General features: G+C 37.7%; 3 protein-coding genes across 4 annotated transcripts in view; 2 read left to right on the plus strand and 1 right to left on the minus strand.

Moving 5' to 3' along the window:
* IL1RAPL2 (interleukin 1 receptor accessory protein like 2) overlaps positions 1-12,193 on the plus strand; it is a 1,078,037-nt gene extending 1,065,844 nt beyond the window's left edge. The window contains exon 10 of the mRNA XM_018044315.1: positions 11,328-12,193. Within this exon, the coding sequence (XP_017899804.1) occupies positions 11,328-12,025 (698 nt within the window). The 3' untranslated portion in view covers positions 12,026-12,193. The remainder of the gene's footprint in view (positions 1-11,327) is intronic.
* Positions 12,194-88,318: 76,125 nt separating this feature from the next.
* NRK (Nik related kinase) lies at positions 88,319-213,839 on the plus strand. 2 transcript variants are annotated; one of them, XM_013976175.2, is made up of 29 exons: positions 88,319-88,683; positions 96,012-96,077; positions 144,596-144,652; positions 145,930-146,001; positions 152,105-152,230; positions 155,341-155,451; positions 156,876-156,966; positions 159,969-160,099; positions 161,964-162,018; positions 164,516-164,594; positions 165,660-165,835; positions 167,417-167,480; positions 167,896-169,063; positions 171,065-171,172; positions 174,401-174,447; positions 176,248-176,342; positions 178,862-178,959; positions 180,209-180,570; positions 182,098-182,434; positions 189,119-189,305; positions 189,747-189,902; positions 192,553-192,696; positions 196,730-196,888; positions 201,105-201,205; positions 202,976-203,119; positions 203,410-203,559; positions 206,493-206,628; positions 209,258-209,397; positions 211,040-213,839. In XM_013976175.2, exons 1-29 carry the CDS (start codon positions 88,627-88,629, stop codon positions 211,133-211,135), a joined length of 4,713 nt encoding a protein of 1,570 aa, XP_013831629.1. In that variant the 5' UTR covers positions 88,319-88,626; the 3' UTR covers positions 211,136-213,839. The 2 variants fall into 2 exon arrangements, with proteins under 2 accessions (XP_013831629.1, XP_013831630.1); XM_013976176.2 differs by lacking the exon at positions 202,976-203,119.
* Positions 213,840-273,355: 59,516 nt separating this feature from the next.
* Positions 273,356-278,736, minus strand: SERPINA7 (serpin family A member 7). The gene is made up of 5 exons (XM_005700174.3): positions 278,700-278,736; positions 276,343-276,978; positions 275,019-275,292; positions 274,163-274,310; positions 273,356-273,632 (listed from the first exon to the last, which is right to left on the minus strand). Exons 1-5 carry the CDS (start codon positions 278,704-278,706, stop codon positions 273,435-273,437), a joined length of 1,263 nt encoding a protein of 420 aa, XP_005700231.2. The 5' UTR covers positions 278,707-278,736; the 3' UTR covers positions 273,356-273,434.
* Between the last annotated feature and the right edge of the window lie 9,622 nt (positions 278,737-288,358).

A 288,358-nucleotide genomic window follows, 5' to 3' on the forward strand; every position in this document is an offset into this window, starting at 1 on the left:
TACTTTTTTCCTTTTACTGTTCAGAGTATTGTACATGGTAGTATAAGATAAATACAGAAAAGATATGGCCCCTACCCTCAAAGAGCTTAAAATGTCATTGCAGGAAACTAAAAGTGCTAGAATTAGTTTGCATGTGTATATGAACATCCCTGGGAAGAGGAAAGTAAACTGTAACCACAAATCAGAATATGGTAATTTATACAGAAGGGATAACAAAATTAAAAAGCTTATATTTTCACTACTTGACTGTATATGGAATATTTTTAGATACATTGTTTCACTCCATCCTTAAGAGCAGGCACTATTATCTTCATCTTACAGATGAGGAAATAAGACCTGAAAGAAGTCCAGTATCAGTCAGCTGGCAAACTGTAGAGATGGAATTAGAACCTGGATCTATTTGGTTCTCTCTCCTCTAGATCATTATTTATTCCTCAGTAATGTTAATTCCAGTGATCAGAAGTCCACCATGATCACTCACGGGCAAGAAACAAATTGAAACAACTGAGTTTTGGTTGTTCATCACTTTTTCTCAGCGTGCATATATTTCTATATATGTTTGGGTTTGCACGTGAGTATGCACACTTACACATTCATAGGAAGAAACCAGACAATATTTACTGGTACACTACTTTCAACAAATGTGAGACTTCCTCAGATTTCTTGCCTTAGTCCTCACCTCTTTTCTTACTGTAATTTCCTTCATTTTCATGACTTGAAATGCCAGTTCTGCATTGATTGAGCCCCAAGGAACATGCTGATACCTCAGAGTTATTTTTGATTCTTTGGTATCTCTCTCCCAAATCCGGTGTCCATTTGTATCTTTTCCATGATGACTTCCACCATTCTAGTATAGGCCCTAATCAACTCATTCCTCAATGTCTATTACTCCTTGCCTTGCCTATTTTCCCTCTCATCCATCTAGTCCCACTAATATGTATACCTCCTTCATCATGTCTCTCCCCTATTCAACTATCTTACATACTTCACCATTTCTTACGGGATTAAATCTACTAACCCTTAGCTAAACACTTCTACAGTCTAGTGCCAGCTCAGATTTATCTCCTAAATTTTTCTCCTGCCATTTCCCTTACCCATTCCCATACTCTAGCCAAACTATGCCTTTCATGTACATTGTATGTCCTTGCAATGCTTTTGTTCATGTTAGTCTTCTATACCTTTACAAATCCTATTTATCCTCTCCATATCACTGCCTCTGTGAAAACTCCATAATGATTTCTCTAACTCTAGAGTACATGGGGTATAATCACTTGCTTGACTATAAATTTTGTATTCCTGTGATATTTTGTATTATTTTTATATGTAGCTTTCTACGCATGTATGTCTTATGTTCTCAGTGAGATCATAAGCTCCATGAGGGCAAGGACTGTCTCTCATTCATCTATATACCCCTGTTATAATCTAACAGAATACCTGAGCTCAGTAGATGCTAAATAGATGCTTGCTGATTTTTTTTAATAGTGTTGGTATAAGACAAGAGGAAATGAAATAAATAAAAGTTTTAATATTTTCATGACAGTATCTTGAAAGGCCTTTTAAACAAGTGAATAAGAAAGCTAAAAAGGAGCTTTCTGTGGAAAGAAAATGTAATTCACAGGAATAGTCTCAGTCCTAATGTGTATTTTTTTCAGATATTAGAAAGAATATCTACATGAGGTTGAGGTTTATCATTAGTGAAATATCAAAAATATCCCTTTAGTATTTTTGTTTAATTCATTAGATTACTATGTATTTTTTGCATTTTTTGCCAAGAGCATCTCGTTAACTATCAAAAATCTGCAACATCAATTTTTAGATAGTGTCCTAAATTGTACTCAGATAATAGCATTACCAAAGTGGAATTTATATTCTATGCCGAGTCACCTTCGGTAGGATTCAGTGTGGATTCAATTTCTGCCTTATTGTATTACAAATTTGTTGGCACCACAATAGACAGTCTTTATGAACCCCACTAAGTGACTTAAAAATGTCACCCTTCATGTCTGAACATGTCAACTTTGATTATCTTTCTTCTGACCCAGAAAGCAATACTTCAACACTGTGCACATCGGGAAAAGAAATAGGGACAACTTGGAACACAGGTGAACCACTTTACCTGAGACTCAATCGAGGACGCTTGCTTATTATATAAAGCAGCACCTAGTGTGCATGGGTCCGACTGAGACCCATGAGACCCATAGTGAGATCATGAGAGCAAGAGAGACGCATCTGCAAATTGTGTTTTCTTCATTCTCTCAGTTTATTTTGATAACTTGACAGGTCAATGGAATCAACATGCTGTGTTAATTTAGCCAAACAGGTGGTAGAATAGTTTATACCTCAATGAGTCAGCTGGTTGACTGGCGAAATTGATTAGTTGTTTTGGTGTATCATACACAGGCCTGAATGTCCTCCTTGACCATGGGATGTGAGGCTTATACAAGTCGTACTTCCTAGCATGAAAGTACAAGATTTTAATTGAGGACTGTAATACACAACATAAAGGATAATGGGAGATTGTTGCCTTATTTATCCTGGCATTTAAAGAATGTAATATAAAAATACCCAAGATGATGTTATTAGGATGAAGAGAGATGTTATCGTCCATAGAAGATCACTTTAATTTTTTGAGATGATACAACAATTAAACTAAGCAGGGAGTTGGATCCTGGGTACTCAGTGGTACATAGGAAGGCTGCTTTTACAAGTAAGGGACAACTATGCAGTTTTCAGATGCAACCACTGGAGGGTGTTTGATTTTAATCCTTCCTTCCTGAATGAGAAAATTCATGTTCTCTGAATTCCGATTTGCGAGTGTAACCTGCAGAAGTTCTTAAAAAGGCCCTTTGACAATTTTTCCTTTCCATCAACATTTCAGAGCTGGCTGAGCAGTCACCATGTCACGATTAACGAGTTTTTCCTTGGCATTTTTAGCACGCGTTCAGGAAGTCAATGAAGTATATGAATAATATACTTGATTTACACATGAATGACAGAGTAGAACATTTTGGACTTAGTGTATATGTGTTATTAAAGAAGCTTCTATGGTCTGTAGTCACAGCCATTGGTACAGATCTAACAGGTTATGCTATATAAATATAGCCACATTCCTGTGGGGGGGCACTAGTTACAATATTATAAGCTGTGTTTGTCCCTCACATCTCATTTAAAACATGTTGCCCCAAGACTACTCCTTCCTCTAAAAACCAGCACTGAGGCCTTTGAGGATTATAAAAGCAGACTTCATAATATCATTCTTGACCTACAACAATAATTTTCTATGAATCAAACTAATGAATTTTTTTACACAAACCCATTCATGTTTAACACCTTCATTTTTGATGTATCTTCAGTTTCTTTTTCACCACCCTCATGCTATTTCAAGTCAACCTCATCAACACACAAACCTCTCCAACGCATATGGTTTCAAAAGTACATGAATGTGTCTCCCTTACCTTATCTCCCCCTCCCCCTCCCTCGCTCCTCCCCACCTCCCACACACGTGACCATGAGTTCTCAGGAAGCTTGAATGTAAAGATGTCACTTTCCAAGGTGAGGTGTATGTAATTGTACCCTCCTTGCATGCCCTACTAGGGAAGTGTCCCTTGGCCATCATGAACCATCACAGATGGGAAGATCTGGCACAAATATTTTTTCCTAAATGCTAAAACTAGAAGTCTTTAGATCTGGACATTATTTTCCTGGCAGTGACCTACCTTTCCATTCTTGAGCCTGTGACCAGAATCTTCCTTATGTTTTCTCAGGTTCGGTGCCTGAATGTGGCAAGAATTCCTACTTTCCAGTAAAAGTTTGGTCTGTCTCTTCCCAGGCTAGAAACATCTGTAGTAGAATAGCAAAAGCAGCTTTGTTGCCAACAGGCATCTGAATGTCAGAAGTGACAGGCAACCAAAAGAAAGCCAGATAGAAAACACCCTACTCAAACTGCCTAGAGACACAAACTTGAGAAGTAGAGATTTTCTCACCCGTGCAGCTGCTGGGTTTTGTGGTGTAAAGTACTATACACAGAGCACATTGTGTTCATGGGGCCTAGTGGATCCTTTAGGAATGAACAGATGTGCTCTGAAGCTGACATGTGACCAACAGAACCCAGCTGTGCAGTTGAGATTCTGAGATTGGGGACATTTTTGGATGAGTACCATTTAGGCTTTTGAGTCCATCATATCTCTGTTTCTGCAGAGCTTAGAAAACATAAAAATATAAAAGTTTTTTAACTGATCAAATGGAGAAAATAGCATTCTAAGACTAAACGTAGAAGCAACCAAATCCTGTAGCTTTTGTTTGCCTTTTAAGAGAAAGTGAGCAGGATCCTTAAGAGTACATGTGAAATACTTAAAAACAATTATAAACTGAGCTAGTTCTGGCTGAAGCTTTAGAAAAATCTATAGATGATTAAGTGGACATGAAAGAGAAAAAAAGCCTTTCAAAAGCTTTTAGCTGTTTCCTCTTCTACCCATAGGAAGACTATGGGGATCTCTATGTGAGTTATTCCTGCATTATTTCACCAGAGAAAGACATTAGTGAATGAAAAATATTATCAGGCATATGGTTGATCAGCCATGTCTGTTGAAATTATATTTAGGAATTTGGCTTCAAAGATCAAATTGTCTTTCCATTTTTTTTCATGCCCAATTTTCTGTTTCTCTCACTCAAGAATCCTAGGACTCCTTCAGTAATTTAAGGTAAAAATGATTATGTCTGATTACATTCTTGCATTTTCTAGACCTTCCTCACTATTCTAATCTTCAGTTTTTTAATGGCCATGTGATTGTGCTGACATTGAAATGACAAATGACTGGAGAATACATCTGGTGTCAGATGATCCCTAGTCGCTTCTAAAGTGAGGCATGCAAAAAAATTTTTGTACATGGATTTGTAACTACTCATTGCCAATAGTTTCTCTAATAGCTGAACATATTGGACAAGCAAATTGTCCTTGGGGAGTAATAAAATCCTTTTCCAGGCAATCTGATGTCTGTGACCTAAAAAGTGTGAGGCAGGGGTGAAATACACAATCATAGAAATTTAACACATTGTATACAATTTACTCACATGGAATAAAATTATATATGCCCACCAACCCCTTCATGTTAGAGTCTAGAGAGAGAGAACTGTAAACTGTATCCAATATGATCAGCAAAGTACTGTGGTCAATGGACTGAGGTTTTTCATTCAAAGTTTGAGGTAAAGGAAGCCTCTGTTGTGTAGAATTTGAAACAGAGCACCTACTTTTGGGGAAGCACAGATAACAGACACCTTAAAAAAAGAGTTGAAGACCAAGATAAAATTGTCTTAAGTACCAAAGGAACCACAGAAAATACTATATAAGCAGCAAGTTGTCTTTTTCCATATTTATCAAGACTGCACTGATTCGAATGACAAATCTACAGATTTTAGGGCATGAGGGTAAAAGAGAAAAGGAGGGGAAGGACATTTTGCAGGCTCTCTTTGTTTGCTAGTCTCCGCATTTTCTTTCTTTCAGTATTCTCTGAAGGTGTTCCATTACCTACCTCTATTCTCAGTGAAGAGGTAAAGAGAAAAGCAAAACAATTCAGAAATATGGACAACATTCCAGAGTAGATTCTGCCCACCATCATCCCTTCCTGTCCATCCATTGATGAAATGCAAAAGCAAAGGATTCATTACCAAAAATGCAGCTTCCAAAGTCAAAACTAAATACATCATGGTTTCCTGCACTCACAAGGACTCAACAAATCCATGTTAACTGTTGATCAGCTTACTAAGCAAAATCAATTAGAACCCTTACAATAGTCAATAGAAAACAAGAATCCTGCCAAAAATAATTTTATCCCTATGAACTATGAGCTATCAAGTCAAGGACTTGGAGGAGGGGGCAGGGAAGGTTTTTGTAGGGCAAGTAATATTACACACTGTTTAGAAAGCCCCCTGCTCCCCTCACACACACCTGGCTAAATAAAAAAATTTGTAGCCTCAATCTCTGTGGCAGACAACACAGACAGATTCTTACATCTGCCAGAGGCAGAAGCAAGACCCGAAAGTTTTCACATCAGCCAAGATAAAGAGTGAGGTTGTCAACCTGTGTAACTCTTTCAATAAGTTAGTATTAAGCATCATTATTTTAAATGTAGGTAGTATTTTCAGTGAGACTACATTATAAAGTACCTCACTGTATGCCTCTGTTTATACCAGAGGTCTAATAACTTTTTCCAAATATATAGAGCTGAATAATGCATTTTGTTCTTTGATACATGTGAAACCTGTATTATTTTTGCTGGTTTCTCCCCACCAGTTACAGGAGTGGATCCATCTCAGTGACAGTCAGAAACTGTCTTGTTTTTAAGTTTTGATATATGAATCTATAGGTTTAATAAATGTCATTGCTGATAGCTATTTGTTATGTAGTATTCACTAAAATTAGTAGAATATTATCAATTTTGACACATCCTATCTCACCCTAATGATTTGTCTGTTTAACTGATTTTGGATATACATAGCTGTGAGTATAAGCCTACCAAGCTTCTACTGTTTGAAACTAAGTAATAAATTATGCTTTTACCTACAGACTAAGTACTAGTCTTTTAATTTTTAATATGCCTACTACCCCCTGATAATGATTCTGACATAAGCAGCAGTGTCAGCACAAAAATAATTTATAATTAGTTAGTTTGATAAATCAAATGGTTAGTAGGTAGTAGCAAGACCACATAGAAATTTATGCATAAGAGTGTTTTCTCCTTGTGCTTCTGCCTATATCCAGAGTAGATTTAAAGCCTGGCATTCAGGAGTACTGAGTTCTTTGGGAAAAGTATACACACCCCATTAAAGAAAACTTCTTGGGGCTGCCATTATATTCTTCCTGATTCTATTTTGTACTTTTATTTCTTCTTTCAGTTTACTTTTTTGCTTTGATTATAAGTGTCCTGTTTTCAACTTTTGTAGATTGAATTCGACTTTTCTAAATACACTGGAATTTTGGTTTATACAACTGCCCATTTTTTTCTTTACAAAATTGTGAAGATCACAAATAGGTTAAGTGTAATAGCTTTGTTTCATATGTACTGTGGTTTCATAGCCTTGTTTAGAGAAGCAGAAGGCTGTCAGACACAGCCACCCATAGTTTATTCTGTCATTGTTAAGTTACTTCAAAATTTGCAAAGAAATAACTTGATGTTCTTTCATTTAAGGGATGTTTTATATTTTTACGTGGAAAAAAATAGTCTTTTAAGGGATTCCTGCTACTTGGTTGCTAAATTTGCCTGAACAAGTCAGGGCAAGATTCAGCAAGTATTTGTGTGTGCTGTGAATTTAGGAATTTAAAAAAAAAATTTCTTCATTATCTCTTCATTGTAAGAAACTTTTTTAAATGGCTCCTGAAGGATTCTAGCATGTCTCACACAAAACCACAGCCCTACCATGGCAAACACCACTGCCTGTCAGGGGCTACACTAGCTGAGGACCAGCAATGCCTTAATTTGATACCTGTTTTCTGCTCAGTTTATTTGGAACTTTTCCAAACCTAAACATCCTGATTGGTCTCTAATTTAGGGGTGGCAACCTTTCTCTGTAAAGGCTCACAGAATAAATATTTTAGGCTTTGTGGGTCATATATGGTCTCTGTTGCATCATATTCTTATTTTTTTTAACCCTGTAAAATGTTTTAAAAAATCATTCTTAGCTCAGAGGCCATACAAAAACAGGGCATGGTCCTAATGGATCAGGCTCCAATTCACAGTCATTGGATGCAGACATGCAACTCCAGGGGTTGGGGAAAATTCTTCTGTACACTTAATGCATAGGAACCAGCAACAACTCCCCGGATAAAGATTAGCAAGTAAAAAATATTGTTACCTCTACCTGTTGGGTCCCTTGCTAATTTAGTATTCCTTTCATGATGTCTAGTTCCTTGTTTGTTTTTCCCAAAGACAAAGATACAGAAAGCAAAGATTAAGGAAGGAAGGGAGAAACAGGGCAAAGAGAGGTAAGCAAAAGAGGAAGGGAGAGTAAGAAGGGGAATTGAGAAAAAAAGCAAAGACGGAGGTAAAAGGACAGGAGACACAGGACAGGAAAAGGAAAAAAAAATGAAAGGGTGAAAGAAAGAGGAGCAAATGGGTGAGAAAAAGAAAAAACATAGAAAAACAGAGAGAGCAGGCCAGAATATGGAAGTGAGGGCCCAGTTTCTCCTTCTTTTCTTTAGAGCCAGACAGCTCTTAGAGGCACCTCCCCAACTGCTTTCAAATATTGAGATTGCTGCCCAGCCACTGATCAGCATCCCAAGAAGTGAAATGTGGGCTTCACATCTGAAAACTTCCACTTGGTTTTTCACCAAGTGAAATGGAACACGAAATTCGGGGCCCAAGAAAGTGGCTTGTGTTTTCTTTGGGACACTTGGGCTGTGTCTACCCAGGGAAAATTTAGATGTACTGACTGACTGACTCCAGGGCATATGATTAATGTATATATAGGGCAAACCAGGATAATTCAGACCTTTTTTTCTTCCAGAGCAGGTTTTCAGCTGGAATTATCTGGATGGTTGCCTCAACTCTCCACTAGGCTTTGCCAGGATAAGCAGAGCCAGTGTAGTATGCTGGAGAAAGGGACCACTCCCTCTCTCCAAGGTTCCCTTCAACACTCACACCCCGTGCAGCTGAGTGTAGTGGGATTCCTCTTGACAGGCATTCCTTCTGGGGGCAAATGCAAGTTCTGCCTAATTAATCTCAAAGAAGCCCCTCAAGCCCTAAATGTTGCATTCTGCTTAACTGTCAAATAGCAAAGTATAATAGACAAGTGAAGGGGGAGAACCATATTAATGGGGCAAAAATTGTATCCTGTTCCCTGCCCCAAAAGAGAAAAAGGATAATAAAGCCAAAACTTGTGTCTATGTGAGAGTGTGCTCAGTCATTTCTGGGGACTCTTTGCGACCCCATGGACTGTAGCCCCTGAGGCTCCTCTGTCCATGGGATTTTCCAGGCAAGAATACTAGAGTAGGTTGCCATTTCCTTCCCTAGGGGATCTTCCCAACCCAGGGATTGAATCCTCGCCTCTTGCGTCTCCTGCATTGGCAGGCAGGTTCCTTACCGCTGAGCCACCTGGGAAGCCCACAGTCAAAGCCCATGACATCCCAATCAGATTTATTAGTGTGTGCGTGTATTGTTTCTGTTATGACTGTGAATGCTTGAGCTGTCATTTTCTTTAAGGAGATAGAAATCTGTATAGCTTTACCTTTGTTTTTTAAAGTATAGTTAAAAAGTAAATTAAGCTACGTCCCAACACATAGAAATAGTGTTGTTTATATAGGTATCATTTCTGTGACAAATGTGCTATGACAAAGTTTGTACAGAGAAAATTTTAAGAATTTAATGTAACGCTACAATTAATGAGGGAAGAATACTACTTGGGATAACCCCTCAGGAAATCATTTTGTAAAGAATTCTGTAAAAATAACAATTAACTCATACATAATCTGATAAAATTGTGTTTTCATGGACTCCTGCACTTATACCATGATTCTGGCTTGGGTTTTTGCTTTGTTTGGAGGAAAGGTGAAAAGAATAATGGGAAAGATGCATGATAGTTTATTTTACTGTATCTTACAGATTCAACTTCTAATGATGAAGCTTCCCACATAACTTCTTTCTTTTTGGGAGCAGAAAGAAAGGAAGAAAATGAAGAGTCAGAGCTGTTGATACATTGGGATAATATTTTTCCACTCTATTGAAACTTTCTACCTTTCCTTCCATTGTCTCACCAGTTCTCTAAATGACAGAGTGATAAATTCCCCATTGCTACTTATGTGGTGTTTTTGTTTTGTTTTCATTTTTACTTTGTGCAGATTTCAATGCTGTTTTTTAAAAACATAACCTCTAAGATAAAATTCTGAAGGGGTTAATTTTAATAAAATTCTTCAGGGGTTCCCTCCCCACTTAGAAGTTGCCTTATCACCTCAGATACAGTCTCTGTAACTAGTGCATGAGAAAGTCCTGTAATGTATTAAGTAAAAAGCAAAACAGCAGTTAACAACAATTTGTTAAATGGGCAATTCTCTGTGTACCTCTCAAAAAGTTGTTTATCTGTAGGGTGTAGAGAGAGTTTGCTCTTTTTCACTTGTGAAAGTGTTCTTGCTGCCAAACGGTAGAAATAAAACCCTGGGAAAGAGAAATCATCTGTAAAAATATGCATCTGTAAAATAAGTTTCTCTTTTCAAGTGACTTGCACTGAACTGCTTGGTGGCCCCACATTATGTACTGGACGTGACACCCTGAAAGCAGTCTGTAACCTTGGGCAGATTTGTAGTGACAAATGTTGCTATGCTTCTGTAAGCACTGCTTCTGCTAGAGGGCACTGTACATTAGACAAGGCCTTGTGCTCTGCTTAGTAAAGACAGCTCGCTCTTACAGCACCTGTGTCCAAGTCTCCATTTGTTAACACATGTGTGTGTTTCCCTTTTTGGCGGATAAGGCTTTGGGAAGCCTGGTTGCAAAAGGATTATTCCATGGGATAAACAAACCTAGAGTTAGTTGAGTGCTTTTCTACTAGGAAAAGACCATAACTTATTCACCTTACTTTCAGAATTTTCCCACAAAGTAGAGCAAAGACTTCTCAGCTGATAGACTCCTCCTCCTATACTGATCATTCCACACCATCCCCCATTCTCCAACTCCACCCCTCACTCCTCCTCTGAACAAAGAGCAGCTGGTTCAAATTAAACTCATGGGCACACACACACCACTTCCCTATCTCCATATTTGAAGAACAAAATGGACAGCCTAAGGTTGCAAATAACAGAAAATATTCTGAGAAACAAGCTATGATTTTAGGAGAGATTTTCCACCATCTCTCTCATAATTATCTTTGAAGTATAATGTAATACATATAAATTATGTACATAGACCCCCCTTACTTGTTTAGTAGTTGGAAACTGGAGGAAAAGCAAACCAAAGCCATAAATACAGTGACCTTCATTAAAAGGCTCCATTTCTCTCTTCATCAACCCGCTGATTGTTCACTTAGAGTACTAGCCTGAAGGCTTGTCTTGAATTCAATGATTCAGTAAATAAAAATAACTGAAATACACCTAAGCTCTGAAGAAGTCAGTTTATATTAGCTAAAACACTGTAAGTAATGGTGAGGGGAAAGAAAAGTATTAGAATTTTTTATTTTTTTTATTTTTATTTTTTGGTAATGAGCTTTCTGAGTGTGCAATACAAGAAAAGAAAAGATGATGTACCTTAGTGAAAGACTGGATCTTTGCTATACTAGAATGCAAACCTACTGCTTTAAAGACTGGGAATGTCTTTGTTTTACTCTTTCTCTCTTTCTGTGATTTGTAGCCTACGTTGAAGATCTCACAAGATGTGTTGAGCAAAGCAGAAGACTTATTATCGTGCTAACTCCAGACTATATTCTCAGACGAGGATGGAGTATTTTCGAATTGGAAAGCAGACTCCATAATATGCTAGTCAGTGGAGAAATCAAAGTGATTTTGATTGAATGTACAGAATTAAAAGGAAAGGTGAATTGCCAGGAGGTGGAATCACTAAAACGCAGCATCAAAGTTCTGTCTCTGATCAAGTGGAAGGGACCCAAGAGCAGCAAATTAAATTCTAAGTTTTGGAAGCACTTAGTATATGAAATGCCCACCAAGAGAAAAGAAATGCTTTCTCGGTGCCATGTTCTGGACTCTGCAGAACAAGGACTCTTTGGAGAGCTCCAGCCTATACCCTCTATTGCCGTGACCAATACCTCGGCCTCTCTGGTGTCATCTCAAGCTGATCTCCCAGATTTCCACCATTCAGATTCGATGCAAATGAGGCATTGTTGCAGAGGTTATAAACAGGAGATGCCAACCACCACCTTGCCAGTACCTTCCTTAGGCAACCACCATACTTACTGTAACCTGCCTCTGACACTACTCAATGGACAGCTACCCCTTAACAACGCCCTGAAAGATACCCAGGAATTTCATAGGAACAGTTCCCTGCTACCTTTATCATCCAAAGAGTATAGCTTCACCAGTGATATTTGGTAGTGGAAAATCTGCAGTCCTCTGAACAGCTATGTGTGCATACAAAATTTCTCCTATACCAAGCAAAAAGTACACCTAAAAACACTGAGGTGCTGAAAAAGTGTTCAAAGAAAACTGCACAGAAATCACTTTTGTATCTAATTTTTGTTTACATTTCCAGAATAGTGGGGGGGATAGAAGGACCTGCTTTTGTAGTATAGTACCTTGTTCCAATGTACAGTTTTGATTTCTTCCTTAAAAGAAAAAAATTTTAAATTCTATTGTTTTAGAGTAGATTTTATGATACTGCTTAGACTGCAAGTTTGGTAGGTAAGCTATATTCTCCATATTTATGAATATTTCAGTATTCACATAGTATTTGAAAGAAGAAAAAATTAAAGACTAATTGAATTTGAAAATTCTGAACTAAGTTTAAGAGGAAACGAGAACTTCTATAGAGCAACTGAAAATCAGGAGTTATCAAGAAAGAAGTGTTGAGACATCCCAACTGGAAGATTGTATGTAGAGGAAGATCAGTTAAGAGAAAAATGTGGTTGATACGTTTAGAACTTCTTCAACATAATGGACAACTTCTGTATACTAAATCAACAGTGCATGATGACAGCTTTTAGTTTTATTAGGCAAGCACATTTTCTGTAGGCAAACTGGTAGGTAGGTAAACAACGTGCATTTAAGCAAATGAATAGATAGGCTGTTAGCTCTTTTAGAATGACGTTGAACAAACCTTACAGCTTTTTACCCTATTAACAAAGTTTTACAAATTTGAAAACACATTTTAAGTTAGGCATTTTATTGTTTGCTAACAAATTCAGATTTGGATTTTTTCCAAATGATCTCTTGACTTGCTATAAGTTTTACATGAAGATGCTCACATCTTCCTTTTTTGCAATACCGTTGGAGTCTGAATTTAAATAAATATTGACTGCAAGTGTCAGCAGTAGAAAACAAGTGACAACAATATTCACAGATGAAGTGCTAAATGATTCAAGTTTGCTAGTGGTCGAGAAGCAATTGCAATGATTCTCATCTGAAAGGTAGTTGTGAAACTGACTGTTCTGAATATACACAATATCTGCTTGGCCATGTGTGCAAGGCTCCTTCAGAAGTATCTCTGTTCTTGGTGCTTCAAAGAGTATATTTTATAGACTAAACTTCTTTACCCTCACATTGTGACTGTGATTGTACCATATCAGAAAATCCCTGTGAATATTCTAAAATCTTATGGATTTGCTGTAAGGAATGTGCCCCTATTCTAGTATTTATTGTGAATTACTTCTTTGTGTTATTTCCAATGAACTTTGGTGTGCTGTCCACAAAGATTACTGTGGGGGTCAATTAATTAAGGTTCATTCTGGCATTTTGCGTATGGTTCTTACATCATGTTTGGGGGCAAATATAAACAAGGACAAGTGTACACAGTGTGTAAAAATTAAGAATTTTCCCAGTCCTGGTAACTGTGAAACACAAATGTTTAAGAGCACATTAGGTAATATGTTTTTATTAGTTATTTCAAACTCTTTACATGATTGATTCCCTATAATCCATGGGTTTTGTTCAGAGTACTTGTTTTTCTGTTGCTTATCTATATCCAGATGCTCGGAAAATGCATTATGCACAAACAGTATATGAAACCTTAGGAGTGATATATGTTCATTTCACACTGGGACAATTAGTTGCTCCTTTAAAAAGTAATGTTCAACACATAGGTGTTTCATAGATACATTTTTTTTTCCACTGAGAAAGGTGATTTTGCTTCTGTAGAAACTATAGGTATTTCAAAATGGAAATTTATCAATTCTGAACTGTTTGCCAAGTGTTACGAAGTTGTATTTACTCTCATTGTTCTTTATTAATATGTGTAGTTACTAAGTTAATAACCTGCATGAAATAGTATATGTTTAAGTGACCAATTGTACTTTTTATTATTTTGTTTTTCACAGAAGTCTAGATTAATTCAAATAGAATGTTCAGTGGTATTTTTAAACTAATAGTTCTGTATTGAGCATGCCAGTTCTGAAAATATAACATGGGTCTCTCTGCTTCCTTTATTTACAATGATTAAACGTGGGTAGCAATTTGAGTTGGCTGGCCACAATGTGTCCTTTCACTACAAGTAGGTACTCAAAAACAGAGCATTCACACTTGTGTTAGGGAACTTGACAAGAACCCTTTTCTACCATTTTCAGGAACCAATGTGTACACTATCTATAAAAATTTATTTCTAGATGGCAATTCAAAATTCAATTTTCATCCAAGAATTTTTAAAAGATATAACCCTTATTGGCATAATAAGTATTTAGTCTAGAACATGATGCATTCTTCCAATTGTTTTCACAGTGGGAAACTTTTTCTTTTAATTTTTCTTTTTTTTTTAATTTTATTTTTTATTTTTTAAATTTTAAAATCTTTAATTCTTACATGCGTTCCCAAACATGAACCCCCCTCCCACCTCCCTCCCCACAACATCTCTCTGGGTCATCCCCGTGCACCAGCTCCAAGCATGCTGCACCCTGCGTCAGACATGGACTGGCGATTCAATTCTTACATGATAGTATACATGTTAGAATTCCCATTCTCCCAAATCATCCCACCTTCTCCCTCTCCCTCTGAGTCCAAAAGTCCATTATACACATCTGTGTCTTTTTTCCTGTCTTGCATCTGCCTCTTTTCATTTTTCCACTGAAATGGATTTTGGAAATTTAGAAAAATACTGCTGCAACTAGTTTCTATGCATTCATAACAAATTTATAAAGCTCATCCTTCAACAGTATACATAATTTTTAAAACTGAGGATATTTTAAGGTGAAAATTCTGAAAATGTCACAAACTATGAGACAAATGAGAAATGCATGAAAACAATAGATACATAGGAAAACTGCATTAATAATAACCAGGGGATGGACAACAGGTACATCATTACAATTTAACAAAGGATGACACGTGGCAGGATTGGCAATCTACGTTCTCCAATACAACTACGGAGACTCTGAAAGAAATTTATAGAGGATTTTCAAGAGCACATGGAAATGAGTTGTATCCTATAACTCTGTACAATATAGAAAATGGCTTGTGAGAAGGAAGGAAATTATGGCAAGAAAAAGGGAGGACATTCCCTAACATTCTTGGTGGTTTGAAGGGCTTAGGTGAAAGCCAACTAATTTATTTAAAAATAAAATGCCAAAGGGCAGTTAATGCTTGAAACCAGAGGTTTTTATTTTTAAATAAATTAGTTGGCTTTCACCAAGCATTTTCTAGAAAATTAAATAATGACTGAGGGAAATATCCTGAAAATTGCACGTATAAATCTTTACACTCCTTATATTCATTTCCCAAGGTGAGGTAGTGATCTGATAAAATCAGAGAGTGAAGTTAAGACAGAAAACAGTTTCATAGTGTCCAGTTAAGTTTGAACACTTGAAATTGTTGCTCTTTTCTGGGAGAGAATTTAATTTTGAAAACTATTTGACTCAAATTGCTCTATTACTCATGCATTTTTGTTCTAAGATGTTTGATAGGAGGTCACAGTGTTGAACATTAAGGCACTCTGATGAATATATGGGGATATTTGATAAGCAATAATTCACTTCAAACTCTTTCATATCAAATTTGTCATTTTTAGAACTGAAATTAACCATAGGCAATTTAAGAAAGTTATTCAGCACTCTGTTTAATTATTGTGAGATCAGAACTTGCAAAATCACCTGCAACCATCAAAATTTATCTTTCCAAATGCTCACTGCTAGTTAATCAAGCACATTTCCCCAGATATTAGTAAAGTCAATTGTGCCCACCATGTACTGTCCACTACAAAAAGCAAAACAGAAATGTTTTTTTAAAAAACTGAAGTCCCTGTTCTCAATTAGTTTACACATCAAATGCAAGAAGAAAAGGTTATTTGCAAAACACAGTCCAAGTAGAACAATTAACAATATACATGTAGCGCTTATAAGTGAGGTGGGGTGATTCAGTCTTGAACTATGCAAGAGGTAAGTTTGGAATAGGAGGAACAAGAGGTGAAAAAAGGCAATTTCCCAAATGTGCAGGATAGCATATATAAAGACTGAGGGGAAAATAAGAAAGTCTTATTTAGCTGATGAGCAAATTTGGCTAGCAAGAGCAGAAGTCTGTGTGAGTACATAATAAAAAAATAAGGCTGGGAGAATCTCTGGAACATGTATCTGGTAAGAAGAAATAGATGGAGGGGAAAAGTGTCAGGGAGACCAGTTGAGGGGCTGTTGTCATAGTCCATGTGTGAGGTGATGAGATGGAGAATGGTGTTCTTGATACTCCCCAAAAAAGCAAATCTGAGCATAAAGAAGAATAGGCAGGATGTGGTGATGTGAAAAAATGAAGAAAAAAACACAGTCAATAAAGACTCCAAGGATCAAGAAATTTAGCTGTATCAAAGGAATTATTTTAGAGTATTTAACTTACCTTCTTAACTGAGCACCCTATAAGGACAAGAATAGAGACCCCTCAACAATAGGTATATTTGCTACTGGAATAAACTTCAAGTGTTTGTAGGAGAATATTTGTTAGGAAAAGCAAAGTACATCAGCAAACCTTATTTAGAAGAACAAATAATTGCATTCACTCTACTGAGCATAATCACAAAATCTTAAAGAAGAAATTGATGGAATTTGATCATTTATATCTTATCTTCTGATTCTATTTAAATTCTTCATCTCATCTTGGAGTAAAAAAATATATATATATATATGATCTTAAAGACATTGAAGTTATTCAATCAGAAGAAACTAGGAGGCAGAGATTGGGGTTGTTTGCCATGAGTTTTAAAACAGAAAAAAAAACATTACCTTTGATGAATATGGAAGTAAAAATCCTTAAAAATATATTAGCAAATCAAACCAAATGACACATAAAAATCATCACACACCACGATCAAATTGGATTCATTCCAGGGTCACAAGAATGGTTCAACATATGCAAATCAACAAATGGAAAAAAACCACATAGATGCAGAAAAAGCATTTGATAAAATTCAATAACAGTTCATGATTAAAACTCTTGCTATAGTGGGTGTAGTGGGAACATAAAATTCATTTGTGACAAACCACATTCTGGAATAAGACAAGGATGGGCACTCTCACCAGTTCTATTCAACATTGTATCAGAAGTCCTAACTAAGGCAAATCAGACAAGAAAAAGAAATAAAAGGTATCCAAACAGTAATGGAAGAGGTAAAATTGTCATTATATGTTGATGACATGATACTCTGTATAGAAAACCCTAGAGACTCCATTAAAAAGCAGAGATATTACTTTGCCAACAAAGGTCCATCTAGTCAAAGCTATGGTTTTTACAGTAGTCATGTATGGATGTGAGAGTTGGACTATAAAGAAGGCTGAGTGCAGAAGAATTGATGCTTTTTTTTTAATTTTAAAATCTTTAATTCTTACATGCGTTCCCAAACATGAACCCCCCTCCCACCTCCCTCCCCACAACATCTCTCTGGGTCATCCCCATGCACCAGCCCCAAGCATGCTTTTGAACTGCGGTGTTGGAGAAGACTCTTGAGAGTCCCTTGGACTGCAAGGAGATCCAGCCAATCCATCCTAAAGGAGATCAGTCCTGGGTGTTCATTGGAAGGACTGATGTTGAAGCTGAAACTCCAATACCTTGGTCACCTGATGTGAAGAGCTGACTCATTTGAAAAGACCCTGATGCTGGGAAGATTGAAGGCAGGAGGAGAAGGGATTGACAGAGGATGAGATGGTTGGATGGCATCACTGACTCAATGGACATGAGTTTGAGTAAGTTCAGGGAGTTGGTGATGAACAGGGAAGCCTGGTATGCTGCAGTCCATGGGGTTACAAAGAGTTGGACACAACTGAGTGACTGAACTGACTGAAAGGTTCCATATAAAATCTATTAGAACTGATAAATGGATTCAGCAGGTAGCAGGATATAAGATTAATATACAGAAATCTACTGTACTTCTTTACACTAACAATAAAATATTAGGAGAAAGTAAAACAAAAATTGCATTTAAAATCACAACAGAAAAAATTAAATACCTAGGAATAAACCTAACCAAGGAGATGAAAGACATACACTGAGAAATATGAAATACTGATAAAAGAAACAGAATATGATTCAAGAAAATGAAAAGATATCCCATGCTCTTGGATTGGAAAAATATAGTTAAAATAGACATACTACCCAAAGAAAACTACAGATTTATTGCAATCCTTATCAAATTACCCATTATAATTTTGTACATATCTAGAATAATCCTAAAAGGTATATGGAACCACAGAAGACTCAGAATTGCCAAAGCAACCCTGAGGAAAAAGAAAAAAGCTGGAAGCATAACCCCTCCAGAGTTCAGACAATACTACAAAGCTACAGTTATCAAAACAGTGATATAGGCACAAAACCCCAAAACAAATATAGAGATCAGTAGAACAGAATAGAGAGCCCAGAAATAAACTCAGAATGGCTTTAAGACTTAAATATAGGCATAATAACATAAAACTCCTATACAAGACCATAGGTAAAACATTCTTTCACATAAATCATAGCAGTATTTTCTTACATCAGTCTCCCTGCTGCTGTTGCTGCTGCCAAGTTGCTTCAGTCGTGTCCGACTCTGTGTGACCCCATAGATGGCAGCCCACCAGGCTCCCACATCCCTGGGATTCTCGAGGCAAGAACAATGGAGTGGGTTGCCATTTCCTTCTCCAATGCATGAAAATGAAAAGTGAAAGTGAAGCCTCTCAGTCATGTCCGACTCCTAGCAACCCCACGGACTGCAGCCCACCAGGCTCCTCTGTCCATAGGATTTTCCACACAAGAGTACTGGAGTGGGGTGCCATTGACATCAGTCTCCCAAGGCAATATAAACAAAAGCAAAATAAACAAATGGAACCTAATCAAACTCAAAAGCTTTTGCACAGAAAAAGAAACCATAAACAAAAAGACAATATACAGAATAGGAGAAAATATTTGCAAGCATTGCAACTGACCAGGATTTAATTTCCAAAATATAAAAACAGCTCATACAACTTAACAACAACAACAAAACCATCAAAAAATGGGCAGACCTAAATAGACATATCTCCAAAGAATACATACAGATGAACAACAGGCATATATAAAGATGTTCATCATTGCTATTTATTAGATAAATCCAAATCAAAACTACAGTGAGTTACCACCTTACAGCAGTCAAATGGCCATCACCAAAAAAATATGATGTATGGAAAAACCAATACAATATTGTAAAGTAATTAACCTCCAATTAAAATAAATAATTTATATTTAAAAAATCTACAAACAATAAAAGTTGGAGAGGATGTGAAGAAAAGGGAACCCTCCTACACCGCTAGTGGGAATGTAAATTGGTACAGGCACTATGGAAAACCATACAGATGTTCCTTAAAAATCTAAAAACAGAATAACCACCTGATTCAGTAATTCCACTCCTGGGCATATATCCAGAACTCTCAAAACCTATAAAAGATATTAGAAAAGATACAGCCACCCCAATGTTCATAGTGGTGCTATTTACAATAGTTAAGACATGGAAACATGGAAGCAATCTAAATGCACATCAACAGATGAATGGAAACAAAAGCTGTAGGGGGTGTGTGTGTGTGTATAATGGAATGTATATATATACACATATACTGGAATGTTTCTCAGCCATAAAAAATGAAATAATTCCATTTGCAGAAACATGGATGGATCTACAGATTATCATGCTACACAAAGTGAGTCAAAGACAAGTATTGCATATTATCACTTATATGTGGAATTTGAAAATAATGCAAATGAACTTATTTATAAAACAAATCCACAGAAATACAAAACAAATTTACAGTCGCCAAAGGGAAAACTGGGGAAAGAAACAAATTGGGAATATGGGATTCACAGATACATGTACCATATATAAAACAGATTAAACAAGAAAGATCTACTGTATAGCACAGGAACTATAGTCAATTTCCTGTAATAAACCATAATGGAAAAGATTATATATATACACATAGATCTCTACACACGTATATACACACACATATATATGTATATATGAATTGCTATGCTGTATACCTAAACTAACACAATATTGTAAATCAGCTATACTTCAATTTAAAGAGATAATAAATGAAAGAAAAAACAGAGAAAGTAGACAATGTTCACAAGAGCAAAATGGGACACAGAAAACTGTACAAAAAAGATCTTCACGACCAAGATAATCACGATGGTGTGATCACTCACCTAGAGCCAGACATCCTGGAATGTGAAGTCAAGTGGGCCTTAGAAAGCATCACTACAAACAAAGCTAGTGGATGTGATGGAATTACAGTTGAGCTATTTCAAATCCTGAAAGATGATGCTGTGAAAGTGCTGCACTCAATTTGCCAGCAAATTTGGAAAACTCAGCAGTGGCCACAGGACTGGAAAAGGTCAGTTTTCATTCCAATCACAAAGAAAGGCAATGCGAAGGAATGCTCAAACTACCACACAATTGCACTCATCTCACATACTAGTAAAGTAATGCTCAAAATTCTCCAAGCCAGGCTTCAGCAATACGTGAACCGTGAACTTCCAGATGTTCAAGCTGGATTTAGAAAAGGCAGAGGAACCAGAGATCAAATTGCCAACACCCACTGAATCATCGAAAAAGTGAGAGAGTTCGAGAAAAACATCTATTTCTGGTTTATTGACTATGCCAAAGCCTTTGACTGTGTGGATCACAATAAACTGCGGAAAATTCTGAAAGAGATGGGAATACCAGACCACCAGACCAGCCTCTTGAGAAATTTGTATGAAGGTCAGGAAGCAACAGTTAGAACTGGAAATGGAACAACAGACTGGTTCCAAATAGGAAAAGGAGTACGTCAAGGCTGTAAATTGTCACTCTGCTTATTTAACTTATATGCAGAGTACATCATGAGAAACCCTAGACTGGAAGAAACACAAGCTGGAATCAAGATTGCCGGGAGAAATATCAATAACCTCAGATATGCAGATGACACCACCCTTATGGCAGAAAGTGAAGAGGAACTAAAAAGCCTCTTGATGAAAGTGAGAGAGGAGAGTGAAAAAGTTGGATTAAAGCTCAACATTAAGAAAACGAAGATCATGGCATCTGGTCCCATCACTTCATGGGAAATAGATGGGGAAACAGTGGAAACAGTGTCAGACTTTCTTTTTGGGGGGCTCCAAAATCACTGCAGATGGTGACTGCAGCCATGAAATTAAAAGACGCTTACTCCTTGGAAGAAAAGTTATGACCAATCTAGATAGCATATTGAAAAGCAGAGACTACTTTGCCAACAAAGGTCCATCTAGTCAAGGCTATTGTTTTTCCAGTGGTCATGTATGGATGTGAGAGTTGGTCTGTGAAGAAGGCTGAGTGCTGAAGAATTGATGCTTTTGAACTGTGGTGTTGGAGAAGACTCTTGTGAGTCCCTTGGACTGCAAGAAGATCCAACCAGTCCATTCTGAAGGAGATCAGCCAGTCCTGGGATTTCTTTGGAAGGACTGATGCTAAAGCTGAAACTCCAGTACTTTGGCCACCTCATGCGAAGAGTTGACTCATTGGAAAAGACTCTGATTCTGGGAGGGATTGGGGGCAGGAGGAGAAGGGGATGAGAGAGGGTGAGATGGCTGGATGGCATCACCGACTTGATGGACGTGAGTCTGAGTGAACTCCGGGAGTTGGTGATGGACAGGGAGGCCTGGCGTGCTGCAATTCATGAGGTCGCAAATAGTCGGACATGACTGAGCGACTGAACTGAACTGAAGTGTGTTGAAATGGTGGGAGGGGGTGCAAACGGTGGATCTGTAACAAACAGTAGAGAATTGATAACCAGGTAAGTATTGAACACAAGGAACCAAATTTTCATCAAAATTGAAGGCAGAGTGATTTCCATCTTTTAAATTATGAAAAATTTTTATAAGGGACATTGTATTATTAAGAATAGATAACTGTTGAGGATAACAACCCAAATCCTGCATATACTGTTTCCTCAAATCCGTTCAATAAGTATTGGATGGATTATGAACAGAGGCTCTGCTCCACAGTCAAGATAGGGTTTTTCCATTTTCTTTCTCTGATCTTCTCTAGCTCCAAGGAATTCTATTACTATTAAGCTAGTAAAGAAAGAGGTAAAGAAAGAGGGCACGGAAGTTGGTACCAAATGGCCCATAAAAACTACTCACATATCATGAGGAGGGAGAGGGGGAGAGAGTTTAAGGGGTAGGAAATTTAGTCTAGCAATTTGCCCAGAAGGAAAAGGAAATGTAGTTTAATGAACACAATCTCCATTAGCAGGATGTTGAGCAATTCTTTTCCATAATGCTAGAAAATGAAACAAAAATAGGCAGGAAAGTTATAGGAAGGAGAGCTTTCACTCACTAAAGCAGAAAACACCAGACTAGACGAAGAGTTTGTGAAGATCAATGGTCACGTCTCATTCCTTGTTATAGTCCAAGCATATGTAACAGTACTGGTCACAAGAGTAGGTGCTCACATCATATTTCTTGATAAGTGGACAAATAAATTTGAGAGCATCTGTGAACTTTCAATTCCTGGAGTCCTTAAAAATATAAGAGGAATTTTTTTCATTTGCTTCTTCCAAGAAGTAATTTATTGTTTCCAATTTTAAAAAAAGAAAAGAAAAATAGATGATCTCTTTACACCCTGTCCAGGTCTAAATTTTAGGATTGTAAGTCAATTTGTGGTTGGAGATCAAAGTTTCCTAAGCATTTTTCCAGTCAAACAAATCATTCTTCCTCAGAGCATTTAGACAATTTAGTTCTATGTGGCCACCCAATGTAGTTCATTGCTTCTAACCACATAGTCCTGTTTCCTAAATATATACTTTATATACTGACTTATTGCCAACAAAAACATTGCCTTTCTTTTTTGCAAAGGGTACTTTTATGCCTATAAATATATTGGGTAGAAGAATAGGAATTAGATTAGCCTCCTTTACTAGGCAAAAGCATGCCACAGTAACAGGTCCACCAAAGAATTCACCATACAAAAAGAGCCAAGTTTCTCTCCTGATTTGATACATTTTCTAAACAGTCAATAATACATTGTGAGTACTCTCTGATCTTCTTGACAGAGAGAAGGTGGTAAAATGAACAGAAAAGTATGAATGCCATCCATTTTCATCTTGGGCAAATTATTTAACCTTTTGTACACCTATTTCCTCACCTATAAAATGAGAATAATAATAATGGACACAGAGTTGTTGTGAACAAAAATTATGATTTAATGCATGAAAAGTACTAAGAACAGTGTTTGACAAAAAGCAGGCACTACATAAGTTAATATAATAATCAAAATTATATTTATACAAAAATGACACCACTGACCCACCATCCATGAAAATGCATTTTTATTTTACTTTCCAATTAGTAGAGACTGGCTATTCAGTTTCATGCATGACTGTCTGTAGGACCAAGGACACTCTTTTTCCAGACAGTTGGCTGAGGCTTGAGGTGCATTCTGTGGTCATGGAACAAATCAGAGCTAACTGGTCCATACAAGGAACAAACCTACAGTAACTTTGACCTCATTAGTACTGTGTTCTGAGCTAGACAAAAAACAGGACTCTCAGAACATGGATTATTCGGATTTGCTGTCCATGTTAATCAAAGTCCCCAGATGATTGCTTGATATTCTCCTTCACTTTAGCTAGGTTTACATAAGACCAAAACATCTGGATGAGAAGTGAAAAAATGCAGATGTTTAAGCCACATGATGAGAAACATCCAGATGTCTCAAATTTTGGATTTGTCATTTTGTTATTTGTTTTAAAAGAAAGAAAAGCCAAAAGAAAAAAAATCCACCAAGATTTGTCTATTTCCTTAACCTGAGTTAAATCAAACTGATTTCTAGTCATAGAAGTTTAAAATGCCCCAAAGCTTATTATGAATCTAGTGATAATATCACTAAAAAAGATAGTTTTGAAGAACAGTTTTTTTTTTAATTGAAAGAAGATATTTGATCCATGAGTAGCATTTGTGAGAAGTGGTTGCTTTTTAGAGTGAGACAATATTTTAGAACAGTTGTTCATAATGAACTATCTGGCAAAGTGTAGCTGGGATGATACCAACAGTAGAGGATAATTTGCTAAAGAAACTCCTCAGAAATATTGTTTATTTCCCTAAGAGAATCTGGACTCAACTAAGTAGGTAAGGAGTTAAGTCCAAAAGAATATATATAAATCTTTTCTTCTGCTTATGAAATGACTGGATATTTGCTGCCTGAAATCCAACAAAAAAAAGTTGACTCTGAGCATAAACAAAATAGGTGACCATTTATGGAATGTGATTTTAAGGAGATCAAAAGCCATGAGGAAGTCCCTGAAATGCCTAGCATTAGTATTCTAAAATAATTTTAACTAAGTTAAATCATAATATTGCCAGGAAGTTACCACAATCTGGCCTTTATGATTTCACCAAACTCCTTTACTCAGGAAGTAAAGCACATTTACCAGGTACCACATTAACATAGATATTGACTTAAGAAATTTTAGATCTTAATGGGGGCCTTCGAGGTCATCAAAATTCAACCCCTTTATTTCACTTATGGGAAAACTGAGGCTCAGAAACAAAGTGACTTGCTTAAGGGACATGGAATACAAAAGTCTATACAAAAGCCTAGGAGGCAGTTGATGGATACATTTTCAAAAATGTGGAAGGAGACAGAGAGAAAATAGAGAGGAGTCTGGAATTCGGGAGCACCCTGGGTACACAGGAAATGCTGGGATTATGCTGAAGATAGGAGTAAGATTAGATGGCCACCAAGCAGAGGATCCAACAAGAGTATGCTTCACCTATGAACAGTTTTCTCAGTATAAACAGCACTACTTAACACAAATAGTAGCCTTTCCTCCATCTTCCACAGTGGTTAAAAACTATTGAGCATAATGTTGTCTGGGGCTTAAATCAGTTCATCTGATAGATGAAGATCTAAAGGTTTAAAGTCTTTCTCCCGAAGATTCAAACAAGGCCTCTAAGGACAAAGGCTCAAATCTGGGGAGTTCATTTTGATTATCAGGTCATGCTCAATTGCATAAACTCATGGCAACAAAACAAACAAACAAAAAGCACCTTGCTTCAAATCAAAATGTGTTTTTCCAAGTCTCCAGCACTGTCTGGCAATATGTGTGGAGAAAATGCAAATCAGCTGTTCTCAAGCACTTTAAAAGTCACAGATTAAAAAAAAAAATTCAAAAATATTCTACACACCTGTGTTTCCCCAAGTAGAAAAAACAAAAAGGTAATTTCTCCTTGGAGTTCTCTGGTCTTCTCAAAAGTTCTCTCATATATTAAAAAAAAAAAAGCCTAAATTAGGACATAACGTTAAGTATTAGGACCAAAATATATAAAATTGTTCACTGATTATAATTATTACATGATGACCATTTTATCTAACACAGTTGAAACCTACCTGGGAATTAAAACGTATTCATTAAAGAGAAATATAGAATATCAGTATAGAATTCAGAGTTGAACCATTGCACCAAACCTGACCATTTATCATTTCAGTTTAAAAACAGTAATGCTGCCAGTGGAAACAGAAAACAAGCTGTCAGCATTTTTCCTTGAGCATGATGGAACCACAAAGCCATAGACTAGGCAGTGAAATTTGTTTAAGAAGCTCAGTGTTTTAAGACAAGCCAGATTATTATGGAAGATATACTGTAAACTACTCATCTAATTTGTTTTGCACTGATGCCAATTCACATGAAATTAGCTTTATTAGGTTGAAATATCTGCTTTTTTTTCCTTCCTTTCCCTTCCCTTCACTTTAATGTGAGCAAACCCAGTTCTGAGCCACATTGTGGAAGATGAGGGTCATTGATCTTTGTTTTTCAATTCCAGTTACAACCCAGAATGATTTAAAATGGTGAGGCGAAGACTAGGTTTTATTTCTTTATTCATGGCAATTATTTAAACTTTTTCCTACTTCTCTACCATTCAGTTCAGTTCAGTCACTCAGTCGTGTCCGACTCTTTGCAACCCCATTAATCGCAGCATGCCAGGCCTCCCTGTCCATCACCAACTCCCGGAGTTCACCCAAATTCATGTGCATCGAGTCGGTGATGCCACCCAGCCATCTCATCCTCTGTCATCCCCTTCTCCTCCTGCCCCCAATTCCTCCCAGCATCAGGGTCTTTTCCAATGAGTCAACTTTTTGCATGAGGTGGCTAAAGTATTGGAGTTTTAGCCTCAGCATCAGTCCTTCCAGTGAACACCCAGGACTGTTCTCCTTTAGGATGGACTGGTTGGATCGCCTTGCAGTCCAAGGGACTCTCAAGAGTCTTCTCCAGCACCACAGTTCAAAAGCATCAATTCTTCTCCACCATTGGTTTCCTTTCTTCTTCTAAAACATGGAATGTTAGGATTGGAAGAGTCCTGAGAGATCATCTAATCCTCTTATTTGAAAGATGTGGGGAAACTGAGACTCAGAAAAGTTAAGTGACTTACTCAAAGGCAGAGAGCTAATTAGTGAGAGAGGCAAAAGTAGAATCCATTTTTTCTGTTTGAACTCTCTTTCCACTATTCTAATCATGCTCTCAGCAATTCATAAAATGGATCCTTAAGATACTTATCCATCCATTTATCTTTTCAGGTGGAGGGCAGTCAGTACCTTGCCGATTCATATAACTTTAAATCTTTTCAAACATCTTTATGTCACATGGATTCATCTGTTAAAATTTAAAACATTTAATCAAATATACTACATACTCAAAGAGACAGCAATCAATTGTGAAACTCCCTCTTCCACAACCACCACCACCACTTGCAGGAGAGAAGATAACACTAGTCTGAAGAATAGAAACTTAAGATAATTAAATTTGGCCTCTTTAAGTCCAAGCAAGTTGCGGATATTTTCCAGATACTGTAAGGCAGTGGCAACCCACTCCAGTACTCTTGCCTGGAAAATCCCATGGGCGGAGGAGCCTGGTGGGCTGCAGTCCATGGGGTCACGAAGAGTCGGACACAACTGAGCGACTTAACTTTCAGTTTTCACTTTCATGCATTGGAGAAGGAAATGGCAACCCACTCCAGTGTTCTTGCCTGGAGAATCCCAGGGACAGGGGAGCTTGGTGGGCTGCCACCTATGGGGTTGCACAGAGTCGGACACGACTCAAGCGACTTAGTACCAGCAGCAGTATTCTGACTGAGGGGCTTCCCAGGTGGTGTAGTGGTAAAGAACTTGTTTGCCAATGCAGGAGATGCAAGAGACATGGGTTCGATCCCTGGGTCAGGAAGATCCTGTGGAGGAGGGCATGGTAACCCACTCCAGTATGCTTGCCTGGTAATCCCGTGGGCAGAGGAGCCTGGCAGGCTAGAGTCCATGGGGTCACAAAGAGTCAGACACAACTGAAGCAATTTAGCATGCACACACACTTTCTGATTGAGATGAGTGACTGTATATGAGAAATACTATGAATACCAACTCTGGAGCAAGACTGTCTGGATGCAATTTCATTTTGAAATTACTGGCTTTGCAAAAGTTAAGTTCTTAGTACCTCAGTCTCCTCAGCTGTAAAATAGCAAAGGAGATTATAACAATAGTACTCACTTTATGGAATCCTTAAGAAGTTTAAATGAACATGTAAAGTGCTTAGAAGAGAGCCTCACATATAGTAGTTGATAGAAAAGTGTTAGCTATTACTTGTATTTTCTTCTCTGCTGTATAGGGAAAAATGTTGGCTCATCAAATTAATATCCAACACTGAGCGTTACAGGGACTATTTTAAAGAATTTAATCATGAAATGTGTGTAAGGTAGGATACTGTTAATTACTAGTCATGTCTGTTACTCAAAGATGGCTAACACATTCTTTCTTTGAAAATATCAAAGCCATTGTTCCAATTACTATTTTTATTTCAAATATCATTTATTTTCACATTAGAAAATGATTCAGAATTTTCACTGATTCAACAGTAGACAGATCTTCCAATTACTCTTGAATTACTGTGTTGTAACTGTACCTCAACAGTCCCTTCTCTCCCTGCCAAATAGCAACAATCTTAGACATTTTTAAGAAGTAGTTTTTCAACCTGCTTAGTCCCTTGGATTTTTCTACGCACAAGATATCAACAGGTTTGAAAGGCCAAAACAGTAAAGAGGAAGTTCACCAGGTCAACAAGTCATTACATAGTTGTGGCTTTTAGGCAATCAGAAGTTGAAATGAGTCAATACTGTGATGTAGCTTCTTAGAAAGCAAACTCTGTGTTAGAACAGAGCAATACAAATAGAATGCCCAGTTCAAGGGAGGAACTTAGCACTAGTCTGACCACATCTGGTAGACTGTGTTCATTTCTGGGCACCCACATTCTAATAGGAACTTTATCAGTTTGAAGAGATTTCAGAATAAGATAGTCCAGATGGTGAAGTTTATAAAATCATGCCAGGGAGGGATGATGGAAGAAATTGGAAACATTTTTTTTTTCCTCTTCTCTTTTTCCTAAAAAAGGGAAAATTGAGCCAGAATATGACGTAGAAACAAAATTAGACATATTCAGTGTAATCCCAAGGGGAGAACCAAGACAATGAGTAGACGTCATGAGGAGGCAAATTTAGGCTTAGGATAAGAAAGCTCTAAGTATACAAAATACCCATAAACGGAATGAGCTGCCTTGCAGAACAGTAAACTCTGTCATTGCAAACTGTCAGGCTGGGAGGATGCAGAAAGGATTTCTACTTTATGTGTGAGGTTAAATAACTTGATATATAAGAATATTTTCTACTGGGATCTAAGACTGTAGATCTTATGACTCTTATGTTCAGATAGAAATACCCATCTAGCTGATCCATCTTCTAATCCATGCTGAACACTATTATTACTACACTATTGTCAAGCTAACCGTTCAACACAATTTTTATTTACTACTTCCCACTACCCTCTCCTCTCTTCTCTCTCACACACATTCACATAATTGTTTAGACACGGATGTCGTTCACTGTGTGCCAGGCACTGCTCTGAGCGCTATATGTACACACACACAAATGCACTGCATGTATGACTGAATTTTACCTCTTACATTGAGTTCAAGTCTCTTTTCTGACACTTTGTACCTCCTACTCCCTGAACTGCTCCTTCTTGGCAACTTATTCCTCCCTCTTCTTCAAAATACGTTCTCATCTATCGAAGACTTCCTAGCTAAGTCAAACTCATTTTATCCCATGTCTTTGTATGTACTGTGTTTCTTCCTGCAATTCTTTTACTTTTCCCCTCCATAAAATTAAATGATATTCATATTTCAGAGCCAAGTTCTAGCTCATCTTTTACCTGGTGCTTTCTCTGGCTATTACAGTCCCCTGAGTCTCTTGTTTCTCTGAATTTGTAAATACAGCATTGTCTTATTTTCAATATATAAGTTTATGTAATCCACAATTTTCCAAATGAGAAAATGATATTGCCCCCAAACAAAGTGACTTGTCCAAGCTAATCCAGCATGTTAGTAGCAGAACCATAAAAAGAACTCAAACATCTGTTTTTGGTCTGGGTGCTTTAGTGTGTCATTGGTTTTAGGTCTGTTTATTTAATCTTCTCACGTGGACTCTATACTTATGGAGGATAAGGAGTGCTTCATATTTAAATTTCAGAGGGATTACCACTTTATTAGGCATATAATTGATGCTCATTAAGCTCTTGTTGACTGACTCTACCAGGAAAGTCTTACTGAGCACTCTCTCTTACAGGCACTGTTCTAGTCACCAGGTTACTAAGTAAACAAAACAAATACAAGTGCCTGCCCCCATAGCACATATATTTTAAGTGGTTGGCCAATAAACTCCAGGAAAGGAGGATTTGTTGAAACAATCTGACTTGCCCTTTTATAAAACCTTGCGTGCATGCTCAGTCATGTCTGACTCTTCATGACTCTGTGTCATATAGCCCGCCAGGCTCCTCTGTCTCTGGGATTCTCCAGGCAGGAATACTGGAGTAGGTTGCCATGCCTTCCTCCAGGGGATCTTCCAAATCGAGGAATTGAACTCCGATCTCCTGCGTTTCCTCCACCACAGGGGGTTTCTTTACCACTGAGCTGCTGGGGAAGCCCAATAAAACTTTACACAACTGCCAGATGTTGACTTGAACTAAATAACACAGATCTTAGCATTTGGAACAATTTTGAAAACTGAGTTCTTCTCCCTGTATTTTAATGCACCTAATAGAAGGGTCATCTGGCATGCTTGTGTCAATGAAAGTAAGTCCTAGAAGCTTCCAGTTTTGTCCTGTATATCCAATATAACTGGATCCAAACTAAACTGACTACCATTAAGAAAAGAATGCTTGAATTTGGCTGTCCAAAGTCGCATTTGTCCAATGATTTCTGTTTTTTGGTTTTATACCTTTAAATGAAAAGTCCAATCTCTAGGAGTCAGAGATATCATTTTATGTAACTAAAGTTCAGAAATTACTAGTCAACATGAAAATTGAAGTCAATCAGTAGATATTGAGTATTATATGTGGAACATTGTACACATAAAGTTTAAATCATGGTCCCTGCTTTTTTCATGCTAGACAAGAAATAAAATGTACCAAGTACGAAATACAAGCACTTCATGTGTAACCCTGGCCCAACTCACCAAGGCAAACATATGCATAATGTATAGCATTGGGGACGGGGATAATTTAAGGGCAGAAATTAGAGATCCAAGGTGACAAAATCTGAAAATGCCCCAATTCTAATACTGTGCATCAATGGATGAAACTATTTCTGAGAGAGTAGCCTAATAAGTTGAAGAAACTCTTTTTCTCCCCACTTTTTACTTCCCCCACAGACCAATGCAGACTATGGAATGCAAGTCCACAAACCGCCACATCTCCACTCTTTACCTTGTGAGGAGGCCAAAAATGTTTAGCTATGTCAGTGGGTCCAATAGCCAAACCTCATATTTTTATGCATAAATAATTGGGAGTATGTGTAACACTCTGTCCTCAGGGTTTTCAGGGACTGGGAGGGTGTAAATCATCTCAGAGTGCTGAATAAATGCAGATTGATAAAGAAATATACACAGGTTTACACATATAAATTCACAGATATTAATATGCTGGAACATTTTCCCCAGCAACCTACAAATAACAGCTGGACCTCAAATATTTGAAAAAGATTTATAAGTCCAGCAACAGTTCCTTTGCTGTTTCTCCTTTAGGAGCTACAACTGGTGATTTTTATGTGACTTTTAACAGGTCAGCTAGTAGTCTGCAAGTTCCAGCAGCTTGAACAAGGAGACACAATCTCTACCTGCAGAATCCCAAAAACGGTTGTTTTACAATCCAGAAAGTTCTAGTTTCATCTCATGAGAACTCCTCAAAGAAAGAGAAAGCTTTCTTGAGAAGAAACTCCTTTTCAGGCCAGAGACCCTTATTTTATTCTCTGAAGAAGTCTCTCAAGGCAGATTTGTCTAGGTTTGTATACATTGATAATTCTGAACATATTTTTTGACTCATAGACCATGTTGAGAATCTGGTGAAATTTATGGATCCCATTCCTCAAAAAAATGCACACATATACAAATACACATAATTTTGCTCAACTCACAAATCTGAGAGGATTGGCGTGTTTCCAGAAGCCCATCTATGTGTCCATTCAGGGCCAGTGGTCCCCCGAAAAAGACTGTCTTCCTCCAGAAGTTGAAAAGTAAACATGGGAAGGCTGAAATGCATAATAAGAGAAAAGGTAGGGGGTATAGCATAACACTTTCAAATAAAGCAAAAATGCAAAGAATATAAGCAGTCTAGAGTTAGAGCTATGATAGTCCCATCCCAGGAAGAAAACAAAAAAGAATGCAAGTTGTTGTCACAAAAATTGAACTTTTTTCCTTTACGAAAATAAAAGGAGAATAAGCTTAAAGATATTCTTGCAGAATGTAGAAACTGTGACCCTTGGCTGCTATCATTTTTTTTCTATTTTTCTTGCCAAATAACTGTTATGAAAGAATATCTCCAGGCATTTGCTCTACCCTGAGGGTTAAAAGCATGTACAGGATGGAAACTGGCAGAGTGCTGAGGTTGGCAGACTCATCTGCCTCGCTAAAGCTTCTAGAGACCTTCAAGGGCTCTAGGGATGAGGGAGTTGTCATTTTTTAGAGAAAATCAGGTCACAAGAGAAGTTTCCAAGTCTTCAGAACAATTGAGCCATGGCAGCAGATACAAGTAGAAAAAAAATTCTTCAGTGTAGATCCCATGATCTCAGAATGCTGTATTTTACATTAAGAGCATCTACAGGAAATACTCTTGCCAGTACAAATAATCAGGAACCTTTCTGAACTGGAGAAGCTGGGAAGAAAACAGCAGAGACATTATATCTTGGGAGAAGATAGATGATTGAGGCTTTGAGACAGGATTTCTTGAAGCTAAAATTCTCAAAAAGAATTTTATAGCAGCTGAGATCACTCTCAGATATTACTAGATTTCCAAGGATCTTTTCATTTTTTTTCTTGCCTCCAAGGAAAGCAGTATCATACTGTCTTTTGCATAATTAAATGACTTTTAACATATGTTTGTGAATTCCACTTATAGGCCCTGCAATTTACCAGGCAGAAAGAACACAGAGAGCATAATGGATAAGGTTCCTGTCCTTAAGGAGCTTAGTCTAATGGGGAAAGTTAGACACTCAAGCATCTAATTATAATGACCTGTGCTAAGTAGACTACTAGATGTATGTACAACATACTAATTTTCCCTTCTGCTATTCCACTAAGTCTTCTTGAGGAGGTGATACTTTGACTTAGGTTTCAAAGGAAGAGTAAAATTTTGCTACGTAACCAAGGAGAAGAAGAGCATTCCAAAGAAAATGTACAGAAAATACAAAGAGAAAAACAAACGAAATAACATTCATATCTGGAGAAGTACAAACAGGAATTGTTACTGGAGCATAATATGCAACAAGTTAATTGATTTCCAATGGCCCTGATCTATGACACCCAAAAGATATATAATCAGGAGTTGGGTTGACCCAGATGAGTTTAAGAGCCAGTTAACTGGACAATGGGACTCAACTGGCTAATACTGTTTTTTAAAAAAACATTTATCCTTACCTCAAAGAGGTCTTTTTCTAAATCTTCTGCCCTCTAAAACCCAATTCACTTCAGAGTGGAAAATGTGAACCTCAATGCTGTAACACACATTTCCAAGAAAGCAACATGAATGTGATGGCTTACTGTTTTCTAAAGAAGCCAGCAAAGTTCCTTCATTAACCCAATAAGATAAAACTTTTTAAAAACATTTTTGTGGTGAAATTCATGCAACAGAAAATTAACCATTTAAAATGTACATTTAGTACATTTAGTACATGGGATTCTGCAGGCATTTAGTACATTTACAGTGTTATATGTGTGACCAATACCTCTATTTAGCTCCAAAACATTTTCATGACACCAAAAGAAAACTCAATATACATTAAAGTGAAAGTGAAGTCACTCAGTCGTGTCCGACTCTTTGAGACCCCATGGACACCAAGCTCCTCTGTCCATGGGATTTTCTAGGCAAGAGTACTGGAGTGGGTTGCTTTTTCCTTCTCCAGGGAACTTGCCGACACAGGGATTGAACCCAGGTCTCCTGCATTGTAGACAGATGCTTTACCATCTGAGCCACCAGGGAAGTCTCCAATACCCATTAAGCACTTACTATTTCTTCCCTCCTCCCCTCAGCCCTTGACAACTACCAATCTACTTCCTGACTCTGTATTTTCCTATTCTGGATATTTAATATGAATCAGTTCAGTTCAGTTCAGTCGCTCAGTTGTGTCCGACTCTTTGCAACCCCATGAATTGCAGCACGCCAGGCCTCCCTGTCCATCACCATCTCCCGGAGTTCACTCAGACTCGCATCCATCGAGTCCGTGATGCCATCCAGCCATCTCATCCTCGCTCATCCCCTTCTCCTCCTGCCCCCAGTCCCTCCCAGCATCAGAGTCTTTTCCAATGAGTCAACTCTTTGCATGAGGTGGCCAAAGTACTGGAGCTTCAGCTTTAGCATCATTCCTTCCAAAGAAATCCCAGGGCTGATCTCCTTCAGAATGGACTGGTTGGATCTCCTTGCAGTCCAAGGGACTCTCAAGAGTCTTCTCCAACACCACACTTCAAAAGCATCAATTCTTCAGCGCTCAGCCTTCTTCACAGTCCAACTCTCACATCCATACATGACAACTGGAAAAACCATAGCCTTGACTAGACGGACCTTAGTCGGCAAAGTAATGTCTCTGCTTTTGAATATGCTATCTAGGTTGGTCATAACTTTTCTTCCAAGGAGTAAGCGTCTTTTAATTTCATGGCTGCAGTCACCATCTGCAGTGATTTTGGAGCCCCCAAAAATAAAGTCTGACACTGTTTCCACTGTTTCTTCATCTATTTCCCATGGAGTGATGGGACCAGATGCCATGATCTTCGTTTTCTGAATGTAGAGCTTGTCTGGAGTAATTTACTTCACATCACATATTTGAGGTTCATTGATATTGTACCACATACCAGTACTTCAGTTCATTTTACAGTTGAATAATATTCTATTATATAGAATATACTGATATACATTTTGCTTATCTTCTGATAAGCTGATGGACATTTGCTTTGGGTGGTTTCCACATGTTGGTTATTGTGAATAAATAGTACCACTATGTACATTCAAGTAGTCTTTTATTTTCTTTAACATGGATTTTCAATTCTTTCAGGTATATACCTAGGAATGGAATTGCTGGGATATATTTTCATTCTAAGATTAACTTTTTGAAGAACTGCTAAACTGTTTTCTTGAAGCTTCATCACTTTATATTCCTATCTGCAATGTGTAAACGTTCCATTTTCACGATATCCTCACCAACATTTATCATTTTCAGGTTGTTTTTTTTTTTAAGTTGTGGCCTTCCAAGTGGGTGTGAATAAGGTAGATCTGCCACAATAAAAACAGGGAGGAAGAAATTGACTTTATTTACACTTAGGCAGGCTATCACATCAACTAGTGGAAATTAATTAAGCTTTGGACTAGGGCATTAAAATATGTGGACAGTTAGCATCATTGGTTAAAAACCATGGTCATCAATAAGTCACATGTATTATGTTATCAAAAAAAAATCTCTGTTACTTCATTCTGGAGATAAAGAGTTATGCCAAGAGAACACACTGATCATAGCAACCACCCTCTTCCAACAACACAAGAAAACATTCTACACATGGACATCACCCAATGGTCAATACCAATATAAGATTAATTATATTCTTTCCAGCCAAAGATGGAGAAGCTCTATACAGTCACCAAAAACAAGACAAGGAGCTGACTGTGGCTCAGATAATGAACTCCTTATTGCCAAATTCAGAGTTAAATTGAAGAAAGTAAGGAAAACCACTAGACCATTCAGGTATGACCTAAACCAAATCCCTTATGACTATACAGTGGAGCTGAGAAATAGATTTAAGGGACTAGATCTGATAGACAGAGTACCTGATGAACTATGAACGGAGGTTTAAGACACTGTACAGGAGACAGGTAACAAGACCATCCCCAAGAAAAAGAAATGCAAAAAAACAAAATGGCTGTCTGAGGAGGCCTTACAAATAGCTGTGAAAAGAAGAGAAGTGAAAAACAAAAGATAAAAGGAAAGATATACCCATTTGAATGCAGAGTTCCAAAGAATAGCAAGGAGAGATAAGAAAGCCTTCCTCAGTGGTCAGTGCAAAGAAGTAGAGGAAAGAAATAGAATGGGAAAGACTAGAGATCTCTTCAAGAAAATTAGAGATACCAAGGGAACATTTCACGCAAAGAAGGGCTCAATAAACAACAGAAATGGTATGGACCTAACAGAAGCAGAAGATATTAAGAAGAGGTGGCAAGAATACACAGAAGAACTATACAAAAAAGCTCTTCATGACCCAGATAATCACGATGGTGTGGTCACTCACCTAGAGCCAGACATCCTGGAATATGAAGTCAAGTGGGCCTTAGGAAGCATCGCTCTGAACAAAGCTAGTGAAGGTGATGGAATTCCAGTTGAACTATTTCAAATCCTAAAAGATGATGCTGTGAAAGTGCTGTACTCAATATGCCAGCAAGTTTGGAAAACTCAGCAGCGGCCACAGGACTGGAAAAGGTCAGTGTTCATTCCAATCCCTAAGAAAGGCAAGCCAAAGACTGCTCAAATTACTGAATAATTGCACTCATCTCACATGCTAGTAAAGTAATGCTCAAAATTATCCAAGCCAGGCTTCAACAATACGTGAACTGTGAACTTCCAGATGTTCAAGCTGGTTTTAGAAAAGGCGGAAGAACCAGAAATCAAATTGCCAACATCCGCTGGATCATCAAAAAAGCAAGAGAGTTCCAGAAAAACATCTAGTTCTGCTTTATTGACTATGTCAAAGCCTTTGACTGTGTGGATCACAACAAACTGTGGAAAATTCTGAGAGAGATGGGAATACCAGACCACCTGACCTGCCTCTTGAGAAATCTGTATGCAGGTCAGGAAGCAACAGTTAGAACTGGACATGGAACAGACTGGTTCCAAACAGGAAAAGGAATACGTCATGGCTGTATATTGTCACCCTGCTTATTTAACTTATATGCAGAGTACATCCTGAGAAACACTGGGCTGGATGAAGCACAGGCTGGAATCAAGATTGCTGAGAGAAATATCAATAATCTCAGATATGCAGATGACACCACCCTTATGGCAGAAAGTGAAGAAGAACTAAAGAGCCTCATGATGGAAGTGAAAGAGGAGACTGAAGAAGTTGGCTTGAAACTCAACATTCAGAAAACTAATATCATGGCATCTGGTCCCATCACTTCATGGGAAATAGATGGGGAAACAGTGGAAACAGTGGCACACTTTATTTATTGGGCTCCAAAATCACTGCAAATGGTGACTGCAGCCATGAAATGAAAAAACACTTGCTCCTTGGAAGAAAAGTTATGACCTTAGACAGCATATTTAAAAGCAGAGACATTACTTTGTCAACAAAGGTCCATCTAGTCAAGGCTATGGTTTTTCCAGTAGTCATGTATGGGTGTGAGAGCTGTACTATAAAGAAAGCTGAGCACCGAAGAATTGATGCTTTTGAACTGTGGTGTTGGAGAAGACTCTTGAGAGTCCCTTGGACTGCAAGGGGATTCAACAATTCCATACTTAAGGAAATAAGTCCTGAATGTTCATTGGAAGGAGTGATGTTGAAGCTGAAACTCCAATACTTTGACCACCTGATGCGAAGAGCTGACTGATTTGAAAAGACCCTGATGCTGGGAAAGATTGAAGGAGAGAGAAGGGGACGACAGAGGATGAGATGGTTGGATGGCATCACTGACTCAATGGACATGAGTTTCAGTAAACTCCAGGAGTTGGTAATGGACAGGGAGGCCTGGCGTGCTGCAGTCAATGGGGTCGCAAAGAGTCGGACATTACTGAGCAACTAAACTGAACTGGAGATAAAGAGATACCTATATTACATATGTATATAGGTATACACACTCATTCTTAACCCAAATACTCAAAAAGAGAATAGATAAATTATATAAACATATCTAGATGCACAACTAGAAAAAGAAAAACAAACACAAAAATCTCATGACGACAAGTTAGAACATCTTTATCCTCTATGAAGAATATACTTCTTCATTAACTTTAAATCCTATAGATACTATTTGCTTTATCAAAATCTCATTTTTATAAAATAGCTGAGCCTGTTAAACTCTGGGGCCATCTCAGGATTTCTTTATCATCAATTGGAGCTACAATAATTTTCCAGTGATTTCAATTCTGAGCACACTCCTAAGGGAACTAAGCTGCTTGGGTGGAGTGGAGAGCAAAGAGCTTTGTATAAAAATTTCAGTATTGAGGAGTCTCTGGCAAGCCAAACAGCTGGATGAGAAGCATAGAGATATTCACAAGGACCTGGGACCAAATTATATGAATATCTCTTACTTCCAGAAAACCAGGCCAGCAGATATTTGCCAAAATTAATTATCCCACAGATAAACCCCACAGTCAAAAGTACATAAAATCCAGAGAGACCAGCATTTGAGCATCATTTTGTTCTTAAACATATACATTGTACAAGTTGTAAATGATACCAAAGGTCAGCTACTGAATAAAATTCTAAGTATTTAGGTCTTTGGATAAGTCCAGGTATACAAATCCATCTTATTAGTCTGCCTTAGTACCTGAGTATTTCAACATCTGACTCATTCTTTCAGGTTAAGGCACTGTCTCCAGAGGACCCTAGTGCTGATATATTAATGTAAAAAGGCCATGATCAGCTCGAAAATTTTGTCCTAGAGAAATGTATTTATAATAACATTTTAAGTAACATACTTGAATTTATATAGTATTTACTTGTGTGGAACACTATGCTAAATATTTTAGGTGTGTTTTCTCATTTAATTTATACTATGAGGAGGGTAATATGATTATTTCTCTCCCCAGTGGGGAGACTTAGCCTCCAAGATTGTAAGGCACCTGGGTAAGTTAATATGTTTTGCCAGTGATATAATCAAAATTCATTATATATGTAAAGATTCTTATTTAAGTAAGAAGAAACATACAGAAATCTCCATTTTTAAAACCAATGGAAAGAATTAGGGGTGAATATTGCTATGACAAAATGGATTTTTCCCATTACAAAAAAGATTCAATATTCTTTAGAGAACCCAGTATATTTAAATGTTAAGAGGCAGAGTGCTGGGAATAGAGTTTAGTTGAGAAAAAAATTAGCTAAACCAAAAATATTTAGCTAAACCATTAAAATCTTTTTGAAATTAGACTGTATATTCCTAAAAACTCCATCACAAGGTATATCATATTCATTCTTGACACTTGGAGTAGAAAGAAAACTAAAATTTCTTTTCCTAAATTACTGAGATATGATTGGCATGTAACATTTTATTAGTTTTAGGTATACATGATTTGATATTTATATATGTTGTGAAATGATCACCAGAAGTCTAATAAACATCTGTCACTGTACGTAGTTTCACTATTTTTATTGTGATGAGAACTTTGAGAATCTATTCTCTTAGCAACTTTAAAATATGCAATACCATATTTTTAATCATAGTCACCCTGTTGTTGTTTAGTCACTAAGTCATATCCAGCTCTTTGTGACCCCATGGACTGTAGCCTGCCTGGATTTTCTGTCCATAGGATTTCCCAGGCAAGAATACCGGTGTGGGTTGCCATCTCCTTCTCCACGGGGGTCTTCATGACCCAGGGATCAAACCTGCATCCCCTGCTTGGCAGGCGGATTGTTTATCACTGTGCCACCAGGTGTACATTAAATCCACAAGACTTGCTTATTTTTAACTGGAAATTTGCACCTTTCTGACCCTCTTTATCCATTTAAAACATGCTAGGCCTCTGGCAACCACCAATCTGTTCTCTGTATCTTTGAACTTTTTTTTTTTTTTGAAGATTCCACATATAAGTGAGATTATATAGTATTTGTCTTCCTCCATCTGACTAATTTCGCTTAGCATAATGACCTTAAGGTCCATCCATGTTGATACCAATGGCAAGATTTCATTCTTTTTATGACTTAATGTTTTTGTGTGTATGTGTGTAAGATTTTCTTTATCCATTCTTTTGTCCATGGACATTTCAGCTATTTCTGTATCTTTACCATTGTAAGGTAAACGAGGATGAAAATATCTTTGAGTTAATGCTTTCATTTTCTTCTGATAAATACCCAGATGTGCAATTTCTGGATCATATGTTAGACTACCATATGATACTTTCTGGGATTCACATATGCCACTCACAATTTATCCCTGTCTCTATTACCACCTATTGCTGCACTTTTGGAGAATGTCCATACTGCTCTCCATAATGGCTCCACAGATTTACATTCCCATCTCCAGTGCACCTAGACGTGAACTTGAGCAAACTTCAGGAGATGGGAGGGACAGGGAAGCCTGGCATACTCAGTCCATGGGTTTGTGAAAAGTTGGACAAGAATAGCAAGTAAACAACTTCAGTGCACAAGGGTCCTCCACATCATTGCCAACATGTTATTTGTTGTCTTTTGTTGATAGCCATTGTGACAGATGTTAGGAAATATCTCATTGTGGTTTCAATTTGCATTTCTGATGAGTTATATACAGCATTTTTTCATGTACCTGCTAGCCATCTGAAAGTATTCTTTAGTAAAATGTTCATTTGGATCCTCTGCCTATTTTAAAATCAGTTTGAGGGTTTTTTTCTATTGAGTTGTGTTCTATTGAGTTTCTATTGAGATGGCATCCGGTCCCATCACTTCATGGCAAATAGATGGGGAAATGGTGTCAGACTTTATTTTTCTGGGCTCCAAAATCACTGCAGATGGAGACTGCAGCCATGAAATTAAAAATGCTTACTCCTTGGAAGGAAAGTTATGACCAACCTAGACAGCATATTAAAAAGCAGTGACATTATCTTGTCAACAAAGGTCCGTCTAGTCAAGGCTATGGTTTTTCCAGTGGTCATGTATGGATGTGAGAGTTGGACTATAAAGAAAGCTGAGTGCTGAAGAATTGATGCTTTTGAACTGTGGTGTTGGAGAAGACTCTTGAGAGTCCCTTGGACTGCAAGGACATCCAACCAGTCCATCCTAAAGGAGATCAGTCCTGGTTGTTTATTGGAAGGACTGATGTTGAAGGTGAAACTCCAATACTTTGGCCACCTGATGTGAAGAGCTGATTCATTGGAAAAGACCTTGAGGCTGGGAAAGATTGAGGGCAGGAGGAGAAGGGGACAACAGAGAATGAGATGGTTGGATGGCATCACCAACTCAAAGGACATGGGTTTGGGTGGACTCTGGGAGTTGATGATGGACAGGGAGGCCTGGTGTGCTGTGGTTCATAGGGTCGCAAAGAGTCAGACATGACTGAGTGACTGAACTGAACTGAGTTTTTTTCTGTTGAGTTGTATGAGTCCTTTGTATATTTTGGATATTAACTCCTTATCAGACTTACAAATATTTCCTACTTAGTTTGCCTTACTTTTTTTTTACTTTAAAATTTTTTATTTTCCTTTTTGCATATCAATCTTTTCTTTTTTAAATTAATTAATTTTTTCATTTTTTACAATACTGTATTGGTTTTGCTATACATTGACATGAATCCGCCATGGGTGTACATGAGTTTGCCTTTTTTTGATTATTCCTTTGCTGTTCAAAAGCTTTTTAGTTTGATGTCTTACCCATTTTCCTTTTGTTCCCTTTGCTTTTGTTGTCAGTTCCAGAGAAGAGAAAGCATCACCAAGACTGATGTTGAGCTTACTGCCTCTATTTTCTTCTAGGAGTTTAAAGGTGTAAGGTCTTACATTCAAGTCTTTAATCAACTTCAAGCTGATTTTTATATATGGTACCAGGTAGTGATCTACTTTAATTCTTTTTCATGTGGCTCTCCAGTTTTCCCATTTCCACTTATTTAAGAGGCTGCCCTTTTCCCACTGTATATTCCTGGATCCTTTATCATAAATTGATCGTATATATGTGGGTTTTTGTTTTCTTAGCACTCTGTTCTTTGCCACTGATTTATGTCTGTTTTTATGCCCATATCATACTGTTTTAATTACTATAGCTTGTAGTATAGTTGGAATCAGGGTGTGTGTGCCTCTAGCTTTGTTCTCCTTTCCTAAGAGTGCTTTAGATATTTGGGCCTTCTGTGGTGGCACACCGGAGAAGGCAATGGCACCCCACTCCAATACTCTTGCCTGGAAAATCAATCCCATGGGCGGAGGAGCCTGGTAGGCTACAGTCCATGAGATCGAGAAGAGTCAGACAGGACTGAGCGGCTTCACTTTCACTTTTCACTTTCATGCATTGGAGAAGGAAATGGCAACCCACTCCAGTGTTCTTGCCTGGAGAATCCCAGGGACGGACGAGCCTGGTGGGCTGCCGTCTCTGGGGTCGCACAGAGTCGGACACGACTGAAGCGACTTAGCAGAAGCAGCAGCAGCAATGGTACTGTACAATTTTTAGAATTTTTTTTTTCATTTCATTGAAAAATGCCAGTGGGGTTTTGAAAGGAATTGCACTGAATCTGTAGATCCCTTTGGGTAGTATAGATATTTTAACAATATTAATTCTTTCAATCCATGGGCATAGAATTTATTTCCATTTATTTGTATCTTTGTAAATTTCCTTCATTAATATCTTATAGTTTAAAGTGTACAGGTCTTTTGCCTCATTGGTTATATATTCATAGGTAGTTTTTTGATCCAAACGAAAAAACTAATAGATTTATTTAATATTTATCATATCTTAAGAGTAGTATCAGGCACCACTGTTAGGACTAGATTTTTCTTCAAGTGACAGAAGACCCAAGAATAAACTCAAAATAAACAGAAAAATATCAATTTGTATTTTCTGTTGTTTAGGTTGATATAGATGATCTAGAGTACTATTTTATATAATAATCTCAGGAATCCAGGTTCCTATTTATTTGTTGCTCTGCTCTGTTCTCACTTCATTGTTTAAAATAGCTTCTGTAGTTCCAGTCATCATATACTTCTTCCAACTATTAAGACAAAGGAACAGAAGAAGGGTGCAATCTCCCTCTTTAAAGACACTTTCTGGAATTCACATATTCCACTCACAATTTATCCCTATCTCAATTGCCTATTGCTGCATTATAAACACATCAAAATCTAGCAACTTAAAATGACACAAGTCTGTGGATCAGGAATCTGATCATGGCTTAGTTGCAACTTGTGTCCCATGTTCTCTCACAAGGATGCAAATAAGGTGTTGGCTGAGGCTGTGTTTCATGTGAAGTCTTGACTGGGGACATATCTGATTCCAAGCTTACTCAAAGTTGACAGGATTCAATTTTTTGCTGGCAGTTGGCTGGAGGTTGCTCCCTGTTCCTTGCCAGTTCCTTCTTCTCCAACCTGACCCCTTTGCTGAGAACTTAGTCACATGGCCACACCCAGATTCAAAAGAGATTGGAAATGAAGTCTTTATTTGTGGTGGGCATGTGGCAAAATAAAATTACCCATTCTGCTCTTAAGAAAAAAGGATAATACAGAATTTGGGGAAACAATCCATGGTTTCTACCACAGATACTTTATGTATTTTACCTCATTGATTCTCATAATTACCCTGTAAGGTAAACAATACCACACCCCACCAAAATCCACACAGCTGAGGACTTTAAGGCTCAGTCTCTGTTAAATGACTTTTGTAGAGTTACAAAACCCCTTAGGTTGGGTGGAAAAAAGAAATAATGATGGAAAAATCCTGCTCAAAGAGTGTCAATCATCCTAAACTTTTGATCTGTAATGAGGGCCAGTATCTCCTATTTTCTATATATTTCACAATCTCTTAATAAGAATCACGCTTCCATGTGGATGAGTGTCAAATCCTGCTCAAATGTCAGCCATTTTTAAGCACTCTGATCTTGGCATATTATTATGGCTTAACCTAGCCAATAAGAATTGAAATATCAAGGGGATTCCACAAGCTGCTAAACTACTTGGAGAAAGCCAGCTGGATTGTAAACTTCCTGAGGATAACATGCATTACTCTTTTTATTTATTTCCAAAAGTACAGTATTGGTAACAACCCCAATTTTTGTTGGGTCCAGTGGGGCTTATCCTCCTTAAGCTGATAAAGATGTAATTTACACACTGATAATTTGCATAGATAAGTATAATACAAAGGAAATAAATGTTTAACAGTGAAAACTCTAACCTTGATTATGCAAATGAAGCTTCAATAAACTCAGTTGAGTGGATATTAGAAATGAGAAAAGAAAATAATTTTAATGTGTGAGTCCAGTCCTATATAAAGTTGGAGTCAATTTTAGAACCCAAACACAAAAGACTCAAATTTGTTTTTCACAAAGAAAATAGAATCTAGTTCTTATATGAACTCAGATTCCCAGAACCTTCCCTAAGCTAACCAACTCTTTGCCAACTAGACTCTTAAGACCACTCTAGTCTCTTGGAGTTTCTGGTTCCAACTTTCATTTCCTTTTGCTGCCCAAATCACAGTGCAACAGCCTGCTTAGTTTTATCTTGACATTTTCTCCATTTTTGCCTCTTAATTGCACACACGTTTCCATTACTTTATCTCTCTCTCACTTTTTCCCTCTGTGTGACCCTCCTATGGGAGTGGGGAACAAACATATCTGTGTGATAGAAGGAAAGGAAAATGGACAAAACCTACTCATTCCTTTTACCCTCATATCAATTCCAGTCTCAACCTGGAACATGTCCATTGTTGTACCCACTGAGCTGGGGCCCAAATAATTCTTTGGGTTTGGTTAAACTTGACAGGATCCTTTTTAGGGATTAAGAGTTTCTGAATTCCTTGGGATATTTAAGGGGAAATATTCAAAAGACCTCATAATCAATCTTTCTGTATACTTCTGCATGTTAAGTTTACTGCCTCCATTTAGTTGCTTTCCAGAAGCCCTTGGATCTATGTTTAAAAGGTGGGTAGACGCGTAAGTCACTAATGTTTATAGGCATCACAGAAAAATGTTTACAACTGGAGCTGCAATGTAGGAAAGCTCAGCTTTGGCTATAACATCTATGATATGTTCTTTACCCTTTGCCCTATATCAGTAATTAAACCGTGCTTGTAATAAAACTTTGACAGTCTCTTAATTCTGCCAGAGCTTCCACGAGTGTCTTGAAAGACAAAAGAAATCTACAGCATATGGAATACTGGAATATAATGCCTAGTTTGAAAATCAAGAATATCATTGAGAAATGAGAGCATCATTTTTCAATTATAATGACAGATGAGGTTGATATAAGTAAATTTATGTGCCTGTCAAGCATTCTAAAAGCACACTTTGGAAGATAATTAATATATTAAGGTTCACATATGGAAACCACCAGGCTCTGTTATAGCTAAGTCCTACTTTGCCAGGAAATGGCCTATTAATTTTGCCTAAACATATTAAAATATTAGGGACTATTCAAAGGTAACAGAAATGTCAACACAGGGAGAAAAGGTTATCAGAAGTGCCAATGCATTTATTTGGAGCCTTTTCCCAGGAGTGCACAGCTATTCCTGTAACCATAACCAAAGAACATACTCCTCTCTCTGTTAAGGTTAACTTCTTCCAATGAGTGTGGGTCTCTCATGGAACTCCACAAAGAGGACTGAGCAAAGCTGTAGACTGACTATTCCATATTTCACTGTAAACCTGCCTTGGTAATCATCATCTTATGATTCCACAAATACAAAAGAAGATATTTAGGGGTTCTTGCCATTTTGAAAATGTAGTATTCAACAAGTAATAGAGGTTCTACTTTGACAAAATTTTCTTCATGATTATAATGGCTACTTACAATGGTACCAGTGGGAAGGGACCTAAAATGTGTTAAGTACTTACTGTGTTCTAGGCACTGTGCATATACTTTTCATAGCATATTTAATACTCTCAATACTTATATTAAGTAGATATTATCTTTGTTTTATAAAAGAAATCAAGACCCATAGAAGTTAAGTGACTGGTGCAATGAAAACACAGCTAAAAAGTGACAGAAAATAGAACCAAGATAACCTGATTCTAGGACTAATGCTCATTCAGAGATCCTCAGTCAAAGGAAAGAGAACCATAAAGGACTTTTCTGGCTTCTTTTGAGGTGGGTTTGTGAGGGTGAGGGAGACTGGAAGATTTTACTATTGGAATTGTGATTATCTAATAACACAAATCTGTGATTACAAAATGCTTTCAATATGCATCTTCTTTAATTCCTACAATAACCCCACAAGGCAGGTGTTAGTATTCCCAATAATAAACATCCAATCTAAATGTAAAATCCTTTAGAAGGTATTTCTGGAATATCCATATCTTTGCCTCTTTCTGTTATGCTATCTTCTATTCCTTGTGAAAAGTACCCATCCCAATTAATACTCCATGCTTCAGCTTGCTTCTCCTTTCTCCTTTCTCTTTTGAACACTTATTTTCGTTCCTTAAGAGTGCCACCCTAAAAGCTTTGGTGGCTGAAAGGTGAAAAATTGGAAACTACAGTGTAAGCCTGCATTGTAAATTCTATTGATTGGAGAAAGAAGAGCAAAAGGAATGGGCAGCTATTATTAGTGGGCAGCTTCCAGGTCAAAGAACAGACCTAATGTCACCAAATACAGGAATAATGTTCCTCCTGCTCTACTCTTGTCAGCCTACACTCACCCTTGCAAGTACTGATCTCCCTATCACTGAAAATATAGCATGAGTTTCTTGTTTAAAAATACAAAAGAGTAAACTTGATGCTTCTTCATAATAGGGCTGCTGCTGCTTCTGCTGCTAAGTCGCTTCAGTTGTGTCCAACTCTGTGCGACCCCATAGATGGCAGCCCACCAGGCTCCCCCGTCCCTGGGATTCTCCAGGCAAGAACACTGGAGTGGGGTGCCATTGCCTTCTCTGTCATAATAGGGCAAGATATTGAATTAAGGATGAATCAATCAGGGAGCACTGAGAATTAAGGCAACTCTTTTGCCCAAGAGGAGAAGGGTGTTAAACAGAATGTAGCAAATACACAATAACCATTTACATAAAGCTATCACCTTTAAATGGGTATTCCCAGTGACATCAATTACAGAGTTAAACCTCTCATTTCACCTTCTAAGGCCATCCAGCTAAGGACGTGCAGGTACCCATTTGATGAAGTCAGCAGGACCCTTCCTTTCCTCTTAAAAATGCAGTCATCACTGCTAACAAACAAATAACCCAATACGTCATGTAGAAATTGACACTGGCAGCAAAAAAGTCAAATAAAATGAAGATGTTAAAAGTCTCTCAATTTAAGTTGAAAATAAAAGCAAAATAGAATGACATTTTTTTCCTATCAGAATTTCTTTAAACAGACACCAGGTTGATGTATTCCAAATACGTTTAGAGAAAACAAAGACATAATTAGGAAGCACGTTGCTTTCACTGCAACCTAGTTTATCCTGATCCTATAATACATACATCCTATGATAATACAAACAACTCTATACCAGAATGAAACTGCATTAAAACCTGAAAGTATGTTTCTGTCATTTGGAAATCAATATAGTATCTGTATTGATGAGCTTGACGATTTCTTAACAAAGTAGCTTGTTTTAAAGATAGCTTTAAAAATAAGTAATATTCCTTAAATTTTTAATCTATAAATTTAAAAAATTTAATATTTGAAGAATATTCGTCCCCAAAACAAAAAAGCTTTCATTAACTGGGCTCCTCATTTACATAGATGAAATTACATTCCAAGCCAAGGGCATAGACCCAAGGAAGCCAAATCCTAGCCCAGTAAGCAAAAAAATAAATAAATAAATGGAATTTGGTAGCCAGACAGGCCTGTGCAAATAGTATTGAAAATTTCCCCAAAGGAAAATTCACTGTGTCAGTGTGTGTTGGTAAAAGTAAACAGAAAGCTTCTAAAAACTCGTTACTTGAGAAATAATGTCATTATATTATAGGACAGATTTGAGCATAGAAGCCAATATAGTGAAGAAAAAAATAAAACGAAAGTGTGTATGTGTGTGTTCTCAGTCATGTGTGACTCTTTTGTGACCCCATGGACTGTAGCCCACCAGGCTCCTCTGGTCCATGGAATTTTCCAGGCAAGAATACTGGGGTGGTTTGCCATTTCCTCCTCCAGGGATTCTTCCTAAGCCAAGTGCTAAACTCATGTCTCTTGCATCTTCTGAATTTGCAGATGTATTCTTTACCACTGAACCACCTGGAAAGCCATATATAAAGTATATAGTAACATATAATATACAACCATCCTGAGCACCAAAAATTGATGCTTTCAAACTGTGGTGCTGGAGAAGACCCTTGAGAGTCCCTTGGACAGTAAAGAGATCAAACCAGTCAATCCTAAAGGAAATCAACCCTGACTATTCATTGGAAGGACCGCTGCTGATGCTCCAACACTTTGGCCACCTGATGTGAAGAATGACTCATTGAGGGCAGGAGGAGAAGGGGGTGAAAGGATGAGATGGTTGGGTGGCATCATTGACTCAATGGACATGAGTTTGAGCCAACTCAGTGAGATAGTGAAGGACAGGGAAGCCTGGCATGCTGTGGTTCATGGGATCACAAAGAGCCGAGCACAACTTGGCAACTGAAAAAATACATATATATCCGTCCTGAAAAACCAGAAACATTACTGAAAATGCTACTTTGCACATATTTAATGGGTGGTATTTTTTTTTAAATAAAGACCAAGGAGTAGCTTCAAGTGACTAAAGGATGGTAGGAGTGAGACTTGGGGCTCAACTCTGGCTAAGGATTAAGGATACAACATGATTAACATACTGAGGCCTTCCTCCAACTTGCCTCCTTCAATAGGAAATACTTGGGGGAGGGAGAAACAGAACTTTTGAAACTGGGGGAGAATAGGGAATCCATTGAAATAAACTCAGAAGTTTGAGAGAAATAAATGTTGTAAAGCTGTGGTACATATACAAAATGGAGTATTACTCAGCCATTAAAAAGAATACATTTGAATCAGTTCTAATGAGGTGGATGAAACTGGAGCCGAGTATACAGAGTGAAGTAAGCCAGAAAGAAAAGCACCAATACAGTATACTAACACATATATATGGAACTTAGAAAGATGGTAATGATAACCCTGTATGCGAGACAGCAAAAGAGACACAGATGTATAGAACAGTCCTTGGACTCTGTGGGAGAGGGGGAGGGTGGGATGATTTGGGAGAATGGCATTGAAACATGTATACTATCATGTAAGAAACGAACCTAGACTAACCCTAAATTCTATTAAAACACAAAAAATTTAAAAAAATATATAAAAAATTACCATACACTAAAGGATATTAAATGGCATGTATATTGGCAACATTTTTCTGTTAGTAGATCCATAAAGATTAAAAACAATTGTCTTTTTACCTTACTAATAATTCAAGACCAATATAATTTAAGACCCCAAAATTAATGGCTGTACCACCCACTCTTCCCTGGTGGCTCAGATGGTAAAGTGTCTCTCTACAATGCAGGAGACCTGGGTTCAATCCCTGGGTTGGGAAGATCCCCTGGAGAAGGAAATGGCAATCCACTCCAGTACTATTGCCTGGAAAATCCCATGGACAGAGGAGACTGGTAGGCTACAGTCCAAGGGGTCGCAAAGAGTCGGACACAACCGAATGACTTCACTTCGCCACCCACTCAGAAGTCAATATATTCTTCTGGGAATTGAGACTGTTTGATTCACCAGTAAACAGATCATGGCACAATGGTCAAACCTGGTAGAACCCACAAGTCAAGAAGAGTAAACTTTAGTACACTTTCAGATTCTGTCATGCCAACTGTGCATTGTTTATTCATTTTAAAGGGTGCTACCGAATCAAAGGTTAGTATCAAGGAGTATACAGATTTAAATCCCTTGGGACATATGCTAAGAATTCTCTGGAGAAAAATTTATTTTTTTCCAAAAGGGTTTGAGTTAGTATTAGAACCAACGTGCATCGTTCATCTATAGGATCAAAAAAATAACATTTTCACCCATTCAGTAATGATATAGACAGAGAGACACTAGGCTTAGAAGAGCTGTTCTTCATTATTATGAGTAATGAATAGAATAGGTAGCCTAATTCATGGCATGATTATAAGGGTATCATGAAGACACCTTCTGCCTCCTTCCCTTTTCCTCACTACCCTTCAAATACTTCCCTTATGTATTCTGCTGATGCCTAACTTTCACATACTGCTTTATCTTTTTGACTTAAGGCACTGTTCTGTTCAGTTCAGTTGCTCAGTCGTGTCTGACTGGTTGTGACCCCATGAATTGCAGCACACCAGGACTCCCTGTCAATCAACAACTTCCAGAGTTCAAACTCATGTCCATCGAGTTGGTGGTGCCATCCAGCCATCTCATCTGCTGTTGTCCCCTTCTCCTCCTGCCCCCAATCCCTCCCAGCATCAGAGTCTTTTCCAATGAGACAACTCTTCGCATGAGGTGGCCAAAGTACTGGAGTTTCAGCTTTAGAATCAGTCCTTCCAAAGAACATCTAGGGCTAATCTCATTTAGAATGGACTGGCTGGATCTCCTTGCAGTCCAAGGGACTCTCAAGAATCTTCTCCAACACAGTTCAAAAGCATCAATTCTTCAGCGCTCAGCTTTCTTCACAGTCCAACTCTCACATCCATACATGACCACTGGAAAAACCATAGCCTTGACTAGATGGACCTTTGTTGGCAAAGCAATGTCTCTGCTTTTCAATATGCTATCTAGGTTGGTCATAATTTTTCTTCCAAGCAGTAAGCGTCTTTTAATTTCATGGCTGCAATCACCATCTGCAGTGATTTTGGAGCCCCCCCAAAATAAAGGCTGACACTGTTTCCACTGTTTCCCCATCTATTTCCCATGAAGTGATGGGACCAGATGCCATGATCTTCGTTTTCTGAACGTTGAGCTTTAAGCCAACTTTTTCACTCTCCTCTTTCACTTTCATCAAGAGGCTCTTTAGTTCCTCCTCACTTTCTGCCATAAGGGTGGTGTCATCTGCATATCTGAGGTTATTGGCATTTCTCCCGGCAATCTTGATTCCAGCTTGTGCTTCTTCCAGCCCAGTGTTTCTCATGATGTACTCTGCATATAAGGCACTATAGAATTGGTTAAAAACACAGACTTAAAATTCAATCAGATTTCTATTCCAAGCATATGTGTACTATTTATTAGCTGAGTGGCCTTGGGAAAATTATTCAATCTAGCCTATTTTAGGAAATTTATAAAAGGAGAGTGGTGCTAATAACAACAATACCTACCTTATTGGATTATCATAAATTAAACTTAATTAAATTCATTCAATTTAATATTTAACACAGTATCAGGAATACAGTAAGTTTGTAATACACGTTAAATTATTAAAATTCAACCACTCTACTTGGAAAGAGAAAATGTTTAGCTTTATCAATCACTTGCTGATTAATGTATCAGCTCCTTTCCTCAGAGAGGAGGTAAAACTGCTGAGAGGATAGCAGGTTATAGAGGAAGCTATATATGATGAGGACAGCATCTTCACTCTAGGTGAGGGAAGGAGGTGCATGAAAAGCAAAGCAGAACCTGAGATATACTGTCAGATTCACAAGTTGGGTCCAGCCCCTCTCCCTCCGCTTCAGATATTTTCAAGTAGCTTAGCCAAATCAGTTTGTGAGCATTGTTTTTTGTTGTTGTTGTTGTTGTTGTTATAGTAGAACAAAATGTCTGTTCTCATAATGAAAATGTTCAAACATGTAAAATAGTAGTAATGTACTGAAAACTATATTTAAAGGAAGGGATGCTCACAGGTAAGGATTTCACTTCTGGCAGTAGGTTGAATTCATTCTCTTGCTGAACCTTCCTTGTGACTTCTGGCTTTTATAGATTTACTAATGGAAACAGCATTGTCTTTGGCAAAGGAAAATACCAAGAGTATCCTATTTTATTCCACTGACTTGGCATTTGAAGAGTGATTTTGTTTTATACCTCACTTTGGTCCCAGGGAACCTGGACCTGGGCTGAAGAAATGTGAGGACCCAGCTGAATGGTTAGCATTACCTTCTAATCGACTTTAAGACAAAGCCCCTCTGGGCACATCAAACCCAGTCCAGTCATATGTCTAAAGCTTGACAAGCAGAGCAACTCCTGAAAAATCATGTGGTGATGATAGGTATCTGTAGTTGACTAGCTATGTGACCTGAGCAAATTGCTTAAGCCTCCTATGCCTTGCTTGATTTCTTCATAGATAGTACGTTCCTGCAGGAGCTAATTGGAAGTGAAACAATGTCCCTAAAGCTGTTAATGCAGTGTTTGCATGCTAAGTCCCTTCAGTCATGTCTGACTCTTTGCAAACCTATGAACTGTAGCCCACCAGGCTCCTCTGTCCATGGGATTGTCCAGGAAAGGATATTGGAGTGGGTTATCATGACCTCCTCCAGGGGATCTTCCCGACCCAGGGATCAAACTCACATCTCTCCTCTCCTGCTTTGGAAGGCGGATTCTTTACCATTAGCGCCACCTGGGAAGTCCCCTTTCCCCAGTTGGTAGCAATTAGTGTTATTGGTGAATTAACTCACACTGCTGGGTAGCATGATAGCATAATGACAAGGAACATGGATTTCAGAGGCAAAGAAATCTTAATTTTGAATTTCAGACTCCCATGTTACTTTGGGCAAGTTATTTTACCTTGAGTCTCAGTCTGTTCATCCACAAAATGGAAACAGTGCAGACTGCATGGATCTCTTTTAGGAAATAAATATAATGACATAATATATGTGAGGAGTCTGGTTCAGGGCAAATGCTCAAAAAATGTGTCAGTTCCCTTCCTTTCTGCACAGAATCTAAAAAGTTGCTCTCTAATGTCTACAGATTATTTTAGTGGAAAAGTTCTCATTTAGAAAATATTCTCAGAAGTTCCCTGGCAGTCCAGTGGTTAGAACTCCACTCATTTTACTATCAAGGGCACAGGTTTGATCCCTGGTCAGGGAACAAAGATCACACTAGCTGCATGGCACAGCAAAAAAAAAAAAAAAAGAAAGAAAATATTCTCCCCAACCCAACAAAACAGTTGGACCTAGGGAAAAATGAGGCATGAAACATACTTATCAGGTAGCATTCTCAGCTAACGGTCATCTCTTCATTGAGGCTTTAATTTTACTGCCTTAGATAAGGACATTCTCCTTATTATCCTTTCTATCCTTTGTATCATTTTCCTAGCAGTTGTTAAAATACAGATATTTGTCTATTTGACACAAAGTACCCCCAAATATTCCTCAAATGAATGAATCCCACTTCTTTCCAATAAAGTCTAGTCAGTGCCTAGAGATGTGACAGATAGTTTGTTTTTTGCACACTAAAATGGTAATCTTCCATCTCTCCCCACTTACTTTTGTTTCCTTTTGGAAATCTTTTCCAGGGGTACAAACACTTCTGATCCACCACCACTAGTAAGTTATACGCTATGAACTCATTTCAAGGTAGTGGAAGGAGGTTTTGTATTGAGCTATTCACATACAAACTGTGCCCATCTCATGATGAAAGCCAGAAGTTACAGCACAGAATGACAATTGTTAGTGATGGGGTCTGTAATTCTGGAACACAGCAAAAACTAAAAGGCCCATGTGAAAACTATACCCACAATTTTGGTCTTATTAACCACTTTTTCCTCACATGAATTCAGATAACAGAGAATACAAACCATAAAGCCAAGCCTACAGGCACCAAGAATTAACTTCATGTTTCCTCTTATGTGTATTAGTCAGTCAGTTGTGTTCAACTCTGACTGCAGCCCCCCAGGCTCCTCCATCCATGGAATCCTCCAGGCAAGAATACTGGAGTGGGTAGCAAGTCCCTTCTCCAGGGATCAAATCTGGGTCTTTTACATTGCAGGTAGACTCTTTGCCATCTGGGCCACCAAGGAAGTCCTTACAATTCCCCTTGTCAGACAGTAATTCTTCCCTAAATGAAGTTCTTCAAAGTATAGAATTGGGAGCTCCCTGAAGGTTAGGACTCAGTGCTTTCACTGCTGTGGCCCCAGTTTCAATCCTTGGTCAGGAAAACTAAGATCCCACAAGCTGCGTGGTGCAGCTAAAGGGAAAAAAAAAAGATATAGAATAACTTGGGGAAATTCTCCATCCCAATCACCATTCTATTTAGTTTTCTGGCCTACCAAGGAATCCTCTGACCAAAAAAAAAAAAAAAAAAAAAAGACTCGAAAACATCTTCCATCTGCCAGTATTTGGGGGACCAATAAATCCATTTGAAGTGATGCAACTACCTTAACGCTGTGTTTCATCAAAATCATCAAGGTGCATGATCTGATTGGTGTGGGAATTTTTCAGCTAACCTGGGATGCGTATTGATTCAGTCATTTAACAAATGAGCATCTACTATGTGACAGGCACTGTGCTAGGCTCTGGTAAGCAAGCCATTTGCAGTCATTATCTCTCAGTATTGAGGGATAAAGTGCAAGACAGTGATATTTAAAGGAATCAGGAAATAAAAATAGGCATTTCTTGGAATGTACTGCAATGTCTAAGCACTTTTTAGTAAGGCTGCCTTTTGTTGAAATCATTGACAATAGTTTAATCCTTCAATCACTCTTAATACTTAAAAGTTGCATATTTGTTATTTTTATGAGAGTCATTAATTGTTGTATAGAAGATGCCCTGAAGGTGTTGGAGGATGAATATGTTATAGAACAAATGTTGGCACAGTGGGCAAACCTTTGGCGTGGTATGCAAAATAGAGCCAGTTTGAAAAAAAAAAGAATCCAATAAATACAGGCTTGTTCAGTGAATGCTAAAAGAGTTGAAAAGATCCTTAGAAGAGGATTACTTTGTACTGGATAAAAATCAGTACATATATGGTACTGAATAGACAAACATCTCCAAAAAAGGCTTAGATGTGGGCATGAATGACTGACTCATATTGAGCTATTAAGAGAAAGTTAATGGCTGATGAAGTCTTTCAATTACATGCTCAATAAACTTTGCAACCTTTGAGATGCCATAGATTAGGGATCAGCAAACATAGTTCCACAAGCCAAATCTGGACTGCCACCTGTTTTTAGATGCCCCATGATCTAAGGATGATTTTTACATTTTAAATGGTTGAAGGAAAAAGGAAAAATGATATTTCATAACACGTGAAAATTAGATGACATTCAAACTTCAGTATATGGAAATGATTCAATGGAACACAGCCACGTTTATTTATTTATATATTTATGTTTTTCTATTGCTGCTTTCACTCAACAATGGCAGATTGAAATAATTGCAGAGACTATACTGTCTACAAAGCCAGAAATATTTACTATATGACCACTTATAGAAGGAGTTTGCTGACCCTAGCCATAGACCATAGTAGCTTTAAAGTTTCACAAAACTGGGTTCAAGTTCTCACTCTGCCTTGAACAAATAACTTCTAAGAGCCTCAGTGGTCTTATGCAAAAGTGGAGATATTAATAGCATGCTTATAGAACTCCTATGAGATGACTAATGTAAAACATTAGCACTGTGCTTTTCATGATTTAAGCATTCACTAAATCAAAGGTGTGACATAATTTTCTCTGGGTATAAGACAAATGCTGGGTTGTATAGACCATAAAAGAGCCCTAGGTGGTATTTCTGTTTTTACTGAGTTATCTGACCAAGAAGCTCTAAGTTGCAATCTGGAAAACTAATATTTGCTATTCTTTTTCTTACCCCAAATCAAGCATCAGAATCTTCTTTTCAGAAAGTTGCTCAGGTTCAGGTCAAGCATCAGAACCTTCTTTTCAGAAAGTTGCTCAGGTTCAGGTCAGTCACTCAGCTGTGTGGCCTCCCTATCCATCACCAACTCCCAGAACTTGCTCAAACTCATGCCCATTGAGTTGGTGATGCCATGCAACCATCTCATCCTCTGGTCCCCTTCTCCTCCTGCCTTCACTCTTCCTCAGCATGAGGGTCTTTTCCAGTGAGTTGCTTCTTCACATCAGGTGGCCAAAATATTGGAGTTTCAGCATCAGTCCTTCCAATGAATATTCAGGACTGATTTCCCTTAGGATGGACTGGTTGGATCTCCTTGCAGTTCAAGGGACTCTCCAGTCTTCTCCAACACCACAGTCCAAAAACATCAACTCTTTGGCACTCAGCTTAAATGGCAATCCACTCCAGCACTCTTGCCTGGAAAATCCCACGGACGGAGGAGCCTGATAGGCTACAGTCTATGGGGCCACAAAGAGTCGGACACAACTGAGCAACTTCACTTCCCTTGTAGTCCAAAGCTCACATCCATACATGACTACTGGAAAAACCATAGCCTTGACTAGACGGAACTTTGTTGGCAAAGTAATGTCTCTGCTTTTGAATATGCTATCTAGGTTGGTCATAACTTTTCTTCCAAGGAGTAAGCGTCTTTTAATTTCATGGCTGCAATCACCATCTGCAGTGATTTTGGAGCCCCCAAAAATAAAGTCTCTGTTCCCATTGTTTCCCTGTCTATTTGCCATGAAGTGATGGGACCAGATGCCATGATCTTAGTTTTCTGAATGTTGAGTTTCAAGCCAACTTCATCACTCTCCTCTTTCACTTTCATCAAGAGGCTCTTCAGTTCCTCTTCACTTTTTGCCGTAAGGGTGGTGTCATCTGCATATCTGAGGTTATTGATATTTCTCCTGGCAATCTTGATTCCAGCTTGTGCTTCATCCAGCCCGGCATTTTGCATGATGTTCTCTGCATATAAGTTAAATAAGCAAGTTTCTTATTGAATTAATTCAATAAGAAAGTTGCTAATCTCCTATATAATCTCCATAAAAATGTAGTACTACAATGATAATTCTTCAGTGAAATGATGATTTCAAACATAATGCTATTCTGGCCAGGAGGCATGCAAAAATATTGACTCTAAATGTTAGTTGGCACATTGGCAGTGTTAGTTGAAAGTCTCCTCATCAGTCTACCAGGTAGGCTAAGGTCAGATACCAAAGAACAAGCTGAGAGTTCTGCAGAGTTAGATAAAATGAAATAAATGATAGGCCTCAATGTAATAATAATTTTTGCTATATGAAAACAGTTTTCTCCACCTTTATCACCCACTGCCACAAACTCATATTGGAGAAGGAAATGGTAACCCACTCCAGTGTTCTTGCCTGGAGAATCCCAGGGATGGAGGAGCCTGGTGGGCTGCCATCTATGGGGTCACACAGAGTCGGACACAACTGAAGCGACTTAGCAGCAGCAGCCGCAAACTCATACCCTTGAAAGAGAAAGATCAATAGATTCAAGGCCCTATTCTATATGTAAGGTACTTGGAAATCACCACTCTGACAAACAAGTAAAAAGTCAAACAGGCCTAAAAAAGAAATCAACAACCATAAGAGTGGGGAAGACACAGGTCAAAGCACTGCCCCCAAAATTGGAGAGACAGGGAAGTACAGAGATTTTTCAGTTTATAGGAATGGAAACTCATAATCAGAAACTGCTGTGGGAACCGCTGCCTGGGTAGAAAAACCTGAACTGTAAATGAGGAATTGCTGGAGGGAGGTTCAGTGCGGACAAGTCTGGGAGTTAAAACTCCAGGGTGACCCAGTCAGAGGGGCCCTCGTGATATTGTGAAACTTATCTCTAGGAGTTGAACAGGTTCTCACAGTAAATACTACAGAAAAATCCCCTTGTGTTTCCAGCAGGGGAAAAGGTAAAGGAACCATTTTGAAATACATCAGAATACTCTGTTCTTAATGCCCACCCTTCTGGGAAACTTGATCTAATCTTACAGATATAATCAGAACTTAATTGACCTGGGGAAGTGAAATGTCCAATTCCAGCCCACTCAAACCATTTTATCCCAACTAACAGGGGAAGGGAAAAAACAGGCAAAAAAAGTTACATGAAAATATTAATAGACACAGAAAAAAACACTGTAATCTAAAAAGCCCTTCATAATTCACAAAATCTAACATTTGTTTGTGATAAAACTCGGAAGTAGAAATAAATGGGAACTTTCTCACCTTGATAAAGAATATCTACAACAAACGTACAGCTAACATCACACTTCATAATGGGAAATTAGAAGCTTTCCCACTAAGATCAGGAACAAGGCAAGGGCACCTCGCTTACCATTATGTTGGGCTACAAGCCTTGTAGTTGCCCAGCATTGAGACTGAGGAAAGAACCCGGAGACAGAGACATCAATGGCTTACTGGACGTGGCATCTTATACAGTCAAAACAAAAGCCCTGGAACTACACTCCACCACAGATGGCAGAAGGCAGCCAGGACATAACAGCCCTCTTTGCTACTCAGGGGAGAGGGAAGCTACCATTTATAGGGGGGATTGATATCAGGTTGGCTTATAAATTACCAGAGAAACCAGCAGCTGGGGCAAAGGGCAGGTACATAGGCATTACTAATTAAGATCTATAATTAACAGGGTTGGATAGTCATGTGAGAGAATCAGGCACTGGTCAAGTACAGGGACGTACAGAGAGCAAGAGAACAGCTATCTTGAGTGGCCTGATCATACACTCCACCCCTACACACCGTGCATGAACCTTACAGTCTTGATCCATCCCTCTTTCCACAATATCCCAAGATCAGGTATGTAGAGGTGCACTGCAATCGAATACCGCAGGTGCAATAAAGATAGCAGTTAAAGAATATCAAGAGTCCTGCAGGGAGACAAACTTTGGAGCCAGGCTTTGTTGGGTCACTTTTTCATTGAAGTCCAGAGGGGGACAACAATGGCATCTTACTCTAGACCCAACAATAAAACATTTCACAGTGAGACCTCCATTTGCTCAGTTGATGAACAGATTCCCTCCACTCAGACTAGGGGCAAAAGTGAGATGTATAACAGGCACAATACAGAGAATATTGTGACCATTAAGCAAAACACAGGCAGCAGCAACAGCATTCTGAGATAATGCCACCCCGATTTTGTTTTTTTGTCCTGGCCTGCAGTACCATACTATCAGTCCACCCTCAGTCTGCATAGCCAGTGCCAAATACTGAAAAGGCAGTATCAGTTCAGTTCAGTTCAGTTCAGTCACTCAGTCGTGTCCGACTCTTTGCGACCCCATGAATCGCAGCACGCCAGGCCTCCCTATCCATCACCATCTCCTGGACTTCACTCAGACTCACGTCCATTGAGTCCATGATGCCATCCAGCCATCTCATCCTCTGTCGTCCCCTTCTCCTCCTGCCCCCAATCCCTCCCAGCATCAGAGACTTTTCCAATGAGTCAACTCTTTGCATGAGGTGGCCAAAGTACTGGAGCTTCAGCTTTAGCATCATTCCTTCCAAAGAAATTCCAAGGTTGATCTCCTTCAGAATGGACTGGTTGGATCTCCTTGCAGTCCAAGGGACTCTCAAGAGTCTTCTCCAACACCACAGTTCAAAAGCATTAATTCTTTGGTGCTCAGCCTTCTTCAAAGTCCAGCTCTCACATCCATACATGACCACAGGAAAAACCATAGCCTTGACTAGACGGACCTTAGTTGGCAAAGTAATGTCTCTGCTTTTGAATATTCTATCTAGGTTGGTCATAACTTTTCTTCCAAGGAGTAAGTGTCTTTTAATTTCATGGCTGCAGTCACCATCTACAGTGATTTTGGAGCCCCCAAAAATAGTCTGACAGTATAACAGACCACAAAGTTAATATAATGGTGCCTTTCTTCAGTAGAAGGCTGGGATTTATTACCTTAAAGTAGTCTTAGCTGGGGCCGGGTAGAACACAGACGAAATCTGTAAGTCCCTTTCCTAATCCTATTCCCCATGGGATGCAAACCCAAACCATCTGGCATTACCTACTAGTCCTATGACCATTTGATAATGTGTTCCTCTGGAGGTACATCCTTTTCAGTTCACTTCAGTTGCTCAGTCGTGTCTGACTCTTTGTGACCTCATAGAATGCAGCATGCCAGGCCTCCCTGTCCATCACCAACTCCCAGAGCTTGCTCAGACTCATGTCCATCAAGATGGTGATGCCATCCAACCATCTCTTCCTCTGCCGTCCCCTTCTCCTCCTGTAGCATCCTATAGCAAGGGCAAAAGTAAGTTATTGTCCTGATTAATAGTTAGCAAACGTCCTTTGGTGGTCAACAGTTGAACTTGGATGGTGTTGACTAGTTGCTTCTGGGTTAACATAAGCACTAGGGTGATTACTCCTGGGATGTTCAGTTATAGTCATAGGGCTTGAGTTAGCCTCTAGTCAACATGGTGAGAGCGTGTTTCCAGTCTCAACTGCTGCTCATCTACCTTTCCAGTTAGTGTGTAGCAGAGGTGTTACAGGGCAGGTGGAAACACCAGTGGTATGTCATTTTTATTGGCCTAGTTCTGAACTTCATGGCTGGTAAAGTGGATTTCTTGGTCACTATCAATGTACATGAAGAGCCTCTATGTCATACACAGCTGTTTTAGATGCCCAATAGTAGTTTTTGCATTGCTAGATGACTTGCATAGATCTTTTGTAATGTCTGAACCCCCACAAGAGACTGACCTGGGCCTGCCTTTGAGTGTTTAAGTGTCTCCTGTGGAGGCATGGGTCAGCAGTGGCCTGCTGCGGGGACAGGATCTCTGACTACAGCAGACCTGGGAGGTGTGGCATAAGTCCTCTTGGAGGAGGTCACCATTATCCCCACTATAGAGGTGCCAAGCAGACAACCCACAAATTGGAGAACATTTACACCAAAGAAGTCTTGCTCTTTTGCAAAAGTTCTGGGACCCACAACAGATTTCCCAACCTGAAGATCCAGCAAAGGGACTGAGAAACCCCAGAGAATTTGAATTTGAAGGCCAGTGGGATTTGATTACAGAACTTCCACAGGACTAGGGAAACAGACTCATGGACGGGACAAACAAAACCTTGTGTGCACCAGGACCCAGGAGAAAGGAGCAGTGACCCCACAGAGACTGAGCCAGACATGCCTGTGAGTGGACAGGAGTCTCTGGTGAAGGCATGGGTTGATGGTCAGGGGCATGGAATACAACAGTCCTGGGAGCATGGCATGCTGGCATAAATCCTTTTGAAGGAGGTAGCCATTACCACAGTCTGACCTCAGGCCAAACTACAGGCAGGGAACGCAGTGCCACCCATCAGCAGAAAATTGGATTCAATTTACAGAGCATAGCCTCGCCCACCAGAGCAAGACCCAGTTTACCCCACAGCCAGTCATTCCCATCAGGAAGTTTCCACAAGCCTCTGATTCTCATCTATTAGAGGGCAGACAGAATGAAAAACACAATCCCGGAAAACTATCCAAATTGATCACATGGATCACAGCCTGTCTAACTAACTCAGTGAAACTATGAGCCATGCCATGTAGGACCACTCAAGATGGATGGATCATGGTGGAGAGTTCTGACAAAACGTGGTCCACTGGAGAAGGGAATGGCAAAAAGATTGAAAGCGGGAGGTGAGGGAGATGAAGAGGACGAGATGGTTGGATGGCATCAATAACTCAATGGATAAGAGTTTGAGCAAGCCTTAGGAGTTGGTGAAGGATGTGGAAGCCGGGCATGCTGCAGTATAAGGAGTCACAAAGAGTTGGACATGACTGAGCAACTGAACAGCAACAAAATGTCTTAACCTGTTGTGATGCATTGTAGACTACATGTAGCTGTTCTATTCACACTATATTGTTGCTCTGTCCCCTTCCATATCTGGGACTAGAAGCTAATGGGTACTGTTTTATTATTTTGCCATTGCCATAGGCCCCAACCAAACCCTTCCAGGTAACTGGCTACATCCAATTCACAAGCCTGTCCCTAAGTTAATATTTCCTAAATCCTGTATTTGTTATGGTTTATGGGTGGTGGGTTGCGAGTATGCTTGAATTTTATAAATAATCCAGATCCTTGTGTTTCTCTGTATTCCCCAGTCATCCACATGTAGTCAGAGGAACTATAAGCAAAGGGCTGCTACATTTAAACTGAAAAGTGACTCTGAGGCCAACAGGATATCATCAATATAATGGAAGAGAAAGACCTCTCTCATAATAGTCAGCTGCCACAGCGACCCACATGCTAGTTGACAGATACCTCAGGATTTTCCCCAGAACTTTCCATTCCTTGTCCTTAATTCCTGACATCTCAGCACTCACAGGAGATTCCTTGGTCTCCTGGCTGCTTTGTCAATTGTTGGGCTACACCTTGTGGACCTGTAAACCTTGTAGTTTGCCAGCCTTGAGACAGAAGAAAGAGCCCGAAGACAGTGACAAAGACATCAAGGATTTATTGGACAGAAGATCTTGCCTGTCTGAAACAAACATCCTGGAGCCACACCCCACTCTGAATGGCAGACAGCAAGCAGAACGCAGCAGTCATCTTCACTACTCAGGAAACAAGCAGGCCACCATTGATAGGAGGGATTGACATTAGGTTGGCTCATCAATTACCAGGAAAACCAGCAGCTAAGGCAGGGGGCAAGTTTGTAGGTAGTTACTAATTAAGCCCTATAATTAACAGGATTGGACACTCATGTGAGATAAGCAGGTACTGGTTGAATACGTGGATGCATAGACAGCAAGAGAACAACCATCTTGAATCGCCTAACCATCCACACTCCTTTTCAACATCATACTAAAAGTCCTAGCCAATGCAATAAGACAAAAAAGGAAATAAAAGGTATACAGATTGAGAAGAAAAATTAAAACTGCATTTGCTTGCAGAAGATATAATTGCCTAAGCAGAAAATCAAAAAGGATCAACAGAGAAAGTCCTGGAGCTAATAAGCAATTACAGCCAGGATGGAAAACACAAAGTTAATACACACAGTCAATCACTTTCCTATATACCAGCAATGAATGGGTGGAATTTGAAATTTAAAACACAGTATCATTTACATTAGGACTCACCAAAATGAAATTTGTTGTTGTTGTTCAGTCACTCAGTCATGTCTGACTCTTTGAGACCCCAAAAATTACTTAGGTATAAATCTTAAAAAAATGCATAAGATCTACATGCAAAAAACTTCATGAATCCAATAAATGAAATCAAACAATTAAATAAATGGAGAAAGATAGGAAGACAATATTGTCAATCTGTCAGTTCTTCCCAAGTTGATCTATAAATTCCATGCAATGTCAATCAAAACCCCAGCAAATTATTATGTGGATATAAATGAAGTTGTTCCAGTGTGTGAGGTGCTCTGCTTAGTTGCTCAGTCATGTCCAATTCTTTGCGATCCCATGGACTGTAGCCCACCAGGCTCCTCTCTTCATGGGGATTCCCCAGGCAAAAATACTGGAGTAGGTTGCCATGCCCTCCTCCAGGGTATCTTCAAACCCAGGTCTCCCACATCGCAGGCGGATTCTTTACCATCTAACCATGAGGGAAGCCCAAGAATATCGGAGTGGGTAGCCTATCCTTTCTCCAGGGGATCTTTCCAATTCAGGAACTGAACTGGGGCCTCCTACATTACAGGTGGATTCTCTGCCAGCTGAGCCCTCAAAAATTTATATGGAGAGGCAAAAAAGAAAAAAAAAACAGAATAACCAACATGACATTGAAGGAGAAGAACAAATTTAGAAGACTGACATTAGCAGACTTCAACACTTACTATAAAGCTACACTAATCAAGCAGTGTGATATTAGTGGGAAAAAAATAGACACATAAATCAAAGGGAAAAGAATACAAAGCTAAAAAAATAAACCCATGTAAATACAATTAACTGATCTTTGACAGATGAATAAAGGCAATACAATGGAGCAAAATTAGTATTTTCAACAAATGGTGCTAGAATAGCTGGACCTCCATATGTAAAAATAAATCAAACCAAAAAGAATCTAGATAGACTTTACACCTGTCACAAAAATTAGTCAAAATAACTCGGACCTAATTGTAAAAGACCACAACTACAAAACTCCTAGACGATAACATAGGAAAATGCCTAGAAAGCCTTGTGTATGTTGATGACTTTATAGATACAACACGAAAGGCATACCCTATGAAAGAAATAATTGATAAGTTAGACTTCATTAAAATTAAGAACTTCTGCTCTATGAAAGAAGAAGGCAATGGCAACCCACTCCAGTACTCTTACCTGGAAAATTCCATGGACGGAAAAGGCTGATAGGCTGCAGTCCATGGTGTCGCTAAGAGACAGACATGACTGAAAGACTTCACTTTCACTTTTCACTTTCATGCATTGCAAAAGGAAATGGCAACCCACTCCAATATTCTTGCCTAGAGAATCCTATGGACGGAGGAACCTGGTGGGCTGCTGTCCATAGGGTCACACAGAGTTGGACATGACTGAAGCAACTTAGCATGCATGCATGCATTGGAGAAGGAAATGGCAACCCACTCCAGTGTTCTTGCCTGGAGAATCCCAGGGACGGACGAGCCTGGTGGGCTGCCGTCTATGGGGTCGCACAGAGTCGGACACGACTGAAGCGACTTAGCAGCAGCAGCAGCTCTATGAAAGACAATGTCAAGAGAATAAGACACGTCACAGAATGGAAGAAAATGTTTACAAAAGACACATCCGAGAAAAAAAAAAACTCTTTATATAAATATACAAATAACTCTTAAAACTCAGGAACAAGGAAACAAATCCAATTTTAAAATGAACGAAAAATGTTAATGGACATATCACCAAAGAAGATATTTGTTGTTGTTTAGTCGCCAAGTCATGTCCGACTCTTTAGTGACCCCATGGACTGCAGCCTGCCAGGCTCTTCTGTTGATGGGATTTCCCAAGCAAAAATACTGGAGTGGGTTGCCATTTCCTTCTCCAAGGAATCTTCCTGACCCAGGGATCAAACTCATGTGTCCTGCATTGGCAGGCAGATTCTTTACCACTAAGCCACCAGGGAAGCCCAAAGAAGCAATATTGATGGCAAATAAACTTATGAAAAGATGATTATATGTCATCAGGGAAATGCAAATTAAAACAACAATGAGATACTACCTACCACACATTTATTAGAATGGCCAAAATACAGAATGCTGGATGCACAATGCTGGCAGGGATATGAAGCAACAGAAACTTTCATTCATTATTGGAGAGAATGCAAAATGGTATAAACATTTTGGAAGATAGTTTGGTTTCTTAGAAAACTAAACATATTGTTACCAAATAATCCAGCGATCATGCTCCTTGGTATTTTGTTGTTGTTCAGTTACTAAGTCATGTCTGATTCATTGCAACCCCATGGACTGCAGCACTCCAGACTTCTCTGTCCTACACTATCTCTCAGGATTTGCTCAAATTCATGTCATTGAGTCAGTATTTACCTTATGTCTACACAGAAACCTACACATACACAGATGTTCATGGCAACTTTATTCATAACTGCTAAAACATGAAAGCAACTGAGATTTCCTTGAGCAAGTGAATGAGCGAATAAACTGTGGTACATCCAGACAATGGAACATTATGCAACACTAAGACAATGAGATACCACGCTGTGAAAAGACATAGAGGAAACTTAAGTGCATATTACTAAGTGAAAGAGCAATCTCAAAAGACTTTATACTGTATAATTCCAACTCTGTGACTTTACCTTTACTAGAAAAGGTAAAATTTTGGAATCCTTGGTGGCTCAGTGGTAAAGAATCCACCTGCACTGCAGGAGACCATCTGCAATGCAGAAGACGCAGGTTCTATCCCTGGGTGGGGAAGATCCCCTGGAGAAGGAAATGGCAACCCACTCCAGTACTTTTGCCTGGGAAGTCCCATGGACAGAGGAACCTGGTAGCCTACAGTTCAGGGGGTCGCAAGAGTCGGACACGACTTAGAAATTAGACATCCAACCGTGACACCAACAACCAAGATAAGTGTTTTCCAGCAGCTGGGGAGGGAGGAATAAATGGGTGGAGCATAGAGGATTTTCAGGGTAGTGAAAATACTCTGTATGATGCCATAATTATACATATATGTTACTATACATTTGCACAAATCCATAAAATTTACAACACCAAGAGTAAACTCTAATAAAAACTATAGACTTTGGCCATTATAATATGTCAATGTAGGTTCATCAGTTGTAACAAGTATACCACTATTATGGGAGATGTTGATAACGGGGGAGACTCTATACCTTCCTCTCAGTTTTTCTGTGAACCTAAAACTGCTCAAAGATATAAAGTTTTAATTTAAAAAATCAAAGGCCCACAAAGCAATCTAGGCACAGAGAGTTGAATAGCATATATGTTTTATTTTATATGAGGTATATGTATATGCATTATATTTGTTTAAAAATTAGAATACTTATTGATATGCATGAACATTTGTAGGCTTATATTTTGTCGTGAATGGGAAACCATTGTTATTAATACAAGTGAAGTTGCTCAGTTGTGTCCAACTCTTTGCTGCCCCATGGACTATAACCTACCAGGCTCCTCCATCCATGGGATTCTCCAGGCAAGAATACTGGAGTGAGTTGCCATTTCCTTCTCCAGGGGATCTTCCCAACCCAGGGATTGAACCCAGGTCTCCCGCCTTGCATGCAGATGCTTTAACCTCTGAGCCACCAGGGAAGCCCCAATTAATACAAAGAAAAAGAAAAAAATGCTGGAATCATCTATTGGGTCATAGCTGTAGAAATACAAGAACCCTTGTAAACTGCTGGCAGGAAGGAATGTGTTTGCCATCAAACATTTGGAAAGTAATGTAACAATATTATAAAAATTTTAAATGTACATAACCTCTGAGACAGAAATTTCAGTATTGTAAATCTGTAACAGATAATATAAGCATCAGTACATAAGATGGGGAAACAGTGGAAACAGTGTCAGACTTTATTTTGGGGGGCTCCAAAATCACTGCAGATGGTGATTGCAGCCATGAAATTAAAAGACGCTTACTCCTTGGAAGGAAAGTTATGACCAACCTAGATAGCATATTCAAAAGCAGAGACATTACTTTGCCAACAAAGGTCCGTCTAGTCAAGGCTATGGTTTTTCCAGTGGTCATGTATGGATGTGAAAGTTGGACTGTGAAGAAAGCTGAGGGCCAAAGAATTGATGCTTTTGAACTGTGGTGTTGGAGAAGACTCTTGAGAGTCCCTTGGACTGCAAGGCGATCCAACCAGTCCATTCTAAAGGAGATCAAAAAAAAGAAAATAAAAAAAATAAAAATAAAAAATAAAAAAATAAAGGAGATCAGTCCTGGGTGTTCATTGGAAGGACTGATTCTAAAGCTGAAATTCCAATACTTTGGCCACTTCATGCGAAGTGTTGACTCATTGGAAAAGACTCTGATGTTGGGAGGGATTGGGGGCAGGAGGAGAAGGGGATGACAGAGGATGAGATGGCTGGGTGGCATCACCGACCCGATGGACGTGAGTCTGAGTGAACTCCGGGAGTTGGTGATGGACAGGGAGGCCTGGCGTGCTGCGATTCATCGCGTTGCAAAGAGTTGGACATGACTGAGTGACTGAACTGAACTGAACATAAGATATATCTATAAGGATATTTATTGAAGGTTTATTTATAAAGGAATAAAATCTGGAAACTACTTGAAAGTCCACCAATAGGTTGAATAAATTATGATAAATCTAACCTATGGAATATTATGTAACCATTTAAAATAATGGGCTGTCTTTGCACATTGACTAGGGAGATGTCCAAGGAAATTGTTAAATGAAAAGAACAGGATTCAAGGTAATATACTTAGGAGATCACAATTTTATTTAAAATGTCTTTTGTTGATCTGGATCAAGATGGGGTAGCAGGAAGATCCTGAGCTCATCTCCTTCTATGGATGCACGAAGACTACAACTACTTATAGAACAACATCTCCAAGAATGACCTGAAGACCACAAAACAGATTTTCTACAACAAAGGATATAAACAACAGGCCATATTGAGGTAGGTAGGAGAGGCAGAGATGCACCTCATCAGAATCCACACTCCTGATGCAGCAACCCACAAACAGGAGGAGTATCAAAACTTCAAAGTTCTGCTCTAAATAATAAAGTGTTCTAGTCCTATGTCAGACTCACCAGCCCAGAGGACTACAAGGTAACTCATGATGTGTGGCTTTGAAAACCCGCCAGGCTTATGTCCAGAAGTGCCAGAGGGCTGCGGGAGACAGAAGTAATACTCCTGATGGTTTCATGTATATGGTCATTTACTCCAATGACCAACTGCAGAAGTAGCAGCTTAAAGAGTCCCTGTGTCATATGAGAAAGAGATAAATTGACCAATTTCAGGGCACATGGTAGAGAGGAATCTGGTGAAACTTTCTTAAAGGATGGAATTGCCAATAGATGCCATTAAAACAAAAAGCTTCCACCTAGCTGACTTGACATTTTTGGGTGCCATTTCTGTCACTCTCCACCAACCTAACTAACACCATGACCCCACCACTTTGGCCCCTCCAAAGCTTCTCTGCCCTGCCACACTCAATGGGCAACCTTGGCCAACACCAGTGCCCCTCCAAAAGCTCTCTCACACCAGAGGGCCAGCATGCCAAAAGGAGTCATAGTCAAGCCTCATAGTCAGCAGGGCCAGGGACAAGCCAGACTCACCAGGTGGGTGTCCATAGCAGTCACGACCAACCCACATAATCAGCAGTGCCCAGAACCAGCCCTATACATCAGCACACCCACGGAAGTATCAGTCGAGTTTCACAGCCAGCCAGTCTGGGGACCAACCCTGCCCACCAGTGCACCCACAGCAATCACAGCCAACCACAACATATCTAGAATACCTGGCTTTGGAGATTGGAGAGATTGCAGCACTGGGCCCCACAGGACATCCCACAAAAAGCAAAATAGCTGACATAGCTAACATACAAACAAACACAGAGAGTTAAGTAAAATAAGGAGACAAAGGAATACTTTTCAAACAAAAGTATAAGATAAAACCTCACAACACAGAACTAAAGGAAATGCAGATAAGCAGTTTACCATAAAAGATTTTGAAGCAATCGTCATAAACATGCTTACCAAATTCATGAGAAGAATACATGAACTCAATGAGAGCTTCAACAAAGAGATTGAAATATAAAAAAAGAACAAAGCAGAACTGAATAGACTAACTGGAATGAAAAATACAATAAAAGGAACCAACAGCACATTAGACTATGCAGAAGAGTGGATCAGTGATATGGAAGACAAAATAGTGAAAATCACCCAACTGCAACAGCAAAGAGAAAAAAAGAAAATGTTTAAAAATAAAGATAGTTTAAGAGGCCTCTGGAACAATATTAAGCATGCTAACATTCACATGGGATTCCACGGTGGCTCAGGGGCAAAGAATCCACCTGCCAATGCAGGAAATGCTTGTTCAATCCCTGGGTCAGGAAGAACCCCTGGAGGAGGAAATGGCAACCCATACACAATTGAGCACACACACACACACACACACACACACACACACACACACACACACACACCATTCACTAGTAAGGGTCCAGAAAGAAACAGAGAGAAAAGGACAAAAAACTATTTGAAGAGTAATGGCTGAAAGCTTCCCTAACATGGTGAAGGAAACAGACATATAAGTCTAGGAAGCACAGAGAGTCCCAAACAAGATTAACTCAGAGACCCACATCAAGAAAAATTATAATTAAAATGTCAAAAAAATATAATTATAGAATCTTAAAAACATCAAGAGAAAAACAACTAGTTATATACAATGGAAGCAATAGGTTTCCAGCTGATTTTTCAGCAGAAACTTTAGAGACAAGAAGGGACTAGCATGGTATATTCAAAGTGCTAAACATATACACAATGGAATATTACTCAGCTATTAAAAAGAATGCATTTGAATCAGTTCTAATGAGGTGGATGAAACTGGAGCCTATTATACAGAGTGAAGCAAGTCAGAAAGAAAAATACCAATACAGTATATTAACACATATATATGGAATTTAGAAAGATGGTAACAATAACCCTGTATGCAAGACAGCAAGAGAGACACAGATATAAAGAACAGACTGTTGGACTCTGTGGGAGAGGGCGAGGGTGGGATGATTTGGGAGAACAGCATTGAAACATGTATATTATCATATGTGAAATAGATCACCAGTCCAGGTTTGATGGACAGGGTGTTTAGGGCTGGTGCACTGGGATGACCCTGAGGGATGGGATGGGGAGGGAGGTGGGAGCAGGGTTCAGGATAGGGAACACATGTACACCCATAGCTGATTCATGTAATGTCTGGAAAAAATAACCACAATATTGTAAAGTAATCAGCCTCCAATTAAAACAAAAAATAAATAAATAGAAAGAAAAGTGAAAATTTACAATCAAAAATACTCTACTCAGCAAAATTGTTCAGAATTGAAGGAGAGATCAGGGGTTTCCCAGATAAGCAAAAGCTAAAGGAGTTCATCACCACTAAACTGGCCTTACAAAAAAACATTATAGAGACATCTTTAAACAGAACAGAAAAGAAAAGGCTATATCTAGAAATAAGAAATTATGAAAGAAAAACTCTCACTGGTAAAGACAAATATATAATGAAAGTAATGGATCAAATACATATAAAGCTAGCATGAAAATTGAAACACAAAAATAGTAAAATCATTTAGATCTAAAATAATTAATATATAGTACTAAATATGCAAATTATAATGTCAAAAACTTAAAACTTGAGGGGGAGAGTAAAAATGTAGTGCTTTTAAAATGTGCTAGAATTTAAGCAACCATAAAATTAAATTATACTTCTATGTACATAGGTTTTTATATATAAACCTCATGGTAACCACAAATCAAAAAACTGTAACAGATATACAAACAATAAAAAGAAAGGAATACACATGTAACATTAAAGATAGTCATCAGATCACAGGGGAAAAGATGAAAGAAGAAAAAACAGAACAGATTCACAGGCATAGAGAATGAACTTATGGTTGCCATGGCGGAAAATGGGGGAAAGAGATACTTAGGCAGTTCAGTGTGGATCTGTACACACTGCTGTGTTTGAAATGGATAGCCAACAAGGATTTGCTGTATAGCACAGATGGCTCTGCTCAAGTTTATATGGCAGCCTGGTTGGGAGGGGAGTCTGTGGAGAATTAATACATGCATATGTATAGCTGAGTCACTTTGCTGTCCATATAAAACTATCACAACATTACTAATTGGCTATATTCCAACACAACATAAAAAGTTTTTTTAAATTGCAAAAAAATAAATAAGAGAAGAACTACCAAAAAAAGAAATATATAAACAAATAGGAAACATTTAACAAAATGGCAATAAGTACCTAGCTATCAATGATCACTTTAAATGTAAATGGACTAAATCCTCCAATTAAAAGACATAAGGTGGCTTGAATGGATAAAAAATAACACTTATGTATATGCTGCCAACAAGAGGCTCACTTCAGAGCTAGACACCATAGACTGAAAATGAGGGGATGGAGAAAGATATTCCATGCAAAGAGAAACAAACAAAAAAGCTGGAGTAGCAATGCTTATATCAGAAAAAAAAATCTTAATGGTATTAATGCAACAAGAGGATATATCACTTGTAAATATCTATTAACTCAATATAGGTGCACTGAAATACATAAGGCAAATATATAAAGAGACAGATAGTGATACAATCAGGCAATTTTATTTTTTTTAATTTATTATATTTTTTTTAATTTTTTTTAATTTTTTTTTTCGTTTTGCCATACATTGACATGAATCCACCACGGGTGTACATGCATTCCCAAACATGAACCCCCCTCCCACCTCCCTCCCCATAACATCTCTCTGGGTCATCACCGTGCACCAGCCCCAAGCATGCTGTATCCTGCGTCGGACATAGACTGGCGATTCGATTCTTACATGATAGTATACATGTTACAATGCCATCAACCAGGCAATTTTAACACCTTACTTTTAAAAAATATCAAGTCATGTCCAACCCTTTGGGACCCCATGAACTGTAGCCCACCAGGCACGTGTGTCCATGGGGATTCTCCAGGCAAGAATATTGGAGTGAGTTTCCATGCCCATCTCGAGGAGATCTTCCCAAACCAGGGATCGAACCCAAGTCTCCCACATTGCAGGTGGATTCTTTACCATTTGAGCCACCAGGAAAGCCCAAGCATACTGGAGTGTGTAGTCTATCTCTTCTCCAGTGGATCTTCTCAACCCAAGCATCGAACCAGTGTCTCCTGCTTGCAGGAGGATTTATTATCAACTGAGCTACCAGGGAAGCCCTTGGATTGTCCAGACCAAAAACATCAACAAGGAAACACTGGCTTTCAATGATACATTAGACTGAACTGAACTGAACTGAAATGGCCAATGCATCATTGAAAAGATCAAAGAGGAAACCAATAAATATCTACAGACAAATGAAAATGGAAATGTTCCAATGGAAATGTTCCAAAAGCTATCAGTTCAGTTCAGTTCAGTTGCTCAGTCGTGTTCAACTCTTTGCGACCCCATGAATCGCAGCACGCCAGGCCTCCCTGTCCATCACCAACTCTCAGAGTTCACTCAGACTCACGTCCATCGAGTCAGTAATGCCATCCAGCCATCTCATCCTCGCTCGTCCCCTTCTCCTCCTGCCCCCAATCCCTCCCAACATCAGGGTCTTTTCCAATGAGTCAACTCTTTGCATGTGGTGGCCAAAGTACTGGAGTTTCAGCTTTAGCATCATTCCTTCCAAAGAAATCCCAGGGCTGATCTCCTTCAGAATGGACTGGTTGGATCTTCTTGCAGTCCAAGTGACTCTCAAGAGTCTTCTCCAACACCACAGTTCAAAAGCATCAATTCTTTGGCGCTCAGCTTTCTTCACTCTTGTGAGAGTCCAACTCTCACATCCATACATGACAACTGGAAAAACCATAACCTTGACTAGGCAGACCTTTGCTGGCAAAGTAATGTCTCTGCTTTTGAATATGCTATCTAGGTTTGTCATAACTTTTCTTCCAAGGAGTAAGCATCTTTTAATTTCATGGCTGCAGTCACCATCTGCAGTGATTTTGGAGCCCCCAAAAATAAAGTCTGACACTTTTTCCACTGTTTCCCCATCTATTTCCCATGAAGTGATGGGACCGGATGCCATGATCTTCGTTTTCTGAATGTTGAGCTTTAAGCCAACTTTTTCACTCTCCACTTTCACTTGCATCAAGAGGCATTTTAGTTCCTCTTCACTTTCTGCAGTAAGGGTGGTGTCATTGCATATCTGAGGTTATTGATATTTCTCCCAGCAATCTTGATTCCAGCTTGTGCTTCTTCCAGCCCAGCGTTTCTCATGATGTACTCTGCAGAGAAGTTAAATAAGCAGGGTGACAATATACAGCCCTGACATACTCCTTTTCCTATTTGGAACCAGTCTGTTGTTCCATGTCCAGTTCTAACTGTTGCTTCCTGACTTGCATATAGGTTTCTCAAGAGGCAGGTTAGGTGGTCTGGTATTCCCATCCCTTTCAGAATTTTCCACAGTTTATTGTGATCCACACAGTCAAAGGCTTTGGCATAGTCAATAAAGCAGAAATAGATGTTTTTCTGGAACTCTCTTGCTTTTTCCATGATCCAGCAGATGTTGGCAATTTGATCTCTGGTTCCTCTGCCTTTTCTAAAACCAGCTTGAACATCTGGAAGTTCACGGTTCACGTATTGCTGAAGCCTGGCTTGGACAATTTTGAGCATTACTTTACTAGCATGTGAGATGAGTGCAATTGTGCGGTAGTTTGAGCATTCTTTGGCATTACCCTTCTTTGGGATTGGAATGAAAACTGACCTTTTCTAGTCCTGTGGCCACTGCTGAGTTTTCTAAATTTGCTGGCATATTGAGTGTAGCACTTTCACAGCATCATCTTTCAGGATTTGAAATAGCTCAACTGGAATTCCATCACCTTCACTAGCTTCATTCCTAGTGACAAACTACCAAAAGCTATGGGACAGAGCAAAAGCAGTTCTGAGAGGGACGTGTACAGTGATACAGGCCTACCTCAGGAAAAATCTCAAATAAACAATCTAAGTTTACATTTAAAGGAACTAGAAAAAGAAGAACTAACAAAGCCCACAGTTCATAGAAGGAAGGAAATGACAAAGGTCATATTGTAAATAAAATAGTGTATAAAAAATAGCAATAGAAAATTTAGGGCTGCTTCTTCAAAAAGATAAGCAAATTTGATAAACCTTTAGTTGGACTTATTAAGAGACAAAGAGAAACAACCCAAGTAAATGAAGTAAAAAATGAAAAAGGAGAAGTTACTACATATACCACAGAAAAACCAAGTGTCATGAGATAACTACCATCAACTATGCATCAACAAATTAACAAAGAATAAATGGATAAAGCCCTATAATCATAAAATCTTCCAAGACTGAATCAGGAAGAAGTAGAACATATGAATAGATGGATTACTCATAATGCAATTGAATCAGTAATCAAAAAAACTCCTAACAAGCAAAAGTTCAGGACCAGATGGCATCACAGGTGAATTCTACCAGATATTTAAAGAGTTAATACCTGTCCTCAAATTATTCCAAGAAACTAAACAGGGATAAATGTTTCCAAACATATTCCATGAGGCTAGGATTACCCTGAAATAAAAGCCAGATAAAGACATTACAAAGAAGAAAATTACAGGCCAGTATCCCTGATGAACATAAACGCAAAAGTTCTCAACAAATTATTAGCAAACCAAATTTAACAATACATTAAAAGGATCATATACCAGTGGGATTTATTTTAGGGATACAAGAATGTTTCAACATTCGTAAATCAGTGAACATGATACACTATGTTAACACTGTGTAAAAATCATATGATTTTCTTAATAGATGTAGAAAAAGCATTTGACAAAATTCAATATCCATTCATGTCAAAAACTTCCAACAAAATGCATATAGAGGGAACATTCCCTCAGCATAATAAAGGCCATATATGGAAAATCCACAGATCACATAATTCTCAACCATGACAAGCTGAAAATTTTTCCTCTAAAATCAGCAACAAGTCAAGGATTCACACTTTTGCCACTTTTATTCAATATTGTATAGGATGCCCTAATCACAGTAATCAGACAAGAAAAATATAGAAAGCCATCCAAATTAGAAATGAAGAAGTAAAACTGTCACTACTTGTACAGACAAATACAATGTAAGAAAACTCTAAAGACTCCACCAAAAACTATTAGATCCTATAAATAAATTCACTAAAGTTGTAGTTACAGAGTCAATACACAGAAACCTTTTGCATTTCTATACACTAATAGCAAACTATTAGGAAAAAAGAAATAAAATCATCCCATTTACAATTGAACCAAAAAGAATAAAATATCTAGGAATAAATTTAATCTAGGAAGTGAAAGACCTGTACTCAGGAAACTATAAGGTACTGATGAAAGGAATAGAAGATGATACAAATAAATGGAAATATACACCCTGTATGGGGCTCCTTCCCTGGTGGCTCAGACGGTAAAGCATCTGCCTGCAATGCAGAAGACCCGGGTTGGATCTCTGGGGTCAGGAACACCCCCTGAAGAAGGAAATGGCAACCCATTCCAGTACTCTTGCCTGGAAAATCCCATTGTTGGAGGATCCTAGTAGGCTACATTCCATGGGGTTGCAAAGAGTCGGACACAACTGAGTGACTTCACTTTCTTTCTTTCTTTCTATACTCTGTGCTCATGGATTTTAAGAATTCATATTGTTTTAAAAAACCAATGCAATGTTGTAAAGTAATTAACCTCCAATTAAAATAAATAAATTTATACATATATATATTTAATGTTCATACTATGCAAAGCAATCCACAGATTCAGTGAAATCTCTATCAAAATCCCAGTGACATTTTTTACAGGACTAGAACAGAAAATCTTAAAATTTGTATGGAGCCATAGATTGGGCGTGGACAAATAGTGCAATCTTAAGAAGAAGAACAAAGGTGGAGGTTTTACATTCCCTTATTTAAAACTTTACTACAAAGGTATAGTTATCAAAACTATATGATACTGGCACCAAAACAAAATCAAATACATGAATCGATGGAACAGAATAGAGAGCCCAGAAACAAACCTATGCTTACATGGCCAATTTATTATAAAGTGGCTATGAATATACAGTGGTGAAAAGACAGTCTCTTCAATAAATGATGCTAGGAAAACTGGACACCTACATGCAGAAGAATGAAAATGGACCACTTTTTCGGGGGGGGGGGGACCGCTTTCTTATTCCCTGAACAAAGAAGCAAGCCAAGATAAAGCACCCAAAAAATGGATTAAAGATAAATACAAGACTTGAAACCAGACACATGAACACCCATGGCTGATTCATGTCAATATATGGCAAAAACCACTACAATATTGTAAAATAATTAGCTTCCAATTAAAATACATAATTTTTTAAAACTCCATAAATAAAACATAGGCAATATACTCTGACATCCATCTTAGCAATAATTTTTTGAATCTGTCTCCTCAGACAAGGGAACAAAAATAAAGAAATGGGGCTATATAAAACTAAAAATGGAGCTATATAAAACTATTTTGCATGGCAAAGTAAACAATCAACAAAATTTAAAGGCAACCTATGGCATGGGAGAAAATATTTGCAAATCATTTATCTGGTAAGGTGATAATATCCCAAAGATACAAAGAACTCATACAACTCAATATAAAAAAATCTGATTGAAAACAGGCAGATCTATATTTTTCCAGAGAAGACATACAAATGGCCACCAAGTACATGAAAAGATGCTGAATATCACAAATCACCAGGAAAACACAAATCAAAACCACCATGAGATATCTATTACCTCACACCTGTCAGAATGGCTATTATCAAAAAGGCTAGAACTAACAAGTGTTTCTAAGAATGGGGGAATCCATGTTGCACTCTTGGTAAGAATGAAAACTGTTGCAACCTCTATGGAAAAGAGCATGAAGTTTCCTTGTAAAATTAAAAATATAACTACCAGCAATTCAACTTTTGGACAATTATCAGAAGAAAATGAAAATGCTAATTAGAAAATACTAATTAGAAAATACATATATATATATATATATATACACACCCCATGTTCATTTCAGCATTAATTACAATAGTCAAGATATGGAAGCAACTTAAATGACAATCAACAGATGAAAGGATAAAGAATATCTGATATATATGTGTACATATGTATACATATATAATATAGTGAAATATTTTTTAGCCATAAAAAGTATGACATTGTGCCATTTAGATATAACATGGATAGGACTAGAGGGTGTTATGCTAAGTTAAATAAGTCAGTAAGAAAAGGAAAATACTATAATGCTTCATTTATATGTGGAATCTAAAAAACAAATCAAATGAACAAACAAAATAAACCAGAAATAGATCCATAGAAATAGAGGGAAAAACTGGATGGTCCTTGAGGGGTTGGGTAAAATAGAGGAAAAGATTAATAAGTACAAACTTCCAGTTATGAAATAAATAAGTATCTGGGATGTAATGTACAGCATAGGAAATATAGTCAATAATATTATAATAACTTTGTGTGGTGACAGTTATTAGACATTGCAGTGATCATTTTGTATTGTATATAAATGTCTAATTTCTATGTTGTACACATGAAACTGAAATAATATTTAAGTCAATTATTTAAAAAGTTAGGAAAAATAATGTAAAAGAATATCCTTTGTTATGGGTTTGCTTAGGTTTGTAAGAGCATGCTGAATTGTGTCGTAAATATAAATATTCTTAACTCATGGAGAGTGAGACTGCAAAGGTGAAGATGGAACTATTATGCTTTACTCTTGTGACCCCATGGACTGCAGCACACCAGGCTTCCCTGTCCATCACCAACCCCCAGAACTTGCTCAAACGCATGTCCATCGAGTCGGTGATGCCATCCAACCATCTCATCCTTTGTCATCCTCTTCTCCTCCTGCCTTCAATCTTTCCCAGCATTGGGGCCTTTTCCAATGAGTCAGTTCTTCACATCAGGTGGCCAGAGTATTGGAGTTTTAGCTTCAGCATCAGTCCTTCCAGTGAATATTCAGGATTGACTTCCTTTAGGATGGACTGGTTGAATCTCCTTGCAGTACAAGAGACTCTCAAGAGTCTTCTCCAACACCACAGTTCAAAAGCATCAATTCTTCGGCGCTCAGTTTTCTTTATATTCCAACTCTCACATCCATACATGATTACCAGAAAAACCATAGCTTGGACTAGATGGACCACTGTCAGCAAAGTAATGTCTCTGCTTTTTAATATGCTATCTAAGTTGGTCATAGCTTTTCTTCCAAGGAGCAAGCATCTTTTTTAATTTCATGGTTGCAGTCATCATCTGCAGTGATTTTGGAGCCCCTAAAATAAAGTCTCTCACTGTTTCCATTGTTTTCCCTTCTATTTGCCATAAAGTAATGGGACCAGATGCCATGATCTTAGTATTCTCAATGTTGAGTTTTAAGCCAACTTTTTCACTCTCCTCTTTCACTTGCATCAGGAGGCTTTTTAGTTCTTCTTCATTTTCTGCCATAAGGGTGGTGTCATCTGCATATCTGAGGCTATTGATATTTCTCCTGGAAACCTTGATTCCAGCTTGTGCTTCATCCAGCCTGGCATTTCGCATGATGTGCTCTTCATATAAGTTAAATAAGCTGGGTGACGATATACAGCCTTGATGTACTCCTTTTCCAATGTGGAACCAAACTGTTGTTCCATGTCCTGTTCTAACTGTTGCTTCTTGGCCTGCATACAGATTTCTCAGGAGGCAGGTCAGGTGATCTGGTATTCCCATCTCTTTCAGAATTTTTCAGAGTTTGTTGTGATCCACACAGTCAAAGTCTTTGGTGTAGTTAATAAAGTTGAAATAGATGCTTTTCTGGAACTCTCTTGCTTTTTTGATGATCCAGTGGATGTTGGCAATGCTTTACTCTATATACCACTATTTCATAGTTTAACTGTTACCCTCATTTCACAATAAAGGTTTTTAGTTTCATAATTTTAATGAAATATGTTTTTCCTCTAGATTTACATTTTGCTGACTTCTATGAAGTTGAGCAAGTTTTTAAATATTTATTGGTTACTTATATTTCTTCTTCTGTGAATTGCCTATTCCTAACTTTTTCCCATTTTTCCATATGGGAGATTTTTTTCCTCTATCAATTCTCAGTAGCTTCTTGTCTATTAGTGAAGTTAAGAATTTGTTGGTCATATATATTGCAAACATTTTTCCAGGTCCATTGACTTATTTTAGTTTTTATGTGGTCAAAGCTCCAAGTATTTTCCTGAAACTCTTGAGATGGTAAGTTAGAACTATTAGCTTTGATGTATATAAAATATTAAGTGAAATAAAGCAAGATGCTGAGTGATATGTACAGTATAATCTTCCCTTCTCATTTAAAAAATAGAGAAAAATACATTATGTTTGCATATATTTTTATGAGCAAAGATGAAAGCATGGAAATATAAAACCCAGACTGTTAACACTGATTATCTCAGTGGTGTGAGATGGGAGGAGAAGTGATTATTAACTTCTTCTTTACACATCTCTATATTACTTGACTTTTTACAGCAAGTATGTATGGTTATTGAAAAGCAAAAACATACTAAAGAATACTATCATTGTGCTTTCAGTATCCTCCTTGGATGAGAATGTATATCATGTAGGTCATGTACACTCTCACAGATTCCTCTTGGAAGCTCTACAAGAGGAATAATTGGTTGGATTTGTTCCCTAAATTATGGTTAGGAAAGTAGCATAGTCACAAATTTCCAGAAGTAACACACTACACCGGCAAGACACACACACACATCCTGACCTTAAAGACCCTCCTTAATGTTTGAACAACACAAAGAGAAAAACAGAAGAAATGGAAATAGATATTTGCTAGAGTGCACGTGGTGTGGTATCCCTAGGATCAGAAGGATGCTAAAGGGAGAGGGAAGGAGTGGTGGCAATGTTTGCATTGCTTGGCACTTGTTCCACATATAAAAATAGCTGGTTATGTCTTTGCATTCTAACCAAGTGTAGCATTTGTTCTGTGACTTTATATAAAATGTAGTTTCATGGGTGTGACTTAAGGATAGTACATGTCCCTAAGTTGGAAACAGAATAGCAATGTCTTCTGAGTGAATAGCCAGAGACCACAACATATAGAGGAAAAGAACTATAGTTGCAGTTTCTCTAAGAATTAAAGATTTTAAAATTTAAAAAATAAAAAAAAATTAAAAAATTAAAAAAAAAAAAAGAAAAGGATATAGAGTTGCTTTAGTTCAATCTATCTTCTCATCCATGAGTTCTTTGTACAAATTCAGGGCAGATGATCATGTAGTCTCCACTTAAAATATTTCCAGTTAGAGAGATTACTTTCCTTTATAAGCAGCTAATTATTTACAGTGATAACTATTAGAATATTGTTTAAATTGCTATATGTTTTACCTTTTGGAACATATCCATTGATTCTCCTTTATTATGACTTCCCATGAAAAATATGTAAAGATAGCTACTCCATCCCCCTGAGTCTTCTTAAAAGGCTGTACATCACCAGTCCCTCAGCCTTTCCAAATGTCATAATTTCTAAATTAGTCACCATTATTCACTTTCCCTAGCTTGGAGACTATTTAATTTGCTTAAATGTAATATTCTGAAATAATCAGCCTCCATCAGGTGTATTTACCTGGGTACAATTAAGAAAACTGTCCTTGAATTGGTTATCTTACTGGTCCTTCTGGTATCACTGCAATACTAGATTAACATTACCTTTTAAAGTTTGGTTTTTCATTCCTTCTTCTTATGGAATAATTTGCTTTTCAAACCAAGACGTAAAAATTCACACTTATATCTGTAAAATGTCATCTGGTTGGTTTAGACTAATTCTAGGCTCTTGACCGGAGAAGGCAATGGCATCCCACTCCAGTACTCTTGCCTGGAAAATCCCATGGATGGAGGAGTCTGGTGGGCTGCAGTCCGTGGGGTCGTGAAGAGTCAGACATGACTGAGCGACTTCACTTTCACTTTTCACTTTCATGCATTGGAGAAGGAAATAGCAACCCACTCCAGTGTTCTTGCCTGGAGAATCCCAGGGATGGGGGAGCCTGGTGGGCTGCCATCTATGGGGTCGCACAGAGTCAGACACGCCTGAAGCGACATAGCAGCAGTAGCAGCAGGAGGCTCTTGAAGAGTCTGATTCTCTTTAGAATTGATATTATGCTCTAGCCCATGCCCAGAGGGAATGCCATAAGGAAAATCAAGAGAAACAAGGCAGCCAAAAGCCTGCAGGAACTGGCCTTCATTTGAGCCTATTCTTCGCTTCACTTCAGTTTACCCCCTGCCTCCCTTTCTTAACCCCCTGTTCATTCATCATTCTAGCTTCCTGGCAGCTCCAGTCTCATCTCTAGTTTTATCTTCCCAGCTTTTCTGCTTCATTGCCTCCCAAACCTATGCCCAATTTATTGCTTGTCTTCTCTACCCTATTCTGACCTTGGAACTCTTTCCTTTGAACTAAACCTAAAGACTACCTATGTCTCAGCCCAAACACTGCCTTTACTCTACTCCCTCCTTACTCGACCTTGGAGTGGCAGGCCTAAGAAAAATGCTATCAACCTATAGATTAATAATTCTTTACAGTGTGGGTTCATCAACAAAAGGTACATGCATGTCTTTCGTGTTGTCACCTACAGCATTGATAAATAAGCCGAGTACAAAGACAAGGACAGAAACTCTGTATCACATTCTCTTTAGGGTTTCTGTCCTTAAGATTCTATTTATTTTTCCACTAAATTTTAACAAACCTTACTTCTTAAATCATAGAGAGCTGCACTGTCCAGTATAGTGGCCTTTAGCAACTGTATAATTTTAACCTATTCACTGTGTAATTATGCACTGTATAAACAAATTTAAAGTTACCTTAATTAAAACTAGGTAAAATTAAGAATCCCGTTCCCAAGTTGTAACAGCCATATTTCAAGTAATTAGCCACATGTTTCTAGAGGCTATCATACTTAACAGTGCAAATATAGAACATTTTATCACCGCAGAAGTTCTATGGGATAGTGCTACTCTGGAATGTATATTTCATTATGCTCAGCATAACCTTATATCAGTATCACAAGTTCTCTTCAGTTTGCTATTGATTCGTCAACTGTTTCGTTCATCTAATCATGCCTTTCTGTGCTTTTTCCAGCCTGCATTTGTCTATTTTGTGTAAGATGATATTATAAGATTCTTTGCTGACATAAAGACACACTGACTATAGGAGTAACCTCATCTACTTGGTGAACAACTCATTTGATCAGTTATTTACTGCTTTACAACAATTCATCCCCCAAGTTTAGTGGTGTAAAAATATAACCTTTTCTTCTCTCTCATGTTTTCTATGGGTCATGAATTTAGGAGTGGCTTAGCTCACGGTCTGTCATGAATTTGCAATCAGATGTTACCCATGAGTGTTATCATCTTAAAGCTTGAATGGGGCTACAAAATTCACTTCCAAAGTGACTCATGACACAAGTGGCAAGATGGTATTAAATGTTGTCCTCAGTTTTTCTGCATGTAGTCTCCCCACAGAGCTGCTTCACTGTCTTCAAACCCTGGCAAATGGCTTCCACCACAGCAAGCAATCTGAGACCTAGATAGAAGCTTCAATGTCTTTTATGACCTAGCTTTATAAAGCATATATTATCACCTCATCCATATTCCATTGGCCACAGAGGCCAGCCCTCATCAATTGTGGGAGGACACCATATATGAATAACACCATCATGAATGACAAGATGCCTGTTTCACTGAGGGGTACCTAGAAGGCTGCTGTCACAAAACAGAATATGTTCAAAATAGAATATGAGCTGGTTTGTCACAGAGCCTTATCAACGTATCCCTGCTCCTGGGGACTACCTCTTGCTGCTGCTGCTAAGTCGCTTCAGTCGTGTCCGACTCTGTGTGACCCCACAGATGGCAGACCACTGGGCTCCCCCATCCCTGGGATTCTCCAGGCATGAACACTGGGGTGGGTTGCCATTTCCTTCTCCAATGCATGAAAGTGAAAAGGGAAAGTGAAGTTGCTCAGTCGTGTCCGACTCTTAGCGACCCATGGACTGCAGCCCACCAGGCTCCTCCGTCCATGGGATTTTCCAGGCAAGAGTACTGGAGTGGAGTGCCATTGCCTTCTCCGGGGGACTACCTCTTAGGAGCCATCTATATAATAATCTGTGAGAATTCCCCTAGAACCAACATCAAGTTTTCTTGCCTGGGAAATCCCATGGACAGAGGAGCCTGGCAGGCTACAATCCACAAGGTCACAAACAGCTGGACACAACTTAGCGACTAAACAACAATGACAGTAGTCTCTAAAACCTATTTTTTTGTTCTGTTTTGAAAATTGGAATTTTGCCTGTTTTCAAATTTCTTCTTTCATATTCCAAAGATCACCACAACCACATATGCAGGGTTTTTAATTTTTTTTTTTTTTTAGTTTTTCATTTTTCTGAGCCTAGAGCTTTGTCCCTAAGTGCAATAGGTCAGTGCCCTCCATCAATTTTCTCTCTTATCCTACACTGTTGTGTAGTGTATCACAATATTTTTTGTTGAAGTAATATTCTCTCAGAACATTCTTGATTCTGTGTGTATTTGTACATGTATGTGTTGCTCTCTACAAGATAGAACCATGAACAAGAATCTCACTTCTCGAGATATAAATTAAAAGATAAAAGAACAAAAGAATAAGGAGAGAGAACCATGTATGCAAATGTTTTCTTAAAGCTTATCATTATAGAAAATGGTGTACATCAAATTGTTAACTAGAGGGAGGGGATTATGATGGTAGAATGTGATGTGATAGAGAAGGTAGAGACGGTTATCTTTTTTTGCATTCAACTTTGGGTTGTTTGACATTCAAATGCATTGATATTTTCTAATACAATACTATAAAACATTAAAAATATGCTCACTATCATTATTATTTCTTTCCCTAGTGGCAGTGCTGTGATCTAGATTCAGGAAAATAGTGCCCATTTATTTCCAGTCATTAGTTTGTAGCATACTCTCATGATACCATTTCCGTTTTCTCTTTCTTTTTAATTTTCAATCAAAAGGATATCCATTCTACTTCAGTAATGGATTCCTTTTTATGTAGATGTTTAAATTCTTCAACTTCAGTGTTATTTCTCTTTTCTTTCATTTTTCTCTCTTTTCAAAATGCACACTCTACTTGTGGATTGCTAGTTGCAGCTCATTTTGTAAGTCTCAGTAATATTATGGAGATTTTCACACACACACATGCATGAGTATACTTCAACTTTACTATGGTCTCTATACATTACGCATTCAGGGCCAAATCCAAGTTCTGCTGGATCCGAAGCTTTTACTATTTGGGGTGCCTACTTCAAAACAGAGTATACATTTGCCAATACAGAATTACTAGTACCACTCCCAGGTCCTTAGAAGTGCAAGTGAGGTGTCTTGAAGCATAAGCCTCATTACCATCACAGTAAATGTATTCCTCTGTGCTTCTGCTGAGTGAGGCAAGCTGGCTAGCCTGAAGCTGCTGGGTTGGGAATTCCAGGACTAGAATGGAATGGCCTTCAATGAGTGGAAAGAATGGGGGAAAAGGAAGTCCCATGGCTAACTTCAGAAATTCATCTGACTTTTGGTTTTAATTTCCCTGTTTTAGTTCTCTTTATAAAACAATTGTCTTTTTTTTAGAGTAGCATTCCAGTTTTCAATAGCGACAAGACCCATGTTCAGCCAGGATCAGATTTCCAGGGCCCCATTTTAGAAACAAGCATAGCTCAAATCATGCCGAGCTTAAGAGCATTCCACGACAAGTAACAGAAGCTTTGCAAACTATGGTCAGAAGGCACATTTCATGACCTTTAGCCTGAGAAACATCAGGTTTTTTTTTTTTTTTTTTTTGCTTTGTCCTCAGAGGAGTGAAACATAGGAAAAATCCAAAGAATCAGTGGCAAGATTGTTGGGGACTATAGCAGAAATCCTACAGTTTCAAAATTGTCTCCAAAGGAAAGAAAACCTTAAGCAGGTTCTTTAGCCCGATGGTTCCCAAAGGAGGTTCCTTGTTCAGAGAGGAATCCCTCAGACTCTTAAAAGGTAGGCTGCCCCAGCCGGCTCACAAGTATACTGGGAAATATTGGACCTTGAGTATTTACAATCACAAATGTACAAAGTGTCTTTTCAAGAAGATTGCTATGTAACCTTATTTGTAGGCAGCAAACTTGTCCTAACAGAAATTTACAAGATTTATGTTTTCATACCCAAGGTGTCAAAGTAGAAGAAAAACAATAAATGGCAGACTGTTTTGTGTGCTTAAATGCTTAGTAAATTTCATTTTAAAGTGTCTATTAAGATATATATTGCCAATTATAAATGTATAAATGAAAAAAAGAAGGAAAAGCAGCCTAGACTCTTTTGGATCTGTATTTTTCATAACACACACACGCTCGTCAGTGTAATTTCTCTAGCTTATGGTAGTTAGCAATTTACATGAAAAAAAATGAATATGCAATTCTTTGTATACAAAGATGAAAGCAATGATACTGGAGTTTCCTTTTTTTTTTTCTAAAAAGGCATCACTGGATGCCCAGAGGTGAGGTGCTATCAAGAGCCAAAGAGTAGAGAGATGCACACTGGCCCTCTGGAAGATCAAACCCATACCCTTGGCACCATATCTACAGTACTCATACCAACTGAGCTAACTGGCTGTAACCTTGCCATTTAGCATCTCAGGTCAGCTAAGTACGATTGCTCACAAACACAGCCTCCTACAAGTCTCCACTGAATAAGGTTTGTTCTCGGCCAAAAAAATCTCTCTGGAAGGAATAAGAATGGATTTTAATATTTTACAAGCATTGAAAATTGCTGGATTTTTTTCCTCTGGAAGTTTCTTAAGCTTGAAATCCATGGTTTTTCCCTATGAGGTGATCCACTTGGTAATGTCTGCTCAGGCAGGTCACTTGGGCTATAGCTGGGCTCCATTTCTTTTTATAAAGCCCTTGTTATTTCTGTTAGGAGGGCTTGAAGGCTGAAAAGGGGGAAAGGGGAACTGGATAGCTCAGGGGCCTAACTAATGTCATCTGATCTCACTTACCCTGAAGCTTTTTTGAATTTGGCTCCTCTTCACACAGTCTCAAAATATGCACTGACCCTTCAACAGTCATTGACAAGTGGGTTCTGGAGTCAGACGGCCTGAATTGGAAGCCAGATTCCTCCAATTACTAGCTGTGAGGCTTTAGGATAGTTACTCCATCTCTCTGTGCCTCAACTTCCCTGCCTATGAGACAGAGATCATTTAAAAAAGAATTTTTGACAAAATTAAATGAGATAACATACACAAAACCAGAACACTTATTCCAGAACATTCCAGAACACTTATTTCAGTATATAACATAAACTCAATAAATATTAGCTATTAAAAACAACCACCAAAAGTCATGAAAGGCACAGGGCTTTAAGGTAACAAAGTGGATTGGAGGAGAAAAGGATGGAATATATACAGGAAATAATGTATTGGCAGAGAAATGATTTCTGGGTAGAAGACAGTCTGACAAGTTTCTAGACTCTGGATTGACTGGGCTTATTTTTATGCAGTTTGAGGTCAGGAAAGAAAGAGAGAAAAAACCACTTTGGAAGGGGGAAGGGGAAGTGATGGTTGTGGGGTGAGGGGAAAAGAAACCCTGAAGGTGGAAAACAAGTGCCCTACTTCAGAATTTGTCTCAGCCTCATGCTCAGGGGCCATCTATTTGCCTTCTGGTCAGCTAGCCAGGCTGACCTTACCCAAGCTGGCCACAAAAATTCCCATAATGCCAGCTTACAAGGCAAAGTTTCCAAGGTCTTCCATGACTCCTTTTTCCTTGAAAATAATAATAACTTTTAAAAATGTGTAGATTCTCTGTCAAGTTCTGGTCAAACACCTAGCTTCCCCTCCCCCCACCACGGGGGTCCCACCAGGCGATGTGGCTAATCCCTATGGAGTCATGAAGCCGCTAGCCTCCCACGGAGCCCTGCAACTGGAGCCCAATGATCTAGCCTGGATTCTTTTGCCTGGTCTGGACTTGTCCCCATAGACAGGCTAAAACAGTCTCTGCCATCGGGGGCTACAGGGCATTTCCCTATACCCTACAGTCAGCAAAACACGTTGTTTAAAAAAAAAAGTCTCAACACTTCTTCCCTTTAGCAAAGATTCTCTTTAGATATCCTTTAAATGTTGTATTTCTTGACTCTGTTTCTTGATTTCTAAAAACTAGTTGTGTATTAAAAAGTGTAACTTTCTATTAACTAGCTCACTTACCCAGCTCTAGTTATGAAATGTTATTTTCAGATTAATATTCAGAGAGATCTAGAAGAGTTTTACCGATCATACAGGAATTCTTACACTGTGTTAAAAAGAGCAAGAGTTTGTGCGCTGGAGTTGTCAAGATTTGAATTTTTGGAAAATATAATTTGCTTGGTTTACATCATATTTGAATTAACACGAAAATTCGATCCAGAACAACCGAATCTCTTTTGGGGGGAAGGCAGTAGTTGGTTTTCCCCGCACCCGTTCACAGAGAATTTTCTTTATTTAGCGAGACCGGGTTCCTCAGATAGACTGGAGATTACAGAACTCACTGAGGCTCGGAGGTTAAGGAATGTAAAGGGGTCAAACTCGGAAATTGAAACAGACACGAAATAAACAAAATCCACCAATATATAAAGAAAATAATAACAAAAGTGAAAGGCGTGGGTCAGAAATAGTGAGCTCCAGGTCTATGGGAAAAATTATTCCTTAAATCCTTCTAGAGGAGGTAGAATTTTTTTTTTCTTTCTTTCTTTCTTTTTCTTTTTTTCTTTTCTTTCTTTCTTTCTTTTTTTTTTTTTGCTTAAAAAAGAAAAAAACCGGAAACAAACCCCCTACATCACGTTCGGAGCGAGGGTGCTCAACGTGGTCGATGAGCTAGGGGAAGTAAGCAGCTTTGGGACGTTTTCTAAAGTGTTCATCGCAGTGCAAGAGCTTAGAATGCGGTTAGTTTTAGACACCCGGCTCCCTTTTCCCATAAACTCTCAAGAGGTGTCTTACTTCTCCAAGTTAAAGCGCCTTTGTCAGATTCTTTTAAACTGTGTATTGGACCTCCTGCGCCTTCTGGGGAAACGGAGGCGAACAGTCTGAGCGCCCGGAAATGTTTAGCAAGGAAGGAGCGAATGAATGAAACCCGGCCAGAGAGCTGAAGACAGGGAAGGACGCAGGAACTTTCTCTGAGCTTTGCGAACGCGGCGAACTGCAAACTTAAGACCCGGGTTAACCAAAGCTTCAGAGACTCAGACTCTTAACTCCCAGCACCTGTGAACAGGTGCGGTTCCGACTGAGCAGCCCGGGCCTTGGTACTAACTAGCCCAGGACTAGGAGAGACGTAATCCACCTCGAGGGGACTTCGCAGCGGTCCAGTCCACGCTGCGCTGCCTTCGGCTACTGGCCTCGAAGGCCAAGCTGCGGTAGCCCTGCGGCGCACTTGATGTTCTCTGCCGGCCCCGCCCGCACCGGGGACTCGCCTAGGTCGGATCCTTAACCCAGTGGTAAGTTATTTCCTTATCTCGCTTGATGGGTCCTTGCAACAAATGGAGCAATAGAATCAGAGCAGAAAGAGAAGGCAGACAACTAGAAAAGTCTCAAGTGTTTCGTGGAGAGTTGAGGGCGCGGGCTGTTTGGACTGTGGTAGGGCTGTGGGGCCCAGACTGGGAGCGGCGCGGAGCGGGACCAGTTTTCCGGGGCTGGCAGCTGCCTCGAAAAAGTTTCCTGTGGAACACCCGCCGGCGGGGGCGGCGGGTGCCGCGGCGGACTTAGGAGGGGGCGGGAGGGGGCTGCAGGGCAGGGGACGGGCGCCGGGGCCGGCTAGCAAACCGTTATAGTCCTTCAGCACCTCCCTCGGTCACTGGCCCCTCGCCCGCCTCCCCGGCGCTCGGTTGCCCACCTGGCGACGTGACGCTGCACCAATCCCCTTCGAGCTGCTCCCCGGCCCCCCTCCCCTTGCACCGCCCCCCTCCCCACCCTGAAAGAGGCGCACCCTGCCCCGGCAGACGCTGCGCTCTCGCCCGCGGAGCACCCTTCTCGCTCCGTGGTCTCCGGGACGGTCGCTCGACTCTTCTCTCGCCTTAGCCAGACTCGCTTTCCCGCCTCTCAAACTCCAGCTTCCCTCCACTCCTCGCTCGTTGCCCTCCACTTTCCCCTCCTCTTTCTCCCACGCCGCCAACCCTGATTCCCCGTTCCTTTCCCCGGCCCTCTCCCTTCCCCTCTCTTCGTTGGACTTCTGTACGCTTCCACCTCGGACTCCCGCGAGGGTGCCTGACCTAGTCGCCCGCTCTGGTTCCCCTTCGAAGCCATGGCGGGACCTGGCGGTTGGAGGGACAAGGAAGTCACGGATCTAGGCCACTTGCCGGTGAGTAGAGGACGCCCGTCGACCCCCTCACCCCCAAGGGGTGTCTTCTCCGAGTTCTGAGCATCCAGGGAGGGGACCGATGTCCCGGAGCCTGGCTTGGCCAGAACTTCCAGGAGACCGCGAGTGCGGGAGGGAACCCCCAAGAATGGGCTTTGGGGAGGGCGCCCCTCTGGGCCCCCGAGTCGCTCCAAACTCACGGAAAGGCGAAGGGCCAAGTTTAGAGGGGGTGGTGGAGAGAGGTGGCAGTGGAATGGTGCGAGCCACAAACAGCGGGCCCTTTTCCCAATGTGGCCTCTTCGGTCTAGTGGCGCTCGGGTTCTTGTCCTAGCGGGGGCCCAAGAGAGCGACGACGCGTGGCTTCCTGAGAGCACTCCTATGTCACCTCGCTGCCCCGTCGTTTGCTGCTGCTTCTGCCAGAAGGGATGCCCACTCTCGGCTTGACCTTTCCTTCTAGGTGACAGCCGGCCAGAAAATCAAACCGTTGCCATCTCGCTTTCTAATAGCACTTTCCAAAACCTTATTCTGCCAGGGCACTAATTACGTTTTGGTATTGCAGGAGCTAAAGAACTCGACGGCTTGGGGAAGAAGTGAATTGTTCACACCCCAGTTTGTGTTTAAATGGTATCGCGCTCAGTTGCTAATCACTTGCTAACTTTTTCTCGTGGTTTTCGTTTGTGGATTCCCCTTTTCCCAAACTACCCAGGTTTCCTCCGAAGTTGTAATTGATTGGTGAGCTATTATCACTGTCGTTATTAGTAGGCTTAATTTTTTTTTAGCAGCGCCGTTTATTTCATTGGCATCTGGTTTCTGGCAGATGTTGGATCCCACCCAAATCCGTTTTTCAAGTTCCTTTCTAGACTGGCATTTCACTTGCACCCTCTTGAATGTAAAGGGTCCCTGGACTCTCTGAAAGGCAATAAGCATGCACCCATGTTGGAAAGATGGCCAAGCAACTGTATATTTCAGGGCAATGGCCTGCTTGCTTTGGTAAAAGCTTAATATTAACCTTGAGGTTATAGAACTATTCAAAGTATCAGTGCCTTAATTGTATACATATTTACATTTAAATATTGTCTTATTGATGATGGCAGACTCCCCTTTCCCTCAAACACTGGGCATTCTCCAAGCTTCACCTTTACAATTTGACCCTAAAATAATGTGGAGGAGGAGATGATGCACACGGGTAACATTTTAGCAAATTGTTCTCAGCCTTTTTAAAAGGGAGCCTCAATATAAACATGTGGAATTACAGATGCATTGTGGTTATTGATGCAGCTTCATAAAATAAACTCACAGAATTTTTTAAAGTATTCTCCCACTTGGTGTATACATGAGATTTCTGGAATATGGAGGCCTCAATTGGTGGTTTCCTTTCTGAACAGCACTTTCATATTCTGACTAGATTTGCTCCCAAGTGTAAAACCAACGAATAAAATGTTACCCTCCTCCAACATCATCTGTGTATTGTGGAGGAAAGCAGAAAAAAACAAAAAAAGGCAAACTAGGGTAAATAAGGAAACCACACATAGATAGGCAAGCTGAAATAAACTCTTTTGAAAGCTGACTAAAGGTAGGAATGGGAAAGACTTCCTGGAAATGGCAGGGCAAGGAATCCCAAAAGCAAGGAGGAAACGGAGAAGGGGTTTGATTGCCACAAAAAATGGGGGGGAAATGGCTCAGACTAACTGACCCACTCATGGCCTGGGAAATAAGAACTTGGTGAGGGCCAAGATGATAAAGGGAAAGGCTGCAGTTTAGGGAAATATTAGTTTTCTGGGTGTTGGTGGAGGGGAGAAAGATGAGGGTAGTTTTTAATGCAGGTGCAGGAAGAAGATACAAAACCTCAGGGCACTGATGTTTGGCTCATTTTACAGACTTTATGAAAATCTCATTAAGTCCTCAGCTTCTAACAGTTTCTAAATTTCTATTATATAGGAGCCATTTTATATCATGGAGATCTTCACCATGTGAGCAAATTATGCCTAAGTCTCCCTTTGAATATCCATCCAGGTCTAAACCCTAAGAAACCAAGTGGAAGAAGATCACCCTCTTTAGAATTTCTTTTCTTTTTTTTTTTTACATAAAATTTTTAGAGATGTGAGAAGTTCACTGTTGCTTTGGTCACTGAGGTATAGATTAGTGATTTCTTTGCATTTGACTTATGTCCTAAAGTTGGTGAAGAAATAAGAGTAAAGAGGTCAAGAGATATCTAAGTTACCTGTTTGGAAGTTTGCATTTTGGTGCAAAATAGACATGATAAAGCAAGCAAAGAAACCTGTGTACACTGAGATCCCTTGTGATAATTATCCTCAATAGGATGTATATGAGATTTAAAAAGTTGGCATTTGTCAACACTAAGCATACCAACATGGCAAAAGCCAGATAATAAGAGGGGATTCAGACGTTAGAGTTTCATACTGAGCAAAACAGAATCATGCAGAGTATATAGAATATTTAAATACAGGTGTAGTTTAAAATTGATATATTATGTCCGTTTCAGGGCTGGCCAGCTAAATGACCACAAGACAAGGACCTTTGAGAGAAGTCAGGCTGGCTGTGAAAATTGTGATTTAAAGAAAGCGGTAGAAGTTTATTTGACACTTTTGATATTAGATATTTTTTAAAACCTAAAATAGTAAGCAACAATGAAAGCTGTGTAAACAGGGAGAGAGGAGGGGAACTGTACATTTTTTGCATAATTCCCTAAAGTTAAAGACATAAAATGAGAGAGTGAACATAATAATCAGAGAACAAGAGGTAAGTCAACTACATCTTCTTTGTTAATTAATAGGTTACTGTCATTTTTCCATTTTCGCCAACTATTGAATAAATATTTCCTACAGGTGAAAAACAGAAAATACAGAGATTTGTGGTTTGTGCTTCCTTTTTTGAAAAAAGAATTGCAAAAGCCTTATGTTTTATATATATAAAACATTATATGTAGGTGTGTATTTGTATACGTGTGTGTGTGTATATATATATATATTTGTAACCTGTGTGTGTTTCACATTGCCTGCCAACAGCAATACCTGGGGATATATATCTATATGTATACATATATATATATATATATATATATATATATATATATATATATATATATGTTTTTTCCCTAGTATACATATGCCACTCCATCCTTGGAACTGGAAACTATTTCTTCATCTCCAAATCTGGCATGTCTTTCGCTATGATAGTCCCTTTGCCTTCTGTGCCCAATATGGTAATGACATTCCTCACGACTGTGGCCTTGGTATTTGACACTGCCATGTGTAGTCCTAATCTATATTGGGGTCAGGATTAGACAGGCCTGGAGGACAGTAGTGGCAGAGGTGATCTGAAATAGTACATGATCCAAAAAACCATATTTGAATTCTATTAGGTTTATATTTAAATATAAACTTCCGGCTCTCCCAGTCTTCCACCACCCTGGGTGGAAGACCAAGCCTACCTTCCACGCTCAGTCATGAGAACCTTTCACTTTCTCAAATCCCTTAGCCTCCTATTTGGAATCAGTCTTACCTTCTAGTCCACAAGGATTGAAGTATTCAGCATATCCTCCATTAGGTATTCTTGAGCGTCACCTCAACACAGCGTTGTACTTCAGCCAGTTTCCTCAGTCCCCTGCCCCAGTATCTAGAGCAGCAGGTTTTATGTTAGTGCACCAGAACAGTTCTCAAGAATGAGCTTGGAGCCCATCCGCAGAAACGCTGTTTTCATATGTCCATGGTTGGGAATCTGTATTTTAAACAAGAATCCCCAGATGAGTCTCATGTTGGGAGAGTTTGTGCCGTCCACAGTTTCAGAAACACTGGTCTAGAGGAAGAGATTGTCCTTTTTAAATTTCCACGTGAATTGTGAAGCCCACTCGTCCAAGTATCTCTGAAACTTACTGACACTTATTTTGTTATATCTGCCATTTTCAGTTTCTCTATCCATAAACTATTTTCTTAAAGTCACTATTTCTAATATTTGAAACAAAAGAACAATAGCCTATGGTATTCCTTCTAGGTACTTGCAATCTCTTTTCTTTCTTTAGCTAACTACTGGAATATGTTCTGTGTTTTTCTTTTACTGCCCTAAATCTGAAATGTATTGCTACCTGTGTTGACCATTTATCATTTCCCCTTTGTTCTTAATTTCTGCTGTGTTTGATTCTGTAGATCTGTCTCTCCGTCTCTCCCATGACCGGCAAACACTGCCTTCTAGTGGTTCTTTTTCTCCCTGTTACCCTTAATCCCAGCCCTTAATAAAAGGACCCATCAACGTGATCACTTTCTTACCTCTTTTTGAATTCAGAAGACAGAAGTATCTCCCTAAAATTCTAGATTTCAGGGGGCAAACAGACTAGGACTTTTAAATTGCAGGAGTTTTCTAGACACGTTGAAAAATATAACAAAGTATAGAGTATTTGCCCTACATTTTACGATTCAAAATGTTTTAAAAATTAGACTTTCAGTATTACCTTTTGAGGAAAACTTTCACAAATTAAGGTTTCTTGTTAACTATTTTTTTAACCAAATGGAACACCGAAGTATATACTGAACCACCGAATATTCTCTAAATTAATATAACAGTCATAAATATAAAGATCTTTCCTCTTCTGGTTTTCTTATCTGTAAATAGCAGGGCAGAGGAGAGGACCAAGTAATCATAAAGACCCTGCTAGTGAGAATCTTTCAATTTCACAGTCACCAAAAAAAAAAAAAAAAGAGTTGACTTCTCAGTACTTCCTCCCTTGGGAGCCTAGAATAAACTTTCTCTGACTATAATTCAGTGGAAAATTTGATATAAGAAATTGTGTAATGTTATCCTAGTCATTAGCATACACCCCTCCTCTTTTTGCCCAGTTTGACAGTCATTTAGTTTTGAAAGATTAATGTGGAGACAGAAACAAAAAATCTTGTATAAAACTAATGAAAAAAATACTCTTAGAATAAATGAATATTAGATTTAGCTTCCATTAAGAACAGAAGAAAACGTTTTTAAAACCTTCCTTTAAGTATGAGCATGAGGAGAATGAATTTAAGATGTTTCAGTCATTTGTGATCAGGAAGAAATTTCTGAACAATATGAATATAGATAAAATGAGGCCTCCAAGAATTGCGCAGGCATTTTATTCTCCCGTTTGTTTTCTTAGTGTCTTTTTTGAGTAAATAGATACTTGAGTTCAAGTGTGAGTACAGTACTTACATTATTGAGGGCTAGAAAAGGAATTAAAGAAATTAAAGACTGTGTTCAAAGATTTGGAAATAAACATGTTCAGATAATGCAGTAATTCTCTGATATATGGTATCTTTTCTTTTTTTTAAGCTAAAATGCGGCCTCAACTATACAAAGAATGGTTTACCGATAAGAACCAGCTAACAGTTGATTCTTTTGATCAATGACTAGAGACTATTTCTCCAGAATTAATAATGTCTCATATAAACTCCGCAAAGGTCTCCTTTAAACAAATATGTTAAATTGATAAGATCTTTAAGCCAAACCTTAGGAATTTCTTTGTTGGCTTTTTCCCATAATTTTTCAATGAATTATAACAACGATATGGTTATTATCAAAACCCACTATACCTCTCTTTTTACTTTTACTATATTCTCAAAATTATAATTTAAAAATCTTTGTATTTCTGGGAGTGTTTCCCAGAACTGTTTTCCTACAATGATATTGTGCATATTGTGGCACTGATTTTAATGAGAATTTTAAGAAAGTAGCCTGCTAGCAATTGTCATATCAGTGCATTGAAAGCACCTGGACTTTCGAATGTCAGAATCTGATTTTTTTTTCCAAAGAATTTTAGAGCTAGGAAGTCACCTAACATGGCACCTTTATTTTATATATGTGAAAACTGAATCCCAGAGAGAGTAAGTAACTTACACAAAGTCATATAGTTAATTAAAGGCAGAACTGGGGCTAAACTTTCAATCTCCTGACTCCATCCAGGTGAATATTTGTTGATTAAAGTAATCCCAGAGCTATGCCATTTTCCTATGACAGTTTTGCTAGATTACACAAATATCATACCAGTTTAAAGGAGTCTATAATTTCAGTCATATACATTGCATTTGCTCAATAGTTTTTCTGTTTATCTCATATTTGTCACAGTGATAAAAATATTTTCAAACAAGGTTACATGAAGTTTGTGTATATAAAATGTGCTTTCTATAAAGCTTGTGAATTTCCAAGAATTTGCCAATGCTCCAGTTACTTTGCGTGTAAACTGGCATCTGCTCATATCTCATACATATTTTGCCAAAATAGCATAATAAGCTGCTAGGATAAAAGTTTAAGTAGTGAGAAAATTCAAGAAACCATGTTTTGTGGTGAAGAGGAAATTAATATCAATATTTTAAGGTAAGAAAATAATGTTTAAGGATGAATGCAGAAACCTCAGGAATCTGTTGATAAACATGTTGTATTTTGTCTTTTATGATGTCACATTTAAGGTTAAGACACAGACTGTATCAACAGTGAATTTGTGCCATGAAAACATATTCAGCTGATGTAAAGATTAACTTAAAAACAAACAAAAGCAACTCTTTTTTTTAATGATATTCTTTTATTGCCATGATGTTGTTTTGTTATTCATATTTAGAAGCAATGTTCTTCTAAAGAAGTGTGTGTGTGTGTGTGTGTGTGTGTGTGTGTGTGTGTGTGTTAGTTGCCCAGTCATGTCCATCTCTTTGCAACCCCATGAACTGTAGCCTGCCAGGCTCCTATGTCCACAGGCAAAAATACTGGATTGGGTTGCCATTTCCTTCTCCAAGGGATCTTCGCCACCCAGAGGTCCAACCCAGGTCTCCCGCATTGCAGGTAGATTCTTTACTGACTGAGTCACCAGGGTAATTGCTTTATATAAATAAACAATTTAGACTTTATAGCTAATATCTACTCATCGTTATATATCTACTCAATATTACCATTACTGTATGGTAAACTTTCTGCCTTTCTGGTCAGCACTCAACTGATGGATATGAAAAGAGTTTTTCATTGCAAGTAAATGAATTTCTTTCTACTTCTAATAGTATTTCTAATTAAATTATGAATATGCCTCACCTAGACATGATTGTACCAATTTCACAGTTTTATGATAATCAATTGTACAACCATCAATTGTACAACTATTTAATGTTCACACAATTGCTTTTTTTTAAAAAAAAAATAGTACACTCAGTCCAGGGAGATTGTGATAACTGTATTCTTTTGGTAAATAAGGTTCTTCCCATGGAAATTCTAAGGGAATAAGGCAGACTGAAAATAGCATTCTATACAGCTCAATGCTTAGCTGTTTTTCCAAGAAAATTCAGAAGTTTTATTGTACATTTTTGCAGGATCCAACTGGAATATTCTCACTGGATAAAACCATTGGCCTTGGTACTTATGGCAGAATCTATTTGGTAAGTGGACTTACATTATGTTTTCATTCTGCATTTACTAATGACAACAGTGATTGCAAGTCAAAACCCTACACTGCAAATCAAATAATGCCAAAGCATATTTCACTTTGAGAGAACAATCAAATTAAGATAGCTCAGTGACAATTGTGAGAATTATTATGAAAGAAATGGATTAGAAAGCTATAGTGAACCAACCAACAAAACCTAAGATCTAAACATTATTAGCAGAAAGTTAATAAAATTGCCAAAGGAAAAGGGAACTAACTCAAATAATATGTACTCAAATAAAAATATCACTTGTTTTATATTGTATATCCATACTATTCTGGTTACTCACATTCAACTTTTAAGCTGAATGTTGCAAAAGTTTCCATAGCATTCTATATCATCCTGTACACATGAATGTGCATATGTATTTGATAGTTTACCAAATAATCTAACAAGAAAATCTATGCATTTGTTCAATGATTTTTATATACCACAAAGTATATGACAGACACTGTGATAGACTTTGGAAATAAACTGGTGAATAAGCAGATAGTTCCTGCTCTTCTAGAGTTTATGGACTAGAAATGTATAAGTGATTAAATGAGTGTATGTGTATGTCTGGGAGGGTTGGAGGAGGCTAATTTATAAAAGTACACACATAAACAATTATATAATTGCAATTGTAATATATATCTGTAAGAAAATTCCTAATGATATAAAAGTAAAGAACAAGGGGGCTTATTTTAGATTGAAGGGTCAGCCTCCCTGGGGAAATCCCTGGTAAACTGACAGCAGGAGAGCAAATGTGAGAAAACCAAGCAAAGGTATGATTGTAGAGGATGATGCTGATCCATTCGAGGAAGAGCAGGAGCAGTGTAAAGGGTTCTATTGGAGATAACGGTGCTTTAGTGCCCTTCCCCGACTCTCTAATATGGTGAATAGACATTTTCTCAATCCTGTATAATGATATGTACAAACGCAGGATTCCTCTTCCCTAGGCATATCCCTCAAATACCAAATCACTATCCCTGGACTGATCCTTACTGTCAGCTGACCACAGGTCCTCTCCATATGGGTTGTGTAGAAGTATCTTGAAATGGGTCCAGTGGAAGGGGCTTCCTTCTAATCCAGACAAAGGTGCCCTCTGCTTGCCAAGCCTTGTACCCTTAGGGCTACATCTGCCCAGGAGTTTCATTTTAAAATTCATCTACCCAGGTAGGGTGGGGAGACCTTTAAAATTTGTACAAAGGTACCTATAGCACAGACACTGAGTAGTAGAAACAGAATTGTGGAGGAGTCCTAAAGGTAGAAAGAAACTTGGTGAGTATAAGGAACAGAGAAGGTCAATATTCATGGTAAGTTTTCTTAAGTCATTTTGACCTAACCTATTAGCAGAAACAATAAGCTTTAGACAGTGATGTGATACAGATGCAAATGTATTGTTTATGTTATCCCAGTTGCATCCAGACTGAACGATTAGTTAACAGTTGTGTGATCGAAGCAAATTTTGCCACCTTGTGGATAGATTCCTATACCTTATGCATACAAGTTTCTCTTCTCTATGGCACATTTGTCATATCCGTGGCTCTACACATGTTTTAATTCCTCAGGAATGTGTATTTAAGTGTGTGTGTATTTGGGTACTTTCTTTCATTTGAAGGTATATAGCTCTCTTCACCATCAGATATTAGGAATACAACCCTCAGCTTTATAAGGCAAAAAGCAAAGGTAAGGCTAGATAACACAAAAAGATGGTTTTTCATCAGCAGTCATCAGAATTGCGATGCCATAAGAAGAAGAAAAGTCAAGGGGGTAAAAGGTGAGTGTGCATGATAATTCTTTCTTTTCAACCAGGGCTTATTGAGGGATTGTTTACACTTGGAAAAATTCATCCTTGTAAGTGTACAATTTCATGAGTTTGGACAAATATGTCCAATCATGTAACTACTACCATAATCAAGATTTTTCAGTATCCATCTTAAATTACACAGTATACCTTCAAGTGATATTCTTCCACTTCACTGTGTGGTATCCCAGCTTGTATACTATGCTTATGGTTGTTATACATTTTGGTCTTATATATGATATAAACCCATACTACTACTACTCTGTTCTCTCTACTCAATACTACTACTTTTTATTTAGTCAGTGTCTTTTAGAGCAATTTAAAAGGAAGAAATATTATATTTATACTCATTTGAGCTATTTCTGGTATCATTTATTTGGTTAAATCCAAGTTTCTGTGTATGATATCCTCAAGCCTGAAGAACTTCCTCTAACATTTCTTATAGTGCAAGGCTTCTGGTAATTAAGTCTCTGCCTTTGTGTGAAAAGTCTCTCCATTTTCAAAAGATATTTACATTGGATGTAGAATTTGGGGTTGACAGTTACTGTTTTTCCTTTCAGCACTGTAGTAATAATACTCTATTGTCTTCTGGTTTGCATGGTCTGAAGTCTGCTGTCATTCTTATCTGTGTTCTTTTGTGTTTTTCTTCTGGCTGCCTTTAAAATTTTTCTTCTTTGTTTTTCAGCGTTCTAAATATGCAATGTATAGGGGTTTGTTTTTATTTTTGTTTTGTGTACATATGCATGTGCCTCTGTGTGTGTGTGTGTATTTTGTGGGGGTATTTGCCACCTCAGGTGACTCTGAGTTTCTGGGATATGAGCTTTAGTTTCTCCTTGTGCTCTGTGCTTCAAAGATACTCACTCAGTGCTCTCGTGCCTCCCCCAGAGGTATGTATATTGCTTATCCCTTCTTACTAGGGTCAGGAATATCCCCTGGAGAAGGGAATGACAACCCACTCCAATATTCTTGCCTGGAAAATTCTATGGATTTGCAAGCTACTGTCCATGGGGTCACAAAATATCAGACATGACTGAGCGACTAAGCACCTAGTAGGGCAGGGAAGAGTTCTCTGTTTTCCTGATTCAACCCCTGTCTTAGGCAGATCCTATGCCTCTAGGTCATGAGAGTGGGACCTTCTTACTTAACCTGCCCTTCTATTACTAGTAAGACACCTCTAAATGGCTTGGATCCAGGAATGATTCCTGTGCTTCCCCCAGAAGTAGGGGACTGAATATGTTTTTACATTTCCCCCAGCTATATCAGGTCCTCATCTGTACCCTGGAAGGAACAGCATTTGGTGCCCTTCCCCTAAAGCTTAGGGCTTTTACTCAGTGGGCAAGGGGGAGAGAAATTGGATATGGTTTCACATTTTTCCTACTGCAAGGGCTTCTCTCTACCAGGTCAGGACCATAAATATGTGGAGAAAAGCTTGTGACTGTGTTTTAAGAGTACTGCACTCTAGTGCTAGCCCATACTTGGCATTTAGCAGTTCATTAAAAATCTTTTAAAAAAATTTTTATTTTGTATTGGAGCACAGTTGATCAACATTGTTGTGTTTCAGATATACAACAAAATGATTCAGTTATACGTGTATCTATTCTTTTTCAAATTATTTCCCATTTCGGTTGTTACATAATACTGAGCATAGTTCCCTGTGCTATACGGTAGGTCCTTGCTGTTTATCCATTGTAAATATAGCAGTGTGTACATGTCAGTCTCAAATTCCCAATCTATCTCCTCGACCCTTTGTTGACCATTTATCATTTCCCCTTTGTAAATTATCTTAACTTAGTTAATATCTCATTGCTCTGAAAAGCAATGTTTATGAAGCTATCTAGCAGCACAGAACTATGTTTATGGTGTTACATATTACATATTATTTTTATATTCTGATTACAGTTATGTTAAAAATTTGCACATTAAAAATAGTGAATTAAATGTTATTAATAGAGTACTGAGATAGTGGATGTACATTTCTATATTTTAAATTGTATATTTCTAATGATTGTAATGTTATTTGTTCTTTACCTAAATAATATATATGTGCATATATATATATGTGTATATATATGTGAATATATATATGTATATAAAATGATGTATAAATACCTTGTACAACAAAATGGAAGCATGATAACATTCAAAATTAATGTCAGAGTGACTCATAGAGTCCTTTGCTTTTTCAGCTCTGCCAACCACATCCCCTGCTGGTGTTTGTTTTGGTTAAAGTCTCTCCAATGTCTTCCAGCTTGTTTCCAAGGCCTTGTTCTCTGGCAGGTTTCCAGCTGTCTGCTGAGGTCTGTGCATGTTGAAATGAAGGCTGAGTTGCACACTCCACATTGTAACCCTTTTCCTTTCCTTCTTTTTCTTCTAATTAAATACCTGTCTTTCTACCCTCTCCTGCCTCCTGCCAGTATAAACCTCACTTAAAATCGTGGGTTTTACTTCTCTCTCTTTTTAGGAGAAAGTGCAGTTCTTTTTTTACTCCGCTAGAGTTATAAAATGCAGTTTCCTTTTCACCTTTAAATTCTGGTCTCATAGCTGAAGAATTGTCATTCAAATTGGAAGAATCCTTAGAATTTGCCCATGTGAGACCATATTAACAAAAAGAAATTATTTTGAAACTTTTTTTAATGGTACTATTAAAACTAGACAGTTTCCCAAAGATCAATATACCCAGAGAGACTGTAGTTATTCTATGGAATACGGAATATTAAGACAGAGACCAAGACCTTTTAGGATAGCTCAGTGGGTGGCAACCTGACCCTCCCGTTAACTGACACAATACTTGTAGACTGACTTTTCTGGGCCTATTTCCTCAAGTATAAAATAAATCTATTTGACTAGATAATCTCCAGCATTTTTTTTTTGGGGGGGAGCTCTTCAACAATACACCTAGCGCAGTGCCTGGAACTCAATAAAATGGAAACTTATTCTTAGTGTTATGAACATAGTAAAAACTATCCTATAGTTCTTTCACCACCTTGCAAAATAGAAGCTGATTATTGGCTGTTAGTTGGAGAAGTTACTCATTGCACCAAATACAGTGTGTTTCCATTCTTTCCTCCACTTTACTACCTGATGCCAAGACCTAATATTTAGCTCAGTAACTACTATGATATCCAATGCAAAGGTAAAACTGTGTTCAGTCAGTTCAGTCGCTCAGTCGTGTCCGACTCTTTGTGACCCCATGGACTGCAGCACGCCAGGCCTCCCTGTCCATCACCAACTCCCAGAGTTCACTCAGACTCATATCCATTGAGTTGGTGATGCCATCCAACCATCTCATCCTCTGTCGTCCCTTTCTCCTCCCGCCTTCAACTTTCCCAGCATCAGGGTCTTTTCCAGTGTGTCAGTTATTCGCATCAGGTGGCCAGAGTATTGGAGTTTCAGCTTCAGCATCAGCCCTTCCAGTGAATACTCAGGACTGATTTCCTTTAGGATCGACTGGTTGGATCACCTTGCAGTCCAAGGGACTCTCAAGAGTCTTCTCCAACACCACAGTTCAAAAGCATCAGTTCTTCAGTGCTCAGCTTTCGTTATAGTCCAGCTCTCACATCCATACATGACTACTGGAAAAACCATAGCTTTGACTAGATGGACCTTTGTCAGCAAAGTAATGTCTCTGCTTTCTAATATGCTGTCTAGGTTGGTCATAACTTTTCTTCCAAGGAGCAAGCATCTTTTAATTTCATGGCTGTAGTCACCATCTGTAATGATTTTGAAGCACCCCCCAAATAAAGTCTGTCACTGTTTCCATTGTTTCCCCATCTATTTGCCATGAAGTGATGGGAATGTTTCTTGAATGTTGAGTTTTAAGCCAGCTTTTTCACTCTCTTCTTTCACTTTCATCAAGAGGCTTTTTAGTTCTGTGTTACTGTTACCTAACAGCATTTTGTTACACAGAATACTATTGAGGTAAGACAATGAACTGAATTGCCAGAGTGAACCAGTTTGCCTTGATCTTCATGAAGTCTTGACTATACTTCTAACCGTAATCATCTGTTCCCATGTTGCCATTTGCAGGTGATGAGGGCAGGAAAAGGAGTGGGAAAAGGTTCAAGGTGGTTATTTCAGGCAAGGGAATAATTCACCTGAGATAGGGTGAAACTTTACAATTGGTCCTAGAGCTTAATTTTCACTTGTCCCTGATGCCTAGTTGGAACTCAGTTACTGTTGGTGGAAGGAATAGATGGTGTCAAATATCTTATTATTGTAAAACTTAAAAACATAATGGGCATAAGTAAGCATCCGTCCTTGAGAGATCTTACAGCAGTCACCTGTCCCTTGGTACTCAATGGATTAAGTCAGATATAGAAGGTATGGGTGGCATTACAATGATGAGCAAATTCCCAAATTGCTTGCTCTCTGGAAGTGTGCTGTTGAATATGGCAATTCCTTTTTCTTTTTCTTTTCTTTTCCTTTTTTTAGTTCTTTTTTATTTTTTTACTTTACAATATTGTATTGGTTTTGCCATACATCAACATGAATCTGCCACAGGTATACACGTGTTCCCCATCCTGAACCCCGCTCTCACCCCCCTCCCCATACCATCCCTCTGTGTCATCCCAGTGCATCAGCCCCAAGCATCTTGTATCCTGCATCAAACCTAGACTGGTGATTCATTTCTTATATGATATTATGCATGTTTCAATGCCATTCTCCCAAATCATCCCACCCTCTCGCTCTCCCACAGAGTCCAAAAGACTGTTCTATACATCTGTGTCTCTTTCGCTGTCTTGCATACAGGGTTATCGTTACTATCTTTCTAAATTACATATATATGTGTTAGTATACTGTATTGATGTTTTTCTTTCTGGCTTACTTCACTCTGTATAATCAGCTCCAGTTTCATCCACCTCATTAGAACTGATTCAAATGAATTCTTTTTATCGGCTGAGTAATACTCCATTGTGTATATGTACCACAGCTTTCTTATCCATTCATCTGCTGATGGACATCTAGGTGGCTTCCATGTCCTGACTAGTATAAACAGTGCTGCGATGAACATTGGGGTACACGTGTCTCTTTCAATTCTGGTTTCCTCGGTGTGTATGCCCAGCAGTGGGATTGCTGGGTCATAAGGCAGTTCTATTTCCAGTTTTTTAAGGAATCTCCACACTGTTTTCCATAGTGGCTGTACTAGTTGGCAATTTCTTTTTAAAACACTGTCCAAGGCATCCCTGTTAAATTTGATTTTTTTTAAATCACTGCTTGACACAATGCTTTTACTCGGAAATCTCACCAGACAGGTAATATTTAGGTTTACTAGTTACATTTTCTGGATTTGAAGTTGGGACAGGGAGTGGGAACAGAAAGGCAGGAAAGAAATGTCCTCAAAGTGGATGACATACAATTTATCATATTTTAAATTAAGTTTCAGAAACATGGTGCTGACATTTGGGTTGCCTAGCCGCTAGACCTATTGGATAGGGGTTTGAGTATTTTTCCTTTTAGGCTGAAATTATACTGTTTATTTGCCTACCAAATGTCTAGCACTGTGAATGCTTTCTTTTTAGGTAGGAAAGTTTTCTCACATCCTTGCCATTTTGCAAATATAGCTCAATTAAGTCAGCCAACAAATATTGCTTGAGCGGCCGTAAAGTGCATAACACTGTGCATTTCATTATACATTGCAAGACTGACAAGCAGAGACTGAAGCTGCAGCTGAGTTGAGGCCACAGGCTTACTAGACTGTTGTGCCTTCCTGGTGCAGTATCTTAAGTCCAGAGCCTTTTCTGTGTTCTTCCTCCTTCCTATGACATCGCCCCCTGGTGATTATATGCCTCAAAAGTAGGGATTGATCTTTAAGTAACCCTCAGGCTTCTCTCGCATAGGAAACATAAATTTATCCATTAAATAAGTAATTGTTTTGAATGTTTAATTTTCCATAATACAATTAAAAATATTTATCGAACGTTCACTGTGTCCCAAGCACTGTGTTAGGTACTAGGTGCTGGTTAGAATTATCAGAAGACATTTGGTGGGGAGGGATGGTCATTTTTATTGATTTAGTTTTAGTGGACCTAAAGAAGGAGGTTATTTTCCCTATGATTGTAGCTCTATATTAAGGAGGGAGTCATGAAATACAGTAAGGAAAGGGAATGCAAGGGTGAAAGTGGGCAAAAGGAGGAAGAAAATAGGGATCTCCTTTTTTTTTTTTTTTCCTGGATGTGGAAAGTCTAATGAACCATCTAACTCAGACTCTGGGACTAAGTTTTTCCTCAATAAGAGAACTGAGGTTGAATATTTGCAATAAGGGTGAATGAACCAGCATACACTAAATAAATTGAGACTCAGGGGACCAAATTAGTGGAAAGTGCTGAGGCCTAAAGGCCTTGGAGAACACGGAGTATTTCTGTGTTGGCCATGACATCTCTCCAACTGTGGTATATAACTCAGTCTCTGAGTTTTAGGCTTGTCTTTTTTCCTTTTGTATTATATCGAAGTTTACTTCTGCCTCCTGATAAAATTTGAGGGAGGAAAAAGCAATAGTGTGAAAGGTGATAATAAAAGTCATATGTAGAATTTGAGACCTAAAGAGACCACAATTAAACATTTTCACAACTACTCTTATATATTCAATGAGTTCATAGATATGTATGGAGAGAAAATGAAATTCTATGTTTGGTATGTTGGGGTAATGCCAAAAAGCATCGTCTCATGTCTTCATATACTTAATTCAGTTGTTTTTCTAAATGAGTTCTACAAGCAGAGAAGACAAATTTAAGTGAATGGATACAAATATATATTTTTGAACAAAAGCTGAGACTAATAAACTATAGCATAGTGATTTTGTTCAATCAGATGAAAACATCCCAATTATAAAATGTAAATAAAATATAAATCTCTGTGTGCCGGGGAAAATAGTACAGTTACTTAGAAACTGATGTACAAAATTTCATGACTGGTGGGAGTACTGCTAAAAACATTAATGTACTCTTTGTCGAATATATTGAAAATCAAGTTTATTTTCCATATGTATGCATATATATTTATATATACTACAAATATACATATATTTATAGGATTATACATTTAAAATATACATTTACATAGACATACATATATAAAATGCATATATATGAATATACACACCATATATTTATATATAATTATACTATATAGGGACTTCCCTTGTGGCTCAACTGGTAGAGAATCCACCTGCAATGTGGGAGACCTTAGTTCAGTCCCTGGGTTGGGAAGATCCCTTGTAGAAGGGAAAGGCTACCCACTTAAGTATTCTGGCCTAGAGAATTCCATGAACTGTATAGTCCATGGGATTGCAAAGAGTTGGACATGACTGAGTGACTTTCACACACACACATACTATATAGAAAATTTTATATGTATATATATGACACAGTGGTCAGATTCTCAGTAAATTCAGTGAAGGTGATTGAAGTATCAACCGTTCTTTCTTTTGTTGTTGATCCTCTAACTGTTGGCCACTAGAAACTAATTAACTGGGTCATCACCACACTTCATGAAACAGATACTTTGGAAGATAGCATTTAGGCATTTCTAACTCTTGAAAATAACAGTGAACCCTAACTTGGTTTTAGGGCTTTTCAACATTCATGCCATATTTGTGTATCTGTAGTTAAGGTAGTTTTGTGGGTGATGCAAAAGTAGCATTTAGAAATTAATGTGCCACTATAGCTTTCTGGAGGTGACAAAGCAAAAGTTATTTAGCGACTCAGTTGTTTCTGACTCTTTAGCGACCTTGTGGGGTCTACTGTAGACCACCAGGGTCCTCTGTGCATGGGATTTCCCAGGTAAAAATACTGGAATGAGTTGCTATTTCCTTCTCCAGGTGATCTTCCCCACCCAGGGATTGAACCCACATTGTTTGCATTGCAGAAGGATGCTGAGCCACCAGCAAAGCCCTCAAACTCAAAGTGGCAGTTCTTAAACTTTTACATTCCTGGGGCTACATTAAAGGCAGTCTCTTACAAAGAGGCCTGTGAGTAAAATAATACTAAAATATCAAAGAATATCAGAATATTAAGTAGTTATCTAACCTGTACTCTTATTTTCTCTGCTCAGCTACACTCAGGAATTTGTATTCCTCCTCTACCAGAGCATGGAGAAAGAGAGGAACAATGAGGCATAAATTGTGTCTTTTCAATTGGAGAAATAATAACATGGAGGTGGTTTATGTGTAATTCATGCTGAAATAATAATAAAGCTCCTTTTAGGTATGTTATTTGTAGACAGAGTTGTATTATCACTAGGAAAAGGAGTTTGGATTATTCAGGTTCCCCTAAGGGAAAAGAAGATTGATTATATTCTAAGCACTGCCACTAACGTTTTATATAAATCATTAACTCTGAAGAGAAACAAAACAAAAATACCACCTCAATCAAAAAGGACACATCTGAGAGTCCTCATAGAAGGACAGCTTTTCCTAACCCTGAAAAAAAATAAAATAAAAAAAATTATTTGGTACACAAATTGAGTGAGTAAAAAAGATGGATAATAAAATGTTAGTCAATTTAGAGATAGTGAGCTTGGTGTCCTAAAAATTGGTACCATTAAAAAAAAAAGGTTACATTCACTGTGTTACACTGTGCCTAGTGCTTAATTTACAGTGTATTATTTATATCTCATAAGAGTGTTTTGAAGTAGGTACAATTGTTATCTTTAACCTCCCCCATCTCATAAAGAAGAAATTAAGGATCCAAAATTTGAGTTACTGAACAAAGCTAGAAAGTTGCAAAGCCAGGAGTCAACCCAAAATTTGCCTGGCCACTAGTCTGTGTTCTTTACTATATTCTGTTCACCTCAACAGGTGCAAGCCAGAGTAAAAAGTGGTAAAGTAGATTGGCTGATTGAAAAAAATATCTGCCCAAATATAAAAGTTTACAGGAAATTGGTGAGCTGAGGTCAGTAATGAAGATTATTAGTGATATGTCCCTCCAGCATAGCTGTTTGCATCATGATGGGCACTAAGGCATACTCTAGTCTGAGTGACTTAGGAGAATTCCAGAAGTAGACTGGGACAAGCAGATGGGCTTTATAGGACACTTGAAGCTCATGACTAAATCCCTACTCAAACCCTTAGAAGCCCTAGGAAGGCAAATAAGTGCTTGCTAATGCTTTACTCTAGTCCAGTGAGCAAGGCCAGAGGTATTTTGCTTCCGTTACTGCTCCTACCGGGAGCCTCAGGGAAGAGGGAGGCAGCAAATGATCATTTAAAATTAGTGTCTCCCAAAGATGAAACAGAACCTCAGGATCTTCTCTGTGGATGATTGGTTTCTGATTGGTGGGAATTTTTAAAATAAAATAAATAGATAAATAAAAATTTGTGTATTTTCTAATAGATTAATTTCTAGGAATATTGATGAAATTATATATGTATATATATATATGCTTCCCTGGTGGCTTAGCGATAAAGAATCCATCCTCCTGCAATGCAGGAGCTGCAGGAAATAGGAGGGCATGGTAACCTACTCCAGTATTCTTGCCTGGAGAAACCCATGGACAGAGGAGCTTGGCAGGCTATAGTCCATAGGGTTGCAAGGTCAGACACAACTGAAGCGACTTAGCATGTATATATGTATAATTTGTTTCCTGCTCAAGAACACAACTTCTCCCAATCTGGCCGGGAATAAATTTCATGTAGTGGCTAAGTGGCTATAGCTTAGAAGGTTAGAGGCTGGCAAAGGAAGACAGTTGAACAGGTAGATGGAATCAGATTTGGCATTGAGATGAGGTAAATACTAAGTGTACTGCTTAAGTAAAATTCTTATAATACCCCTTCAGATGGAGATGCGGGTTTCAATAGAACTTACAACTTGAGGCTTTCCTGGTGGTTCATTTCTACAAGAATTGTGTAGGCAGCGAATTCCTCCTTGTTCCTCCAAGTTCCACCTTGTCACAAAATAATGTGTTGCAATGACAGTGGAAAACCAGCTACGAAAGCTTGGAGTGTATGCCTAGGAATTCATTAGTCTTTAAAACTAGTTCACAGATTTCTTCAGGGGCAGAGACCAGGACATTTTCATTTTGGCTATACTTCCAGAGCACCTCATAAAGTGCCTTGCAGATATTAGGCACAAAGAGCATCAGGGATATATGCCAAGCAAAAAATTCAGTGTAAATGTCTTAGTATGTTTTCTATTGCCTACATTAATTTTCTCCTTTTTTTAATCACTGTTGTCATTCTACAAGTAGGTCTATGAGACAATTAGGTGTGTCCAGAAAGTCTTTTTGAATCACCTTTATAATCTCTTTGAGACTAGCAGAATACCTTCTATATGTGGGTACTTGCCACGATTTTTTGTGGGACTAAAAAGATGTGTACAGAAGTGACCCGTTCCCAAATAACACGTTTTATTGGGGGCTCTCTGCAGATGTGCCTTGATGGAAAGGATTGTCTAATGATACCCTGTTAAGCCAGTGCTGGAGACAGGTTGGCCTTTAAAAATTATGCCACCTAAGTAACTTTCTACTCTGACTATATAAAAAAAAAGGTGACACTGTGTAGAGATAAATATTTCCAAAGGATGGAAATATTAACCTTACTTATTTTTTATTACTCTAGGCTGAATGAGTCATTTAGGAAGCCTGAAAGAGTATTTTTTTCTTGGGGTACTGTAGTTTGCTGTAGTGTTTTTGGCACAGCCAAGTGTAAGGATGGTTTCAAGAGAGCCTCATACCTTCAGGAAGATGTCTAGAACATGTGCAAATATTTCCTGACTTGGAAGACTGGCAGCCATTAGAAAGAAAAACACATAAATAAGAGCTTACAAATGTCTTTGCTTCTCTCAGCCTTCTACCCATGCTTGCCAGTTGCTGTAATGGGGTTTTAAACTACCTTAAATTTTAGTGAGTTTCAAAAAATTAAATGCCCCCAAAATATTAAACTCTAAAAATTTTAGTAATGTGGATTTTGCAGGCCCTACACTGATGTATGGGCTTTCCTGGTGGCTCAGTGGTAAAGAATCTGCCTTCCAATGCAGGAAACGCGAGTTCAGTCCCTGGATGGGGAAGATCTCCTGGAGTAGGAAATACAACCCACTCCAGTATTCATGCCTGGGAAATCCCATGAACAGAGAAGCTTGGTGCGCTACAGTCCATAGGCTCACAGAGTCGGACACGACTGAGTGAGCACACACACTGATATATGTGTATATATACATATACACACACACACCTTTGTTGTTGGGTTATATTTCTAGTCCCTAGTCCCATGCCTTGGGAAACTCCCATAAGTCAGGGACACCATACATACATGCTGGATTTATTCCTTTTTAACGTGAGCAACATATGGTACCGAATAAGAGGTAGTTGTATCCTCCCCTCAGTTGTACTCAGGGCAGAACTAACAAATGGGGCTAGAAAGGTGCAGAGTAGTTTCAAAGAAGTGAGAAGCAGAGTGGTGATACTTTTAGGGAGCAGAGTCTATGTCTACCCCAGCAAGCACAATGTGAAAATTGGTTTGACTGATTTCTTCACCACCACCACCATTCCCCTCCAAAAATACACTGACAGAATTAGTTGACTGGTTATTTAACAGGAATTACCCAAATGTTGTTGGCATCTAGTATGCATAACCTTACTAAAATTGAAAATAGATGTTTTACATTGTGTCCAGAATGTTTTTTAGAAGGGACTTCTCAGACAGATCTTGATGCTTGGACATCAAGGGACGTAGATTGAAGGAGCATAACTTACTGTCAACCTACCTCCCTGAGGTCCTTCAGATAAGATGTTCCCATATGAGACCAGAACTTTCCAAATTAACCTTACCCCATTTCCTTTACCTTCTTGGATCTGGCAGTTGCATGAAAGGTGAGTTGGGCTGGGAAAGGGTTTACATAAATAAATTAGAATATGACCAATTAATTTATAAAGGGTAATTCATTTAAAGAAATAAATATCAAAGTAACCATTTATATGATTCCGTTGAAATTGAATTGTAAAGCCTTCCTCACTCTCTACAAATCAAGAGAGTTTGTATTTTTTTAAAAAAGGCAAATGATCCACCTTTCAACAATATTGGTAAATACAGTAATGTGTTCTCAACTCCTTTATACTTATTTCTTCTATATTTTCTGATTTTCTTTATTCAAATGTTATATTCCAGTGCCCTGATGATCAGATAGGGGACTGGGGGAAATGGAGAGTAAAAATTAACATATACACACAATTATATATAAAATATATAAAATCAGCTAAAATATATAATCAACAGGGACCTGCTCTATAGCACAGGGAACTCTACTCAATACTCTGTAATAACCTACATGGGAAAAGAATCTGAAAAAGAATAGAAATATGTAAATGTATGACTAAATCACTTTGTTGAATGTCTGAAATAACATAGTAAATCAACTATACTCCAATATAAAATTTTTAAAAGTTATTAAAAATAGAAGGGTAAGACAGAATAAGGGCTGCCAGATTTTATGAATAAAAATATAGGATGCCCAGATAAATTTGAATTTTGATAAAGAACATTTTTTTTTTAGTGTCAATGTATCCGAAAAGTATATACTTATGCTAAAAATATTTGTTTATTTGAAGGTCAGGTTTTACTGGGCCTAACCTATAGTTTATCTGCTAACCCTATCTAGAACAGCTTTTTCCTGGGTCACAGATTTACCACCCACCAACCCTGTGTTAAGAAATAAGAGAGAGATTGTCTTGCCCACCTGCTGTAGTATGGCAGAGAATGCCAGTTCAGCCTACCTAAGAAGCTGCCAAAGGGTGGATAGGAGTGGTCTTCTGGTCCCCAAACAGCTGCTACTCCTCCCTGCTTCTTCTAGCAAATGTTGTTTGGTGCTGCCTTCAAGCACCATAGCAAAGCTGCTTTGCTGGTTGCTGTAGGGGCCACAGAGTGCAGGTGTGTAATTTTCTCTTTACTGAGGGTCTGAGTAGAGGAAAGAAGAGATTTCTCTTTGACGTGCCAAGGAGAACATTTTGCCTGCTCAGTCCCCTGAGCTGGAAAAGAGAATCAATCTAACCTTTTTTTCTTACTCTAAAGGTGGAAGGGCACCAGGCTGGTAGCTTGCCAAGCACCTAGTGTTATTGCAGCCAGTATCGGTCAATGTTTGTTTTGTTTTTAGGTGAACAATCTTATGTTATTCTGTTTCACAGGCAGGGTATCACTGGCTCCAATTCAGAGTTGTTTCTTCATAGAAGGACCATTTGTGTTGTTAAGAGCCGCATTGCATGTGGTCCATTTCTTTTTAGAGTTGTGAGTTAAATCATTTTGCCTGTGATAGTGAGAGGTTGACCTGAAAGAAGGATACATAGGGCATGACTGATTTACAGTGCAAAATAGACACAGATTGCTAGCAGAGCTGTTTAAATCCAACCATCATGTCTTGCTGTCCCTAATCCCCTCAAGATGGCCCAGCGAATGTTCTCAAGGGCAACTGATACTTGCAAAGGAAGAATCTTTCTGTAGACTTTTTAAGATTCCAAAAGGGGCAGTGATGTACGGGAAGTCTCTAGTTCATGTGGCATTGTTAATGATGCCCTCTCTGGATTTGCTAAGAGTTCACAGCAGACAGAGAAATAGAGCCTGAAGCAATGTCATCGTCTCCCAGCTCTCTCAGTGACTTCATTTGTTGGAACTTTTGCCATCGTCAACTGTTTCTAGTGCTTCAGGAAGATGTAGTTCCTAAATAGTAAGTGGGGAATGCCATGCAGTGTAATGTATAGATGTAAAGTAAAATCTGTCTTGAACCCTAGCCCCAAACAGTTCAAGTTACCATTAAGCATTAACTGATTTGAGCCTTAAGAGAAATCACATGAGGTAGATTTTATGAAGTCACATGAGGTAGATTTTATGAATCTTATTTTGTATGTGAAACTGAGGCATGCTGCTCCTAAGTCGCTTCAGTAGTGTTCGACTCTGTGCGACTGAGGTATAGAGAAGTTAAATAACCTATCTAAAGTCATACAGTAAGTAGACAAGCCAGGTTTGAAACCAGATCACTCTGGTCTGCAAAGCCCTCACTTTTAACTATGCTGTTGAAAACTACAAGAGAATTGCTAAGTACAAAAGTCACACCTTTCTACATGATATAGTTGGATCAATGAGAACTTGGAAGGTGGTTCCACCAAGCCCTGAAGGAGTGTATAAGATGAGGTTCCAGTGACTCTGGTGTATACCATTCTCCATTTCAAGTATTATTGTTTTCCTCCATTCAATCTCAGAGAGACTTTCTAATGAAGACAGAGTCAATTAGAGAATTATCTTTTCAGTCAATTGACAAAGCCAAATTGGATGGTATATTTTATGGGGAACATTAGAAGCTACATGAGAAATTAATTAGCCATTCATGAAGTGCCTGTTCTGAATAGTAAATATTTAAGAAGGATTCAATTAAATTTTATCACTGAGAACTGGCTTTTATTTTTAAGAATAAATTTTACGTAAAATCTTTCAATAGCAAAGTGTCTGGTGCACAATACAGGTTTTGGAATCAACCAGAACAGAGACATGCTATCAATATTGTGCTATACCATTTCAAGAGGAAAAGCTCTTCGCTCAAAAAAAAAAAAAAATCTTGACAGTAGACACATACTCCTTAAAAGACTAATCCCTTTGATGAGAGCCCCGGTCAGGAAGGTTTCAGCATAGGTTCATAGAATAGATTCTAAATAGTCAGCTAAAAATTCATGTAGGGGCTTATTTTGACACAAGCTTGAAGTATGCAGCTTCCATCCTTAGATAATCAAGTCTGTCTACTCCCCTACCATGCCACAGTGGGAGCATGTGTTTTCGTGTTACACAGACCTGAATTTAACTCCATGAGATGAGTGACCAGGAGGTGGGTCACTTGTCATCTCTAAGCCACAGTTTCACAAAAATAACGGGGATAATAAACCCATTATGCAGTGCATCTGCTATTATCCCCAGGAAAGAATAGGCAAAAAGGCTTTCATCAAGACTGAAAACATTATAAAAATGGTATCACCACTGAGAATGCAGGAGTTGATGGAGGAATGCCTTTCTCATATAAAAGTTATTTTAATATTCTCTGGTTAGAAAGCAGAGGCAAGTGGGAAGAATCAAACTTAACTGCAGGGACAGAGCTGGAAGGACTCCCTAGAGATCACATTATTTACAGATGACAAAACTCAAGCCCTGAGAGGAGATGTGACTTGCTTAAGGTCAAATATCTAACGGTGTAAGGCCTTGCTTTGTTTTAGAAATACCATGTTCTATCCCTTGCTAACTTGTGCTCAGTTCTTCAAGGCTTCTCAAATATTAGCTAATGCTCTGAGTTCCAGATAGTCATCCCCTGAGTATGCTACTTCTTCATAGGGAGCTGAGATGAAATGCCTCATTTTCTCTCATAGCAGATTATGACTAACACTGTGATAATTCCACATTTTTAGTTATAACTTTTGTGCTATTATACCAGTGAAACTACAGTTTTTGAAATCAGAATGATGATTCAAATGTTCAAATGTATTCCTTCAGCCTCTTCTGAGTGACAGCCAGGAGTAAAGGATATTATTCAGTTTACCTTAAGGAGGCCCTTTGGTATTTACCAAAATGCAAGAATAGAAAAATATTTTATAAATCGGGCTTTAGTTACTCCAGCCTCTGAAAAATGAATCCCCTACTTTCAGCTCACATTAGCCCCACATTACATTTCTTTGTCTTGACAGGTTCTTTTTTTTTTTTTTTATCCCCTCTTATTTTTTCTTTAGTTACTGACAATTCAAAGTGTGGTAAATGACCTTGACTGCTATAAGTCTCTTTAATTTTTATGGACAGAATCTGGAGGAATGTAAAAGTAACTTATTAGTTAACTTTCCAGAGTCACTGTGCACCATGTTTATCTCCATATGGTTTGTATTATTATGTAAAATTTTGAGTAGTTTGTCCCAGATACATTTGATGGCAACGAACACTTGAAAGCAGTGAATTCAAGTGAAGTCCTGGCCTGCCTCATCTTTAAAATGTCTCTGTGTTATTCCTTATGGCCCTGTAGCCAGTCGAATAACCACTGATAATAGATAATAAATAATAGGGGTGAGAGGCAATGAGGGAAAGAGAATGAATGATTTCATGGATTTGTGTTGCATTATTTCAAGAGCAATCCATAATTTGACATGAATTGAGAAATTCTGTTTCAGCAGCATTGTGAGCAAAGACAATATCAGGCCTGGGTTTGATGCCTTCTAATGGAGCAGAATGCCCTGACTTCTGTATTTCCATGGTTCTTAAGCAGTAGTGCATATTAAAATCCTTGGGAGGAATCACTTAAAAATGTGAACGTTCAAAACCCACTCTAAGAGATTCTGATTGGGAACCACTGCCTAGAGGAACTTGAGATTCTGTGTGTAAACTAGAAAATCTCAAGAGAGGGTTTATTATTTTTTTCATATGTGGAAAAAATTAAGCATATGTGTTAGGAGGGCAAAGATTGAATTCAGTATGGTATGAGTTTCAGGAAAGCTATCCCAAACCAAATATATATCCCAAAGACAAACCTACCACATTCTTTGAAATCCCCATTATTAAAAAGTCATTTCTTTGGACATCTTACCAGAAATGACCTGCGTACACACATATTCTAAATTAAGTAATGCATTAAGCTACTAATTAACACTTTAGTGCAGATGAGATTAGCGCTCACCCTAATTCCAAGGGAAATGAGGCACAAGGCAGGTAAATTATTTCTGATGTCTGTGAGAGAGGGGAGAAGGAAAGTTTTGTAACATGGGGAGTTGTTCCCAAGGAAAGCAAAGCCAGATGTAGCACCTGTATAAGAGAAAGCCTTAGGGCGACATGGGAGGAGTCAGTGAGTGGGGGAGCTGGGGATGTTGGCAAAATACACTTTGCCAGAGGTTATCCATTTGCCCTTAATAGAGGGAGCCTGTTTCTCTCATTCTCATAAGCTCAAGTCTTCTTTGCTTAGAATGACCCTCCACTGACCCTTATTTAATGCAAAGTGTTCATTTAAATGCAAAGCAAGGAAAGGAGGAAGACTGGAGAGACTTAACCCTCCCATTTAGGTTACCTAGTATTTAATAGCTGGCTGATTTGGCCTGTTCAGTGAAGAGAAACACACACACAGAGTCATGCATGCGCGCAGGCACACGCAAATGCATATTCAGAGCAACTTTTAAGTTTGTCAGTTAAACTATGTTAGATCAATGGAAAAACAACTTTCTCAATCATTGTGAAATGCCATTTTCTTCTTGCTCATATGAACCTCAGTCAGAGTTGTGGGTCCTACTATGTCCTCTGGCACAGAGGAGAACTGACTTGGGTGAAAGAAACCTTTCAGAAGACATGTCAGAACTTTTCAGTATGCTGAAAATGCAAGCATAGGGATCCTGGCTGAAGGCTAGATAGAAGGGATGGGGAAAATGGTCATGCAGATTTGACTGTTTTAAGTTAAATGAAAAATAGTGAATTGGTGAAAGTTCTGGCTTGGTTAAACAGCAGTTCAGGGACATTGGTAATCATGAATTCTACTATGATTTTATCTTTCTTTCCAGATACCAGGAAAGCCCATTTGTCCAGATGTCCTGAGCAGCATATAGTTAAAAGACTATGTTCCCTTAAAAATGTGGTTTTGATTCATCTGCTCTTGGATCATCCTGTTGCTCTTTGGTCAGATGACTTGAGACTTGGACTTTTTATTATTTTTTTTCTTTTTAATATTTGGCCATGTAAAAGAGGGATTAAAGCACATATCAAATCTAAGCAGCAGGATTTAAACCAAGCCAAACACATGAACTGTCTTTTTTATTTCCCCTGCTCCCAAGTTAGCATCTATTCCCCAAAGCAGCACCAATGTTTTTAATTAAGGAAGCCAGCTGAAGTGGCATGATTGGGGACCACTTTCTAAAGAGGAGCCCAGAATCTGGTTCTAAAGTCTTGGCAGATCATATAGTGGAATTAAAATCTAGTCAATATGGATTTACTGGAAATATGCTCAACTGCTCCAAACCCTCAAGACCTTAACAGTCTAAGTAGCAAAGGAAGGTGGGATATAGTGATTAAAATAATTTTTTGAATACCCTGTTACACCCTGATGAACTTCACATCTATCAATTGAGTAATGAAATTAGTTTTTTTTTCTATTTTCCTCCTCTGGTTTACCAATTTCTTCCTGTAAGGTTCAGTGCAGTGTCTCAGTGGTCCTTGGAATGACTCTTTATTTATTTTTTTTTTAATGACTTTTTAGAGCAGTTGATGCACCGATTCTATTTTCACATGTTAATACCCTAAAGTTTGGCATCTGGACTGGAAGCATTAGTATCACTCAGGAACTTGTTAGAGGTACAAATTCTTGGTTGCTACAGTCTATGAAGGTGCTGTTTTGTCCCTCTGTGGCACATGCTATTATATATATCTCCATGTCAGGCACATGCATTTATATAGGTTATCTTTCAGATTAGGTTCTCAGAGGATATAGGCTTGAGAAAGGTAATTAAGACTCTCTTCCACAGTAAAAATAAATTATGAAAGCATGTCCTTGGGCATTGATAAAAGGAAATCTCCCGACTCCTCTACTCCCACACCACAAATCCCTAAAAGTTTAGAAATACATGTAGCCCTGGTTTTGATTATAGAATTAGTTACTTTTCCTTGCTTTGCATATGTATCCTGTTAGTGAATTGGAAACTTAAGCAATTTGTTCCTTACATCTTAATACACAGTCGAGTAGCATTTGGGGGCTGTCTTCGCAAAGTTCTTTCTTGGCAAGTCAGGGGTGGCAGCTTAGTGCCATGGTTTGGAGTACTATAACAGCATACTGCAGTAAATTTTCCTGTGATGATGGGCTAGAATTCACTAAATGTTTCTGCAGAACTTTCAGATCTGGAAACCTGGGCAAGATTCCTCAGAAAGGGCAGAAGTTAAGGATGGTAATGGAGAGAGCTGTATGATCCCCTCTCCTGGTAAGATTTACAGAATGAGCTACTTTGAAGGTGATTTTAGGACTTTTTTTGTTTTGCCACCGAACAGATTGTTCTATCCCAGCCTACTTAGTCAATCAGTTTAATAATAAAAAAGAAACATTGTCAAACCAGTTGTTTGACTAAATTAATTCCTGATTAACTGTATGGCTGGCTATTTCATTCAAGACACAATAACCTCAAGACACAGCCTAAGTTTGGTACATTCCCAGAAAGAAACTGAGGAAAACACTAACATCTGCAAACTACATGAATATAATTTTATATTTCATTAATGGGCTTTAATGAAACTTCATCATTTGAGTCACAGGAAGCACCAAACCTTTTATGGTCAAGTACACTTCACCTGTGTTTCTTTTAACCTGCACCCAAGTTTACTAAAGCCAGGTTCACTATGGTCTTGTACATAACATTCTAAGTGCACATGTCAGATGATAAATGTTCTTCTGCTCTGTCTGAGGTTGAGTTTCAGTACGCACAAGGGAATTCTCGGTTGTATCAGCTGTCTTTAGTCTTATTTTAAATAAATAAAACCTGGATTGCCTTTGGGAGCTGCTTATGGTATTGCAGAAAGCATGAACTTTGAATTCACTTGGACCTGGGTTTTAACCATAACTCTGCCACTTTCTGTGTGACCTTAGGAAAATTCCTTAACCTATCTGAGCCTCCTCATCTATAAAATTAAGGATTATAATACTTACTTCACAGGATATAGTACCTGATACTTAAAAAGTACGCAGTAAAGGTTAGTTACCACCATTCAGGACAGACGAGTCTATACTTGAGAAACTAATCTTAATTAAGAGATATAAACACTGAGATGTCCTAGTAACCTGAAGCGAATATACTATTTATCTTCCTGACAGAATCAATCATGAACTGTGTACATTTTGATATATAAGCTATTGTACAGAGGGGAAAAGAAGAAGAAAGGGATTGAGGTTGGCACCTCTGTCCTTTGATTCAATAACAAGGGTAAAAAATGAGTTTTGATTCAGTGGAAGAAGCAATATCAAATGGTAAAATGGAAGCATGGAATTGTCTGGAAAGAAGCAAAACCTAGAATTAGGGGGAAAGGGAGAAAGTAATATCTTCATAATTGAATTAGGAGAAAATTCAGAAATAATTGTAATGCAGTGCTTATTGTAGTAAGTACTATAAAGGGAGCTATGAATGAGTAGGGGGTTGTGGGAGAGAAGAAAAGACACTGAAAGTATTCTCGCTGAGACGATTGAAAGTGGGTCGAGTTTCTGGAAACTTCCTCCTGAAGCCCTCCTACCACCTCTAACTGAAAGGCAAGTCTGCATTTGCAGCATACATGATTGTCTCCTCAGGTGACTGTCTCCTAAAGTATGATCTTTATCTTATAAAACAAAAGAATGAAAGGGAAATTATTGGCAGTAGAGACCTTTAGATACTCATGCCTCACTTTTTATTGAGACAGTAATATTTTTTAATTGTGTTCTGATTCTGACAGAAAGAAGATAATATGAAATCCTGCTAAACCACATTTTTTTTGGTAGAAGATAAAATATGTAATTAAGATATTAACTCAGGTCTCACATCTTTCTTCATGCCTCACTTTTTCACACCTTTGTAATGTACCTAACACTAAGGGGACAACAAATTTAATAAATAAACTAAAGCGTATTAGTATGAATAGTCATTCTATAACTATTAGTCAATCAGAAGTCATTATAGCTTTCCTCTGAGCCATTTGATTCATGAAAATAATTACTTTTTTTTTTTACCATTTTTCTTCAAGTTTCATGTTTATCAACCACGCTCAAAAGGATAATTTGGGATAGTAACTTTTTTGTTGCTTCTATTGATCTATTTCCTGTAATTCTGCCTTTAAAAAGGACTCTTCGGGGATAGCTTCTCAAAGCCTTGAATTTATACATTAGGAAATATAGCTAGTTATTTTATGTTGATATATTAATAGTTGCTTACAAAAATATTGAAAATCAAGAAATTTATGAGGAAACTTTGCTGAGAACCTAGGTATCTTAACAACTCTCCTAGAATTCTAGTTCTTAAAGGAATTCCAAATTCTGTGACTGTGTTTATTTTCCATTTTTGCCATCTGATCTTCAGTGGTATGTAAACAATCTGTAATAAAGTAACACAAATGCTCCTGGAATGCCATGAGGAATCCCATTGTAGTCCACTATGTTACAGGGTTAGTGCTCATGTACGTAAGATACTAAACATCTGGATGTTTGATTTCGGAATCACATCAGTATTGCCTATGTGTGTGCTCCTTATTTAAGACTCTTCATGGATGCAACAGCAGTAGAAGCCAACATCAGTGTTTATTATGCTTGTAGGCAATTGCAAGTGGAGAAAAATGATATACCCAACTAAGGATACCACCACCACAGGGTCATTGATTATTTAGGGACAGAAATAGGTACCTCAGGATAAAAGGGCATGGTTTTCTTAGCTACATGTGTGCATGCTAAGTCGCTTCAGTTGTGTCCAACTCTTTGCAACCCTATGGACTGTAGCCTGTCAGGGGCCTCTGTCCATGGGGATTCTCCAGGCAAGAATACTGGAATGAGTTGCCATGCCCTCCCCCAGGGGATCTTCCAGACCCAGGATCGAACCCAGGTTTCATGTCTCCTGCATTTGTGGGTGGTTTCTTTACCACTAGCCCTACCTGGGTAGCCCTTCTTAACTATAGCAGTATCTAAACTAACCCTGCATGTGAAGCTGTTTCAAATAGATGCTGAATCGAGTAAGTTTGATCAGTAAGTGGGTTGTTGGGTTCAGTTAAGAAAATTATATGACTTAACAAATAGTGAAAGGCAGTAGTGTACAATCATTAAAACATAGGATCTGGATTTTTGAATTTGTATCTTGGCTCTGCCACTTAAGTACCTATGTGATTTTGGGCATGTGACCTCTTAATTTTCTCATCTGCACAGTGGGTATAATACTACTACTTATCCCATAAGGTAGTAGTAAATTAACTGAGTTTATATATGTAACAATTGTTAGAACAGAACCTGGTACATAGAAAGCCATCTAAAATTTTAATTTTTATCATTGTCATTAGTTATTTGAGTCTAATAGTTCTTTGTCCTGCAGTAGTTGTGAAACAGTAACCATCATACTGAAGGAATTGAGATTAATTTATTTCCTTTTAAAGCAATCCTTATTTTTTATTGCTCTAATTTACTATTAAGACAATAGTAGTGCTATGTAATCTTTGATTAGAATCACACTCCTCATAAAATATGGGCTATCAGTTAAGAAGCAAAAGGTTGGTACTGATTCAGGTTCCTCATTACTCTTTTTAGCCAGTTACCAAGCAACCAGATGTAAATAATTTATAAATTAAACCTTGGCTTTTTCAGATAATTTGAGGTAATTTATAATGTTAATATGCATTTGTTAAGATCGAGGTGAGAGATCAGAAACCAGTTTGGAAAAGAATAAAGATAATTATCCCGGTAATCTAACATAAGATAATGCCTTCAGATGAATAATAAAGATCTAAATTTCTGGGCATATGAGGCAAAAAGGGGAGAAAAATCCTTATGGCATTTATATCAATTTGTTGGAAAACTATATTTTTTAAAAGAAATAAAACTAATTTTTCTTAAAGTCCTATGTTGATTGGTTAAGCCCAACCTAAGGGAGCATTAATTTATTGGGGTTTTGTTACATAAATAACTTGTAGGACAAGGAGGAAAATAACAAAGCAAGCATTAAAAGCTATTTCCAGGCATTTGCTGGCAAGCAAACACAAATTCCCCAGAGTTTTACAAATCTTCTGTCCATATCAACCTTCAAGACGGACTGTCTGCAAAATATATTAAGCAAAATTTCCTTTGCCATCTCACCTTCCTCTTTTGTTGTTCCTTCCTTCCCTCTTCCCTTCCTCCCTCCCTCCCATTTGGTAGAATTCCTCCCAGGCTTGTCACCCGAGGAACCTTACTTGATCCAGTAAACTGGTCTATATCTCCCACGTTTCTCTTTTGCCTTAATAAGGCAGCAAATTGATGCTGGCATTTTAGAAAGCTTTTCAGCAAAAGTGGAACCAAACATGTTTTTGATTACCTCGCAGTTAAGCTAAACATTAAGTCAAACAGAACTTTCCAGTAACTGCTAAGTTCACTACCAGCACTGTCAATATATTAATAGTAAGAATAAAGTGCTCCCCACAAGGGAATTTTCCAGGATAATGAGACTATTCTATATCTTGATTGTGATGATAGTCACATGACTGTGTTTGTCAAAACACATAGAAATATACTCTCAAACAGGTAGAGTTTACTAATGTAAAGTATACCTTGATAAACCCGACCTCCCAAAATGTGCTCCATCTCCAATTTTGTTTTGCTTCTTGAAATTTGAAAGGGAAGGATTTAAAAGATATGTGGCTGGATGAATGGATAAATTTCCAAAATGCTATAGAGATAAAATTATATAGCTATAGAAGAGCATTGAGACTGAAACCCCAGAAGCATAATTTCAGGCTCAGCCACACTACTGGCTATACCCCTCCTCCACGTGACACCACTGTTTACTTACACTTCCTGAAGGTTGTTTCTGCCTGTTATAAGCTTGAGAGGTTGGACTAGAACCTCATTAAGGTCAGGCAGTTCTCTGTTGAGGTGACCTGATTTGGGGGGAGGGTGGGAGGAGCAGTTAGGGAGATTTAAGTGTCAGAAAGTAAATCTTCTGTCACAGAAACAGGTGGAATGGATAATGTCACGTGAAATTTGAGAAACATCTGTTAGCCTATAGCAGTGTCTGGGTCAAGATGGAGCCACCTGGATCGAAGTGATGTATTAATATCAGGTTGCCGAAATCAGAATCTGGTTGACTCAAGACATTTGGTCAGTGTGAAAAAATAGATTATTATCAGTTTTATAGTTTTTAAGATTGTTTTCACTTTCACTGGGAGTTTTTTTCTTTTTGAGCTAGTGGCAGAAGAGGGGAAAGCGAATTAATGAACAGTTATTTTCAGTGTAAGAGAATTATACTCATCTCAGATGAGTAAAGATTGCCTCTAAGAGGGGTGGGTATTATTTTAAGAATGTTTTATTGTCTTGCTTTCCTGTAATTGCTTGCTCAGAAAGATCTCTTTCAGTTAGAGAAATGAGAAAAACCTGTTTCATTGATTGTATCAGTACTGAATGTGAAAGAGTAATACATTGAGCGGTATTGATATATGCTTTTAATAAAACCTGATTATGTTTAGGACACATGATTTCTATTTCCAGGCACAAATAGATCGGTTAAAATAATAAACTTGATAAGATGATGATTTTGAAAAAGGCCAGGGCAAACTATGTTCTTTGGTTGAACTTGGTTATCTTCAACCTATAAAGAGCATCTGTAAATGAAACCTGCTGGATAAGATTCTCTAGTGATAAATTAGAGTATTTTTATGTCAGTGATTTGTCAAACAATTATGTATAGCCAGCATCAGCATGATTTTAGCTACTCATAACCCAGCAAGGGTGTAGTTAAGATAAAATGTGGCTTGAACCTAGAGAACAGCAGCAACTGAGAAGTCTTTATATATCTCAGAAACACACTGGAATGTGTCCCTCCACAGAGTGCTTGGAAATCAGGCTTCATTTAATTGTAAAATACTTAAAAATATATAATATAGATATCCCCAGTGAGAAGTAACTGCTTTATAGTGTTCACTTAATAACAACATGCACAAGGAGAATTCTTCACACTAGCTTACTTGATGTTTCCATAATCATATGTGTAATAGTGCAAGGGTGGGAGGGTACAGAAATCTTCTGAGGGGATAAATGGGTAGCTGAGTCGCCCTTGCTACACGGAAAGCTTGGAAAGAATAACAAACCTGGTTTATGGTCATTTTTAATAGCCTAGTTGACCCTGAACTTCTTGAAGGTGAAGTCCTTGACTTAATTTGTTTTTAAAGCTCAAGCCCAGCACCTTGCATTGAATGAATTAGTTCTCTTTGGTTTCTTTCTTTCTTTCTTTTTTTTTTTTTTTTTGGTGCTTACTTTGTGTCAGGAACTGTGCTACTTCTTCCATGTATGTTCTTTCTTTTGATCTCCAAAACTTCCCTGTGAGAAAGATATCATCATTCCAGCTTTACAGATGAGGAAACGGAGATGCAGAGAAGTCAAGTAACTTGCCTAATAATTGGTCACATAATTATGTTATGCTAAACATCTGAGATTCAAAGACCAACATACTCTATCATACCAGAGCTTGCTTCACTGTCCAATGAGATGAAACATATATATGTGTGTACTCTAATGTATTAGCAATTATTATTATTAAGCTGTTTCTTTTGACAAATTATTCTGTTAAGACTAGAGGAGATTCAGGGGACTTCCCTGGTGGTTCAGTGGCTAAGACTCCACTCTCCCAATGCAGGGGGCCTGGGTTCAATCCCTCATCAAGGAACTAGATCCCACATGCTACAACTGGGAGTTCGCATGCCACAGTTAAAAGATCACACATGCTGCACCTAAGACCTAGCACAGCCAAATAAATAAAGACTAGAGGAGATTCATCGGAGAAGGCAATGGCACCCCACTCCAGCATTCTTGCCTGGAAAATCCCATGGATGGAGGAGCCTGGTGGGCTGCAGTCCATGGGGTCACTAGAGTCAGACACGACTGAGCGACTTCACTTTCACTTTTCACTTTCATGCATTGGAGAAGGAAATGGCAACCCACTCCAGTGTTCTTGCCTGGAGAACCCCAGGGACGGGGGAGCCTGGTGGGCTGCCGCCTATGGGGTCGCACAGAGTCGGACACGACTGAAGCGACTTAGCAGCAGCAGCAGAGGAGATTCACGCTTAATGTTCCCACTGTCATTATTTAACTTTCATTTTTAAATAACAGCTTTATTGAGGTAAAGTTAACATAATTTTCACCTCTTAAAAGTATGTAATTCAGTGTTTTTTTTTTAGTATATTCACCAATGGGTACAACCATGACTTTTATCTGATTTCAAAATCTTTTCATCACCCACAAAAGAAACCCTGTACCCATTATGCAATCATTCATCATTCCCTGTTTTCTCAGCCACTGGCAGTCACTAATATACTGTCTCAAAATATTTGTATATTCTAAAAATTTTACATAAATAGAATCCTACAATATGTGACCCTTTGTGACCAGATAACTTTCACTTAGCATACTATTTTCAGGGCTCATTATGTTATAGTGTGAATTAGTGCATCATTCTTTTTAAATAGCTGAATAATATTTTATTGTATGAATATAGCACACTTTATCCATTCTTCAGTTTTTATGGAGACTTGGGATGTTTTAATGTTTTTGACTATTATGATAATGTTTCTATGATTCATGTACAAGTTTTTGCATGGTTGTATGCCTTCTATCCTATTGGGCATACACCTTGGATGGAATTGCCGAATCACATGATAAGAATGTAACTTTTTGAGGAACCATAAGAGTTTTCCACAATGCCTGGACCGTTTTACATTCTCACTGAAAGTATATGAAGTTTCTGACTTTTTCCATCCTCACCAACACTCTTTTTCATTAAAAAAAAAAATTATACGCAGGATACAGCATGCTTGGGGCTGGTGCATGGGGATGACCCACAGAGATGTTATGGGGAGGGAGGTGGGAAGGGGGTTCATGTTTGGGAACACATGTAAGAATTAAAGATTTTAAAATTAAATAAAATATTTTCCAAAAAAAATAAAAATAAAAAAATAAAAAAAATTATAACCATCCTTGTGGCTATAATATGGAGTGGTATATGGAGTGGTATCTCATTGTGGCTTTGATTTGCATTACCATACTAACTATTGGTGTTGAGTATATTTTAATGTACTTATTGACTGCTTGTGCTTCTTCCTTGGGTAAATATCTACTCAAATCTTTTGCTAATGTAAGTCCCTAATCAGGTATATGATTTGCAAATATTTTCTCCCGTGCTGTGGGTTTTCTTTTCATTCAATTTTCATGAAATCTAATTTATTTGTATTTTCTTTAGTTATTCTATGAAACCATTACCAGATTCATTGTCCCAAAGATTTACTCCCATGTTTTCTTCTAAGGCTCTTTTTAGTTTTGACTCTTATATGTAGGTAACTGATCCATTTCAAGTTAATTTTTGTGTATGGTATGAAGGAGGGGCACAACTTTATTCTTTTGCAGGTTATCCAAATACCATTTGTTGAAGAAAACTTATTCTCCACAAATGTCGTAACACTCTTGTCAACATCTATTTGATCATAAATATAGGTGTGAGTTTATTTAATTTGTTTTAATATTAATATATTATCAATTTTTATGATGTCTGACATGAATTTAATTTAGATATTTGAGCTTCACAGAAAAAGAGAGTCTTAAGATACAAACTTACTTGCTTTAAAATAGCAATTCTCTATTGTAGTTTCACCTTAACTGTGAAATGGATTACCCAAGAGCTAGTTTTGAATACAGTAATATATAAATGTCATTATTGACTGCCTTCTATTAAATACAAGGAGAACATTTACTGGTTAGCCACTAAAATTACAAAGTGATAAGAAAAAAATCCTGCCAAATAATTATCATATACAAATGAAATATAATCACAAGACACTAAATATGTTAGATATGTTAGAATAAAAGGAAACTTGTTACACATCTCCAAAATGAAGAAATATATTTCATAGTTTCCGAATTGCTTTCCTTAGAACTTTCTTTGGCTGAGATCACGCATAGATTTATTTCAGAGAATAACAGTGGGTGACAGAATATTTTGGTATTATGATATGGATCATTTGTTGTACAAGCAAACTATGCAGAGAAAAAGTTAGTTTTTTTTTTTTTTTTAATGAATGTGTTTCTGGCTATCACTTTCCTAAGTCAGTATTTATGATGGATACAGTTAGTGGCAGGTGCTAAAACCAGGCTGGAGGAGCTTGTGCTTTTTGTGCTCTTAATGTATTGCAGCAAATTGATTACATTTGTTTCCAGTGGCAATACATTTGTGTGAGAGAGGCCCTACATGGTACTGAACAAATTCATACTTTAACTGTTCTTAAACCTTCTAAATGGTGAGTGACTGATTTGAGAATTGGGAATTTTAATCACTAAAAAATTAGAAAGTAGCAGGAGAGTTTATATTCCATTTATCCGACATGATAGGCCTGGCAAAAACAAAAGCAATAATGTATAAATGGAAGACAAGGAATAATAGTTAAGCTGTGGGATGGTATGATACATGATTTTTATGAAACCTTAGTCCACTCTTGTGTGCTACATTGATGATGTTTCCTGAAAGGCAAGAAGGAAGGTCACTATGAAAACACTAGGAATGATTCAAAGGATCCTGAAGTCGCAAAAGGTAAGAAAGCAGTGTATTATTGAATACTATTAATATCAGGGAATAGTAAGTTTTGTTCCAACACTAACACTCTCCGTTTAGACTGGCCATACTTCAAACTTCAAGTTAGTTACACACACACACACAGTTTTTAAAAGGCTCTGTGAGAAACAAGTAACCCATTCTCATTTGTTATCCTTGTAATTGTCAAAGAATTCTTGCTGCTGTTTAGTCAAAATCTTTCCTGCCTTAATTAAAGCCTTTTTCCTTTTTATCACTTTTCTGTAGTCACAGGATGTGTGTGTGTGTGTGTGTGTGTGTGTGTGTGTGTATTTGTATTTGAAGACAGTCTTCCAGCTTACCATTGAACCTTTTCTGTCAGCTTTACAACCTTAATACCTCTAAACTTTTCTGGAAAGATTCAGTTACCTTCACATCAGTGATTTCTGTTATTCTTTCTAAAAGAGTATCCTCCTTAAAAAATGATAATGCTCAAATTGTCTTAAGTAGAGTTTCTTTGTGGAAGTGGAGTGGGGGGGGGGTCAATACTTTTTATTCCTTTTCAAATGAAAAAGGGAGCCTAACAATCTCAGAATTCTATTTAGAAGAGTTTCATTTCTCATCCTGACATTTCTCAAACTGTTGTTTCTTACCAAAACATCTCTCAAAAGCTTCTGCTGCCATTGGAGTCGATTTGGTCATTAATGCAGGAGAACAATGTGTTTAAACCAAATTGAGTCATTTTTTTTGCAAAAGGATGATCTTCTAAGCTTTCCTTTATCTATGGTCATTCAGTGCAATGCATAGCAATATAAAGTGGTAATTTGAATGGAAAGTTTTTAAAAGGGGTTTTGAAAGTTTTTCTCTGTTATTATAACTATACTTAGAATGTATACTGCAAGGACATGCTGAGTTTATATATCCGAAGGTACAGTGCATAGAGTTATAAATCCCTATAGGAAGGATCCCATAGTTCTCAGCTCTGCTTAATTTCAAAAATCAAATTGGGACAGAGACAAAAGACAGATATTTAGTCTGTAATGTTATATAGTACATCTCATTACCTTGTAAGTATAGGGGAGATCCTAAAATATCTATGGGCCACTGCCCAGTTATATCTGGCCAATGTTGCAAATTTATTCACCCTATTTATTAGAAAATCTCTCCATATTGTTTGAGCTGAAAGTTTTTAAAACCTTTAAAGTTAAAAGGAATGAAATAAGTATTAGTTGAAAAACTCTGAAACCATCAAATGTCCCAGATAGAGGAATATACCTGATCTTTATAGAAAATTATCATTTATTTTAGCTGATGGCAAATGTACCAAACCATCCAAATATTAATGAATATATATCTATTAAGTGAAACACATATGCACATGCACCCATATATATGTGTTCTCAATACCTGAATGATCATATTGATCTAATTTGATAGTTAAACTTATCAAGGTAGGAAAACTAGTTTCCATTTGACTTTTCTATAAGGCAAGACTTGGTTGGAACTGAAAGTCGCTCACTCGTGTCTGACTCTTTGTGACCCCATGGACTATATACTCCATGGAATTCTCTAGGCCAAAATAGCAGGGTGGGTAGCCTTTCCCTTCTCCAGGGGATCTTCCTAACCCAGGGATCGAACCCAGGTCTCCCGCATTGCAGGCAGATTCTTTACCAGCTGAGCCACAAGGGAAGCCCAAGAATACTGGAGTGGGTAGCCTATCCCTTCTCCAGGGGATCTTCCCAACCCAGGAATCATGCTGGGGTCTCCTGCATTGCAGGTGGATTCTTTACCAACTGAGCTATCAGGGAAGACTTGGTTAGGGCAGAGTTAATTTGGGAGAATAAACCTAGCTCATTTAGAGTGTCTGAATTTTGTCGTGAGACTAGTAAACTTTACAGACACTAAGCAGAAAGGACTAGTAAAATGAATTGCTTTGGGTGTACAATTTGCCCACTCTCATAGAGTCAGTCTTTCTCATCCTCTTCCTTCTTTTCCTTACCCTACCCTCCTCTTCCTCCTGCTTCACCACCTCTTTCTCCTCTGGCACCTCTTTCTCTTCCTTCTTTCATCTTCTTCCTTCCCCCTACCTCCTCCTCCCCCTCTTCTTCCCCTTTTCCTCCTCCTCCTCCTGCTGCTTCTCTCTCTCCTTCCTTCCTCCCCTTCCTTGCTTCCCCCAGTCTCCAACTTGACCCAGTCAAAGTAGATTGGTCTACTTCATTCTACTACACAGCTCTTCTTCAGGGTCATTTTCAGGAATGTTTTTCCCCTTCATGATTGCCTCTGATGTTTGTTTTAATTTGTGAATGTCCCCTGAACTTCAGTGTTGTTGCACTCCTTAACAGCTGCTGAAGCATATTACAAGGATTCCATTTCAGCCAGACAATTATAAAACAAACTCACTATTTTTCTAAGCTTATGCCTAGACTGGTAGATTGGGGAGGATAGGAGGAGAGGTAGTGGAGGATAGCAGTTTATTCCTTGGAGGGAACTTACAGTATTCGCAACTACAGTATCCTCCCTGAGGGGGCCCCTGAGTTCACATTCTTTCAGGTACTGCCCCACAAAGATAAGGAATTTTCTGACTTCTCATAGTTCACAGTTGAATAAAGGTGTAGTATAGGATAAATAAGAATAATAACTTATGTATTACCTGACTCATGACCATACCACTATCAAAGACCCTTGAAACCAGAATACTTTGGCTTTGTGAAATCCTAGTTGTGGACTTAGATAGTGAAAGCTTTTGTCAAATAATTATCTTGTGGAAACCCTGCAATATGTTTCATCCTCTGTTATGAGGTCCAGCAAACATTTAAATCCACACAGGTGGTGAAGGCTGTTGAGCTATTAGTTATGTAAGTAATTTGGACCTGAAAGGAATTTGATTTGTGTATTCATAAAATTGGAATAAAGAAAAAAAATCTGCCTTTGCTCCCTTTCTTTGCATGTATCTAATTCTATTTCTGTATCTGTTAAACATTTGTTTAGGAAAAAGATGTTTATTCATCTTACAGCTTTTTAGGCATTACTATGGCAAGATAATCTTTTCTTCTTTTAGATTCTGTCAACAGAGCCATTTGTATGTCAATTCAGGGGAAAACCAGTCAGTTATTTTGCTTTCAGTTTGGCCCAAGGAACACTGCTTAACCTGGGGAATACTCTAGGTGGCATAGCTCTCAAAAAATGTAAGTCAAGTGCCTAAAACATAGGAAAACAAAAAGTAATAAAAAGAAGTTCATTCATGATAGGTTTTAATATGTTATAAACTCTAATAAATTTTTTCCTGGCTTATGTGTATTTTTATTAAAAGAAGCTTATTGTATAATTATGAAATTTAAAATATACTGGTAAAATATTAAAGTATCAGAAGTGAAGAAAAACTGATAGAATGACAAGGATAAATTGGTCTGTTCCCAATTACAATGGAAGACTTTGACACCTGTCTCAGAATTTTAAAGACCAAATTGACAAAGTTAATGAAAATATAATTAGCAAGCTTGATTTCTTAGAAATGAGTAGAATTTTGCAACCAACTATTAGGGAACAAACATTGTTTCCCATCACATAAGCAACATTTTGAAAAATTGATTATATGTTTGGCTATGAAGAAAATCTTAAAATCTATCTTACAGAACATAGTCTCTGACCAAAATTCAGTACAATTTAGACAGCAACAACAAAACGGTAACAAAACCTCATGTATTTAAAAATAAAAAAACATATATATAAATAATTCATAGAGAAATTAGTATTTTAATATACATTCCAAAATATTTATGCACTCAGATATTTATCCAATCCAGCAATAATTTTGATTAAATAGGAAAGGGCTATTTTGAACTTCTCATGCATATCTAATAATAGCAGTAAACACATAACATAATAATTCTTTATACTTGGTTGATTGGGGAAGAGTGTTAAGCAAATTATAGATACTTACAAGATTATTTAATCTGTTTAGAATAACAGTTTTTTTCAAATCCTTTGATAGCACTAGATTTTCACATACTTCCTAGAAAAATGCTTTGGAAACAGGCAGTCTGTTCATTTTTGTTGGATTTTGTGCAGTGAAAAATAGTGAAAAACTATCCTCGGTATAGTCTTTATGAGCTAATTGAAACTCATTCTTACCTAGTCTTTAAAGTAGATTCACTAAGGTTGTCTATTTGTCAACCTGGATTGATAGAATGAAGTTAGATTTTGGAATAATTCAGATGGGCCTTTCTGAAAATTATTCTAAATTAATGACTCAAAATATACATATTTAATCTCTTGAAAAGGCAAAATGACAACCAAAGCTACATCATACAGATGCTCTTTTGCCCAAGACAGGTATGAGTGAAGTGTCTTCTTTGGAATCCATACTCTGATCATAAGCCAGGTGTGATATATATTTTTGAAAGATCTGATAATTAGCCAAACTGAGCTTGCTATGGTTATAGATAGACCAGCTAAACATGGTGGCCTAATTCCAGAATTAGGCCACAGTCCCTGACTTACACAAGCCCACCCTGAAAATAAATTTCACCAAATGTATTTCTATTACTTAGTAAGTCTCAGCATTGTCAGAGAAACACTTGGCTGGTTAAAATAATATTTAAACAGCGCATTTGTGCCTGTATTTGAATTCACAGAGCTGTTTATGTAGGAACTCCTATCTTCCATTATAAATAAAAATGGAAACATTAAAAGTCAAATAGTCTGTGATATTGGCTGTTTTCCTTATATGCTTTAAATATTAGCAGTTTACCTCATTGGATTTTATAATGAATCCATCCTGAAGCTTATAATAAAAATATGTGACATTGCCATCAATATGAGACCACATAGAACCTATGGCCTAAGAAAATGTAACTGTCATGTAGGATTTCAGTTATATTCTAGGAATTTGAAAGAAGTCAGACATATAAGATCTAACAGATTTAGAGGAGTGCTGGTCTGAATTTGTGAAATATTTTCAATAGGAAAATCATAAGTATAATTCTGGTAGTATCAAGGACTCATTTGCACCCTTATAATAGTTGCCACCTTGTCTCCTGCATTTTGGTAGTTTATGTACCTTTATTACTATTTATAAAATTCCTTAAAAGTAGAAACTGTAACTAATTTTTATGTCTTGCCTGGTGTCCAGGATATAGGTAAGATTTAATAAATATTTCTTAAACATGGAGGTTGTGTGAAGGAGTGAAAGAAACACTAGATTGGGAAGGGAATTTCGGGCTTAATTGTGGCTCTGCTGCTAATGCTAGTGGTGGAGAAAATAGCAGGGAAAAAATGGCAGAAGTATTTGAAGGAGAAAAGAAAAAAGTTGAAATTGTGAAGAAGGCAAAGTTGATTTCCACATGCCCCCATGGTCCTTTGGATTTCTCTTGTTTTTTCCTCCAAATCTGGAAATTGTCATTGATACATACACACACACCATTCTCCACTAATGTTCCTCCCTCATATGTATGTGTATGAACACACACAGAAATTTTATTGAAATAGCAAGGTATTTGATATAAATCTATGTTTTTAGCCTTATCATTGCCTTAGTCTCCATTGCTTCCTTTGCTAGATTTGACTTGCCTCCGTGCCTTCCCTCTTTTAATTAGCTGTAACTAAGATCTTCCTGTACTTTTATTTCCCTGTGTACTAGCATCATTCTCCATTTATCATGTTACAGTTTTCAACTCAGCAGTTTTGGGAGGCTATACCCCACTATCATTTCTCCCCACCCACCACTGTCTGCTATGCAACTGTGAGGGATACACTGAGGGGTTTAACTTTGAGCCTTTTAGTTAATTTCACACTCTTCAGATTTCATTTCTGCAGACTTGATGTAAACAGCATGTTATTGGCAAATCCAGCACTATAGTTGCCAAGATGTGCTGAAATTCCCTTTGCCTAGATAATTCCTTAGAGTTTAAAAAAAAAAAGCCCCCAATAAGCAGACAGCTCTAGTTAAAATGCACGTGTAGTTCCTTGATGAGAAGGAAGTTCACTAGACAAGACCTTCCCAGTACATCTGTAGGAGAAGATTAGCTATTGCTTTGACTTTGAAAAGGCCAGAGCAGGATCATGAAGGAATGCGGTAGCAGAGTGGAGTGCTAAGGGAGTAAACATTTAGGGCATGGAGAATTGCCCACAAAGGTCAATTCAAGGTCAGTTTAAGGGTTTAAGTCATCTTAGTCATTCTTAAGAATGAAGACTCCCAAAATTTTAAGGTTGGCAGAGACTGGGAGTTAGTGGTAAATTACCAAATTAATATTGGTGGAAAATGTCCTTTAATTTCTTCACACTTATGCTTTGGAGCATTGATTAAACCCTGAAGGCTATTGGTGTTTCTTGGCCTCTCTTCTATGGAAGCCAGTTTTTTCTCTCTTCATCTCCTTTCTCAATCTTTCCTATGCCCAGCCTGTCCTCTCACTTCCCCCACTACTCCTTCTTTTTCCATTTTCCCTTCTCCTTGGCATTTCCCTAAGTATTAGTGTCCATCCTGGTCAAATAGAGATGCCTCAAAGGTGCCTTTGAGAACTGCTAATCACTGCTGTAGATCATGGAGACAGTTTCGTTTTTAAGGACTTTTCTCTTTAAGGCATCAACATCCTCTCCACCTTAGCTTCATACTGAAGGTGTTGTGTTTGTACCTCTGTCGACAGACCTGGGAAAGTTGAGGATTCTGTTTTGATTGGGTAGATTTTGAGCCAAAGCTGCTGCTTTTGGTTGAGTCTCTTTCCTTACCCATCTGTCTTTTTCTTTCAACTAGTTGTGCTATTTGATAGAATTGAAAACACTGCAGCTTACATCTGTCTGGGCAGATGGAATGCATTTTGCATGAGTGTTAACTGATTCATGCGTTGCATAAAGAAAGCAGTCTGTATGTATGCTGAAGACTATTTATTGGCTTATAGAGGGTTTGATTCTTTGCCTTTGCCCATGCCCTCACCAACTACCCCATGGTCAAGCCCAGACAAACCTTAAAGAAAGAGAAAAAAAAAGGGGGGATACTATCAATGACAATGGAAGAAAATGGGAACTTAGAAGGAAAAAAGTCTGAACACAGAAGTGTCTTCTGGTAGCTGAGTTCCTTTTGTATTTTTCTAGTGTATGGACCTTCAGAAGGGGAAAACTCATTGTGGGAAAGCTTCACACATGAAGTAATTCATCATCTCTCACTTGATCATTATTTCACCATATATTATAGACAAAGCTGTTTGGTAATGTTTTCAGAGCGTTTGGCATAGTGTGGTCCCTAGTCCCACAGAGTTCCTACACAGTTTCCTCAACATGAACATAGTTACAGACTGTGACTTTAAACCTGAGTTTGTGATCAACATCAAAGTTTTTATGATGCCACCCATTTGTAGCACAAATAATGGCTTTGTGCTTTTGTCCCCCGTGGATGCTGATGTGCTTGTCACATAGCAGTGTGATGAAATCTCCCCTTAGTTGACTACTAGTAGCTATCCATGTATTTCCAGCAAATGCTGTGTGTATCGTGAAGCCAAGAACATTGAACTTTATTGTCCATTTTGTGCAATTTGCTCTTTGAATGCTATAGCGCGATAGAGAGCAGCTTCATTTGCAAATGATGTTACTACACATTTTGACCTAATTTTCCCTGCAGGAGTAATAACAAGGGTAATAAAACTCAGTTGAAGCTGCTGTATAAGCACACATAACTGCCTCAAATTACAGGGGAGTTTCTAAGCTACATAGCCACTGAAACCACGAAGGCCCTCTTCCGACTCTTTTCACAGTTCTAATAAGCATGACCATGACTGTCCCAAATTTCTGGATGAGGAAAAACATTATTCTGTTGGATTATGCTGGTGGTTAGAAGGTTTTTAGCTACAAAATTTGTGTTTCAGTATATATTCTTTGGCTCCATCTAGCCAGGGTTTGGGTAATTTGGGGGTTTGCTAGGGAAAAAAAAAAAAGAGGTGAGGAACTTGGAGTGCTCATCATCTCATGTATTTGTAGTAGATATAACCACAAGAGGTGTAAACAGCAGATCTTTAATGAAGAAACTTTGGAAGTAGTAGCCATGGGTTAAGGAAAGCAAGGCTAAGAACTAGGCAAATCAGACATACCAACTGGGCAAGAGCCTTGGCACTTCCATTACTTACACAGGCTCATGCCCTCTGAGTAGCACATATCGTCTCCTGGATGGTCTCTGACTGAATGAATTTTGAGGAACTTCGAGTGGCTTCAGAATGGAACTCAAAGATGATTATAGAGTCAAAAATGAAATTCACCTATGGACAAATAATGATCTTTGAGTTCCTGGAGTACCCTGGTGCAGTGCAGCATTTCAGTCTTTGTCAGAAAGCCCCAGTATATCATAGGCACATTGGTCACTGAACTCCCTCCACATCTTCTCACACATAACTTGGCATAAAAATTATCTTTGTACACCACCCTCCCACCATTACATACACACCTTTGCCCATGCATGTCCTCCCTTATTTAGAGCTCCATATGGAGATTGACTTGGTTTAGTTTAATGCTTACTTGCAGAGTGATGGTGACATGCCAGGCTTTGTACTAGACTATAAAGATATACCAGAGAAGGCAATGGCAACCCACTCTAGTACTCTTGCCTGGCAACAGAGAGGAAATCTGCCCTTAAAGATCTGCCAGTCTAATAGCAGAGATGGACAAGTAAATAGACTATTTAAATAAAAGGAATTTATGAAGCCTCAGGAATATAAAGTACCAACTTATTTCATTTATGTTGCTGAAATAACATGAATGCCAATTAAATCTCCTAATATCTGATGCTGGGAGGGATTGGGGCCAGGAGGAGAAGGGGATGACAGAGGATGAGATGGCTGGATGGCATCACTGACTCGATGGACGTGAGTCTGAGTGAACTCCGGGATTTGGTGATGGACAGGGAGGCCTGGCGTGCTGCGATTCATGGGGTCGCAAAGAGTCGGACACGACTGAGCAACTGAACTGAATATATTTATAAAGATATGATACTTCTTCAAAGGGACCTAAATGTGACAAATGGGTCATTAAAAAATATAAAGTCGAGCAACAATCTCTTTGTTACTCTTCTTGAAGTAAGTGTAGCTCCTGTTTCTGCCCAATTGCAATTTCTGAAAGTTGTATCAACTTGATTATAGAAGCCTGTGATCCTAAGGCATCAAGGTTAAAATAGTATTTATTCAACTCCAAGCTCCATCTTCTCAAAGCCAGAAATATCTGCTCCTGCTTATTCTGAGTTCACTCCAAAAGGAAAAAGTAACACCCAAAAAGAATTTTTCAACTTTGGTACATTTGGTTGTATCAAGACTTTTGTGGTGACGGGATGCTCATGTAAATATCAAATTAGAGGCTCTCCTTAGTGCCTCTTGTCAATTATTCCCCTCAATAAATTAAATGAACACAATTTCTGTGGCCCTGTACTGTACATACTAGACTTTGAGGGAGTTATAAAAATTGTGTCTTAATAATCTTAATTATCAAATAGCACTTATCAAACATGTACACATCTGGGAGTTCCTTACAGCATTTATTCATTTTTTAATATGAATTTATTTATTTTAATTGGAGGTTAATTACTTTATAATATTGTATTGGTTTTTCCATACATCTACATGAATCCACCACAGGTATACACGTGTTCCCCATCCTGAACCCGCCTCCCTCCTCCCTCCCTGTACCACCCCTCTGGGTCGTCCCAGTGCACCAGTCCCAAGCATCCAGTATCCTGCATCTAACCTGGGCTGGCAACTCATTTCATATATGATATTATACATGTTTCAGTGCCATTCTCCCAAATCATCCCACTCTCGCCCTCTCCCACAGAGTCCAAAAGACTGTTATATACATCTGTGTCTCTTTTGCTGTCTCACATATAGGGTTATCGTTACCATCTTTCTAAATTCCATATATATGCGTTAGTATACTGTATTGGTGTTTTTCTTTCTGGCTTACTTCACTCTGTATAATAGGTTCCAGTTTCATCCACCTCATTAGAACTGATTCAAATGTATTCTTTTTAATGGCTGAGTAATACTCCATTGTGTATATGTACCACAGCTTTCTTATCCATTCGTCTTCTGATGGACATCTAGGTTGCTTCCATGTCCTGGTTAGTATAAACAGTGCTGTGATGAACATTGGGGTACATGTGTCTCTTTCAATTCTGGTTTCCTTGGTGTGTATGCCCAGCAGTGGGATTGCTGGGTCATAAGGCAGTTCTATTTCCAGTTTTTTAAGGAATCTCCACACTCTTCTCCATAGTGGCTGTACTAGTTTGCATTCCCACCAACAGTGTAAGAGGGTTCCCTTTTCTCCACACCCTCTCCAGCATTTATTGCTTATAGACTCTTGGATCGCAGCCATTCTGACTGGTGTGAAATGGTACCTCATTGTAGTTTTGATTTGCATTTCTCTGATAATGAGTGATGTTGAGCATCTTTTCATATGTTTGTTAGCCATCTGTATGTCTTCTTTGGAGAAATGTCTATTTAGTTCTTTGGCCCATTTTTTGATTGGGTCGTTTATTTTTCTGGAATTGAGCTGTCCTTACAGCGTTTAAAAGCAAATCTAAAGTCTATGGAATTCCTTTAAGGAGCTTCCCAAACAGGCTGCATCTCTTCCGTTGGCAATTTTTAGAATAAATAAATCTTCCTGATGGCTAACTGGTGGGGTGTAGAGTGATTGGCACGTTTTCCCAGCTCGACCCATTCATCATCTGTGCTAGATCCTCTCCAGTATTGGCCACACCTCTAAACTCTGACAGCCCCAAATTCATCTGTCCCTTTGGGGTTCCTGAGCTTGCTGGTAGTGATGAAGACTAAATGGGGAAGCAAAGGAAAAGACTTTCAAATAACCAAACCACCATTACTTCCCATCTCAAACACTGGTTAAGGAAAGTCCCTGCTTGGAGGCAGGATTATGGGCATGCTAACCTTTGAAAGTTCTCTTGAACCCCGTGTCCTTGTTTTTCTGCATAGACACAATGATGATGAGAATTACCCTGTTAGCCACGTTATCCACAGCACAGCATGAAGTACGTGGTTGATGCCATTTAGGGCTGTACTCTTGGTGACCCTGAAGCATCACTTGGTTTGTTTGCTAGGAGAAAACTGGAATACAAACAAATGACTAGAAGGACAAAACTGTGTGAATGAAAAGCAAGGTTACCAGATAGATACGAATGCAGTGAGTACCTTGTGGCCTTCTGCCACCACAAAACGAAATGAAAAGAAAGAAAGAATGCCCTGGGGATTATGTGCTTTAGATTTGCCAACAGAAGGCAAAGCAAATAACTAGAAGGACTATGTAGGAGTTGCTGAATAGTTGGCAGTCTTTCCACAGCAGTTTCCTTTAACTGCATTATTAACAATAAAGTTTTTAGCCTAATCAAAATTACAAGGCCATCAAGGACTGTCTTGTGTTCTTTCTGGGGAAAAAACATGGTAATTAACTGCTGCAGGATGATGGATTTTTCCAACACAGCTGTCACAACTGCTATTTTAAATCATTTGTTATGGTTTAAAATGTGTAATCCCCAAGAAATTGATCATTACTGCGATTCAGTGCTGGTGTTTCAGTGCCTTAACCAACCTGAGCTTTACATGAGACTATTAACTAACAAAAGCCAGTCATGAAGTGCTAACAACTAATGACTGATTTCTCAATGATCACTTCTGTCTTCTTTTAAACAAGATTTTATTTTTTTTTAAAAAAATTTACACTGAAATTTCTGACAAGACAAAAACAGGTGCGCTCTCATATTCTTGTTTCTTTCTTCTCTGTATGGTCACTGCCACTTTTTTCTTTTCTTCTGCGCTGGCTGTGCCTTCCTAATCAGCATTACTTCATAGCCTTTGTTCATGGTGTGTCACTCATTGGGTCCACCCTGCCCTTCAGAATCTGTTCAGATGCTGTGACATCTTCATGGTGCAGTTGATATTGTACCTCTTCCAGGAAGCCTTCCCAGTTACTGTATTCATCATTCCCTCAATTAGTATTCATTAAAAGGGTACCAGCCATTCTGCTAGGCATTAGCCATACCAAAATGAAAGACATATATTCCCAAATGTCAAGAACTTTTTATTTTTTCATCCAAGTTTATTGTTGGAGTGACTAAATCCTTGATATGATTATATGTGTGAGACCTAGACTTTATTGACTTTATTTTTCCATTGTAATTGTCTGCATGTAAATTAATTTACCCGTATATCTTGCTTACCATCATCAAGACTCTTTGCGACACCATGGATGGTAGCCCACCAGGCTCCTCTGTCCATGGGATTTCCCAGGCAAGAATACTGGAGTGGGTTGCCATTCCCTTCTCCAGGGATCTTCCCAACCCAGGGTTCAAACCCAGGTCTCTTGCATTGCAGATGGATCCTTAGCCATCTGAGCCACAAGTGAAGCCACCAATTTTCTTCTGTAATCATTGGCTAATCTATAGTTTGATTCTGGATTACCAATCTGCAAGTTGATCTTGCTTTATTACTTCTGATATATTTCCTCAAATTGGAAGTAATCTGAAATGTGGTAATTCCACTTTCCGAAAATAAACTTGAAGAGTTTGGTGTTTAATGAAAGCTAGTGTAAGTCCATTTGTAAACCAGAGTTCTTTTATAGTCATCCCTTCATTTATTTTGTTATGTATGTAAAGATTGTCCTGCAATTATTTTTGTTTAAAGCAGACACATACACCTTTTAACAATGGTTTATATGTAACTAGTGTCCTAAATTCAGAGACATATCACATTTTCTGTTCAAAGGACAGATTCACAATGTTTAAATTGAGCTTGGAGCCATTGACAAGCAATAGTACAATAGTAAATTTTGTTTTTCCAATGAAGAAGACCAACACTGCTTATTTGATTATCTAAATTAATTAGTAAGAACATGAATCATTGCCAAATTGAAATCAACACATTGAGGAATTTATGTTCTTTCCTGGATAATTTCAAATGGTCCTGGAAAAAGAATACATTGTCCTAATTACTATATTTTAGGGTATAATCCTAGAAAATAGTTGTGAGATCATAAATTAGAGAAATTTCTTAGGACTTTATTTAAGACCTTCATGTGGTATCATATGTTTATTCTCTCAAACCCTTTAAACTGTATTTAGACTGTATCTGGGACCCAAGAATTCATGTTATTAAGTAATCTTTGTATTTGGTTTCATTCTGTACTTCTTTCAGATATATACATCTTAAACACTGTAAATTCCTCCAGTAAAATTGTGACTTGGCACATTTTGTCTCTTTACCTCTCCTCTCCACCCGCTCTTTTTATTTTTTCTCCCTCCACACTTTTAGAGTCTCTTCTAGACACCTTTACCTTGCTCCCCATTCTAGACACTTGCTACCTTCATTATGGTTGAGGAGCAATCTCTCCTGGAACTCCTCAGACCCTAGCACTTTCCTTCCTCCATCAACACTGAACTGTTTATTACCATTCCTGCAGTTATCTAATCTGATCGTCTAACTCATGCTAAAGCGTTAATGACAAATGAAGAATGATAATCAGTTTTTTAAGCTAACATTTGAATAATAAGAGAGTTTCATTTCTTTAATAAAATTGAGGCCATAATACTGATTTTTGTACTTGTGAATTGTAAGGTGGAGTGGAAGGGGGATTTTTTTGAGTAGTTGACCTTCTCTTGCCCCTAAAGTTCGAATCATATGAGCTGCATCTATAAATAATGAAATTTAAGTTAAATGAGCTTGGTGACAAGACAGACAGTTGCCTCAGGTGAAAATATAGGTGATTTGACTCCAGATGTTAATAGGCTTGAGCTTAGAGTCGGGAAATTGCTACAAAACATTGTTACTACATATCTTCTATTACTCAAATATGCCAGGGCCTGTGAATGTATTGAAAAGATTTAAGCAGAAATTTCTTTTCTTATGGTAGGAATGAAAGCTAGTGGAATTTTCTTTTTGCACTGTGATGCTTGAGAATTAAAAATTCTTAGTTTGCAAACCCTATTTAAGGGAGCATTGTACTGTAATGCAGTTAGTAGCTCCTATATGATAGTATTGAAATTACTGATGGTAGGAAACTCAGACCCAAAAACCCCACATTTATAATTAAAGATTTTCTTTGTGATTTTCCTGTATAATAGTCACTAAGACCAGTGGGAAATGTGAGATTATTTAACGTTCAATCTAGAATTAAAAACCAAACTCCTTTCTTAGCATTCTCTATGTGTGTTTTCAACAAATGGTGTTTTAAGTTAATTTTTCATAAAGCGTATATTGTAACAAAAAAAGGCACATCCTAGAAATAGAATTTGCTAGTCCTGGTTCAACATTTTATTTGATAGGCAGTCTGCTTATGACAACATGACCTTCAGCTAAAATCAAGATCTTATAACAACTTTTATGTAGTCAATGAACCACAAGATGGCACCACTAAACAAATAGTTTATCTCAAGATGATGTCTAGGTTCTCTAGATAAATGCTCAAAAATAGGACTTTATTTAAGACCTCTCCAAAACCAACATCGATCACTTCTGATTAATAGAATGAATAGAATATGAGAGGGGGAAATAGGGGAAAAAGAAACCTAACAGACATCACTTAAACCAAGTGATCTAGGTTAATTTCACCAATGCTCAGTTACATCATACCATGTACTTGTGACATGATGTGATGAGGAGGGCACTTCACTCCCATGATGTTCTTTCCTCAAACCCGTGACCTCAGTCTAGTCATGAGAAAACATCAGACAAACCCGAAGTTAGGGATGTTCTACAGAATACTTGACCAGTACTTCTGAAAAGTGTCAAACTAGAGAAAACCAGAAAGACTGAGGACTACCACAGATTACAGGAGCCTAAGGAGACATAACAACTAAATAGAGGCAGGATCCCAATTTGGGTCTGCCCAAAAGGACATTAGTGGGGAGACTGAGGCAGTCCTAATAAAGATTTTAATGTCGTTAAGAGTATTAGACCAACATTAATTTCTTAGTTTTGACAGTTGTGCCATGGTCATTGAGATGTTAACATTTAAAAGAAACAGTGTAAAGGTTATAGAGAAACACTCTGTACTATCTTTAAAACTTTTCCCTAAGTCTGAAATTACTATTTAAATAAAAAATATTTTAAAAGTCAAGATACAGAAAGTAGTCTCTGATACACTAAGTTAACAGGCAGCAATTTTCCATTTATTGCCTGGACATTCTAGACGTCTACGAAAACTTGCATAATGGTTAGGCATGTTAACCCTGTGCTTGGTTCCACAATCTGGGGTTTAATTCCTCTATAGACATAGTGAGCATGTTTTTTTAAGACTCCACATTAGAATACCTTTTCTCATCAGAAAAAAAGTTGTAGTTTTCAGTTGAGAGACTAAAACCCAGATAATAAAGATGGAGCCAAATTGATTTTCTCTGTTCTATGGCAGTTGGTGGCACCTTTTAAAAACATTATCTCACTAATATATGTCATGAATATGATGGCTGTGCATTCCATATGTTTAACAATTTTGTGGTTTACTCACTGTAGATCTTGCCACATGCCAGGATTCCCTGTCTAACATGCCAAGTATTTGTGTTGCACATGATAGTAGTTTGTCTCACAAAACCTCTTAGAATCAAGAGGTAAACATTTTAACTCCTCTAAAGGCTGTGTGAGAACCAGTTTCCAGCATGTTATATTTGTACATACAGATGTGAGTAGACTTTGACTAGAAAGTGTTTATGTGAATAATTAGAAAAACAGTACTTTCTATGTCATGATAAGGGCTACATAGATAAAAGTTTTAATATATATTTTCTCCCAGATCTGTAAATTAATGTGAAAGTTTCCAACATATTTAAATTTCCACATGCAAGAGATTAAAATCAGACCCTTATCTTACCCTACTTCGAAAGTTAACACAAAATGAGTTAAAGACTTAACCTGAAGTTGTAAAGCTCCTGGGAAGAGAACATAGTGGGAAAAACTTCTTGACATTGGCCTTCAAAAGGATTTTTTGGATATGACACCAAAAGCACAAGCAATAGAAGCAAAAATAATTAAGTGGGACTACATCAAGCAAAAAACTTTCTGCATAGCAAAAGAAACCATCAGCACAATGAAAAGGCAACCTACAGAAAGGGAGAAATATTTGCAAATCATCTATCTGATAAGGCATTAATATCTAAAATATTAATTACTTTTCTCTGATTAATCAATAACCTACAACATTTTCGTTTCCTTTAAAAATTCTAGTCTTTGGTAGCTGTCATGCTCCACTGATCTTAGATATTTCCTTATACTTTGACTATTAATTTCTGAACACTATCCCAAGTCCAGCCTCATTCCCTTGCTTAGTTTCCATCAGGCTAGCCTTGTATACTAGTTTTCGAGGTCTGCTATAACAAATTAACCGTAAACTTGATGGCTTAAAAGAAAGAGAATTTATTCCCTTGCAATTCTAGAGGCTAGAATTCCAAAATCAAAGTGTCTATAGGGCCATTCTCCCTCTGGAGGGGCTAGGAAGGAAGATTCCTTGCCTCATCTAGCTTTGGGTGATTGGCAACAATCCTTGTAGACACACCAGTCAAATCTCTGCCTCTGTCATCATATGGCATTCTCCCTGGATATCTGTGTCCAAAATTTCCCCTTGTTACTAGTTACTGGTTTTAGGGCCATCCCTAATTCAGTATGACATTATCTTAAGTTGCTTATATCTGCAAAGGCCCTGTTTCCAAAAAAAGGTCACATTCAGAGAAACCAATAATTAGAACTTCAGCTTTTTTTTTTTTTTTTTTTTGAGAACACAGTTGAACAAAAACCACCTTGACCCGACTCAGGCCTGACTCCATAAACTGAAACCAACAATCCATGCCACTTCTCATCAGTGCTTCAACCATTTAACCAGTATAGCTGCTTAATGCCTAGTTCAATTCAAAGTGCTGGTGTTTCTAGAGTTACTTTATTTCTTTGAAAGCCTACCGATCTATTTGTGACACATGGCTTCATTTACAAACAGTGGCTTGTTCAATAGGACTGAAGTAATCTTGAACATACAGGATTAAATCCCATCGATCATATGTTGGAAAAACCAGTTTTGACACTCATGTAACCTTGATGGTAATGGTAGAGTGGACTTTTTTTCTTTCAAGCTTCTTTGATCAGTTGGCTTTATTTTGATGAGAAAACTTGTAGGAATCATCTAAAGTATATGAAAACTTCTACTTTGTTTTCATATACTTCAAAGCACATATTTTTATAAGAGAGGTGTGACAACAGACAAGCAGTATATTTAAGGATCACTGTCCTGAATTCAAGGAATCTTGATCTCTTGCATAGCTACTCACTTGGCACGTTACTCAAGATATTAAAAATACTGTCCAGAAACACCACCCCCCCATCTGATCATTCTAATACGTTTAAAAATGTGGCTGTATTTCACCTGAGATCTGTGACTACTGACAGTTCTTTGTTTTGCCCCCATATTATTTTACTACATTTGCAGTAACAGATCCACAAATTAGGTGGATTTAAACATCAGAACTTTATTCTCTCCTAGTTCTCAAGGCTATAAGTCTGCAGAGCCATTCTGCCTCTAAAGGCTCCAGGGAAAACATTGCCTTCCCTCTTGCTAGCTTCTAGTGGTCGCCAGCAATCCTTGGCGTCCTTTGGCTTGCAGCTGCATCACCCCACTTTCTTCCGTTTCTCTGCGTGTCCAGAAACACACTGGTATGTAAACATACCAGGCATGGACCATGGTAATCGAATACAACCTCATTTAACTTGATTACATCTGCAAAGACCCTGTTTTTGAGAAAAGTCACAATCTGAAGTTATGGGTGAACCTCAATTGTGGGGAAATATTGTCTAACCCAGTCCAGCCAAAGAATGCAGTCTCCTAGGGAAAAAAAAATCTGTTTCAACTTCCAGCCTTACTCATATCAATATCAGACTGATTTTTCTCTCTGACTTCAGCTTGAAATACTTTAAAAGGCATTAGTTACAAAATAAGAAGTCTTATTCCCAACCTCTGTGCTCATTTTTGAAAATTATAAATCTGTAACTTGTTACTTGCATTTTGTATAAATACAAGTTCTTAGAACTCAGAGGGTTTTCAATAAAGAATCTTTCAGAACTTCTGTTCCTAAATATCTATGGTTCATATGATTGAGACACACTAAATGGTTTACAGGCCATTGAATTAATTATGTGTCACTCTTATCTGTGATAATTATGGAAAAAACTTATTTTAGTATATGAAGAGAAGTTCGATAGAAATATCTGTCTGCATAGTACCACATAATCAGTTGGAAAACGTTCAATAAAACATTTCCTTTTCCCCTATCTCCAGTCTGAAATTTTTACTTTTCATTGGGATGCTTTGGTTTATATAATGCATTATAGTTTATCTCTCTATAATACTTTATATTTCATAATAGATGACAGTGTTTAATTTTATTTAATTTTAATATTTTTTTCCTTTGCTTCTTGATTGCTGGATTATATAGCCAGCATTCAATGTTTATTACTATCTTATGTTTCAGGGACTCCATGAAAAGACTGGTGCATTTACAGCTGTGAAAGTGATGAATGCTCGTAAGGTAATATTACATCCTGTCTGTATTCTGTTGCTTAGTAGATTGTTGTCTCAGGATAAACAGCTCAGAAAATATTGTATTTGTTTTTTGCATCACTGTTATATATAATTATCTTAATTTGCATTTATTATATTTATAATTTTCTATCACTAGTATATTATTTTTTATGGATTTATTACATTTACACATAAAAATTATAATCACAGCAAAAGTCCTATATATTCTTGTATTTTACAAAAATGAAAAATTCCATATTCCTGTCTATTTCTAGTTGATTATCTATTTCCAGGCATAGTAAACTGTAAATTTCCTCTAATATTGTGTTACTCCTCTGTGTTTTATCATATTTCTTTCCCTCCCCAACAATTCCTTTTGAAAACTCAGGCCATTACGTTTTCAGTGACAGGTAGAAGGAAAAGAACTTGTCTGAGATGCACTTTTTTTCATGTATTTTTTAACAGATGCACAAGAGAGAGTCTAATTGGCAGTGTTCTGACTAACATTCATAAAGCTGTGTCATGGGTCATAATATATTGTCATAGATTATGCTAAGCCCTGATTTCTGTCATCTTTCTTTAGCATGAGTACCTCACTTTCTCAGGATAATATTAGCACGGGCATAACAAAGGTCAAGATATTTTCACTTCACTATAACCTAGAAAAAAATTCTAAAATATCATATTTGAAAAAGTGTACATAGTCACTGAATTGTTATCAATGCCATAAACTGTTCTTTTCCAATTTGTGCAGGAAGTGAATTGCTGAAACTGTTTAAAGAGTTACATGTTTTTTGTTTCATCAGTAAATGTCAAATGAATGTTGAGGTGTTGTGGATTTATTTTACCCTGTAAACCATGACTTCCAAATAATCAGCTTGGTATTCTTCGAGTGAGACTCTCTAAAATACGTTTTCCCTTTTTTTCCACTTAATAGACTTTGACCCACATTTAATCTACGTTTTAGATACTCTGACTTGAAACAGTTAAAAATTATGTTCAGCCCATAGATAGTGTCAATTACCTTGTTTGTTAGAGGAAATAGCACTTTACAATCATCAAATTGTAATATTCCATAAATGGCAGTTAAATCTGTTACTATGATTTTTTTGCCAAGTTTCTATATATATAAGAATCTGATTTTTCTAATTAAAACTATTAGTGTAAATTGAGAGAGGAATTATGTTACTCTTTCATTTAGTACTTAAGCACAAAGTACTCAAGAATAAATCATTTTCAGAGTATACCAATGCATTTAATAAAGTTTTGTTCTTGGCTTTGCAGACCCCGTTACCTGAAATAGGAAGACGAGTGAGAGTGAATAAATATCAAAAGTCTGTCGGCTGGAGATACAGTGTGAGTACTGAAAGTCTTCATTAGCGTCCAAGCCATCTTTCCTTTAATTTTCAACTTTAGACTAATCCCTTTATATTGTATCATTATCTGTAGAAGGCCACCACTAAACTCTTCTTGCCTAAAAGTGATATATATGTTTTTAATGTACTGACATAGATTCATTCATCATATTTGAACACTAGCATCTTTCGGAAAGTAGGGCCTAGAAGAAATGGTACCCTGAACAGGTAAGTGTTGACTGCCGATGAAGGACTAAGTAAATTCACAGCAGATATAGCCTACTAGCTGAATAATAAAAAAAGGGATGATGGGAACAAGAGTGAATTTTGTCTAAAATTGGCCTTATATGCTTAGTCACTCAAGGTGTCCGACTGTTTGCAACCCTATGGACTGTAGCCCGCCAGGTTCCTCTGTCCATGAGATTCTTCAGACAAGAACACTGGAGTGGGTTGCCATGCCATTCTCCAGGGGTTCTTCCTGATCGGGGGATCAAACCCAGGTCTCCCACATTACAGGCAGAGTCCTTACCGACTGAGCCACCAGGGAAGTCTAAAATTGGCCTCAGCAAGGTTCTTTTCATACCTTTTACATGATATTCTGGACTGACTAGCTTTTCCCCATCGAGATTTTTAGAGACATTGCCATCACGTATGAGCCCAATGAAGACTACTCTTTTCGTGTGTGAGAGAACAGTCGTAGACAGCAAACCAACAGGCTGCCCAGCCTGAGTGTTCAGACATCTGGCATAGCACTTGAATACATGAGGGAGTGGGAAGGTGATTTCTACCTGAAACTTTTTAACAGCCTTGCAAAGCAGTCTCTATTACTCTGATAATTTGCTTGCTCTAGAGTAAGCTCTGGCAAAGGAAATTCTTTTTCAGTAGATCTTGATGATCTAGATGTTAGTGATCTATCAAAATACTCTGGGGGCCTAAGTATAGAATTTTGCTCTAACAATATAACTGATATTTTTCTCTTGATTTTCTCCCCTGCAGTTAGCTATCTAGTATTCAAATATTTTCAACCTTTTGTATCTTAATAAATATGCTTCCAGACTCATTTAAAAATAAGCTTTTCCATTAATAATCACATCCAGAAGAACTTTCTAGTTATATTAAGAAGATATCGGTAAACAGTTTCATGATTAGTTTAAAAGTACTGGGCTCCTGTTTTGTTTACAGTGTTTCTTGGGAGACAAAGCATATCTAAACATAAAAGGTAATGCTTATGTTAATCAAGAAGCTGTGAAAGGTAAGGTATGAAAATTATAATTGTTTCAGTAATTCTGGTTTTATCAAATATTTGTGTTAATTCATTTGAAGATCATCTCCAAACTCTCTCTGAAGTCTTTCTATATAGGGAAAAACACTTAGATTTTAGAATTGGGTGAAATTGCAATGCAAGTTTTGGCATCCTGAGCTGCCTCTTCTTGACAAAAAGCAGGATATTCAGGCCACTCTGGGATCAACTGGCCTTGAGCCAGGAAATGCTATAGCATCATATTACCGGGATATATGTGAGAGTTTTAAATTACCCACTTGGCCTGATGGATATAATGTACTTATGTGTTTCTCACAAGCTCAACTTCCTGTTAATTGAGAATGGCAAACATACTAATGCTTTCCAAACATATCTGATCTTGGTTTATTGGTTTTGGGGGAGTTTACATTTATGTGGGAGACCCACTCTTAGAAGTTTTTTCTAGTGGGGAGCTTTGAGTTCTCTGATTATATATTTTAGTAAGAAAAATAATTGATCGGCCAGTTAGCATCTCTAAATCATCCTGAATCCTTTGGGGTAAGAAGTTTGTGACTTGCACACACATCTCATTAATCAGGGGTTTACAAAAATAGCAGTAGTGTGGAAGTCAAGAAACATGAGTTCCAATGCCAACTCTACTGCTAAATAGCTAAGAAGTACTTGGAAAAGCAGTTTTACCTCTCTAGTCGTCAGCTTTCTCATAGGTAAAATGGCACCAGAATAAGGCTTCCCTGGTGGCTCAGTGGGTAAAGCGTCTGCCTACAATGCGGGAGACCCGGGTTCGATCCCTGGGTTGGGAAGATCCCCTGGAGAAGGAAATGGCAACCCACTCCAGTACTCTTGCCTGGAAAATCCCATGGACTGAGAAGCCTGGTAGGCTACAGTCCATGGGCTCGCAAAAAGTTGAACACGACTGAGCGACTTTCCCTATGACAAGAATAAAAGTATAGTTAAATACAACTACATAGTTGCCAGGAGCCCAGCTGTTCTCTTCCTGCTTGAGGACATGAGGTTTCTAACTCAGAAAGAAAAGGAAGTTCTTTGATATCAAACTACCAAACAAGTTGAAGGACTCAATCTGGCCTGCGCTTCTCTTTAACCTGTTCTTTGTGTTCTTATCCTCACATTACCATCTCATTCTTGTTTATTGCAGGCTTTATGAGTTCATATTTCTCTCAGCAGAACCTTGGTGCCTTGCTAGAAACTGAGAGTACCCCTCTACATTTAGAATTGCTAGTTTCTAAGGTTTATTTCTATATGATGGCAAATATTGTTATCATTTCAAAGAATAACAACATCACAAGGGAAGCAGAAAGTTTAAGGGTCCTATATGGCAAGAATGAAAGCCATGAGGATCAGCCTTTAGCTAAACAGGTGAAGGGTATGTGAAGGCAACTTATCAACCAAGCTTCCCTGGGAGGCTAGGGTGAAACTGGAACCTGAACTTATATATAATTCTCATGCTACAGGTGATTGTTTTAATTGTTCATGCTTTTATTACACAATAAATGCAAATCCTGTTGTTGGGATTTCCAACTGGAGAAATAAGGCTCCATCCCCTCCTCCAAAGACATGCAGGTGTCTAGATTTGTTTTATAGTTGTTGAATGTTTATGAATAAATCCCCTGGAAAAATCCTAGGGAAATGCTAAAAAATGTTCTACAGATGTATTTTCCACTACCTCAAGATTGTCAAGTCAAGTTAATTGAGGGAAATGCTGGGGATAACTAAAGATAGTTAGAGGTTCACCCATTAGTTACTTTTAATGCCAGAGGGCCCTGTTCTAATTCATTGCCCAGAATAAGTCAAAGGTATCCTTTTTCACTGGATTTCAGAACAGGAGTTTAACTTTATCTTTAAAACGCATGTAAGAATTAAAGATTTTAAAATTTAAAAAAAAATTAAAAATAAAAAAAATTAAATTAAAAAAAATAATAATAAAATAAAAGTCTTCTTTTCTTCACATACTGCAAATATATCTCACTCTGTACAGTGAGAGTATTCCTGGAAAGGTTATATAAATTGAACTTTTATAGATGCTGTAGGAGAGCTTTTTTTTTATTTACAATGAAATGAAATGTATAGCTGCTAGGAATTCAGACCACTGGATTGATAGATAGCTTTATAACATATTTACCACTGTAGTGATTAGGAAAATAATGAATTTAAGCATATCTTTTAAAATTATAGAACAAATCAAACTAGAAAATTTAGAATTCAATTAATCAAGGCAACGTGGTACAAGCATAAGGATAGGCATATAGATCAGTTCCGTAAACTGCAGCCCACCAGGCCTCCCTGTCCATCACCAATTCTAGGAGTCTACCCAAACTCATGTCCATTGAGTCAGTGATGCCATCCAACCATCTCATCTTCTGTCGTCCCCTTCTCCTCCTGCTCTCAATCCCAGCATCAGGAACTTTTTAAATGAGTCAGCTCTTCACATCAGGTGGCCAAAGTATTGGAGTTTCAGCTTCAACATCAGTCCTTCCAATGAACACTCAAGACTGATCTCCTTTAGGATGGACTGGTTGGATCTCCTTGCAGTCCAAGGGACTCTCAAGAGTCTTCTCCAACACCACAGTTCAAAAGCATCAATTTTTCGGCACTCAGCTTTCTTTATAGTCCAATTCTCACATCCATACATGACTACTGGAAAAGCCATAGCCTTGACTAGACGAACCTTTGTTGAGTCTCTGCTTTTTAATATGCTGTCTAGATTGGTTATAATTTTCCTTCCAAGGAGTAAGCATCTTTTAATTTCATGGCTGCAGTCACCATCTGCAATGATTTTGGAGCCCCCCCAAAATAAAGTCAGCCACTGTTTCCACTGTTTCCCCATCTATTTGCCATCAAGTGATGGGACCAGATGCCATGATCTTCGTTTTTTGAATGTTGAGCTTTAAGCCAACTTTTTCACTCTCCTCTTTCACTTGCATCAAGAGGCTCTTTAGTTCTTCTTCACTTTCTGCCATAAGGGTGGTGTCATCTGCATATCTGAGGTTATTGATATTTCTCCCAGCAATCTTGATTCCAGCTTGTGTTTCTTCCAGTCCAGTGTTTCTCATGATGTACTCTGCATATAAGTTAAATAAGCAGGGTGACAATATACAGCCTTAATGTACTCTGTTTCCTATTTGGAACCAGTCTGTTGTTCCATGTCCAGTTCTAACTGTTTCTTCCTGACCTGCATACAGATTTCTCAAGAGGCAGGTCAGGAGGTCTGGTATTCCCATCTCTTTCAGAATTTTCCACAGTTTATTGTAATCCACATAGTCAAAGGCTTTGGCATAGTCAATAAAGTAGAAATAGATGTTTTTCTGGAACTCTCTTGCTTTTTCAATATACATCAGTGAAATAGAATTATTTCCATATATATGTGGCCAACTAATTTTCAACATGAATGAAAACACGATTTATAGGGAAAGACTTGACTTTTCAACAAATAATGCTGAGGTAACTAGATATCCACAGGTAAAAGAATAAAATTGGTCCCCTGCTTTCTATGAAAATTAACTCAAAATGGATAAAAAACCTAAATATAAGAGCTAAAACTATAAAATGTTTGGAAGAAAAGATTGGAGTTGATTTGGTGACCTTGGATTTGACAAGAGATCCTTAGATATGACACCAAAAGTACAAACAACAAAACAAGAAATCGATAAATTGGACTTCGTCAAAATTTAAAATTTTGTGTCTCAAAAGACACTATCATGAAAGTAAAATGACCAGCCACAGAATGGGGGAAAACAATTGCAAATCATATTTCTTATAAAGTACTTATATATAGAATATATAAATAAATCTTACAATTCAATAATAAAAAGACAAGTGACCAAACTTAAAAATGGGGCAAAGATATTTTATTAGACACGCCTCTGATGATCATAAAATGTCTAGTAAGCCAATGAAAAGATCCTTAACTCCATCAGTCTTAAGGGAATTGCAAACCGAAACTACAATGAGATAATTACTTTACACCCACTATGATGTTATAATAATTAAAAAGAAAATAATGAGTGTGAGGTGAAGGCATAGAGAAATGAGAACCATCATTCATTTGGGAATGTAAAATGGTATAGCCACTATAGAAAACAGTTTGACATTTCATCAAAATGTTAAATATAGCATTGCCATTTGACCCAACAATTTTACTCCCAGGTATATACCAAAGGGAAATGAAAATATACATCTACTCTAAAGTTGAAATGAATGTTCATACTAGATAAAAGGTAGAAATAACTCAGTTGATGGATGGTAAATAAAAAAGAATGAAATACTGATATGTATTACAACATGGATGAACCCTGGGGGGGGAACAAATTAGTCATAAAAGTTTATATACTATATTATTTTCATTTCTATAAAATATTAAGGATAGATAAATCTATAGAGATAGAAAAAATGTTTGTGGTTGCTTGAAGCTGGGATGTGGTGGCAGAATTTGGGGGTGATAGCTAAAGAGTATGGGATTTCCTTTTGGGTTGACAAAAATGTTCTTATGGTTGAATAATTTTATTAATATACTAAAACCATTGAATTTTTCAGTTTAATTGGGTGATTCCATTTAGTGCAAACTTCATACAGTGGTCACTGCTGGTCCAAGGATCATACTTTAAGAACCATTGAATTAAAAGATACTCAATTGACCTTTATTTTCTCCCAAATTCCCAGTTAACCCCACATCTCCATTCTGAGAATTCTAGTTGAGATTTTATTATAATACATTGTTGTAGGGTATAAAGGGTTGCCATACGATTCTCCTTCTTTGATCTACTATAGCTTAGGATACCATAGTCATTGAGTGGCATAGCTTAGGAATTTTACTATCCTTATTCTATAGGATGAAGAAGAGGATCTCAGGACTGAACTCAACCTTTTGAAGAAGTACTCTTTCCACAAGAACATTGTGTCCTTCTACGGTGCATTTTTCAAGCTGAGTCCCCCTGGCCAGAGACATCAACTTTGGGTGTGTATTTAGTTACCTTGATCTTATTGCATAAGACTAAGTCTCAGTTCAGAACATATACTTTCATAAATGAGATGTCATTTTTGTGCACCTACAGAAGAACTTAAGTATGCAACTGCTCAAAGTAGTATGAAAAAAAATGTCCTCTAATTTCTGGAAATGGGAGTGATAAAATATGGAAAAATAAATTAAGTGACTGGCAAGGGGTTCAGGGGTAAGATGTGAGAAGACTCAAATGAATACTGGAAATATCTAACATATTTCTTTTCAAATAGAGATTTGCTGCTTTTAACTTTATGTAGCTAATACATTTGCTTATAAATTAAAGATAAAGCTAAGGAGATTACCTGATGGATTTGGGCCCAATGACTGAATAATAAATATCTATTCTAAGTCACATTTGGAATGAGTATATGAGTGCAATTTAAGTGTTTGCTAAGTACAATTATCTTTAAACATAATTCCTAGAAACTGTTTTTCTAAATGGTTAGTTGACTTATCCTTTTCTTAGGCTTCATGCCTATAGTATCATGAATTACAAATCAATGAGCTATAAATTTTAAAGGCTAACTGAAACCCATGCTACAGTTACCAGAATTGTTGCTGCCCTCTCCCATAGGAGACATAATCAAACCACAAGAAAATTAGCTTCAATCAAGTATATCTTTATTTAAAAAGGAATATTTAGAACATCATCATCTGGAGTCAGTGTACATTCTCTTGCATTTCTAGGCCAAGAGTGGTATTTTTTAAATAATACCTGAGACTTTTCAGAATTTTTAAGAATCAAAGAAAGATTCTGTTACATTTTATATGTGAACTTTAGGAAGCAGGATAGTGGGCAATATAGGAAGGTTTCAACAAGGGATTGAATTGAAGCTGTGGTTCTCAATCTTTAACCAGAAACAGAATTTCATGGAGATCCTAATAAAACAAGTTGCTGGGCCCCACCCACAGAGTTATTAATTCAGTTAGTCTAGGGTAGGAAGTCCACAAATTTGCACTTTTTAAAAAGTTTACAAGTGATGTTGATGATACTCGTCTGGGTACCACGTTTTGAGAACCCTCAAATTTAGAGATCTTCAGTTTAAACCTATTTTCTCCTAAATGTCCAGTTAACTAAATCGTCTATTCTCTGCCAATGCCAGTTCAAATTTTGTTGAATACCACTGTGCATTTTTCATGGCTACTGTTTTGTTTTTTTTTTTTTTTTAATTCCTTTTGGCAGGGGCATACAGCATTTGTCTTTAAATATATTTTTACAAGTTTTTTTTTTTCTCTTGACAGTATGGCAGTCTACTTATGAGATATGTTTCTCAGTGCTCAATTAATTCAGCCATATAACATCTATTCATTCAAAAGCTATCCGTGTCCAGGCTTTCTCCTAGATGCTGAGGATACATTCATAAGCTGAATTTACATGGCTCTGGCCCACTGGAGCTTACAGTCTATTTGTGAAGACAAATATCAATCAAATAGTCACACAAATAAATGTATAATTGGTCAGAAGGGAAGTAACATGCTTTTGTGTGGGCAAACAACAAAGGAATCTTAAGTTAGGGAAAGGAAAGCTCTTCCTTGAAAAACTTTTTCTTACACTGATATCTGAAGGATAAATAGGCACTGCATGCAGAAGTTATTTGTGGAGATGAGAGTTTTCCTGGGACCATTCACTTTCTTTCCTGTGTAAATCTGAACACATAGGAAGCAAATAACAAAATAATTACCATTTATAACGTAGAGCCATGCACTGTGCATACAAATTCGGGAAAATGAGAATGTCTTACATTCTTTTCATAGTAGAACTCTTCTGACTCAGGTAATACTGGCAAGATTTTCCAGTGTTCACCTTAGTGAATGACTTTAATTCATGTTTGTCATGGTTCAAAATGAGCCCCTTTTCTTCCATTACCACAGTGTATATGTTGTAACCATTTGATGTGGTAGACATGAAAATTAACCTTTTTGTGCTTTATCTGTACTATCTGGTTTGTTAGGCTGCTTTTCTTATCTTCGTTTATTGGAATAGTGTACTCAGGTAAAAGACTCTGTGTTATATCAGTTGTGAACAAATATAAAATAAGGAAGTAATTTTCTGAAAGGAAAATCTTAGCATTCCAAAAGGAAATAAGGTATACCTTTTAAATATTCATGATTTGGGGCCTATCCTTTTACTTCCTTTCATCTATGGCAATAATTATCTTACCTATAGTTTTTTTAAAAAGGCATGTCTTATTCTACTGACAAAGTAGTATTAACATTTGACATTGGCGCTAGTGCATAAACCTGCACTTAAAGAAAAGTTTGTGAAATTGATTATAATAGGCAGATTCTCCTTCACATTGGTCAGTCCTCTAGTTAGCTAATATATGAAAGCAAATTTGCTAGTAAGGCTCCTGATACATTAGTGGCAAAAACAAATCTCCTGAAAAAATTGCATTTGTTAATAAAGTAAAATTTGAATGAGACACTGTCAGAATATTAGCCTTAAAATAGACTTTCCTTAGCAGTTTATTTGGAAAAAGATTGCCCTACGGTAATGGAACTGACAGTTTCCCCCTTCAGGTTGTATGTTGCTAGTATCTTGGGGAAAATATTCTAAAACTTGAATATAAAACAACAGTAAAAACAAATCTAGTCAATGCTTAAGTGTAAATTGTTTTGAGATACCCTCCATATCCTGTTTTTCCACCCGCAAACTATTCCCTCAACTGTCTTTTTTGTGCTACTCCAGTCATCACTCAGGCTTAGCCCTGTGCAAGCTTCTTTCTAAAGGCGTGTGCTCGTTCTGTTTTCAATAAGCTGAATGTTCTTCTTTCTGAGCATATCCAAACACAACCTATCCTTCAAGGCTTAGCTCAAATCCCACCTCCTGGTTTAAAAATCCCTGGTGTGGTACCTCCTTTCTCTCCCTCCAGAGATCTTTGGATCTTTTTTTTCAGTTCTTTCTAATTCTACTAGCTTCCTACCAGACAATTGAGCCAGTCTTTGCAGTATCTTAATGTCTAAACATAACATATACATGTAAGCCATATGAACTAAAACTCTCCAGATATTTTCAGATAACTACTTTCTAAGTCTTGATACTTTCTTTGCTGGCTTTCCTGCAGATGGTGATGGAGTTATGTGCAGCAGGCTCAGTCACTGATGTAGTGAGAATGACCAGAAATCAGAGTTTGAAGGAAGATTGGATTGCCTATATCTGCCGAGAAATCCTCCAGGTGAGCATTCATATAGTCATTTGCCCCTGACCTTGAAAAAACCTGGGGGTAATATATACAGTGTGTCTTATACTTGCTCATATAGGATGGTTTAAAAATTCTAAACTTTTGGATCAGGATACTGAAAAAAACCAAAAGGCTTTAGAGAAAGCAGCTTTGATGTAATGTCATTCCAAATCATGGCTTTTAATGGCTCTTTCAGAGTCAGACTACAGTGTTTGGTAGATCATGGGTATAATAACTTAGAGTGTTAAGCTGTTGTGATTTTTAGAGTTCTTTTTTTTTTTTTTAAAGCATAGCACTATCATTGGAGATTAAGATAGGCTGAGAAATCCGTGTTTTACTCAGTGGCTCCAAATCATCTACAACTCTTTTGCAGACAGATATCCTCTCTGAATACAATGTCTTAACTTTTAAAACATTTCTTATTATGAACACCAAATTGGATGAAAATGACAGTCTTCTTGATCTACCAAACTCAAATTTTTCTTTGTGTCTTAAGTGCTTAGAGTCACCCAAGAAGGATGTTAACAGAACTGAACAGCATCGCTGATAAAATATTAGAATGCTGTCTTAACTGGATTCACTCATGGTAATAGTGTACATAGTTAAGAGTGCAAATTATGGACTGAGTTTAAATTCTGGTTCATCATGTATTAGCTGTGTGTCCCTGAGTCAATTACTTAATTTTTTCAAATCTCATTTTCCTCACCTGTAATTTGGGGTGGAATTAGCATCTTCCTTAAAAGGTTGCTGTAAGGATTTAAGAGTTGACTCCATGTAAAGTGCTTAGCACAGTGCTTGGCAAAGAATAAGGACCCAATTGATATTAGTTGTTTTTACTGTTATTTATATTATTAATCTCCTGTTAGTATGTTGAGCAATCTTACTGAAACCAGGACATGGGTTAGTTTTAGTGGTGAATGGTCTGGAGACAGCATGGTAAACCAATACAAATGGCAAGTACTTTAAAGTGAATTTCCATATTCCTCCAAATTCTCAGCCTTACAAGGTTGACTTGAAAATATTTTGGACTAAACAAATGGTTGGATAAGTAAAGTAAAACAATGGCTGAGCTACAATAGTTCAGATATCCAGGTCTTTAGTCATGTGGTTAGTTGGAAAAATGGAGACTAGAAAGGAAGGTAAATGGCCCAATATATACAAGTATTAATTTTTGGTGTTCTTTCTCTTTCATGGGTGTCCTGATTTATTTTCCTTTCCTTATAGTTGAAAGTACTATTTCTGGGAACTGGTTGTAGTAATTCCAGCCTAAAGAAGAATTTTGTCTGAAAAATGCAAATCTGGGCCATTTTTCTTACCACAAGTCTTTCCAAAAATGCTAAAAACAGTACCAGAAAAAGAGAAAAACTATATATTGATCTTGCTTTTTTATATAAATGTATATATGTATGTATATGCAGGGCTTAGCTCATCTTCATTCACACCGTGTAATTCACCGGGACATCAAAGGTCAAAATGTGCTACTGACTCATAATGCTGAAGTAAAACTAGGTAAGTTGATTCTTGTAATACTTTAAATGAACCCCAAATATCTTAACAGAGAAAAATCCTTTAAGATTACTGTTTTCTCTCATGTCACTAATATCCCCCTCTACTTATTTACACTATGTTGTCCCTGCCTGCAAAATAAATCAAAATTTGAAAATTTGTTTGGGAAGGGACGTGGGACAAGAGAAAGATGCACCTAACTGTTTCTCAGAAATCATTTTGAGAACTACAGTTTTGAAATGGGAGTTTTAAATTTTGGTCATTGCTTTATCTTCTGTTGGGCTTACCAGGCAGCTCAGTGGTAAAGATTCCGCCTGCCAATACAGGAGATACAAGTGATGCGAGTTTGAGCCCTGGGGTCAGGGAAATCCCCTGGAGGAGGGCATAGCAACCCACTCCAGTACTCTTGGTGGGATCTGCTATTATATTTATTTCAACAATTTAATTGAGTGTTTACCATGTACAAGTAGTGTGTGATGAACAAGGATTAAACAAAAAGACAATTCTTCCACATCACAGAGCCATATTTTCCAAAGAATATCTAAGAACTTTTAAATTTACTTAAGCACAAATCACTTCATTGGAATTTTCCCTCAAATATTTAAAGAACTGATATAAGTTAGAAATGATGCTCCAGTAATATCCAAATCAAATTCGGAATTAGAAATCTAGAATCCAGAGTTTCTAGCTTTCAGTTCCAGGGTTCAGAATGGTATGATTAATTGAAAATAATTATTATATTGTCTCACAGGCACACAGGGAACAATATGTTGTGCTCTTTAATGTTTAAAATAAATATTGTTGGTGGATTTCTAAATAATATCATATAAATAATGTCAGCACTATTTAATGGCAGATGACCTCATTGATATAGAACATAAAATCACTGGCATCAAATCCTGTATTTAATCATATCAATTCTTTCCTACCATATCTGTGTGTGTGTGTGTGTGTGTGTGTGTGTGTGTGTGTGTTTATTAGTCACTCAGCTGTGTCCAACTCTTCGCAACCCCATGGAGTATAGCCCACCAGGCTCCTCTGTCCTTGGGATTCTCTAGGCAAGAATGCTGGAACAGGTTGCCATTTCCTTCTCCAGGGGATTTGCCTGACCCAAGGATCAAACCCAGGTCTTCTGCATTGCAGGCAGACTTTACCGTCTGAGCCACCAGGGGCTTCCCTACCATATCTCTAGCATGATCTTAAGATCATTCCCATTTTTCCTGCCAAATAAATATAACCAGAATAGAGTTTTTGTTCCTTCACTAAGAATGCTTTTCACTGAATATTTGTGGAAGAAGCATGTGGTAATAATTGTTCCTGCAGTAAATGAAAAGTAATTTGAAGTAAATGTATTGTTCTTTTGTGTCTAAAAGCTAAAAAGCTAGAAACAGAATTTTAAGACACTGTGTTAAAATACACGAGGGTCATTTGGATCTCACAGTGAAATGTGCAGCATGGATATAGTATGTCACACAGCTACATTCTGTGTTCACATGTGGCAGTGTTCCCATATATTTGGGTCAAGTTGCTAGCCAACCCTATCATCTGCATCACAGAAGAGAAATTGTAAGTAAGCGAAAAGCCTCTGAAAAAGCTGTCACAAAGTCCCTGCACTAAAGATCATGTACTTGACTCTGTAGGAGAGACCTTTTAGCACTGGATTAAAATTTTTCAGGCTTCTTATCTCTATATAACCCTCAGACATTGGTTTCTAGATTTCCTAGATCCCACAATATTTTTAAATGACAAGTTATAAGGAGATGGTTGAAGAAGCAAAACCCAAAGGGAGTAACAGAGAGGAGAGACTGGACAATGACTATATTGCAGTCGCAACTGATCAATAACCCTCACATTCTGGTCCCTAAGTCAGTAAGGAAAAATGAATGATGCCACTGGTGGGATCTCATCCCTACTTTTAATTTCAGCTTTTCTTTTTTCCCATTTTCTTCCATTTATCACTCTTTTCTTCCAGTCTTTGCTCATTTCCTTTTCTTCTTTGAATGTCATATATAAGCTTATGGCCTTCATAGATATTTCTTGGCCCTTAAAGTTGGCCCTCAGGGGTGATGAGAATGCTGAACTCTGATGTAACCTATTCTCAAAAAAAAAAAAAGTATCTAGATAATGAGACTGTGCAACACCCAGGGATTTTCATGTATTATGGACATTGTGTTGACATTGTTTTTATTAGTCCTTCCTTTAACACTGCCTTAAACTCTTAACTTTTTAATTTTTCTTTTCTTTTCCTAAGTTCTTTAAACTACTTTTCAGTCAGGGTTGTTAGCCATCCTCTAGATTCCTGGAAACCATTCTAAATTAGAAAATCTACTTCATTTTTCATCCATGTTTTATTTTTTCTGGACTAAATAACCCCAGTCTACTTTAGCCTTTTTTTTCTGTCTGTTTCTGAGGATACCATACTAAATATTTTCATATAATATATCCCACAGATGAATAGAAGACTGAACTTTAATAGTCTAAGCTGAGATATGGATACCACACTAAATATTTGCATCTGATTCAGAAGATCTGTAGAAGAACTTAAACTAAATTTTAGCATAAATTTATTTTTCTTTATTAGTGTAGTAGGACTTTCTAACATCATGAGTGAGACTTCCTAATAAAGTACTAATAAGTTTTTGATTTCTTAGATGTTGCTTACAGTGCTGGTCTTCTTCCAGCTTGGTGGCAGGTCCAAACACTACATATGTTATCACTTCAGAGGTTTAGGGTATACTGATGGAACTTTATTTTTAATATTCATGGTAAACATTCAGCCAAACCTACTGTAGATTTATAATAGCACTGCTGAATCTCTTTCCAACATAAATACCAGCAAAAGCCTATTTCCCAGTGTTACTGGAGTAGACTTCATGGTAAAGTTTGCTGGGCTGGAATGAAAATCTGTTATCCATTGTGGCTTTTGTATTGGCTTTCCAAGTTAAAGCAATAACTTATTGAGCTTTTTGTTACTCATTAATTATTTTGACAAATGAATTTTGCAGTGGATTTTGGAGTGAGTGCCCAGGTGAGCAGAATTAATGGGAGGAGAAATAGCTTCATTGGGACACCATACTGGATGGCACCTGAAGTGATTGACTGTGATGAGGACCCCAGACGCTCCTATGATTACAGAGTAAGTGTAAGGATTCGGATAGTAGGAGACAAAATTTGTAAAGGACTTTTGACTTTTTATTTTAAATTATGAAATAAAAGAATAAAAACCACTACTTAAATAGGACGTACTAGCCACTATTGCTATATGTGGTTTGATGATGTGTGTAAAAATAATATTTTCTAAGAATGTAGGCAAAGTAGACCATTGGGAGTTATCCATATTTGAGGAAGAATGTCTAGTTCATCTTGCTTACAACTTCTTGGTAAAGAATATTATATTATGTGGCTTTATATGGAAATTTAACTTCCAGGGACAGAGTGCTTTATACACTTAAAACTGAATAAATGTAAAGCCAATTATTAATCCCCACAGTAACTTAGCTCCAAAGAGAAAAAAAATAATAATTTGATTACTCAGGGTAATGGAGAAAGTCCTTGGCATGGTTCAGCTCCAAACCACAGAAAATCAGTGGAATAGACAAATTAAGTAACAATTTATGCTATTTATTAAAATTTCCACTGAAGCTGCAATTTGGACAATATACATCTATGTACACATTTTTAAAAGTTGGTATGGAAAAAAAACACCCCATTTGCTATAGACTGGAAAAACCACACTCACTCTCCACATCATAACTCATCCAAACAATTCATTGTGGTTTCGTTGTGTGGAACCTAGGACTCAATACTCAAAGTTGATTAATTCAAATTTCATCTCTTTTCCTTTTCCCTTAAATGCCCTCTGCTTGATTTGCAAGCAGATCTGTTGAGAGCCAATGCTATTAGGAGCTATGGAGACAGTGGAAGTATAATGCTCTTTAAGTGACTTGCTGTAACAATAATGCCTTATAGCTGTACAGTTTTTGGCAGTCTTCCAAGGACTTTCACCCATATTAATTATACATTTTAAATTTTCAGTCCCACATAACTTAAAGATACTTAAACTTACATCATCACAACAACTCTTTGAAGCTAAGACATCTATAAGCAGGTATTTTAATAATTCAGTTAACTTGTTAAGGAGTCATTACGCCAAACAGTGCACTTCTAGTCCTGTGCCCTTTCTGCATTCTAAAAAACAAAGTACAGTTAACAGTAGTGAAGATCATTTCCTAGAGCCTCCTAAAATGTATCATTTTCTAGAATTATCATTCTGTCCTCAGTTTCCTGTATTCAAGGAACTCCTGAAAGTGCTTATGTATATAGTATTTCATTTAATATTTATGCTAGTTCTATAACATGGGTCCTATTATTATCATCTCTATTTTGAGAGTGAAAAAAAGAAAGTGTTAGTCACTCAGTCATGTGTGACTCTTTGCGACCCCATGGACTGTAGCCCACCAGTCTCCTCTGTCCATGGAATTCTCTAGGTAAGAATACTTGAGTAAGTAGCCATTCCCTTCTCCAGGGGGTCTTCCTGACCCAGGGATCAAACCCATGTCGCCTGTGTTTCCTGTATTGCAGGCAGGTTCCTTACCATCTGAGCCACCAGGGAAGCCCTGATTTACATAGGGTAAAATTGAGGTACAAAGTGTTAAATCTTTTACCTAAGATCTGACTTCTTTAGAGCTAGTAGTATGTGATTGGACTTCTTTACAACAAATTCCTTTTGGTATTTCAGTTAAGGTAACAATAGCAATACATCCAAGATGAATTTTCCTTTCACTGAATCCCCACCCATATCAACTTGTGTAGTACAGTACTGGCTGGTCATAGGGTCAGATAACATCTTCCTATAACATCAGTCTAATGAAGAAAACCCATAAAATGGCTGTTTCATTGGTACCTCCCCTCAGCCAAAGATTGTTTAGAGATTCTAAATACTATCTGTTTCCCACTTTTAAGTGACTTTTTTTTTTTTTTGGTCATCTTTTCCTTTGCAGAGTGATGTGTGGTCTGTGGGAATCACTGCTATTGAAATGGCCGAAGGGGCTCCTCGTGAGTAATAATATTTGATGTTGGTTAAAAGTTATGGAAACATGCTGTACAAATCTGCCACTTGTACCAGTCAGCTTGTACTGATCACACAGGTGCCACACCACGTGCCAAGCTGTAAATGATGGTCTTCCCCAGTTATGAAATGCCATAGTCAGAATGGCCAGATATGTCTGTAAGAAGAGTTTTTATTTTTCTCTGTTAAGATATCTTATTTTAGGCTGATTGAGTGTTGACTCAGTTTAGCCTCAGTAACATTTGGTCATGATAGTAATAACCAAACAGAATCTAAAGGCGTTCCAGTACATATTCACTGATGAAATATTTAGGTTCCTGAACAGTTACACTTATATACTTCAGACTGTGCCAGTTAAGAAAATCCGCCAGTAGTTCCTTTTAATTGAGCCAATCCTCAACAATATTGAGAAGGAAGCTTTTTTCCCCACTTTGGAGTCAGTCCAGCTATCATTGGTGCCTTCTGTGCTCCTACCAGCCACTCCATTGCCCCTCCTTGTTCAGTAGGCTCCATTTTCTCTTTTTTCCCCCTCCCTCTCTTCATTGAAGTAACCTGTCAGCAGTCTGTTCTCTCAGGTTACTACTGCTTTCTGGTAGGAAAGTAAAAGTGGAATGTGAACTTGAGTGTAAATGATTCATAACCAGCAAATGTATAATCCCATAAACAGGGCATATTTGCTGTTCTCAATACCTAAATCCAAGAATATAAGTGATAAACACATTCATAGTATTGATGAGAAGTGAGAGAAATGCCTGAAGTGTGTGTGTCAGGGGGCAGGGCTTGCAACTGCCTTGCTTTTCCCTCTCCAAGCAGATCTGTAGGTTCCCATGTGCCTATGTGCTTCATCTGTACAATATCTAATGTTTTAGCACTGTTTCATGGCTAATGGGAGTAATTTCAAGGAGTAGAAATAGTGGTATATAATTGTTAAGAATCTCTGGTGTCCCTTGGAATATCAAGAATTTCTGGTGTCCCTTGGAATATGACATATCACAGAATGGGCATGGGTTAAAGCTAGGTCAGGTATGGAGATCAGGTCACTGCACCTTCTATTAATTTATATAAAGCTCGACCTTTGAACAATGGCCTTTATATTATTCTAATGAAATTACCCTGGGGACTTTCTTTATACTACTATGAGAGGCCAATTTGGCACTGGAGATTTTTTTTTTTAAGATATATTTTGGGAGAGGAAGGATTCCTCTAAAGAGTTATTAATATCAAATTGTCCTCACATGAATGACACACTTTTAGTATTAGGTGAAATTTACACTATGGCTCTCCTTTGGGGAATTATTGCACTGCCAGTTTTCTTTGATCAAAACACAAGAGGAAATAAGTAAAGTGAGACACATATTTAAATACTTATTGAAAAGCCCAGAATTCCCAAGCCAATGAGGTAATGAATTTATATACCACATATTGGAATAGGCTTTTCTTTGTATGGTTGTGTTTCTGAAAAAGAGAATGAAAGTCTAGTAATTTTGCACAGAATTGAGGTGCCGGATAGTTAAAATCTTTCTTATAATATCAATAGCTAATATTTATTAAGTGCTTACTCTGTGCCAGACACTTTTATAAGTACGTTGCCATTTAATCCTCATAGCAACTCTTTGAAGGAATTCTTGATATATTTCCTGTTTTTAAGATGAATTAACCAAAGCACAGAGAGGTAAGTAATTTGCCCAAGGTCACAAAGGTAGAATTAGGATTTGAACACAGATGATCTAATCTAGAGGGTGTGTTCTTAATAGTTGTGTGTACGTGTTAAGTCACTTCAGTCGTGTCTGACTCTTTGCAACACTATGGACTGTAGCCCAACAGGGTCCTCTGTCCATGAGAATTCTCCAGGCAAGAATACTTGAGTGGGTTGCCATGCCCTCATCTAGGAGATGTTCCAGACCCAGGGATCGAACCCACGTCTCTTGTGTCTCCTGCATTGGCAGGCGGGTTCTTTACCACTAGTGCCACCTAGGAGGCCCCTTCTTAATAGTTACATTGTATCTACTTCTTTTCCTAGGACTGTTAGCTTCCAAACCAGATTATTCTCATCTTTTTAGACTACTAAATCATTGTTTGCATATTCTTGTGCATAGTTACTAGTATGGTTGACTTTTCAGCCTATAATTACATATTCCAGTTTTACAACTGGGTAGGATACCGGCACAAGCACAGAAGAGTACTCGACTCCACCTGTATTTTTGGCTTCTCTAGATATAAATCATCAATCACACATTTCAAAAATTTAACCTAGTGTAATTGATTATTATTTGTCCCACTTGGAAATAGTGAAGCTTTAGTATTATATAATGGACAGCTTGTATTGAAGTCAGCTTTTCCTCTAACTACCTTCTTTCATATCTATTCTTCGGTGTCTATTCAACATGATATGTGAAAGAACACTGAGAATCCCCTCTGGAATTAGGAGTTTGTTCTGTAGTTACCTTTCTTACTCATTCTAAACTTATCTATTTTCCTTTGCAGCCCTGTGTAACCTTCAACCTTTGGAAGCCTTATTTGTTATTTTGCGAGAATCTGCTCCCAAAGTCAAATCCAGTGGATGGTAAAGATGAATGACTTAATCTCTTAAACACATTAACTTGATATTTTTATATAGCAAAGAAGTTTTAATTCATTTGATCAGTCCTGTTTCCACATCCTTATTGGACAATATTTCCTAAAAACGGATACGTTGAGGAGTCTAAATGAGTACTATTCATTAAGAACTAGCTAGCCAAATAGAAATAATACTCTCCATGGTAGATTATCATGACAGTACTGTCCTGGCATTAGTGACGTATTCAGTTTTATCTCCTGTAATGGGCTGGGCCAATGGAAGCCTTTTGTGAAGTTTCTCACTGAGCTTACATAGGCAGTCAGTGATTGTGATGTATAGCCCAGTCGTTTGACCCATAAAACTAAACATCCATAGAACCTAAAGAGGACTTGTTCTCTCAGAGTGCTACAGCCCAACTAAACTTAAAAATCTTTCTTCCTGAAGTTTTTGGAACTAGTAAGTGAAGTTCTTGCTTATTCTCAGTATATATTACTTGCCCTGGTAAAAGTGGTTACTATGATTCAGTTGCTGACATTCTTCCTTGTGATTAAATTTAACCCTTCCCACAGATTCAGGCTTTCTGGTCACATCTGTTTCCATGGGCCATTTTATAAGATTAATCAGTCCTGGTGACATTAACACCCTTTTCTGGATCATTACATGGACAGCTTTAGAGCTCAAAGTGTACATAGTCAAGCAAAACACTCAGGCTTCAAAATATGACTACTGTGGGATGACCAGTCTGGTCTCATGGTCTGCATAAATCACATCAACCACTTAATTGCCATCCCACCACTCGCCTATTTTGCCACGCACATTCTTCTGAACTCACTGAAGTTTCTACTATTATTTGGGTAGAAAATATCATTGACTCCAGCCTCTTCTGAGGCTTGAAAGGCATTGCTGTGTAATGTACATTGTCAAGCTATAGGATATCTGGTTATTGAAAAGACTATTACAGCTAAGACAACTCTCTCCAAAAATATGACCTTCAGAGTGGCATGTGGGTGGAGGTGGGAGGTGTGGAATACCTGAGAATGCTCTTTTACCTCTTTGATTCATTTCTTTTAGGTCCCGCAAGTTCCATGATTTCATGGAAAAGTGCATGATAAAAAATTTCCTATTTCGTCCTACTTCTGCAAACATGCTTCATCACCCATTTGTTCAGAATATAAAAAATGAAGGACATGTTGTTGAGTCATTAAAGAAGCATCTTACTGGAATCATTAAAAAGAGACAGAAAAAAGGTAGGATATGTAAATCTTCATTTTACTGGAATAAATATTCAAATGAGAGAAATTTTTTTTATTTTTTTAGGAAAAATAATATTTAAGAATTAAGTTGAAATTAAAGTCTGAGACCTTTTGACATTTAGCTTTTCCACAAATATGCCACGTGCATTTAATTCATTATCTCCTACCTGATCATATATATATATATATATATATATATACACACATACACACATAAGATTATAAATTTTTGCTAGTTCAACTAGCATGCGTTCATATTTACAAAGGCCTTTGAAAGCCTCAAAAAGAATTTTATGATGTGCTAATTTTATTTTAAGAAAACTAACTGGAGAAATAAACACAAGATAATGAAATCTGTATCTTATTGTTCTTTCTCATTGTTAACTCCAATTAGATAAATGGATTTATAATTAATCACTTATTGACTGCTACTTTGATGCAGTATCAGTGAACTGCACATAGTTGGTTTTATGTATTAATCTCCAACTTTAAGATGTAATTAACAAAGCACAATTTATGCAAATAAAATTAAGCTTCTAGATATTAATGCCAAAAATGACAGGATGGTTATTCATCAAATCCAGAGGAAACTACTTAGAAAGTTCCAACTTTATAGGTTATATGGCATATTTTGCATTTAGTTTAGGGCACCATATGCAGAGTTGAGTGATAATGGAATGGAAAGTGGGGAGCCTGAAAAAGATAGCAGGCATTCTCAGATGCACTATGGGATTGACTGCAGCCAATCTTCTTCCATCTACATAACTATGCATATCTTATTTTTGATTGAGAAGCAGAAGGAATTAACGTATTTAACCATGGTAGAGAATTTATTGGACCAGTATCATCATAAAAGTCGACCAATCTCAAATGGGTACCACATCTAGTTGAGAATTCACTAATTTCCAGAGTTGCAAAATTTCCAAAATGTAATCTGCAGGAAAAGTCACATTTATATAGAAATTGATGGATGATGTCAATATAGTTGTCCTAAACTTTTTAATATAGGAAATTCAAAAGAAAACTCTTGTCTATAAGTGTCTGTATTTCAGTGCAGCACAGGTGACGGGAAAGATGCCAAACATTTTCACTGTGTTAGTTGTAAAAACCAGAATTTAGATTTTTGCCTTCTCATTGAAAGGGCCAAAGATCCTGATCCTCATTTTCAAGATCCTCATTAAAAGGACCAAAGATAGGTGTGGGCCCAAACCATAAAGTCCTTCCATCCGTAGTACATACCTGTAAGCCATGCTCACCAACCATCTGGAGTTTCTCTTTGTCCCTTTGTCCCTTTACCTTTTTCAATTTCTTCTCTTTAGAATTGCAGCAATCAGATTGCTATTTTTTTTCCTATACAGAGAGAAATTAGTCTCTGTGGAATAACTGTGCTACAAAAGGAGGCCTAGGAAGAAGGATATTGTCTACACCACCAGTAGATGCGATGTGAAGGGTTACAGCCCTCTTGTTCTTGTAAATTCACTCAGCATCCTGAGCAGTAAAGGGTGCAAATTGACTAACGTGGATTTATTAATTTCTGTTGATTATTATGCATTATTTTTTTCTATTTCATAAAAGGAATACCTCTGATCTTTGAAAGAGAAGAAGCTATTAAGGAGCAGTATACCATGAGAAGATTCAGGTGCGTTAGATAACTTACATATATAATTTGATGTTAGCAGTTCATGTAAGACAGTTGATCCCATATTGTTGTGTTTAACTCAGAGAAACTTAATCCTTTCTGATAAAATAAAACAGATGTCTATTTTCAAGAGATATTTGAATGGAAATGTTGAGGAAAAAATTTTATTAGTACTCAAAGAGTCCTTAATTTCTGACGATAGAATGATCAACTAGATTATCAGGCCATTAATATTGAATATATTGCTAATGTAAAGACTTTCAGACATTACAGGAATGATTCAAAAAAGATATAGTGGAAGTATCTTTATTGCAGAAAAATGTTCATCTTTTAAAAATAAAAGCATCTCCCCTGAATGACATCACTCTACTGACAACACTAATTGTATGGCAACCATTTGTACTTTTATTTCTAGGGGACCTTCTTGTACTCATGAGCTTCTGAGACTGCCTACCAGCAGTAGATGCAGACCACTTAGAGTCCTGCATGGAGAACCCTCTCAACCAAGGTGGTTACCTGACCGAGAAGAGCCACAGGTTCAGGCCCTTCAGCATCTCCAGGGAGCTGCCAGGGTGTTCATGCCACTACAGGCTCAGAACGGTACACCTAGGCCTCTACAGGGGCAAGCCCAGGCACCTCAGCAACTACAAGGGGCTGCACGGATGTTCATGCCACTACAGGCTCAGGTGAAGGCTAAGGCATCTATGCCCTTTCAGATGCAGATGAAGGCACCTCCACGACCACAGAGGACAACCTGCATGTTTATGCCACTACAGGCTCAGGTGAAGGGCCCTAGGCCTCAACAGGTACAGGCCCAGGTATCCAAAAAGCAGCAGGCTCAGGGCCAACCCCAGGCATCAGGAGAGCCCCAGGATCTGGATCAGGTACCAGAGGAATTTCAGAGGCAAGATCGGGTGCCTGAACAACAGCAAAGACACGGCCGGGTCCCTGAACAACACCAGAGGCAGAATCACATACCTGAACAGCCGCTGCAGCCGAATGGGGCACCCGAACAGCCAGAGGTACAGGAACAGGCTGCAGAGCCTACACAGGCAGAGGTGGAGGCAGAGGAGCCCGAGTCATTACGAGTCCATGCCCAAGTGTTCCTGCCCCTGCTGTCACAGAACCACCACGTGCTGTTGCCGCTCCATTTGGATACTCAGGTGCTCGTTCCAGTAGAGGGCCAAATCGAATGGTCACCTCAAGCACAAGCCTGGGCTCTAGACCCCACACAGGCAGTTGGCTCGGTTCAAGCACTCATAGAGGGCCTATCAAGAGACTTACTTCGAGCGCCAAATGCACATAACTCAAAGCCGCTTGGTCCACTGCAAATCCTGATGGAAAACCTGGCATCAGACACGTTTTACTCTCAACCAGAACAACCACGGAAGAAAAAATCAAAAGTTTCTAGTCTAAGGCAGGCACTGGCAAAAAGACTATCACCAAAGAGGTTTCGGGCAAAGCTGTCACGGAGACCTGAAGTGTTTGAGCTCTCAGATTTAGAAGCCCATAGGCAAAGGCGCCAATGCAGATGGGAGGATATCTTTAATCAGCATGAGGAAGAACTGAGACAAGTTGCAAATGTAAGGGTTTTTTATATTTTTCCTAAGTCAAATATGCAGAGAAAATATGCTAGTTCATACTCAGGTGATCCCTCTGTAAAAGCAAATGAAGTAAATGTTCATTGTGTCTCAGAGAAGATTAAATAATTTGGGTTTCAAGTAAATTATCCTGAAATTTCCAAATAATTGTGACTAAATTTGAGAAAGAAAGATTTGTTTGAATGATCCAGTTATTTGCTTAATATCTCTTTAGTGATAGAGCTTTCATTATTAGCTGATTTTCTACCTATTATTTCCTTAACCAACATCATATACACATTTAAAGGTACTATTTTGGATTTTTAAAAATTACTTTCATAGGTCAAAATTAAAAATATAATTCATTAAAATAAACACAAAAATTCAGTTTTGTTCCTCTAATCTCTAAGTACATTTATTTTGCTCTTTCCTCCCATAGAATGCTAAACATACTATTTAAGAGAATTGCACTAGTTTTTGTACTTTAGGATGTTAAAGGTTAAACATTTTGTACATGCTTACCATAAGTATGACTTGTCTCACTTATTTTCCACCCATTTTACATCAATGAAGTACCTGCATAGAACATGGCACAAGTTACAAATTCAAGTTAATAAAACTTCATTCTTCAAAATTCCCTAATATAAATAGATATATAGATAATTTGGCTGGAGTTGGTGGATTCAATCTGGCAAATCTAATCTGTTAGTGAAGGGTTTGTGGGCTTCATAAGCAAATTAAAGAGGTCAAAAATACCAGGAGAGCAGTCGTTTTCTAATACTTCACAGTATCTGTTTATATAAAAGGAATCATTGTGAAGATCCTAAATTAAACCCTGCTATCAACATCCACTTATCTAATAATAATTAATGTAGTTATTACAAATCAGCCTTGTCTGAATGTCTCAATAAGGGAGTGTTTGGTTTGTGGCCATTGTGTTAATTGAGCAAATGCTGTTTCCCAGACATGTTTAACATGAGAAAAGGTAAAAGCAACAAGAGAAGCAAGACCCAAAAGGGGAAATGATTGTCTAGTCCCCCAAATCTGACAGATAAGAAGCAAAAGAAACCAAATAGAGAAGGAATTGCAAGAGTGCAAAGTGCTAATATTTGCCAGATATTAAGCAATCTAAAATGCTAATGACTATTCCCAATGAGCCCTAGTAACAATTGCATTTTTAAAAAAGACTCTTATGCATTCCTGCAAGACTCATGGTATTAGTAGCATAACACATTACTTATTTTCTTTCAGTGTTTTAAATATTTATGTAAGAAGCCATTCTAAAATGGAAGAAAAAGTCACTAAATGATAGCTACTAATCCTAGTACTAAATCCTACTAAACCTAGGATCTTGTATAGGTATTCCTGCCTTTATGTGTAACTGTCAAGGAAAATACAAAGAAAAAGAAAATTCTTATTGTTGTAATCAAGTCATAGGTCTTTCAAAATACCTGAAAATTTATTAGAATTTAAAGATGTATGTGTGATTTCAACTCACTAGAAAGAAAGACAACACATTTCCATTATTCCCTTTGTGTTGGAGAAATGCCGATTGGCTTAAATGGGAAAACATAAACTTGCCTAAACTCTTAGGACTCAAAAAGAAATATTTGCACTGCTGTATTGCAGATCTTCCATTGCTCAGTAGGACCAAACTTTGTAATTATAACCACTCATTAAATGTTAGAGTTTTGGGTTCATGAGTTAAGCTTTAGACCAGAGATTTTTAACCTGGGTCTAATAAAGTGAGCTGCTTGTGGTCAATGACCCCCTAAAATATATGAAGAGACATGTGTCTTTCTATATGCATTTTTCTACAAAGAATCTGTAGCATTACTCAGATGCTGAAAGGGATGCAGAACCAAAAACTACTAGAAACTACATTTAAATCAGTTTGAATATTGAAAAATTGTTTTTTTAATTGAACAGTAAGATGATGATAATTGCTCCTATAATTTACAGTTTAACAGCAAGTAAGATATTTATTTTCCTTTTTATTTCAAGGACAAAGAAGATGAATCATCAGATAATGATGAAGCATTTCATTCGATTCAGGCTGAAGTCCAAATAGAACCATTGCAGCCATACATTCCAGATCCTAGAGAAAATGAGGTAAGTCTCTCAATATGAGTTACTGTGACACTAATAAGTGCATGGAACTATGGTTCTTAACTTTTTTGTCTCAAAATCTCTTTATACTCTTAAACACAGAAAACCCCAAAAAAGCTTTTGTTTACTCAGATCATGTCATTGAATATATAGTGTATTATAAATTAAAACCAAAAATTTAAAATATCTATCACTTTGCTTAAAAAGTAATAAAACTATTAGATGTTAATATAAGAAGCAAATTTTAGTGGAATAACAATTCTTCATCTTGCTTAATAAGAAACAGCTGGATTCTCATATTTGCTTCTGCATTCAATCTGTTACCATATGTTGTTTGAAAAGAAAATGTGAAAGTGTTAGTCACTCAGTTGTGTCTGACTGTTTGCGGCTCCATGGACTGTAGCCTGCCAGGCTACTCTGTCTGTGGGATTCTCCAGGCAAGAATACTGGAATGGGTTGCCATTCCCTTCTCCAGGGGATCTTCCCAACCCAGGGATGAAACCCAGGTCTCCCACACTGCAGGCAGGCTTTTTACACTCTGGGCCACCAAGGAAGCCCGAAAGATAGACTAACACCTGAGTGGGGATATGAACCCCGGGCCATCAGATTAAATGTCTGATGATCTACTGACAGCCATCCAGGCCAACTGTTGAAGTATGTGAGTAAAAGCTAGCTTCTCACATATTTGTGATTGAACAGGGAGAATTTCCATAGATTTTTCAGATAATTGTGCATATTCTTTGATAATACACCACAACTAGAGAAGTGGAGTCTAAAACCATATCACTGAGATTTTGGATATTCAGTAATATTAAAATCCATCTAATCAGCTATGAATAGATGTTTTGTTCATACACAATTTTATATCTTCATGCATTGATAAGTTGGAAAATATTGGTTCACTGTGTATGTGGTTCTTTCCAAATATGCATTTTATTTCACAACAGCAAAAACAGCATTAGTTAATATCATCAATTTCATCATAAAATTGTTGAGTATTGATAAGCTGTCAAGTGCACAATGATAGATGAGTCTAAAATTTTACTTTGTTATTGAAAGCTCAGTTTTATCATTGTTAACAAATAACATCAATTGTCTTTTCCTTGATTTGACAGGCTTACTTCATTGATTTTAAATAAACTGCCTGCCAGATACCCAAGTTGAATAATCAGTTTGTCTCCTCAGTCATTCTTTTAAGTAAAAATATTGCCCATGAAAAATTCAGTAGTTCAGCTTATATCTCTTTCTGAGATGTAGATTATGACAGGGTCTGGCTCATTTTAACCTATCGTTTATTTTCTTAGATTTATGGGAATAATCATGTCAGTCCTGGTGTCCAGATTGACTTTTGTTTTCACAAGTTTTTTAATAACTATTTAGCACATGGTATTGGTGAGGAGTGTGGACAAGGTCCTGTCATTATAGACAGCATTCCTTACAGCTATTAGTAGCTATCTAAAACTTTTTTGGTCACTAAGTGCAGATAGGTGGATTAGTGAAGAACGCAGACATTCTTGTTTTATTAATAGTGAGTCATTGCTACTCTTAATCAGGACAAGCACCCAAGATCACTATCTATTTCTTTCAAGATACTTCACAGTAGTCTATTATGATGTATGCCATGGACACTTATCCTTTTTAAATATGTTATTTCTGATAATAACAGTCTCTTGAAATGAATAACAGAGCGCTGCTTTATCAATACTAGTTAGTGGCAGATAGAACGTATGCTGGATTGTATTATTTAATTACAAGAGGCAATATGTCCCCCTCTCTGCCGTATTAAATGATGACTTTACTCTTACCCCAGATGACAATTATTACATAAGCATGATACATTAAGTCCAAAATACAATGAGCTGTATAAGATTTGTTTGGAATACATCATTTGCCTTAATATATGCCATTCTTACTAATCATTTTCTTCTCCCCAATTTTCAGAAAAAATACAGTCTATTCATATTAGTCATTAGCCTTTCTTATTATTGACCTTTGTCTAATTTTGGCCTCTGGTTAACTAGTTTCAATAAACTTTCAGAGATTAGCTTCATGAACCAAGAGGCCTGGACGGAGTCAGTGTGATGCCAGTTATCTGAATCAAAAGTGGAAACAGTCAGTCAGATGCTTGTCTTGCATACTGCCAAACATCTGGTTGTACTGGAAAACATTCATTAGCAAAACATGTGAATGATTGACAACATTTTTCATTTCTAATCTATCTGTTGGAGTATAAAGAAAACCTCGATAGGTTGCTACCAAAGAGGAAAAAAATAGCATAGTAAGATTAATATAGTTTCTAGAAACTATAGAATGATTTCATCAGCATGAAAATACTAAATTTATTTTTCATTGTAACACTGAATTTTCCTTTCTAAAGAACCTAGTGTGACTGCCTTGTTGAATGTTAGAATGACCTATTTGAGGGGGGTAGTTAAAAACTATTTTGAGTAGAAACCTAGAGATAAAAAATTAAATGAGGCAAGGCAACACTTCATGGCCCTATATACTAAAGTTGGCAGAAAGTAAATCTGTACCACAGATGGAAGTGGGCTCATTATATGTGCTCTGTATCAAGTCTTTTGCTGTATTAGATGAATGAATAATGGATAAAATAAAATTAATTTGTTTAGAATTGAAAAGTGTTTCAAACACTGATTATGATATGATAAAAGGACATACTTCCTTAAAGATTAAACACTTTAAACTCTTGAGACATTTGAATAATGTATGTGTGTATGTTACAACTTTTGAAAATTTAGTATTAGCTTAGAAGGGTAAGTGGATGAAAAATTTGAATTTCAATTCTGGGCAAGAAGTTTGAACTTGATATAAAAAGTAATATGATAACATAAAAGGAACATTAAATTATCAGGCAGAAGGCCTACCATCTGATTAAAGATACTCTTTGACTTGATGTAAATCCTTGGAAAAGTCATTTTCCATCTCCAGGATATAGATTCCTCAATAATAATATGAGGGTGTTTGACTATATGATCTCCATAATCTGTTGTTATACTAAAATTCAAGGCTATATTCAAAGATTTTGGTTAAGCAGTTCTAATGTCATACTGTAAGTAATTAGGAAAATATGATTTATTTATGAAAATCAGATTTTATAAGTTGGGTTTTTAAGAAAATATCTCTATGTGAAGAATGACAATTTCCCATAAATTAGTAACTCAAAAAATTTATGATTGAGAATTCTACTGAAGTTTTGCATTCTATCTCAAGGTTCAAGAGAGATCTGCTCGTGTACATCGTGTCAAGTTCTCTTCAAGGTATGTATCTCTGATTTCTATATTCAGATTACTCTGATTTACTATCAGATGGAATATTAATGCTTATTTATTTGACACTAAGTTCTATGTAAATTCAAAATTAAAATATTAGTGACAACATAGTCATCAATGACATCACTGGCCCACGTTTAAAACCCCAAAACTGCAACAATCCATTAACTAGATCTTTCATATTTGAATATACTGCAATCTCAGTGTTATTTAGTTTGATGATTAGCTGGTAAGATTCACAATTTAATAGAAGGAACAACAGTGAATTCTTGAAAAGCTTTCAATTAGTAATTTACAATAGAAAGATGAGATATTTTAGTGTATCAGGTATACTTCAATTACATATTTTATCATATAGTACATCATGTAGTATGTGATAAAACACACATACAATTGATAACCTCAGCAGCTAATGCCACAGAATGGGCAAACCTGAAATGACCTATAAGGAAAATCAAATCTAAAACTCAATATTATATCATTATTTTATACCAATCACTGTAATTTTTCACTCTATACTATCGATAATAATCACTAATTTTCAAAGTCATGTTTCATATTTTAGATGTTGTATGCCATGTGTTATGTTTGGCTGCTAAATTTTAATATAGGTGTTCCTTGAAAATCATACCCCCTCCAACTCCCAACTCATACTAGAGAGAACTTAGCCTATATTCATTCACTCAATCATTCCGTGAATACTTACTGTATTCAAGATTCTGCACAGTATGGTCAGATGGCATAGAGCTGATAGTATTTAGTATGTATATTTCTATCTTATTATTTTTTAAAACACTCATGAATTTATGTCATTTAGATTTAACTGGTAGAAAGAAATCTTGAAAAACTTTAAAGCAAAATTGGGAGCTTTCCCTTACTATGCATTCAGTGAATGAGTTGTCATGATCCTTCTGACAACAAAGGAGGAGAAATCAGTTTAGTTTTTGTGTATCTGTTTTGGTATCATGGGTATAATATAAAATCAGTATGACTATTATATTGTTAAACATGGGGTATATAAAAATTCAATATTGCTTTTAAACTGGTTTTGGTTGTTTTTTATCACTAAAAGGTTTTTGAGTTTATGTATAGCAAATATATTTACTTTAGATATGGTTACATTTATGAAACAAATTTAACTAAATCTTGAGTCTTTTCTGAAATTCAGGGTCATAGAAAAGACTCTTATCTGTTCCAGGCCTAAATCAGTAATCAAAGTACTTCCTATATAGAAATTTCAAAGCAACTGTAAAATTTAGTAGTGCTTGTCCAAAGAAACTTTCTAAATAGTACCTGAATTTGAATCTTGAAAACCAAAGTGTCCTATCTATCTATTTATTCATGTATCTAATGCAGGCTGACTTTAAGAATCACTAAATTCCAAGCATTTGAAATAAGGATGGTAATAGTAGAATATTTAAAATAACTTAGCTTTTTATCATGTTAAAATCCTCACATACACTATAAATTTCTGATTATTGCTGTTTTACCTAGGTAATGATAAAGTCTGAATATTAGTTTAAAGAAACTTTATAGAAATTTTTAGAAATAAACATGATATGTGAAGGAAACATATACTTGTATGGAGACAGTTTTTTTATATTTAGAAATTGTTTCTCTTTTCTAGATAAAATAATAGATTTGCAGAAATTGGAAAATATTACTTAAGCTCTACTTTCAGTTTGATATATACCCATATACTTAAAAGTTTGTTGGTCTTGATGTTGAGTTATACATTCCCTTTTTGAATGTTAGGACATGGCACATGCTTTTCTGTCTTTTCATTAGTGTTCCTCAGCGGTCTCTTTTGGAACAAGCTCAGAAGCCCATTGACATCAGACAAAGGAGTTCGCAAAATCCTCAAAATTGCCCAGCAGCATCAGGTGATTCAAAGCACAAAGTTTAAACAGTCAAAATGGAGTTAATGTTTAACAGTTTATTTTGCAAAAGTCAAGAAAGAATTTCAAGAAGGAATGAATCAATAGTGTCAGAGAGGCCAAGTAGGATGAAGACCAAGTCATTGGATTTGGCAGTCCTTTGAGAAATGGAGAGTAATTTTGATGACCTTTGAGAAATGGAGAGTAATTTTTGTAAAGTTTCTTTTTTCTTTTGGGTAGTAGTTAAGAATGTGCCTAGGGAGGTGGAGGGTTGGAGTTCAGCTTTAGTTTCTATACCATGTGTGAAAAATATGGGAAAGGAACTTGAGAAAGACCTCTCCAACAGGCTAAAATTTATAGACAATCTTTAGAATATTGAAATATTAGGTGGACTAGTTGTGGGCATGTGTTTTATTTATCAGTTTGTTATTTTACCTCCTCAGAGTAAAACATATACAGTATCTCATAAATGTTAAAAATTAATATAGTTACTCAAAAAGAAAAAAATTAATAAAATCATAGAAAATAGCTTCACAAACTGTGATATGAATTTCAAATAAGTATTTTATGATGTACTTTTGGGAGAGTTTAAATGTATTATAGATTTATGAAATATCAGTAAAAACAAAGTCAAAGTTATGCCTTGGAACATAAAATCTGGCACTATCTACTTTTAAGTAATTCAGGGAAGTTAAACAAGGGGAAAATGCCTGACTGAGTCCCCAGGTCACCTGTAAAAATATAGCATATAGATTTTATTGAAACATTAATACTTAAATGAATATATAGGTATACTGTATGAAAATCAGATACTCAAAGACCTGAATTTTTAAAGGTCATTCTTCTTCTTAGGAAACTCAGATAGTGATGTACTTTCTTTAAATAAGAGTGTCCCCTCATGCAGAAATATTATCTTGTGAGAAATAAGACAAGCCTATGTGAAGAGAACCTTTAGCAATTTTTTCCCTCAGAATCTTTCTGGTTTGACCAGGGTTAATTTGCTAATACTAAAGAAGCAACTAAAAATTGAAGATTTATTCATATTGTATATATTGAAATAAGGAAATTCTGGACTAGGCCCCAAAGCAGTTATGAACAGTGGTGGGAGAGAGAAAGGGAGAGTATCTATGTAGACAATAGCTAAGGTTCTTTTCAGCTCTAAAATTCTATTATTTTATTGTGTGTGCTACATAGATGATTTGAAGTTCCTATGATATTACATACCTCATAATACAGGAAATCAGAAAACCTTACTATAAATCTGCCTCAAAATCTCGAACATTTACCCAAACTTCTTACCTAGCCTAATGACACACCAAAACACTTGCAAGAAAATAGTTTTCTGCAGAAAGGTAATAAACTGCAAAGGTATAACAGTGTCAGAAGGCATGAACACAAATTGTAAGATGTGTACAGTATAATATCCTCAAAAGATAGTAATATTTTCAAATACATGCTTTTTGGAGTTGTAGTGTCAATATTTTGGCTATATAAATATCAAAGCTGCAAATAAAAGAGAGAGAATACTATTTGTCTTCAAAATCCAAGCACCCAAAAACAATAAATAGGGACTGGAAGGTCCCCTTAGTGAAGCTTTTTCTAAGTAAACTCACCCAGATCTACTGATCTTTGAACCTAAATATTCTCACCCTGTTTTAACCACAGATGTTATTTACTATACCACAAACCTTAATATAAAAATTCCAGACTTCTAATCTGGACAGATTTGCATTTTAAATGGAAATATTTACACTGTAAAATTGAACTGTGTGTTGTGATACAGCTAGCAAAATGTGGCTGTTAAAATTAAAACTAAAATGAAAATGAAGTTAAATTTAAAATTCAACCCCCCAGATACACTGGCCATATTTCAAGTGCTCAAATGCTATGTGTGGATAGTAGCTAATGTATTGGACAGTGCAGATACTGAACATTTCTGTTACTGCAGAAAGTTGTATTGCAGAGTGCCTCTATAGAAAGGCTCACAGCTTTATAAAAAGGGCTAAGATTTGTCACTTTTTAGTTGTTTATGTCTCAACTGTATTGCAGTACTTGAGGATATATCTGAGTGGAAATTGGGGGATTAAGACTGAAGAGTCAACTCTCCTCTTGAAATTTTTGTTTAAACTATCATCTTCTATACACCATTGGGCTCTTTTTCTACTGGTTATTAGGGGAGGCCAGAAATACCACCAGCCCTTACTGTTCTTGATGCATTCTCTTCTTCTCATGGGACTATCTGCATACCAGTCTTACTATGTACCTTTTTACACAAAAATATTCAGCAAGTATATATTTGATATTAAAAACAAGAAAGCCATGTAGGTCTAACAGAACAAACTTTGAGTCTCTCTCTACCTGTGAAAACAGAACATAGGATCTTGGCCCCATAAGAATTTATCAAGTGATCTCTCCTGAATGGAAAGAGGCTACAAGAATACCAAGAGATTGAAGTGGTTCACTATAAAAATGAAGATAATGGTTGTGATTACCACTGTTACTAATGTCTTTTTGGCATTCTACAGAATCTTCTTCTGAGGAAGCAAGTCCTGTGATCAGGAGGAGGTCTCAGTCATCACCACCTTATTCTACCATTGATCAGAGTTTGCTGGTTGATATTCATGTAGGTTTCCATCTTAACTCTTAACATATTTCTGTTTGTTCTCTTTAATCTTCAATTTCTTTTGACTTACATATTTTCATCTTCATTTGAGGGAAAGGTTAAAGCATTGAGTTTTTAAATTAATCTTTCAAATATAGATTTCTATTGGTATGTCAGCATGCAGAATATGAAATCTAGAAATGACATTTGATATGTAAAAACATTTAATTGATCATAAAATATTTTATTTTCACATTCTAATATCAGAATATATTTGAGAGAGGAGAGATAAAAAAAGCTGCTTGTAGAAGCATTAGCTCAAATTAAGTACAGTTTAAATGCTTATTTTTTGTCTAATATCATTTCTTAGAAGATGAGGCAATACATAAAAATTAAAAAAATAGTGAAAAATGAAATGCCTTCTAATTTCATAAATAAAAAGGCCTTCTAATTATTTATGATTTAATGCTTTCAGATTATTCTGTTTTATTCTTGTAATTACCTCTACCCTACTATACATACAGCCCTTTCAGATTGCTCAGAGATTGCTTATAGGACATTATGTGTATATGTGTGGGTGTGTGTGTGTGTGCATGTGTGTGTGTGTGTGTTAGTCACTCAGCTGTGTCCAACTCTTTGTGACCACGTGGACTGTAGTCCATGGGATTTTACAGGCAAGAATATTGGAGTGGGTTGCCATTTCCTTCTCCAGGGGATTTTCCCAACCCAGGGATTAAACCTGGGTCTTCTTCATTGCAGGTAGATTTTTTTAAGGTAGATTTATGTTGGTTTGCTTCTTAGAAGTGTTTGCATTACTTTAAGATAATCTATGTTGTATAAAACTAGAGTGGAGAAATTAACACATCAATTTTAAGAGCTATGTATTAATCCCAATATCAATGGATAAAACAAAAGGAAAATAGTGACACTCTTCTGTAGAGTGTCAAATCATCTGTCTTCTTCTCCAACACCAAAACACTCTTCTGCAAAACAAAACTAGAATGTCTAGTTCTCAGCAGGTAAGTAGAGCTAATTAAAAACAAAGTGAGTAAATTTTGCCCTGTGTGATCTAGAAAGGCCATTAAGGATCACAGCCTGAGATTTGGGTTTTGGTGGCTCATCCTTAAAAAAATGTTGGCTCTACCTAATGAGTGAACATCTTCATTTCAGTTGAAAATATATTTTAAAATATTGTCAGCTTGGAAGCTTTCCAATCCAGAAGAAAATGAAAGGCTACTAGAGACTACATTAACCTTTCTTGTGCACACAGGTTCCAGATGGATTTAAAGTAGGAAAAATATCACCTCCCGTTTACTTGACAAATGAATGGGTAGGTTATAACGCACTATCTGAAATCTTCCGGAATGACTGGTTAACTCCTGCACCTGTTGTTCAGCCACCTGAAGAGGATGGTGATTATGTTGAGCTTTATGATGCTGGTGCTGATACTGATGGTGATGATGATTCTAATGACGCTTATGAAGATAGTTATGACCATGACAATGGCAGTGATGAGTTGAATGACCAGGTTGATCAGGCTGATGTTGTTGGTGAAGACCGTGATGATGATGACAATGATGAGGTTATTGATGACAAAGGCAATAATCCTGATGATGCTTCTAGCTGGCCAAGGTTGGTTTTCTTGGATTATTTGCATTGTCCATGTTTTATAATTTCAGAACAATTTGTATCTTTGGTTTACCTTTAAAATTTATCACCAGGAGGGTGAATGAATTACATTTGCATATTGGTAAATGGTTGATTTTCAATAATAGATTTTTTAATTATTTTATTAAAAATTATTTTAATGCAAAACACTTAATTTTGCATTTCTTTTAATATTATATTTTATTAACATTCAACTCTTTGTTAAGTTCTTTATAACTGGCATTATCTGGGTGTTTCTCTTAAAATTAATGCTACTAATCATTCTGCCCTGTAAAATACAATGAGTGTGATAAATGGGGTGACAAATTAAGTAGTGTGCTTCTTAATAATTATAAGTTGAAGCCCTGATGTTTAGGGCTTTAGAGAACAAAGCCTCTAAATTTGTTGAGCAAATGTGATACTCACTTGATAGTTTTAAGCTCCAACTTACTAACATCCTTGAGACTCTGAAAACTGCTGTAACTGAATTCAATGCTCATTTAGTTTTATCTTCTTATAGAGTAGCTACTCAAAGTGATAATATTTAGTGAAGTATTGTTTTTGGCATACCACCAGTTCTTTGCTATATATATAGTTACTTGGTCCTGCTTTATAAACAGCCAATGTGTTCTTATTTTAAATTTGCTTATGGTTTGTATTTAAACTGCTCTTAAAGATGATTCATTAACATAGTATATTTTTGTATTTTTAGAAAAATAACAGTGGGAAAATTGTTTGCTTTATAATATTGAAATTAATATTTTGTTTTGTTAATTTTCAACTGTTACTGGGGCTTTATATGACAGAACAGACTACAGAGTATTCAACATTTTTTCTTTTTTTACCAACTAAGAAAACTACCAGGAATTCTAATCTCAAATTCATTTGCTTTTAGAATTATCATAGTTACTTATTTATGTTTTCTCTTATGCAAAAGATTATTGAGACATTTTGCTAAGCTTGGTGGTCCTAGCAAGTAATTAAGTGACTGTATTAACTAAATGAGATCTATATTACTGAGCGTCCTGGTGATAGTAGTAGAAAAATCAATGAAAATCTGTTGTAGAATGGATGATACACATGTTAGAAGATCAAGGCATGTGTTTAAATTAACATAAGTTAAATATAAGAAATATTCAAATATGTTGTGGTTGAGCCAAAAATATGGGCTTGATCATTCATGTGGCTGTGAAGTTGCTAATGTATGAAATAGTCTATGATTTAAGAAAAAAATATATTATTGCTGCTAACCTAATATATGTTCCTAATACGTCCTTTTCCATCTGTCATGCAAATTTAGCCAGGGAGTTGAAAGTGACTATGATAATTCAGTATTAAGATTGACAGGACATAGGGACATTTTTCATATCTATATCATACCAGTAGTGTTCACATAGAGCAAAAACATTTCTGGAGATGATACATATGTGTTAGTCAACTTAATTTTGTTTCACTTGTTGACATTTATTTTCATTGGGTGACTTTCTATCATTAATTGAATCTTGTTATCAGGCCAAGCTGTGGCAGAGGCAGAAGCTACAAGCAAGATGGTAAAGATGGAAGTGATAGAGGAGAAGGATCTTTCAGCGGCTATGGAAGTCAGAGAGTTAATAGAAGCCATGGAGGAAGCGCAGCCCGTGGGGACGGTGCAGCCATTGGAGACCATGAAGAACACAGAGCGAATGTAGGCAGTGGAAGAAGAGGCAAGGAGGGTAATGGAAATGAGGGAGTCAGTGGAACCAATGAAGAAAGTGAAGCCCAAGAACTGAATGGAGGAGAAAATTGCTCAGAGACAGATGATCCAATATTGGAGAGACCAGCATTCCAGGAATTTGAACATCAGCTAGAGGTAATACACCATTTGAAAAGGAGAATGAATTCATCTCCTTGTAAATGCATTTATTCATGTGATATGTCATATTTCCAGCCACTACAAATATATTTTAAACTTCTATTCCAAAGTCTTAAACATTTTAAATTATATCTATAGATACATCTTTATTTCTTCTAATTTGGATGCTTCCTATTTTCTTTCAAGAACAAAAATATCTTCTTTGTCCACCTTTATTACTCAGATCATATGCTTGGGATCAGTTCAGTTCAGTCACTCAGTCATGTCCAACTCTTTGCGACCCCATTGACTGCAGCACACCAGGCTTCCCTGTCTATTACCAACTCTCAGAGCTTACTCAAACTCATATCCATCAAGGCGGTGATGTCATGCAACCTTCTCATCCTCTGTCGTCCCCTCCTCCTCTTGCCTTCAATCTTTCCCAGCATCAGGGTCTTTGAGTCAGTTCTTCGCATCAGATGGCCAAAGTATTAAGAGTTTCAGCTTCAGCATCAGTCCTTCCAATCAATATTCAGGACTGATTCCTTTAGGATTGACCTGTTTGATCTTGCAGTCCAAGGGACTCTCAAGAGTCTTCTCCAACACCACAGTTCAAAAAGCATCAATTCTTCAGCGTTCAGCTTTCTTTATGATCCAATTCTCATATCCATACACAACTACTGGAAAAACCATAGCTTTGACTAGACGGACTTTTGTCGGCAAGTAATGTCTCTGCTTTTCAATATGCTGTCAAGATTGGTCATAATTTTTCTTCCAAGGAGCAAGCATCTTTTAATTTCATTGCTGCAGTCACCATCTACAGTGATTTTTGAGCCCAAGAAAATGATCTGTCACTGTTTCCATTATTTCCCCATATATTTGCCATGAAGTGATGGGACCAGATGCCATGATCTTAGTTTTTTGAATGCTGAGTTTTAAGCCAGATTTTTCACCCCCCTCCTTCACATTCATCAAGAGGAAATGGCAAATGGAGAAGGGAATGAAGAAGGAAATGGAGAAGGAAAAATGGAGAACTCCATGAACAGTATGCTTGGGATAGTGTCTCTTAATACATACATTTTTTCTGGGAGAAAAATTTTTTATTGTGATAGAATAAATTTTTTATTGTGATAGAATACACATAACAGAAAGTTTCACATTTTAACTATTTTTAAGTGTACAGTTCAATGGAGTTAAGTACATTCACAATGTTGTACAACCATTAATACTATTAATTTCTGGAGATTTTTTATCACCTCAACCAATTAACTCTCCATTATCCCCCCAAGTTCCCAATAACCTCCATTCTACTTTTGTATAGGTACCTTATATGAGCAGAATCATACAATATTTGTCTTTTTCTGTCTGTCTCAGCATAATATTTTCAAGGTTCATCCATTTAGCATCATATATCAGAATTTCCTTCCTTTTTAAGGCTTAATAAATAGTATGAATATATCACATTTTGTTTATCCATTCATCTTTTGATAGACACTTGAGTCATTTTCATCTTTGGCTGCTGTGAACATTGCTGTACAAGTATCTGTTATTGGAGCTGCAGTTTTTAGTTCTTTGATCTGTATACCTAGGAATGGAATTATTAGCTTGTATTTTAACTTTTTGAGAAACTGTTAACAGACAATTTAAATGGAAGTAATGTACTGTGTTTAGACAATGATTTTGACATTCAAAAAACATTTACTGACTTTATAGATAAGTTTAAAAATACTCAAGTAGCTTCACAGATGGTAGATAAATAGGAATTATCACAGAGATTTCTTGAAACATGTGCTATTTGAAATAGTTCTTGGCAAATGTGGAGTATTGGATATCTGAACAGAGCTGAGATTACAGACAGAAGAATTATCATGCCAATTTACTTCCCCAGCCCATTGTCCTATCATACAAAGTAACTTAGAAGATGCCTTGCTCTTTCATGAATTAATGACCCTATGCCAGCAATTTTCTCTGTCTATATGGCTTCCCCTTACCTCTTCTCTGCTTTTGAAGTAGTCATCCTTCATGACCCAACTCATACTATGTTTAATCCATCCTTGACAACTGTTCTTCACCTACTCATGCAGTCCCAGGGTCCAACCTCAGGCTTGGTTTGTGGTAGGCATACAATAATTATGGTAAGGAATCAAGGAAGAATCAACAAAATTAGAAATGAAAATGGAGAAATCACAACAGACAACACAGAAATACAAAGGATAATAAGAGACTACTATCAGCAACTATATGACAATAAAATGGACAACTTGGAAGAAATGGACGAATTCCTAGAAAAGTATAACTTTCCAAAACTGAACCAGGAAAAATAGAAAATCTTAACAAACTTATCACAAGCACGGAAATCGAAACTATAATCCAAAATCTTCCAACAAACGAAAGCCCAGGACCAGATGGTTTCACAGCTGAATTTTACCAAAACTTTAGAGAAGAGCTAACACCTATCCTACTCAAACTATTCTAGAATTGCAGAGGAAGGTAAACTACCAAACTCATTCTGTGAGGCCACCATCACCCTAATACCAAAACCAGACAAAGATGCCAAAACAAGAAAAGTACAGGCCAATATCCCTGAAGAACAGAGATGCGAAAATCCTCAAGAAAATTATAGCAGACAGAATCCAACAACATGTTAAAAAAAATCATGCATCATGACCAGGAATGCAAAGATTCTTCAATATTTGCAAATCAATCAATGTGATACACCACATTAACAAACTGAAAGGAAAAAAAACATATGATGATCTCAATAGATGCAGAAAAAGCCTTTGACAAAATTCAACATCCGTCTATGATTAAAAAAAAAAAAAACACCCTTCAGAAAGCAGGACCAGAAGGAACATACCTCAACATAATAAAAGCCATATATGATAAACCCACCGCAAACATTGTCCTCAGTGGTGAAAAGTTGGAAGCATTTCCCCTAAAGTCAGGAACAAAGCAAGGGTGCCCACTCTTACCACTACTATTTAACATAGTTTTGGAATTTTTAGCCACAGCAATCAGAGAAGAAAAAGAAATAAAAGGAATCCAGATTAGAGAAGAAGTAAAACTCTCACCATTTGCAGATGATATGATCCTCTGAATAGAAAACCCTAAAGACACCACCAGAAAATTACTAGAGCTAATCAACAAATAATGTTGTAGGATATAAAATTAATACACAGAAATCCCTTGCATTCCTATACACTAACAATGAGAAAACAGAAAGAAATTAATGAATCAATTTCATTCACCATCACAATGAAAAGAATAAAATATTTGGGAATAAATCTACCTAAAGACACAAAAGACCTATATATAGAAAACTATAAAACACTAATGAAATAAATCAAAGAGGACACAAATAGATGGAGAAATATACCATGTTCATGGATTGGAAGAATCAATAGGGTGAAAATGAGTGTACTACCCAAAGCAATCTATAGATTCAATGCAATCCCTATCAAGCTACCAACGGTATTTTTCAGAGAACTAGAACAAATGATTTCAATTTGTATGCTGCTGCTGCTAAGTCACTTCAGTTGTGTCCGACTCTGTGTGACCCCAGAGACGGAAGCCCACCAGGCTCCCCCGTCCTTGGGATTCTCCAGGCAAGAACCTGGGAGTGGGTTGCCATTTCATCTCCAATGCAGTAAAGTGAAAAGTGAAAGTGAAGTTGCTCAGTCGTGTCCGACTCTGTGCGATCCCATAGATGGCAGCCCACCAGGCTCCTCCATCCATGGGGTTTTCCAGGCAAGAGTACTGGAGTGGGTTGCCATTGCCTTCTCCACACAATTTGTATGGAAATGCAAAAACCCTCAAATAGCCAAAGCAATCTTGAGAAAGAAGAATGGAACTGGAGGAATCAACCTGCCTGACTTCAGACTATGCTACAAAGCTACAGTTATCAAGACAGTATGGTACTGACACAAAGATAGAAACATAGATCAATGGAACAAAATAGAAAGCCCAGAGATAAATTCATGCACCTATGGACACCTTATCTTTGACAAAGGAGGCAAGAATATACAATGGAGAAAAGACAATCTCTTTAACAAGTGGTGCTTGGAAAACTGGTCAACCACCTATAAAGAAAAAAACTAGAACACTTTCTAACACCATACACAAAAATAAACTAAAAATGAATTAACGATCTAAATGTAAGACTAGAAACTATAAAACTCTAGAGGAAAACATAGGCAAAAAACACTGAGATAAATCACAGCAGGATCCTCTATGACCCACCTCCCAGAGAAATGGAAATAAAAGCAAAAATAAACAAATGGGACCTAATTAAACTTAAAAGCTTTTTCATAATGAAGGAAACTTTAAGCAGGACGAAAAGACAGCCTTTAGAATGGGAGAAAATAATAGCAAATGAAGCAACTGACAAAGAATTAATCTCCAAAATATACAAATAGCTCATGTAGCTCAATACCAGAAAAACAAATAACCCAATCCAAAAGTGGGGTAAAGAACTAAACAGACATTTCTCCAAAGGAGACATACAGATGACTAATAAACACATAAAAAGATGCTCAGCATCACTCATTATCAGAGAAATGCAAATCAAAACTACAATGAGGTACCTTCTCACGCCAGTCAGAATGACTGCTATCCAAAAGTCTACAAACAATAAATTCTGGAGAGGGTACAGAGAAAAGGGAACCCTCTTACACTGTTGGTGGGAATGCAAACTAGTACAGCCACTATGGAGAACAGTGTGGAGATTCCTTAAAGACCTGGAAATAGAACTGCCATATGACTCAGCAATCCCACTGCTGGGCATATACACTGAGGAAACCAGAATTGAAAGTGACACATGTACCCCAATGTTTGTCACAGCACTGTTTACAATAGCTAGGATATGGAAGCAACCTAGGTGTCCATCAGCAGACGAATGGATAAGAAAGCTGTGGTACATATGCACAATGGAATTTTACTCAGCTATTTAAAAAAATGCTTTTGAATCAGTTCTAATGAGGTGGATGAAACTGGAGCCTATTATACAGAATGAAGTAGGTCAGAAAGAAAAATACCAATACAGTATACTAACACATATATATGGAATTTAGAAAGATGGTAATGATAAGCCTATATGTGAGACAGCAAAAGAGACACAGATATGAAGAACAGACTTTTGGACTTTGTGGGAGAAGGCAAGGGTGGGATGATTTGAGAGAACAGCATTGAAACATGTATTTTACCATATGTGAAATAGATCACCAGTCCAAGTTCGATGCATGAAACAGGGCACTCAAAGCCGGTGCACTGAGACAACTCTGAAGGATGAGATGGGGAGGGGGATGGGAGGAGTTTCAGCATGGGGGACACATGTACACCCATGGCTGATTCACATCAATGTATGGCAAAAACCACCACAATATTGTAAAGTAATTAGCCTCCAATTAAAATAAATTAAATAATTTAAAAAAGAAATCAAGGGAGGAAGGAAACAAAACAAACAAACAAAAAAAACAAGGAAGGAAGAAACTCCCTAGATGATTTCCAATGGGAAAGCACTATCAGTAGAAAGGAATCAGATGATTTCCAATGGGAAAGCACTATCAGTAGAAAGGAATCTATGTCTGCCTGCCTGTCTGTCAGTCTATCTACTTGTCTTTCTATCCACCCATATGCTCATCCATCCTAGTAGGTAGCTCTTACCTACCTACCTACCTACCTACCTACCTGCCTACCTACTTATCTTAATTAAAGACATTAAAACAAGATGTCCTGGCATGGTTTTCACAGCACCCTTAGGTATCTCCAGTTATCTTAAGAAATGTTTTAAACATTTGCAGAGAGAATAGATCTTCCTTTCATTTTAAAAGGACATGTTGCCATATAACATTTTTATGGTAGGAAAGGTCATAAAAACAAGTTTTTGATAGGACAGGATAACTGTATCAATGCCAAGAATCACTGTTTATACATAAAAGAAATGCTTATTGGCAAACAGGCTTACCAAAAAGAATTGGTATGTTTTTCCATCGGATATGGCATCCCACATAAATTCTGTCACATTTTGTGACTTTATTCTTGTATTTCTTGTCTGTAAGTCAATAGAATCTAGCTAGATCTTCACTGAAGCATTTTTGCACTCTGGAAATTGTGTTGGTTGATTTTCTATCATTAGCTTTGTCCTTTGACAAAATGAAATTGAATCCAGCACAATAGTACTTTTTAGTTTTTTCATGCAGCTATTTAAAATAATGTAACTGAAAGCATAAGCTTTGGAATCAGACAGACTTTGGCATCAAACTTTAATCCCCCAAATTATTTATATTACCTTGAATAGATTGTTTAACTTCAATAAGCTTTAGTTTCCTTATAAGTAAAAGAGAGATAATCAAACTTACTTTTGGTGTTGTTGCAAGAATTCACAACAATCTGTAAATAAGATGCCTAACAGGATATCTGATGCACAGTAAAATTTCCACAAATTTTAAGTCCCCAAATTATATAGCTGAGGATTTCATGCTCCATGAATTTCTGTTCTGACATCAGTTGTCTCAATATAAGTTAGTTCTTTCTTTTCTGCTAACATTATTGAGTTCTATTGGTAAATGTGGGTTTTATAAGGATCAAGAATTACAGATGTTACAAAATTTGCATTCCCTCTTTCAAGTAACCCCTAGGCATCTTACATTTCTCTCACTGTTAATTTCCTAATAAAGTCAAAATCAATTTTTGATCATCTTTTAGGAGGCAGGCGGTAGAAGTGAGGCCTCAAATGCCATTGCCCCAGGTGCTGCACCCGCAGTACCTGATGCTGAGAACGACACTGTGGACATATCAGAAGTATCAACAGAATCAGGTTTCTCTGCCAGCCACTCATCTCCCTCCAATGATTCTGAAAGGACTGCAAATGCTGACTTTGCCAGTGCCATCTGTAAGTGTATTTAATATAATCTTCAAATGCTTCAGTCTGTTCCATATTAAATACAGTTTTTGACCACTGGTTCATTATCAGAAAAGAATCAAGTCATTCTAATACTCAGTTGACATAAATTCAGATGGATTTTTAAAAAATCTACTCTTCACTAAATCTTTATAGCACCTAAATTCGAACTGTAATTGAGAAATTGGCTCCCTCATCTGGATTTCATTTGATATCTAATCACAGTAACTTGAAATGCATTCATATACAGAAATATATTCTGTCTTGATTTATGTCATCTGATGATTTATGAATTATAGAAATGATAACTCCATAAAAAATAAAATACAATAAAAGAAAAGGAATTTTTCTAAGCTGTGTCTCATTTGTAAAAACACTCAAGTGCATATGGTATACACACTAATAAATTCTCTCAATATCTTCACTTCACAGTATATGCTGGATTAGTGGAAGTACCTGAGAAATCATCTAAGCGACCCTCTGACGTTAACGTTAACCCATTATATGTCTCTCATGAATGTAAAAAACCACTAATCCACATGTATGAAAAGGAATTCACTTCTGAGATCTGCTGTGGTTCTTTGTGGGGTAAGTTTGATTTCTTAAAACTGAAAAATAAAATGTACTGGAACATTTAGCAAAAAAAAAAAGAGTACATTTTTATTTTATAAAAACTAGTGTAAGTGCACAGATATAAAATATGTATTTGCTATTGACAAACTGTTTTCAGGGCTTCCCTGGTGACTCAGATGGTAAAGAATCTGCCTGCCATGCGGGAGACCTGGGTTCGATCCCTGGGTTAGAAAGATCCCCTGGAGAAGGGAATGCTAACCCGCTACAGTATTCTTGCCTGGAAAATCCCCATGGACAGAGGAGCCTAGTATGCTACAGTCCATGGGGTTGCAAAGAGTCAGACATGACTGAGTGACTAAACACAACTGTTTTCAATTATGCATACATGCTAAGTCACTTCAATCCTATCCCTCTGTGCGACCCTGTGGACCATAACCCACCAGGCTCTGTCCAAGTGATTATCCTGGCAAGAATACTAGAGTGGGTTGCCATGCCCTCCTCGTTTCCAAGTATGTGTGTGTGTTTGTATATGTTATTAAACATACATATACACATGTATCTACACACAGAGAGAGTAGTTAACTTGCTTATTTATTTTCACTCAGTGCAGTTTGATGTTTGAATTACTCCCTCTCCTGTTCATTCTGTTTTTCTTTATAACCTGAATTAACTTTGCTAAAATATAAAATTGGACTAGGTTATAATTATTTGAAAATTCAAGCTTAGTATTTTTAATTTGTGATAGAATGCAATGTATAATACCTAGTGAGATTATTGCAAGAAATTTCTTCAAGTTCTTGTTTTTAAAATATCTTGAGGATTTGTAGACAAAATTCCTTGTATAATATCTTAACTTTGATAGACTTCTTCAGCCCTTTATTCCAGAAGAATTTTAACCACTTGGTAATTCTGAGACAATTTTTTACCTCAAGCCAGTCTGAATCATAAATGAAATAGAATAAATTAATGCAAGGAAGTGAAAAATCCAAAATAAATGCCAACCTCCAACCTGCAGTTTCATAGATTTTGCTTAACGTATGACTGAACAGGGGACAGAATTTTAAATTAAAAATAGAGCAGTGTAGCAAATATTATAGTTTTGCGGGGGGAAAAAAAAAGCCATCCTCAAAGTTCTACTAATGTAATGTATCAGATAACAAGAAAGCAAAGTTTATTTCATTATCATTTATGTCTAATAACCCATTTTTATAACTTGTGGTTTTATATTTTAAAATATAAAAGATAGTAGTAGTATGTGTCATCATGGTAGAACAAGATGCCCCAAATGGCCACTTCTGGTGTCTCAGTCCCCAGGGGTGTCCCAGCTGCTTCATGCCTCTCCAAGGGGATTCTCCAAGATCAACAAGTGTGTCTGACCCAGGCACCTTTCAAACCACTGTGTCTGCCTTGAAACTTGAAGCATATGAGATTTTGTGCATGCCCTGTAAGAATAGAATTTCTTTTACTTATGGCCCTTCAGCTCTCCTGAAAATAAGCCCCACTTGATTTTCAAAACCAATTGTTCTAGGAGCTCATCTTCCCAGTGCCAGACCCCCGGGCTGGGGAACCCAATTTGCATCTTGGATGCCAAACTCCTTGGGAAGAACCTCTTGTTTATGAGTCATCAGCTCTTGAATATGAGTCTTTACTAAACTGCATCTCTGTCATTCCTTCCCATCTTGTTGTGGCTCCTTTTTTATGTCTTTAGTTGCAGAAAATTTTTCTGCTAGCCTTTAGGTCATTCTCATAGACAGTTGCTCTGTAAATAGTTGTAGTCTTTGTGTGCCCATGGAAAGAGGTGTGTTCAGAGTCTTTCTACTCCACTGTCTTGATCCTGACCCCCATTTGAAGTACATTCTGAATTTAGTTGAATCTGCTATTTTAGTCTTCTCATTCAGTCTTTAAAACAGTGCTTATATTTTAATGAATAGAGCCAGCACACAAGTAACAGAGTATAGGAATGTAAATACATGAAATAGGAACTAATTTTATAGACATTCAGCAATATAAGTTTTTTAATATATGCAAGAACACAGAATCACCCAATTTTAAAATAATTTGCATATAATTATTTAAAAGTATTAAATCCCTGTTATAGTTAGGAATGAGAAACCAACAAGAGGGAAGGGGTATATGTGTACCTATGGCTGATTCATGTTGAGGTTTGACAGAAAACAACAAAATTCTGTAAAGCAATTATCCTTCAATTGAAAAATAATTAATTTTGTTTAAAAAAAGACTATATATACTAGGCCTCATGAATATTTAATAGGAACTTTCAAAAGAGTTGACCGATTTTTGGGACGTTACTAAAAGGTACTAAGTTATACACAGAGTTCTATCTGTGTGATGGCATACCAGATACCAGCCAGTAGAATATTACCAGAGGGTGTTATTTTCTATATTTTAATGAAAATAAATTTGTTCTGTTAGTAGAGAGTTCCCTGTTACACAGAATGAAGTCAACAGTAGCTTAAAATGACAAACATCACCTTTACATAGATCAGCACACTGGAGGAGCAAAAGTATTAATATAAATGCAATTATAAAAATGTAATCTCCAATTAAAATAAATAAATTTATATTAAAAAATAAAATAGTAAATTAAAAAAAATTAAAATGTAATCTGAGCTAATATAGCACTTTTCTTTTTGTATATGAACAGGAGTGAATTTGCTGTTGGGAACTCGATCGAATCTGTATCTGATGGACAGAAGTGGAAAGGCAGACATTACTAAACTTATAAAGAGAAGACCATTCCGTCAGATTCAAGTTGTAGAGCCACTCAATTTGCTGATTACCATCTCCGGTTTGTTTAAGAACTAAAATTAGCTGAATCATTATGCAGATTAATTAGGTGGTAAACTGGGCTAAAGACTTTCTCAAGTGAAAGTGTTCCTAGGAAAGCACTGTAAATATAACTTTAATTGGGACACCAGGCTTTCCTACTTGTATTTTCTTAACTATTTACAATTTAAACTTCTGACTCCCCTTTGATGTCTGGATGTTTGATTGCAATGTACCTCTTCTATGTCAGGGAAAGGAAAAACCATGCCATTTGCATCCTATGAGGTCGTCTCTCAGTAACCATGCACAACTTTGGAAGTCACAGCTTCAGCCACCCATGCACTCACCACCACAGAAACCTCCACTATATACCTTTCCTGTCATGTGTTAGAAGCAACAAGGAACAAAGAGGCCAATAACTGGATAAAAATGAGAGTCTGTTGTACCTACCACAGCCCTATAATAAGGGTCTACAGATAGGGCTCGTAACAGGAATGGATCCTCTATTCTTCCCACATAGTAGCTGAACTTTTTAGTTTGGGTCAGTCAGAGCCTGAACCTTGGAATATGAGAGATCAAGTATATGGATGTTAAAAATATTGTGATTACTAAACAGTACTCGGTATCAGGAAAGCACTAACATTAATGCTGACTTTAGGCAAAAAACTATTCTTGAAAGATTGGGAAAAATGTTAAATGTTTTAACTGTAGAATAAAATGATACTAATCACAGTAATTTTTGTGTGCTTATATACTTCCTGTCTATACCTAATATGATATTGCACATTAATTAATGATTATGTATAGTCCTAAATATGATTAATGTTGCTTTAAGTTTTGATTAGAGAAAATCCCCTAGAAAAATATACCAAAGTATCATGATTTTTTAAATCGTTTTTCTTGGCCATTCATTTATAATTGTTTGAGGCACACGGAAGCAACATTTAACTTTTGAATACATCTGGATGGCTTGCAGGCTGCACATCTGGATAACAGATTTCTTTTTATCCAGCTTTCTCTAACCCAAATATTCTCTTTTTATTACTGAAGTTTCTCTTAAATGTGGATTATTTTTGCATCAGATAGTACAGAGAATGTTAGTATAGAAAGATACCTGATAGTTGGGAGCTCAAATTTATTATTTGAGAACAGAATGACAATAGATATAGATACTTAAATTCTAACACTGCTAAAAAATGTGTAAAAATATGTTTAAGATTACATGAATAAGAATCTTATTGTTGGGCCTAGAAATCTTATAGTCTAAAACTGACTATAAAGTCACTATATATGAAAATAAATGTGTGGTTAATAATGGCTTGTTTTTCTGAAAGAACTGTAAGAATTTGATGGGATTTACAATTAGAAATAGCAAGAAGAGATAAGAAAGCCTTCCTCAGCAATCAATGCAAAGAAATAGAGGAAAACAAGACTAGAGATCTCTTCAAGAAAATTAGAGATACCAAGGGAACATTTCATGCAAAGATGGGCTCGATAAAGGACAGAAATGGTATGGACCTAACAGAAGCAGAAGATATTAAGAAGAGGTGGCAAGAATGCACAGAACTGTACAAAAAAGATCTTCATGACCAGATAATCATGATGGTGTGATCACTCACCTAGAGCCAGATCCTGGAATGAGAAGTCAAGTGGGCCTTAGAAAGCATATATGAGACAGCAAAAGAGACACAGATGTATAGAACAGTCTTTTGGACTCTGTGGGAGAGGGAGAGGGTGGGATGATGTGGGAGAATGGCATTGAAACATGTATAATATCATATAAAAAACGAATCACCAGTCCAGGTTTGATGCATGATACTGGATGCTTGGGGCTGGTGGACTTAGACGACCCAGAGGGATGGTACGGGGAGGGAGGAGAGAAGGGGGTTCAGGATGGGGAACACATGTATACCTGTGGCAGATTCATGTTGATGTATGGCAAAACCAATACAATATTGTAAAGTAATTAACCTCCAATTAAAATAAATAAATTTATATTAAAAAAAAAAGGAAAGCATCACTACGAACAAAGCTAGTGGAAGTGATGGAATTCCAGTTGAGCTATTTCAAATCCTGAAAGATGATGCTGTGAAAGTGCTGCACTCAATATGCCAGCAAATTTCGAAAACTCAGCAAGTGGCCACAGGACTAGAAAAGGTCAGTTTTTCATTCCAATCCCAAAGAAAGGCAATGCCAAAGAATGCTCAAACTACCGCACAATTGCACTCATCTCACATGCTAGTAAAGTAATGCTCAAAAATCTCCAAGCCAGGCTTCAGCAATACGTGAACCATGAACTTCCAGATGTTCAAGCTGGTTTTAGAAAAGGCAGAGGAACCAGAGATCAAATTGCCAACATCCGCTGGATCATCAAAAAAGCAAGAGAGTTCCAGAAAAACATCTATTTCTGCTTTATTGACTATGCCAAAGCCTTTGACTGTGTGGATCACAATAAACTGTGGTAAATTCTGAAAGGGATGGGAATACCAGACCACCTGACCTTCCTCTGGAGAAATTTGTATGCAGGTCAGGAAGCAACAGTTAGAACTGGACATGGAACAACAGACTGGTTCCAAATATGAATAGGAGTACGTCAAGGCTGTAAATTGTCACCCTGCTTATTTAACTTCTATGCAGAGTACATCATGAGAAACGCTGGGCTGGAAGAAGCACAAGCTGGAATCAAGATTGCTGGGAGAAATATCAATAACCTCAGATATGCAGATGACACCACCCTTATGGCAGAAAGTGAAGAGGAACTAAAAAGCCTCTTGATGAAAGTGAAAGAGGACAGTGAAACAGTTGGCTTAAAGCTCAACATTCAGAAAACGAAGATCATGGCATCTGGTCCCATCACTTCATGGGAAATAGATGGGGAAACAGTGGAAAAAGTGTCAGACTTTATTTTTGGGGACTCCAAAATCACTGCAGATGGTGACTGCAGCCATGAAATTAAAAGACGCTGACTGCTTGGAAGAAAAGTTATGACCAACCTAGATAGCATATTGAAAAGCAGAGACATTACTTTTCCAACAAAGGTCCATCTAGTCAAGGCTATGGTTTTTCCAGTGGTCATGTATGGATGTGAGAGTTGGACTGTGAAGAAAGCTGAGTGCCAAAGAATTGATGCTTTTGAACTGTGGTGTTGGAGGAGACTCTTGAGAGTCCCTTGGATTGCAAGGAGATCCAACCAGTCCATTCTGAAGGAAATCAGCCCTGGGACTTCTTTGAAAGGAATAATGCTAAAGCTGAAACTCCAGTACTTTGGCCACCTCATGCAAAGAGTTGATACATTGGAAAAGACTTTGATGTTGGGAGGGATCAGGGGCAGGAGGAGAAGGGGACAACAGAGGATGAGATGGCTGGATGGCATCACCAACTCGATGGACGTGAGTCTGAGTGACCTCCGGGAGTTGGTGATGGACAGGGAGGCCTGGTGTGCTACGATTCATGAGGTCGCAAAGTGTCAAACGTGACTGAGTGCCTGAACTGAGTAACTGACTGACAATTAGAAAAATAACATTAAAGATAGATTAGGCTGAGAAAAAATAATAAACCGTTCGATTTCTTTGTAAGTTTACTGGAATGAAAGAGTACAGAGAAAGAGACCCATCTCACTAGCTGAGGACGCCTAACAGTCAATACACCAGACGTATCTTCTCATATATGCACACTACCACAGATAACTTCTAGGTCTCTGAGTCTCAAAAAAGTCATGGCTTAGATAGAAAGCTAAAGTACAAATGAATGGATGGTAATTCTGTTGCCCACACAGTAGTAGTCTTAACGTGTTCCAAAAAGTATTGTACATTCACTTCTACTTTGATAACTGGTAGACACTTCAGCTGTCTTGGAAGTGAGAGACTAAAAGAAACTTTGCTATCATATTTCCAAACTCTAAAGGGGAGACCCAATGCAGTATAGTTTTTTAAAAGTGCTTTTTACTTTAATTAAAAGATTTGATTAAAAAGACAAAATACCTTTATCATTTTGTTCTTCTAATATGTAAAAAAAATAGGCTGAATTAAAACACTGTGTCTTTCCTTATCTATCAGGCCGTAAGAACAGACTTCGAGTGTATCATTTGACCTGGCTGAGAAATAAGATTTTGAATGATGATCCAGAAAGTAAAAGAAGACAGGAGGAAATGCTCAAAACAGAAGAAGCCTGCAAAGCCATTGATAAGCTGACAGGCTGTGAACACTTCAGTGTCCGTAAGTCTCATTTCACATTTGCTTTTGTTGTTGCTTAGTCATTGCCATGTCCAACTCTTTTGTGACCTCTTGGACTGTAGCCTGCCAGGCTCCCTAGTCCTTCGAATTTCCCAGGCAAGAATACTGGAATATGTTGCCATTTATCTCAGCTATATAAATTTTGCCTCCCTTCATTTGGTGAAGTACATTCTTGTGAAAGGAAAGCAGAGAAAGGAAAACATTTGCAACTTCAACTACAAAAATGAGTAAATTTGTCTGAGCCTTTTATGTCACAATAATGGCTGTTATTGAAAAAATATTGATTGACTGAAATAGCTGTTGAAGTTAAATTTGGTTTACTTTTTCTCCTTTCTTCCCTTCCCACTCACTCTAATTAGTTCACATTAACTGATGTTTCTTCCTGCTTCTATTTAACTTCAATTGTATAAATGTTTATGTGTCTTCAATAACCTGCAAGGAGATTTATATGACATTGTCTTTTCTTGGAGCAGCAATAAAATAGAATCCCATAATGATTCCTTTTTTAAAAATTGGAAAATCCCTCTTAATACTGACCAAGAAACTCTACCATGAGTCAAAAAGCAAATTTATCAATTATCTGCTGGCTCTCATTCCCACTTATGATATTCATGAGTATAATTGCAAAATATTTCCTGTCTGATTAGTGTGTTTTCATATCCCCTGTGTCTTCACAACCATCCACTGTGGAATGGAGTAACAAATCCAGGGTCTCAGACTCCTGCTGTCATCTCTCAACAACTTGGAAGTAATGCTTTCCCGTTCTTTCTATTTCTGAAGCAAATCCCCTCTACTCTTAGCCTTTTATCCTTCTTTCCTCTTTACTATTGTCTATCAGTCAGAACTAGTGGCATAGGTAAGAGATAGTTGGAATCACATAATATGAGTTGTGGCAGGATATTTTTATCCTGACTGACCATTTCTATTCTGCATACTAAGAGGCTTTCCCAGGATAGGTTTCATATATGTATACATATGTGATGCCATGTACTGTAGCCTACCAGGCTCTTCCACCCATGAAATTCTCCAGGCAAGAGTACTAGAGTGGGTTGCCATTTCCTTCTCCAGGGGATCTTCCTAACCCAGGGATCATACCCAAGTCTCCTGCATTGCAGGCAGACGCTTTACCATCTGAGCCACCAGGGAAGCCCATATACATACATCAGTCAGTTTAGTTCAGTTCAGTCACTCGGTCGTGTCTGACTCTTTGCGACCCCATGAATCGCAGCACGCCAGGCATCCCTGTCCATCACCAACTCCCGGAGGTCACTCAGACTCACGTCCATCGAGTCAGTGATACCATCCAGCCATCTCATCTTCTGTCGTCCCCTTCTCCTCCTGTTCCTAATCCCTCCCAACATCAGAGTCTTCTCCAATGAGTCAACTCTTCGCATGAGGTGGCCAAAGTACTGGAGTTTCGGCTTTAGCCTCATTCCTTCCAAAGAAATCCCAGGGCTGATCTCCTTCAGAATGGACTAGTTGGATCTCCTTGCAGTCCAAGGGACTCTCAAGAGTCTTCTCCAACACCACAGTTCAAAAGCATCAATTCTTCGGCGCTCAGCCTTCTTCACAGTCCAACTCTCACATCCATACATGACCACAGGAAAAATCATAGCCTTGACTAGACGGACCTTAGTCGGCAAAGTAATGTCTCTGCTTTTGAATATGCTATCTAGGTTGGTCATCACTTTCCTTCCAAGGAGTAAGCATCTTTTAATTTCATGGCTGCAGTCACCATCTGCAGTGATTCTGGAGCCCCAAAAAGTAAAGGCTGACACTGTTTCCACTGTTTCCCCATCTATTTGCCATGAAATGATGGGACCAGATGCCATGATCTTTATTTTCTGAATTTTGAGCTTTAAGCCGACTTTCTCACTCTCCACTTTCACTTTCATCAAGAGGCTTTTTAGTTCCTCTTCACTTTCTGCCATAAGGGTGGTGGTCATCTGTGTATCTGAGGTTATTGATATTTCTCCCGGCAATCTTGAATGCGGCCTGTGCTTCTTCCAGCCCAGCGTTTCTCATGATGTAGTCTGCATATAATACATACACACAAATAAAGGTAGAAATAAGTGCCCAGACAACTTGCATATTAAATAAATATACTATTTTCTTCTAGTTTTGTGTATCACTACTTTAGTATTCTCAGATGACAACCCAGAAGTTGATATAGCAGAAGTACCTCTTACTAACTTATCAAATTTTTAGTTCAATAAGAGAGAGTTTACAAAGATAGTCAACCTTGCAAAGATAGTCCTGTGCGTTTGTGAAACAGATGGACTAGTTTAGTCTACTTTTCCTGGCTGATTGCATTCCAATCCATCCCAGCTCTCTAATAGCACTTGTCCTACTGATGAGTGGAACAGTAGTTCCTTCCCAAAGGAGAATAACAACATAAACATACTTGCATTGTATTTTCTTAGCCTTCCAAGGTCCACAAAATAATGGACTGATACCAATTACTGCCATATATTAAAATTGTCAGCATTATTTGCTTAAAAGAGAATTTGTTTGCTTGTTGGGGGATTTATTAATCGTAATTCTTTGACCTACTTCTGAACAGTTAAAAAAAGAAAGAAAGAGAGGCCAGACTCAGAGAGGAAGAAATACAGAGTGAGAGAGAATGAGAGAGGAAGGGAGAGGAAAGGAGAGAGAGAACTCTAATATATTAGTCTTAGATGAAGTCTGGCTAGAGAAGACAGCAGCAGTATCTCTGCCAAAGAAGAGGGATTTAGCACAAACATAAATCTAGAAGTAGGACAACATATTTCATAAGAGCCAGAAGGTCTGGCCAAGGGCGAATATATACTTTTTTATAAACTTTCTCTTTCTTTAATAAAAAAGCTCTATTTAAATAATTTATATTCCATAAAATACACCCAATTAAAGGGTACAATTAAGTGAGTTGCAGTATGTTTGTAGAGTTGTGTAACCATCACCATGATCTGATTTTCATCATTCTAACAAGAAACGTCATAGCCATTAGCAATCACTGCACATTTAATTCCTCTTACCTTATTCCCTTCATAATCTTAAGAAGCTACTGATCTACTTTCTCTGCTATAGATTTGTCTTTTCTCCACGATTTACATAAATGGAATTATACATCATATGATCTTTTGTGACAAGCTTCTGTCACATACCATAATGTTTTCAAGGTTCATCCATGTTATAACCAGTACAACATGTATCAGTATTCCTTTTTATTGCATCGTATAAATATTTCATCTTTTGTTTATCCATTATAAATTCATTGCTTAAAATGTCTTTCTTCTGGTTCTAACCGTCCAAGTAGGTATAAAGTGGCATCATATTATAGTTTTGATTTGCATTTCCCTCATGAATAATGTTGTTGAGCACTCAAGTGTTTATTGGCCATTTGTATATCTCCCTTGGGTTATTTATATTTTTGTTATTGAGTTGTGTTTTTTATATATTCTGGATACTAGACCCTTACAGATATATGATTTGGAAATATTTATTCCTGTTCCATACTTTGTCTTTTCACTCTCTTAATAGTTTCCTTTGATACATAGAAGAGTGAATTTTAATGAAACCCAATTTAGCTTTCTTTATTTGTTGTTTATGCTTTGGTGTCAAACATGAGAATCTATTACCATGAAGGTTTATTTGCTTTTAAGAGCTTCATAGTTTTAGCTCTTACATTTAGGTCTTTGATCTATTTCAAGTTAATTATTGTATATATGGATTAAGGTAAGACATCCAGTTCATTTTTTTATGTGTAGATATTCAGTTGTCTCAGTACCATTTGATGAAGAAATTATTGTTTCTCTATTGAATATTCTTGGCACCATGACCATAAATGTACTTTATTTATAGACATTCAGTTCTACTCCATTGATCTATATGCCTATCCTTATGGCAGTACTACACTGCTTTGATCATTATAGCTTATAATAAGTTAAGAAACTGGGAACTGTGAGTCATCCAACATTGTTTTTTATTTTCAAGAGCATTTGGCCTCTTCCACTTCCATGTGAATTTTAATCAGCACTTCTGTTTATGCATAGGGGGCCATTGGGATTTTAGAGATTGCATATTCAAATCCATAAATCACTCTGGATGCTATTGCCTTCTTAATTGTCATTGTTATGACATTTTTAACAACAAATACAAATACTTGATTGTTCTTGTTAACCCTGTGGCATTGTTACTTCTTTGTATTTTATCATTGTAGTCCAACATGAAGAAACAACATATATTGCAATTGCTTTGAAATCATCGATTCACCTGTATGCATGGGCACCGAAGTCCTTTGATGAAAGCACTGCCATTAAAGTGAGTGGTCTCCATTTTCACTGGGCTTTCTTTTGAGAAATTGTAAACAGAACAGTATTTGGAATATAGTAGGAGATATATAGATGCTATTCTTCTACAGTTAATGTAATTTGAAAAGACCATGTCAATAATTATCATTTAACCCTTTTCTAGACAATTCACAGGCACCAAACCAAGGGAGAATGTGAGGGAAATCCCTGACTCCTCCCCTTACAGGAACTCCCTACCAGCTCCTCACTCCTAATTCCTGTAGCTAACATGAATAACTCCTCTTCTAAAGCCACAAACACAAGCTTTGGGTGCCACCCCAATGACTTGAAGCTGAGAAAGTCCCTGTTATCTCTTAGTGGGGGGTGGAGAGCAGAGGGAAGGTAAGGAAAGGTGTGGCAGTGGCAGAGTGGGGAACCCCCTGGTAGAGGAATGAGGGGAAAGAAGGCCTTTGCTCTCATGGCCAGGACTGTAATAGCTGGGGGTGGGGAGGAAAGGGTGGCTCTATATTCCTTCCAAACTGGATCTCTAAACACATTTCTCTCTAGAACTATTACAAGGAATGCTGGTTAGGCTTATTTGGATTACGAGTACTGTTTCCACCCTTATTTTGGTTTAACTGAACTTCTATGGATCAGCCTCATAAGGTAACCATTTAGTGTCCCAAACAATTAAGTTGCTGATGATTTTTAATCACATTTCATAAACTGGAGACTATTTTTATCTTTATTATCTTTTTACAGTGCTTCAGAACTCAACATAAATAGTATTATTCTGTATTTATTCTGTATTAATAAAGACTGATTAATGAACCAGTGGTACTACATAGAGTCCAGTAGCTCCTTAGAATCATCTGAAGCATTTGTTAAAAGTTTAGAGCCCAGACGCAACTCTAGGCCAAATTAGTAGGTTTGGAGTGGGGCCTGGGGAATCTATATTTTTAGCAAACATCCTAGGAGATTTTGAACTGGTTGGTCCATGGAGTTTTTCAAAGCACTGATAGGGATACATTGTGATAGACCCCAGCAAGGTATTCATGAAATACAATCATAACTTAGGCTAGGATCTGTTTACATATTATATTTTATAGGCTAAAACATCACATGCGTACAATATAGATGGGTTAATGTTTATGACTGCTCCTCAAATGTCTGAAAGTGAAAGTCGCTCAGTCGTGTCTGACTCTTTGTGACCCCATGGACTATACAGTCCATGGAGTTCTCCAGGCCAGACGACTGGAGTGGGTAGCCTTTCCCTTCCCCAGGGGATCTTCCCAACCCAGGGATCGAACCCAGGTCTCCCAAATTGTGGGCAGATTCTTTACCGGCTGAGCCATTTGTACAATAAATATGTTCTTTTATAAATAGCACAGACTACTATATAGATAGTCTGGGCCTGTCCTGACACAAATCACATCCCTGATCTGATCTCCCTAAATTGGGCATTGGGTCAGTTGTCAGTATTTGGATATGGGTTTGTTCCTGGGTGTCTGCTGATTGGTTAGAGCTGCCTGGTATGGAGCTGGGAAGCAAAGAAGGTAAGTACCAACAGTCTGTCTGGCCTGATACACAGTTCCTTGTCTAAGTCCTCACTCCAGTTCTTGAATCCCACCACATGAGTTCAGTATGATGAAACCTGTGATGCCCAGTCCTCTACTGTGACCTGAACTTGACAGTGTATCCTGTTTGGCTTTTTGTTTCCTTGGGCTAGGAACCATAAGAGCCTAGACTACCCCCAGTCTATGGCAGGTTAACATGTCTGGCCTTTCTCATTCCCTACCAAGTGTGCATTGATCAATCAGCAGACTCCGAAGGAGACTACATGTCCTATGAAGCCTATATACGAATACTGGCAAAAATACAGGCAGCTGATCCAGCAAACCGGTTTAAGAGACCAGATGAGCTCCTTCATTTGCTGAAGCTCAAGGCAAGGAATTTAAAGACAGCACAGAGAATACAAGGCCATATAAGACTCTTATGATTTTTGAAGATTTGGCCTTTGAAGGAAAACTCAATATTTAGAACCTAAATATAATTGTCCTTGTTGAGTTAACAGAGATAAGAAAAGTTGTAATACATAGGTCTCTAAATATATTATGTAATTTTAAAAATCATTCTGGGTTCTATACACCTGTTAAGCAAACGGGCGGGAGAATTTTCACCTTTGACAGAGTTTCATTTTTGGCCTTTTGGCCATATTTGGTTTTATACCTACAGGTGTTTCCAACACTTGGTCATAAGCCAGTGACAGTTGACCTGGCTATTGGTTCTGAAAAAAGACTAAAGATTTTCTTCAGCTCAGCAGATGGATATCACATCATTGATGCAGAATCTGAGGTTATGTCTGATGTGACCCTGCCAAATAACGTAAGATCCCTAGAAATTATTGTATAACACAATTTGAGTATTTCCAACTGTGAAACTCTTAAAAGGTTTAAAAATACGAGTACCAATATCTATATTAGAACTGAGACCTAAAAGGTAAGTATTGAGTGCCAGAAGGTAGTAATGGATAAACAAAAATCACTGGTGGTTTCTTAGTCCAGAGTGCTAAGTCTGTTCTGCAGATAGACTTTGTCTGGCACGTGATGTTTTGTATTTGTTTTTAAATGAACCACCTCATGCGAAGAGTTGACTCATTGGAAAAGACTCTGATGCTGGGAGGGATTGAGGGCAGGAGGAGAAGGGGACATCAGAGGATGAGATGGCTGGATGGCATCACCGATTCGACAGACGTAAGTTTGAGTGAACTCCTGGAGTTGGTGATAGACAGGGAGGCCTGGCGTGCTGCAATTCATGGGGTCGCAAAGAGTCGGACACGACTGAGCGACTGAACTGAACTGAATCCCTAGTTTTCACTTAAAATCTGGATTTCTATTGAAAAACCAATGATCCAACATTACTATCTGGCCATAATCAACTGGAACCAATTGGTGCCTGCCCACTTTAAGATGGAACATATGCTATGCATTCTGTATCCATCCATATTTATGTGTTTATAATAACTGGCCCTGTTAGGCATATGAGTTTACAACCCTTACTTTTAGTTCTCTGCATCTCATTATGCATTATTATGTATATGCCCTTTCTTTATCCAGATTTAACTATGATATATAGCAAGTTATCATAAAGTATTCTCTTATAGTATACTTTGTACTTAGAATTTCTGATCAAAGGATTCAACACTTTAAAAGCTAATGCATATCAACTCTCAACTCAAATAATTATAAACATGAAAATATGGCACAGCATCTAAAATATGGATAGTTGTAAAAAATACTATACACATCATTTATACAAAGAGCTCAAACAGAACATAATATCTCACAGACTCACACACACAATATACATTTAATGGTAGAAATGACGTTTTTTCCTATTGAAAATTATATTACAAAGGAAGAGATGCGTCAGCAAATCTTTTCAAATTCCCCATTTTGTCAGACACTAAAGTTTTAACAGTTTAGTGTTATACAAAAGTCCAGGAGAAAACTTTTTTGTACTTCTGAGTCACTGTAGTAATGTGATATTCTCCACAGCTTTCAGAGTTATCTTGTATATCTCTGACAGATTACACAGAACAGTTGTCAGATCATTAATGGAGGCTGTTTTTTCAAGTTTTGGTTAGATTTAACAATCTAACTAGATGATCATTCTGTTGTCACCTATGATTATATAGAAATCACTGTTTAAAACACTGAACTGAGCCCCAGCCAAAGCCACTTAAATATGAGTTCAGGTTAGTTTTAGTATAAATATTATAGTACTCTTCACTTGGAATGTCTTCCATCACTTCCTGCATCTTATTTTTTTACATCACATCATGCATTATTGAAAACCTCGGTATTGATCCAAGTTTATACTTATTTGAAAAGTCATTCAGGAAGATTGAATTCTGTGTTCAACTTGACTACTAGGCAAGAAGAATTACTTTCTTTTCAAGCAACCTGTTAATTATTATGGAAACAATGAGAGAAGAAGATTTTTTTAAATCATTTTCTGGCCTAATTAGGATACCTTAACTGAATTCAAAAATAGAATTTTTAGCTAAATGCCCTAGTGTCTTGACCCATTAAAAGAGAAAGGACTCTATTAAGGAGGAGTGTCTTCTGAAACAGGATGTACTAAAAATAATTTTTCCAACAGTGCTAGATTACAAAAGCTATAAAGCTACAAGCGAGCTATGTGTGCTAAAAGAATATCTGATTACTTCAGGAATCATCTGAGAAGCAAGAGAATTACCTCTGGTGCTTTCTGGATTTACAGCAGCTAAGCTCTTTTCTAAACAAATTTTTTGAGACAGCCTTTTTTCTTGCAATTTCTTTTTCTCTCTTCCTTTATCTCTTTTCTGATTCAGTTGCTCATGAGAGTGCCCAGGGAACGCATTAAAATTGCTTTTCGCCTCTGGATCCCCATTTTAGTTTTAAGAATTGTTGTTGCTGAGACTGAGGCATGGCCACAAGCACTTGGCCTGAGTGCGCTGGGTTTGGCAAGTATAGTTTCTGACATTTTTTCCCTTAAATTGCTAAATTGGAGACATGATAAGAGGAACTGATTGTTCATTTTTAAGGGAAATATGATTAACGTGACAATATCTATAGTTTGGGCAAGTTTTGTCACATTGTTTTACGCATCATGAAATTTAGAAATTGTTAGATATTTCTTAATATTTCATCACCTAATACCTCTCTGAATTGAAGATATTTTAAGATTATGTAAATTGGATAATAAATTCTATAATTTTTTTGAAGGGAGGATGACTGTTACATTTCAAGCAGTGAAAAATATTATAAGGCTGTTCCTTGTAAATATTTAAGCTCAAGCTATTTTAAAGTTAATTTTCTATTTCTGATTTGAATGAATTGAATGATAACCAGTGATTTTATATTTGTTACTTGGTTCATTCCTTACTAAATTTAGTATTCATTAGTGTGCTAAAATGAATCTGAAATCAAACAAGTGATGTTTCTTCTATCATTATACATAATACTTGGTGAAATTTCAACAAATTTCTCTGTTAGAAATATATTCTGCTTTTTACATATATAATTTTTCTCCTAAAAATATAGGAGAATATTAAACAATAACAACCTTATGACATGGGGAAAGCTCTTCTCAAGCGTTGGATAGCATGCTGTTTAGTACTAAGACAGAAATTTCTCTCCTCTCTGTACTTTGAAGCCCTCTTTGGCCTTTATTGTTCAGCCAAGCTGCTTCTCTTAAAGTAGTAGTGATAAAATGTTGGGCATATAAATCCTTATGAAACATAATTCCGGCCCCTGGAAATCGTTGTACCACAGAATATCATCATTTTACCTGATTCCTTGGGAATTGGCATGATGCTCACCTTCAATGCTGAATCCCTTTCCGTGGAAGCAAATGAACAACTCTTCAAGAATATCCTTGATGTGTGGAAAGACATACCATCCTCTGTAGGTATGTGGAAAATTTTTCTCCTTTCAGATGATCCCAGAAAAGCTTCTATTTCCTAAAGTGTCACTTTTTCTCAAGGCATCTAGGGTTAATTTGGGGTACTGCATACTTATTCCCTTGTAAGATAATGTATATGTTTTTCTTATGCTTAATGATTTCACAAGGCTACCACAAAGAGACTGATTTTGGCTGTCTTAGTAGTTCATTTTCAATAATCATGTAATTAAAATAGGAAAGTGATTATTTTCTATAATAATCTATCATTTTATTTTAACTCCTTTTGCTTGCAGATTTTACACAGATGTTGAAAATGCTGCATTCCATAACATTGATTTGGGGGTTTTACCTTTATCTTAGGAGAGTGCCAACTAGTATAAGAGAGGAGCAAAATATTTCCATTTTGTACAGTCAATAGTGTTCTGTTTAGCCAGTAATATTCCTGTGAAGAATCAAATATAAACTGCATATGTGACCCATTGGTTGTCACTAAGATTTCATCATCCTTCATTTACAAAACAGATAAATACGACTGACTGAAATGCTCTTAGGTCCTACCCAGATGGCAACACAAAGAAAACTGCCTTCTCATCTTCATTAGACCAGGACATTTTTTTCTTTCTGACCAGCACAGGACTGCCAATCTGGGAAATCTGAATAACTTGAATCTTTCGTACATGTCTCTGAGGCTTGATGACTACAGAGATAATTCTAAATAGGAAACAGAATAATGCATATAAACGGCAAAAATACTAGAGTAGAATGATCTGGTTGAAATGTTCCTGGAAGGAGGATAAGTTTAATGAAGCAAATAAAGGAAAAGGGAGAAGGAGAGGGGGAGAGAGATAGACGGGGGAAGGAAGGAAGGAAAGGAAGAAGACAGAAAGATTAGAGAGACAGAGAGAAAAGCAGTTTATCAATACAAAGTTAGAAGCTTCTGAAATCTCTATAAAAGGGCTAAATGTGATCCACATGTGACTTTAAGGACGAGTTTGAAAGAGCTTTTTTAATGGGCATTTTCTCACTATGGATGATGGCACATTGCATTGCATCTGCAGAATCCTTTCTTTTTGCATACGTAGCGTTAAGGAATGTCCTGAAAACCTCCAGTTCCTTCGAAAGGTAAGAACTCACAGAGGGTTTAAAACCATTTTGTGAAAAGAGGTAAATGCTTACAATATAATTGACAGATCTGGGGCAAAAGAAACTGAGAATATGCCTTGTTCTAACTTTCACAGTGGTTGTGATCAATTTATTAATCAGAAATTAGAATAAGGAAATTTAGCTCAAATGGGAAATGTAACCCCTATATTTATGCCACTAAGCAATGATAGGAATCAAAAAGATCTTAAAAAGTCATCTGCTACAGTTCTTGTCCTTAGGCAAGACAACTTCCAACCTAAAACAGAGCTATTTTAAGTAACTAAAATTGAAAAGTATCTCTCTAAATGTAAAATAAATTAGAGCACTATGAGAAGATATTTCGGTCTGGGTATTAAGGGTAATTTGAGAGCATGTAAAGATTGCTTTATAACTCTACTATTAAGGAAATCAATTGCTCTCTTTTTTTTGTCCAAACACGACTTCTTTTTAAATTTAAAACTAACCCAGATCCAGATTTCCCCAATCTAAATTTTACATTTTCCTTTAGATATAATGAATGTTCTCACTAATAAGATCATTGCTTTGGATTTTCAAACAAATATATAGAGATGCAGCAATCATAGCAAGTATCATTAAGCATTCCCAACTAAATCATTGGATTCTATCTCATATACAAACTAGCTCAGTACCTAGGTTAAGTGGCAAATTAATGTGCTTTAGAATCAAGGTATAAATTATTTAATGCCATATGAACTGTGTACGTGGACTCAGCAAGTAGACTGTGCATGAAGTTTATAAATTTTGCTGTATGCAGTTGTTGAGAAAAATACTGCTCACCATGTCCGAAAATACCTTACAGTGTCAGCTGATTATATGGCTATTTATATAACTAGGTTTTCTGTTTTAAAGCAGTTGTCATAATCTTAATTGTCACTGAATAATATAAAGCAGGACCCAAAAGTTTTAATCTTAATAAAAATTTCCTGAGCAAGAGAAAGGCTTAACAGTGTCAAATTAGCTTTAGTTCTGTTTATCACATGATACTTAATTGAATTACATTAGAATTGCTAAAGTCATTATTTTAGCAAGTCATTTTTTAACAGTTTTAATTTTGAAGAGTTAGGTTTCCATGTATGTCACTTAAGCACAAGTACAAACCCATACAGGATATTGTACCCCAACTAGATTATAAAATAATGTCTGTGGCTAGATTTGATTTTATACGAAGAGGTTAATATTAACCTTTAGATTCTTCTGTGGTGTTGGAGAATGTAAATACAAAAATTAACTTAGATCTAGTTATTCACTATGGTGAATAGTTGATCATAATGATGAGAGTACATAGCTAGCTTGAACATTCTGTTGCGCAGCATAATGGCCAAACTACCGACTTTGAAGCAGGAAAATAAGAATGTATTAATCCAAACTGTAATAATGTCCCTCTTAATAATCAAACATTAGCTGTAATTATAATTTTCCATCACTGGCAGAAATATTTTGTGTTTTTCTGATTTTTAAATTTTTATTGTAGCTTTTGAGTGTTCACAGAGAACCACAGGATGGGGCCAAAAGGCCATAGAAGTCCGCTCTTTGCAGTCAAGGGTTCTGGAAAGTGAACTGAAGCGCAGATCGATTAAGAAGCTGAGATTTCTGTGTACCCGAGGTGACAAGGTATAGTTTACATACCCCAGTTAGAGCAAAAGTAGAGCAAGCAATGAAAAATAACTGAGGAAATTTATATTGTTTTCTTTCTGGCTATAAGTATATTTATGTTATATTTCCCAAATTGACATATTAATAATATAATAAAAATAAATTTGCAATTTGCATTAGAAACATTGATTTGGTAAATGATGAAATTTGGTTTCAAGAGAAATCATTTTCAAAAATGTAAAAATTCTAATTGTATTCAAAGCAAAACCAGCCTCTATTTGTTACAAATTCCATTATTGTCTGTGATGTGTAGTTCTTTTCAAATTCATATTAATATGACATTTTGAAAGATAATGCTTGAGTAGATCTGCCTTTTATAGTTTTCAACATAATCGAATAACAGAAGAAGGAAAAAGTTAATTATGTTTGTTGAACACCTAATCATATAGTAGAGTTTGTGATAAATGCTTAAGAGGCTATCACACTTAATCTTCATGTCCACTTTACAGAAAAGAAAAAGGAAATCAATATTTGACAATTCTTTGTGTAATGTGATCAGTTTTAGCCAATTCAGATAGTTTATGTGGAAAAAATGAATTGTATGATATCAGAATAGTCCCTACATGTTGTGAGAAATAGTAGAATGAAAAAGTAATTCCAATAAGACTAGGAAGCATTCACATTTGTAAGAAATTTCAGAGGATTTGAATTATCAGAACCAACAGGGTAAAGCACTGGGCATCAATAAAAGCTACTGGTTTACAATATAAAGAGAGATAATGGCAAGAACCAATGATTGAGATCAGGTACATCTAGGATGCAGCCCCAGCTCTAACTACATGTGAGAACCTGGAAGTTTGACTTTGTTTTTCTGAACCTTAGTTTTTTCATCTCAAAAATGGGAATATTAATAACTTGGAACAATTCTGTAAATTATCAATAATGTATATATAATAAGCATCTCACAGGTCGACAGCCTGGCACATAAAAGGTGTTAAGTCAAGGGTAGCTGGTGGTGTTTTCATCATTACGTCACACACCTTCCTAAGTATATTCATTGTGGATGTTGAAAAACCTTGGTCAAGAATACTTCTATTTGCTATTTATACTCTTGTACTGTCCTAATTTTCTTTATGGCCCAGACCATATTTGCACGACATGTTCCTCTCTAAGTCAATTGGTTTGGCTGATAATATCAATCTATTCATGTCAGTCTATTACACTGAAATAGAAAATTGTACCAAGTAGAAAATTTCACTGGCCACTTAAGCATCAGTGCAGCGTGAACTGCATCTAAATAATATGATATTTTCCATATATTAAAAGTAAAAGGAAAGCTAACTTAAGTAAAAGTAGATTTTTTTAATAGAAAAGGAAAATTGTTAATTAAACAAATCAAGAAATTTAGCAGATAAATGTCATCTACAAAAACTTAATTTTATTTAAACTATATGAAGTACAGTCATATAGAATATGGTAAAAAGTACTTTTTAAATTATAATTTTGGCTCCATGCTCATTTGAATTTGTAGACTTTAATCTAAGGAAATCTCTTTCTGAAATTGATTAATAACAGATAAATTGAAATTGTTGTACCTATCAAATATCGGTTTGCAGTTATTAAATATTTACTGATATTGTCTCTTTCTCTCTTTTTAAAGCTCTTCTTCACCTCTATCCTGCGCAATCGTCACAGCCGGGTTTACTTCATGACCCTTGGAAAACTTGAAGAGCTCCAAAGCAATTATGGTGTTTAAAAGCTTCCAGTGATTTATTATACTGATTATAAGCATCATAAATAATCAATTTGCATTTTTTAATTTCTGAGTTTAAATGAGCATTCACTTTTACTGGTAGGGAAAAATTAAATCAGATACTTTACTTTTAATGTAGCACAGAATAGTTTTAATGATAAATGCAGCTTTATATATAAAATTAACTATAGCAAGCTCTATGTACTCCAGTGGTGTACAATATCTTTTGCACAAACTTTGTAACTTTTGTTACTGTGAATTCAAACATTACTCTTTGGACAGTTTGGACAGTATCTATATTCGGATTTTACAACATGGAGTTAAGAAACCTGTAATGAGTTAGATTCCAAACAGCTTTCAAAAGAAACCTGTAATGAGTTAGATTCCAAACAGCTTTCAAAAGAGTTGCCCCTGAATGAGGGTTTGTTTTTTTTTTTCCCAGAAAAAAATCAAAATAGCAACAAACCATATACAGATTTGCCAAGTCCTAGAAAGAACCAAAGGTTAGGTTATGAAATGAAATTAATAAGGACTGGGTATAAACCAGACCTAAGGCTGAACAACCTGCATGCCTGGAGAAAATACAGTGATAAAGGGGGAAAAGCCACCCTTTTTCCTCATTGCTCCATGACAGTTAAGCCCACGGTTAGAGACCAGTTGTGTTCTTTTCATCCCATGTTAAGCTGGTTTTCTCCTGATGAGGAGAAAGAAAGAAAGCCTAAAATGATTGATTTTCCTCAGAAACCCCAAAGATGTGCAATAGCTACAAGAACCACCAAATAATACACTTGCAAGCCTGATTACAGGACTGAACTCCTATACATATGTACTGTAGAATAAGTTGTATTTTTTAATACTTTAAAGTAGGCGTCAAGTTCTATCCCAAAGACAGATTGGCTGATTTATCAAAATTCTTATCTGGCCAACAATGTGACTATCAGACAGCTTTAAGTATTTTCCTGATCCCAGATTAAACTACAGGAAAACTTCCCTCCAGTTATTAAGCAAAAATAGCAAAATATAACAACAAAAAGTTTTGACTGCTAATACTTGTGTTTTTCATGGTTCTATTTCTGTAAAATCAGAAATTAATCTAAAAGTGATAAGTCCACATGTAGAGACTTAATGTAATAGGTTAAAAGGAAAGATTTGGAATAAAATACAACTTCAATCAATACCTAGGTCTGCAAATTTATAGCAGTGAAAAGAATCATGCTAGTCCATCACCCCTATATATTATAGACGCCATAGATAGGTGGCATTTGGTCGCCTATGGTAATTGCTACCTGGTAAAAAGCATCATTTCTGCATATCCATCCTCAATACCATGGTTAGTTCTGGGGCAATAAAGAAGCAACAGAACTACCACAAAGTATACCTCACTATAATTCCTCTAGTTCTGCTTCTAAAATCTGAAGACAGTGCTAGTGGGATAATAATTTTCAAACTACCTGGTTAACCAAAATACAAAAGCAGCTAACTATATGTGATTTCATAATAGCACACTATTTCTTGGCACCTAGGTGCCAGGAATGATGATTTGGATTTTCCTAATAACTTTTATCAAGAATGTAGTAGCTCAATAATGATAATTTAGGAGAACCTGAATCCATGAATTAAAGATAAATGTGATTCGCATTTGTTACTGTGACACAATAATGTGATCTTAAAACTGGCTTATCCTTGAGTGTTTACAACTCAAATAACTTTTTAAATGCAGTAGTTTAAAGAGAAAACAAACTTTTATGTCAAATTCTTTCTTTAGAATTAGTCTTCCTTTTTAATTTGTACACCAAAAAGGCTATGGGGAACTTTGTGCAAGTACCTCATCGCTGAGCAGATGGAGCTTGCTATGTTTGAATTTCAGAAAATTCTCTCATTTAAGTAGCGTGTAGAATCAAGTCTTTTAAAAATTCATTTTTTCTTCATAATATTTACTCAGTTAAGGTTCAAAAATAAGTTTTCTCTTAAATCATATTTTTAACACAGTAAGATAGTAAACTATTTTAGGATGTCAACTCCCATTGTGTTCTGTGGCTGTCATTCTAGCAAATATACACAGTAGTGAACTGCATCTACAGAGGTGTCCCAAAGTGAATAAGCAAGAGAGATTGCAAATGTGTAATTGAGCGTTAAGGTGCTAATGAGGAAAGGAAGCTAGGTACATACTAAGAAGGGAGATTAGATGTTGGATAGCCAACTTAGGAAGGACTGAAAATATTTAGTCATTTGTAGGTAATGAATATTTCCAATTTTAGATGTTTAATCCATCTGGAATTTTTACATCCTTTGCCAGCTGAAACAATAAAATGAAGGAGCAATTGAATTTCATAGTCAGTGTACAGTAAAGAAAAAATTGTAACTACACCTCACCTTGTAGCAGCAGCACCTGGAAGCCCTGGCTCATCACAGAAGCATTGACAGGGATTCCTGGAAAGCCAAATTCCCAAGTCCTGTGAGTTGAAGCATGAAAGTTCTGGCAGCTTGCGAGTAGCATTGGGACAGAGTACAGTTTATTTTAGTGTACTTTAGTTTTTACACCAAAGCCCTTGTCCGAAATAGAAGAAATCATTGAAAACTAGAAATGTGATGTATGCAAAGAGCTGACAAGGAAAGTTCAGTGTGATTAGGTCTTTTGAAGTAAGGTTAAGAGCCTCAGGAAACAGAAAGGATAGTTGTTAAGATAGTAGATTAGACAAAGCACAAATCATACATGCATACACACAAGCACACACACAAACCATATGAATGCATAAATTTTAATATTTTAGTGCTACCAGTTTCCAGATAATTAATCAATAAGTGTTTTCTGCCAGGACTTACTTAATTGAGACACTATCAATTAAACTAGGAATAACGCCACATGAATTCAATGGGATCTTTTAAGTACTCTTCAGTTCTTTTCAAAACTGTGCCTATTAAAATCGATTTGTATTCAATCTGCGCTCTGATTTTAAATTTTATAGAAATAATCTTTGAGACTGCTAATTGTTTTATCAGAAAACCTGCAATGAATCATTGTTCAATCTCTAAAAAATTTTAAATGTATTGATTGATGTCATTGGATCTTTTAAGTACTCTTCAGTTCTTTTCAAAATTGCATATTTGAAATCAATTTGTATGCAATCTGTACTCTAATTTTAAATTTTATTGAAATAATCTTTGAGACTGCTAATTGTTTATTCAGAAAAATTACAATGAATCATTGTTCAATCTCTAAAAATAAAATTTTTTAAAGGTACTGATTGATGTCATTATTTGAACTATACTCATCTAATACTTCAGAATTAAGACTCATTCAAGGATTATTCATTTCCTTAAAGTATGTAATAATGCATTGATTAGAAGGTGTTAGGAGTTCTACCTATTGTTCCATTAGGAATTCTAGCGAAGGAAGGATATATTAATTGGACCAAAATCTTTCTGGGTGATGTAGTAGTGGAATTAAAAACTAATAACACATTTCCTCTAAATGTGTGGAATTTTACACAGACTCATGGGGTATGAGCAAAGGTGAAACCTGAGCAAGTTTTAATGCTGACTTCCTTCCCATCCCAAAGAGTAAAAACTGTATCCAAAGAGAGTAGTAAATATTTCTAGATGAGGGCTTCCCTGGTGGTTCAGTGGTTAAGAATCTGCCTTGCCACAGAGCAACTAAGCCCATGGACCACAACTACTGAGCCAGCGCTATAGCCTGTGAGCCACATCTACTGAGCCAAGTGCCTAGAGCCCATGCTCTGTAACAAGAGAAGCCACCACAGTGAGAAGCCCAGGCACCACAACTGCATAAAGCCTGCACACAATAACAAAGGTCCACCACAGTCAAAAAATAAATATTTTAAAATATTTATAGTATTTTTTTCAGATTTTATTTTATTTTTACTTTACAATATTCTACTGGTTTTGCCGTACATCAACATGAATCATATTCAAGAAAAGGTTTAGTGTGGAGTGATGGTAGAAAATGGAAGATAGAGCAAACATGGAAAATTTGAGTCCCTCAGCTGGGATCAGAAGAGGAATAGCACTTCTCTCAGCAGATCACAAAAGCATTAGAGGAATGGTTCCATGAAGATGCTATTGTCTCAGAACATTTTGGAGAGATATTCATCAGACTGAACTCTTAGTGCCAGTTGGTATGGTCCTAATTTGTCAAGCATGGACAGACATTCTGAAGTTGTATTACCTGTACACGGCATACTTGCACAGGCTTTCATAGGCTACATGTAAAGTACTTCATTATAATCAAATTGACTCATTCAGCTTGATGCATAGGTACCACAGACTTCTACTACTTTAAGAGACACTGTTATGAACCAAGGAAAAATAATATCAACACAGATTGGAATTAGAATGGTCAGGGTAACACCCTAAGACTGAAAAATGGCATTATCCTGGGAACCCTTTACCAAAGAAGGGGATATGGTAGGTCATGAATAGAAATCGTGGTTAGTAAATGTATCATTCTCAAAGGGAGCAGTGGGTTTACAGACTCCAACACTGCAAGTCTATTAATCTTTTTCCAATATAATAACACTTTTCCCTTATAGGTCCTTTAACCTTCACCTAAGGATATTCAGGTTGGCTACTTTTTAATAAACAGCTAATATAATAAGGGCCAAACATCTTTCAAAAAGTATTATAAATATCACATTTTATGTTATTAATAACCATGTCAACTGATATAAAAAGAATAGTTCCTAAGGGAATAAAATGGATTCTATATGGATTTATCTTTTCAGAAGCTAGTACACAGCCTACTTTGTAGATAAATATTAAAAAAGCAGGTTCAAGATTAACTTTTTCTTATGTTGCTATCCCATATGTCCAAGTGGCTCATTTGGTACTTATACAGCAAAGACAAAATAAAAATATTAGTTGAAAAGAAAAATGAGTATTTTTTTCCTCTGTATTTAGTTCTATTAAATTTACAACAGCCTAAAATTAAGACTGACAAATTCAATTCTTTCATCAAAATACCATCCGGGTTCTGGGGACCAAAGGGAAATGACCTTTGGGGTAACTTCACATAACTTTACCCTGTAAACCTGAAGTGAAACAAAGGGTAAATCAAAATAAAATTGAAATAGTGTCTTTTAAAGTTTTGTTTACCCTTAAAAGCAACACATAATGGACCACTATGCCCCATTAGTAATTACCCAAGGATGATGAGAAATGACAAAGGTCATTTAATAAAACAGCACAAAAAACAAGTCATCTAACTGTTCTGTACAAACACTTGGTTTGAATGTGATTCTTTTTTCACAAGAACAACTCAGTGTTGCAGCATCTTGAGACGTATTTAAGGATCACCAAAGTATGTCAATATACTTTTGATCCCCAAATTTTAAATTATGTTCCCATAAACCAATATACCAAATTCTAGGCAATCCCCAAAGGTACTTTTTTAGATGATGAAAGAATGTGTCTGATTTGCTCAATTCAATTCAGTTCACTCAGTCGTGTCCGACTGCAACCCCATGAACCTCAGTACACCAGGCTTCCCTGTCAATCACTGACTCCCAGAGCCCACCCAAACCCATGTCCATTGAGTCGGTGATGAATCCAACCATCTCATCCTCTGTAGTCCCCTTCTCCTCCTGCCCTCAATCTTTCCCAGCATCAGGGCCTTTTCAAATGAGTCAGCTCTTTGCATCAGGTGGCCAAAGTATTGGAGTTTCAGCTTGAACATCAGTCCTTCCAATGAACACCCAGGACTTATCTCTTTAGGATGAACTGGTTGGATCTCCTTGCAGTCCAAGGGACTCTCAAGAGTCTTCAACACCACGGTTCAAAAGCATCAGTTCTGTGCTCAGCTTTCTTCACAGTCAAACTCTCACATCCATACATGACCACTGGAAAAACCATAGCCTTGACTAGATGGAGCTTTGTTGGCAAAGAAATGTCTCTGCTTTTTAATATGCTGTCTAGGTTGGTCATAACTTTCCTTCCAAAGAGTAAGCATCTTTTAATTTTATGGCTGCAATCACCATCTGCAGTACCAAATGGAACACTACTTCCAAAATTCTAAATGCAAACTTCCAACACCATGGAGTGAGAAAGGAATACAATGAAGTTCAAAGAAAATTAGATTACACAAAAATGAAAATCTTCTCCCTAAAAGTAAAATTAACATTATATGACAAGCTGGGGAAATAGACATTTCATTTGACAAGTAGAAAGTATCTATGAATTTTACTCCACAAACCTGTATGTGCAAAAACTAATTCAAAACAAGCAAAAATGATTATTTGAACTCCAATTCCTATTCTACCAGTCTAAAGAGGAAATTTAAACTTATTTGGACTATTGTTATTTATCCATTAGGGTTCCATGAAAGTCTGAGGGATCAGAAAAAATGGGGTATCCCATTGGTCTATAGTCTACATAAGCCAACACTGATACAGTGTGCACTGCTCCCTCCTTGAAACAATTTCCTCTCTCAGCCACTGGGATACCACTCTCTCTTGATTTGTCTCCTACATCACTAATGTAGTTGACTATGGCTCTACAATCAGGTAAAACTTTGTTCCTTTCTGGCTCCTTTCAAGATTTTTCCTTTGCCTTTTGTTTTTAGAAGATTTATTATTCTGGGTCTTGGAGTGGATATCTTTGGATTAATTTTTTTGAGTACCAGCAAGGTCACTGGTAGGGCTTCCCTGGCAGCTCAGCTGGTAAAAATCTACCTGCAATGCAGGAGACCCTGGTTCAATTCCTGGGTTGGGAAGATCTGCTGGAGAAGGGATAGGCTACCCACTCCAGTATTCTTGAGCTTCCCTGGTGGCTCAGCTGATAAAGAATCTGCCTGCAATGTGGGAAACCTGGGTTTGATCCCCAGGTTGGGAAGATTCCCTGGAGAAGGGAATGGCTACCCACTCCAGCATTCTGGCCTAGGGAATTCCATGGACTCCATGGGGTCACAAAAAGTTGGACATGACTGAGCAACTTTCAATTTCACTTTCAGCAAGGTCCCAGACACAGAGAAGAGAAAGAGAGGGTAGTGCAGAAAATAATATAAAGAAATAGTGACAGAAAGCATCCCCAATACAGTTAAAGATTAACAATTCAATAATTTGATTAAACTCATAGAACTATTTTTATAGGATCTCATGTTTCAGTATGTTGTTTTTACATTTTCATATTTTAATATATTTTTGATTTCCCTTTTGATTTCTTATTTGACTCATTGGTTGTTCAGGACTGTGTTGTTTAATTTCTATATATTTGTAAATTTTCCAGTTTCTTGGTTTTGACTTCAAGTTGCTTACCACTGTGGTTGGAAGTGACACTTGGTATGATTTCAGTCTTCTTAAATTTGCTAAGACTTGTTTTGTGGCCTACTATATTATATATCCTGGAGAATATTCCATGCATTCTTGATAATAAGGTATGTTCTGCTGCTGTTGGTAGAAGGCCCTGTATGTATCTTTTAGGTCTATCTGTTCTACAGTATGGTTCAACTCCAATAGTTTCTTATTTATATTTTGTCTGGATTATCTATCCATTGCTGGAAGTGGAATATTAGAGTTTCATACTATTACTGTACTGTTGTCTATTTCTCCCTTCAGATCTGTTCAGTTCAGTTCAGTTCAGTCGCTCAGTCGTGTCTGACTCTTTGCGACCCCATGATTTGCAGCACGCCAGGCCTCCCTGGCCTTCACCAGCCCCCGGAGTTCACTCAGACTCACGTCCGTCGAGTCCGTGATGCCATCCAGCCATCTCATCCTGTGTTGTCCCCTTCTCCTTCTGCTCCCAATCCCTCCCAGCATCAGAGTCTTTTCCAATGAGTCAACCCTTCGCATGAGGTGTCCAAAGTACTGGAGTTTCAGCTTTAGCATCATTCCCTCCAAAGAAATCCCAGGGCTGATCTCCTTCAGAATGGGCTGGTTGGATCTCCTTGCAATCCAAGGGACTCTCAAGAGTCTTCTCCAACACCACAGTTAAAAGGCATCAATTCTTCCGCGCTCAGCTTTCTTCACAGTCAAACTCTCACATCCATACATGACCACTGAAAAAACCATAGCCTTGACTAGATGGACCTTTGTTGGCAAAGTAATGTCTCTGCTTTTCAATATGCTATCTAGGTTGGTCATAACTTTTCTTCCAAGCAGTAAGCGTCTTTTAATTTCATGGCTGCAGTCACCATCTGCAGTGATTTTGGAGCCCCCCAAAATAAAGTCTGACACTGTTTCCACTATTTCCCCATCTATTTCCCATGAAGTGATGGGACCAGATGCCATGATCTTCATTTTCTGAATGTTGAGCTTTAAGCCAACTTTCTCACTCTCCACTTTCACTTTCATCAAGAGGCTTTTTAGTTCCTCTTCACTTTCTGCCATAAGGGTGGTGTCATCTGCATATCTGAGGTGATTGATATTTCTCCCGGCAATCTTGATTCCAGCTTCAGATCTGTTAGTTTTTGTTTAATACATTTATGTGCTCTGATGTTGAGTGTGTATATATTTCCAAATGTTATGTCCTCTTGTTTAGTTGACCTCTATATCAATAATATGACTTTCTTTGTCTCTTGTTACTGTTTTTGGCTTAAAGTCTATTTTACCTGATATAAGTATCACTACCCCTTTCCTCTTTTTGGTTTCCACTTGCATGGAATATCTTTTACCATTCCTCCACTTTGAGCCTAACTGTGTCCTTAAAGCTTGTAATCAGCATGTACTTGGGTCCTTTTTTTAAAATTCCATCCAGCCATTCTGTACCTTTTTGGAGAATTCAATGCATTTATGTTTAGAATAATTACTGATATGTAAGGACTAATTCCCATGGAGAAGGAAGTGGCAACCCACTCCAGTATTCTTACCTAGAGAATCCGATGGACAGAGGAACCTAGCAGGATACAGTCCATGGGGTCGCAAAGAGTCAGACACGACTGAGCAACTAACACGAGACTAGAAGGACTAATTAATATTACAAACTGATTTCCGGTTGTTTTGTAGTTACCTTGTTTCTTGCTATCTCTCTTACTGCCTTCCTTTTTAAATTGGTGATTTTCCATTATGGTATGCTCTGATAGCCTTATCTTTATTTTTTATTTTTGTGGGTCTACTATAGTGTTTTGCTTGTAGATACTATGAGACTTACATAAAATACCTTATAATAGTTTGTGTTATGCTGGAAACAACTTAACTTCAATCACATAAAAAATCTGTACCATTTTACTCCCCACTTTATGTTTTCAATGTCACAGTTTACCACTTTTTATATTATGTATTAATTAATATAAATTATACTGGCTATAGTTATTTTTGATCCTCTTGTCCTGTAACCTTTATATATAGTTAACATACCATCATATTAAAGAATTAGAGTCTTATTCTAGTTGTGTATTTACCTTTACCACTGAATTTTATATCTCCACACATTTTTTCTACTGAATAGTGGCCTTTCATTTCCTTTTAAAGAACTCCTTGCAACATTTCTTGTTAGGCATGTCGTGTGTGTGTGCATCCTTGCAACATTTCTTGTTAGGCATGTCGTGTGTGTGTGCATGCATGCCAAGTCGCTTCAGTCATATCCGACTCTTTGCAACCCCATGGACTGTGGCCCACCAGGCTCCTCTGTCCTTGGGATTCTCCAGACAAGAATACTGGAGTGGATTGCCATGCCCTCTTCCAAGGGCTCTTCCTGATCCAGGGATTGAAACTGCATACTACTACTACTACTAAGTCGCTTCAGCCGTGTCCGACTCTGTGCAACCCCACAGACGGCAGCCCACCAGGCTCCCCCGTCCCTGGGATTCTCCAGGCAAGAACAGTGGAGTGGGTTGCCATTTCCTTCTCCGCTTTTCCTTTAAAATTGGAGGAAGTTAAAGTTCATATGAAACTGCATATCTTATGTCTTTTGCATTGGAAGGCAAGTTCTTTACCACTAGAGCCACCTGGGAAACACTAAGGCATGTCTAAAGGGGATAAATTCCGAGTTTTTGTTTGTCTGAGAAAATCTTTATTCTCTTTCATTGTTGAAGAATAACTTTGCCAGATAGAGCATTCTTGGTTAGCTTTTTTTTTTTCCCTTTCAGAACTTTGAATTTATCATCCTACTCTCTCTTGGCCTGTAAGGGTTCTGCCAAGAAAGTCTAAAGGGTTCTTTTGTAGATCACAATCTTCTTTTCACTTGTTGCCTTTAAAATTCTTTGTCTTTCATTTTGGCAGTTCTATCATAATGTGTCTTGGAAAAAATTGTTTTGGCTTGAAATAATGGGATGAACTATTTCATTAATTTGGGTGTCTAAATCTCTCCCCAGTTGTGGAAAGTTCTCAGCCACTATTTATTAAATAAGCTTTCTGACTCCTCTCTCACTTTGCCTTCTGGAATTTCAATGATTTGTGGGTTTTTTTTTTTTTCATGGTCTCCCATATATCACATAAGGCTTTATTTCACTCTTTTTGTTGTTGTTGTTCTCTGACTGGGTTATTTCAAAGTCCCTATCCTCGGTCTCACTGATTCCACTGATTTTTTTTCTTCTATCTGATCTATTCTGCTGTTTATGATCTTTATTGCATTTTTTTCATTTTCATGAATTCTTCAGCTCTGTGTTTGGTTCATTTTTATGATTTCTATCTCTTTGCTAAATTTTTCATTTTGATTATGTATTGTTTTCTTGATTTCACTGAATTGTCTGTAAGTTTTTTTGTAGCTGAGTTTCCTTAAAACCGCTATTTTGAATTCTGTATTGTATAAAACATAGAGCTCCATTTCTTTGTGTTTGGTTACTACACAAAGAAGATTATTGTAATCTTTTAGTGCCATAGTATTTCTTTGATTCTTCACATTGCTTAGAGTTTTGTGTTTCTGTCTTCACAGTTGAAATAACAATTACTACTTCCAACCATTACTAACTGCATTCAGGTTAGAAATATCTTTAATCCTGAGACTCTCTCAGACATTGTATGGATACAACTGCTCCATGCTTCTTGTTCTTTCTTGTGGCAGAGTTCTTAAGCTTATACGGCTTCTCATTATCCTACAGTGCATCAGGCCAGTTGCTGGTTGCCGTCCTTTTGTTTTCTTGAAGGAGATACTACAGCTCAGCTTTATGCTTTCTCCCTTGCCCACAGACCCTGACCTGCCTTCTGTGAATGTTCCCTAGTCTTCTTCCAAATCTCACCATCACGGTCACCACAGGGAGCCAGCTACAGAGTTGGGGGAGGCATGAATTTGGTATTATATTCTGTGGGTGTCTGTGAACCAGTCCAGGGGATTTTCAGTTGAGATTTTCCTTGCAGCTTCTGGGTAGTTTTCCAAAGGAGTCCAGAATGCCACCATTAGAAATCGTGTCCCTTTAATACCCTCTAGGAATCTTTTATGCTACTCCCCTGATCTTTCTTCCCCCGAGTCATAGAACTCAGAAGTTAATACTCTGGATGCTATGAGAGAGAAATGTCTCTTTGGCAGTGTCCCATACACCTGGGAAAGGCAGGTGTTTACCCACCCAGTCTCCCATTCTCGCCTGGGAGAAATCACAGATTTATTTCCTTGGCCCTAAGCTTTGTCGCCCTGGGGAAAGGGTGATGCTAGCAAAGTGAAGTTTTTTTTTTCTTTTACCCATTCCAATGTGTACAAATTTGTAAATGTTTTTCTCCAAGGAAGTGGTAAAATTTTTCTTCTGGAAATCTGAACTTATAAAAAGACTCACATCCATAGCTATCTGCCCAAGTCAGTGTTCTCCAGTTACTCTCAGACAATAGCCAAGAGGAACTAGAACTGGTTCACACTCTTCTGCAGATTTCAAAACCAGTACCAAGATATGTCTACTATTCAATGCACAGGTGGGTGAGACTCCCCCCAGGTCCTTTGGCATATGGTGCTGGATCTCTCAACTCCCACAGAGGCAATTTTGTTCATGGATTGTTAAGTTTTGCTGTTGAAATTGGAGGACAAATACAAGGGGTTACTTACGGTCCATGATTATTGATGCCTAAATGACTCCAACATTTGATTCATCTTAATGTTTGGCATCTGTTAATTAACTTTTCTTATTCAAGTTAAGATTTCTCTGATTCTTGATATGATTATTTCCTATACATTTTATTTGTTATGTTAGGAGACTCACATTTAAATCTTTTATTTAAGTAGGAAGCCACCATGTCTAGAGATAACACCAAAGTCCTGGTGTACTTTTGTGGTCTGGGGTTATAATGACAGTTTATTTATTTTTAGAGGTTTTGCACTATTACTTTGTTCTGTTTGGTTTATCTAATGCAGGAGACCCAGGTTCAATCCCTGGGTTGGGAAGATCCCCTGGAGAAAGAAATGGCAACCCACTCCAGTATTCTTGCCAGGAGAATTCCATGGACAGAAGAGCCTAGTGGGCTACAGTCCATTGGGTCACAAAGAGTCAGACTGAGCTACTGAGTGCTGTAGCTCCCACTGGTGCCTGCTGCTGGGGTGGAAGATGTTTCCCTTGTCCTGGGTACCTGGTGTCTCTGGGTAGGGTAGAGGAGTTTCAGGCCATGGGCAAGAGTCTTTCCTGGCAGTAATGTTGTTATGGCATGTCTTCCTCTGTCTGTGGATGATGGAGTGTACGTCTCTAGCTGGTCAGTTGTTGTAGGATCTTGTCCACTGGTGAACTAATGTCTCTGGGTGGGGAAGGGGAGTCTTATGCTAGGGGAGAAAAAAAAGCTTTCCAGACTGGGGTGACTTTTGTGGTGGAACCCCACTTGCTGTTGTTAGCAGGCTACCCACAGTATTTTCCAGTGTGTAATTGGAGTCTCCTGCTCAACTGGGTAAAAGGCTGCATCCTTTGATCACTTAATCTTCATGAGGTTCCTGATGAATCTCCTTTTCTAGTAGTGCTGGGCTTTCTTGATGTTGTCAGAGGAACTCTCATTAAACCTGGGGGAGAAATGATTCTATGTGGGGGATTTGGAATACTTACAACAACTTGCTGTTCTGTTGTTTCTCCAGTCTTGGGAGTCTCAAGCCACCATACCTTCCTGTTACCACCCTTCATAATTTTCTCCTTTGGTTGCCAAATGCACTGTAAATTCAGAGTTTATAGTTGTATCTAGTGAGAAGGGACTGGAAGAAATGAGTCTCTTCCATCTTGTCCCTAAAACTTGTAGTGATCTAAATAATGCATCCATGTGTTGTTTTATTCTCTTTCTTTCCTTTTCCTTACTCTACCAAATCTTCAGCTCCTTCTTTCTGAGATCATCTGTCAAATAAACTATCTGAATTCAAATCCTTGTACGAAGTTCTCCTTTCAGCGGAAGCCAAAATCAGTAGATTGAAATAGGCTAAAGACATGAACAAGGAGAGAACAAGACGGCAGAGGAGTAGGTGGATGTGGAGTACATCTCTCTCCACAGATACATTAGGAACACACCTTCAGACACAGAAGTGCATGCAGAACACCAATTGAGAGCAGACAGGAGTACCTGATAAGCAGTAAAGAATATATAGAACCATGCAAAACTCGGTCAAAGGAACTAGGGAGAAAAACAGCCCCCTATTTTTCCAGCGTTTTAGTAGTACTGGACCTGCCTTTAGTGGGTGGGGGAACTGAAGCAGGGGTCTGATCCCCAGATCAGGGCAATTATCTGAGTCAGAGGAAAAACATTTAAGGCTGAGGGTGAAACAGCTGATCTGTGCAGCCTAAATGGAATGAGAATCAGACAGTCCCTGCTGCAAACATGAATACCCTGGACAGGGATGCAGGTCACCTGGAAGGTGCAGCAGCCGGGAACTGGAGTTTAGGGATTGTGGAGCAATCCTTGGGTGAGGGCTGCTGTTGACTGCAGAGAAATGGATGGAGGGGGATGTGAGAGAGGAGACTGTGGTGGGAAATGCCTGTGGAGGAAAGCCAGGTAGCCATGGAAGCTAGGCGATATTGTTGAGTCACACGAAGGGAGTGGAGCCATGACCGTAGCCTCTCTCTTCCCACACGCCAGCATCTGCAGTTGAACAATAGAGAGATTGGTCCATCAAATGCCTGACACACGGAACTACAGAATAGGATCCCGCTCAGGGTGCCCCTTTAAGTGCTTGGCATGCCAATCTACAGAGTAGGAACCCATTCAGGGTGGCCCCCCCTCTATGTGCTTGACACACCAAACAACAGAGAAGGCTCCCAGGCAAGGGAGCCCCTTAAGTGCCTGAATGGGCAGAGCCATGGAGAAAGACTGGCCAAAGAGGCCCTCTGATCGCCAGCTACAAAAGGCTCGAAAAAAGATCCTGATCAGGCCATAACTCCTGTGGCAGAGGCAGTCCATGTGCTCGCACACTTGGTGCCACCAAGGTCCCTTCAACCCAAGCAGCTGTGCCACCTTCACGCTCAATCCTCACCGGGGCAGAGCTGCCACAGGCAAAAAAGAAGTCTTGCATCTATGCACACAGGGTTGCTTCAGTCGTGTTCAACTCTTTGTGACCCTGTGGACTGTGGCCTATAGGCTTCTCTGTCAGGAGGGTTCTCCAGGCAAGAATACTGGAGTATATTGACCAAGACTGGTTGTCATACCCATCCAGAGCACTATATTTCCTGCTGCCCTAGCCACCAACTCCCCTGAAAGCACCTGGTGCTACCAGAAACCCTGCAACCCAAGCAGCTGCACCACCTCCACACCTTGCTCTCACTGGGGCAGACCCAAGTCTTCCAGGGCAGCCTCAGGAGCAAAGCCCAGTGGACAACCCACATGCAGAGGTGGAAATAAAACCACAATTGAAACCCAGGGGCAGTGTGGCTAAGGAAGAAGACCCCAAACCTTCCTACCAGCTGTACAAGCTGCAGATTAAATCTGCACAATTAACTAGGCAGACTCTGTGTCTATGGAATATATAAAAGGATATTGAAAACTCGCACAAGAGAAAACTCACTAGTTCTGATAGCTGTGGACCTTGGAGGCAAGAACACACAGGAGTAGGACCAGATTAGAATCTGAGCTGCCCCCACAGCAGATCCAGAGACCAGCACAGTGTTGGAGGGCATCCTGGGGAGGTGAGGTGGACTGTGACTCCCAGCAAGGGAAAGGACTCTGACAGCAGTGACTCAAGAAAAACAATTATAATTCTTATGTTTTGACTTGTTCTATAGATTCTTTTGAATTTTTTCTTTTTCCTTTTCTCCGCCCCACCCCCATTGTTGTTGTTGATTTTATTGGCAGTATGATATCTAAATAAGATTTTGAGTGTTTTTTTTTTCTCAGTCACACTTTGTATTGTTGTTATAACCTCTGCCTCTACATTGGGCTTTTGCAGTTCTGTGGAGTTTTCTTTTTCTCTTTTTCTTTCTTCTTCCTTTTTTTTTGTCTTTTCTCTTTTATTTTCATTTTTAAACATTTTATTTTTTCTACATTTATTCCTTTGTTTGCTTTTCCTACTGTTCTTTTCCCCTTGCAGTAAATCTTTAATGTATATAAGTCTTCTTTATCTACCTCTATTTACCTTTGCATATATATTCTTCCTTTCATTTCCTCTAAACATATTTGTTAGTTTTGTTTTCATTTCTTTATTCCCCACTTGGCACCTTGCTTTAATTATGTTTTATAGTTTCTGCTTTAGTTAGTTTTGATCTTAGGTGGTAGATATAACTTTTGGTTTCCTTTGTTCACCAGGCTGATGTATTGTACTTTATTTTTTTGGACTGCTTTGATTTTGCTTATGGGTGTATATGTATATGTGTATCCACTATTTTAATTATTATCTTCACGATTTTGTAACTGCCATTTGTCTGGGGTTCATCTTTGGTTTCTCATTTCTGGGCATTTGTTTTAATCTCACTTAATGCCATTACAAACCACTTGTGGAATCTTCGCTCCTGACCAGAGATCAAGCCCTGACCTTTTCAATGGGAGCACTGATTCCAAGACCCTAAACTACCAGAGAATTAACCCTAGGGAGTGTCAAATAGTGAGAACTCCCACAAAGGAAACCACTTGAATACAAGACCCAGCATCATCCAACCACCAGTAGCACCCTGTGCAAGACATCTCATCTAAACAACAAACAAAACAAAAATACAAACCCAATCATCAGCAGACAGGATTCCCACTTCACTCAGCCTTGTCTGTAAGAGGGAAAAAAATTCAGCACAAATCTCCCCCTATGCAAAGCTTACAGAAACCACTGGAACAACCTTAGGAGGGAAGAAACCAAGAGAAAGAAAGAATTCAACATTGAAGGCTGGGAAAAGGAAACCTTAAACACAATAAGTTAAAAAATACTGAAAAGGCAGAATAAAATGCTACACAAATGAAGGCACTAACTAGAAATACAGAAGTCCGAACAAATGAAGAGGAAACAGGCAAACTACCTGAAAAAGAATTCAGAATAATGATAGTAAAGATGATCAGAAACCTTGAAAGCAAAATGGAGAAAATGCAAGAATCAATTGACAAAGACCTAGAAGAATTAAAGAATAAACATACAGAGACAAACAACACAATTACTGAAATTAAAAATACTCAAGAAGGAATCAATAGCAGAATATCTGAAGCAAAAGAACGAATCAGTGTGCTAGAAGATAAAATGGTGGAAATAACTTCTGAAGAGCAGATAAAGTAAAAATAACGAAAAGAACTGAGGATAGTCTCAGAGACCTCTGGGAAAGTATCAAATGCACCATCATTCGAATTATAGGAGTCCCAGAAAAGAAGAGAAAGAAAAAAGGGTATGAGAAAAATTTTGAAGACATCATAGTTGAAATTTTCCCCAACATGGAAATGGAAATAGTCAATCAAGTACAAGAGGCACAGAGTCCCATATGGGATAAACCCAAGGAGAAACATGCCAAGACACATACTAATCAAACTAACAAAGACTAACACAATGAAAGAATATTAAAAGCAGCAAGGGAAAAGCAACAAGTAACATACAAGGGAAATCCCATTTGTTTAACAGCTGATCTTTCAGCAGAAACTCTGCAGGCCAGAAAGGAATGGCAGGATATATTTAAAGTGCTGAAAGGGAAAACTCTACTATACCCAGTAAGATTACTGTACCCAGTAAGAATCTCATTCAAAATTGATGGAGAAATCAAAAGCTTTTCAGACAAGCAAAAGTTGAGAGAATTCAGTACCACCAAACCAGCTTTATAACAAATGTGAAAGGGGCTTATATAGTCAAGAGATACAAGAGAAGAAAAAGATCTACAAAATCAACCCCAAACAATTAAGAAAATGGCATTAAGAACATATATATTAATAAATACTTTAAATGTAAATGGATTAAATGCTCCAACCAAAAGACACAGACTGACTGAATGGATAAAAAAACAAGACCCATATATATGCTGTCTACAAGAAACCCACCTCAGAACTAACAACACATATAGACTGAAAGTAAGAGGATGGAAAAATATATTCCATGCAAATGGGAACCAAAAGAAAGCTAGAGTAGCAGTCCTCAAATCAGACAAAATAGACCTTAAAATAAAAACGATTACAAGAGATAAGGTAGGACACTACATAATGATCAAGGGATCAATCCAAGAGGAAGACAATACAATTGTAGATATCTATGCACCCAACATAGGAGCACCTCAAAACATAAAACAATAAAAGATATAAAAGGAGAAATTGACAGTAGCACAATAATAGTAGGAGAGTTTAATACCCCATTCACACCAATGGACAGATCATCAAAACAGAAAATTAATAAGGAAACACAAGTCTTAGTGATACATTAGATGAGACGGATCTCATTGATATCTTCAGGACATTGCATCCAAATGCAGAAGAATAAACAGTCTTCTCAAGTGCACATGGAACATTCTCCAGGATAGAGCACATCTTGGGTCACAGATCAAACCTCAGTAAATTTAAGAAAATTGAAATCATATCAAGCATCATTTCCAGCCACAATGCTATGAGAATATATATCAATTACAAGAAAAAAAACTGTAAAAAACACAAATACATGGAGATTAGACAATGCATTTCTAAATTACCAACAGGTTACTGAAGAAATCGAAAGGGAAATCAAAAAATTTCTAGAAACAAATGACAATGAAAATATGACAACTCAAAACATACGGAATGAAGCAAAAGCAGTTCTAAGAGGGAAGTTTATAGCAATACAATCCTACCTCAAGAAACAAGAAAAACATTGACTAGATAACCTAACTGTAAACTTAAAACAACTGGAAAAAGAAGAACAACAACAAATAAAACCCCACCAAAATTAGTAGAAGTAAAGAAATCATAAAGATCCAAGCAAAAATAAATGAAAAAGAAATGAAAGAAACAATAATAATGATTAATAAAACTAAAAGATGGTTCTTTGAGAAGATAAACAAAACTGAGAAACTTTTAGCCAGACTTATCAACAAAAAAGAGAGAAGAATCAAATCAACAAAATTGGAAATGAAAAGTAGAGATTACAACAGACAATGCAGAAATACAAAGATTATGAACAACTATATATTTGGCAATAAAATGGAAAACCTGGAAGAAATGGACAGATTCTTAGAAAAGTTCAATCTTCCAAGACTGAACCTGGAAGAAATAGAAATTAGGAACAATGCAATTATAAGCACTGAAATTGAAGCTGTGATCTAAAGTCTCCCCCAAAACAAAAGCCCGGGACCAGATGGCTTCACAGGAGAATTCTATCAAACATTTAGAGAACTAATGCATATTCTTCTAAAACTCTTCCAAAATATTGCAGAGGAAGGAACACTTCCAAGTTCATTCTACAAGGCCACCATCACCCTGAACCAAAGCCAGACAAAGACAACACAAAAAAAGAAAACTACAGGCCAATATCACTGATGAACAGAGATGCAAAAATCCTCAACAAAATTTTAGCAAACAGAATTCAGCAACACATCAAAAAGCTCATACACCATGATTAAGTTGGGTTTATTCCAAGGATGCAAGGATTCTTCAATACATGCAAATCAATCAACGTGATTCACCATATTAGGAAAAAAAACGGACATAGAAGGAACCTACTTCAACATCAGTTCAGTTCAGTTCAGTTCAGTCACTCAGTCCTGTCCGACTCTTTGCAACCACATGAATTGCAGCACGCTAGGCCTCCCTGTCCATCACCAACTCCCGGTATTCACCCAAACTCATGTCCATTGAGTCAGTGATGCTATCCAGCCATCTCATCCTCTGTCATCCCCTTCCCCTCCTGCCCCCAATCCCTCCCAGCATCAGAGTCTTTTCCAATGAGTCAACTCTTCGCATGAGGTGCCTCTTGAGAAAGCTATATGCAGATTCGGAAGCAACAGTTAGAACTGGACATGGAACAACAGACTGGTTCCAAATAGGAAAAGGAGTACGTCAAGGCTGTATATTGTCACCCTGCTTATTTAAATTATATGCAGAGTACATCATGAGAAACGCTGGGCTGGAAGAAGCACAAGCTGGAATAAAGATTTCCAGGAGAAATATGAATAATCTCAGATATGCAGATGACACCACCCTTATGGCAGAAACTGAAGAGGAACTGACAAGCCTCTTGATGAAAGTGAAAGAGGAGAGTGAAAAAGTTGGCTTAAAGCTCAGCATTCAGAAAACGAAGATCATGGCATCTAGTCCCATCACTTCACGGGAAATAGATGGGGAACCAGTGGAAACAGTGTCAGACTTTCTTTTTGGGAGCTCCAAAATCACTGCAGATGGTGATTGCAGCCATGAAATTAAAAGATGCTTACTCCTTGGAAGGAAAGTTATGACCAACCGAGATAGCATATTCAAAAGCGGAGGCATTACTTTGTCCACAAAGGTCCATCTAGTCAAGGCTATGGTTTTTCCAGTGGTCATGTATGGATGTGAACATTGGACTGTGAAGAATGCTGAGTGCCAGAGAATTGATGCTTTTGAACTGTGTTGTTGGACAAGACTCTTGAGGGTCCCTTGGACTGCAAGGAGATCCAACCAGTCCATCCTAAAGGAGATCAGCCCTGGGTGTTCTTTGGAAGGACTGATGCTGAAGCTGAAACTCCAATACTTTGGCCACCTCATGCGAAGTGTTGACTACCTCAACATAGTAAAGGCCATATATGATAAGCCTACAGCAAATATTATTCTCAATGGTGAAAAAAAGCATTCCCCTAAGATCAGGAACAAGACAAGGGTGTCCACTTTCACCACTATTATTCAAAATAGTTTTGGAAGTCCTAGCTATAGCAATCAGAGAAGAAATATAAATAAAAGGAATCCAGATCAGAAAAGAATAAGTAAAGCTCTCACTGTTTGCAGATGACATGATACTGTACATAAAAAACCCTAAAGATAGTATCAGAAAATTACTAGAGCAAATCAGTGAATTTAGCAATGTTTCAGGATACAAAAGAAGTACACAGAAATCACTTGCATTTCTATATACTAACATTGAAAAATCAGAAACAGAATTTAAGAAATCATTCCCATTCACCACTGCAACAAAAAAATAAAATATCTTGGAATAAACTTACCTAGGAGACAAAAGAATTGTACACAGAAAATTTTAAGACACTAATGAAGAAATCAAAGATGACGAAAACAGATAGAGAGAATGAGTAGGAAGAATCAATATTGTGAAAATGAATATACTACCAAACACAGTCTAGAGATTCAATGTAATCCCTATCAAACTACCAATGGCATTTTTCACAGAACTAGAATAAATATTTCACAACTCATATGGAAACACTAAAGACCCTGAATAGCCAAAGCAGTCTTGAGAAAGAAGAATGGAGCTGGAATAATCAACCTGCCTGACTTCAGACTATACTACAAAGCTACAGTCATCAAGACAGTATGGTACTGGCACACACGAAAACAGAAATATAGACCAGTGGACCAAGATAGAAAGCTCAGAAATAAACCTGTGACCCTATGGGTACCTTATTTTTGACAAATGAGGCAAGAATATACAATGGAGCAAAGACAGCCTCTTCAACACATGGTGCTTGGAAAATTGGACAGCTACATGTAAAAGAATGAAATTAGAACACTTCATAACACCAAAAACAAAGATCAACTCAAAAACTCAAAATGGATTAAAGACCTAAATATAAGACTAGAAATGATAAAACTCTTAGAGGAAAACATAGGTAGAACAGTCAATGACATGAATCAAAGCTAGATCCTCTATGACCCACCTCCAAGAGGAATGGAAATAAAAACAAAAGTAAACAAATGGGGCCTGATTAGACTTAAAAGCTTTTGCACAGCAAAGGAAACTATAAGAAAGGTGAAAAGATAACCTTCAGAATGGGTGAAAATAATAGCAAATGAAACAACTGACAAAGGATTAAATTTCCAAAATATAAAACCAACTGATACAGCTTAATATCAGAAAAACCAACAACCCAATCAAAAAGTGGGAAAAAGATCTAAACAGACATTTTTCCAAAGAAGACATACAGAAGCTAACAAGCACATGAAAAGATGCTCAACATCCCTCATAATTAGAGAAATGCAAATATAAAATACAATGAGATATCACCTCACACTGGTCAGAATGCCATCATCAAAAAGTCTACAAACAATAAATGCTGGAGATGGTATGGAGAAGAGGGAAGGCTCTTGCACTGTTGGTGGGAATGTAAATTGATACAGACGCTGTGGAAGACAGTACAGAGATTCCTTTAAAAACTAAGAATAAAAGCACTATATGAGTGCTGAAGAATTGATGTTTTTGATCTGTGGTGGTGGAGGAGACTCTTGAGAGTCCCTTGGACTGCAAGGAGATCCAACCAGTCCATCCTAAAGGAAATCAGTCCTGAATATTCATTGGAAGGACTAATGTTGAAGCTGAAACTCCAATAATTTGGCCACCTGATGTGAAGAGCTGACTCATTTGAAAAGACCCTGATGCTGAGAAAGATTGAGGGCAGAAGGAGAAGAGGACGATAGAGGATGAGATGGTAGGATGGCATCACCAACTCAATTGACATGAGTTTGAGGAAGTTCTGGGAGTTGGTGATGGACAGGGAGGCCTGGCATGCTGCAGTCCATGGGGTTGCAAAGAGTCAGACACGACTGAGCAACTGAACTGACTGAAATGAACTGATGACCCAGCAATCCCATTCTTAGGCATACACACTGAGTAAACCAAAATTGAAAAAGACGCATGTATCCCATTGTTCACTGAAGCACTATTTACAATAGCTAGAACATAGAAGCAACCTAAATATCCATCAACAGATGAATGGATAAAGAAGTTGTGGTACATATACAAAAGAAATATTACTCAGTCATAAAAAGGAACACATTTGAGTTAGTTCTAATGAGGTGGATCAACCTAGAGCCCATTTTACAGAGTGAAGTAAGTCAGAACAAAAAAGATAAATATTGTATTCTAACACATATATACAGAATCTAGAAATATGATACTGAAGTATTTATTTACAGGGCAGCAATAGAGAAACATACATAGAGAATAGACTTATGGACATAGGGAGAGGGAGGAGAGGGTGAGATGTATGGAGAGAGTAACATGGAACTTACCATATGTAAAATAGATAGCCAACAGGAATTTGCTGTATGTCTCAGGAAACTCAAACAGAGGTTCTGTATCAACTTAGAGGGGGTGGGATGGGGATGGAGATAGGAGGGAGGTTCAAAACGGAGGGGATAGATATATACCTATGGCTGATTCTTGTTGAGGTTTGACAGAGAAAAGCAAAATTATGTAAAGCAATAATCCTTCAATTAAAAAATAAATTTTAGTCACTATAGAGAACAGTGCGGAGATTCCTTAAAAAACTGGAAATAGAACTGCCTTATGACCCAGCAATCCCACTGCTGGGCATACACACCGAGGAAACCAGAATTGAAAGAGACACGTGGACCCCAAGGTTCATCGCAGCACTACTTATAATAGCTAGGATATGGAAGCAACCTAGATGTCCATCAGCAGATGAATGGATAAGAAAGCAGTGGTACATATACACAATGGAGTATTACTCAGCCATTACAAATAATACATTTGAATCAATTCTAATGAGGTGGATGAAACTGGAGCCGATTATACAGAGTGAAGTAAGCCAGAAAGAAAAACACCAATACAGTATACTAACGCATATATATGGAATTTAGAAAGATGGTAACGATAACCCTGTATGCGAGATAGCAGAAGAGACGCAGATGTAGAGAACAGACTTTTGAACTCTGTGGGAGAGGGAGAAGGTGGGATGATTTGGGAGAACAGCATTGAAACATGTATACTATTATGTAAGATACGAATCGCCAGTCTATGTTCAATACAGGATACAGGATGCTTGGGGCTGATGCACTGGGATGACCCAGAGAGATGGTATGGGAAGGGAGGTGGGAGGGGGGTTCAGGATTGAGAACTCATGTACACCCGTGGCGGATTCATGTGGATGTATGGCAAAACCAACACAGTATTGTAAAGTAAAATAAAAATAATAATAAATAAATTAAATAAATTTTAAAAAAGACATGAACAATGAGGTCATCAAAAGAAATATGAAGTACTTATAAACTTATTTAAATATTTGGCTCACTCATAATGAAAAAACAGGAATGAGAACAAAGATAATCGTTTTGTATCTGTCAGATTGGCAAAGGTTAAAGACTTTTGTATTATTCCACTTGTAGGTTCTATTGTTACAGTCTTTTTGCAAAGGAATTTGACAACAGCATTCAGCACGCACATTCCCTTTGAACCAGCAATTTTAGTTCTAGAAATATATACTACAGATATACTCAGACATGTACACAGTTATATGCAAAAGAATGTTTGTTGCCTGATTGGTTGTAATAAAGTACTGGACTAGGAGGAAAAAAACTGAATTCCCATCAGTAGGTGACTGGTTTAAAAAATATAGTAAATCTATACAGCAGAAAATACTCCATTAACAAAAATGGAACATATCTAGATAGGCCAATATGGTAGCTCTCTCAGATTCATTAAAGGGATTATACAAGGTACAAAAAATACATAACATAATTAAGAATTGTATTATTTATATTATCTACTGTATTACATAAGAACTTTAAACATCAACATACAATGTTTCTGAGAAAGGAAAAAAAAATTCTGATTGGGTAAGACATCTGTTTTTCTATCCTTTCATACTTGTAGAGCTTTTAGTCATGTCTGAATATTACTTTTTTAGTTATAAAAAATTCACCAAATAATGAATGTTGTGTTCCTCAATTGTAATTGAAATTTGTCTTCAACTTATTTGTATCTATTGCTTTAAGAGAGAAAAACAATTTTTTCTATAAAGCTTGTACATAGAACACACACACACACACACACATGCACACACACATACCAAACATTTTAAAGTAATTATCTACATAGAGATAAGACTACATATTGTCTTATGTATGCTTCATAATTTTTTGAATTGTTTTTATTACTTCTATAATAAAATAACAATGCTCTCTCCCCTGAAAAAAAATACTTTCATAAACTCTGCATGGCATGTCTGGACCATCACCCTCCTCACTTGAAAACTCCTTTATCCTATTACCGGCTATTCATTTCCCCTTGATTCCTCTACCTTGCTCTAATTGCTGTTTTTAGAGAAAAATCAAGCAGTACAAGAGAAAAGGGGTTCCTTCACCTGGACTTGAGCTCAGGCCTCTAATAAAACATCTAACAAAGGGGAATATAAATTTTACCAGAAACTAGATGAAACTGCAACTTTTTGACATTTGTATTATAGTTCTGCTGCACTTGATTATTTTAAACAAGCATAACAAAATTAGAAGATAGGAACGACATCTATTTTCCTATTAGGAAAGCTAAGTCTAATAGGAAAATATTAGAAAATATTTTAAATGCTGCTTTTAAACTTGCTTTTCATATTAGCTGTACTAGCCACTAAGTGGTGCTACAGGCTCATGTATGAGAAATGAGGGACATTAGAAATTATTTTATGAAAATAGACACAGCTATCTTTTGGGGCTCCTCCAAGAAAAAAAGACAAAAATTCAGGCCAGTTTTCCTCCGCAAATTTTACTCTTTTGCCCAAAATGAGTATTTAGAAACTGAGATGTTGAAGGACTGGATGAGTTCACTAGAAAGCCTAGGAGTGGGGTATACAGGTGACACTCGTTTCATTCTTCTACTTCATGCCAGATTATTTAAAACAATTGCAATGTTATAGAATGTACAACAATTTTATATCATATAATTTTGTCTTTTTCATTTAAAAATCCAACTTCCTGCATGCAATTCTATGATGCACCAGTGATTACTGAAAGACTTATAAAAGACTTATATAACTACATGCTAGGAAACCACAAAAGAACAATGCTTTAAGTTCATGTCATATTTAATACAATTTTTATTAAATGGTTAATAGGTAGCTCAGTTGGTAAAGAATCCACCAGCAATGCAGGAAACCCCAGTTGGATTCCTGGGTCTGGAAGATTCCCTGCAGAAGGGATAGGCTACCCACTCCAGCATTCTTGGGCTTCTCTGGTGTCTCAAATGGTAAAGAATCTGCAATGCATGAGACCTGAGTTCGACCCCTGAGTTGGGAAGATCCCTGGAGGAGGGCATGACAACCCACTCCAGTATTCTTGCCTGGATAATCCCCATGGACAGAGGAGCCTGGTGGGCTCTAGTCCATGGGGTCGCAAAGAGTCGGGCATGACTGAGCAACTAAGCAAACACACATTCCAAACTGGTCACACTTAGCATTTACTGTTTCAATATCTTATTGCCTAGAACAGTAGCTCTGAACTAGGGGCAATTTTTCCCCCAAAGGTCATTTGGCAATGTCTGGAGACAATTTTCATTGTCACAAAAGAGTGAGGTGGGTGTCACTAGCATGTCTTGTGTAGAGACCAAGGATGCCAAGGAAGATGTACTTTATACTTTCCCTAAGGCATTTCTATTACCCTTTCTGATCCTTGATGCTATTAATACAATACAAAGAAGAAAAAAGAAAGTGAAAGAGAGACAGGAAAAGAAAGAAGGAAGGAAATTTAAAATAAAAAAATAGTAAATGAATTGCCCAAAGCCATCTGAGTTAAAACTCAGCTCTTTTGACTTTAAGGCCAGTATCTCTTTGAAAACTGATATGCAATGCTACAGTTTTAAAATTATTGTTTGAATGGCTTCCATAGAGGTATACAGGTAAAATTTTATGTAAATAGTCATATATATATATGAGCTATTTATTGAACTGACTGTGTAAAATGCTGTTCTTAAGCAATTTATATACATAATTCATATTAAAATTGCAACAATCCCAGAATTGGTGTTTTGTCTGCTTCACATGTGGCAAATTGAGGTTCAGGGAGGTGAAGTAACTTGTCAAAGTTCATAGGACTTGTAAGTAGAAGAACTGGGGTTTAAATCTAAGGTCTGCTGTCTCAAGATCATGTTTGTTGTTCAATAGCTAAGCTGTGTCTGACTCTTTGCGACCCCATGAACTCTTTGCAATATGCCAGGCTTCCCTGTCCATCACCAACTCCCAGAGCTTGCTCTGACTCATGTCCATCAAGTCAGTGATGCCATGCAACCATTTCATCCTGTTGCTCCCTTCTCTTCCTGCCTTCAATCTTTCCCAACAGCAGGGTCTTTTTCAGTGAGCTGGCTCTTCAGATCAGATGGCCAAAGCACTGGAGCTTCATCTTCAGCATCAGTCCTTCCAATGAATATTCAGGGTTGACATCCTTTGGGGTTTTCTTTTAAATTTTGATACATTTTTAGAGCAATTTTAAGTTTACAGCCAAACTGAGTGGTATCAAGTCCACATTTTTAACCACTGTCTCATCTCATACCACCTCTTCCATAAAGACTATTCCCACTGCACACATGATCACCTGCATACACATACATATACATATTGATGCTAACTGCACTATATATATATATATATATATATATGTGATTGAGAAGGGTGGTGGCAGAGACTGCCTCTAATATCCATTTTTCTCAAACCTGCTACAGGACCTTAGATTCAATGAGCAGAATAATAATAATTTCAGTTGGAAATGTAGCTCCCTAAATAAAGAATACATTTCTAAGCCTCCCTACATGTGACATGTGATAAGTTCTGGTCAATGAGATGAAAGTAGAAGTGTCATATGAAATCTTCCAACAATCTTCCTTATAAAAGTACTGAAAGTTGCATGTTGCACCTTTTTCTTCATCTTTTCCTCTGTCCTGCTACCTGTGATGTGGGTGATGCTTCAGACCTAAGAATAAGGGCCCCATTCAGCAAAGGTGAAGTCCTCTAAGATTTCAATAGTTAGAGCTATCATGTCACCCCTGTCACATACAACTTCAGATTTCCATGAGAGAAGTACATTTCTAAAATATTTAAGCAATGGCAGTTTTGAATTTTTCAGTCACTGGCCACAGATCTTAATCCTAACCATCATAATCATAAAGTGTTTTTCAAAAGGAGAGCCAAAAACCAGGATGCCATAAGTCCTTAGGCCCTATTGATTATATCACAGCAATGCTTTCCCAATCAGGACCACTCTGTCTTCAAATCTATAGTGTCTTTTCCCCAATAATATTTCCCCAGATACAGCTGAAAAACTATACAATCTTCCTGAGACAAAAATATCTTGACTCCATGAATCTAAATCTGATTTCATTTTATCATATAAACACCTTTCTAAACACATCTGAGGAGCTTTCCAGGTGGCCCAGTGGTAAAGAATCCTCCTGCCAATGCAGGAGATATAGGTTCAATCCATGGGTCAGAAAGGTCCCCTGGAGAAGGAAATGGCAAACCACTCCAGTATTCTTGCATGGAAAATCCCATGGACAGAGAAGCCTGGCAAGCTACAGTCCATAGGATCACAGAAGAGTTGGACACGACTGAACAACTAAAGAACAAGAACAAACACATCTGACTGATCTGCGGAGGAGGCTATGTCTATGGTCACCAGACCATAGAAGTGCCATCTTTGATGAAGGCCCTTATTAGATGCAGTTCACCTCCTAGGAAAGAACTTGACTTTGTACACTGAAGTACATGTTTATATGCTCCACATAGAAACACATCTGACAAACTACATTTGGAGGGTATGATAGAAGAAAGTACAGAGCCCTGCAAGTGAGCCCAGTCTAGCAATATTAGTCAACCATGTAACAGGGACAGAAGTCAGAGAACAGTAAGTACTGGAATGTATATGGCCTTCTGACAACATTAAGGCATGCTCAGTCCAAGATGATTGAACTCACTTTGACCCCACTCTCAAGAAGCAGCTTTGTGTCTTAGAAGAAATAGCTGTGAGCATAAAACTAAACGTGTTAGACATAAGACTTATTGCATATGTACTGTCAGACCTTTCTAAACTAGCACAAAAATGTGATAAAAAAAGGCTTTTCCTTATAGTTCTGAGAAATTTAAGTCTAGGAGATTATTATAGCAAATGATTATATAAAAAACACATTGTAGTGGTGAAGATAATGACTCAGGCACACTCTTGAGTTGTGGTTTGGAGTATTGAAGTTACATAAATGACCAGCGGCATTTGAACAGTCAGGAGATCCGTGAAGCTGGGCATTGGTCAAGTTTGCCCCGAATGGTAGCAGCAGTAACTAGCACTTATACACGTAGAGGGGGCTTCCCAGGCGGTGCTAGTTATAAAGAACCTGGCTGCCAGTGCAGGAGACATAAGAAACACAGTTTTGATCCCTGGATCAGGAAGATATCCTAGAGGGGGCCATGCCAATCCATTCCACTATACTTGCCTGAGAAATCTCATAGACAGAGGAGCCTGGTGGGCTTCAGCCCATAGGGTTGTAAATAGCTGGACATAACTGAAGCAACTTAGCACACAGCACACAAAGCTGTAGAGGGTCGATCAGTAATAGCAATCACCTGCATCTGAGCGGTTGGCAGCAAAATAACAATGGTGAGTATAGACGAATTCAGGGTGTAACATATGTCTAAGAATAGCCTTGAAAGCAGTCCAGGTAGAATTTGATTCAAAAGTCACCAACCTTTCTTGAGTATCTAGTATTTTTGAGTCTCTATTCCAGATGCTGGTGATGTAACAGTAAACAAGAGACAAAACCCTTCATCTTCATGGAACTTATTTTCTAGAAGAGTGGGACACTAAATATGCAAAATATTAAGTATAGAGTATAATGGAAGGTGAAATATTATGTAAAAACAAAGCATCTTAAAGGGGAGGAGTGCTGGAGGAGTAGACTGCAGTTTGAAAGAGAGTGGTCAGGGTAGGTCTCACGGAATTTGCATGTGAACAAAGATTTGAAATTGGTGAGGGAGCAAGTCATGTTTCTATTTCAACAAAGAGCCTTATAGGAAGAGAAAATAGCAAGTACAAAGGCTCTGAAATGGAAACAGGCCAAGTAGGTTTAAGGAGCAAGAATGTTAGAGTTGCTGTAGTCGATGGAGATGATGAATAGAAGTGGAATTCATAAAGTAAAGGTCTAGACCATTTAAAGGACTTTGGATTTTATTCTGAAAGAATGTCTTTAGATGATTTTATGCATAAGAAACATGAGCTGACTTAGGTATCAAAAGGATTACTCTGACTTTTTGAAACTATACTGTAGGAGGGCAAGAGCTAAAACAGGTAAAAAACTATTAAACAAATTGAGAGATGCTGGTGACTTTGACCAGGGTAATAGCATTGGAGGGAATGAGAATTAGTTAGTCGACAATATTGTATGTTGCTAAGGCCAACAGAATTCCTAGATCAATTTTTTAAAGAGTACAATAAAGAGAGAAGTCAAGGATGATCCCCAGGTTTTTATTCCATACAAGAAGAAGGAACTGAAATGAACTGAGATGAAGAAAAATAAAAGTGTAGTAGAGTTTTTGATTGTCTGTTATGTTCTATATCCTTCTTTTTTATTTTGGAAAACAGGAATAAGAAACAAGATTTGGGTATTAGGTATGCTCATTGCTACTGATCCTGTGTGAGCATTTCTAGTTTGTGTTTTTCAAGGAGTTGGTATATTTCATATGTTATCAAGTTTGTGGGCACAGAATTGTTCCTAGTATTCTTTTATTATATTTAAATGTTATCAGTAGTAATAATCCTTTCAGTTCCGACATTGGCTATTTGTGTATTTTCTTTTTTTAAGGTTAGTCTAGCTAGATAATTATTCATTTTTTCCCTCTTTTCTAGGAGCCAGTTTTTTTTTGTTTCATTGATTTCTCTATTGTTTTTTTTGTTTGTTTTCCCTTTTTTTTTTCATTTCTGTTCAAATACTTATAATTTATTTTCTTTTGATTGCTTTAGGCCTAAGTTGCCCTTCTTTTTCAGGTTTCTAAGGATCAGAAGATCCTAGGTTCGACTCCTGGCTGCCTTGAAACTCTTTAGGCTTCCCTGGTGGCTCAGATGGTAAAGAATCTGCCTGCAATGCAGGAGACCCAGGTTCAATCCTTGGGTTGGGAAGATCCCCTGGAGAAGGAATGGCTATCCACTTTAGTATTCTTGCCTGGAGAATTCCATAGCCAGAGGAGCCTGATGGGCTATAGTTCATGGGATCCCAAAGAGACAGACACAACTGAGTGACTAATACTTTCACTTTCACAAGGTAAACACTTAGGATATTGATATTAGATCTTTCTTCTTTTATAATATATACATTTAATGCTATAAGTTCTCTATTAGCACTGCTTCTGCAACATGTCAGAACTTTGATAATTTTTATTGTCATTAAATTTAGTTCAAAATATTTTAAAATTTATCTTGAGACTTCTTCTTTGACCCGTGTTATACATAGAAGTGTGTTGTTTAATTCCCAAATATTTGGGGATGTCATGGTTTCTTTCTGATGTTGATTACTAATTCAATTCCATTATATTCTGAAAACACACTTTGTATGATTTCTGTTATTTTGAATTTATGAAAGTGTGTTTTAGAAAGTGCTCTATGTGAGGTTGAGAAGATGTATATTCTACAGTTGTTTGAAGTTCTCCATTAGTGTCAGTTCAGTCAAGTTGACTATGCTGTTCTGGCCTACTATATTCTTACTGATTTTCTGCATGCTTGATTTATAAATGATTGACAGCTTTTTCAATTCTTTAAACATAAGAGTGGATATATCTGTTTTTCTTTTAGTTCTATCAGCTTTTGCATCACATATCTTTGATACTTTGTCATTAAATGCATACATACTAGGGACTGCTATGATTTCTTGGGCAACTGGCCCTCTTATCCTATGTACTCGAACTTTTTAAATCATTAATCATCTCCCTTATTCTGAAGTCTGCTTTGTATGAAATTAGCTCAACTTTCTTTTATTATATATAGTTCTCTGTCACTTAACATTTAATCTATCTCAGTCTTTAAAGTGGGTTTCTGATAGACAATATTTGGCAATATGAGGTCAGATCATTTTTTTAACCTATAACTATTTGTGTATTTTAACAGGCATATTTGGATTCTCACATTCATAGTGATTATTAGGTTAGATTTTTACCAAGCCTGGTGGGCTAAGGTCCACAGGGTCACAAAGAGTCAGATACAACTGAAGTGACTGAGCAAACACCCACAGTCTCCTCTGTCCATGGGATTTCTCAGGCAAGAACACTGGAGTGGGTTGCCATTTCCTTCTGCGAGAGATCTTCCCAATTCACTGATCAAACCTGGATCTCCTGCATTGATTGGCAAGTGGATTCTTTACCACTGAGACACCAGTGTTAGTAAAAGTGTTAGTTGCTCAGTCATGTCCAACTCTATGTGACTCCATGGACTGTAGCCCTCCAGCTCCTCTGTTCATGGAATTCTTGAGGCAAGAATACTGGAGTGAGTAGCCATTCCCTTCTCTAGGGGATCTTCCTGATCCAGGGATTGAACCTGGATCTCCTGCATTGCAGATGGACTCTTTACCACCTGAGCCACCAGGGAAGCCCTTATTTTTTGGATATTAAATCCTTATCAGACATACCATTTACAAGTATCTTTTCTCATTCAGATATTGTCTTTTTGTTTTGTTGATGGTTTCCTTAGCTACACAGAAGCTTTTAAGTTTAATTAGATCTCACTTATTTATTGTTGCTCTTGTTTCCCTTGGTAAGGGAGATAGGTCCAGATAATATTGTGAAGATTTTATGTCAAAGAGTGTACTTTGTGTACTTTATGTTTTATTTCAAGGGTTATATAATTTCTAGTCTTACATTTAGGTCTTAAATCTATTTTGAGTTTATTTTTGCATGTGGTGTGAAAAATGTTCTAATTTCATTCTTTTACATGTAGCTGTACAATTTTCTGAGCACTAATTATTGAAGAGAGTGTCTTTTCTCCATTGTATGTTTTTGCCCCATTTGTCATAGATTAACTTACCATATTGTGCTGATTTATTTCTGGGTTCTCTATTCTGTTCCATTGATCTATGTATCTGTTTTTGCACCAGTACTGTACTGTTTTGATTACAATAGTTTTGTAGTATAGTCTTAAGTTGAGGTACCTGATACTTCCAACTTCATTACTTTTTCTCAAGATTGCTTTGCCTATTTGGGGTATTTTTGGTTCCATAAAATTTTTAGGATTATGTTTTCTAGTTCTGTGAAAATTTTCATAGTGTTTTATAGGGATTGCTTTGAATCTTTAGATTGCTTTAGATAGTATGGACATTGTAACTATATTAATCCTTGCATTTTATGAACACAGGATCTATTTCTATCTATTTTATCATCTTCAATTTCTTTCATCAATATCTTACAGTTTTCAGAGTCTTTTACCTCCTTGATTAAATTTGTTACTAGGTATTTTATTCTATTTGATGTTATTTTAAATGTCATTGTTTTCTTGCTTTCTCTTTCTGATAGTTCATTTTTAGTCTATAGATGTTCAACAAATTTCTATATATTAATCTTGCATTTTGCAACTTCACTGAAATAATTTGTTAGTTCTAATAGATTTTTGGTGAAAACGTTATGATTTTCTATCTATAGACAGTTTTACGTCTGTCCTTCCAATTCGGATACTCTCTCTCTTTCTTGTCTAACTGCTGTGATTAGAACTTCCAATATTATGTTAAATAGATATGATGTGAGTGGGCATCCTTGTCTTGTTCTTCATCTTAGAGGAAAAGCTTTCAGCTTTTTATTATTGAGTATGATATCAACTGTCTGTCACTTATGGCTTTTTTATGTGGAGGTACATTTCCTCTATACCCACTTTGTTGGGAGTTTCTATCATAAATTGATGTTGGATTTTGTGAATGCTTTTCCTCATCTATTGAGATGATCATGTGATTTTTACCCTTCATTTTGTTATTGAGATGTGTCACATTGATTGATTTGCAAATATTGATCATGCTTTCCTGTGTCCCTAGAATAAATCCCACTTGATCACAGTGTATGATCCTTTTTACATATTCTTGGATTTAGTTTGTTTATATTTTTTCAAAGGTATTTGCAAATATATTCAACAGGTATATTGGCCTGCAATTTTGTTTTTGTGTGTGTGCATGTGGTGTCTTTGTCTAGTTTTCATTTCAGGGTAATGGTACCCATATAGAATGAATTTGAGTGTTCCCTCATGTTAGTTTTTTTTTTTTTAATAGTTTGAGAATAATAGGTATTAGCTCTTATTTATATGTTTGGTAGAATCCCCTTGTGAAGCTACATCATCCCGTACTTTTGTTTGTTGGAAATTTTTTTGATTACTGATTCAATTTCAATATTATTCATCAACATGTTCAGATTATCTATGTTAACTGATTAATTTTTAGAAAGTTGTATGTTTCTATGACTTTATCTATTTCTTCTGGATTGTCCAGTTTTTCATTTATAACTGTTCATAGTATCACTTTATGATTATTTGTATTTCTGTGATATCGATAGTAACTTCTCTTTCATTCCTTACTTTGTTCATTTAGATAGTCTCTCTTTTATTCTAGTGAGCCTGACTAAAGTCTTATCAATTGTCTTTGTCTTTAAAAAACAGCTCTTTGTTTCAATAATCTTTCAAATCGGGCAGGGGTCTCTATTTTATTTATATCTTCTCTGATTTTTATTGTTTCCTTCCTTCTGATGACTTTGGGTTTTGTTTGTCTTTTTTCTAATTTCTTTAGATGGTAGGTTAGGTTGTTATTTGAGATTTTTTGTGTTTTTTTCTTTTTTGGTTCCTTGAGGTATGCTTTTATGAACATAAACATCCTTCTTAGAACCATTTTGTTGAATCAAATAAAATTTGGAAAGTTGTGTTTTTATTTTTTGTCTCAAAGTATTTACTGATTTCCTTTGATTTCTTCATTGATCTATTGGTTGTTTATTAACACGTTGTTTACTATCTACTTTTCTGTGTTTTTCCAATTTTTTCCTGTAATTAACTTCTAGTTTCATATCCATGTGGTTGGAAAAGATACTTGGTATACTTTTTGTCCTTGTATTTGTTGAGACTTGTTTTTTGGCTTAGTATGTTATCTGTCCTGGAGGGCATTTCATGTGCCCATGAAAAGAATGTGTATTCTGCTGTTTTAGAATGGACTGTCCTGTAGATATCTATTAAGTGCAACTAGTCTAATGTGTCATTTAAGGCCACCCTTTCCCTATTGATTTCCTGTCTGAATGAGTTATTCATTAATGTAAATGGGTGTTAAAGTCCCCTACTATTATTTAATTATTGTCAATTTCTCCTTTTATTGCTTTACATAGGTCAGTTCTATACTAGGTGCATATATGTTTATTAAAGTTATATCCTCTTGTGCTGATCCTTTTATTATTGTATCATGCCCTTCTTTGTGTTTTATTATAAACTTTGTTTTAAATTCTACTTTGTTTTATATGAGTATTGTTAGCCCAGATTTCTTTCCAGTTACATTTGCATGGAATATGTTTCCATCCCTTAACTTTCAATCTGTATTTTTTTTAAATCCATTCAGCCACTTATGTCTTTTTGTGGGAGCATTTAGTCCATTGACATTTAAGTGATTTTCGACAGTTCAGTTCAGTTCAGTCACTCAGTCGTGTCCTACTCTTTGCGACTCCATGAATCACAGCACACCAGGCCTCCCTGTCCATCACCAACTCCCGAGTTCACTCAGACTCACGTCCATTGAGTCCGTGATGCCATCCAGCCATCTCATCCTCTGTCGTCCCCTTTTCCTCCTGCCCCCAATCCCTCCCAGCATCAGAGTCTTTTCCAATGAGTCAACTCTTCCCATGAGGTGGCCAAAGTACTGGAGTTTCAGCTTTAGCATCATTCCTTCCAAAGAAATCCCAGGGCTGATCTCCTTCAGAATGGACTGGTTGGATCTCCTTGCAGTCCAAGGGACTCTCAAGAGTCTTCTCCAACACCACAGTTCAAAAGCATCAATTCTTTGGCGCTCAGCCTTCTTCATAGTCCAACTCTCACATCCATACATGACTACTGGAAAAACCATAGCCTTGACTAGACGGACCTTAGTCGGCAAAGTAATGTCTCTGCTTTTGAATATGCTATCTAGTTTGGTCATAACTTTTCTTCCAAGGAGTAAGCATCTTTTAATTGGCTGCAGTCATCATCTGCAGTGATTTTGGAGACCCCAAAAATAAAGTCTGACAGTGTTTCCACTATTTCCCCATCTATTTGCCATGAAGTGATGGGACCAGATGCCATGATCTTCGTTTTCTGAATGTTGAGCTTTAAGCCAACTTTTTTGCTCTCCTCTTTCACTTTTCATCAAGAGGCATAAGGGTGGTGTCATCTGCATATCTGAGGTTATTGATATTGACAAGTACTTATTGCCATTTTAAAATTTGTTTTCTGGTTGCTTTTGTAGTTCTTTTCTGTTCTTTTCTTCTTTTAGTCCCTTCCTTTTGAAGATTTTCTTTACTATTATGTTTTTGTTTATTTCTCTCTGGTTTGTTTATCTATTGTTGGGTTTTGATGTGTGATTACCATGGAGTTCATATGTGTTGACCTATATCTACTTGTTTTCAACTATAGTCATTTAAGTTCAAACATATTCTAAAAGCTCTACATTTTTTACTCCCCTGTCATGTTTTCTGTTTTTATGTCATATTTTACATCTTCATGTTTTTTATTAACTATTTATTGTAGCTATATTTAATTTTACAATTTTGTCTTTTAATCTTTGTACTAGCTTATTTGAGTAGTTGATCAGCACAGCCTTTACTATATATTTGCCTTTATCAGTAGAATTTTTCTCTTCCTATAACGTGTTTTTTTTCCTTGTAGTCTTATCTTTTTCACTTAAATAAGACCTTGTAACACTTCCCATAAGTTAAGTTTAATATTGATGAACTCTTTTAGTTTTTTGCTTTTCTGAGAAGCTCCTTGCATTGTCTTCAATTCTGAATGATAACCTTGCTAGGTAGAGTATCCAAGGTTGTAAGACTTTTCCCTTTCAGCGCTTTAAATATATTATGCTACTCCCCTCCAGCCTGCAAAGTTTCTGCTGAAAACTCAACTGATAGATTTATGGGGGTTCCTTTATATGTTTGTTTATCTCTTGCTGTCTTCAGAAGTATCTTTTTATCTTTAAATTTTACCATTTTAATTATGATATGATTGTTGTGGGTTTCTTTGTCTTAATCTTATTTGAAACTTCTGTATTTCCTGTACCCAGATATAAAGTTTCCTTCTTCAGGTTTGAACATTTTCAGCCATAATTCCATCAAATAAATTTTCTACTCCTTTCTTTCTTCTCTCTCTTGTACTCCTATAATGTGAATGTCTATACTTGATATTGTTCCAGTGGTCCCTTAAACTAGTCTCATTTTTAAAATTTGCTTTAGCCCATTTTTTGATTGGGTCGTTTATTTTTCTGGAATTGAGCTGCATAAGTTGCTTGTATATTTTTGAGATTAGTTGTTTGTCAGTTGTTTCATTTGCTATTATTTTCTCCCATTCAGAAGGCTGTCTTTTCACCTTGCTTATATTTTCCTTTGTTGTACAGAAGCTTTTAATTTTAATTAGATCCCATTTGTTTATTTTTGCTTTTATTTCCAGAATTCTGGGAGGTGGATCATAGAGGATCCTGCTGTGATTTATGTCTGAGAGTGTTTTGCCTATGTTCTCCTCTAGGAGTTTTATAGTTTCTGATCTTACATTTAGATCTTTAATCCATTTTGAGTTTATTTTTGTGTGCGGTGTTAGAAAGTGATCTACAGAGTGAAGTAAGCCAGAAAGAAAAACACCAATACAGTATACTAACACATATATATGGAATTTAGGAAGATGGCAATGACGACCCTGTATGCAAGACAGGAAAAAAGACACAGATGTGTATAACGGACTTTTGGACTCAGAGGGAGAGGGAGAGGGTGGGATGATTTGGGAGAATGGGAATTCTAACATGTATACTGTCATGTAAGAATTGAATCGCCAGTCCATGTCTGACGTAGGGTGCAGCGTGCTTGGGGCAGGTGCATGGGGATGACCCAGAGAGATGTTGTGGGGAGGGAGGTGGGAGGGGGGTTCATGTTTGGGAACGCATGTAAGAATTAAAGATTTTAAAATTTAAAATAAATAAATAAATAAATAAATAAATAAATTTAAAAAAATAAAATAAAATGAACTTTTAAAATTTGAAAAAAAATAAATAAATAAAATTTGCTTTATTTTTTTTTACTGTTCTAATTGGGTGATTTCCATTATTCTATCTTCCAGATCACCTATGCACGCCTCTGTATCACCTAATATACTGTACCCTCTAGAGTATCTTTCAATATTGAATTCTTGAACTCTGATTGGTCCTTTTTTATATGTTCTAGTTATTTGTTAAAATTCTCACTATGTTCATCTATTTTTTTAAAATTTAAATTTATTATTATCATCTATTCTTTTTTTCACTTTAGTTAGGATTCTTACTACTATTGTTTTGAACTCTTTATCAGGTAAATTACCTGTTTCATTAGGGTTTTTTCAGCATTTTTCTTCCTCTGTTCTATAATTTGAAGTATATCTGTCTGTCTTTTTATTTTAACTTCCTCTGTCTCTTTGGAATTTGGTGAAACATTTACTTATTCCAGTCTTGAAGGTGTGCCCTTGTGTGGGAGTGTCTCTATGCAGTCTGCTTGTGCCCAGTAACTTTGTTGACAGAGCTGGACCTGAAGTAGCACAGGCTGCATCTTTTCCTGGGGTGTGCTGGCAGTCACCCCCTTGGTGGGAGGTAGGGCTGGAGTCAGAGAGTTTAGAACCAAAGCTAGGTGCAAGTCAAGACTTCTTTTGTGCTCAATGGCCATCACTGCTTTATCACAGATGGAGTTGGGGGCTAAGGGCTGGTTCAGGAGACCTGAGGCAACTGGGCTTCTCTTCCATATTCCAGACCAAGATAGTTTCCATATTGGTCTGGTATATGGCTGGGGCTTGAGGGCTTGAGGGTTTGGGGTTGCAACTCTTAGCTGGTTTCACTTTTCCCCTTGCATACATGCCTTGGTTAGAGGCCGGGTCTTGGTCAAATGGGTTGTATACTACACTACTGAGCTGCTCCTCCCCTCTGCCAGATGTGTACAAGGCTGTATGTTTTTGCAGTGGCTGTCTTTGCCCTGGAGTTAGTTTCACTTCTCTGGAGTGTGTACAGGAACATTCAAACTGGTAATGGCTGTGCTGCCCTGGTCAGAGGCAGAGGCAGGTCTGAGTCATGTTTATTCACTTCAAATATGTGCATTCTAATTGGCAATGGCACACTCCATGATAATGGGTAGCAACAATGGAGCAAGAGGGTCTGGAGTAGGAGCTTGGTATGGGCAGGAGTGTGGTACTGGAGCAGTCCTGGCAAACTGGCTAGATTTCCAGGCAGTTTTCAGTCTGTTGCCTCTGAGCTGTGACTGTGAGTGTGAAAGTCTATGCACTCTTCAAGAAGAGTGTCTTAGCTTCTTATAGCTATACACTAAGTGCTATTGTTTTTAAAACAGCTAAGGGGTCTTGTGTTCCCAGTGTTAGATACCAGAGGTGAGGTGCATCATATGTAGATCAAACTTCATATTAATTGACATATCAATAGCATTTAACACAATTGATTATACCTTTTCTTTTTAAAATAGATATATTTATTAACATTTATTTATTTATTTGACTATAACCAGTGTGTTCTCTTGGAAAAAGTTTGTAAGCCTTTGACCTGCTTCATTTTGTACTCCAAGGCCAAACTTGCCTGTAACTCCAGGTAACACTTGGATACCTACTTCCTACTTTTGCATTCCAGTCCCCTATGATGAAAAGGACATATTTTGGGGGTGTTAGTTCTAGAAGGTCTTGTAGGTCTTCATAGAACCATTCAACTTCAGCTTCTTTGGAATTACTAGTTGGGGCATAGACTTGGATTACTATGACATTGAATGGCTTGCCTTGGAAATGAACAGAGATCATTCTGTCGTTTTTGAGATTGAACCCAAGTACTGCATTTTGGACTCTCTTGTTGACTATGAGGGCTACTTCATCTCTTCCAAGGGATTCTTACCCACAGTAGTGGGTATAATGGTCATCTTAATTAAATTTGCCCATTCCAGTCCATTCTAGTTCGCTGATTTCTAAAATGTCAATTTCAACCTTGCCATCTCCTGTTTGACCACTTCTAATTTACCTTGATTCATGGACCCAACAATCCAGGTTCTTATGCAATATTGTTCTTTACAGCATCTGGACTTTACTTCCATTACCAATCACATCCACAACTGGGTGTTGTTTTTGCTTTGGCTCTGTCTCTTCATTCTTTCTGGAGTTATTTCTCCACTCTTCTAAAGTAGCATATTGGGCACCTATCGACCTGGCGAGTTCATCTTTCAGTGTCCTATCTTTTTGCTTTTTCATACTGTTCATGGGGTTCTCAAAACAAGAATACTGAAATGGTTTTCTTACACATGGACATCATCAGATGGTCAATACCTAAATCAGATTGATTGATTATATTCTTGGCAGCCAAAGATGGAGAAGCTCTATACAGTCAGCAAAAGCAAGACCAAGAGCTGACTGTGGCTCAGATCATGAATACCTTGTTGCAAAATTCAGACTTAAATTGAAGAAAGTAGGGAAAACCACTAGACCATTCAGGTATGACCTAAATCAAATCCCTTATGATTATACAGTGGAAGTGACAAATAGATTCAAAGAATTATATCTGATAGTCAGAGTGCCTGAAGAACTATGGACAGAGGTGTGTGACATTGTACAGGAGACAGGGATCAAGGCCATCACCAAGAAAAAGAAATACAAAAAGGCAAAATGGTTGTCTGAGGAGGCCTTACAAATAGCTGAGGAAAGAAGAGAAGCTAAAGGTAAAGAAGAACAAGAAAGATATACTCATTTGAATGCAGAACTCCAAAGAATAGCAAAGAGAGATAAGAAAGTCTTCCTCAGTGATCAATGCAAAGAAACAGAGGAAAACAATAGGATGGGAAAGACTAGAGATCTTTTCAAAAAAAAAAGAAAATTAGAGATACTAAGGGAATATTTAATGCAAAGATGAGCATAATAATGGACAGAAATGGTATGGACCTAACAGAAACAGAAGATATTAAGAAGAGGTGGCAAGAATAAACAGAAGAACTATACAAAATAGATCTTTGTGGCCCAGATAACCACGATGGTGTGATCACTCACCTAGAGCCAGACATCCTGGAATGCAAAATCAAGTGGGCCTAAGGAAGCATCACTATGAACAAAGCTAGTGGAAGTGATGGCATTCCAGCTGAGCTATTTCAAATCCTAAAAGATGATGCTGTGAAAGTGCTTCACTCAGTATGCCAGCAAATTTAGAAAACTCAGCAGTGGCCACAAGACTGGAAAAGTTCAGTTTTCATTCCAATCCCAAAGAAAGGCAATGCCAAAGAATGTTCAAACTACTGCAAAATTGTACTTATCGGACATGCTAGCAAAGTAATGCTCAAAACTCTACAATCCAGGCTTCAACAGCACAAAAATGGTAAACTTCCAGATGTCCAAGCTGGGTTTAGAAAAGGCAGAGGAACCAGAGATCAAATTGCCAACATCTATTGGATCATCAAAAAAGCAAGATAATACCAGAAAAACATCTACTTCTGCTTTATTGATTATGCAGAACCTTTTGACTCTGATCACAACAACTTGTGGAAAATTTTTCAAGAGATGTGAATACCAGACCACCAGATCTGCCTCCTGAGAAATCTTTATAGAGGTCAAGAAGCAACAGTTAGAACTGAACATGGAACAACAGACTAGTTTCACACTGGGAAAGGAGTACGTCAAGGCAGTATATTGTCACCCTGCTTATTTAACTTCTATGAAGAATACCTCATGCAAAATGCCAGGCAGGATGAAGCCAAGCTGAAATCAAGATTGCCAGGAGAAATATCAATAACCTCAAATATGCAGATGACACCATCTTTATGGCAGAAAGCAGAGAAGAACTAAAGAGCCTCTTGATGAAAGTGAAAGAGGAGAGTGAAAAAACTGGCTTAAAGCTCAACATTCAGAAAACTAAGAGCATGACATCTGGTCCCATCACTTCATGGCAAATAGATGGTAAAACAATGGAAACAGTGTCAGACTTTATTTTGGGGGGACTCCCAAATCACTGCAGATGGTGACTGCAGCCATGACATGACAAGATGCTTGCTCCTTGGAAGAAAAGCTATGACCAACCTAGACAGCATATTAAAAAGCAGAGACATTACTTTGCCAAGAATGATCCATCTAGTCAAAGTTATGGTTTTTTCCAGTAGTCATGTATGGATGTGAGAGTTGGACTATTAAGAAAGCTGAGTGCTGAAGAAACAATGCTTTTGAACTGTGGTGTTGGATAAAACTCTTGAGAGTCCCTTGGACTGGAAGGAGATCCAACCAGTCAATCCTAAAGAAAATCAATCCTGAATATTCATTGGAAGGACTGATGCTGAAGCTGAAATTCCAATTCTTTGGCAACCTGATGCAAAGAACTGACTCACTGGAAAAGACCCTGATGCTAGGAAAGATTAAAGATAGGAGGAGAAAGGGACAAAAGAGAATGAAGTGGTTGGATGGCATCACTGACTAGATGGATATGAGTTTGAGCAAGCTCCGGGAGTTGGTGATAGACAGGGAAGCCTGACATGCTGCAGTTCATGGGGTCACAAAGAGTTGGACATGACTGAGGGACTTAACTGACTGACATATATTTCACTTCACCAAATATTCATTGTAGCTCGTGGGATCTTTATGTGCGGCATGTGAACTCTTAGTTGCTGCACGTGGAATCTAGTTCCCTGACCAGGCGATGGAACCTAGGACCCCTGCATTGGGAACTCTGAGTCTTAGCCACTGAGACCACCAGGGCAGTCTCTGCACCTTCTCTTTGATATTTTTCTTTGATCTCCAAAACGGCTTTCTCATGTTTTTTTTTATTCAACTTCATTGACAGCTTCTTCTCACTGCCCTTTCTATTTTCCCCTATGGTAGATAACCTCTTAACATTGGCACTCCCAAGTTCAGTCCTTATTTCTCTTCTCTGTCTATACTTACTCCCTTGCTTATATCAGTCTTGTGGCCTGGTGGTACAAAGTAAACAAGATATTTTTACCCATAGTAGAAATGTATAATTAGTAGGCAGACAGACATCTACCCAAATCCCAGATTGTTACTATAAAATCATATAAATATTGTAGTGAAATATATTTTTAAAAAAGGAGGAAGATGGCAATGACGACCCTGTATGCAAGACAGGAAAAAAGACACAGATGTGTATACCAGACTTTTGGACTCAGAGGGAGAGGGAGAGGGTGGGATGATTTGGGAGAATGGGAATTCTAACATGTATACTGTCATGTAAGAATTGAATCGCCAGTCCATGTCTGACGTAGGGTGCAGCTTGCTTGGGGCTGGTGCATGGGGATGACCCAGAGAGATGTTGTGGGGAGGGAGGTGGGAGGGGGGTTCATGTTTGGGAATGCATGTAAGAATTAAAGATTTTAAAATTTTAAAAATTTTAAAAAAAAAAGGTAAAAAAAAATAAAAAAATTTAAAAAAAAAAAAAAAGGAATGTGAAAAGAGTACCTTTGAACAAACATGTAGTTTGTTTGAATAGTTTCACAGGACACCATGGAAGTAAAACCCCTTAGGTTCAGGATCAGATTGGATGTAGCTAGACCCACTGATAAAGAGAATAGCTGGGTGGGAAGCTTTTGTGGCTGGATGTGGAGCATGTATGGTAAGAGAAGGAGAATTCACAGCTAATCATCTGGTGTTGTGTGAGTCTCAAATATGTCAAGGCAGCACATGAAACTTCAGACTACAAAACAGAGCTAAAGAAGCTAGACATAAAAGCCTCTGTCTATGGACTATTAAGAACATTTACATTTAAGAACAGATTAAACTAGCCTATAGTTATAGATGGAAACAATAAATGTTTGACATGGAGACTGATTGTAAAGGGACATGAAGAAATTTTATGCAAATATTTTATATCTCCATTTGAGGATGAATTTTGAGGGTGTATACATTTGTGGAAACTCATTGAATAATACAATTTCAATATAATTGTTTCAGTACATGTAAACTATATTAAAGGTGAATGTACATGCACATGTGTGAAAGAGAGGGGGCAGAGAGAGAATAGAGAATGGCATGAGAGATATTGTATATATCAAATAGTAATAAAAATTTTTATTATACTCTGCAAGTGATTAAAAGAATTTGTTGCCAGATAACAGTGAAGTGATATCAGGGAACATTTCTTTAATGATGGAAGAAGTGATTTTAAAATGTTATGTTTATTGGAATGATCCACTAGAGAGCAAAAAATAAAGATGCTTTTACAGGAGAGCGAAGAAAGAATTGCTGGGGCTTAAGCAAATGTGGTTAAAAGAATATGCAATTTAGTGCCAAAAAGATTCGTTTTAGAGAAAAGGAAGGAAAAGATCATCTTTGTACAAGCAAGAAGTTAGAGTATATAGATATAGATGCTGCTAAGTGGATAGAAGTAATGATAACGTATGTGGAAATTCCCCTTTAAATGTTCCAGTTTATCTCCAAAGTGGGAAGCAAAGAAATCTGCTGAATGAGAGGATGGAGGAGGGTGGTATTAGAGATATGAAGATAGAGAAGAAGCTGTGAACTAGTCACCTTTGTAGATAGATTTAATGTACGTAAAGCAAATAATATATCTGGAAGGGTTATAAAGATACTTTAGGTATGTGGTCATTAATTTATTGTTATGCACTTTTTTCTCCAGTCATGATCAGCTTTTCGGGTGCAGACATGAAAGAAAGTTGGATTTAATTAAGGTTCCAGTTTCCCAAGTAAGTGTGCCAGAATGAAACAAGAACAAGAGAGTCAAGGACATATACGAGAAAACGATTATCATGATTGAGCACAAATTTAAGCTGGATAAAATACCTAGATACAGAGACTATTATTATTATAGATTTCCTAAGAAAATTATTTTATAAAGAAGGATCGATAATTTAGAAAAATGTATAATTATAAAAGCATCACATGCTCCTTGTTTTTTTTTTTAAATTAAAATATATAAAATTAAAAAATTTAACTCCCAACATCCACACCTCCAACCCTCAGGAGAGGGGCAAACTACTATTAAATGGTTTGTATGTATGCCTGAAAATTAAAAGTCTGGTTGATTTTCAAATCTTCTCCTTACAAATTCAGCGTTTTTGAGTAGTATAAGGGCTGCAGTCCCAGAAAGAGGAATATTCATGAATGAATGAACAAATAAATAAATCCAAGCTCCCCCATAATTAGCAAATTTTGGGAACATAATTTAGGATAAACAATAGGAAAAGATAGTTCCTTTAATAGTTAAAGTCACTTTTATTAAAAGCAGAATTTTTCTTAAGTGGTTCTGTTCTTGCAGCAGGGAAAGAGACATTTGAACCGTGTCTTTAGCAAAACGTGTTGCTGCCAGATGGGAAAGGTAAAGTACTTAATGGGGAGAGTTTAAAGGTCCTCAGTGTTTTCAAAGTAAATACTAGTTAAATAATATTGACAAAGTGCTTAAGGACTCTGGGGCAGGCCATTATGGTCAAAATTTTCACTATATGCATGTTGGTAATGAATACTTAATTACCGAAAACAATAGGAAAATGAGCACAGATAGAAGAAATAGTATCTATTGACATTGCCTATAAAAAAATTATGTGGAGGAGTGGGCAAGATAGAATGCATCAGCTGAAACTCTCAGGAACACAATGAGGGAAGAACTCAGCATTCCATAACATCACTCACACACCTAATTTATTTTCATTAATCCAAAGTAAAACTTATTGCCTTTGATCAATTACATCACAATGTTATATCCCAAAGACTCCAGTTCAATAACCAAAAATCATTGAAAATCAATTTGAAATAGTCACCTCTTCCTAGGAATGTCTCCTGACCCTTTCCAAGGTAAATTGAGCTAATCTTTTTAGGGCCCTTCAGTTCTGCAGCTCTATTCATTATTCCAATCAGCACAATAAAAAATCATGTCAGACAGCTGCCCATGCAACAGGGGATTCCTCCTTATAATATGGTAATGAAGGACAAAAGAGTAGCAACACTTAATGTAAGAAAATTTAGTCAGCTGTATGATAATAAAAGCTGACATTTATTGGACACTTATCACAAAATAACTCTATGATGTAGGTGCCATACAAATAATAAAACTGAGGCCTAGAAAGTTTCAGTAATTTGTGGGACCAGAATTTAAACCCACGCTCTGATGCTGGTACCCATGTACATTATTAGATTAGAGAGCTAAAATTCTTTGAGATTTTTTTTTCTTTTTTTTTAAATTTTATTTATTTTTTTTTTATTTTTTAAGTTAGAAAAGTGAATTTGCTATAATAATATTAAAAGCTCAGAGAACGAACAGGAAACTGGATGGTTGGGCTAGGAATAACCAAAAGTGATGGCATAGCATGATTGGTCTGATAAGGATACTAACACATGGTTTTCTTAGACCTCAGACATTTTCAGTCTTGTTTTCCAATGATTATGATCCAAAATCTAACCACAGAGCGTTAGATTATTGTAACTTAGCTCAAGATATGCCTGCATCTTCGTTAGAGGAGAAATCCCATGATTTAAGTAGATTTCATATAAAAGGCTGGAGAAGGCGATGGCACCCCACTCCAGTACTCTTGCCTGGAAAATCCCATGGACAGAGGAGTCTGGTAGGCTGCAGTCCATGGGGCTGCTACAAGTCAGACACGACTGAGCGACTTCACTTTCACTTTTCACTTGCATGCATTGGAGAAGGAAATGGCAACCCACTCCAGTGTTCTTGCCTGGAGAATCCCAGGGATGGGGGAGCCTGGCGGGCTGCCGTCTATGGGGTCGCACAGAGTCAGACACAACTGAAGCGACTTAGCAGCAGCAGCATATAAAAGGCAAAAATACTTATTTAAAAAGAAACTGGACATTTCTCCAAAGAAGACATACAGATGGCTAACAAACACATGAAAAGATACTCAGCATCACTCATTATCAGAGAAATGGAAATCAAAAGCACAATGAGGCATCATCTCATGCCAGTCAGAATGGCTGCTATCCAAAAGTCTACAAACAATAAATGCTGGAGAGGGTGTAGAGAAAAGGGATCCCTCTGGGAATGCAAACTAGTACAGCCACTATGGAGAAGAGTGTGGAGATTCCTTAAAAAACTGGAAATAGAACTGCCTTATGACCCAGCAATCCCACTGCTGGGCATACACACCGAGGAAACCAGAATTGAAAGAGACACGTGTACCCCAATGTTCGTCGCAGCACTGTTTACAATAGCCAGGACATGGAAGCAACCTAGATGTCCATTGGTCAGATGAATGGATCAGAAAGCAGTGGCACATATACACAATGGAATATTACTCAGCTATTAAAAAGAACACATTTGAATCAGTTCTAATGAGGTGAATGAAACTGGAGACGATTACACAGAATGAAGTAAGTCAGAAAGAAAAACACCAATAGAGTATATATGGAATTTAGAAAGATGGTATACTGATGACCCTATATGCGAGACAGCAAAAAAGACACATATAAAGAACAGACTTTTGTACTCTGTGGGAGAAGGTGAAAGTGGGATGATTCGAGAGAATAGCGTTGAAACATGTATATTACCATATGTGAAATAGATCACCAGTCTAAGGTCAATGCATGAAACAGGGTGCTCAGGGCTGGTGCACTGAGACAACTCTGAGGGATGGGATAGGGAGGGAGATGGGAAGGGAGTTCAGAATGGGGGACACATGTGCACCATGGCTGATTCATGTCAACATATGGCAAAAACCACCACAATATTGTAAAGTAATTAGGCTCCAATTAAAATAAATTAATTATTTTAAAAAAAAAGAAAAGAAGCTATAACCAAATCTTTCAGTGGGTTCAAGAGAGAAGCTGCACGTACATATTCTTCTTCCTGCCATGGTTCAAAAGTAGAACTCAGAGGCCTCCTCACCTGAAACAGTTCTCATGGTGACCTTTAAGCAAAGTTGTCCAGTCTGTGCTCAAAACAGACTCTGCAGAGTATTCAAATATAAATTAATTTGGAAACCACAACTGATTAAACCTGAGTAGCATTATCTTGACTGATTAACAGATATTTGGTGATGAGATACGCCTATTTCTGGAAATTAAAATCCTCTCAGAAATAAAAATAAATAAATAAATTGGAGCACAATAAGGACTGGAAAAGCTAATGCTGGGTTGTCCAGAAGCAATATGTCTATTAGAAGCCATGCTTAGAGCTGCCCAACATCTACATACCCTTCTTCCAATATACTTTCTTCCAAAATTGTTATTACCTAAAAAGATAGCATTATCTTATGAAACAGGGCCTCCCAGATGGCACTAGTGGTAATGAATCCACTTGCAGTGCAGGAGACTCAGGTTCGATCCCTGGGTCAGGAAGATCCCTTGGAGAAGGACATGGCAACCCACTCCAGTATTCTTGCCTGGAGAATCCCATGGGCAGAGGAGCCTGGCAGGCTACAGTCCATAGGGTAGCAAAGTGCCAGACACAATTGAAAAAACTTAGCGCACACACAGCACATATCTTATGTAATATAATCCGAAATAAATTCTGTCACTTTCCAGTATTTCTTCAGTCATTTCACTGAGCTTCAATTCCAGGATCATGGGTAATGCTCATACTTTCTCTAGATCTATTATGACTATGCTTCAATATCCCTCAACCTGTGGACTAAATTTAGCCATTTTAAACACCACTTACTTATAGTGCTGGAAGAAATTGATTATATTAATTAAAATATATAGATATAAATCCATGACCAAGAAGAAAGAACCTATTTGTAAAGACCAAAGCTCTCAGTTCTGTAGCTGGCATTGAGGTCATATTTAGCATTAATGACTTCCTTCCTCCACTCTCCTTAATATATCCTTTTCTTTTACCAGCACCTTAGTAATTGGGCTTCATTGTTCAGTGGTATGTGCAAACTTTAATTCTTGGCTGATCTGGGATGCACTGCAAGAGAAGAGATGCATTGATTTACATTCTAGTTCTAACTTTTCAATATAAAACAAGTTTACATTGTTTTTCTAGCATATATCCATATCATGCTATTCAGGCAACAAGTGATTGCATTATCACTTGTTCAGAAATAGAACTGGGAGTAAGTGACAGAACCCCTACCCAGTAAGTGATAGAACCAGGGTTTAATTTCAGGTTCCTCTGATTCCAAAATTCACACCTATAATTCTAGTCTGGCTCCTTGAATGAATAAGAGACTAAAATAAGAAGTAGGAAATAAGAGTAACAACATCAGCAGTCATAGGCCCATAATCAGCAAAGAACAGAGGTTTGGATGGGCAGTAGAGAGATGGAAAATAGATAAGACAGCTGCCATAACAAGATAGGGGAAGGGAGGTGCAGGCTGAGACAACCCCTTGCAAAATCGTACCTTGCAAAGTTAATAATTGCAAGGAAACAAAACAAATAGGTGATAGCAAGAGCAAAAATCAACTTAGACCTTGTGAGGGTGTTTCATCTCAAGTTCTGGGAAGTGTGGCATATTAAACAGAAAGAGTAACCCTTGTTTTTCCGAACTGCAGAAAGGCACCATTATATCCAAATTGTTTTACTTTTCCTTCTTCCTCGCATTATTGTTCTCCATAATACTCATAGCCAAGTAAGACCTAGTATATTTTACTTATTTATCAATAGTTTACTGTCTTTCCATGCTTGGAATGTAATCTTCAAGAACACTTTATTTTATTTTTTTGTTGAGACAGATCCTGGCACAAGATAGGCCCTCTACTTATGTCTGTTGATTGAATAAATGAATGTATCATCAAAAAGGTTTGTGCCCCTTGCCACCTGCTTTAGAGGCTCTCAAAATTTGGAATACCAAATTCCAACATTCCAATTGACTTCTTGCAAATGCATGGCTCCTTCTCAAAAACTAATGAAGCTTTCTAACTGCTTTTGTTTATTGCTTTCTATTTCCTGCTGCAGCAGGAAGTGACTTTGGACAAATACCAGTACTGTTGGCATTGCCCCTATTTCTATTTCCCTGGAGATAGCTAATGTCCTAGCCAAGAGCAGAGGCTCCACAGTGAGATAGCAGTAAGAATCCTTGTCTCAACAAAAAAGACATTTGATTTGGGGAACATTCCTTAAGCCCCTGAGCCTTTATTTCCTTATTTGCTGCAGAGGTTCCCCAACCGTTTTTGCACCATGAAAGACAATTTTTCCACGGATCCGAGGGAGTGGATTTTGGGACAATCAAGTGCATTACATTTATTGTGCACTTTATTTCTATTGTTATTGCATCGTCTCCACCTCAGATTATCAGGTATTAGATCCCAGAGGCTGGGGACTACTGATCTACAGTGTTTCATTTTATGCACCTTCCTTCTCACATCTAGAATATATGGACTCCCTCTCCAAAGAAGATAAGCCAGTGTTCTGACCTTCAGCTCAAAATCCAGGATCTCTGGGTAGTGAGTAGTTCTGTCAGGTCCACATGTAGATCCTTTTGAATTAAAAGTTATATCATCAATCTCTCCCACATCCCCAATAGACAATGGTGGCATAAGGACAGAATGCTGCTGCTGCTGCTGCTAAGTCACTTCAGTCGTGTCCGACTCTGTGCGACCCCATAGACGGCAGCCCACCAGGCTCCCCCATCCCTGGGATTCTCCAGGCAAGAACACTGGAGTGGGTTGCCATTTCCTTCTCCAATGCAGGAAAGTGAAAAGTGAAAGTGAAGTCGCTCAGTCATGTCCGACTCTTAGCGACCCCATGGACTGCAGTCTCCCAGGCTCCTCCATCCATGGGATTTTCCAGGCAAGAGTACTGGAGTGGGGTGCCATTGCCTTCTCCAAGGACAGAATAAGCTGAATAAAAACTCCCTTTATAAAAATGGAAGAATGAAAGATATACTGTGATCGCTTATTCATTGCAATGATGGAATCTGATCACTGCTCTGAAGACATTCTGCACTTTTAATCAGGGAAGTTCTCTGCTTAGATAGTAAATCTTCTCTGTGTGAGAAACTCCCTTGTCCATTGCTAACCATAGACATATGTCAAGTGGGTTTGGGGGATATTTCCTTCCTTGGTGGATACACAATTATCCACACCCCTCTCTCAGAAGGCTCAAGTTTGGGGACAAAGCCATATAGTCATAAACTCTTTTAAGACCAAGTTTGTGGTTTCTTTGTCAATGCAATTGCCTCAAAACTCAATAAACTTTCCACTTATTTGCAACCAACACTATATGACAGCAAACTTATCCAAATCTTTTTTCTAGACACAATTGTCTCCCTTATTTGTTTCCTTCCTCACCCCCTGCCAACCTCTTTCCTTAAATGAGGCCATCTAAATCTGTTTGATTGGGTGAGAAGGAAACAACCTTAATCTGATCTTGCTGAGGACATTTGTTTAAGTTCAGTTCAGTTCAGTCAGTCGTGTCCAACTCTTTGCGACCCCATGGGCTGGAGCACACCAGGCTTCCCTGTCCATCACCAACTCCCAGAGCTTGCTAAGACTCATGTCCATCAAATCTGTGATACAATCCAACCATCTCATCCTCTGTTGTTCCCTCCTCCTCCTGCCTTCAATCTTTCTCAGCATCAGGGTCTTTTCCAAGGAGTCAGTTCTTCGCATCAGGTGGCCAAAGTATTGGGGTTTCAGCCTCAGCATCAGTCCTTCCAATGAATAGTCAGGACTGATTTCCTTTAGGATTGACTGGTTGGATCTTTTTGTAGTCCAAGAGACTCTCAAGAGTCTTGTCCAACACCACAGTTCAAAAGCATAATTTCTTTGACACTCAGCTTTCTTTATAGTCCAACTCTCACATCCATACATAACTACTGGAAAAACCATAGCTTTGACTAGATGGACCTTTGTCAGCAAAGTAATGTCTCTGCTTTTTAATATGCTGTCTAGTTTGGTCATAGTTTTTCTTCCAAAGAGCAAATGTCTTTTAATTTCAAGGCTGCAGTCACCACGTGCAGTGATTTGGGAGCCCCCAAAATAAAGTCTTTCACTGTTTCCATTATTTCCCAATCTATTTGCCATGAAGTAATGGGACCAGGTGCCATGCTCTTAGTTTTGTGAATGTTTAGGTTTTAGCCAACTTTTTCACTCTACTCTTTCACTTTCATCAAGAGGCTCTTTAGTTCTTCTTTGCTTTCTACCATAAGGGTTGTGTCATCTGCATATCTGAGGTTATTGATATTTCTCCCAACAATCTTGATTCCAGCTTGTGCTTCATCCAGCCCGACATTTCACATGATGTACTCAACATAGAAGCTAAATAAGCAAGGTGACAATATACAGCCTTGATGTACTCTTATTCTAATTTGGAACCAGTCTGTTTTTCCATGTCCAGTTCTAACTGTAGCTTCTTGACCTCCATACAGATTTGTCAGGAGGCAGGTCTGGTGATCTGGTATTCTTGAATTTCCCACAGTTTGTTGTGACCCACACAGTCAAAGTCTTTGGCATAGTCAATAAAGCTGAAGTAGATGTTTTTTTAGGAACTTTCTTGCTTTTTTGATGATCCAACAGATGTTGGCAATTTGCTCTCTGGTTCCTCTGCCTTTTCTAAATTCAACTTGAACATCTGGAAGTTTACCGTTCTTGTACTGTTGAAGCCTGGATTGGAGAGTTTTGAGGATTACTTTGCTAGCATGTCAGATGAGTGGAATTTTGTGGTAGTTTGAGCATTCTTTGGCATTGCCTTTCTTTGGGATTGGAATGAAAACTGACTTTTTCCAATCCTGTGGTCACTGCTGAGTTCTCCCAATTTGCTCACATATTGAGTGTAGCACTTTCACAGCATCACCTTTTAGGATTTGAAATAGTTCAACTGGAATTCCATCACCTCCACTAGCTTTGCTGGCAGTGATGCTTCCTAAGGCCCACTTGGCTTCCCGTTCCAGGATGTCTGGCTCTAGGTGAGTGATCACACCATCGTGGTTATCTGGGTCATAAAGATCTTTTTTGTACAGTTCTTCTGTGTATCCTTGCCACCTCTTCTTAATATCTTCTGCTTCTGTTAAGTCCCTACCATTTCTGTCCTTTATTGTGCCCATCTTTGCATGAAATGTTCCCTTGGTATCTCTAATTTTCTTGAAGATATCTCTGGTGTGAAAAGATATCTGTTTAAGGGAAATCTTAAGAAGCCATGTTTCTTCAAAGACATTTTTCTTTTTGAGTTAATTAAAACTTCATCTATTTGGAGTTAATTTTTGTATATAGTGTGAGGTAAGCATTCAACTTCTTTCTTTTGCATCCAAATATCCAGTTGTCACAACATCATGTCAAATAGACTATAATTTCTCATTGAATGAACTTGGGACTGTTGCCAAAAATCAAGTCACCGTAGATGTATGGGTTCATTTCTAGACTCAAATTCTATTCTACTGATCCACATGTCTATGAAAGCCAGTACCACAGTACTTTGATTACTGTAGCTTGTCATAGGTTTATGTGTAATTTCTAAATCTCTGTTCTTTTCCAAGATGTTTTGGGTACTCAGGATCCCTTGTACTTCCTTATGAATTTTAGGATCAGTTTTTCCATTTCTACAAAAGGAGGTTGGAATTTTGATTAGAATTACATTTAATCTGTGGATTCATAATGGGTGAGTAATGCCAACTTAATATGAAGTCTTCTAAACCATGAACCCAGGGTGACTTTCTATTAATTTATGTATTCTTTACTTTCTTTCAACGACATTGTATAGATTCAGTGTACAAGTCTTGCATTTTCTTAGCTAAGTTTAGTTTATGCCTACATATTTTAATCTTTATGATGCTGTTGTAAATGTAATTGTTTTCTTAATTTTCTTTCAGATTGTTTATTGCTAGTATATAGTGTAGATATACATCTGATTTTTGTATGTTGCTATATGGCTGACCTCCTTTATTAGTTCCAGTGGTATCCTGTGGATTCTTTAGGATTTCATCTGCAGATAGAGATAGTTTATTTCTTCCTTTGAAATTTATTTATTTATTTCCTTTTCTCACCTAATCCCTTTGAATGTAAATACCAGTAAAATATTGAATATAAGTGGTGAGATTAAGCATCCTTGTCTTTCTCCTGATTGGGGAGAAATGCTGCTAGTTTCTTGCTATTAACTATGGCATTAGCTCTGAGTTCTTAATAAATGTCCTTTGTTATGTTGAGGATATTTCCTTTTATTCCTACCTGGTTGATTGCTTATATCATGAAACTGTGTTTAATTTTTCAAACACTTTCAATTATTGAGATGATTTTGTGTTTTTATTCATTCTATTAATATATAATAAAATACTGATTGAATTTTATATATTGAACCACCTTTGCTTTTCTTTGTTAAATCTCCTTGGGTATGGTGTATAATACTTTCTATATTTTCTGGATTCAGCTTACTAGAGTTTTGTTGAGAATATCTGCATCTATATAAATGATTTTGGTATTTGTTTTCTTTTTTTTGTGATGTCTTTGTCTGGCCTTGGTATCAAGGTCATATTGGCCTAATAGGATAAGTTAGGAAGTGTTCTTTCTTCTATATTATTCCAATAGTTCAAAAATAATTGATCTTAGTTATTTTGTAGAAATTGGTAAAATTTGACAGTGAAGTCATCTGGGCATGCACATTTTGGAATTTCTGTATGTACCTATTATGACCATCTGCTCTAGTGTTTCATTTAAGGTTCAAGTTTTTATGTTGAACTTCTGTCTGGATGATCTATCCATTGATGTTCAGTTCAGTTCAGTCGCTCAGTCGTGTCCGACTCTTTGCGACCCCATGAATCACAGCACGCCAGGCCTCCCTGTCCATCACCAACTCCCAGAGTTCACCCAAACTCACGTCCATCGAGTTGGTCATGCCATCCAGCCATCTCATCCTTGGTCGTCCCCTTCTCCTCCTTCCCCCAATCCCTCCCAGCATCAGAGTCTTTTCCAATGAGTCAGCTCTTCACATGACGGGGCCAAAGTACTGGAGTTTCAGCTTTAGCATCATTCCTTCCAAAGTAATCCCAGGGCTGATCTCCTTCAGAATGGACTGTTAGTGAGGTGTAAAAGTCTGCTACTATTATTGTGTTACTGTCAATATCTCCCTTTAGTTCTACTAATAACTGTCTTATATATTTGATGCTCCAATGCTAGGTGTGCCTATATTAATAACTTTCCAGAGTTTGGTAAAATTGATTTTGACAGAATCTACCAGTTTATTAGTTGTTTTTATGGAAGAATGGGCTTTTAAGACTCTAATCTACCATTTTCTATCTAAGGAGACTAAATGATCCTTTTAAAAAAATTTGTGTTGGTGTATAGCTGATTCAAAATATTATGCTAGCTTCTGCTGTATAGCAAAGTGAATCAGTTATACATATACATATATCCACTCTTTTTTAGATCATTTTCCCATATGGGTCATTACAGAGTATTCAGACAAGTTCCCTGTGCTATACAGTAGGTCCTTATGAGTTATCTCTTTTATATATAATAGTATATATATATATATATATACACACACACACACACACATATATCTCTCTCTCACAGTCTCCCAATTTATCCTCCCCTTCCCCACTTTCCCCTAGTAATCATACAAAAATTTGTGTTCTACATCTCTGACTCTATTTCTGTTTTTAAAATAAGTTCATTGATACCATTAGACAACATGCGTAAGTGATGCATGGCATTTGTCTTTCTGACTTACTTTGCTTAGTATGAAAATCTCTAGATCCATCCATGTTGTTGCAAATAACATTATTTCATTCTTTATTATGGATGAGTAATATTTCATTGTGTGTGTGTATATCTCTATTATATATATATATTTATATATGTGTGTACATATACATATACACACACACATATATATACACACATATATATACACACAAATATATTATATATATACACACATATATATATAACATATATATAAATATATATATATATAAACAATTTCTTTATCCATTCCTCTGTTGATAGACATTTAGGCTACTGCCATGTTCTGGCTATTGTAGATAGTAATGAGCTTTTTTTCTTAAAGACTTTTTCATCCTGAAGTCTTATTTAGAATCCAGAAGTAATTAACATTTTAAATGCCACAAGATCACTGCGATAGACTGAATGTATCCCTCCAAACTTTATATGCTGAAACCTTAATCCACCATGTGACTATATATGGAGATAGAGCTTTTAGATTATAATTGAGCAAAAAATGAACTATAAGGTTGAGGTCCTAATTACACAGGATTTGAGGCTTTACAAGAAGAAGGGGATCTCTCTCTCTCTCTTTCTACACAAACACACACACAGAGGCTGTGTCAGGACAGAATGAGAAGGTGGCTATCTATAAACCAGGGGGCTAATATTTACTAGTATTTATTCCTACTGTACTTTGATCTGGGACTTCTGGCCTCTAAAATTATGACAAAATTAATTTCTGTTGTGTAAGATACCCAATTGATGACATTTAGCAGACTAAGACATGTTTTGTTAGTGAGAAATGGGGCTTTAGCAAATACCTTAAAATGTGAAAGTGGCTTTGAAACTGGGTAATGGGTAGAGGCTGGAAGAGTTGTATGATGAAATCTAGAAAGATGGACATCAAGCTGATTCTAGTGAGGCCTCAGCAGGAAATGAGCAACATATATAATGTATATGAGATTCATTGATTGATTTTATGGAACTGGATCACATGATTGTGGAAGTTGGCAAGTCCAAAACTGGGGGACATGCTAGCAGGGTGGAGATTCAGGGAAGAGTTGATGCTGTAGTCTTGTGCCAAAGGCAGTCCAGGAACAGGAGGGAACATCACTCAGTCGTGTCCAACTCTTTGCAACCCCATGGACTGTAGCCTACCAGGCTCCTCTGTCCATGGGATTTTCCAGGCAAGAGTACTGGAGTGGATTGCCATTTCCTTCTTCAGTGGATCTTCCTGACCCAGGGATCGAACCCGGGTCTCCCACATTGTAGACAGACGCTTTACCATCTAAGCCACCAGGGAAGTCCAGAGGCAGAAAATTTTCCTCCTGTTCCTACAACTCTGGGCTCTCTAGGGTTGCAGAGCATATCTCCAAACAGAAAGTACTTCTCCCAGTAAAACCAACAAGAATCCCATTGCCTGGACACTTCAGGACTCTTTTTTCAGTGTATTACAAGCAAGAAGAGGAATCACTATCTATTGTGGCCATCCTTCAGACACAGAATGGACCCCTGCTCAAAATTTGTTTCAGATATCAAGACTGGCAAACACACAAAGTGTGAAAGTCTTGTTGCTTACATGGTAAGGATTTTTCAAGAGTCAGATTCTTTTGCTCACCCAAAATCACTTCAGAGATCAGAGAAATAAAACTGGCTTGAGGTTTTTATGGTAAGTAGGGTATGGAGATTCTTTTGTGCGTGCAGGGACCTATAAAATTTAAACCTGCCATCAGCAGCAAAGAAAAGAACACCTAGGTTTCTTGTAAGCGTGCCCAGATGTGGTACACAGAGGAATAGGGAGAGGTGAGGCTTAAAAGATGCTAGCAGTCAAACATTAAAAAATGGATTCAGGGGACTTCCCTGGTGGTCCACTGGTTAAGGCTCTGCCTTCCAATGCAGGGGTCACAGGTTTGATCTCTGGTCAGGGAATTAAGATCCCACATGCCGTACAGGTGGCCAAAAAATAGGTTCAGACTATCACACCATCTAGACAAGGGCAGTTGACCCTCTATCAGGAGGAGGAAGAAATGTTACACAGTGGAAGCAAGCTGAATATGCTTGGCCCCAAAGAAACAATCCACATGATGCCTTTTGATATTCCTTTGACCAATTTTGATGGAGAATGGACATATGCAGTAACCTTGGCCAAAGAAGTGCTCTTGTCAGGGATGAGGGTCTCAGTCATGTTACCAAGTGAGGTACAGAGACCAGCTAAAGAGAGGAGAAATGTAGAATGGATAGTGGAGGACTCTGGAGGATCTCCTTCTTGGACTTAATGTGAAAAAGTAGATTTTGACAGCATTAGAAGTAGATTGTGTTGGACATGGAAGTGTTCCATACATATTCCTTTTCAAGAAAGGACTTATTTTTTCAGATTCTAGTTGTCCAGTTAGTAGAAAGCCTTCAGTTTTCAGAACTTTCTAAGACAGTCTTAGTTGCAGAGAGATGTCTGGCCCATATCCAATGACTGATTGAGGCGGTTGTGTGAAGGGTCATCCATTTCATTGCATCAGTTGCAAAGGCACTCCCTAATAAACATTGTGCATGTTGAAACTCAACATTCATAAAAAAACTAAGATCATGACATCTGGTACCATTTCTTCATGGCAAATAGATGGGAAAAAAAATGGAAACAGTGACAGATTTTATTTTCTTGGGCTCCAAAAATCACTTCAGACAGTGACTGCAGCCATGAAATTAAAAGAAGCTTGCTCCTTGGAAGGAAAGCTATGACAAACCTAAACAGTGTATTAAAAAGCAGATATATCACTTTGCCGACAAATGTCCATATAGTCAAAGCTATGATTTTTCCAGTAGTCATGTACAGAACTGAGAATTGGACCATAAAGAAGTCTGAGCACTGAAGAATTGATGCTTTTGAATTGGGGTGCTGGAGAAGACTCTTGAGAGTCCCTTGGACTGCAAAGGGATCAAACCTGCCAATTCTAAAGGAAATCAACCCTGAATATTCATTGGAAGGACTGTTGCTGAAGCTGAAAGTCCAATACTTTGGCCACCTAATGCAAAAAGCTGACTCATTGGAAAAGACCCCGATGCTGGGAAAGACTGAAGGCAAAAAGAGAAGGATGCGGCAGAGGATGAGCTGGTTAGATGGCATCACCAACTCAATGGACATGAATTTGAGCAAACAGATATAGTGAAGGACAGGAGAACCTGGTGTGCTCCAGCCCATGAGGTCTCAAAGATTCAGGCACAACTTAGTGACTGAACAACAACAACAATGATGAACTATGTCTTCTTCCTGGAGAATATAACCTGCAGCATCCCAACTAGTGCTACCAATTTCTGTATGACTTGGAATAAGGCTAGTGTTATGGATGGGGCTCAGAGGTTAAAGCATCTGCCCACAATGCGGGAGACCGGGTTCGATCCCTGAGTCGGGAAGATCCCCTGGAGAAGGAAATGGCAACCCGCTTCAGTACTCTTGCCTGGAGAATCCCATAGACGGAGGAGCCTGGTGGGCTACAGTTCATGGGGTCGCAAAGAGTCGGTCACAGCTGAGCGACTTCACTTTCACTTCACTTTACGGACGGGATGTACGTGTTCCTCCCATTCATATGATGAAGGCCTGTCTCGGCAGTGTGGCTATATATGGACTAAGGAAGTAATTAAGGCTAAATGAGGTGGCCAGAGTGGAGAGATACCTAAGAGCTCAGTGGCTCTTCCCACACACAAGTATGCATGAGAGAAAAAGGCATGAGAGCACATGGCACAAAGGCTTCAACTAGGAAGAAGGATTTCAACAGAGATGTGATTTGCCAGCACCTTGATCACAGACCTCTAGCCTTCAAAACTGCGAGAAAAAAAAGTTTCTCTTGTTTAAGCCAATCAGTTTTGATGTTGCTATGGCAGTCTGATCAGACTAATACAGCCAGGCTGCTTAGTAAATATTCTCACGATAAATCTAATTCTTAAAGAAGACAGAAATTTATTTCTAGTCACTTAATCATCTGCAATAAGAATTTTTGGTCAGTGCCCACCTCTCTTCCATATACGTATTTAGATATCAAGGTCTTTTCCATTATGTTTTTACTGCAAAAGCAGAATTTTTAACCTGGAGTCCAGAAAAACTTCAAGGATGTTTAAGGATAAAATTTTGAGAAGCTATACATTTGTTTATGAAAAAATTCATCTGTAATTTTACCAACCTCCAGCCAAAATTTAGCATTTTGTTCATTTACAAATGTGGGCCACAAACCACAGTAGTGGCCACTGTACCTGTGATATTTATCACAAAGTTCACATAATTTCAAAACACATTATTATTGTTGGAGATATCTTGAAACATCACATACTTCCTATTACTTTGGAAAGAATGTTTTCATTATATCACTTATAAGATCTAATTAATACATTGTGGTTCAAGCATACATATCACCACACTAGTAATTTCAATTGCATTATTTTTATAATTATATTTCAATATTACTGATGGCCTTTGTAATGCTAAACTTTTTGACATTTAACATACTACTCTGAAAAGAGGCACATATATTGCATCACGCTAAAGAGCTCTTCATCTTCCTGGTGATCAAACTATTAATAAATCACGAGTAAGTCCACAATCCAGTTCAAATGAGATGGAAAAAGAATGAAAGAGGTACCTGACTTATTGTAATGCCCTGGCCAGTAAATGTCACACCACACATATACTCACATTCCATTGATGAGAACTTAGTCTCATGGGCACCCTTAATTGTAAGAAAGGCTAAGAAATGTAATATATTAGGGAAGACTTGTGTCTATGATTCTATTACAATGGAGAAAAGAAAAAAGAGTTAATTAACTTCATATAATCTATGCCACTACTTTCTTGTACCTTGTCCCCCTGCAAGTTTTCTCCCTTTTGTTCTAAGAGTTTAGTCACAGATTTTTATTGGGTTTTTCTGTGCAGAGGGACTTCCCTGGTGGCTCAGAGGTTAAAGCGTCTGCCTCCAATGCGGGAGACCTGGGTTCGATCCCTGGGTCGGGAAGATCCCCTGGAGAAGGAAATGGCAACCCACTCCAGTATTCTTGCCTGGAGAATCCCATGGACGGAGGAGCCTGGTAAGCTACAGTCCACGGGGTCGCAAAGAGTCAGACACGACTGAGCGACTTCACCTTCAACTCTGTGCAGAGACATTTGTTTTCTCCTTTCTGCTCCATTTTTAACAATGTGGATTTCTTTTTCTTATCTTGCTGTATTCACTGGGACCTCCGGGGTAATGTTTAACAGGAACAATAATAAAGTATTTGCCTTTTTCCCCAATTTAGTAAAAATTCTGTTGTGAACTTTTACTGCTAAATGATATATTGGTATAGGTATTTTATGATTAACCCTTATGAAATTAAGGAATTTATATTTTAGTCCTTGTTTGCTAGAATAAACTGAGATTTATAAGGTAAATAGTGATCATCCTTTATGATCCAGCTACAGGAATAAGTGATTAAATGAGATTTGTTCTTTAATAAGATACATGAACCGCTAGAAAGATAGTGTCTTCCTAATTCCCAACTTGCAACTGGAGAAACTGATATTTCTCTCAGAACAATTTCTGATGAACTCATTTGGAGAGGTTTAGAGAGGGAAAAGTATGGCATTTACTCAGGTCTCTGGAGGTAGGGCCTGAGCTAGAAAGCATATCTCCAAATCAGGAGACCCACACTATAATCTTGGCTCTGTCCCTAAGTTACTGGCTAATGTTGACCAACAGGAATAACAATATTTATAAGGCTTTTTATCAAATATCTGGGCTTCCCAGTTGGTGCTAGTGGTAAAGATCCCACCTGCTAATGCAGAAGATGTAAGAGACTCAGGTTCAATTCCTGAGTCAGGAAGATCCCCTGGAGGAGGGCATGCAATCCAGTATTCTTGCCTGGAGAATTCCATGGACAGAGGAGCTTGGCAGGCTACAGTCCATGGAGTCACAAACAGTCAGACACGACTGAGCAGCTAACACTTCCCTTATCAGATATCTGGCTCTGTGATGAGAACATTACATGCATTATAGCAGGAATGTTCACAAAATCCTGATGACATGGATATCATTAGTGCTCCCATTTTAAAGATGAGGAAAACAAAGTGAAGGGTTTAAGTACCTTGTCCAAGATCACAAAACAACATAAGCAGCAAAGCCAAAATTGTAATGTAACCTCAGTGAAACCAAACTGTTAGCAATGATTTTTCTGTCCTATAAATCACCTTTCCTGTCTGGACTTCCAACTTATTATCCATAAAACCAAAATGTAAGCTATACCAGGAGTAAGCAAACTTCCATCCAAATTATCTGATAAAACACCAGAATGCTTGTGGGCTATATACTTTTCTAAACATATATATTTGTTTCAACCTGAAAGTGCAATATTTGCAAAAGCACTTATGCACTTGTTATTATTTCCCTGTCACTGAAGAATCGCACCTTAGAGCTAGAATTTCAGTTAGTACATCATTTACAGTCACTGTACTATTTGTGTGTACTGAATTCTAATACTGGGGCTTTGGATACATATTGTCTGAGATAACGTCTAGTTTAGTAGATGGGGGTAGAAGAACATGAACAGACAAGGGGAAGTTGCTGAAGCATCTGAGAACAGGGAGGTATCAAACTTCAGTAAAACTAACCAGGAGATTTATACTTAAGCGACAGGGGTACAACTTTTTAGAAAGGGGTCTGATTAGAATACAGAAAAGGAAGGGCTATGAGTTATAATATGAATGAATCACTTTCCTTCTCCCCTCCCAGCTTATAAATTAGCAATAAGAAAACATTTTTTAGGGGCAAGGTGGGCTTGTACAATGAAGTTCATCTTTGTCTCTCTTGCTTTTTTGTACCATGCTTGTTAGGTCACAAAAGCTACATCCCTACCAGTAGCTCTCAGTCGGTGACTCAGCCCTGTAGTGAAAACATCTTTTTACAAGCCACCGGTGGCAGTTCTGGCAAGAACACAGAGAACAATTTTGATTAGGTGGGAAGAAAGAGGTTGAGAAGTTCACATATAATCCACTGCATTTATGCTGCTTAATATTCATTGTACTTTTTATTGGAATCATGGGGTATGAGGACTTGACCTTCATTTCAACTATTTACCAAGAGGGCAGAAGACAGGGCAATTGTCAGCCCAGTAAAATTCCTTGGAGCTGACTAATTGGGATGGGAGTGGATGTTCTGACAAAGAGGAACATATTGACATGGGGCCTCCTTGTGCTTTGGATACTGAGCCACTCATTGACTATCCGAACACACGAGTGGCCTCTTTCATACCCAGTGTAGTTCGGCTAGGGTCCAGCCTCCACCCCTGCACAAAGGAAATCATGTCCAAGCCCATATCGATCGCATCGGGCTATACTGTTTATTTATTTCTCATTGCAATAAGCACATGAAATTAGCCAATAGCCTCTTTCCCAACTACACTTCCGTTGGGTCCACAACTTTCCCTAGAAAGAGAATACTCCTAGTGTTTTTCTCCAATATCAACAACAGGAAAGATCTATCGAATTGGATGATAGGATGAAGAAGAGTTGTCTCAGGCTGATTCAGGAATCTGACTTCAGGACTGGCTTCAGTTCCCTTTTCACCAATGTAAAACATAGCCTTGTGGGCAACCTGTTGGGGGAGAACAAACACTGCTGATCCCCGGAAGAAACAGGAAATGACTTTGAAACAGTTTAGAAGTAGGGAAGTAGAAGAAAGGATGGGGCTACCCCTTCCCTATACTGTGTTGATGGTGCTTGAATAGGAAAGACACTCGGCTAAGTGTAGTTAATGAATCTCTGCTGATTGTAGAACTTGCTGTCAAGGGACAACCTTTTATTCATGGCTTTCTGACTAGAAGTCATTTATTAAGCTTTCTCCTGCCCCGCCACCTCCTCAAGAACTGTATTCCATCAGAGTCGATTCTAATGATTAAGTTCTTCCATCAGAATCATTTTAGAACACGAAAGTCGAGGATGGAAGTCACTGTTACAATGACTTGTTTTGGGGGTAATGAGAATGGCCCTGGAGTAAATCTAGCCTAGGAAGAGTTATTCTGCCTCTATAGGCTTCAGAATCATCACTGATAAAATGAGAGATCTGAATTAACTGCTTGTCAATGGCCCTTACATCTCATATATTAAAGGACTCTATCAACTTACATTGGAAACTTTAAGACCATTGTCCTTTGTGAGTCCAGAAAAATCAGCATTGTCAGCAAAAGCATCCTGGATGCCCATCTTCAGAAGGATGCCTCCAAGGTCATATGTGGCAGAAATGGAAAACTTTGGAACAAATAAGTTAACCCACCTGTGGGGAAAAGAAGAGGGAACATATGGCTATTAGAACACCAAGCTCATGATTCCCTCCCTTTCTGTCTCTTTGGTATGGTCTTGGATTCTGCTCCTTCCCTAGGAATTGATAACCACTACTATGCAGATCAACACATGATACCAAAACCTTAGAAGTTATCCCAGATGAAATGCTCTCTGGTTCAGCCCATTTGGGACTGTGGCAATGGAAGTTGGGAGATGTGACTCACTTATAATAAGCAACAAACATCTCTAGGGATACTCACAAAAGTTGGGATGTCAATGGCGTGAATGACAATTGGTAGTACCAGGGGAATTTCATGGATTTCCATCTAACACTTCTGGTGCAGTATGGAACATCTATCAATATCTTACCCATCCCCCAAGCTCCAGCTGGACTCTGGGAAAAGTATCATTTTTACTAGCTGGCTGACTTTGTATAGTTCATTTCATTTTTCTAGTCCCAACTTCTTCATTTGAAAAATTCTTATAATATTATCTCCTTTGCCGGTTTGTTGATGAGTTTAGATGAAATAATGTATGTAAAGTACCCAGCAAAGGGATTGGCAAAGAGGATCTCCTCACTATACTTTAGTGGTCATCACACAGCTCTTAAGTGGTTCAGGGTGTTTCTCCTGCCTCTGGGTTTCTTCTGAACTTAGTCTTATGCCCACCCTCCACTTTGCACATCATCTAAGATGTTTACCCCTTCTGCAGTAAGCGGTTCCACTTCTTCAGTATTTTCGATGACATGGCCCCTTCCACCCCCTCCATCTGGCCCTCCTTGGGAAGGACAAAAAGCGCCAGAGCATTCTTGCTGTAGTCCATTTGCAGCACGGTGCAGTTCAGCTCTGTATCCACCAGGTGATAGTATTGATCCACCTGGTGCATCATGGGCACTTGCACTGTTGTGGTCTTGTCCACTAAGAAGCTGGAACCCTCTTCTGTCTTGGATGGATCAAAAGGATTTGCCCACTGGGCTTAAAATACAAAGAGGAGAGAGTTGGTTTTAAACCTGCATTAGCGCCAATGTGAACCTCTCCATCAGTCATCTAATCTAGTAATGAATACCACCACAGAGGTAGGTAACTTCTGTCAACCAGTTTTAAAAATGAGTAACTGAGGATCAGGGAGAGACAGTGACTTTACATAGTCTCCCAGATAGCTGGTGGCAGAGCCAGGAGTCACACCCAGGGCTGTTGGACTCCATGTTCAACAGATGTTCCGTCTGTGTTCAAAATCACTATACTTACACTAAACCCATCAGAGCCACAGTTTCCTCTTCCGTAAAAAGGTATAAGCACATCCAACACACAGGATGAAATGAGACAACAGATCTGTTCTGCCGTTTTATCCGTCTACAAGTGTGTGATTTGTGGCCAAGAATCGTTCACTCTTCCACCAAACATGGCTGACATGTGCTGTAGAACCAGGAGAAATCATTTGGGCACAGCCCCTTCAGAAAAGAGTCACATGATTCTTGTTGTTACAAGAACCAGCTTTAGAATCAGACAAACCTGGGTGGGAATACCAGCTCTGAAATTTATTAACCGTGAAGATTAGACGAGACAATGTGTATCAACCACACATGTAGCATGGAGCTTAGTATATAGTGGGTACATAGTACGTGATAGAAGCCTTTATGTAACATGCCCAAGAATGAACAGCAAGTGAGGGTCACAACAAGATTTTAAACTAATTCTGTTTACCTGCCAAGTGCAAGCTTGTCTCACCTCACCAAATCTTTTGGAAACCATGATCCTTTAGCTAAATGTGAGCAGGGTGTTCAGACCATTGTAACTCCTCATCTCTCTGAATATTCCCTCTCCCTAGAGATTTACTTGTTTCATCCACAGAGCTATGTGTCCCTCCGGGAATATCCAAAATTACACACAGCTATATCCAGTGGAACAGGTCTCTGTGGTACGAGAGACACCCACTAATGCCAGTGAGAAGACACCGTGAGCTCCCTCCAGTGCCTCATCAAATTATGGAACATTGAACTAGAAATTGACATCTTAGAACCTTACCTTTAAAGCAAAGATAGTTCACCAGGACTGTGATGGTGTTTGGTTTGAGGTCTTGGATGAGGCCCACAATTTTCCCTTTGGTTTGCCTCTCCACATGACTATTGATCTCCTGCTGGGCTGCAGAAACATTGGAGAAGTCGGTAGAAAAGACTTCAGTCTCATAGAGTTTCTTGACATCATCCAAGAACTTTTCCAGTGGTTTCAGCTGCTTCCCAATGAAAAGGGCATTTCCCATCTGTAATTCCAGCTCCTTCTTTGGAAAATTCAGTGAACAGATCAGGTGCTGGAAGCCCTGCTGAATCTCTGCCATTGGGGTGTCTGTAAGGTTGAATCCCAAGCTTTCCAGGATTTGGGTTTGGGTGCTGGAGCAGGCCCCAAGGGAGAGCACGGCCAGTCCTGCAGAGATGCTCACAGGGGAAAAGAAGATGTTCTGATCTGGAGTCTCCACAGTGACCCTCCGGTACAGGTTGAATGCAAAGTCAGCATTGATAGATGACATCTTATAGAGAGTGGCATTTTGTTGGGGGGAAAGGCAGGAGGTTATTTTGCCTTCACAGCTGTTAGGTGGTGCACAATGAAGCCCAAGTATCAAGAGAACCAGAGAGAAGAACAGTGGCATTTTGGAAGGAAGGTAATCTATAAGAGATGAGGTGAGAAAACCATTGGGGAATCTTAGCTGGATGAAAACTCTGAATCAGAAACATGTAATAATCACGCATCGTGATTAGTAAAACAGTAGAAAATATTTAATGATGTGCTCACCAAGGCCTATGGGGATGCTTTTCTCCCCTGAGAAACTAATGACACATCTAATAGGAGCAGGAAGTAGGTTCCTGGGGCCACAGAAATAGTGGCAAGGATTGTCATTCAGATGTAATAGTGACATATGAAAATTCTGGGAGTAAACTGACTTTATGGAAATTGAATTGCTTTTTATTTGAACTAGAGGCAACCTTTTGGAGTGAAAAGAATCTTCAGATAACATTAGCACTCTTCTGCTTACATTATTATTTATATTAATATATAAGAATTTTAGATTTTTTTAATTTTGGCATTATTCTTAAGATAAAATCTATGAGAGGTGAGATGAGAGAAAGCTTGTACTTTTCTTTGAATAAAAGACTAAAAGAAGGATTTCCATCGTGGTTCAGTGGTTCGAACTCCGCCCTTCCACTGCAAGGGGCACAGTTTTGATCTCTGACAAGGGAACTAATACCCTGCGTGCCATGCTGTGTGGCCAGAAAAAAAAGGGGGGGGAAATAATTTTCACAAGAAAAGTATGTTTAGTTGGAATGGAAGGGTGGTAGTTTATGGAGCCATGTACATGATCATGAGCTGAAATTAATACATTCATGCAACATATGGAAAGTATGGGAATATTTCTAAATAACAGGAAAATGAAAGTGTAACCTTTTGCATTTCAGATCTCTGTCACCGTCAGTATAATACAGTCATTTCTAAGTTGCAAGACATCTAAACACTACTATTCTTATATTCATTCACGTTATATTTTTATTTATCAGAGCAGCAATCAGAAAATATGATGTAAGATTCTCTGAGCCTGAAAGAGTACAAGACAGAAGAGTAAGGGAGTCAGCTGTGGAATCCAGTGACCATGGACAGGAGTGATATGAAGAAAGAAATAGTCCTCTATTTTCTTCCTGAGTGATCTTGTCCACTTCTAGGAACTAAGCTGCCATAGCACAAAACTACATACTGTATTACACTGTGCTTCTATATTCTCAGTAATTTGTCCAGCTGCCTACTGCATGTATCCACTAGAATGTTCCACACATACCTCAGTTTCCATTTGGAAATCTGTTTCCTAATGTAAACACATCGTCTCCTTGACCCTCAAGGCTGCTCCATCATCTTCATTCCATATCACTATCTACTGAGGCTCCCATGCCAGAAACCTGGGAGTCATCTTAGGGGTTTCTTCATTCTTCATCTCCCACATCTAATGAGTTATGATGCCCTATGAGTGGTACCTTCTAAATACCTCTCAAAACTCTTCCCTTCTCTCCCTTTCTACTGCCACTGCCTCAGTTTATGGACTAAACTACCACTATGCCACCTGGGAAGCCTAAATTATTTCACCATATCCTAGCAAGTCACATAGCCTTCAATCTCTCCCAGTCCAACACCCCTGCTTCTACCCCCTCTGTCCAATCTCCATGTTGTCACCAAAGTCCTTTTTCTGAAAAAGTCACAGAGGCTAGTAGGGGGGTCAATTATCAGAGGATCACACTTAGACCTTGGCCTCTAGAATTAACAATCTGAAGCTCATGATTATTTGGAATTCTGACTTGCTGACAGAAATGCTCAAAGTTCCAAAAGAGGAAAAAAGTACTTACAGCACATGCCCAAGAAGCCACTTGCATATCTCAGAAAGCAAAATCTTTCCATTTTTATAATGTGCCCTACTCTATTGCAAAAGTAGAGTGTTCTTAGTTACTCATTAACGCCAGGCATTAGCCCTGGGATGATAGTTTCAAAGCTGATGTACAAAACCAAGGCCAAAAAGAACAAAGTGAAAAATGATAAGGATGGAACTTTGAATGATTGCTTTGCTGTCACATCTTCCAACTATAGCAAGAGAGGAAAAGGATGGTCAGAGCTGGTAGGGTCTGAGTTTGTGTCTTTTCAGCAGGCAGAATGAGGACCAGAGGCAAAATTGCCAAGAGGCAGCAGGACAGACTGCTTTCCCTATCACGGCTGGGATCAGCAGCCTTTTAAAGGAAAGGCACACACAGGCAGAGGCTGGGTAAACCTCTTTAATGGGTGCCGTAGAAGTTATTTACACATTGGCTTGGAGGAGATCATGTCAAAAGTAGCTTCCAACTCCAGATTTCCGATGCTGGACACATCTACGTCTGCTCAGGGAGAAATCAGTCCTGTCCTCTGGTCACTAAAATCTCCTGTTCCATCCCTTGGGCCACAGGACCCTAAAAAGGATGCAGAAGGAGCCAAGGAGAATGGAATCAAAGGTTTCATTGTTGAATATTCACTATGTACTGAAATGTGTGCTGCAAAGAAGCAAAGGGAGCTAAGAGCACTGGACTTGCTCAGGAGACCTGAGTTCAAACTTGCCTCTGCCAATTTCTAGATCTAGTGGTATAAGTAGTATTAGCAGTAGTCATAGTAGCAGCAGCAGCAACTCCAGAGTATTTAGCATGTGCAGGGTGTGATGTGAAGCATCTAATTTCAGACACTGGCCGCTTCAGGAGTACATTAAGGATACGTATATGTTAAGATTGGGGTGATTGCTGGCGGAATGGGAGTTAGCTTGAGATAAACTTAGATCACAGTCTATGGTGGGACTTGAAAGCCAAGTTAAACAGTGCAAACTTTACCTAAAGGGCATTAGAAAGCCACTGGGGGATTTTGACAAGGCAGTGACTAAACAGAGGGTGATAGTACGGTGACAACGTTTCTTCTTAAGCAAACATCGATAGAGCTCCTACTGTGTGGAAATGACCACACTTAGCACTGGAATTTCAAAAGAAACTGCCAGCTATCGGTGCTGAACCCAAGGGATCTTTCAAACTACCTGACACCCACTGGGCAAACTGAACAGAAGCCAGTACACCTCACACATAGGATGGTCACGGGTGCATTTGTCCTGCCACAAGGCAATGGAAAGCTCAGAGCTCCCAACACTGAGGTTAGTCCATACTCACTCCTGGTATACAACACATAATCTGCTCTCCGTTACAGGTATTTGCTTCCGACGAAACAGACTGTCTAGAAAGAAAATTTCCAAAGTTGCGCCCTCTAGCGTCCTAGTCAGGCAATAGCACGACTTATTTTCTGTATCTGATTCAGCTGAGCTTTGCTGCTGCTAAGTCGCTTCAGTCGTGTCCGACTCTGTGCGACCCTGTAGACGGCAGCCCACCAGGCTCCCCCGTCCCTGGGATGGGAGGCAGGAACTGCAGGATCTGCTGACGCATGAGAAAGGCAACCCTCCCCCACCACCACAGACTCCCCTATTCTGCCTTCTGGAGTCCTGTGCTCCTGTCATGCCTTTGCTATGTAAGAGTTGTGTAATTTGGGGAAAGTAACTTAACATCCCTGAACCTCAGTTTCCTCTCCTCTATAGTGAAATTATATGGGCTTCCCTGATAGCTCAGTCGGTAAAGAATTCGCCTGCAATGCAGGAGACCCCGGTTCGATTCCTGGGTTGGGAAGATCAGCTGGAGAAGGAATAGGCTACCCACTCCAGTACTCTTGCCTGGAAAATCCCATGGACGGAGGAGCCTGATAGGCTACACCCCATGGGGTCGCAAAGAGTTGGACACGACTGAGCGACTTCACTTCACCCACTTCAGTATTCTTGGGCTTCCATTGTAGCTCGGCTGGAAAAGAACCTGCCTGCAATGCGGGAGACCTAGGTTTGACCCCTGGGTTGGGAAGATCCCCTAGAGAATGGAAAGGCTACCCACTCCAGTTTTCTGGCCTGGAGAATTCCATGGACTGAAGTCCATGGGTTCACAAAGAGTTGGACACGACTAAGCAACTTTCACTACTACGTTTATAGTGGAATGATAACAATCCCCATATCATGTGGTTATCAGAAGTATTAAATAAAATTTAGAGATGCTGTCTGGAAGCTCCTATATTGTACTTGGCACATAGGAGGGATCCAGAAACTGTTAACTCTCTTCCTCTTCATCTATTATCTTGATTCTCTTCCCCCACCCCGAGTCTCCACAGTTCTGTCCTCCACCTCCCTCTCATTCCTGACTATTGTTCAGTTCTGCATTCTGGAAACACATTCTTCCTAAGATGAAATTGATTGATTGTTAATTTGAAACCTCTTCTTTAAAACTTACATTTAAAACAATCGTTTCAGTCTTGTATAAAGCTGCTGGAACTAGCACATTGAATACAGAATCTCTAGGAAGTGCAGCCATATCAATAAACTCAACTAAATCCAAAAATATGTCTCTCTCTTATAATTCAGAGGACCATTTAATTACGTTGTCATTTATTTTCATATTCTCTTTATAGAATACAAATTGGGTTTTCAACTGCCTTTATCCCGCTAGACCAGATAATCAATTTCAAAGTATCATAATTTCATTAAAAGTCCAATGGCATTTTTCACAGAACTGGAACAAATAATCCTACATTTGTACAAACCACAAAAGACCCTGAGTAGTCAAAGCAATTTTGAGAAAGAAGAACAATGCTGGAGATATCATACTCCATGGTTTCAAACTATACTACGAAGTTATAATAATCAAAACTATATGGCACTGGCGCAAAAACAGACATATAAGTATCAATGGAACAGAACAGACAGCCCAGAAATAAGCCTATTTTTATGTGGCCAATCAGTTTATGACAGAGGAGCCAAGAATATACAGTGGAGAGAACAAAGTGTCTCTATAAATGGTGTTTTGAAAACTGAACAGCCACATGCCAACGAGTGAGATCAAAGTTGTTTAAAAACATAAATGTAATACCTAAAACCATAAAACTCCTAGAAAAAAACATAGGCAATATATACTTTGACATCAATCATAGTGACAATTTTTTTTTGGATTTGTTTCCTCAGGGAAAGGAAACAAAAGCAAAAGTAACTAAACACTACTATATCAAAGTAAAAAGTTTTTGCACAGTGAAGGAAACTGATAGATTACAGTAAACAATATCAGAATCATGATCTCCAAAGAAGTTTTAACTTAGGGATCAGGGACCAGGCTTAATCAAGCAGAGCTTTTTTGGTGTGGCAGAAGTTTTATTACAGTGAAAAAGGACAAAGAAAGCTTCTGACATAAACATTGGAATGGGGACAGAGTGTGCCCCCCTCACAAGTCTTCAGTTCAGTACAGTTCAGTTCAGTCACTCAGTCGTGTCTGACTCTTTGTGACCCCATGAATCACAGCACGCCAGGCCTCCCTGTCCATCACCATCTCCCAGAGTTCACTCAGACTCACGTCCATCGAGTCAGTGATGCCATCCAGCCATCTCATCCTCGGTCGTCCCCTTCTCCTCCTGCCCCCAATCCCTCAGATTCTTTTCCAATGAGTCAACTCTTCGCATGAGGTGGCCAAAGTACTGGAGCTTCAGCTTTAGCATCATTCCTTCCGAAGAAATCCCTACTTCAGAATGGACTGGTTGGATCTCCTTGCAGTCCAAGGGATTCTCAACACCACAGTTCAAAAGCATCAATTCTTCAGTGCTCAGCCTTCTTCACAGTCCAACTCTCACATCCATACATGACCACAGGAAAAACCATAGCCTTGACTAGACAGACCTTAGTCAGCAAAGTAATGTCTCTGTTTTTGAATATGCTATCTAGGTTGGTCATAACTTTTCTTCCAAGGAGTAAGCGTCTTTTAATTTCATGGCTGCAGTCACCATCTGCAGTGATTTTGGAGCCCCCAAAAATAAAGTCTGACACTGTTTCTACTGTTTCCCCATCTATTTCCCATGAAGTGATGGGACCAGATGCCATGATCTTCGTTTTCTGAGTGTTGAGCTTTAAGCCAACTTTTTCACTCTCCTCTTTCACTTTCATCAAGAGGCTTTTTAGCTCCTCTTCACTTTCTGCCATAAGGGTGGTGTCATCTGCATATCTGAGGTTATTGGTATTTCTCCCTGCAATCTTGATTCCAGCTTGTGTTTCTTCCAGTCCAGTGTTTCTCATGATGTACTCTGCATATAAGTTAAATAAGCAGGGTGACAATTTACAGCCTTGACGTACTCCTTTTCCTATTTGGAACCAGTCTGTTGTTCCATGTCCAGTTCTAACTGTTGCTTCCTGACCTGCATACAGAGTTCTCAAGAGGCAGGTCAGGTGGTCTGGTATTCCCATCTCTTTCAGAATTTTCCACAGTTTATTGTGATCCACACAGTCAAAGGCTTTGGCATAGTCAATAAAGCAGAAATAGATGTTTTTCTGGAACTCTTGCTTTTTCCATGATCCAGCGGATGTTGGCAATTTGATCTCTGGTTCCTCTGCCTTTTCTAAAACCAGCTTGAACATCTGGAAGTTCACGGTTCACCTATTGCTGAAGCCTGGCTTGGAGAATTTTGAGCATCACTTTACTAGCATGTGAGATGAGTGCAATTGTGCGGTAGTTTGAGCATTCTTTGGCATTGCCTTTCTTTGGGATTGGAATGAAAACTGACCTTTTCCAGTCCTGTGGCCACTGCTGAGTTTTCCAAATTTGCTGGCATATTGAGTGCAGCACTTTCACAGCATCATCTTTCAGGATTTGAAATAGCTCAACTGGAATTCCATCGCCTCCACTAGCTTTGTTCGTAGTGATGCTTTCTAAGGCCCACTTGACTTCACATTCCAAGATGTCTGGCTCTAGATTAGTGATCACATCATCATGATTATCTGGGTCATGAAGATATTTTTTGTACAGTTCTTCGGTGTATTCTTGCCACCTCTTCTTAATATCTTCTGCTTCTGACAAGTCTTAGCAAGGCCTTATATACTTTTGCCAGACTCACTCCCACAACATACATCTTAAATTAGTAAGATTAGAACTAATAATAGAGAGGTCTAACCAGACCCACTCCCACATAAGATAACAAGATCAGTCAAAAGGTTCTTGTTAAGAAGGAGAAAGGTGTCCTCCAGCAAGATACATTTGTTGTTATATAATCCTTAGTATAGAACTTAAGGGAAAAAATACCCTTGAGCCATTAGCTCTGAGCTTAAAGAAACAATGTTTTATGTGACTAAAACAAAGGGATGCAGAAGAAAAGTTTGTCCTTTTCTCCTCCTTGAGAACTCTGGACCCCTTTCTCCTCCTCAACAGCCCCCAACTCCTTGTCAACTTACCTAAGAGTTAATTCTCTCGAAATTATCAATAAAACCAAAAGGCAATGTACTGAATGGGAGAAGATATTTGCAAACAGTATTTCCATTGAGGAGCTAATATCTAAAATATACAATAAACTCACAGAGTTCAATATATAAAAAATAATATAGTTCAGGATGGGGGACACATGTACACCCATGGCTGATTCATGTCAGGGTATGGCAAAAACAACTACAATATTGTAAAGTAATTAATCTCCAATTAAACTTAATTATTTTTAAAAAATAATATGAATAAAAATTGAGCAGAAAATTTGAATAAACATTTCCCAAAGGAAGACATACAGATAGCCAAAAGATACATGAAAAGATGCTCAACACCACTAATCATTAGGGAATTGCAATTCAAAACTAAAATGAGTTATCACCACATACCTATCAGAATGGCCATTATCAACAAGACAACAAAAAACAAATGTTGGTGAGAATATGGAGAAAAGAGAACCTTAATGAACCATTGGTGGAAATGGAAATTGGTGCAGCCACGATGGAAAACAGTACACAGATCCCTCAGAAAAACTAAAAATAGAACTATCATCAGTTCAGTTCAGTTCAGTCACTCAGTCGTGCCCGACTTTTTGCGACCCCATGAATCGCAGCATGCCTGGCCTCCCTGTTCATCACCAACTCCCGGAGTTCACCCAGACTCACGTCCATCGAGTCAGTGATGCCATCCAGCCGTCTCATCCTCGGTCGTCCCCTTCTCCTCCTGCCCCCAATCCCTCCCAGCATCAAAGTATTTTCCAATGAGTCAACTCTTTGCATGAGGTGGCCAAAGTACTGGAGTTTCAGCTTTAGCATCATTCCCTCCAAAGAAATTCCAGGGCTGATCTCCTTCAGAATGGACTGGTTGGATCTCCTTGCAGTCCAAGGGACTCTCAAGAGTTTTCTCCAACACCACAGTTCAAAAGCATCAATTCTTCAGCACTCAGCTTTCTTCACAGTCCAACTCTCACATCCATACATGACTACTGGAAAAACCATAGCCTTGACTAGATGGACCTTTGTTGGCAAAGTAATGTCTCTGCTTTTGAATATGCTATCTAGGTTGGTCATAACTTTTCTTCCAAGGAGTAAGTGTCTTTTAATTTCATGGCTGCAGTCACCATCTGCAGTGATTTTGGAGCCCAAAAAAATAAAGTCTGACACTGTTTCTACTGTTTCCCCATCTATTTGCCATGAAGTGATGGGACCGGATGCCATGATCTTCGTTTTCTGAATGTTGAGCTTTAATCCAACTTTTTCACTCTCCTCTTTCACTTTCATCAAGAGGCTTTTTAGTTCCTCTTCACTTTCTGCCATAAGGGTGGTGTCATCTGCATATCTGAGGTTATTGGTATTTCTCCCGGCAATTTTGATTCCAGCTTGTGCTTCTTCCAGCTCAGCGTTTCTCCTGATGTACTCTGCATAGAAGTTAAATAAGCAGGGTGACAATATACAGCCTCGACGTACTCCTTTTCCTATTTGGAACCAGTCTGTTTTTCCATGTCCAGTTCTAACTGTTGCTCCCTGACCTGTATATAGGTTTCTCAAGAGGCAGGTCAGGTGGTCTGGTATTTGCATTATAATACAAAATTTAAAAAAAAAAAACCTGTCAGTATTGTCGACCAACAACACAAGAGAAGACTGTGGATATCACCAGATAGTCAATAACAAAATCAGATTGATTATATTCTTTGTAGCTAAAGAAGAAGCCCTAAACAGTCAGCCAAAACAAGACTGTGAGCTGACTGTGGCTCAGATCATGAACTCCTTATCGCAAAATTCAGACTTAAAATGAAGAAAGTAGGTAAAACTACTAGACCATTCAGGTATGATCTAAATAAAATCCTTTACAATTATACAGTGGAAGTGACAAATAGATTCAAGGGATTAGATCTGATAGAGCGCCTGAAGAAGTATGGATGGAGGTTCTGACATTGAACAGAAGGCAGTGATCAAGACCATTCTCAAGAAAAGAAATGCGAAAAAAGGCAAAATCGTTGTCCGAAGAGGCGTTACAAATAGCTAAGAGGTTCTTTAGTTCTTCTTCACTTTCTGCCAAAAAGGTGGTGTCATCTGTGTATCTGATGCTATTGATATTTCTAAAATATCAAACAGAAGAAGAGAAGTGAAAGGCAAAGGAGAAAAGGAAAGATATACCCATTTGAATGCAGCATTCCAAAGAATAGCAAGGAGAGATAAGAAAGCCTTCCTCAGTGATCAATGCAAAAAAATAGAGGAAAACAATAGAATGGGGGAAAGACTAGAGATCTCTTCAAGAAAATTAGAGATACCAAGGGAACATTTCATGCAAAGATGGGCATAATAAAGGACAGAAATGGTATGGATCTAACAGAAGCTGAAGATATTAAGAAGAGGTGGCAAGAATACACAGAAGAACTGTACAAAAAAGATCTTCATGACCCAGATAACCGTGATGGTCTGATCACTCACCTAGAGCCAGACATCCTGGAATGTGAAGTCAGTGGGCCTTAGGAAGCATCACTACCAACAAAGCTAGTGGAGGTGATGGAATTCCTGGTGAACTGTTTCAAATCCTAAAAGATGATGCTGTGAAAGTGCGACACTCAATATGCCAGCAAGTCAGGAAAACTCAGCAGTGGCCATGGGACTGGGAAATGTCAGTTTTCATTCCAATCCCAAAGAAAGGCAATGCCAAAGAATGCTCAAACTACTGTACAATTGCACCCATCTCACACGCTAGCAAAGTAATGCTCAAAATTCTCCAAGTCAGGCTTCAACAGTACGTGAACCATGAACTTCCTGATGTTCAAGCTGGTTTTAGAAAAGGCAGAGGAACCAGAGATCAAATTGCCAACATCGACTGGATCGTCGAAAAAGCAAAAGAGTTCCAGAAAGACACCTACTTCTGCTTTATTGACAACGTCAAAGCCTTTGACTGCGTGGATCACAACAAATTATGGAAAATTCTGAAAGAGATGGGAATACCAGACCACCAGATCTGCTTCCTGACAAATCTGTATGCAGGTCAAAAAGCTACAGTTAGAACTGGACATGGAATAACAGACTGGTTCCAAATTGGGAAAGGAGTATGTCAAGGCTGCATATTGTCACCCTGCTTATTTAACTTCTATGCAGAATACATTAAGTGAAATGCCGGGCTGGATGAAGTACAAGCTGGAATTAAGATTGCCGGGAGAAACATTAATAACTTCAGACACGCAGATGACATCACCCTTATGGCAGAAAGCAAAGAAGAGCTAAAGAGTCTCTTTATCACAGTGAAAGAGGAGAGTGAAACAGCTGGCTTAAAACTCAACATTCAGAAAACTAAGATCATGGCATCTGGTCCCATCACTTCATGGTAAATAGATTGGTAAACAATGGAAACAGTGACAGATTTTATTTTCTTGGGCTCCAAAATCACTGCAGATGGTGACTGTAGCCATGAAATTAAATGACACTTGATCTTTGGAATTAAAATCTATGACCAAACTAGACAGCATATTAAAAAACAGAGACATTACTTTGCCAACAAAGGTCCGCCTCATCAAACCTATGGTTTTTCCAGTAGTCATGTATGGATGTGAGTTGGACTATAAAGAAAGCTGAGCACTGAAGAATTGATGCTTTTAACAGTGGTGCTGTAGAAGACTCTTAAGGGTCCCTTGGACTGCAAGGAGATCCAACCAGTACATCCTAAAGGAAATCAGCCCTGAATATTCATTGGAAGGACTGATGTTGAAGCTGAAACTCCAATACTTTGGTTACCTGATGCGAAGAACTGACTCATCTGAAAAGACCCTGATGCTGGGGAAAACTGAATGCGGGTGGAGAAGGGGATGACAGAGGATGAGATGGTTGGATGGCATCACTGATTCAATGAACATGAGTTTGAGCAAGCTCTGGGATTTCGTGATGGACAGGGATACCTGGCATGCTGTAGTCCATGGGGTCACAAAGAGTTGGACACGACTGAGCAACTGAAGTGAATTGACTAGCTGTCAACCAATAATCCCAAATCAAGCAAAGTGATTTTTCAAGAATAAAGGTGAAATAAACACATTCCAGACAAACAAAAGCTTAAGGAATTTGTTGCTAGCACACCTGCCCTACAGGGACTGCTAAAGTAAGTTCTTCAGGCTGACGATGAGTGACCTCAGATTGTAATTTGAATACACACACACACAAAGAGCAATAGTAACT

This window comes from Capra hircus (genome assembly GCF_001704415.2).
Source record: "Capra hircus breed San Clemente chromosome X unlocalized genomic scaffold, ASM170441v1, whole genome shotgun sequence".
Taxonomy (NCBI): domain Eukaryota; kingdom Metazoa; phylum Chordata; class Mammalia; order Artiodactyla; family Bovidae; genus Capra; species Capra hircus.

What these genes read in the sequence shown, in the direction of transcription:
- NRK (XM_013976175.2), top strand. Translation starts at nt 88,627, where the DNA reads ATGGCGGGACCTGGCGGTTGGAGGGACAAGGAAGTCACGGATCTAGGC. An exon ending in AAGTGATGAATGCTCGTAAG is followed by an intron (nt 144,653 to 145,929) that starts GTAATATTACAT and finishes TTGGCTTTGCAG; the next exon opens with ACCCCGTTACCTGAAATAGG. An exon ending in AATTTGAACATCAGCTAGAG is followed by an intron (nt 182,435 to 189,118) that starts GTAATACACCAT and finishes ATCATCTTTTAG; the next exon opens with GAGGCAGGCGGTAGAAGTGA.
- SERPINA7 (XM_005700174.3), bottom strand. An exon ending in GAACTATCTTTGCTTTAAAG is followed by an intron (nt 275,293 to 276,342) that starts GTAAGGTTCTAA and finishes TTGTATTTTAAG; the next exon opens with CCCAGTGGGCAAATCCTTTT. An exon ending in ATGGTCTTAAAGTTTCCAAT is followed by an intron (nt 273,633 to 274,162) that starts GTAAGTTGATAG and finishes CTCCCCCAACAG; the next exon opens with GTTGCCCACAAGGCTATGTT.